Here is a 211512-nt window from a genome sequence, read left to right on the forward strand (position 1 = left end):
GTTATGTGAGTTTTATCTCAATAAAGGTGTTCCAGAAAAAGTAAAGGCAAAAGAAAGTTTCACAAAAGCAAAAGCTAAGGGAATTCATTGCCAACAGACTTGCACTAAAATAAATACTAAAGAGAGTTCTCCAGGCAGAAGGAAAATAATCCCAGATGGAAGTAAGTAAAGGCAATAAGGAATAAAAACATCAGGGAGCATAAATATGTGGGTATACAAAAATGAATACAGGCCTTTTAAAATAATAGTAGCAGTAATAACAATAAATATAATAAATACATAACATATATGTAGAACATAGAGGTAAAGTACATGACAGCAGTAACACAAAAGGAAGGAGGGGTAAACAGATTAAACTGTGATAAAGGTCCTTGCATTGTAGGGAAGTGGTAAATGTACCAGTTTAAGGTACAGTGTGGTAAGTCAAAGACTGTGCTGTAGTCTCTAAAGTAGGCAACTGCTAAATGAATTAAAACAAAAACCAGCAAACTAACGTAGGAGTAAAAAGGGTAAAATACTTGGTTCATTCAAAAGAAGGCAGAAAAGGAGAAACACAGGAACAAAGAGGAAATGGGACAAATTGAAAACAAATGTTAAGATGGTAGACTTAAAAACAGTATATCAACAATCACATTAACTGTAAATGGACTAAATACTTCAATTAAAAGATAACTTTCCCATAAAGAAACCTCCACATTCTGGTGGCCTCACTGGTGAATTCTTCTAAATATTTAAGGAAGGAATAATATCAGGCTTATACAAACTCTTCTAGAATATAAAAAAAGATGGAACATATCCCAACTTACTTTATGAAGCCAGAATAACCTTGTTCCAAATCTGACAAAGATACATATTAAAAATATATATATTTTTAATATTTTTTTATATTAAAGAAAGGAAAATTACAGCTCTATCCTTTTTATGAACACAGATCAAAAAACCTTAAGCAAAATATTAGCAAACTGAATCCACTGATAGATGAAAATAATAATATAAGCAAATAGGGTTTACTTCAGGAATGCAAAATTTCAAAACTAATCAGTATAATTCATCACTTTAAGAGAAGAAGAGAAATTATGTGATCATCTTGATAGAGACCGACTAACCATTTAATAAAAACTCTCAGAAAACTAACAATTAAAAGAAACTTAATCTGGTAAATGGTATCTATAAAATAATTTACAGCAAACATCATGCTGAATGATAGATTACTGAATTTTTATTTTAAGTTCAAGAAAAGTTGAGGAGGTCCATTATCACCACTTCTATTCAACATTTTAATGGAAGCCCTAGTCAGCTTAATAAGGCAAGAAAAGTAGAAATTGGAAAGGGATAAGTGAAACTATCATTACTTGCAGAATAATAGTGTACACAAAGAAATTAAAAAGAATCTATATAATTAAAAAGTAAATTTAGCAAGGATATTGGATGCAAGGGCAATATACAAAAATCAACTATATTTATGTATACTAACAAAAAATAATTAGATAATAAAATAAAAAAATATCATTTACAACAGCATCCAAAAATATCAAAAGCCTGGAAATAAGTCTAACCTCTACATGGAGGTCTATAAAACATTGCTGAGACAAATTAAAGAAGACCTAAGTGAGGGATAGACAACATCATGATAAATGGAGAAAAAATCGAAGTTATCAATAATTTCATTCACTTGAATCAACAATCAATGCCCATGCAAGCAACAGTCAAGAAAACAAACAATGTACTGTATTGCATTGGTCAAATATGCTGCAAAAGACTTCTTTAAAGTTTTAAAAAGCAAAGATGTCACTTGGAGGACTAAGGTGGATCTGACTCAAGCCATGCTCTTTTCAATCACCTCATATGCATGGGAAAGCTGGACAATGAAAAAGGAAGACCAAAGAAGAACTGACCATTTGAACTGTGATGTTGGTGAAGAATACTGAATATACTGTAGACTGCCACAAGAATACACAAATCAGTCTTAGAAGAAATACTAGAATGCTCCTTAGAAGCGAGGATGATGAGATTTCAGTTCATGGATATGTTACCTGAAAAGACCAATCGCTAGAAAAGGACATCATGGTTGGTAAAGTAGAGGGTTTGTAAAAACAAGGGAAAACCCTCAATGAGACTGATTGGCACAATAGCCACAACGATGGGCTCAAAAACATACCAACAATCATAAGATGTTGTAAGACCAGGCAACGTTTTGTTCTGTTACACATAATGGGAGCCAACTTGATGGCAAATAACAACAATGGACAGACAGAAGAACTCAAAATTGTGAAGGTATCAGTTCTCCTGAAATTGACCTATATATTCAATGCAACACCACTTAAATCCTAACAGATATCTTTCCCCCATCCCTGAGGAAACTGATCAGCTGATTCTGAAATGAATGCGGAAATGCAAAGGTCTAAGAATGGCCAAGACGTCTGGAAGAAGATCAAAGTTTGGGTCTCAAGACTACTAGATATGATGACTTTATAAAAACATCATAGTAATGACACAAAGATAGATAAATAGACCAGAGGAACAGAATAGAAAATCAAGAAAGTGATCCACGTAGTCACCTAGAAGGTAGAAACTACAATGCACTGAGCTTTTCAATACATTGTACTGGGTCAACTGAATACTCATGTGGAACTAAATGAAGTTTGGCTATACAATATGTATCATACACAAGTATCAACGCTAGGTAGATTGTAGGCCTCATGTGAATGGTAAAACAATAAAGCTTTTAGAAAAATACAAGAATATCTTCATAACCTTGGGGTAGGCAAATACATCTTATACAGGACAAAAAAATCATTAACCATAAGAAGAAAAGACTGATACACTGAACTTCATAAAAATTAAGAATTTCTGGTTATCAAAGGACATTATTTAGAAAGCAAACCAAGAGAAAATATCTGCAATAATATACCAGACACAAGCCTCATATCCAGAAAATAAAAAGAACACCTGCAAATCAATAGGAAAAAGACAGACAACCCAATAAATACGGACAAATGACATAAGCAGGCATTTCACTAGTGAGGATATCCAAATGGCTAATAAGGATATATGATTACTCCTCAGGTGAATGCATATTAAAAAACCACAATGATATACACACACACCAGAATGGCTAAAACTCACAAGGCTGATGGGCCAAGTATTGATGAGTCTATGGAGCAACCGGAACTCTTTCACAATTATTGGTGTTGAAAACTTTTGGCACTATCTTTTGCAGCTAAATACACATTCATCCTACGACTCAGTATTTCACTCTTACGTACTAACTCAAGACAAATGAGTGTACGTGTCCACTACAAGATATGTACAAGAATGTCCATGCAGTTTTAGCCATAAAGCCTAGGCATAAACAGTGGAATGGATAAATAAATTGTGGTGCACTCGTGTAATGGAATACTTTACAGCAAAGAAAATGAGCAAACCATTGTTATTGCCACATGCAACACAGATGAACTTCACAGACATAATGCTGATCAAAGGAAACCAGGCACAAGACTACAGGCTGTGTGATTCCATTTATAGGAAAGTCAAGAACAGGGAAAGCTAATCTATGGTGACAGAAATCACAACAGTGGTTATCTTTGAGTATTGACTAAGACCCTTATCTTGATTCTGGGTGATGGTTTCATGGGGCATACATATGTAAAAATTTATTAACCTGTACACTTAACATCTGTGTAATTTATATTTATACTGTCATCATTTAAAAAAAAAAGATGTCACTACCTACATGTTGTCTTTGGATTGGTTTCTTTGGCCACAGAATGTTCATGGTGTGGGAAGAAGGCAGCAAGAAACGTTGAGGAGGAGGTGGGGGAAGAGAAGAGAATGTCCATGGGCCTGCTAGGAGAAAACAACCATCTTACAAAGCCTATATAGTCGCTATAAGTCGGCACTGATGGCGATGGGTTTGGTTTGGTGTAAAGCCTACACGTACATGTTACATAAACTCCTTTACCCAAAGAGTAGAAAAACTTACAAAAGAGATTCATCTAGATGGCCACTGGAATGGCAAGTCTGTAAAGCAGCCTTCTCTACGTTCATACCGAATGTTTGTATCTCAGAGCTGTTCTCATACAGCATCAGTATCTCCTTGTTCCCAAATAATTTTCATCCCAAGCTTTTCCCTCTTCTGTTCCAACCAAGCCTTCATTTCTCAGATCTTAATTACAATCTATAAATGTTAGTTAATACATGGATACATTGAGAATCAGTGAGTGAAATATTAGTAGAGGGATATGTTAACGTGTATGTACACACGATGGGAAACTGAAAAACGATGCAAGAAAAAGGACAATGCAAAAAGTACACGTACTTATGAGCATGAAACCACCGCTGTATTTGATGAAGACAACCCAGATGGCAATGGATCTGAATGGCATTTAATTGAGCTGAGGTTTGCATTAGACTTTTAGCTGCTCAGGGAAACAGAAGAAAAAGAACTGTTTTTTCATCTTTTTCTTTTCCATTTATCTTCTAGTAAGACAAGTCCTTATGTTTACATAAAGCGGTAGCAAAATTTACAGTTACAGAGATTATTGTGCCTTAGATGATTTTCAACAAGTTTTCAATTCCGAACCCAAGGATACATACCATTTTCGGCAGAAGTGCCCCAGCTATACATTAAAATGCCAATCTTTAAGAAATTCCTCTAAGTGTGTGTATATGTGGTTTCCTGTTCTTTTTTAAAACTCGTACTTAGTTTTTAAGGTCAGTTTTCAAAATTTTAATACTCAAATTTTATATGTGATGTAGCTTGTATTTTCCCCTTCGTATTTGTCAAAAGAACAAGAATTACCATATAAAAACCCTTTGCCAGTATTTATAATTGGGGCTACAGAGTAGCACAATCGTACCTAAAGTAAACCATCACGGATAATGTCTACACAGCAGCATGTCTTTACTGAAGCTAACTGCCACACAATCCATCCCAACACAACATGTTTTACATGACCAGCCTCTTACAAAGTTAAAAATAAAATTGCATTTAAAAAAGTCAACTGTCCCACAGTGCACTCTTACGGGTTTTTAAAACAAAACAAATATGAGAAAAAATGATTTTCCAATCTCTCGAGAAGCAGACATGCCAGAAAATAAAGCTGCAGTATTCTACTCCTAACACTTAAATTTCTTTTTCTAAGTCATGCCATTTCTTTATTTCTGTTTTCTTTTTAATATGGGAAGACGTCGAAACATAAATGAGAAGATAAAAACTGTTCAATATAGGCAAAAGCAAGAATGAAACTAGATTTTTTTAGTGAAGAGACAAATTAGACACATTTTATAAAACCAAACAAATTAAAAGTGTTAAAAATAAAAAAAAAAAAATTTTTTTTTTTTTTTTTTTAAAGTGTCACCCAGTGGAAAAGATCATGAAAACAACATAATGCTAAGTATCGTCCCAGTTTCCAGCGCTCTGGAGCGCAGCTGCTGTATTAAATGCTAACTTGATCTAGCTGAAGCATTTAACTCCTGCCAGTAACAAAAACAGCATCCTAACTAAATAAAATATTACAAAATGTCCTTCCACCCACCCCAGCAGAAATACACCAGGAAAGTTAAGATTAACGAACAGCTACTAAGAATCCTACATTTTGATCCAAGTCTGCTTCTAAGTACCCAATATCAGGCTTTTTTACCATGTGATCAGAAGTAATAAAAATAAAGAAATGGCTGGCAATAAACAGTACCTAAAAAAAAAAAAAAATTTATTTTTATTTTTTTTATTTTGCACTAATATGAAAAAGCCAAGGCAGATCTATTCGGGCGCCACTTTAGTTTCTTACCCCTTTTTAGTCTACTCCTTGCTATGGAGTCAATTCTGTCTCACAGCAACCTTACAGGACAGAGTAGAACTGCCTCATAGGGTTTCTAAGGAGTGGCTGGTGGACTCGAACTGCCAACTTTTTGGTTAGCAGCTCGCCACAGCTCTTAACCTCTGTGCCACCAGGGCTCCCCTTCATAGTCTAAACCAAAAAAACAAACCAAACTAAGTGCCATCGAGTCGATTCCGACTCATAGCGACCCTACAGGACAGAGTAGAACTGAGTGGAACTGCTCCATAAAAAAAAAAAATTTTTTTTAAGAAAAATATAAAGCACTGGCACCTGTCTAATTAACAAATTCATGAAATCGGAAGGACAACAGCCTTGGGCAAGGGAAGCATCTGGAAGAGTAATCAACTACTTAATTTAAAAATATAATTGGGAGCTGGGCACAGAAAGAAGAGGGCTCAAAGGAAATATCTCGAAAGCTAAAATATAAGAAAGGCTGAAGACAGAGACTGAAATGAGCCCAGTCAAATGTTCGTGACATGAACAATGTCACCTTCTGTAAAATACACCTTCTTCCCCCATAAAGATAATTAAATAACTCTTGAGAAGAATATTTTTCCCCAAGAAAAGCTACAATTTGGAGTGAAGTTATTTAACAAGATAGCAAAAATAAAACCTTTATGTTGTCGTAGCAGCTATTTTCTGTGGGTAGAGTTTATTTAAAATATTTATTCATACATACTTCCTGTTATCTTACAATGCAAGTCTTAAACGACAACTCACATTTAAATACCAAATTACATTAAAAAAAAAATTTTTTTTAATAACTTTTTTTTTTTTTTTTTAGAGGCCCCTAATACATTCACTTTAGTGCCTGACGCTTTATCAAATGAAGAGGGATATTCATGTGGGGGATGTAATTAATTAAAGGTCACAAACCGGGGTGCTATGGTGTTAAGACATTTGGGGAGCTAAGAATTATATCTGAGTGGCCAAAAAATTATATAATTCTAAGGTATTTCATTATGCTATATAATAATCCATCTATAAGACAATTAGTTTGACATTGTGTGAGTGACATAACAGAATTTACACTATTTACTTAGATTTTAAAGATTATTATAAGTCTGATCACACAAACACGCAAACTGTGTTTGTAATATTGGTCAATGGGAGACCCTCCAAAGTAATCCGGTGGTCTACGGCACCGAGAGGGCCAATAATTTAGACATTTTCACCATTTTGTGATACCCTATTCTTAATAAATATGACAATAACAGATGCTCTAAATACAGCAAGGTGAACAAGTAGACAATAAATTGTATGCCTTACGAAGTATTTGAGTACATACTTAAAAAAATGGGTGACAAAAGGAATTTCCTTATTAAAAAAAGTAGTCACTGCTATCCTAGTAGCCTTCTTTAAAATACACTTATAGTTAAAATGTAGCCATTTGTGCATTTAAGAAATCAGCAGCAATCTTAAAAAAAAAAAAAAAAAGATGTTTTGTCTTAGGTGGAAGAATCTGTGGCTCTCAGACAGATAAGCATGTTGAAAATAACTCAGGATTCTGGTTTTCTGTTTCAGTGGTTTCTCATTTTAAAGAGGTTTAGAAGAATTAATGAACTGCAAATGAGCTAATTTAACTCAGGAAGGAACTCATTTCAGCCAGAGGATCTGGCACAGTAATTAGAAAGACCAAACTTTAATTTTTTCCCCGTATTCTTTTTCTTGCCTCTCAACTAGCCATATATAGCTACAAAACATACTATATGAATCAGGATTTATGATAGCATGAAAACTACACACAATAAAATCAGTAAGGGAAGAAGGGAAGGGGCGGTCTGGCTCTACCCTGAAAATCAGTGTTACCAAAAGAGAATTTAATGTATACATTGGCTTGTCTCATATCTACTTTTATTTTACTTCTAATGCCAAAAAGAGTCCTTTCACTTGACAATTTTAAATGAAGTATTTTTTGTTCCTTACTTTTGATGTGACTAAATGAAAGCTTTGTGAATTTTAAAATATAATTTACTACCAAAGAGTCTGCAAACAACCTAGCGGCTGCACACGTACTGAGCATCAAATTCTGTCTTTTTGGTGTTTATAAGCAGGGTGAGGACAAGGATATCTGACCAGAGGGCAGCACTCTGAGTGGTTCTGAGGTTCTTCAGGGAGGCTCATCAGCTCACGGATTAGCCCTCTCTTTCCTTTCTCCTTTTACTCTGCCTGCCCTTCTACCCAGTTCATTGTTTGCCATGTCCCTCTGAAGAGGGGCAAGGAAAAGAAATGAAAATGAAATTTATCAATTTCCAATATACATAAGGCATCTACGACATCAATTGCTAGGGTACGCTATTAGACTATTTTTCTGGATCATTTTCTATCAGAGCAAGCGTGTCCCTTTGGTTTGTACTTTACAACTAGTATTTTCTACCAGTTAGAAAATCACTTCAAGAGCTCACATAGTTTCCAATATATTTAACGCAGCTTTTTTTACAGATATACGTAGACATTTTCTTGATTATTACAAATCTGTGCCTGATGGAATCACATTCTGTGAACCAGCTGTAGTTTGGTAATAATTCACATAAGAGTTCTCATCATTACTAAGAATGAGTGAAAGCTAGAAGTATAAAACTTTCATTGACTCACTGAGAATTATGTAGCCTGGTGGGTCACTGAGAAGTATAAAAAGTTATTCCCAATAACCACTGTGGACAAAAATGTGAACAGGATAATACAATATTTTGAAAATATTTTAATATTTGCCATTTTTGTTGCCTGTGCTATTAATATATACATTGATTTAGTAATAAATATTCTACTATTACATAGAGTGCAATTTTTTTAGTATTCATAACTGGTTGAAATTAATGCTACTATTACCTCAAGAAAGGAATAAATAAACATCATGCCCAAATTCCAAACTAATGCTCAAGAGGTTGTCATTTACACAAACTATAAAACAAACATGTTGGGCGTTATCTTTTTAAGCATGATTCCTGTAAACATAGCAAAAATCACTTTTCTCAGTCCTGACATTTCATGTGGTGGCTTTAAAAGAAAATACAACATACATATCCTATCACTCTTTTTTTTTTGCATAGGGAATGAATTAATTTTATTTTTAAATGCAGCAATGTCTTTATCGTAATGTCTATCACATAACACTTGTTTTCTGTATGAATTCAGAACTTTGGAGCAATGGAAGTGCTCTATGCAAGTTTATAAAATATACTTTCCAGATTTAAAATTTAACAGAAAATTTTCAAAACAAGTCATAGTTATGATTGTAAAATATTATGTACATAAGCTCCGACTCCAGGAGGAGGTGCCTCGCTGCAGCAGGACACAGTGTACAAAGATGGAGCACAGTGTTCAGTGTAATTTCCCTTTAGTTCTCCTCACCTCAGTGCGTGAGCGGCTAACGACTCCATGTGTTCAGTGTAACTCCCCTTTAGTTCTCCTCACCTCAGTGCGTGAGCGGCTAACGACTCAGTGTGTTCAGTGTAACTCCCCTTTAGTTCTCCTCACCTCAGTGCGTGAGTGGCTAACAGACTCCATGCTACAACACGCCCAGTTCTACCTGCTGCATTCCAGGTAGAAGAGGGATGCGAGGACGCATGTAAAGTAGGTAATGGGGGGAAAATGGCTAAAATACAGTACGTAGGCTTGAAACAGTGCACTTTACAAACTAGCTTGCTTTAGTCACACTCTTTTATAAAGTGCAGTACTACTGAAAACAGAGAGACATGTACCTTAATATTCTGCAATAATCATTAAAACCAATCGCCAGGAAAGAGCAGTGCAAAATTAAAAACATATGCAGCTTAGCATGCATTTCATATGGGCCCAAATATAGACTATGGGGCCTTAAGTTCTTGTATTTCTTTTTTCTACTTTTTAGAAAAAGATTAATAATACCAGGTTATCATCATATGTAACCATAAGAGAAAAATAATAAGTTAAAATCTTCTCCCAAGAAATAAGTATATGCTACCCAGAATCTTTCTGAAAACAGTATGACATTTCCTCTGAGAGATCACTGGTTTGAAGGGTGCAAATCTCTTGAAAAACCCACAATGTCCATAAGGCGAAGCAAAAGTTATCAGTAAAGTCAACTGCTGTTGGCAGGCATGTGAAAAACCTGTGATTTATTTTGTAAGCAGCTCAAATCTAACCAGTCCCTAATTAAATGTATAGAAACCTTTGTTCTTTCAAGAACAGTCCTGCTGGCATCATTCTAGATCTCTACATAGCATGACGGGTGCTCTGTTCACAGTAACATTCTCTGTCCAGTGCTTTTGGATGAGGATAACCAATAGGTTTTCCTGAAAAAATTCACTAAGAGGCAGATTCCAATGAGACCAACGTGACACATTTGTAAAAGCACAGAACATCGCCTCAGGCGTACACTGAGGGAACTGAAGGCGCAATGGATCATCGATTACTTTCCTACCATGCCTCTGTTACTCAGTCTGAGAACTGGAAGAGGGCCTCTGGGTTATTGCTGTCAGCTGGATTGCTTGGCTGCAGTGTCTTTGTAGGTGTGGTTTTACCATGAGAATGGGAGGAAGAAGAATGAGAACTTTCGCTGGAACTGCTGCGTGTCTCCGTACTGGTGCTAGTCTTTTTCATTTTCCTTCTCTTAGCCAAAGGGGCCTTATCAACATTCTGAAGGCAAAAACCCTCTCTCTTGTATTTGTTAAAGGCCTGTGGGAGGAAAAAGACAGAACCTTTGTAAAAGTATTTCAGTTTTCTTAGCAGTTATGTTATTATAGCAGAAGACAACTTTTGGTTGGCAACCATAGCTCCAAATTGATTTGGAAAGAAAGTTCTTAAAATCATTATATCCAAACCTCCTGGCAGGGTAAGGAAGTTCACAGGAAAAGACTTCTGAGGGCTCTGTTTTAAATCGAACCAGCCAGACAGCCCAGCAATCATGGTTCTAATAAATCCTTTGAAGAAATCAGCTATATCCCAGTAAGAAACCATCGATTAACAGAAATTCCTGAAGAGTATCAACAATCTAAACCCCCACGATCTTTCTGGTTCTGGGTTTAAGATTTAAAATTCTAATCACAAAGTCTCAAAACAGAGCCAACCTGAGCCATTATGCGTCCTGCTCTTCCCTTCCAATTAAATGTAATTTGGGGATATCTTGGGCACTTAAAATATACCAAGAAACTCAGCCCTACGAACCTCACCCTGGCTTCCTCCTCAGAACAGCCTGCCTTCACTTTTCTCAGCCTCCAGCTTGAGTGACACTGTTGGTTACTCCTTACAACCTGGCATCATTTGTCACTGAGAAGATATGGACCATCTGGTAGAAGTTCTTAGAGTTACAGCTCTCCATATCTCAAAATATCTTAGTGTATTAATTTTTTAAAATCCATTTCTTCAAGTGAAGTAAGAGGAAGAGTAATCCCCTCCCCTTTATCAAGATAATTCCTTCAGAGGTAATTTTATTTCTCAGCAATTCATCTACTCTATATACTAATTATCTTAATTTATTTGCATCTGCTTGGCACAAATATGCATAATCAACAGTTATTCCTACGTAGTCTCAGCCTCTCCAATATACAATCTATACTTAATACCAATTAACTTACATCAATATTGTCTCAAGTTTGTTACTCAGTTATTCTCTGGATGCACACTGCACTTCTCTGACCAGTCTGCAAACTCCTTCATACCCCTCACAGTCTCTAGAATATGTTGAATGATTGGATTTTCACATGTGCCTTAGTGCCTAAGTTTGTTTACAGTGTTTAAAGAAAATGATTCAGCATACTTGAGAGAAACAAGTTCTATCAAGCATGCTGTTTCCATTACGTGCTGAAAATTTTCAACTGTTCCAATTTCAGACTTCTTTCACATTTCACAAAGTCATTCTAAACATCAAGCATTTTGCGGGTTAGCAGTGACTCTGGTCCCCCAAGGTCTTTCTGTTCATAAGACGAAGCAATTTATGTAAAAACATACCTAAACTAAAAGGACACATGTTTCTTTAAACGTATTATTCAGAGTATTTCTCTGAAGTTAGAGAGTAAGAACATCTGGTTATGACTCCTTTTCAAATCGCTCCACAGGTCAGAGCACAGGGGCCTTACGTGGAAGGTGGCTTTCACACAGGTATGCACGGCAGCTCCTGAGGATCCCAGAATGTCTGGCGTCATCAGAGGATTGGAGGATAGCTGGCTGCCATCTTGAAGCCACTCATTGTATCTCAAGCCAGACATTTTAAGCCTTTTATTTGGATCGACCGTGAGAAGGCCTGCCAAAATAAGTATTTTTAGTTTATGATTTGTCACTTAAAACACAGTTAAACTCAACCTCAGACATAAATCTCAATTATGTTTATATGATATGATGCTTTGTACAAGGCTTCAACCTCCTACAAAAGTAATTATATTTTCACATACACTTAAAACCTTAGCAAACACTGAATGCTAATGACAAAGTCCGCAATAACTTATTTCTAGGAAGCTGTGTGCTAACTGACTTTACAACCAGGGGAAAATAACCACCCAAAACAGACTCCCACCGGTGACCTGGTAAACCTCTAATGACAACGAGCTCCCAGACTGACTTCACTCATGTACCAAACATTCACCAAGCATCTTGTCCATGTCGGGGAGGGCAGTGTAGTAAGGCACCAGAGACATGGGGATGGGAACTCGAAGAGGAGCTACTGGGAGAAACAAACTCCCAGTTACTGTGACATCAGTGGACAAGTGCGGGAGCAAAACGCACACAGTGTGTCAGTGGGTGCAGAAGCACCTGGAAGGCTTCCAGAAGTTGGGTCCTGGAGGGTGAGCAGAAGTTGGCTAGAAGAGCTGTGCTCCAGGGATTATGAAGAGCATGTGTAAAGGCACGGAGGAATCCAAAACCATGGCACGTTTGAGGGATTCCAGAATTTTGCCGTGGTAGGGCTTTAGGGCTAGGGTGATGAGGAAGCAGAGGGAGGCAGGAGCCAGGTCATGAAGGGCTTTGGATTTTGAACGCTCCACTAAGGAGTCTGGCCTGAAGCTAAAAGAGATTCTCCAAAGGATTTTTAACAGAAAAGAGACATGACCATATTTGGATATTAGAAAGGTCACTCTGCCCATTGAGTGTAGGACAAGTAAAGGCAAGGGAAGTGAGACAAGTTGAAAGGATTGCTGGGTTTTAAGAGAGAAATGAAGACAAGGACTGAGGCAGGAGCCGTGTGAAGGGGGAGGAGGGGACAGCTAGAGGGACATTTAGGATGCCCAGTCTGCAGGACTTAGTGATGGGTAAGGAAGGTGAGGAGAGTGCAGGCATCTAGGATGACACCCAGGCTCTGTTTCAACGTCTGGCTTCTTGGTTGTGCCAAAGTCCAGAAGAGGAAGAGAATCCTTGTGCAAAAGGACAGTAACAAAGTATAGGTTAGCTCTGGATGCGATGGATTTGAGATGCCAGTGCTGTAAATGTGGATAAGATTAAGAAGGGTGCATGTTCCAGTAGGGGGAAAATACGGCTGTAGGAAAGTACCCTGGAAACCTTTCCTAACACACAGGAATTCCTTGAGTAATTAACAAATACATGCATAATGGGTGTAATTCCATCTCAACCACTATATCATATGTCAAATTTCCTGGGAGTATTACCTTGAATCAGATCTTTAGCCTCTTGGGACACATTCTTCCAAGCTTCTCCTTCAAAGGAGAAATCTCCCTTCTTAATTTTCTTCATGATTTCCACTGCGCTGGTACATGTCACACTTTTATCATGAGACTGGAATGGGACCTGCCCTGACAGCATTGTGTACTGTCAGGAAAAAGAGTCACAACCAGAATGAGTGTCAACCTCCAGAGCCACTCTAATAATCTTATTACTAATTTAGTTGGCATAATTTACCAAATGTTACAGCTAGGATTACTGGGTTTAACAGATTAGTTGACTTCTATTACTGAAGCAATCAACACATTTCAAAAACCTGTAGACAAAGTGGCGCGGCTGATTATGACATCAAGATTTAAGAACATTTTTATAGCCATATGCAGAGCAAGAGGAAAATAAATAAATAAATAAACCAGCTGCTTCAGAAAAAGATATCACGTTAACAGAAAACTCAAAGGCAGTAAAACCCCTTAATAACTATTTTTTCTGTCCGATTCTACACATCTTTTCCCCAGGACATATAAACATCATTAAACACTCTAAAATTTTTATTTTATTTAAGCCTTCTTATTTTATTTGTCATTACCCTCATTTTTATTTTATTTTTCTCATACCCCTGAGGGTGACATAATATAATCACCATTCTATAGATGATTATCAGTTAATAACCTGCCCAAGATCCAGCCAGAAAAGATACTTACTAGTAGTGGTGGTGGGAGTAGTAATAAAAGTAAGAAAAAGAGCTAGTATTTTTCAACTGCTTACTTTGTGCCAGCTCTGTTCTATGCACTTTATGTATATTAACTGATTTCATCCTCCCAACAATCCCAGAAGGTAGGTACCATTATTACTTCCATTTTCCCAAAAAGAAACTTGGGACACAGAAATGCTTGATAATTTGCTGCCTAAGCTGCACTGCTGGGCAGTGGCAGCATTGAGGGTGTGAGTCCAGTCTAAACTCCGTGTGTGCGACAGCAAACCACGCTCATTTCACTAATCCATAGACAGAAAGTTGTGACGTTCCAGAAATTTAACAAGACCATCTTGATATTCACTCCCTGGTCGGTATGTCCATAGCCTTTCTCACTTTTTTTAGGAGTCTTTGTAGATGGTGAGGTACTCTAAGTCCTCTTGATACACCCCTATGCTTCTAAGGATGGAAACCCTGGTGGCATAGTGGTTAAGAGCTACAGCTGCTAACCAAAAGCTGGGTGGTTCGAATCCACCAGGCGCTCCTTGAAAATCCTGTGGGGCTGTTCTACTCTGTCCTATAGGGTCACTATGAGTTAGAATTGACTCGATGGCAACAGGTTTGGTTTTTGTTTTTTCTTCTAAGGATACAATTCCTTTACCTTCTTCTCCCTGCTCTGCTTTTCTTTTTCAGACTGATTTTTTAAAAATAAACTTTGATTTGGGTATAACATGCACATAGAAAAGTGCCAAATGATGATTTATCACAAAGCAGACACCCCCATAACCCAGTATCCATAACAACAAACGTAACACTCCCAACAACCACAGCTCCTCCATGCCCCAGATGTTGCCTTTTTCCTGACTTCTGATATTAGGGTTTTGCCTGTTTTTGAACTTCATAGGAATGGAAGCTTACAGCAAGTATTCTGTCTGGTTTCTCTTACTCAGTATTGTTTGCGGGGTTCATCCTTGCTGCTGCAATGGCAATTTCTCACTCTTGTTTATTACTGTATGGCACTGTACCATACGTCTGCACCACAGCCTATTAGTCCACTTGATCCAGGCACCTCTGAAGCACCGCTTCACATCTCTTTACCCTCACCTGTCTCTGGGGCCTGGCATCTAGACAGGAATCAACTCTGAGAAGGCTCCACCTTCCTTCCGAGGCTGACAGGGTCTCACCTCATGTCCACTCTGCAGGTGTCTTGCCTCTTGCTCTAGGGTTTCCTGGCTGCCACAGAGGTGAGAGATGCCCTGGGCGCCTTTTGTACCCAGACATACATAAGCCAGGAGTGCTGGGAACTTACTCTGGGAAAACGGCTCATCCGGAGCTGGGAGTCAGCAGGTAGCTTCTTCCTCTTGACCCCTCAGGCTAACCTGAGACTAGGAGGCCACACAAGATCGAGGAAGATGGTCCCACAGGATTGGGCTGCTCAGTAATACACCCTCCCTTCATCCCTGCCTCACTCTGCTGTCCCCCACCCCCTCACTTTCTCTGGTTGAACAGCAACAGGGACCCATCCTTGATGGAAAGTGGGGTGTCAGAATAGTGAGTAATCCAACTTCAAAACCCCTTCCTTTTTTGGTCTGCTTTCTGGGCTACTGCTGGCACCAACTACCTTAGCCTGGGTTCCCCAGAGTCTGAAGCAAAAGTTTATTTGCAGTTATGAAAGTAAGAGGTGCAAACCCTGAGAAGAAGGGATAGAGGGAATGGGGAGTGGCATACATGCTAAGGAACTGCAAGATCTGGCTAAAACGCACCAGCAGGGATCTGAGGACATGTTGAGCGTGGACCCCAGGGTAGGGGTGGGGGTGAGGGCACGGAACATGAGGCCTGATGGACAGGAAACCATTGTCATGGACACATTCCTTGAGACTCGAAATTCAGCACTCAGGCATGGACACCCAGAAGGCTGCTGGGATGGCTCCTTGAAGCTTGGACACAATGGCTTAGGGTAAATTAGTTGAGATGCTAGAACTTCCTTGGCACAGTATTGAGGAAGGGGTCAAAAGGCACAGGGAAGGGAGACTGTTAGAAGAGATGTACCATGTAAGACCCGAGAACCCACCACCTGCCAGTGCTCCCTGGGAGGCTCAGGGCACACTTCCTTCATGGAGGCAGGAAGAGGCACCCTGGCGAGGGGAGGCATGCATCTCTCAGGAGTCCCATGACGGGTGTTCACTGTGGCCCGGATGCTGGTGTAAGAGGATGCCACAGAACCAAACTCCCCAGCATCAATGGGATGATGGGATTAGGGCACAGCAGAGGCCAGGGGCATCACTTAACCATCAGGGGCAATGCAGCAAGGCTGGGCCTTGACTTAAGAGTCATCTGTGGTTATGGCTAACAGCTCATGGTGTTCATGAGGGGAAGCGAAAGGGACAGCTGACTAGTGTTGCTCCACTTGTATAGTATTTCCCCCTAATGAACAGAAGGATGACATCTGCCCCTGAAAGGGAAAATCCATCTCTCACCCAGTTTCTAGATCTAAGTCAGTTCACAGACCTACTGTTCTTGATAAATGGGAGGACAGGTCTCTGAAGAAAGGCCTTACAATGCTACAGCAAGTATATAAACATTCCCCAATCTTTCTACAAAGGAACCTGTGGCCATTTGCCAGGGTGTACTGAGGCAGGAGAAAGCTCTGGCTTAGTGAGACCTGTTTAAGGTCCAAACGCTGATACCAGGGGACCCAAAACACTCTCATGGTCCTCTAGTGGGAGTGGGACTTATTTACTCTGCTGGTAAATAGTGTTTTGGCCAAAGTCCATCTTGCAGTGGTCCAGTTGGTCCGTAGCTCCATCATCACGGTATGATAGGCATAGATATTCTTAGCACTGTCACAGCCCTTACACTCGTTCCCTGACTTGTGGAGCAAGAGTCATTAAGGGAGGAAGTGCCATGTGGAAGCCCCTGAAACTCTTCCTGGCCAAGATCGTAAATCAGAAGCAAGATCTCATCTCAGAAATTCACGCTACAAGAGTTGAAGGATATAGACATAGTAGGCATCCCCTTACATTTGTCATATCCCCATTTAATTCACCTGTTAGGCCTCTGCCAAAACCAGATGAACTGTGGTGAATGATGGAGGGCTACCACCACCCAATCAGCTGGAAGCCCCAAATGCAGCTGCCCTGCTGGATGTGGTACAAGTCAATACAGCTGCTGGCACTGATAAGTACCTATAATCTGGTTGATGTATTCTTCTTGACTTCCTCCAATAGGAGGGACCAAAGCAGTAAGTCTTTACAAGGGAAGGGCAGCATTCACAGTCTTGCCCCAGGGCTATGTTAACTGTCCTGCTCCACATTATAGTAGTCTGCAGGACCTTGATCATCTTGACATTCTGAAGAACACCATGCTGGTTCCCTATATTAGACCTGGTGAGCAGGAATTTGCAGGTATCCTAGATGGTCTACATGTCACATACATGTCAGAGGGTGGGAGATAAACTGCACCAAGGTTCAGGGGCCTATCGTACTGGTTAAGTGGTAAAGTTTTCAGGGCTGAAGTGGTCACGTGCATACTGAGACTTTCCTCTCTAAAGGCAAACATTGTGCCTCGTACCTCTGAGGAAGAAACACAGCATTTTGTGGGCCTCTTTGATTTTGAAGCCAGCATATGTTGGACTTGAGAATACTGCCCAACCCATTTACTGAGTGACTTGGAAGGCTACTGGTCTCATGTGAGGCGCAGAGTAGAGAGGGCTCTGCTGCAGGTCCCAGCTGTCCTGCAAGCTGTCCTGCTAGTTTGGCCATAGAATGCAGTAGATCTAATTATACTAGAGGTATCTGAAGGATGAGCATGGTGGGCTCAAGAACTCTAACAGGAGAGCTGCAGAAAAAACTTGAAGAAAAATACCTTCAGGGATGTTTCTGGGGTTGGGGCACTGTCCTTGAGGACTTGTGAGTACCTAAACAAGTGATACTAATATCAGTCCATCATGAGCTAGGGTTAGCAGACCACTGATTCATAAAGCAGGCAGGGGCAGCAGCAACCCACTGTACAATGGGAATACCTGTTGCCGTCAAGTCCATTCCGACTCATAGCCACTCAATAGGACAGAGCAGAACTGCCCTATAGGGTTTCCAGGGAGCGCCTGGTGGATTTGAACTGCTGAACTTTTTTTGTTAGCTCTTAACTACTACACCACCAGGGTTTCTGTACGATAGGAATGGCACACTCAAAATCAAACCTGGGAGGTCCAGAAGGCATTCTAAACAGTAACTCTATTGGATGTACAGATGGCCACGGTATTATTCTCTCAAATTTTCTCTAGGTTCAAACATTTTCAAAATAAAAATTTGGGAAAAAAGCAAAAAACTGAAGTCTCCAGAATAAAATGCTTAAAGAAAAATGGAATTATATGTGCCACTCTGTGGGTATGTTATATATTCTATTTTCTAAATCTGACATTTTCTAGATACTGTGTCAACTCTATTCTAAATCAAGTCCTGCAGTTTCAGACAGGGAATGCATACCCATGGAGTGTAACTGGGAGGGAAGAGATACACATGAGACTGTGAGAAGGGAAGAAGTTAAGGATTGTAATTAAAGGCACATGATAAAACATGCTGCATCTTCCTGGAGTATTTATTTTTACTCAATGAGGACCATATAATTAATTTTCATATTAAAGTATCCACATCCATAAATAAATTATGGTATATTCACACAATGGAATACTACACATCAATAAGGAACAATGATGAATCCGTGAAACATTTCATAACATGGAGGAATCTGGAAGGCATAATGCTGAGTGAAATTAGTCAGCTGCAAAAGGACAAATACTATATGAGACCACTATTATAAGAACTCAAGAAATAGTTTAAACAGAGAAGAAAATATTCTTGGATGGTCACGAGAGTGGGGAGGGAGGGAGGGAGAAACGTATTCACTAATTAGATAGTAGACAAGAACTATTTTAGGTGAAGGGAAAGACAACACACAATATAGGAGAAGTCAGCACAACTGAACAAAGCCAAAAGCAAAGAAGCTTCCTGAATAAATCGAACGCTTTGAAGGCCAGCGTAGCAGGGGCTGGGGTTTGGGGACCATGGTTTCAGGGGACATCTGGGTCAGCTGGCATAATAAAATCTATTAAGGAAACATTCTACATCCCACTTGGGTGAGTGGTGTCTGGGGTCTTAAATGCTTGCAAATGGCCATCTAAGATGCATCAATTGGTCTCAACCCACCTGGGCAAAGGAGAATGAAGAACACCAAAGACGCAAAGTAATTATGAGCCCAAGAGGCAGAAAGGGCCACATAAATCAGAGACTACATCAGCCTGAGACCAGAAGAACTAGATGGTGCCTGGCTATAACCGATGACTGCCTTTACAGGAAGACCACAGAGAATCCCTGATGGAGCAGGAGAGGAGAGCAGTGAGATGCAGACCTCAAATTCTTGTAAAAAGACCAGACTTAATGGTCTGACTGAGACTAGAAGGACCCTGGAGATCACAGTCCCCAGACCTTCTGTTAGCCCAAGACTGGAACCATTCCCAAAGCCAACTCTTCAAACAGGGATTGGACTGGACTATGCGACAGAAAATGACACTGGTGAGGAGTGAGCTTCTTGGATCACGTAGACACATGAGACTATGTGGGCAGCTCCTGTCTGGAGGGGAAATGAAAAGGCAGAGGGGGACAGAAGCTGGCTGAATGGACCTGGGAATACAGGGTGGAAAGTAGGTGTGCCGTTTCATTAGAGGGAGAACAATTAGAAGTATATATAAATTTTTGCATGAGAGACTGACTTGATTTGTAAACTTTCACTTAAAGCACAATAAAAATAAAAGCACAGTGCAAAATTTAACAAAATAGTAATAATAAAATAGCCCAAACCAAGCTACATTAAAAAAAAAAAATCTACATCCATATTTATTAGGTGAAACATGTAAAAGAACCACAAATAAGCGTCATACTTACTACGGATAATTCAGGCTTTGTACCTAGATCCTCTGGAAACATGCATTCACTTAGGTGGAGAAATTTGGCGGGAGGACAGTTTAGTGCAGCTGTGAATTTTGTTTTGTTTTTTAATTTGTAACCATTTTATTATGTATCTCTAAAAGGCAAGAACTTTTATAAACCATTAACCACAACACCATTATCACATCTAAAACATCTGCAGTGATTCCGTATCATACAGTATCCAGCCACTGTTCAACCTTCCCCGATAGTGTTATGTGCTGTTTATATACTGTAATCATATCTATATGAATTAGAGTTTGTTTGAATCAGGATTCAAACAAGATGAAAACGAATTATCTCTTAAGTGTCTTTTAATCACTTCCTAAGCCATTTTGCTCTCAGAATTTATTTCCTTGAAAAATTGGGCTGTTATTCCTCTAGAGTTTGCTCACAGTCTGGATATTGCTGACTGAACTCCTATGACATCATTTAACCTGCTCTTTGAAAAAAAAAAAAATTTTTTTTTTTGTCCCCAGTTTTGCTTAAAAATCTGGCCGTTAGATCTAGAGGAAAGCACTGCTTCTAACCGTGCCATTACACAAGTTATTTCCCTAGATGTGCCGTTCGCAGGTTCCAAAATACATGTCCACAAGTCTAAGACTGTTTAAAACCTTGAAGAGTGTGATGGTCATAACTGGCCTATATTTAAAGTGAGTTCTCTTTCAAAATGAGTAATCTTATATTACTACTAATAAATGGTTCTTTTTCATTTAGACTATTTAGGACAGTGCTACTAATGAAAATGTCATCAACCTAAGTCCTTAGACAGAAAGCTCCAACCTACAGAAATCAATTAAAAAAAAAATTTTTATTAAAAGTGATATTATTCATAAATATGGAAGTTCAGTTTGAAAATTATAAACCACAACTTAAAGTTGCTGAAATGAAATCCATATGAAGCTTTAAAATAAAAGAAGTGCCATCCTGTAGGGGCAGCAGGCTAACCTGGGGGTGGAGGGGGGGTGCTAGCCTGACACTGAAATAAAGCCCAGCTGGAGCACAGATTTAAGTATAACAATAAAACAGAATAACTTAGAGAAAGACGCTTGGAGAATATTTTTATAATCTTGGGTTGGGAGAAGGCCAGGCCCAGAAAGGAAAGAACTGACACATCTTACTACATTAAAAAAAAAAAAAAAAAAGTCTCCCTTTAAACCTCTCTGAAAGCAAAGGCAAAACCCCATATAAGCAAAATTTTCAAACAAGTGACAAACCAGGAAAAACATTTATAATATTCTTGGCAAAGGATTAAAATAATAGAACTTTAAAATTCAATAACAACCCCATAGGAAAATGGGCAAAGCTTACAAACAGCAAATCATGAGAGAGAGAATACAAATGTCCAAAAACATGTAAAGGTGTTCACATTGAACACCCACCAAGGAAATGTACGCAAGTTTTAACAGCAGAGGGATATAATTTTACATTGTCAACATCATCACTGAACAGTACTGAATAGTATCCAAAGTACTTGTATTTACTTGATGAAAATATGACCTGGTAAAACACTCTAGAGGAAAATCTAGGTATATGTGTCAAGATAAAGATGTGCAGACTCTTCTCCTAGGAATCTAGCCTAAAGAAACAATGAGGCAAATAGAGACACATATATAAAAAATATCCAATCGTGTAGTTCATAATTAGTGAAAAACAACAATGAAGTGCTAACTGCCCATTATTAGAAAATGGTTAAATACCTGTAGAGCTTAACACAATTTGTTAAAAAAACACAAAACCAATACATACACATGCGAGGAAAAATCTGTAGGAAGATAAAAGCATAGATACGTACAGACGATGGGGAAGGGGGTGGGTGAGAGTGTACACAAACACTATGAGTGACTTTTCTTTCTTTTATTTTTCTGTATTGTCTGAAATGTTTCCCCCAAGATTATGCATTATAAATTTTTTTTGCAGAAAAAGAAAAGGTATATTTTGAAGAAAAAACAAACAAACATGTATGTATCCCAGATTCTTCCAGGTTAAATGTTCTGATTTTGATCGTGGCTGCCAAGGACATTTTGTGAAAAGCATGCGCACCATGATTTTTACCTCAATAAGTTATTATAAATACTTCCAATTTTCTATATTAATTAGTTTAAAAATATTTTCCTATTAATGAGTCACTTTGCTATTTTCATGCTATATTCAATATAATATGCACATCTTTTGAAAATATACTATATACTTACATAAAACACAGCTGCCTTAAATATTTTCAAAATAAACTAAAATAGAAATTCTTACTTTTTCTCCAATGTAACTTTTAAGACAGGAAAATATTCTTACATCAGGCCTTTAGTTGGTTGTACAAAAAAGAAATCACCAACTTTTTCACGAGTTTACGGAAACCAGCAAGGAGAGGGAAGCACAATGGACAGCAAGTAACTGACTATGTCCAATGGCTCTGCTGAAATAACTCACCAGAATGACACCCAGGCTCCAGAGGTCACAAGACTCATCATAGCCGTTGTGGTTCAAGAGCTCGGGGGCAGCATAATGGAGGGTGAAACATGGCGTCTTAAGGGGCTGGTTATCAGGTGGCTTTAAGCGTGCAAACCCAAAGTCAATGACTTTAATTTCCAAATTGTCATTTTCATCAGTGAACAATAAATTCTGCAAGATACAAATATTTACATTAGACTGCTCATTAAAACGTCATGAACTGTGGCAATCCCATTTATGTAACATTTCTATCTGTAGACTGATATTTTGATTTATGCAGCGAGAGGTCTGATGGTGAGGATCTGGGGGGTGGGTGTCTGTGTACTGTTGTTCTCTGCGTTAACTTTTTTGTATTACTCCAATTTTACAACGTCATGGGAAACATTTTTTCAACTGCTCCATGGCTCATCTGATATCAGACCCCGTTTTTTTCCCTCTAAATTTTATTATTCTGTTGTTGAGAACGTATACAGCAAAACACATATCATTTCAACAGTTTCTACATGTACAATTTAGTAACACTGATCACATTCTTTGAGTTGTGCAACCACTCTCACCCTCCTTTTCTGAGTTGTTCCTCCCCCATTAACATAAACTCATTAGCCCCTAAGGTTCCTATCTAATCTTCTGAGTTGCTGTTGTCAATATGATCCCAAACAGATAGTTCTTAAAAGAACATAATGCTCAAGGCAGACATTCTTTACTAGTTAAAGCTAAACTACTGTTCGGTTTTAAGGTGACTTCAGGGGACAGTTTTGGTTTAAGGTTTAAAGATTATCTCAGGGTAAGAGTTTCATGGGTTCATCCACCCTCCACGGCTCCAGAAAGTGAAAAGTCCGTGAGAATTTGAAATTCTGTTCTACATTTTCCCCTTTTAATGTCAGACATTTTGTCTATGCTTTTTCCTCTGCCTGAATGTGGCCTCTACTTCCCCAACCAGTCTCCCTTTCAGCCTGGCTCATGTACACCTACTCCTTATTTAGAGTTATTACCCTAAGCATCCCACCAGACTAATGTTAGATCTTCTTACGTTTCCTCCAAGCACTGTTTACTTTTCCTTTCTGGCACCTACCACTTTTGTATTATTAATGGGTTCATCCCCCATTAGACCATAATTCCATGTGGGCAGGGGCTATGTTTACCTTATTTATGACTGTATTCCCAAGGCCTGGCCCTACAGTAGGTGCTTGGTAAATATTTGTTAATTAAATAAAGTCAGAAACAAAATAGTTATATAATATCTAGTATAGTCTGTTAAAGAAGACATGGATATATATACTACACTTCAGAAATACTTCCTCCAAGGCAGTTAAACATTTTTTGGTGCTTAAAGATATTATCCCTCAATTATTCAGAAAACATTGTTATTTTGAGTCATTCATTCACCAAAGCTTCTGGATCACTAAGGCTTTGTACTATGCCTCTGTGCTGACCACATGCTTAATAACTGCTAACTGTACTGATGAGTAATTTTTATCAGTACATTAAGCTAGGAGCCACAGTAATTGAGTCCAATTATACTGTCTTTAGAAATCTTAACAAAATCTGTCATGTCTTTATGTTCATTAAATTATTTTCTAGCTCTAGGACATTTGGTTTGTTAACAGTATTTTAACTGAAGTAAAAGATATCACAGAAGGCTTCATCAATACAAAGAAAAACCTTCTAAGCCTTCCACTTAACAGTGAAAAATGAATAAAGTGGGAGGAAAGAGAAAAGGCAAAAAAAAAAAAAAAAATGAAGTTCTCTTAAATTTTCTATCATCTAACGTTTAATCCTGAATTTGTGATGGAATTAAAATGTGGGTATAAATAGATGTAAGATTTCCTCACAGTTGAAGTGTGGTCGGGACAAGTCTTTCAGCAAACGACAGCCGAGCCCCTCTGCAGTGTACAGGCACTGTGCTATATATGGAGCACAGACGAAGCATACTCGGCCCCGCCTTCACTGAGCCTGCTGGGTCTTGGGAATGACTTGAGTTCATTCTATATTAAGATCCATGAGGTCCTTGCCCTTTGTCCTTGAAGTGGAAGAAATGGAGGGAATAAGGGGACACGGCGTGCACTTTTGTTCTGGTGACTGTGACCGCTCCCTGAGCATGTGAGGCCTGAGCACACTGCTCAGTTAGCTCCCCGCCTTCACAGCTCATGTGGAGAGTGAGACGGTGAGATAGCCCTTCTGCCTGAAACCCATCTGATACACATTTTCCTTACTCTTTCAAAAGTATGGGAACCTACCAGTTTGGAAAGTACAAAGCAACTTATCAAGAATGATGTCAGGCAGGTTCTAAAATTACCTGATTCTCACCTAGAATTTAGGATTTGCCTATGCAGAAAATGAATGTCACATAAACATCCACCAAAAGATACATAATCAAATCTTTAAATGCTACGTCAATAGGAAAAAGACTAAACTTTTTGTTTGGGAATAATGTACTCTGCCATTTAAAAGTCAAAGTGAAAGCTATTTTATCATGAAAATGTTAACACAAAGGTACATTTTCATTTCTCCAAATGAAGGCTTGATTTAGAACTAAAACTTGCAGTACAATGTTCAAAACAATCTGACGATTCTGCTTCATTTCAAATGACTACTTAAAAGAACAGCTTTATCACAAATAAGAAGAATTAAGCTACAGAAGTGCATTTTTCTTAGTCAAGTAGGAGCATAAATTTAAATTTGCTGGAGAGGACAGTTGTAGCATTTGAAACTCATGAGATGACAGGTGGTCAGTTATCAAAGAATAAAACATGTGAAAATGAATTCTGTACAGTCATGGAACGGATCTTTTCAATTAAAAAAAATTACATGCTTGTTCCTTGTCTATCAAGAAAACATTGAAGTGGTGTGCTTTCACATTTAAAAATAGACAGCCAGTCTCCAACATACAGAGCACCATATTCTCAGTGGGCGTCACGTAGGCGAGTGAGAACCCTGCTGGAGGAAGCAGCCGGGCAGCAGTCGTAGCTGCAGGTTCTTAAGACAATTCACTTTTGATTAGTAGCTAGCAGTATGAACAACAATAGAAGGTACGGAGACGTGAGCTTAAATGCGTTAAAAGAATCAATCAATTATGTTTGAATGCAAAGAATTCCAGTTTTAAAACTTCCTCCTCTAATAATCCAAGATAAATAGAAGGCAAAAACGGTGCTTTTAGAGGAACAGTTTTCTGTGGTGTGGCACACAAGGAATAAACATCAAGTCAACGATCCTCTTGACTGTATTTGAACGTGCATTGTAATCACATGCTAATTAAAAAATGAAGTGTTATTTTGGAGAGAATATATGTATAATTTTGCATATGGTAAAGGATGATTCATGATCATTTTAGAAATCGTGGGTTTCTAGTTTTCAATTTTCATTAGTATTTGCTGGTTTTCTAAAAGGGAGAAATATTCATGCTGATACAAAAGATATCATTTTAGAGTTAGAACCTTCTTTATTAACCTTTCAAAAGAAGTGAGATAAAAAAAGCTGCTACTCCTGCCTGTGGCCCAGCTCTGTAAACACGACAGTACCTGAGCAGAGCAGAGCACATGTAAAGATGGCACGGCTAATTCAATCAAGACAGTTCTTTATCTTTAAATATTTAGAAGAGGATTATATGCATCCCTATTCAGGAGTTCATCAATTTCATTAGAAATGTGGGAAAAAAAAAGGATTTCAAAACATATCATTTTTAAAAATCCACTAAAATGGTATATCGAGAAAGATTATTTTCTGCTACAAAAATTTCCATTGCTATTTTTAGTCCACAACTGTTACATAAAGTATTTCTTCCATAAAAGGCTCTCACACTTACAAATCTAACCTTAAGGTGATTTGCTGGGAAAAAAGAGACACATTTGTTTTAGACTGAAATAGAAAAAGAAAAAAGATCCAAGAAATCAGGTATTTGTAACAGGAAGCCCTAAAAGTGAAAACACCAAAACGACAGCAACAAAGCCCCACACGTATTTCAGGAATATTTAATAACGATGCTGAGGCTGGGTCTGTAAGAGGTGGTGCTATTTTATACCTCAGGTTTCAAGTCTCTGTGCACCACGCCCACATCGTGCATGTGGCTGACGGCCGAGACAAGCTTCCTCATGATATAGCTGGCTTCCGTCTCACTGAAGTGTTTCTTCTTCTTAATGCGTTCAAACAGCTCTCCGCCGTTCAGAAGTTCCATCACTAGGAACGTGTGAAGCTAGAAAAGAAAAGAATAACGTGCAGGGCCTTCATCAAGAGTAGAAGTCTATTAACGCAGACAACATTTCTGTATCAGAAAATGATTATCACCACTAAGTTTAAATAATCCCTTGTTAAAATAATCAAAAGCAATGCTTGTATTTTAGAGGAAAGAGCTGGAGGACGATGTGAATTTTTTAGAATTCTATTTCGGTAATGGAAAATTTCAAGTACTGCAATGAAATCTTTATGTATCTCTTCCTTGACTAATTCTTTCATTTTAGTTCCACTCCAACCCTCTGTATCAAATTTACACATTTTTCTTTTTAAAGTGTGACCTCGTCCTGACAATACTGTTAAATTGTCTGCTTTAATTAATATAGAAGATTGTTGACTGAGTATGGGCAGCTGGCCTTGGGAGGCCCATTTAATAGCAAATTTCCCTTTTAAAAAAGGTATTGTTAGGTGACGTCATTTTGAAATCTCCTGTCAGGGCTCAACGGATTAGTTTCAGGCTTCCTGTTAAATACTCATGGTAAATGCCCCTAATTCACTGTGATTATTATTATTATTTTTATACTTGCTTTTGATCCTGATAGCATTATCTTAATTAGTTAACTTTATATGTTATATACTTACTATGCTTTGCATATATTTCCATAAAGAAAATAACGTAAGAGCTATTGAACAGGAAAGGACTTTTATCAACTCTCAAATGAACACAAATGGTTTAAAGATGTCAAAACAATACTCAGATTCAGGTGCTATGCATTACAGCACCAACTTTACTCACCAAACAAAATAAAATGTTTCTGTCATGGATTGAATTGTGTCCCCCAAATATATGTGTCAACCTGGTTAGGCCATGATTTCCAGTATTGAGTAGTTGTCCTCCATTTTGTGACTGTAATTTTATGTTAAAGAGGATTAGGGTGGGATTGTAACACCACGCTTACCCAGGTCACACCTCTGATCCAATGTAAAGGGAGTTTCTCTGGGGTGTGGTCTGTACCACCTTTTATCTCCCAAAAGATAAAAAGGAAAGGGAAGTGAGTGAGGAGCGGGACCTCATACCACCAAGAAGGCAGTGCAGGGTGCAGATCATGTCCATTGGACCCAGGGTTCCTGTGTGGAGAAGCTCCTAGTTCAGGAGAAGACTGACGAGAAAGACCTTTCTCCAGAGCCTACACAAAGAGAAAGCCTTGTCCTGGAGCTGCCGCCCTGACTTTGGACTTCTAGCCTACTAGACTGAGAAAATAAATTTCTCTTTGTTGAAGCTATCCACTTGTGGTATTTCTGTTATAGCAGCACTAGATGACTAAGTCAGCTTCCTTGTGAGTTAGCAAAAACTGTACATGTTGGACAAATTATAAAAGGTGAACAACCCTTTTAATAAGAGAATTGGTCCCAGGCTACTGAAGAGCGAGCTAATTTGAGTTTCTACATTAAAAAAATAAAAAAGGTCAAGGTTGAAGGTCTGCTACAGGCATAGGCCAGTAAGCTTTAAAAAAATTGGAAGGCAATATCTACAGCGGTTAAAGTTTAGGTTTTAGAGTCAAGGAGTCCCTGGGTGGTGTAAATGGTTAACACGCTCAGCTGTGAACCGAAAAGCTGGAAGTTCCTGTCCGCCCAGAGGCACTTCAAAAGAAAGCCCGGGTGATCTACTTCCCAAAAATCAGCCACTGAAAACCCTATAGAACACAGTTCTACTCTGACACGCATGAAGTTGCCATGAGTCAGTATTGATTTGAGGGCAACTGGTTTTTTAGAGTCAAAAAGACTTTGCCTCTCTGAATTTTGGCACCCTTACCAATAAAATGTAGAAAACAATGAGAAAATGTATGTGTGGCAGGCTGACTAATGGGCCCTCAAAGATGCCCACATCCTAATCCCTTAGACCTGTGAATGTTACCTTATATGGCAAAAGGGCCTTTTCGGATGTGATTAAGATCTTGAGATGGGAAGGTTGTCCTGGACTATCCAGGTGTGTCCTATGTAATCACAAGTGTCTTATCAGAAGAAGGCCAGAGAATGAGAGCAGTAGGAGATGTGACTATGAAAGGCAGAAGTTGGAGTGATGCATGGAAGAGGTCATGAGTCAAGGAATGTGGTGGCCTTTTGAAGCTAAAAAGGGCAAGTACATGGACTCTCCCATAGAGGCTCCAGAAGAAAGCAGTCCTGCTGAAACCTTGACTTTAGACCAGTGGGAATTCTGACTTCCAGAACTGTAAGGGAATAGCTTTGTGTTGTTTTAAGCCATTAAATTTGGGTAATTTGCTACACCAGCAATAGGAAACAAATGCAGTAAGTAAAGCACAAATCATGGTACCCAAAATGAACTGTACTACTGCACAGTCAAAAGTTGAAGACCTATCCACAATCAATTTCACCCATCAGTTGAAAAGAAGGCTGCATAGATATGTGGATGATCTAAGCAACTGTGTCACCATTACAAAAAAAGAAAAAACAGCCCAAGGTATATTTCAACAACTTCATATTACAGTGATAATATATTTATACTGGTAGGTACAGGATTATATCATGAGACAATTTATATTTCAGTAACTCTTAAATATAAAAGTAGTTATTAATAAATTTAACCTGAGACGCACACACAAAAAAATCTGGGACACAGTTCCTGAGACCTGACATCAGCTTGAAGGTTAGAAATCAAAAGTCATTCTTGGGATACAGCTAGAGACATACCTGCACAGGGTGGGTTATCTAAGGTCACCTACCTATTCCTTGATTGTTAAGTGAATTTATCTCTATATCATCTTCAGCAAGAGATCGTCCAGCCTCTTCTTAAATATCTCCAGTCGATAGGGGACTCACTACCTCCACTACAGCTGAGTAGCTCCAGCGGGTGGGAGACAGCACAGGAGCAGGCAGAGCAGTCTCCCCACCCCCGAGCCTTTGCTTCAATAGGCATTCCTTCTCTGACTATGAGAGCCAAAGAGAGAGGATGATGTCCTTTCTGGGTGCTCACTTTCCTGATGTGAAAACCAGAGCATGTTTTTACCTCTGAGTCAGAATCAGCTTGACGACAATAGATCTGGTTTTGTTTTCAAGGCAGTAGAACAATGGCACTAAAAGCTCGGGCTCGGAACTTGTACTGCTTAGGTTCAGATCCCAGCATCACAATGTACAAGGTGTGAGGCTCTGTTATTTCTGTGAGTTCCATTTTCTCACCTCATAGGGTTACTATGTTGTTGTGTGCTGTCGAGTTGATTCTGACTCACAGCGACCCTGTGGGACAGAGCAGAATTGCCCCATATGGTTTCCTAGGCTGTAATCTTTACAGGAACAGATTGCTAAGTCTTTTCTTCTATGGAGCAACTGGTGGGTTTGAACCACCAACTTTCAGTTGGCAGCCGAGTGCTTAACCATTATGCCACCAGGAATCCTTAGGGTTACTACATGGCCTGAATAAGATAATACATATAGAATGTCTAGTATGGTACCCGGATCACATAAGGTATGCAATAAGGAACAGAAGCATTTTATAATCATGAGGCTACTGCTGTTTCTGCCTGGCTTCATCATGATGGATCATTCCTGGTCACAGTGCTAGGGGAGATTTCAACGTGGCAGAGAACCAGACTGCAGCTACCTAGGTCAAGTAGCACAATGAAGACAGCCTAGAATTGGAGACCAGGTTCTCTCTGTTAGATTTTTACCAGCTTGCTGTGTGACCTTGGACAAGTCTCACAACCCTTCTGAACCTCAATTTCTTCACTGGTAAAATTAGGGCAAACCATACCCAGGCTAGGTTTTAGCCCTTGTGCCTAGTGTGTTGTCATAAGGACTGTGTCATTCTACCCAGTCTTGAGGGGGAAAGAAACTGTAATGGAGCATTTCTGCCATGGTGGGTGGCAGTGGGACAGGCTGGGAAGGAGACGAGGACCTAACACAAAGGCGTCCTCTCCACATCCATAGTTTTGGGCTTCTGCGCTAGGTTCCTGTGGGGGGCAGTGTGACCTGGCCTGTGGTCTGAGCAGAATTTGCCACCTGGAGCAAGAAAGTAAAAGATGAGTATCCTTGCCTTTCTGCTCCTCTTTGCTCTTGAGCTAGCAGTAATTAGGTCTAAGACTCTAGAAGTAGAAGGAAAGTTGAACGCTGAACAAATACTGATACTGGGGACTGAGGGGCATGCAGGGATTAAGCGATGGGGGGCAGCAGCTGATGTGGCAATAAACACAGTGCTGTCAAGCCCTGCCCCACTATCTTCCTTCCACATCATATGGGAACCCTGTATGTAGATTAGGGTACACAGAATAAAAGTGTAATACCTGATCATGAAAAACTTCATGCAACTTCACTATATTGGGGTGTCCTTCGCAGAGTTTCAGAGCTGTGATTTCTTTCTGAGTATTGGCTTCCATCCTGCAAGATGAAGCAGTCGCCTCTATATATCTCTTCAAGTAAGTTTCTATGTCAGTACTGCCCCAAAGCTAATTTTGTATTTACAGTACACTCAAATTATATGTGTCAAAATATCAGAATGCGGTTTCCATGAAAGTAATGAATCATTCTACCCACCAGAAGAAGTAACACATTATTATGGAGAAAATTATTATATCTGAGTCAGAAAACAGCTTGTTATATGAAGAAATGGATGTTATACTTGCCCGACAACTTGGTAACAAGAATATACAATCAAGGTGGTAATAGCCAGTTACAATTAAAAAAAACCTAAAACTAGCTGGCTCTCAAAGCTACCAGGAGCTTGCTAAATAATTTCAGAGAGAAGTATCTCAAATATACAACTAAGAGGAATGGCAATAGCTGCTGAAATCACTAAGTAAGTCTGATTAAATGTTATTGCCACAATTAAATTTTCTCATACTAAACTCAAAAACATATCATACCATGATTTAGGCCTAAAATGGATTACTTTATCAGAAAACATCTATTACAGCTAAGAGTATAACGGTCATCTGATGAGCCAAGTGGCTAAACCCACAGGTAAAAAGGTTTAACATATACTGTTGATTTCCTTTTCAATATGTATCTTCAATTACAAAATGCATTGACTAGCATGAATACACAAGAAAGACTACCAAAAACGGTCATACCTTTTGCTGATTATTTTGACTGCAAATGCTTGGTTACTTTTTTTGTGTATGCACTTCCGACAAATTGAAAAACTTCCTTCTCCTAATGGTTTGTCCTTCAGATCAAGGTCATAGTGTTGATAGAATGGAGAGTCCTGCAAAGAAATCAACATCATTTAACTTAAGAAAATACAAAATTGTATAGTCATAGAAAATTATCAATATTAATAAATATGAATCGAATAAATTTATAATATTCTAAAATTCACCTTTTGAATAAATTTATATTCCAAAATTTATCCTTTTTTAGCTCATCTGAATTTCCATCTATATCATTTATTTAAGACATGCAGTTCTGTATCTCTGTAACAAGGTGCTCACGCAAATGATGTTAGTAATTCTCCAGGGCAAACACTGCTACTCCCATTTACTCATTTTTTAAACTGCCCTTTAGGTAAATGGAATGTCTGTTAAGTTTATGTTGACAGACTTGAGGACGTTAACCACTCATGCAAACCATATACCTTCATCATGGCACTCCGGGCGACATTTGTCACTCCAGGACGTTCAACTCCCATGTGAAACTGAAGTGGATCTATGACGGCTGCATTACGCTTGAAGAGAATAGAAGGGGCGACAAAGGAATAGCCCTAAAAAAGAAAAGGAAAGGTAAAGAAGACTTGAGGTCTTCCAGTTTGGCACAGACTAGACTGTGATGATTTTCTTTTTTCCTTACACCAAGAAAAAAGAATGAGAACACACCAATATTTGTTGAGATGAATCTAATTTAACTTTATTTGCAATTTAAAATGCAGGGTCATTTCAAATCAACAGAAAATATTTTTCAGAAGGAGATGATGCCATCTTCTGGTAGAATCAAACCAATTCCAAATGAAAGGCAGAAAAATACTTCCTTCCCATTCTACCCCTGAAATCTGACTCATAGCTGTATGCTTTAGCACGGCTGAGAAAAGTTCGCTAATACACACAGCTATCTTCTCAAAAAAGATATAGCTATCAGGTAAAACGGTCCAGTGCTACCAGTTTTCAAACTAGAAAAAGAGCAAGTTTCATTACAATTAGTTTCTAATTCAGCGATTACTTGATTCTTATTTTACCTTTTCAGAACTAAATTTAAAATTGAGGTTTACAATAAGAAATAACATCTAACGGCAGAATGATGTGCTGAACCAAGAGCGGTACGATGGGTCAGTTCACGCGAGAACATTCACTAGTTCATTCAACAAACACTTCTCTAATATCTGCTATGATCCTGGCCCTGTGCCAGACACTGGTGATACAGAATGTGACCAGATCAGATCCCTCAATAGATGCACTTACAGGAATCAAAGAAGTCAAGGCATGATGCCATCTGATAGAATATTTTATCTTAAATGGAGATAAAATGGAGCATCTTGATAAACCATTTCCTAAAAATAAAACCCTTTCTAATTTTTTTTTTAATAGCTGGAAAGCAGTTAAGATTATATACTGAAGATAAAGAATCAGAAAACACCTTATTAACTAAAGAACATTTCATATGAACAGAGGTAAAATAAATTAGTACTCAATTTTCTATTAAAAAAGCCTGAAAAAACAAAACATCTGGTATAAAATCAACACTTCTTTATATAAACAATAAACCATAAACAATATCTGCTATTCAGCAAATCATAAGCTTCATCAGCATTTCGCAGTATCTTTGCATTTAATAATTGTGAAAAGATTAAACTTTTCTTATGCTGCTGAAAAACAATTTCAATATAGGAAAAGTAATCCTTTCTTCCAACGCACATATGGCCACTGCACGCATGCACACGCTGGGGGGTTACCTGGAACAGCCTCTCGGAGCTCTGGGGCAGGGCTGCGGGCGAATAGGTGGGATCCATTTCTGTGAACTCTTCCGCAAAGTTACTCACGTCTAATTCATCTCGAATGACTGGCTTAAATGGTGCGGGCACTTTTTTGGCAGCTAAATCATCCCAATTTATTTTCTAAGGGAGAGAAAGAAAATTGGTACAAAGTAGAAATTAACAAAGTGAACATATAGTTCCTAAAAATAACAACTATAATTTGGAATTCTAATTGATTAGTAGAAAGAGAGGCTAAAAATAGGGCACATATTTCAAACCAATTATTGCTGTTGTTAGGTGCTGTCGAGTCAGTTCCAGGTCACAGAGACCCCAGGCACAGCAGGTCCGGACCATCCCCACAATCACTGCTCTGTCTGAGTCCACTGTCGCAGCCATTGCGTCAAGCCATCTGACTGAGGGCCTTTCTCTTTCTCAATGACCCTCTGCTTTACCAAGCATGATGGCTTTCTCCAGGGACTGGTCCCTCTTGATAGCATGTCCAAAGTACCTAAGACAAAGTCTCACCGTCCTTGGTTCTAAGGGGCATTCTGGTTGTATATATTCTAAGACAGATCTGTTCGTTCTTCTGGCAGTCTATGGCATATTAAATATTCTTCACCAACACTACAATTCAAATGCATTCAAGCAAGAGCACATTTTCTGACTGGGAGATGCTACGGTTTCACATCACTTTGGGATCTGGTGTCCTCTGGGAAGCAGGCGGGGACACCAAGACACCCACGTTCACCCTTAGGGATATCAAAGAAAAAATATTTTGTCCTCAGACTCCTGAGAAAGGTCTTAAGTTTAAAAAAAAAAAAAAAAGCAATAAAGGGCTTTAAAATACTCTATGGATATGAACGTTGTGGTTGTTGTTAGGTGTTGTCGAGTCGGTTCCAACTCATAGTGACCCTATGCACAACGGAACGAAACACTGCCGGGTCCTGAGCCATCCTCACAGTCATGAAGACGAATACCGATTCTAAAAGAATGTTCCTATTTTCTAGAGGCAATGTTACTTAGCTCTACCACTGTTCTTGCTTTTCCTCCTGGTCATCTGGCAAGATTAAAATATAAGCCAATTTACTATGAATCGTGTAACTGCTCATGTTGGTAATCTTACATGATGCCGACTACCACACTGATGCAACCACTCTCAGTCGTTATATTCACGCCTTCTAAACACTGTCTCTGATCTCCCCCATGGACAGTCCCAGGTTCCCCTCCACTCATGGCAGACATTTACTGTCTGATTAATTGCTATGTTTTTATATTATTCAAACCCAACCATCTGTTCTGTTTTCTTTATGTTCCTTCGAGTCACTTAAAACAACTTCAGATAATACTTACTGGATTAAATCCCACAGCTTTCCTATTACCGTATTTCCTCGAATCTACATCAATTCTAAGATTTCCCATTATGTACCACTAGAAAGAAAAAAAAGCTTTACCAACGAGAATAGTAAGATGCTGTCCACTGCAAGATACAAACAGACTTCAGGGATGGTACAATGTAAAAACCTGTATTTCTTGATTGATAAAATTCAGTTATGTTTAATCAACATAAAATGTTTCTATTATGCCCCCTGGTGGATGCTATGGAGATAAATTCATGAAATTATATAGCTCTTTAGATTTTTCAGCTAAAATGGGTTTTAAGAGATCATTTAATTCAACATTTTTTCTTTGATCCATGAGGAAACTGAAGCCCAGAAATAAGAACTGACCATTTCACTTGAAGATGAGGTGGCAGACGAGTCAGGATTAAAACACAGTCTGATCTTGACTTTCAGTTAGTTTCTTTCCTCTTTGTGGCTGTAATGGTTTCCATCACCAGCGTTATCACTTGTGTTTGGCTATTGTACATACACTAAGAGAGGCTTCGAGAGTACAGGTGTCATTTTAAGAAACATGTCGCTAACAGGAGAATATTTAGTATGTAAAAATTGAGTATTATTATAGTCTTCCCCATCTCTGCTCCATTTAGAAGAAAAAAATACCATTTAGGTCTTTACAAGTAGAATGCTGGTCCTTCCTAAAGAGTCTTTGTCGTTTATAAAAGGCACAACTGTATGTGAAAATCAGGGGAAAGACTCCAAGAAGCACGGTGTTCACTCAGTCCACCAAGAATGCTGAGCACAGTGAACACAAGAGGGGTATGAAGGCATCTGTTCAGTACATTTTACCTGAAAGAAGAGATGCTCTTTGATTTCATCTGCATCACGTGGACCACATCCCAATCTTTTCTTGGGATCTTTCATCAGAAGACGTTTGATCAGGTCTTTGGCTACAGCACTCATGTCTTGGGGATATGGAGGCTCACTTTTTAATATTCTCCTGTAGGCAGATAAAACCTGCTGTTAAAACAACCAGAGGACTAAGTTTCATGGTGCTGGCATTTTAAAGCAAAAGCCAGTATAGTGAAACAAATTTTGAAATTGAACTATATGTGGACAATGGAAATGAAGATAGTTAAATAAGACACCATGGAAACAATTTCTGAAATTTAAAAATTAACAGGAACAAAAAGTATTGGACCATTTTTCAGTATAAATCAACCCTGATAGGACACTACCATCCCAAATATCTGATTAAAAAAAAAAAAAGGGAAGGCTTAGGGCAGATTAGACCTCCTATCCATGGATTAGATTCTATGATTAAAGATTTCATGATGAAAACAGATACACTGAATTCAGCACTCAGATTTAAAAGGACAGGAGAGAGCCCAACAAACCTGCCTCACTCATCTTTCCCTGTGTGCCAGCAAACACACGGAGCCAGCAGGAGTGCAGAGGAAGCAAGACTGAGACCAGGTGAGTCAGAACCACTTGGATATGGCTCAGCTGTTGATATCTGAAAATAGGCACTAGAGCAAGGAGCTCTTCATGGGGTGAAAGCATCTGCTACTAGAAAACAGGCAGGCAAGCTCTACGAGGCAGAGAGAGCTCCGAGACAGAGAAAAGTCTGCTACTTACTATGGAAAATAAAAAATTTAGATCATCAAATTCCTTGATGAGATATCTGGATTTATTCTAAGGGCACAGAAGAAAACAATCTAATCCAAATGTACCTTTCTTCCTTCTTAAAAGCCAGACCGATAATTTAATGATAAAGAACAAAAGAGAAAGACTGAAATTAAGAAACAATACAGTGTACATGGAGATAAAGTTACTCAATTTTTTGAGTCTACATAAATATCTTGTGCATTAAAATATTAACAACTGTTACAGAACAAAAACAGATAATAAACATGTAAGAGACAGCACAGTGCGGTGAGTAAGAGCACGGTCTTGGAGCCAGACTGAGTTCAAACACTAAAGAGAGGAGTCAAGCAGCAGGTCTAAGAAGGCAACTCACTGAGGGTCCAGGGGCTCCCTGTTGTCCCTATAAATGGGGTGGCACAGGGTTTTCTTAGCAGGGTAGAGAGGCTCTGAAGTCCATTCCTGTTAGAAAACCACAGTTTCAGGAACAGGGCCAGAGATCTGGGTTTGGGTGGTGCAGAGAAACAGCTTACAGCAGGCTTAAACCTGTTCTCCAGATGATCATCTTGGATTTACCTTCTTCTCACACTGTTTGCTTGAACTGCACTTGGTTAAAATAAACGTGATGTGGCATCTGGGGTCTTAAATGCTAACAAGTGGCCATCTAAGATGCATCAATTGGTCTCAACCCATCTGGATCAAAGGAGAATGAAGAACACCAAGGTCGCACGATAACTATGAGCCCAAAAGACAGAAAGGGCCACATGAACTAGAGACTTACATTATCCTGAGACCAGAAGAACTAGATGGTGCCCAGCCACAACTGATGACTGGCCTGACAGGGAGCACAACAGAGAACCCCTGAGGGAGCAGGAGAACAGTGGGATGCAGACCCCAAATTCTCATAAAAAGACCAGACTTAATGGTCTGACTGAGACTAGAGGAATCCCAGGGGTCATGGCCCCCAAACCTTCTGTTGGCCCAGGACAGGAACCATTCCCGAAGACAACTCATCAGACATGGAAAGGACTGGACAATGGGTTGGAGAGATGCTGATGAAGAGTGAGCTACTTGTATCAGGTGGACACTTGAGACTGTGTTGGCATCTCCTTTCTGGAGGGGAGATGGGAGGGTAGAGAAGGTTAGAAACTGGCAGAACGGTCACGAAAGGAGAGACTGGAAGGAGGGAGCAGACTGACTCATTAGGGGGAGAGTAAATGGGAGTATGTAGTAAGGTGTATATAAGCTTATATGTGACAGACTAACTTGATTTGTAAACTTTCACTTAAAGCAATAAAAATTATTAAAAAAAAAAAGTGAACCTTCGGCTCTACCAGGTTACTATGTAAGTGACTCCTGACAGGCGAACTGCATCTGAACTGGGAGGTCTGTGAGTGGGCACACAGGCCCTGAGGCTCTTCTTGTCCAGGACTATTGAAAAGACTTTCAGAAAACACAAGCCACTCTGTATCATCTCTTATACCTAAGGGTATCCTTGTGGAAAAGCTATGCTCATGGGCAGTTACAGGCATAGTTCTTGTGCTGGGGCCCCTCCATGCTGGGGCAGTCCATACCCACCTACACGGTCTCTTCACTGTCACTGAAGGTGTCCACTGTGGGCCAGGGAGTCCTGCCCAGGTTGCTGAAAGGACCCTGATGAAGATGTGATTAACGTTGTCATGCCGATATATTGTTTCCTGTCCTGCACCTTTCTATAAACCAAAGTAAAACTTGTGCCAGATTATATAGCCTATTGACCTGTGAGTGTGAATGTCCATCTGTACCTGAGACCACTGCTGGCAACGCAGAATGGGCATTGCAGAAGTGAGACTCCCAGTCCTAACAATACTGGAGCATTCTGCAACAAGGGCAGAGAGAGATTTCTTGAGTGTTGCTGCCACTTTACTTATGCCAATGTGCTTGATTTCTGCATTAGTAACAACCCAGTTATTTTTTTCTTGCTTCAAAATGGACTTGAGAAACTCCAGAAATGAACTGCAACTCAGTAGGACCCAAATCAATCTCATATCCCTCTGTAAAATCAGAACCAGCTTTGAGTTGGTGTATCACGTTAAATACTTTATGTTCATTTAATCCATGCAACAATCCTATCAAAAGGCTGCTCTCATTATCCCTGTTTTACAGATGTAGAAAGACCCCTTCTAAAAAACCAAGAAATACTAATATGAATTAAGATTCCAACATCTGTTTGAGAATGTGGATGATTTTAGTATTCATCTCCAAGGATAAGCACATACCAACCCAGCTACGAAAATTCTGAAAAAAAGATAATTAGGGAAGGATTTGCCTAACTACATATTAAAATGTATTATAAAACAAAATAGAAAAATTGAGGTGCTAGCAAAACAAATCAACCAAATACAATGAACAAACAACAACAAAAAAAACTTGAAAAATCATCCAGGTATACAAAAAAAACTTACACTATTTTTTAAAAGTGACCAACCAACATAGAAAAGACTGCACTGTTCAACAGGTGTGCTGGGGAAACCAGCTATTTGGGAAACAAACAAGTTTGATCCTTGCCTTATATCACATCCCCAAATTAACTCCAAATGGCTTGAGGAGTGAGTTACATGTAAAATACAAAATGAAATAAAGTTAAAATCTATAATATAAAAATGAATATGACATTTCTTCCCATTCACGAATGTTAGGTTTCTGAAAACCCGTGGCAGAAGAAATCCACAACCCATTAGTTTCAGGATTTACAGATTGAACAGGGTGAGGACATCAAGATTAAAATGAAGACTCTGATGGACAGAGGGATGGATAGATGGCAGATACATAATACACAAGAATGGTAAAATACTCATGGTAGAATCTAGGTGTCCACTGTAAAAAAAACTTTTCCATATGCTTGAAATTTTTGTAATAAAATATTAGGGTAAAAAGTGAACCTACGAAATTTTCCTTGCGTTTCATATGTTCACTAAAATATAATAATAAAGAACTAAGTTAAAAGTTAACACAAAAGAATTAGCAATAATGGGCAATGCTCACTTTTTCATGCCACTAAGGTCTTTACTCAGGTGTTGCCTTATCAGAGAGGTCTTCTCCAACTATTTTATCAAAAATAGCTGCCTGCCCACTCCTTATCCCTTTAAATTGTTTTATTTTTCTTTAAGACATTTATAGCATATTATATATATCTATTTTTATTTTACTTCTTTCTCCCAACTAAAATGAAAGCTCTAAGTGAGTCAGGATTCTTTGTTTTGTTCACTGCTTTATTCCCAGGGCCCAGTACTTAGCACATAGCCAAGTACTCAACGAATATTTACTGGATAGATAACCATCTAATTGTTTTCCATCTACTACACCTCGCTCAGAGGTGGCCATGGCTTAGGGTAGAGCTGGGATCCTTTCATACCTACTATGGCTTTCACCGGCAGACCTCCCCCCATCCTTCTTCCTTTCTACACTCTTCTCTGTGGTCCAGTCAATGTTCTCAAAGCTTTTACTTCCGCACCCACCCATTATCTCTGGGGGCAGGATGAGAGATGTGGGCAATACAGAACCTGGATCTTGGGAGTCCCCTGGGGCCAAGTGGCTACAGGTAACAATAAAATGAAGGGAGTATACAGAGCCAAGAGCCGAGTGGAATGCAAGGAATTTCAGAGAGATAGCTAAATGGAAAAGAGCCAGAGGCAGACAGCAAGAGTCAGCACAGAGACAAGGTTGTTTATTGTCCAAAAGAATGAGGCCCTGCCAGGACGCCACATACTATGCAAGGATGCTGACATATACGCTAGTGAGCTCATGAGGACAGCAGGGCACTCCAGAGACCAAAATAAATGACAGAGCCACGAACATGCAAGGCTGCCTTCTTCCCTCCACAACTTTGGCTAGTATGTATGAGGCTGAGCTTTGAGATGTCCGGTTGATGGGAACAGTGAGGAACTGGCTGGGGTAGTGACCAGAGGCAGTAGTTAAGTACCTACACAGGCCATCATTCTGGAAATATAGCCAGAGCAGAGAGGTGGCGCAGAGAAGGATAAAGGAAGCATAAAAACTGATAACCAGACCGATTGTGCTTCTGATGCACCTTCTCCATAACTGGAAGGATTATTCAGAGCCCCAAACCCTCTACCTCCCTAGAGAGTGGCTATGAGGGCACATGAGTAATACAGCATGCTTCATTCCCACCCCCATGCGTTATGCAAGTGAAGTAGGAGTAGAAAGATTAAAAGGATGATGAGAAGAAAGAAGATAACAAAGCTGAGGCTTATGAGTGTTCCTCTCCCTGCTACATCCCTTCCCCTACTAGGTTCTCGTCTGAAGCTGTTGCAATTATGTCATGCAGAAGAATGTCCAGGTGAATAGCTACTGTGACAAACATTAATAGATTTTGAGTAACTCGTCAAAAAGTTTGGTATGAATGTTTTGCTGTGTATATTTTCACCATAATTAAAAAAGAAAAAAAAAAAACCTGGGAAACACAGACTTTGCTATTGGGTACAAAAATACCTAAAACGAGGAAGAAAAAAACCGACTAGCACACTGGGAGTCAAGAAGGCTTTATAAAATATGCTGATAAAAGATGCTGTCATAAAGACATAACGATAAGAAAGCCAAGGAAAATCTGAGACTGGGTAAGAAATAATACTTGTAATTTATTTATATATAACCCTAAATGCAAGACACCTATAAACAAAAAATGAAGGAAAAAAAAAAACAAATCGGCTAATTCAAGGTGTCAACTGATTAATCAACACGGATAAAATGTAAGAGTTAGTCTTTATTTTGTATTTAGAAGATTGTAGGAAGTTGCACAAAATCAATTACCCTACGGGAACTACTCCTTGGGAGGGCAGATAACAAACTGATTACCTAAATCAGGAGTCGGCAAACTTTTTTGTAAGGAAGTCTGGTAGGCAGACTCTAATCCTTGATAATCCCTGTCTCCTTTCTCCACCACCTTGTGTAATCCCTTCCCCAAGTGTGGGCCAAGGACAGTGGCGGTTCAGTGATAGAACTCTCGCCTTCAACGCAGGAGACCCAGGTTTGATTTCTGGCCAGTGTACATCATGCAGCCACCACCACTCTGTCGGTGGAGGCCTGTGTGCTGCTATGATGCTGAACAGGTTTCCGCGGAGCTTCCAGACTAAGATGGACTAGGAAGAAAGGCCTGGTGACCTACTTCTGAAAATCAGTCAATGAATGGATCACAATGGTCTGACCCCATGGTGTACGAGTTAGGGTAGGCTAAACCTAGTGACTTGCTTATAACCATTATTACACACTAAAGATGATTGTTTTTAAAGATGATGTCACTTCCATGAGTAGGTTACAAAACATGTGACTTTCATCTTCATAACAGATTCTTCTCTGTTGCCTTCTCAGCTTGCACGCTCTGACGAAACAAGTTGACATGTTGGAACGGTCCACATGGCAAGGAATTGAGGGTGGTCTTCAGTCAATCATCAACAAGGAAATGAGGTCCTCAGTTCAACAACCCTCGAGGAACTGAATCCTGTCAACTTGGAAACAGATCCTTTCCCAGCTGAGCCTTGATATAACTACAGCCCAGCCAATAATGCCTTGCTTGTAGCCTGTGAGAGACCCTGAAGGAGAGGACCCAATTAAGCTGTACCTCGATTCCCCATTCAAAGAAACTGTGAGATAATGTATGCATGCTGTTTTAAACTACTATACTTTGGGGTAATTTTTACACAATACAGGGCCAGACAGTAAATATTTTAGGCTCTGCAAGCTATATGGACTCTGAGATAACTATTCAATTCTGTTATTACAGCATAAATGTAGCCAGAGACATTATGCAAATGATGAGCCCGGCTCTGTTCTAATAAAACTTTATGGACACTGACATTTGAATTTCATATAATTTTTATATCTCATGAAATATTATTCTTCTTTTGGTATTTTTTTCAACCATTTTAAAGTGTAAAAACTATTCTTACCTTGTGGGCCATCCAAAAACAGGCAGCAGAATGGATTTGGCCTGCAGGCCGTAGTTTGCTGAGCCCTGATCTAAACAGTACTGACTAGAGCTCTTTTTAATGCCATTATTTGGATAATATTTAGACCTGGGTTTATATGATATAGTTATAATAATATAATAAAACAAATTAATAAAGCATATTTTATTGATGGATAATAGCCATCTCTTTCTACATTTCAAAGGCAGAGACAATGAGACAAAGAAACAAGCCTGTTAGAGATGACAGAAGTGATGTAAATAGGACCTCTACATCCTGATTCTCAGGTGAGGCAATATTCAATTATCATGGTTTATGGAGGCAAAGCCCCAGGCAAGCAAAGGGCTCCTTCTCGGAGGGATACCTTCTCATGCAGTAGTAACACACACCCTAAAAGACAAGGTTCTACACAGAAAGGCAAGGGAAGCTAGTGGAAGACACATGAAAAGGACACACTACATACAAGAAGTAAAAATAAGATACAAACTCACAGAAAAGCTGGGAGCAATCACTCAAATCTATCATGCTGGCTATTTTATATTTGTCCAAAATGGTACCGAGATGTGAGAAATCTGAAAACCAAGCCATGTGAACAGTTAAAGGAACTAGAAAGGCTTATCTAGATAAAGCTATCTTCAACCAACTGAAGCAATGTCTAAAAGAAACGACAGAGTTATTCAATGTTTTTGGAAGACAGGAGCAGTACTAACCTGCAGAGATTACAGAAGGCTAATTTTAGCTATGGTTATTTTCAATTGCATCATATGCATGTGAAAGTTGGATAACGAATATGGAAGACCGAAGAAGAATTGATGCCTTTGAACTATGGTGTTGGCGAAGAATATTTAATATACCGTGGACTGTCAAAAGAACAAACAAATCTGTCTTGGAAGAAGTACAACCAGAATGCTCCTTAGAACCAAGGATGGCAAGACTACATCTTACATACTTTGGACACGTTGCCAGGAGAGATCAGTCCCCGGAGAAGGATATCATGCTTTGTAAAGTACAGGGTCAACAAAAAAGAGGAAGACCCTCAATGAGATGGACTAACACAGTGTCTTCAACAATGGGGTTAAGCATAATGATTGCGAGGATGGCGCAGGGTCGGTCAGTGTTTTGTTCTGTTTTATACAGGGTTGCCATGTGTTGGAACCAACTCCATAGCACCTAACAATAACCACTTAAGCTCATTTTAAGGGGGAAAAACTCTCTTATACAATAATGTCACCCTTCCATGGGTGGCATTCAAACAGAAAGGAGATGACAGTTTATCAGGTACACTGATAAAGAGATTTCTACACTGGGGAGAGAGTTAGACTCTTAAGTTTTCTTCTCATTCTAAGTTCTTATTATGTGTTGAAATCTGATATTCAAGAACAAATTTTATTCTGATTTTAGGCTGTCTGCAGACAACAAGTGGCAAGCAAATAACTTGGATGATACAGTACTTTGAACCATTAAAAAAAAAAAAGAAAGAAAGAAACCATGCAGAGTTCAAGGAAGATCATACTAATTAAGGAATCGAGAATTCAATGATGAGAAAAAGCCTTGGCTATTTAAGACACGTGGGGATGAGATAATGATACATCTATCTGAATGACACATATTTTATGAAAAACAGGTTATGAAGGGTTTTATACCAGGAAGGACAATCGGAATGATTATCTTGAAAGAAAAAGGTAAAGAAGGTTGAATTCGTTAATTATACTGTTTGTAAACTTGGGTCACAAACATGGAATCACAGGTTAGTACCAAGTTTTAAACAAAATTACTGACAACATGCAAAAGGGAATAATTAATTGATTAAAGAGAAAAGAATCCTATTTAAATTCTTGAAAAATTCATTTGCTCTAGTTTAAGATTTTAGACAATCTGATTCAGGCTCTTTCTCTTTCTAAAACCAGAATGTCAACTGATTGAGATACAGGCAGTAAAAACAATTTGAAGTTAAACATCACTTGGTCCAGAATATTCCTGCCATCATAACAAGCAATATACTACCTTTCTATAGGCAGATCTAGAGAGGAAAGGAAAACGACAAAATGAAGATCGCTTGTGTATGTGCAATGAGAAAGAGGAGAATTTACTCAGAGGGGTCATTAATTAATGGTGTCACACTAAGACTTTCCTTTGCACCTGTCACTACAACATGTATGACCTCGCCAATGGAACAAAGTCTCAAGACTATGCCCAAGGTTTCCTATAATTCTCAGGGATTTTCAAATTGTCAAGCAAAATGCAACAAAAGATTAAAAATAAGCAGTCATATTTAAAACTGTTCATGACAGGCATGACTTAAACTTATGATTTTTTTAAAAAAAGTATTCCTGATCACTTAACTCTGGTCTTAAGTAAGCTGGAATAATAAGAAATTATTTACTTCCAACCTTGTCCTGGAAAACATATATTTCAAAAATGTTTAAACTTTTACTGAAGAACAATTGATGTGTAATAAATTGCCCACATATAAAGGGTACAACTTGATAGTTCTGACATATGTACACACCTGTGAAGTCACTGCCACAGTCAAGATAACGAACATACCCATCATTTCCAAACTTTCCTCCTGTGCTTTGTAATCCCTCTTCCATCCTGGTCCCCAGGCAACCACTGATCTGCTTTCTGTAACTACAGATTAGTTTGCATTTTCTAGAATGGAATTGTATTGTATATAATCTATACTGCTCAGCTTCTTTCACTCAGAGTTATTATCTGGAGATTCATCCACATTTCCTGCGTGCATCAGCAGATCATTCCTTTTTTACTGCCAAGTAGTACTACATTTGTATGGATAAGCAGCACGTTTAACCATTCTCTTGTTGACAGACATCTGGCTTGGCTGTGACAAATAAAGCTGCTATAAACATTCGGGTACAAAGTTTTCGAACGGACGTATGTTTTTACTTTTCTTGGTAAATACCAAGGAGTGGAATGATTGATCATATGGTAGGTGATCTTTAATTTTTAAGGAAACGCCTGTTTTCCAAAGTGATTGTAGCTACATTCTCCCTGGCATATATGAGAATTCTAGTTCCTCTACATTCTTATCAGCACTTGGTATGGTCAGGCTCTATGAAGAATGGGAATTCCAGAACATTTAGTCATGCTCATGAGGAACGAGTACATAGGCCAAGAGGCAGTCATTCAGACAGAACAAGCGGATACTGCGTGGTTTAAAGTGAGGAACCTGTACATAGGCCAAGAGGCAGTCATTTGGACAGAACAAGTGGATACTGCGTGGTTTAAAGTCAGGAAAGGTGTGTGTCAGGGCTGTATTCTTTCACCATGCTTATTCAATGTGTATGCTGAGCAAATAATTTGAGAAGCTGGACTATATGAAGACTAACAGGGCATCAGGATTGGAGGAAGACTCTTTAACAACCTGTGTTATGTGGGTGACACAACTTTGCTTGATGAAAGTGAAGAGGACTTGAAATACTTACTGATGAAGATCAAGGACTATAGCCTTCAATACGGATCAACATGAAAACAAAAATCCTCACAACTGGGCCAATAAACAACATCATGATAAACGGAGAAAAATTCGAAGTTGTCAAAGATTTCATTTTACTTGGATCCACAATCAGTACCATAGAAGTAGCAGTCAAGAAATTAAACAATGTATTGCTTTGGGAAAAGCTGCTGCAAAAGCCCTCTTTAAAGTATTAAAAAGCAAAGATGTCACTTTAAGGACTAAGGGGCACTTGACCCAAGCTATGGTGTTTTCAATTGCCTCATATGCATGCGAAAGCTGGACCATGAATAAGGAAGAACAGATGCCTCTGAACTGTGATGTTGCTGAAGAACACTGAATATACCGTGGACTGCCAAAAGAATGAACAGGTCTGTCCTGGAAGAAGTATAACAACAATGCTCCTCAGAGGCAGGGATGGTGGGACTTTGTCTCACATACTTTGGATATGTTATCAGGAGGGACCAGTCCCTGGAGAAGGACATCGTACTTGATAAAGCAGGGGGTCAGCAAAAAAGAGGAAGACCCTCAACAAGGTGGACTGACAAGGTGGCTGCAACAATGAGCTCAAGCACAACATCGAGGATGGTACAGGATCGGGCAGTGTTTCCTTCTGTTGTATACTGGGTGGCTATGAGTGGGAACCAACTTGATGGCACCTAACAACAACAACTAGGTATAAAACAATGTGATACGTGCTTTAGGACACTATCCCTGTGAAACTTAAGTCCTAATTTGGCACACATAATATAAAGAAATATAAAAGTTACGTATATACCTACTAGATTAACATGGAAATTTACCATGTAAACATCTTTTTGTCTATCCAAAGCAATAATTTTTTTCGCCGGCCTAATTGACCAGCTTCTTTGAGAAAACAGCATAGTTATTTTATTTTGTTAAAACTTACCTAGATATCTCAGCTTGGGAATTTTTCTCTCCATCAACAGTGAAAGGAGATGCTCCAGTTAGTAATTCATACATTAGAACACCTAAACTCCACCAGTCAACTGCCTACAAACAACAATAATTTCTATTTTATACAATTATTAACTCAAATATATTTTATAAAAAAGAAATGGATGAAAAAATAAAGCAATATACTTGGAAAATATTTTAACAGAAAGACTGTACATAGCTTTCTGTGCAAGGAGTGCTAAACCAGCACATGCCACGAAAGACACTTAGGGAACAAATACCAAGGCACCCTTAGTGCAGAACTGAAACATAGTGAAGTCGATCAAGTGGTTAAAAGTGTTTTGCTTCCTAAACTACTAACAGTTTTACTTCAGTTAGTTAATTTTTTTTAATTTAAAATAAATTTTTTACATTTTAAATAAGTCAAATCTTCAGATTTATGATTGAGAAAAAAATCTTTTTTTTTTTTTTTTTAAAGTATCAATCAGTGTTTTTATTAAGTATTCTTAATTTCTTAAAATCAAATTTCCTGGAAGAAAAAAAAGGAAAAAAAAATCCAAGGGTGTTGTTTTTTGTAACCACCTCAATCAGTTTCTCTTGTAGAATCTATGATAGAAATTCAAGAATTTTCATTGGTGGGAAGCATGAAGAGATTTAAAATAATATAAAATAAAATGTATTCTTAATTGGACATGAATTTACAAATGCAACTACCTGAAATGAGAGCATAGAAATTATATATGGTTTAAAGAATCTTGATATATTAAAAATCTGTTCTGTAATTAGGCAAATCAAAATTCCAATAACTGTTAAATACACTAGCTTAAGTGTATTCATTTTGGGTCAAAGTTTCTGAGAGATGACATGAAATTCATGAGTTTAGAACTATTTTAAAGAAAATGTATAACACTGACATATAAAACAAGAACAGGCCGTCTGAACCTGAGAGGAAGAGTATTTAACGAATGCTTCCTTAGTGCCAGGTACTGTAATGAGCACTTTGAATACTTTATCTCATTTAAAAATGAGCCCTGGTGACACAGTGGTTAAAGCACTTGGCTGCTAACTGAAAGGTCAGCAGTTTGAACTCAACCAGCTACTCAACAGGAGAAAAGACCTCGTGATTTGCTTGTGTAAAGATTACAGCCTATGAAACCCTATGGGGCAGTTCTACTCTGTCCTACAGGGTCACTATGAGTGGGAACTGTTCAATGGCACGTACATAACAACAACAATAATCTCATTAAATTAACTCAAATTTGTCAGGGTCTTCCACGTACAGGAAAGGATGTTTATTGGCTGATTCTATTCTGAACCTCAGGCATGCAGAAATTCTAGGAGTCACACAAGGTTTTCTTACCTGAAAATTGGTTTCATTAGGTCTTAAACGGTAATTTTCAAATTTTAAGAGTTATAAATTCCTACCAAATTCCTCCACGGCTTCAAAGAATACCATGACGCAGATTAGCCTAGCAATTCAAATCTTGAATTTATACAAGCAGAGCGCAGGTGGCACAGTAGTTAAGTGCTTAGCTGCTAACCGAAAGATGGATGGTTCAAGCCCACCAACCATTCCACGGGAGAAAGAGGCGGCAGTCTGCTTCTGTAAAGATGCAGTTCTACTCTACCCTACAGGGTCGCTATGAGTTGAAATCAACTCCACAGCAACTGGTTTGGGTTTTTTTTTTTTTAATTTATAGAAGCAGTGTCACTGTCATTTAATCCAGAACTCTTAGCGTGCTTTGTCATTGGATTTGAAAGGATGCTCTTAAACCAATACAGGCCAAGAACCAGAGTTTAGCCATGGGTTTGAAACCAACACTATCCAAACTTGAAGAAATGGGCTTTTGAATACATGATTAGTCACTAGGGAGGACACCAAAGATTTCTCCATAGTCAGATATTTGGATTGCTTAATGTGGGCCTCTGAAAAGGGGCTAAGAAGAGGGGAAGATGAAGAGTGCAGAATAGTCAGAATTCCTTATCTGGAGAAAGTTATTAATAAAGTAAAAGTGTTAAGAAAAAACTGAGCAAATCTGTACCCTTTATTAAGGGAAGGAAAAAAAAAAAAAGTGACCTAGATTTTATAACAATCACTTAGCAAGCCTCTCCTACAATCTTCATTTTGCACACACGAGGGGAAGGGAAGAGGAAAAAGTTGAGCATTTCAGAGCGCTTAGGGAAACAGACAGACTATTCTGAATACAGGAGTTTTTTTCCCTCCTAGGATTGTTACAATGGTTATTTTCGCTAAAGAAGTATTCAACAACGTTTGCAGTATTTCTTACAAAGTTTAAGGCAGAAATTGGGAATAAGAAAATATGAGTGAACCCCTTTTCATTTGCTGTCTCGGTGACCTCCTAGAAAGCAAATATCAACTAAAAGGACATACAACATGTTTCTGAATGTTTCTCTGTTGCTGGTTGCCATCGAGTTGATTCCTACTCATGGCAACTCCAAATGTGCAGAGTAGAATTGCTTCATAGGGTTTTCAAAGCTGCGACCTTTCAGAAGCAGACTGTCAGGTCTGTCTTCTAAGGAGCCTTTAGGTGGGTTCATACTGCCAACCTTTGGGCTAGTAGTCAAACGCTTAACCATCTGCACCAACCAAGGACTCCTATGTGTTTCTAGCAGAAATGAATAATGCCAACAAGCACCATCCAAAATCATTCACCTTTAGAGGGGAGCAAGGTGCACAGTTTATGTTTTCAGTGGCACCTCTGTATTATAAGTGGCACAGTTGTGTTCTAAAAGACCAAGGCCCCATGCAACAGAAAAAGAATGATTTTTTTTAAAAAAGGAGTTGCAATTGGTGCTTGGTTCAAGATACAGGCTCTTTTAATGGAAATAAAATAAAAATTATTTGAAGAATTAGTCAAGTTTGATGTTCCACTTTAACAAGAATGTCACTTTATAAATCAAACAAAAATCCTTACCAATAAAACCTTAAGAAAGAAAATCTAGAATTTGCTAATCTTTCTATTATCTTTTTTCTCCAAAACTTTATATATTCTAATATGTTTGGGTATAAAAAGCAAAGAAAAGAAAAAAATGAAGGTAAGACAGTCAACAGCAGAAAGAGAAATCTGCTGAAGAGACACTGTACCTAAGTCATTAACTACGATTCTTCTATCTTATGGAGATATACAGAGAAGCCTCAAAAATAGAACATACCTTGTCATGTCCTGAATCTCCCCCTTTGACAATATCTGGTGCCATGTATTCAATAGTTCCACAAAAGGAATATGCTCTTTCAGCCTTAAACAAACAAAAAAACAGTGACTTGATTTCAAGCTAGTACAAGTGACAAAAGAATAAAGTAAATAAATACAAATCAGTGGCTGGGATACACCAAGTATTGGTAGAGTCTCCTGACAGACCCCCTCCTCACCAGAATAGACCTTACCTACATAGTATGAAAAAAGTCCTGGGTAAATGTCCTGTCAGGAAGACTTCTCCTGTGATGACTGAACCCCTACCTCCACCCATCCATCCACCCTTCCTCCCCCTCCTTGTTTCTTGGTTTGTGTATGGGGCAGTGGTTAAGCGATATAGCTGCTAACCAAAAGGTCAGCAGTTCTAATCCATGAGCCACTCCTTGGAAACCCTAGGGTCAGTTCTACTCTGTCCTCTAGGGTTGCTATGGGTCGGAAGCAATTCAACGGCAACAGGTTTTTTTTTTATGGTGTGTCAATTATTGGTTGGCTAACCATTCTTTTTAAAAAATGTAAATAGTAGAGTAACATGGCCTCTATAACATTTTAGCATAAATTACTTTATTTCCATATGGGAAAGACTGGGAAAACACTGAGAAACTTGAAGACAGAAGGAAGACTGCTAAGAAGGGGAACTGGGAAATCAAAGATGAAAAAACGTGTCTTCATCTTATTTCTTGCATGTTTGGCAATGCCAATGGTATGCTTAGTCATGACTAGCAAAACAGTCTTTTTAAAAAACACGGTCTCTTAAAAACAGTTGTTTCTTTTGTACAACTTTAAAAAGTCAAAAAGGCTAATTTAATATGCTAGGTCTGAAAGTTAAAGAAACCTCTAAAGTACACTAATTTTTAAAATGACCAACTGTGTCATATCACTCAACCCAACCTAGTAATGGAGAGTAAGTTGTTTTGTAGATACATTACATAGGGAAAAAAATTCTTTAATAATGTACATTCGATGGCCATATCTGCGAATGTAAAGGTACTTTTCATTGAAATATTTCACAAAACTATTTGAGAGGAAACTTTCCAGTGTCTACCTTACTCTTCTTCCACTGTCAAGACTTCAGGAAAAATCAGCGCTCCTTTCATTTACATTTTTTTAACCATAAAGAACACTGCTCTGGCAATGTTTTAGAAGTGGTAGAAGTTCCCTGCTTCACTGGCTCAAAGTTAAACAGACCCACAGAGGCAGTGGATATAATGAATTTATTTGAACATGCTGCATATACTTGAAAGATTACCATCCCCCTAAAACGAAAAGAAAGAATTCATTTATGCTTCAACCTACAGGAAATTTTCTTTTTTTTGTTAACTGTCAGAGTAATGTTAATAAATAGCTAATATAAATCATATATCAAATGTCACTATTCTTTTGCATCATCAAATGCTTACTGTGTGGCAAACTACTGGAAAGGTTAATGCTAAATAAAATTGATTTAACACAAATTTATGTACAAAAAGCAATGAATAATTTTTAACATTTTGTTGGACATGGTTATGCAAAAATAAATGCATATTAAGAAGCATTCATCTGTTCACTGAATTACTAAAAGTGAAATTCTTCAACAATTAATTTTTTAAAAAATCTCAAACTTCCATTACTATACTATTATGTTACAGCCTTTTTTTAAAACCCAAAGCAAAAATAATTACTTAGCTGAGATACAGTGACATACAAAATTACTAATTCATAGTATTTATTTGATCTCATCTTAGAACCTTTAAACCACTTTGAAATCAGTATATCCTGGATCAAGTTTTAATACTGAAAACACATAAAAATAATTCTCCAACAGGTTTATGAATAAAAGGATGGTGAGTTTTTGAGTATTACTTCTCTAGATTTTTGTTACTTAAGAAGCTAATATACATTTTCATTTTCATTCACAGGCAGCTCCATGTCACATATCATTCAGAAATTCTGCAGATTTCCTTCTCAGTATGAGACAATAATTAAATTTTATAAATTGAAAGTCACGAACAAGTGGAATCTCTTCTCCAAAACACTAGATATTCATGTCGTTGTTGTTAGGTGCCATCCAGTTGGTTCTGACACACAGCAACCCTGTGCACAACAGAAGGAAACACTGCCTGGTCCTGTGCCATCCTCACAGTCTTTGTTATGCTTGAGCCCACTGTTGCAGCAACGGTGTCAATCCATCTCATTGAGGGTCTTCCTCTCTTTCACTGAACCTCTATTTTACCATGCATGATGTCCTTCTCCAGGCACTGGTCCCTCCTGATAACATGTCCAGCGTATGTGAGAAGTCTCATCATGCTCGTTTCAAGAAGGCTCCTGGCTGTACTTCTTCCAGGACAGGTTTGTTTGTTCTTCTGGCAGTCCATGGTATATTCAATATTCTTCCCCAGCACCATAATTCAAAGGCGTCAATTCTTATTCCGTCTTCCTTATTCATTGTCTAGCTTTCACATGCACATGAGGTGACTGAAAATAACAGGGCTTGGGTCAAATGCACCTTAGTTCCTAAAGTGACATCTTTGCTTTTTAACACTTTAAAGAGTTCTTTTGCAGCAGATCTGCCCAATGCAATACGTCATTTGATTTCTTGACTGCTGCTTCCATGGGCATAGATTATGGATGGATTCAAGGAAAATGAAGTTCTGGACATCTTCAATCTTTTCTCCATTTATCATGATGTTGCTTACTGGTCCAGTTGTGAGGAATTTTGTTGCTTTTTATTGAGGTGTAATCCATACTGAAAGCTGTAGCCCTTGATCTTCATTAGTTAAGTGCTTCAAGTTCTCTTCAATTTCAGCAAGCAAGGTTTAGGTCATCTGCATATCGAAGGTTCTTAACGAGTCTTCCTCCAATCCTGATGCCCCGTTCTTCTTCATATAGTCCAGCTTCTTGGATTATCTGCTCAGCATATACCTGAATAAGTGTGGTGAAAGGATACAAACCTGACAGAAACCTTTCCTGACTTTAAACCATGGAGTATTCCCTTCTTCTGTTTAAACAACTGCCTCTCGATCTATGTATAGATTCCTCATGAGCACAACTAAATGTTCTGGAATTTCCATTCTTTACAATGTTATCCATAATTTATTATGACCCACATAGCAGAATGCCTTTGCCCAGTCAATAGAAGACAGGTAAACATCTTTCTGGTACTCTCTGCTTTCAGCCAAGATCCATTCATCTGACATTGGCAATGATATCCCTTGTTCCACATCCTCTTCTGAACCCAGATTGAATTTCGGGCAGTTCCCTGTTGATGTACCGTTGCAACCGCTTTCGAATGATCATCAGCAAAATTTTACTTGCACGTGATATTAATGATATTATTCAATAATTTCCGCATTCTATTGGATCATCTTTTTTTGGAATGAATACATATACGGATCTCTTCCAGTTGGTTGGCCAGGTAGCTGTTCTCCAAATTTCTTGGCATAGATGAGTGAGCACCTCCAGCCCTGCCATCATTCACCGAAACATCTCTGTTGGTATTCCGTCAGCACCTGGAGCCTCGTTTTTTGCCTATGCCTCAGCGTGGACTTCTTCCTTCAGTACCATTGGTTCTTGATTATATGCTAAACTCCTGAGATGACTGAACGCTGACCACTTCTTTTTGGTACAGTGACTCTGTACTTACATCTGCTTTTGATGCTTCTTGTATCATTCAATAATTTCCCTGTAGAATCCTTTAAAACTGCAATATGAGGCTTGAATTTTTCTTTCAGTTCTTTCAGCCTAAGAAATGCGGAGTGTGCTCTACCCTTTTGTTTTTCTAATTCTGGGTCTTTGCACTTTTCATTATAATACTTCATCTTCTTGAGCTGCCCTCTGAAATCTTCTGTTCAGCTCTTTCACTTCACCATTTCTCCCTTTTGCCTAGTTACTCTACGTTCAAGAGCAAGTTTTGGAGTCTCTTTTGACATCCCTTTTGGTCTTTTTAATGGCCTTTGCTTTCTTCCTGTGTGATTGTTAAGGTTGTGTGTCAACTTAGCTGGGACATGATTCTCAGTTGTTTGGCAGTTATGATGTAGTTTGGTAGTCGTATGATGATGTGATCACTTCTATGATAAGATTTGATATAATCTGATCACTTCCATCTTAGGGTCTGTTGTTTGAGTAGCTAATTAGTTGAAAAGGCATCTCGTTGGGGGTGTGGCCTGCATTCCTTATAGGTGGACTTTCTGGCAAGGCTCACAGGCTTTTGATCACTCTGGATCCTGCAGCTGGCTCCTGTTCGTTTGCCCTTCAGTTCTTGGGACTTGAGCTAGCAGCTTACCTGCTGTCTTGCCTGCCGCTCTTGGGATCTGTCAATCTTCGCAGCCTGTAAGCAAGAGCCCTGCTGTCTGACCTGTCAACCTGGGGTTTGCCAGCCCCTGTGGTTACATTAATCAGGAAAAGCCTCCAGCCTGACCACAGACTTGGGATGTTCCAGCCTCTACAACCTCATGAGCCATTTCTTTGATACAAAGCTCTCTCTATAGATGTCTATACCCTTTACTTGTTTTGCTTCTCTAGAGAACCCAGCCTAAGACATCATGTATGACGTCTCTGATGTCATTACACAACTCATCTGGTCTTCAGTCATTAGTGTTCGACATGTCAAATCTATACCTGAGATGGTCTCTAAATTCAAGTGGGATATACTCAAGGTTACACTTCGGCTCTCGTCGACTTGCTCCAGTTTCTTCAGGTTTAAATTGAATTGGCATATGAGTAATTGATGGTCTGTTCTGAAGTCTGCCCCAGCCTTGTTCTGACTGATGATACTGAGCTTCTCCGTTTTCTCTTTCCATAGATGTAGTTAACTTGATTCCCATGAATTCCATCTGGTGTGGCCTATGTGTACTCTATGTACAGTCACTGTTTATGTTGCTGAAATATGGTATTTGCAATGAAGAAGTTGCTGGTCTTGCAAAATCCTATCATGTGATCTCCAGCGTTGTTTCTATCACCAAGGCCGTATTTTCCAACTACTGATCCTTTTTCTTTGCCTCCAGGTTTTGCATTCCAATCACCAGTACTTAACAATGCATCCTGATTGCATGTTCTAGCTATTTCATACTACAGAAGTTGATGAAAAATCTTCAATTTCTTCATCTTTGGCCCTAGTGGTTGGTGTGTAAATTTGAATAATAATCACATTAACTGGTCTTCCTTGTAGTCATGTGGATATTATCCTATCACTGACAGCACTGTACTTGAGGACAGATCTTGAAATGTTCTTTTTGACAATGAATGCGATGCCATTCCTCTTCAAGTTTTCATTACCAGTATAGTAGACCATATGATGGCCCAATTCAGAATGGCCAGTACCAGTCCATTTCAGCTCACTAATGCCTAGGATATCGATCTTTATGCGTTCCATTTCACTTTTGATGACTTTCAGTTTTCCTAGATTCATACTTCATATATTTCACGTTCTGGTTATTAATGGATGTGTGCAGCTGTTTCTTTTCATATTGAGTTGTGCTGCATCAGCAAATCAAAGTCCCGAAAGCTTGACTCCACTCACGTCATTAAGGTCAACTCTACTTCGAGGAGGCAGCTCTTCCCCAGCTGTAAATTTTGAGTTTCTTCCAACTTGAGGGGCTCACTTGCCAGCACTATATCAGACAATGTTCCATGGCTATTCATAAGGCTTTTACTGGCTAATATTTTTCAGAAGTAGACTGTTATGCCCTTTTTCCTAGTCTGTTTTAGTCTCCACTAAAACCTGTCTACCAAGGGTAACCCTACTGGTATTTGAAATACTGGTGGCAATGCTTCCAGTACCACAGCAACACACAAGCCACCACAGTACAACAAACTGACAGATGCATGGTGGAGAAATTCATAGGTTTAATATAAAAAGGGTATTAATACATGCCTTATTAATTAGTGCCAGAAAGGTTTTGTAGTATCCACCAGTTGCCATGTTTTGCTTTATGTGACAATGAGAATAACGTATCTTGTTTCTTTATTGTCTTGACTTAGAATAAGCTCAGAGCCAAATTAAGTGCTCAAAGATACCTCCCTCCACTTTCTCCATGTGATTTCTGAATTCTCTTTTTATTTTAGCTTCTCTGTGTGATTGTTTTACTTATAGCATATTCCCCCTTTTTTAGGGACTGTAGGTAAGGTTTACTAAGCAAATAATTATTACTAAATAATTACTAATAACTAAATGATAAAATAATAGCAATTAATTAATAATTATTTGATAGAAATTTTTTTTTTTCTAGGAGACCTAAAAGCTTAAGTGTTGGGAAGTTACAGTCACTGAAGAAGGACAGTTAACAAAGACAAAGCTTCTCTGTTATTTTAGAAACGTGATCATCTTAGCCATTTCAGTTCTGTATCTGTTTCCTCTTCCTGTGCCCCAATGGAGGTGTTATTCCCTCTGGGTTCTATCTTCTAGTGTCTCGGCCTTGCTTTCCTAAGAGTTTACCTTTTGCTCTTAACAATATCCCTGATTTTAGCGCAGGAGAAAAGTGGGGTGCAGAACTCAAATTTATGTAAAAAGACCAGACTTAATGGTCTGACTGAGACTAGAGGAACCCCAGAAGACATGGCCCCCAGACTCTCTGTTAACCCAAGGCTAAAACCATTCCTGAAGCCAACTCTTCAGAAAAAGATTACACTGGACTATAAAACATAAAATAATACTCATGAAGTGTGTGCTTCTTAGATCAAGGAGATACATGAGACTAAATGGGCAGATCCTGTCCGGAGGTGAGATGAGAAGGAAGGGATAGGAGCTCACGTGAATGGATACAGGAAATCAGAGATGGAAAGGGGAATGTGCTGTCACAATACAGGGATAGCACCTAGGGTCACATAACAATATGTGTATAAATTTTTGTATGAGAAACTAACTTGAGCTGTAAACTTACACCTAAAACACACACACACACAAAATCCCTGATTTTAAATTTTGAATTTGTGTTTGCCTAGAATGATGCAAGCAGACAAACCAATGTGATGTGACAGAGAAAACGCAAGGACAAAAATTCATTGTTCACTATAAAACAGATTCCAAAGTGTCTCTGATGCGGTCAGGAAAATTTCAAGGTAACGTTTTGTTAACTACTTGTTAAAAAGCTAGGTTAAATGCAGCTAGAATCTATTATAATTATGGTACATAATTTGTTCAAAATACCTGTAAAGTAATATTTTTCTCAAGGGGATAGTCAATAAACCTATTTAACATTTAAGCCCATATATTTCATCAACAATATTATTTATTATTCAAGCAACCACACATTAAAAGCTTAGGACTGAGAATATACTTGAATATAAAAATAGCAAAAAGCATCATCATCCTACCAGATGATATGGAGTATTGACATGCTTAAGTGATCAGCTGTTTAAGAAGATTTCACCATTCCTTAGAGAGAAGGAGCAGGTACATTAGACAAAAAACTGGTCTCCCTGTAGTAAGAATTCCAAATAGAAATCAACTGCTAAACTGTTGTTTTTTCTCAGTAAATACTTATTTGATTAAATCAGTTCTAGCCTTTATTTCCCAATGTTTTGTTCTGATATTACCTGCTTATGATAGATAAAACTGTAAGTTAAATATAAAAAGTGCGACTTTTTCCCATCCTGCATTTGGAAAGACTCCTAGTTTTAAAAAGTCCCCCACCACAAATATCTAGAAGAGTTTGATTAAAAAGGAGGAAGGGGGGAGAGGAGGGGGAAGAGAGGGAGGAGGGGAAGTAGGGATAGGAGAAGGAGAAGGAGAAGAAAATCTTGTATTGTTAATCAATCAAGGCTAAGCTCACAAGAAAGGGGAATCTCTAAGTGTCCACAATGAGGAGGGCACTGAAAGCCAGAAAGGTAGGCATAATACCTCATACTATGGCTGCACAGAGAATGGGAATATGAGTTTTTATAGGTGTCAGTAACCCAGAAATTTGAGTTTTAACATCCTTGTAAGGACAGAGGATAAAGCTCTCAGCTCAAACTACTGAATTACCACTCGTGCATAAACCTTGGAACCTAAGAAAGCTGAACTGTCAGAGAAAATGAAGCCTAGAAAAATAAATCCACCCACTAGCACACTTTGTTTCTGCCTGGGCCCTAACTTAAAAACAAACGATGTTCCCCTATGAAATCGAATCCCTAGGCTTGTGCCTCTTGTAGACTAGAAGTCTGAATTTAACCACCACCACCTCCCGCCCCAGATACACATGGTATGGGAAAGTAAGAAAATTTGTTCCAACATTGTGATACTCTGGGGTACATGACAATACTAAAGACATTGCTACAACTTAGCTACCTAGGATTCTCCAGATAAAGCCCTGAAGCCTCAAAATTACTAAATAAATGAACTGGATTCAGTAGATATAACAAACAGAAGAATTACTTGTAATACTAGAACAATTTGTAAAAGACTAGAAAGTATGTAGTAAAAGACGGAAGGCATAAAAGAAGAAGAACCATAAAAAAATAGCAAGATAGACAAGACTGTAAAAATGTGACAAAAAACCAAACAGAACTTTATAAATGAAAAAAAACTAAAAAAAAACTCAATGGACATATTAAACAGCAGATGAGATACAGCTATAGGGAGAATTGGTAAACTAGAAGATACACTTGACAAAATTATTCAGAACGTTGTAAGAGTCCCAAGCAGAATAAATAAAAGTATATCCACGTGTGGCAAAATTCTATTTCTTGGCCCAAGTGGTGGTTACAAGAGTGTTTGCCTTATAATTCGTCAAGTTATATATTTGTTTTATATGCTTTTCATATCTGTTTTATTTGTTAATAAAAACGTGTATTAAAAAAGTCCATACACAGACAAATTGGGGGCAAAATAAAGGCATTTTAAATAAAAAGACAGTTTACTACTCATCGGTTCTTGCTAAAAAGAAATCTAAAGGATATATTTGAGAAATAAAGAAACTGAACACAACACTGAGGAAGTCAGTAGAACTTGACCAAGGCAAGGTCATGGAAGCTTCATAGACATATCCAAACTCCCTGATGGACCAAATTATAGGGCTGAGGGCTGTGGACTATGGTCTCGGGGGACATCTAGCTCAACTGGCATAACAGTTTACAAAGAAAATGTTCTACATTCTACTTTGATGACTCGCGTCTGGGATCTTAAAAGCTTGTGAGCAGCTATCTAAGATACTCCACTGGTCCCACCCCGTCTGCAGCAAGGGAGAATGAAGAAAACCAAAGACACAAAGGAAAGATTAGTCCAAAGGACTAATGGACCTCAACTACCACAGCCTCCTACCAGACTGAGTTCAGCACAACTAGATGGTACCTGCCTACTACCACCGACTGCTCTGACAGGAATCACAACAGAGGGTCCCAGACAGACCTGGAGAAACATGCGGAACAATATTCTAACTCACAAAAAAAGACCAGATCTACTGGTCTGACAGACTGGAGAAACCCCGAGAGTATGCCCCCTGGGGACCCCTTTAACTCAGTACTGAAGTCACTCCTGAGGTTCACCCTTCAGCTAAAGGTTAGACAGGTCCATAAAACAAAATGAGACTATACAGGCACACCAACCTAGGGGGAAGGATGAGAAGGCAGGAGGGGACAGGAAATCTTATAATGGGGAACTCAAGGTCAAGAAGGGGAGAGTGTTGATGCATCATGGGGTTGGCAACCAATGTCACAAAACAGTATGTGTATTAGTTATTAAACGAGAAACTAATTTGCTTGGTAAACCTTCATCTAAAGTACAACTTACAAAAAGAAAAAAAAAAGAAACTGAACTCAAAAGAAAAATGCAAGATTCAAGATGCACCATTAAGCAGAAAAACAGGTAAACATGTGAGTAAATCTGAACAAACACTGCATTTATAAAGCAAGAATTACAAAATAATGATTAATCTGGAGGAAAATTATACATGGTGGGACTAAAACACTAAATTACCATAATTTTAAATGAGATGGATAATTGAAGTTAAAACCCTCTAACATTCTTGTGTGGTCATGACAAATAGAGAAAATTGTTCACTTTAAGCTCTGTTAAGTCAGTACATAAGTTAAAAACTTTAGGATAATAACCACTAAAAGAAAAGAGAATGTATTTAACTTCTAAATCATTAGGAGAAAATGAAATAAAGAATCTTAATAAAGGAGAAGGCAGGAAAGGTGGGAAAAAAGCAAATAGAAAATATGATAAAGAAAAACACAAAGTAAGATAGGTAAAATAAAAACATATCAGCAATCATAATATACAGATTTAACTCACCAGTTAAAAGACAGAAACTCTCTGGATCAAAAACAAAATCCAGCTATATGTTATTTACAAAAGGCACACCTAAAACATAATGACAAAGAAATATTCAAAGTAAAGAGAGGGAAAAAGATATACTAAAATATTCTGAAGAGCCTTAAAACATATAAAGCAAAATGGAAGAGATCTTCAAGGAAAAATTGACAAATCTACAATCATAGTGAGTATTTTAATACATCTCTCTTATAAATGACAGATCAAGCAGGAAAAAAATCAGTGACGATACAGAAGATTTAAATGCCATTCATGAGCACATATAAAACTTTTGTATCCAACAATTGTAGAACGCAGCCTTTTCAGGCACATATAACACATTTACAGAAGCTAACCATATACTAGGTCACAAAGCAAATCTCAAATACCAAAGAATGAAAATTATATTTTGTTCTCCAATCACAAAGCAATAAAATTAGAACTAATTTACCAAAAAAATACCCAAAAATCCTACATATTTGAAAATTTAAAACCCATTTCTAAATAATTCATGGGCTAACAAATAAATCACAATGAGAAGTAGAATATTAAAACAGCAATAAAAATAGTATGTATCAGAACTTGTGGGATGAAACTACAGCCATTCTTAGGAAAAAAAAAATCTATAGTTTTAAATGCTTTTCTTTAAAAAGAAAGGTTAAATATTAATGAGTTAGATGTTCATCTCAAAAGTTTAGAAAAAGAGTTTCAGAGAAACTCAGAAAGTAAATGGAAGGAAATGACAAAGGAAAGACACCAAAGAAATAGAAAAAGAAACTGGAGAGGCTTTGACAAAAGCTGATTCTTATAGAAGATTAATAAAATGGGCAAACCTCTGGTAATATTGGTTAAAGAAAAAGTAGAAAGTTACAAATCAATAATATTAGTAATTTAAATGGCAGTGTACTACAATTACATTAAAAAAAAAACAAAAAGCAAAAATTCTATGAACTTCATAGTAAGAAAATGAGATAAAATATAAGATTTTCTATAAAAATATGACTTACCAAAACTGACTCAAGAGGAAATAGAAAGCTTAAATATAACTACTTTTTTTTTTTTTTATTAATTCAATATTTGAAAAGCTACTCACACTCACCAAAAAGGAAAGAGAAAAAAAAAAGTCCCAGGTAGATAAGGAAGTGCACTGAACCAAACCTTCAGAGGAAAAGAATCTCTGTCTTATACAAACTACTCCAAATTCATTTCATGATGTTAGTATAACCTTGATAGCAAAATCAAACACAATATTAAAAAGAAAGATTATAAGTCAGCTTAGACAATAACTTCCTAAATAAAGCACTGCTGTTGTTACGTGCTGCCAAGTCAGTTCCAACTCATAGTGACTCAATGTAAAACAGTGTGAACACTGCCCAGTCCTGCACCATCCTCACAATCGTCACTATGCTTGAACCCACTGGAAATAATGCATTAACAAACAAAATCCAGTAATGTATAAAAAAATATGTAAAGTAAAATTCATTCCAGGAATTCAAGGATGGTTTAAGAGTGGGAAAAATATAATTATGTAATATATATACAATTATAAGTATGTAATTATAACCATTGGTGATTAAAGAGAAAAACTCCAAGACTTTCTTAATGTCAATACATTCTTGTAATCTAATAATATAGTTTATGTATTGAAAACCTAGAGCAAATGCCATACTAAGTGACTAAACCCTAAGATGCATACTCTAAAGTCAAAAACAAGAATACACATATATAAGAATACACACACCTATGTATAAAACTTAGTGTCCAGGGAAATAAAACCAGACCAAACCAAAACACCCACTCTCCAAACACACACAAAATAAAAGGCATTAATGAGAACTGAAAAGAAACAATGCAAATAGTGCATTTGGTTTTACTTTTACTATATATAGTCATCTACAGAAAACATCCAGGTTAATCTATAAATTAGTGGAACTAATAAAAATTCAGCAAGGTTCTTATGTACAAGATAAACGACATTCCTATACTTCAGCAACAACAAAAAATAGATACATAAGAAAAAAAAAATGCAAAGAGGGTAAGGGTGAAGAGCAGAAAGATCTCATCTTTCCAGATTCAAGGCTTACTATAAAGTCAAGAGCTTTAAGATATTGCGGTATTGAGACAGTGAGAGGTGAACAGGCAAATGGAACTGAATGAAGAGCCTATAAGTAGACTCACGACTATATGTAAGAACTTGGAATATGAAGAAAGTTGCATTTCAAATCAGTAGGGGAACGATGGACTGAGTATTCAATGCACAGTTCAAAGGCAACTGGGCTATTTATACAAAAAAGGATAAAATAAGATTCCCATCTTACTTCATACACAAAAATTAATTCCTAGTAAAGACTTCAATGTGAAAAAGAAAACTTCTAACCTTAAAGGAAAATTAAAGACAATATCTTTACTACTTTGAGAGGGAACAGAGTTTATTTCTTCATTTAAAGAATGTAAACCTTAGAAAATTAGCAAATGTGGCTATATTAAACTGTCAAATCTCATAATGGCAAAAACACCATTAAGTTAAAGACTTAGTGAAAAACTTGAGATAAGTGAAAGTATATAATCCATGAAGGATGAGTATCTAGATTATTTAAAGAACTCCAATAAATCAATAAAATCAGAAGAAAATAAAAAAGCAACTGTAGCAATGTAATAAGAAAACAGAAAACCTAAATATCCCTCTGTAAGGGAACAGATAATGTATTAGAGTATTACACAGCAGCTTAGATGAATTAAACAGATTCTGATTTATCAACATGGATTAATTTTAAAAATAAATAAAAAAGCAATTTGCAATGACATGCCATATGTACATTTTTAAAACACAAAAGCTAATAATATATATTCTTGATAGATCCATACATACGAAGTAAAGATAGTAAAACAAGATTAAGGCCAATCCACTACCCACTCTTTGCCTGCATCTATGCAGCTAATGTGGCTAGAGAAAAACATGCGATCAGGTAAACCCATTTCACTTTTTATGACCATGAACCTCAAGTGGGCCTTTTCATGCTACCTTGCAAACATACTTATTTCCCTAATCCGCTCACTCTCGCACTTTCTTAGGTGTCTATTTTATATCTTGTTCAAAATATATACAAATCTCTTCTCCAATCTCCAATGTTTCCTTTCCCTCCCTCATTCTCAGGGAGAAAATAGAAGCAATGGGAAAAGACCTTCTATAAACTCGAACTATCCCTTCTTACCATCCACCAACTCTGTGGCCAGTAACTCAACCCTGTCCCCTATTTCTAAGGATGAACTGACTATGCTAGTAGCAAAGGACCACCTCCACTGTGCACCTGATTTATCCCTCTCAAGAATAGTGTTCCATCAATCTTTTCCCTTCTCTCCTGCATCATTATTATATCTACTCTCTCTCCCTTTTCAGGACTCTTGGAACAAGCATATGACATAATGTCATTTTTCCCACCTTAAAACAAACAGGAGAAAAAAACAAAAACCTCGCTTGGTCCCATTGAACAGAGCCAATACTTTTCTGCCATAAGGAAAGTTAAAAGGGGTCTGTGAAGCAGACACCTGAGGGCAAAGCCATCTGTTTGCCCTCAGTCCCAAGGCAGGGGATCAAAGGTCTTCTCTGATAAACTCTGATAGCAAAGAGAAAAACCACAAACAAATGGCTGAAACTAATGTGTTAGTATCTGAAGAGTGTGTAATTTAAGTAGAAGAAAAATGGGGGCAACAGAATGATACTTTGACTGGTTTCTAGATCTCTTACTTTCTTAACCTTTCCAACTCAAAGTTTAATCAAAATTAACTTAGAGCGGAGTCACTGATTTTGGCAAAAGACTGACAGGACTTATTGACAGAGGACAGGTTCTTTAGGTGCATGTGCAAATTAAAACACTCACAAATATGTGTCCCTGCAAATCAACCAGGAAGGGGAGAGGTAGCTAAAGCTGCCTCAGACAGGTGGTTCATCTGATGTCCAACACAACCATGCCCTATGCGTATGGAACCTCATCTGGGCCTCCTGAGATCTGTACGTTATAATAGGAGAAACTTGTAAATGACAACTTACTTAAGCATCTATTAAAGATATAATTTAAAACTTTTCTACAAATAAGAAGATAAAGGGAGAGTAATTCAATTGTATATTTTAATTTTTCTCACAGTTATCTGAACAGTACCTCTTGCAGGTAGAATTAACGTTTATATAGTGTATAGGGCAGTTCTACCCTGTCCTATAGGGTTGACTCGACAGCAACGGGTATACTTTAAAAAGTACTTTCATGTGGATTAATTCATTGTGTCCATACGGCAATCCTACAAATCAGATTTGATGAATATTATCACCTTTATTTTACGGATGACGAAACTAAGATTCAGAGGGATTAACAGACTAAGTGACTTGCCTAATTTCACACAACTAGGAAGTGGAGATGGATAAGTAATTCAAAAATATCTAACTTCAAAATGCCTCTTCTATATTAAAAAAAAATTAATCAGTAACATTATCTGCATTGAGCAAAGGTTGAAATTTTGTATTATGGACAAAGAAAGTTACAAATCCATAAATCTTTTCCTTTTAAGCACGGCTATCTGTGTAGTGGGATACAGTTAACACAGCTACCTCTGTTTTTCAATGTGTCAAATCTACTCTTGAGATGGCCTCTAAATCCAGGCAGGACGTATTCAAGGTCATACTTTGGATCTTGTGGAACTGCTCTGATTTTCATCTGCTTCAACTTGAGCAACTGATGGTCTGATCTGATTTTCTTCTGCTTCACGTGAGCAACTGATGGTCTGTTCCACTTTCAGCCCCTGGCTTTTTTTGACTGATGATATTGAACTTCTCTGTTGTCTCTTTCCACAGATGCAGTCGATTTGATTCCTGTGCAGACCACCTGGTGAAGTCCACGTGTATAGTTACTGATTATGTTGTAGAAAAAAAATATTTCCGATGAACACTTCATTGATCTCGCAGAATTCTACCAACTGAGATGCTTCGACAAACATTAACACTGGAAGCGCTTACTCGTCTGTATCAAGAAATTTCGAAGACAGCTCCCTGGCCAACCAACGGGAAGAGATCCATATTTATTCCCATTCCAAAAAAAAAAAAGGATATCATACAGAATGCAGATGTTATTGAACAAAATCATTAATATCACATGCTAGCAAAATTCTGAACATAATTAAAAATGACTGCAGCTGTACATCAACTAAGACCTGACAGAAGTTCAAGCTGGATTCAGAAGGGGGCATGGAACAAGGGATATCCTTACTGTTCTCAGATGGATTTTAGCCAAAAGCAGAGAATACCAGAAAGATGTTTACCTGCATTTTATAAACTACATGAAGGCATCTGACTGTGTGGATAATAACAAAGTATGGATAACACTGTGAAGAATGGGAGTTTTATAACACTTAATGGTGCTCATGCAGAAACCTGCTACATAGATCAAGAGGCAGTTATTTAAACAGAACAAGGGGATTCTGCCTGGTTCAGAACTGGAAAAGGCGTGTGGCAGGGTTGTATCCTTTCATCTTACCTATTCAATCTCTATGCTGAACAAACAATCCGAGAAGGTGTATTGTATGAAGAACATCAGGACTTGAGGAAGACTTATTAACAACCTACAATATGCAGGTAACACAACCTTGCTTGCCAAAAATGAAGACAACTTGAAGCGCTTACTGATGAAGGTCAAAGATTATGGATTACTCCTGAATGAATGAAATGAAATCCTCACACTGGACCAATAAACAATATTATGATAAATGGACTGAAAACGGAAGTTGCCAATGATTTCATTCTACTTGGATCAACAATCAATATCTGTGGAAGCAGCAGTCAAGAAATCAAACGACACATTGCACTGGGCGAATTTGCTGCAAAAGATCTCTTTCAAGTTTTAGAGGCTAGGCAAGCTTAAATGGTCACAGCAAGAGTCCAAGCAGAAGAAGAGGTTGAAGAGGAGAGGGGGAAGTTAGAGACACGTATTTAAACTGGAAACCAGGGAGGTAGAAAAAGGATGGAGGAAAAAAGAAACCTGTTCCAAAAAAAATGACATTTTGATGTAAGTGAGTTGGGCTGGCACGTGAAAACAAAAAGGAATGCTAGCTAATCAAAGTGGAAATGATCTGATGGAAATGTATTTTTTATTTTGGTAACATTTTTATTGACATATTAACACACATACAGAAAAGTATGGGTATCTTAAGTGTGCAGCTCAACAAATTTTTCAGTGTTTTTTAATTGTTTTATTGTGGTAAAATATGTATATAACAAAACATTTGCCAATTCAACAATTTTTACATGTACAATTTAGTGACCTTGACTGTGTTCATCATGTTGTGCAACTGCTACCATTATCCACTTCCAAATCATTCCACTACCATTAATAGAAGCTCGGTGCCCAGTAAGCAAAGACACCCTTTCTCCCGTCCCTCCTGCCATTAGTAACAACTAATAAACTTTGGTCTCTATACATTTGCCCATTTCATTTAACTGGGATCATACAGTATTTGTCCTTTTTTGACTAACTTATCTCACTCAGCATAATGTTATCAAGATTCATCCATGTTGTAGCACAGGACTTCATTTCTCTTTATAACTGAGTAATATTCCACTGTACATATATGCCACATTTTGTTTAAGATGAGAATATTTTTAAGGGTAGAAAAGGTATAGGTAGGGAAGCTTGCTCAACAGGTATTGTCCAGTAACTAGCATAATAACCCATTGTTGTCAAGTCAATTTCAACTCATAGCAACCCTGTAGGACAGAGTAAAACTGCCCCACAGGGTTTCCAAGGCTGTAAATCTTTACAAAAGTAGGCTGCCACAACTTCTGTGGAGTGGTCGGTGGGTTCAAACTGCCGACCTTTTGGTTAACAGCTGAGTGCTTAACCACTATACCACCAGGGCTCCATAATAAAAAAAAACTGAATCAACTTGTCACTGTGGAGTTGATTCCTACTCATATTGACCCTACACGACAAAGTGGATCTGCCCCATAGGGCTTCCAAGGAGTAGCTGGTGGATTTGAAATGTCAACCTTTTGGTCAGCAGCTGAGATCTTAACCACTGTACCACCAGGGGTCCTAGCATAATTAAAAAAAAAAAAAAAAAACCCACAGCCGTTGAGTCAATTCCGACTCATACCGACCCTACAGGACACAGAAGAACTGCCCTGTAGAGTTTCCAAGGAATGCCTCGCAGATTTGAACTGCCAACCTTTTTGTTAGCAGCCGTAGCACTTAACCACTATGCCACCAGGGTTTCCCCTAGCATAATATAGGTGGTTGATAAATGTTTATTGAATAAACAAACTGAATGTATAGAGATATGATAAAACTTTCAAATCTTTAGTCTTCATAATTTCAGCACTTATTCAACTCACAGGGTTGCTTTGAAAATATTCCAAAAACCAAACAATCAGAAATAGACACACGTAATTTGGAACCCAAGATGATGTGGTTAGTAACAACAAAGTCCTTTACTACAAAAATTTTACCGTGATTCTGTATTCTATACCAAAAATATTTCCCAAACAGAAAGAACTGGCATTCAAATGTACTCATTTATTTTGAAGAACTAGTAGTATAAAAATAAAAAATTTTATTACAACTGATTCATAAATAGTATTTAATTATAACTAATAGATATTCAATTTTAAATGTTATTAAATACATTTGCATTACTTTTTAAAAATCGGATCAATATGGAAAATGCAAAGGCCTCCATATTTAAAACGTGCACACTAGCTACTAAATTTTAGTTCATTTGGGGCAAAAGGCAGCAAGATTATTAAGGAATTGGGCTAACAGATCCTTGTCATTCTTGTCAAGTGAACTAACTGTGACATGTCCTACTTGGTAATTATACACTGTATGTGCTCTGTTTTGTGATTCTATCAGCCATCATCCCAGCCATAATTCTCCTAAAGGGTCCAAACAGTAATTTAAAAATTTCAGTTAAACTTTGTGTATTTTATGGGGAAAGTTAAATGTAGAGCTGTTTTTCTAAACTGGAGAATTCTGATGTATACATCAAAGGTTTACTGCAATTCTAACAAGCTGGTTCATAGTTAACTTTAGAGTAAAAAAAAAACTATAGTTCTGAAATGCTCCTCTGGGCCAACTTGTGCTGAAATCTTTATTCCATACAGTACTATTCCATTAAATGCTTATTTTGTATTTAAATTTTCATTGTTGTTTATATGCTGTTGTTAATAACTTCAAGTTGTTACTAGCTTCAGATGAAAACATAATACTCACTTCATCAGCCACAAACTCCTTACTCAGACCAAAATCTGTCAGCACCACATGGCCGTTGGAATCAAGTAGAATATTCTCAAGCTTAATGTCACGGTATATAATTCCCAACTGTAAAAACAAACAAATATGCATTTTAAAATAACAATTTCCAACAAATAAATTAGGACAGCCTTTCTTAGTTACCTTAAAAAACAAAAAAGGCATTCTCTTGTTCAGGATCCTAGGATGTCTCCTAGTCACTGGCCAGGGCAAATGTAAATCCCTCAGTCTTGGAGCTCATCTGCTGGGTTCCCTTCACCTCTCCAACTATGTCCCATTCTCTAAGTATTGAGGGTCCGCTCCTGTCTGGCCAGTTTCTTTAGGGCATCCCACCGGACTACTGCTTCTTCCTGTCTCTTTCTCTGAATTTAGTTCACCTTCACTCCAGGTGATCTTCAGGTACTTCTTGGCCAATCCATGCCCGTCACTTCCTGATGGCTTCAGAGGGCTTTCCTGACTAACTGGCTCCCACACCGGCCATTTTCTTGTTTCTCATCCTACATCACCTCTATTTTCTGACTCATAGCAATCCTACAGTACAGAGTAGAACTGCCCCACAGTATTTCTAAGGATGCAATCTTTTTTTTTTTTTTAAAGGCTGTAATCTTTATGGTGAGAGAGAGGACCCGGCAGTGTTTCGTTCTGCTGTGCATAGGGTTGCTATGAGTCAGAACCGACTTGACGGCACCTAACAACAACAACAACAACAACAACCACTTTTATGGAAGCAGACTGTCACATCTTTCTCCCATGTAGTGGCTGGTGGGTATGAACCGCCGACCTTTTGGTTAGCAGCCAAATGCTTGACCACTGTACCACCATTGTACTTACTTATAAATGACTGATATGTTCTAGGTATTTCCTGTTTGCCTTGATATAACCAGACCCTAACTCTGCTTTTCACTTCTTATGCATTTATCCAGTATCTATATCCAGCACAGTGCCATGTGTTAAATAGGTAATTAATAAAAGCTTGTTGAATAACAGGCTCCTAAACATAAAGGTTGAAGATTATAGGTTAATTTTAGTTGATCTTTAGATCTAAACCCTGGTGGCGTAGTGGTTAAGTGCTACGGTTGCTAACCAAAAGGTTGGCAGTTTGAGTCCACCAGGCACTCCTTGGAAACTCTATGGGGCAGTTCTACTCTGTCCTGTAGGGTCCCTATGAGTTAGAATCGACTTGACGGCAACGGGTTTTTTAGATCTGAATAAGAAAAGTTAGTCCATTAGGTAATATATATATATATCCCCCTATTTTGTTTTGCATGTAAGTTTTATGGCAAAACATGTCAACTCTTACTTCAGCTACATAACATGTAAATCTACCTAAGTCATTGAAGGGGAAAATCTATGTGAACTCCACGTTTCATGTTTTTAATTACATCAGCCTGAAATAAATGTTTTTAAGCTCAGAGACATTTCTTTCCTTAACATTAAGCATATGAAAAAGCAGTTTCTTGATAATCTATTAAAAATGAAGCAAAAATTACATGGAAAAAAACTAGGCATTTTTCCTTCAAGTATTTCAGAGTTTTATAAGAAAGCCAGGAAGGAAAAAATCTAGTCTATATTGAAGAGACAACTGACTTGGAGCATTAGATGCATCTAGGAACCAGTGGTACTTGGTTTTTAAAACAACTTCTCTGGAAAAGATTTTAAGAACCAATCATTTACTATCTACTTCCCACTCAACTCCCATTTTTATCTCTTCCTGTGAAACTCAGTGTTAGTAGCTATATCAAGATTGATATTGCTGGCTTTGTGTCATACTTATCTGTATTTATCATTTTAGAGTAGTAAGATTAAGAGAAACTTAGCTGAGATCTGATTTGCTGTATTACTTATACTCTATAGGAGCCCTGATAGTGCAGCAGTGAAGCAGCCGCTGCAAACCGAAAGGCTGGCAGTTCAAGCCCACCAGCCGCTCCTTGGGAAAGAGACGGGGCAGTCGGCTCCCGTAAAGATTTACAGCCTTGGAAACCTCATAGAGCAGTTCTACTACGTCTTACAGATTCACTAGGAGTCGGAATTGACTCAGCAGCAATGGGGTTATTTACTGTTTTCTGCTTCTGTATTTCTAATTATCCTGTTTTAATAATATTGAATGCTCATAGATTTTCCTTTAATAAACAGAGTTAAAGCTTTCATACAAATTAAAAACTGCATTAGCTAGCTTACTCCCTGGGGCTTTGAATTTTGTTTGTTTTCACTCTGGCATCTGTAGGGATCTCACTATCGTTTTTATATTATAAAAAAACTACATCTAATATTCCTTAAAATAAAACTCAATGGTCTTTTCATCCTGTACTGGGTCTAATTTGTTTCATATATAAAGAAATTTATACCCCACAAAAATAACCACACGCTAAAATGCTATTACACTCAATCCACACGACTGTTGCCCACTTTCAGCTCAGCTCCCTATCTGATTCCTCTTATTTTCCTTTTCTCTCCACCACATTGCAGCCTTTCACCCCAACCCCAACTTTTCTCTTTCCTTCCTGTTCTTATACGTTTTTTCATTCACTCTAATCTGCCTACTCAGTCTTCTTTCTGTTCTGGGCTAGATGTGCCCTTTTCTGGATCTGCACCCATCTTTTCTTAAATCTTCTCATCATCTTTTCGCAGTCACGCCCATCCACTACCTCCATCTTGCTCTTCTAATCTCCCTAGCCCTTTCAAAACTTCATCCTTCTTTCTTGCCTCTTCCCCCCATTTCTCTCCTTTCTTTTTTATGCTCCATAATCAGCACTTTAATCTCTTTTCATTCATAATCTAGTGGTAGGACCTGAATACAACATGACATGGAAGAGTGGCTTCTACAGGTACATGTATTATCCTAATTTAGTGATTGAAGTCAGGCTGTCTCCTTACTGCCTCGCACACCTTTGGCACAAGCCCAGGCTACATCATGACTACTGGTTTCTACAATAATGACTGCTCTTTAAATAGAAAAAAAATTTAAGTCAAAATTTCTCAAATCAAGATTAATGGTATCTGCAATAATACAGGAAACCCTGGTGGCATAGTGGTTAAGCGCTACAGCTGCTAACCAAGAGGTCGGCAGTTCAAATCCGCCAGGCGCTCCTTAGAAACTCTATGGGGCAGTTCTACTCTGTCCTGTAGGGTCGCTATGAGTCAGAATCAACTTGATGGCAGTGGGTTTGGTTTGGTTTTGATTGGCAATAATGTAAAAAAAGTGTTTAAGGTGACTTTATAGGGTCCAAAACAGTGTCACGGACGGACGTGTATCCCATTTACAATTTCCAGTAGCTGCTTCATGCTACATGGGAGCAATGCAGGAGAAGGGAGGGGGCAGGGGCAGGGGAGGGAATGGGAAAATAGGACAGTTGGGTAGGAGAGGAAGCTGCTCTTTCAAGTTACTCATACTTCCCAACCTAGTCGGGAAAATAGACCCTGGAGGGGTACAGGTGGAGTCTGCAGTGGAGTCTGCCACAATAAAGAAAATACATATGAGGACTTGTGATTTCATTTTAATGGCTAAGAATTAAAAGCTTTCTGTCCTATTGATGTATTGGAATACCTAAGCATCAAGGACTTTTCATGAACTATTTACAGAACCAAAAACTTGCTCAGATTCATCCTTTTTAATCGGAAGCACAGGAACTACAATAGGAAAGTAGATTTAAAATGAAGGGAAATAAAAAATTCAGAAAATTGGTAACATTCTGTAAGTGTGAGACAATGACATGTAGAAACATTAGCTCTTTTATCTCCATCATTACAATTAGCGCATAGATTTTTTTTTTACAAAAGCAACCCGGAAGACAAAGCGGCTTACCTTGTGGAGATGTTCGAGGGCAAGCACGATCTCTCCCACATAGGTCTGCACCTCGTGCTCTGTGAAACGCTCTCTTTGAGAAAGATGAGTAAAAAGTTCTCCACCATTTATATAATCTAAAAATGAAATATATTTTTTTCTTTCTTTGACTTATATTCATCAACTAAAGGCAGTATTTCCTTTTCATCACTGTGGATTAACCATAAGGCACTGATCTTAACATTACCGTTTTGGGGGTACAATTCTTAGTCTGTAGAATACAGTTCCATATAAATGTATTACTAGATTCATACGGTAATACAGTTTCATGAGATAAGGATTGCCCTAAACTACAATGCAATGAATCTGCATAACAGGTATTGCTGTTACTAAAACTATTACATAAAATCTGTACACATTTAAATACAGCATATCAGAAAGCTCTGCCATCACTGTACAATAAACATGCAGTATCAAAACATCAGCCATTTACAACCACCAAAACCAAAAACAGATAAACACAAAGAATCCAGCCTTTCCTGTGTGATAGTTGCTAGTCACTATTTTTAAGAGCTTTGGGCAGTTTTTCTACCTGCCAGGACGTCTATGCACACTACCAAAAATGTACACTAAGCAGCAGGTAGCCTTCCTATTGCTCCAGACATAGCTCAAAGGTAACAGTAGCCCAAAGTGCAGGTTCAAAGCCCCTGAAACCAGATGTGTCCCATTTTCCTTTCAATTTGCCCTATTATCCTGAGGGGAATGCCAAAATAGCCAAAAAGACTAGACTAAGAAATAAATAAGGGACCTGGATAATAAAAACAAGGAACACAATTACGTTGACAAGTGGTTCTAATAAAACATTGATAAATGAATAACTGAATGCTCAGTATTTCAGGGAACAGCTACACATATAACATTAGAAACTGTTTAAAAGCAGACAGGATGATAAACTCTTTGCCAAATAAATACTGCTAAAAAAATCTTAAAAACCATCATCAGAAACAAATCCTTGCTATATTAACACACAAAAACCTTGATGTGTGTGAGAAAGAACTGACTTCTGGAAAGTAGTCACAAATGCAGTTTAAAGCTTTTCTCCTGACAAATTTGACAAGTGTGTATCCCAAGTTTATTCCCTTATCCAGTCTACCACAAAGAACAAAGCAAACTCTTCGTAAATTCAGAAATTTTACTTTTATCTTGCCTGCATAATTTTAAATTCCAAAAAGCAGATGCAATGGGATGAAAGAGCGCAAATAGCTGGTTGTTTTACAATGTATTTTATAAGGATGTGCCAGCAAAAAGCATTTTCCTTCTAAAGACTCTGCATTTTGCCAAAGGGTTTTAATTATATCTGAACACTAAGCTAATTATTAAAAAGGTGTAAGGGAACACAGCATTCCTGCAAACTAACAATGAATTATTTTTCTACTTTTTAAGTAGTTATTTACTTAAACCTAATACTGGTGTTATGCATAAATGGCATGCACAGTCAGTCAAGATACAGAAATAGACACCCACTAATCAACTGGTAAACTCCTACATATCCCTGAATGTTTAATTCCACGATCTTCTCTATGACCACTCCAGAAGAACTGACCACTTCCTCTTATGTCGCCATCGTACTCATGAAAGACTTCTACCACTGCAATTATTTTGCTGTAATGCAAATGTTTGCTTACTTGCTTCCTCTGCTAAACTCAGGTTTCTGAAGTTAGACTCCATGTATTTATCTCTACATATCTAACAAAGTGTCTAGAACAGTAAGCACTCAATAGATGCTTATTAAATTAATTAATAAGTAATTCCTATGTGAATAGAAATTCTTTATACTGGAATAAATACTAAATAGGGTCTCTGAAAAGTCCCTCTCAAACTCAACAGGCAAGTCCGTTGTAAAAAAAATTCAATGTACTCATGTCTCTGAGGCAACGTGATATAGTCAAAAGAACCTGAGCTTCCTAACCAACAGTTCCTAACCTGGACTAGACACTGGCTTCACTGCTATCCTGCCTTGGCAAATTCAGTCTCTCTGAGCTTCAGTTCTTCATAAAATGGGAGTAATAACTACTTATGAATTGTTGTCACCCAGAACGTTGGAAGGATCTATTTTCTATTTCCTGGAGAGACTGAGAAAAAGTAACTATAAATCTAAAGAGACAAACTAATACAACATCAAGTAACCCACTTTCTGTTCTAGAACACATTGACCTGACAGTCCATGGTGAGACAACTTGATAGTCATAAAATAAATGTTTTATTTGTAGGTACACGATTGCATATTTAACAAGGTGAACAACCAACTCTACCCATTAGTCCAGGTTATACCAGTGGTAAAGTAAATTTAAAAAATACGATTTTGTAGATTATCCACCTTTTTCTCATCGCTTAGGGAGAGAGTAATGATGTCTTATGGTTTTCTCCATCCTAAGCAAAAGTGTAACTCCATTTAAAAATTATTTTCCATTTACCCACCCATTTCTACTGCTCTTTTTTCCCAAATGGTGTTATTTCTCTTCAGCCTGAATAACTTCCTTTATATTTCTTGCAGTACCTAGCTGTTGCCAATAAATTCTTGCAGCTTTAGTTTATCTGAAAATGTTTATTTTACCCCCATTTTTGAAAGATATTTTTGCTCATTACAGAATTGTAAGCTGAGGTTTTTTTTTTTTTTTTTGATGTTGTTGTTTTTCTTTCAGAATTTTAAAGATATGATTCCAATGTAATCTTCCCTTGATTGATATTTATTAGAAGTCAAAGCTTCATTTGTATCCCAGTTCTCCTTATGGAATGTTTTTCTTTGGCTGCTTTTAAGATCTTCCTCTTTTATCACTAGTTTTCAGCAGTTTGACTATAATGTGCCCAGGTGTAGGTTTCTTTGTATTTATCCTGTTTGGAGTTCACTGGGCTTCTTGGTTTTCTGGGTTGATTTTTTAATAAATTTAAAAAATTTTTCTGGCTGATATTTCTTCAAAAACATTTTTCCCCATTCTCTTTTTCCTCTTCTTCTGGGATTTCAATTACATATATGTTTAGGAGCTTGATACTGTCCCATAGATCCCTGAGGCTCTGTTAATTTTTCCTGTTTTTTATTTTCGTTCTGTGCTTCAGCTTGTATGATTTCCATTGGCCTGTCTTCAAATTCCCTGTTTGTTCTGTGGTGTCCAACCTGATAATACCACCACCCAATTAATTTATTTCAGACATTGTGTTTTTCAGTTCTATGACTTCTCTTTGATTCTTTCTAAAGTTTTCATGCTGCAACTACAATTTTCTATATGTTTACCTATATCCATCATTTTGTGTAAATTATTTAAATATTTATAATAGTTATTTCTAATTCCTCATCTGCTTAATTCCAACATCTAGATAATCTATGGGTTTGCTTTCATCGACTGCTATTTTCCTCATGATTATTTACTGATTCTTTTCATGTCTAATAATTTTTTACTGTATTCTGGACCCTGTCAATGATACACTGCAGAAACTCTGAATTCTGTTAACTTCCTCTTGAATACTGAGTTTTATTCTTGGAGAGAGTTACTTTCTGGTAGGTCACCTTGATTCTGTGAAGGCTTGGTTTTAGGTTTTGTTAGGGTGGCTCTCTTTCAGTTTTACTTTAGGGTATTTCCTTGATTTTAGGATGAAGTCCTTAGTATGGGGTGTGGTTCTTATTTGCTCAAGTGTAGCCCTTCTAGGATTATCATGGAATACTCAAGATGTTTACCAAGCCCCTCTACCTTGGAAGTAATTTAACTCCAAAACTCTTGTCTTCTCTGACGTAGGGAGTTGCTTAAATCTTTACTCAGCTCTTGCAGCTTTCTGGCTACTGGTTTTGTCTGTGCTACTTAGAGCCCTATGCATTCACTGTTGAAATGTCAGTCAAAGGTTTGATGGAAGTTTGCACATAGATTTTTGAACTACCTTACCTGTGGTTCCCTTCTTTCCAGGATTTCCCCTCCCCACAGTTTGTAGCCACTTGGTTAGCCCCAAACCTAATTCCTCAGCCCTGTAAAACTGCCACTTCGGTACTATATCCTGCTTCTTATTTTTGTATATTCTTGAAGAGAAATATTTTTCTCCGTAGAAACAGAAACCAATGTAGTAGATAAGAACACAGGCCTTTGGTGTCAGAAAGAATCAAGTCCCAAAATCCTAGCTATACGTTTACCAGTTGTATGACTTTGGGCAAATTGCTTAACCTCTGTAAATCTAAATCCATTTTTACAAAACAAGAACAGATCTTCCTACATTTTTTCATTCATTCAACAGACAGTTGAACCCTTAGTACTGTACATATAGCATTGAACAAAACAGGGAAAAAATGCCCTATCCTAGTGAAGCTTACATTCCAGTGGCGGGGGGCAGGGGGAGAAACACAAGTAAATTAAATCTTATTTGTATGTTAGAAGGTGATAATTGCTATGGAAAAAATAGAGCAGGGAGGGAGGGATAAGGGATACCAGGGTGGGGGTGGGGATTGCATTTTAAGAAGGGTGGTCAGTGTAGGCTTCGTCAAGGTGACTTTGAGCAAAGACTTTAAGAAGATGAGGACGTGTGCTAAGTAGATATCTGGGGGAAGACTATTTCAAGCAGAAGTAACGATCAGTACAAAGACCCTAAGAGAGGAGTGGGCCTGGTGTATTCAAGAATCAGGAAGAAAGCCAATATAGCTACAGTAGAGTGAATGAGAAAAAAATAAGAGCACCAACGTCACAGAGATAAATGAATTAGAGGGTAGTCAGGGGGAAGGTTGTGTGGGGCCTCATATACCATTATCAGTGCTACTATGTCTGCCATACACTGTAACACGAATTTGCCTATGTGAACACTGGTCCTTGAGCTGTACAGCACAAATGCCCTGAGCATTGTAAGGATTTCATCTTTTACTCAGAATGAAAAGGGAAGCCACTGGAGGGTTCTGAGTAGAACGGTGGTACAATATGATTTTCATTTTAATAGGATCACTTACTCTAGCTGCTGTGTTGAAACACAGCAAGGGTAGAAGTAGGGAGATTATCTACAATAAACAAGGTGAGATATGGTGGTTAGGTGTCACCTTTGTGACAACAGTGATGGTGCTAAGAATTGGTTAGATTCGGTTAGCCTGAGCAAATGAAATGATGGGAATTAGTTTTACTTGAGACGGGGAAGGCTGGAGAAAAGGTTTGACTCAGAGTTCACTTTTGGACATGTGGAATGCTTGGCAGAGTGTCTTACAAACAGTAAAACCTCAATAAATGGTAGTTATCATCATCACGCTGAAACATGTATTCTAAGACTGGTGGTAGGTTCAAGAGAACCCTACTGGATCCCTTTAAGGAAGGGGAGGATTGGTTTCTTGTGGCCAGTTTTAAAGCATCAAGAGGAGGTTCCATGAACCACCCTGAAAGTGCTTCATGTAAATCTCCTCAAATTATGTGCAATTTTTTTGAATATATGTAAGCATGTGTACCTTTTTTTTTCCTGAGAAGAGAGGGTCCACAACTTTTATCAGAGTCAGATGAGTTGTGAGCCAAAATAAAGTTGAAGGAATAGCACCCTAAAGACAACATCATGAATTTGAATGTAAGAGCTCCCATCTCTATTTACAAACCAAACCAATCAGTGCTAAGTGACAGCACAGGGGGAGCACCTGGGTAAGTACCGCAGCTTTGCCCTGAGAGGAAGCGCCACAAACTTCACCTTGGCCTGCACAACACACCCACTGCAGTGCTCCCCCGAGCACTTCGAGCACTTCTCCCTGACTTTTACCCTCCCTCGGCAAAGCTACCCTAGTGCTTATTTGTATTTAGAATTGGACTGGTGGATTTCAGCAACTAAGAGTAAAATGGAGCAGGTTTTCATTTTCAACAAGATCTCTAACTAGTGAGGATATGCTGAAGCTGTGTCTCTGAGTCTTTACACCTCTTGTTTATCAAGACAGATATAGCAACGTTACTAGGGTAAGGCTGGGGCTTATCCTTGAAACTACAAAAAACTTTAGCCAGGCACTGAAATACGGTGAGTGACGTCATGAATGCGCATGTCCTTACTGACATCTGAGAGGACAATTCTCAGCTTTATAACTCAAGAAAACCTTTTTTTTACTACCAGCCCCTTTCCAACTGGGTATAAATTACATTTCTTCATATAAAAGACTGATTTAAAAGCTCAGATAGAAAAAAGCACTCGAGTGAAAACTGTCTACTATTCAAATCATTAAGGTCCACTTTGTTTGGAGGGCTCTTGATCCATGCCAACTGGTTTACCATGAATAATTTTTCTGTCAAAATTATGCATCCATTAGATTTCTGGAAATTCCTTCTCAAGTCTCTGCAAATTTCTTCCATAACAAATTGCAAGCCTAAGGTTTTTTTGTTTTGTTTTGTTTTTTTAAAGCCAATACTGACTGTTTTTATTTTCTTTATTATGGGAAAATTGTCAGAAACATGAGATTGTTCAGCTTTTATTGATATTCCTTCAACTTTTTGCCTCTGTGCACACACAAGGAAAATGGACTAGGGAAAACATTCTGGCTACTGATGTTTGTACAGAAGCAGCATCTTAATAAGCCCAGATAGTCTGAGTAATAAGTAGGAAAACGCTCCTGACAGATAAGAATGATATACAACATGGGTTCCGGCTGCTGTCCTTTAAGATGTGTATTTTAACACAGCTCACTGCTACTGAGACTAAACATAGAAGTAGTAATAACATCTATAAGATTTTGGCACTTTCTATGTGCCCATTCTATTTAGATATCAAATTTGATCCTCATAAACAACCCCAAGAGACAGATACTATTATTATCCCCAGAGAAAAGAGAAATTCAGGGAGGCTAAATAAATTATGCAGAGTTATACAACCAGTGAGTGGGAGAATATGGGCTACAAACATGGGCAGTCTGACTCCAAAGACAGTGATTTCAAAGGCTATGTTATAGTTGCTTCCCTCCTTCTCCGTTCGGTTTTACTGTGGCTTACTAGGAGCAGCCTCAGCAGGCAGCCGGTCGTGTTAATTACTATCAGAAAAATGGCCTCAAAAATCAACTACTCTGTCCTTCGAATATTTAAATGGCTTAGAGTCAATAATGCCATATATTTGCTCATGTTATTCATCTATCTTGCATGCTTTTCACAGCTAATTTGTGTTGGAAGGCTCATCAGATCTGATGCTTAAAATTAGACATAAAACCAAACCCATTGCCGTCAAGTCAATTCTGACTCGTAGCGATGCCGTGTGTGATAGAGTAGGGTTTTCTTGGCTATAAGCTCTTTTTTTCAATTGTGCTTTAGGTGAAAGTTTACAGCCCAATTTCTCATACAAAAATTTATACACATATTGTTATGTGACATTAGTTGCAATCCTTATACTGTGACAGCACACTTCGCCTTTCCAGCCCGGGTTTCTTGTGTCCATTCAATCAGTGCCTGTCCCTTTCTGCCTTCTCATCCCGCCTACAGACAGGAGTCGCCCATGTGGTCTAGTGTACCTGCCTGAACTAAGAAGCACACACTTCACAAGTATGTTTTATAGTCTGGTCTAATCTTTGTCTGAAGAGTAGGTTTCGGGAATGGTTTTGATTCTGGGTTAACAGAGTGTCCAGGGACCATGGCTTTGGGGGTTCCTCTCGTCTCAGACTATTACCTCTGGTCTTTATATGTAAATTTGAGTTCTGCTCTGCACTTTTCTCCTGCTCCATGAGGGATTCTCTGTTGTGTTCCTTGTCAGGACAGTCACTCATGTTAGCCAGGTACATCTAGCTCTTCTGGTCTCAAGTTGATAGAGTCTCCCGTTTATGTGGCCCTTTTGTCTCTTCGGCTAATATTTTCCTTGTATCTTTGGTGATCTGCATTCTCCTTTGCTCCAAGTGGGTTGGGACCAATTGATGCATCTTAGACAGCTGCTCCCAAGCTTTTAAGACTCCAGATGCCACTCACCAAAGTGCTGGCTGTAGTCTTTATGGAAACAGATTCCCAGACCTTTCTTCCGTGGTATGCTACAGGTATTACGCTAACATTTCTTTTTTTAAATGGACATAGTAAGGAATGGGTTTAACATCTTTCTTTCTTTCTTTTAAGAATTTGCCAAGCTGAAATTATCACTGTTATATTTTATGGTATAGAGTTCAAGGGTGTCAATTTATGTCTTACAGGAGTGGGCCCAGGGCTGCTTTTGGGGAAAAGATACTTGGCCTTGCCTGCAGGGATGTCTACACTCTTGCAAAAGGTTTCTTAATTTTTCATAAGAAAAGTGCCTGTTAAAACGGATGGATCCGAATGTGGTGCATTCTAGGTTCCAGAGACTAGAAGCTCAAACTGTCCGCAGCCCCAATCTCAGCAAATGTTCAGGTGTGAGAATTATCTAATCTATACATTTGTCTAGATATGCTGTTGCAGCTCTGCATGAAGTTAGAGCATGAGAAAGCTACAAATGAGGATGGTATTGTTTTGGACAAATTATAATCTGATCTTGTTCTATAGGCTATAAGCAAGAGTGATATGAAACTTGCCATTCTCTTCAATCTAGGAAGCCTGGTGAAAACTGTTTATTACATCACATTTGTTGCTGTTGTTAGGTTCCATCAAGTCAGTTTTGCCTCATAATGACTCTGTGTACCACTGAATGAAACACTGTCCGGTCTTGCGCTATACTCACAGTCGTCGTGATGCCTGAGCCCATTGTTGCAGCCACTGTGTCAATCCATCTCATTGAGGGTCTTCCTCTTTTCCGCTGACTCTATACTTCACCAAGCATAATACCCTTCCCCAGGGACTGATCCTTCCTGACAACATGTCCAGAGTATGCAAGACGCAGTCTTGCCATCCTTGCTTCTAAGGAGCATTCTGGTTATACTTCTACAGATTTGTTCATTCTTTTGGCAGTCCATGGTATATTCAATATTCTTCACCAACACCACAATTCAAAGGCATCAATTCTTCTTCAGTCTTCCTTATTCATTGTCCAGCTTCCACATGCATATGAGATGATTGAAAATACCAAGACTTGGGTCAGGTGCATGTTAGTCTTCAAGGTGACATCTTTGCTTTTCAACATTTTAAAGAGGTCCTTTGCAGCAGATTTGACCAATGCAATGCATCTCCGGATTTCTCGACTGCTGCTTCCATGGGTGTTGACTGTGGATCCAAGTAAAATGAAATCCTAGACAACATCATTCTTCTCTCTGTTTATCGTGATGTTGCTTATCGGTCCAGTTGTGAGGATTCTTGTTTTCTTTATGTTAAGGTGTAATCCATACTAAAGGCTGTGTGTGGTCTTTGATCTTCATTGGTAAGTGCTTCAAGTCCTCTTCACTTTGAGCAGGCGAGGTTGTGTCATCTGCATAATGCAGGTTGTTAATGAGTCTTCCTCCAATCCTGATGCCCCACTCTTCTTCGTATAGTCCAGCTTCTCGGATTATTTGCTCAGCATACAGATTGAATAGGTATGGTGAAGGAATACAATCCTGACGCACACCTTTACATCACATAGTGACCCCCTAAAATAAATTTTTCCTATGTCACAATGCCTTGCCTATGGGCTTTATTTAAAGAAACAAAATCATTTTGATGCAATTTCAAACTTTGAGAAAAACTGCAAGAACAGTACAAGGACTCCCCATATACTTGTAAAGCAAATTCACCAATTATTTACATGTTGGTTCATTTGTTTGAGCGTCCTCTGTTCTTATATTTGTGCATATTTTTCCTGAACCAGCTGAGAATAAGTTGGAGACATTGGTGCTCCTCTACCCCTAAATACTTCAGTGTGCATCTCCTAAGAACAAGGTCATTCTCTTATGTAAGAATAATACAATTATCAGTATCAGAAACTTTCATTTTGATAAAAACGGTATCATCTAATCCATACTCTCCATTCAAATTTTGTCATCTGCCTCAATAAGGTTCTTTGTAGTTACTTTTTTCCAGTCCAGGATCCAGTTCAAGATCATACAATGCTTTAGATATGATGCCTCTTTCATTTTCTTTAGTCTGTCTTTCTTGATTGTGACCTCTTTGAAGAGGATAGACTACCTATTTTGTGGACCATCCCTCAAAATTCTATGTGATGTTTTCTCATGACTAGATTCAGGGTATGCATTGTTGGCAGGAGTACCACCAAAATGATGTCATCCTTCCTAGAACATCATATCAGGAAACCTGTAATGCCATTTGTCCCAATATTGGTGTTAACTTAGATCCATCATTGAAGTGGTGTTTGCCAGGTTTCAACACTGTTGAGTTACTTTGTCTCCCTGTGTAATTAACTGGTAAATTGTGAGGAGATGAACTGAAACCTTCACCCACCTGTTTCAGCATCCATTAAGCACTTTACATTACAGGAAACATCCTTTATATATGTATTTGTCCACTTGGGCAGGTATAGATTGGTAGGGCAGGTTCTTCAAACTGGATTGCTAAGTCAAAACATACTTGCATATTCGATTTTGATAACTGCTGCCAATTTTTGGTAAGGACTTTCCACAAAAAAGGCAGAGTAATTTATATCCCCCACCAACTGTGAATGAAACATTTTCTTTTTCTTTTTAAAAATAAAGTTCTCGCCTTAAAAAAACCCATTGCCGTTGAGTCAATTCTGACTAATAGTGACCCAACAGGACAGAGCAGAACTGCCCCCTAACGTTTCAAAGGAGCGGCTGGTGGATTTGAACTGCCAACCTTTAATGTTTGTCAATCTGATAGGCATTTCCAAGAAAGAGAAATTTTAAGGTGAAGAAGAAAGAAGAGGGGAAAACAACCTGAAAGTTTGTAGCAGCTGGGACTGACGTACTTTCAGTGGAAATAGGACCAGTGGTCATCTCAGATCATTTTGGACCAGGAGGAGGACAGTGATGGGGCTGCAAGAGGCTGGAAAAGCTCAAACGCAGTCCACAGGAGAGGAGTAAGATGTGTGTTAGTCTCCTGCAGGGTTCTGCTGAGGCTGTCGGCATAAATTTTGGACCAGACACAGATGACACATTTTGATGACATACAAGCAAAGCTTAGCAACCTGTACTGGAAAAAAAAAGTTCAGGGAGTAAACAAAGTGACTGCCATGTCAAGCAAGGAGGAAGGTTAGGAGGGCCAGCGATTGTGGTGTGCCAGACAAGGCAGACTTGATGTGGCAGCACCCAGGCCAGGGAGGAAGGATACAAGTAAAACCCTAAGGAAGCGATGAAGGGGAACAGCAAAGACTCGAGGGAAGGCAGGACTCAAAGAGGACTGAAGAACAGACTTGGAGAGTGAGGAAGAGGGAAAACGGAAGATCACGGTCAAAGAAGAAATCTGATTTTGAGGCCTTAGAGTCGTAAGGCCCAATGTGTGGCTATACTTGGGAATGGCTAAAGAGAAGGAAAGGCAAAGTGACAGAAGTCACAGACGTTGGCAGTGTTGAGCGTGTCATCAATATGACTACTGAAACCGTGGAAGGTGATGGAAGGATTGGGGGGGGCGGGTACTAAACCTGAAGAATAAATCACTGGAAAAGGCAAGGATGTGTCCTTGCTGTTGTTAGCTGCTGTCGAGTTGGCCTCCGACTCACGGCAATCCCATACACAGAGGAACTAAACGCTGCCCCAGACTGATGTACTTCATAGGGTTTTCACTGGCTGGCATTTGGAAGTAGATCGCCAGGACCTTCTTCCTCGTCCATCTTCATCTGGAAGCTCCACTGAACCCGTTCAGCATCACAGCAACATTCAAGCCTCCACTGACATACGGGTGGTGGCTCCGCATGTGTCCTAGAAGTCAGTTAACTACAAGACGGAGGAAAGGGTATTTAAAAAGCTCCTTCAATAACAAAATGATGTTGAGAAATGATTTTTTAAAATGACGTTTAACTATCATCACTTTGTTGAGTGCAACAAACGGAATGGGAACACAGATGGTCGTCTCTGAAAGGGGCTGCTGGAGAAGTAAACTCTCCAAGAATAAGAGACTTTACTTAAGACAAGAAGGTAAATAAAGCACACTTTATTTTTAAGGAGCTTGTGCACAGCAGCGAACAATGGGAAGGGTTAGTAGAGGAAGATGAGCAGGGGAAGAACATAAATTCCTAAAGTTAAAAAAAAATCTCCAAAGCTTCCAAAATAGTAGATACGTACAAAATTAGGATTTCTAGAAAGTATAGTCCATAAGCAGATTCATGTCTCTCTTACATAGTTTACCTTTTATTTCAGAGGCTAATTTAAGTACATACTGCAGGGAAGCTGACGTCTGGCACCAGCGAGGCAGGTCAAAGTCCCAGGGCAATTTTCCCTCTACACTAGTAAATATCATGCACTTCCTAATATTTGTTCCAAGAAATTAATAAATGTAACATTCCAATAACTGACTACTGGAGCCACACAGCAGTATTAGGGTAGATTCTTCAAGTTTCAGCATCGATAAAGAGGAGAAAGAAATAGACGAAAACTGTAATTGCTAAAAAACTGCGACCGAAATGGCCAAATGGGCAGCAGAAAAGAAGGGGAAAAGGACGAAGGGACCTGGTAATAACATAGTGAGGGCATCTTTCTTGATGGACACATCTCTTAAGTTCTGGTCTCCTCTCCCCTGCCAAGGTTCAGAATAAGTCTTAAGACTTGTGTTCATAACTGAAGAACAGTTTCATGACAGTAAGTAGACATAAAACGTACGGAATAAATCTGATACATGTTCTTGAAAGCTCTCAGCCAAACTTCATGAAGGTACTCTTCCAAAAAACATTATTTTATCATTATACTGAGATTTATTTACAGTTCATACAATGGAATACCCTATACATAACCCTTGTGTAGATTACTGGTCACTTGATCAGCCTAAAAGAAATTTCTTTGTTATATTTTGAATTTATTATATGATCTTTATGCATACAATGACTCATACTCTGTATCTGTAAAATATTAATATAAATAATTCAATTTCTCATACAGGACTGTCTGGGAGATGACATGAGATATCGAGGGCTATGGCTAAGCTTGACATACATTAAATGGTAACTATTATTATTATTATTATTTTTTTATTATTATGAAGCCCTGCTGGCGCAGCGGTTAAGAGCTATGGCTGCTAACCAAAAGGTCAGAAGTCTGAATTCACCAGACAGTCCTTGGATGGGTGGTTCTACTCTGTCCTACAGAGGTGCTTATTATTATGGGAGTCCCTGGGTGGTGCAAATGGTTAAGGCACTCATTCGACTCCTAACCAAAATGTTGGCAGTTCGAGTCCACCCTGAGGCACCTCAGAAGAAAGTCCTGGTGATTTACTTCCCCCAAATCAGCTACCAAAGCCCGTGGAGCCCACCTCTACTCTGACACAGCTGGGGTTGCCAGGAGTTGGGGCCGACTCCACGACAACTGTTTTATTATTATCATTATATAACTACTGATAAACATCAATTACAATTTATGGAATTAAAAAATACTTCTAGGTTTAACTTCAATGATTTAAAAATAAAAATCAAATTTATGGTAGCCTGACTTATCCTTTCAGTATAAGCGTAATTTCAAGACTTATATATGTTATACACTTAACATATATTTCTAAAATATACATGTTATAGTGTCCATTTAGTTTTAGTCAGGATTAAGCTAAAGAGAAATTAAGTGTGCCACTATAAAAAAGTGGCACACTTAATACAACTGTCTATATACAATGTAAATTTTCTCGTATAATTGACGTTTTAGTGCAGTCCTCAAGTTTTAAGATTATAGATATATTGGATTTTTATTCAAGTGTAACTAACTTGCTTTCAAGATTGTTATGTGATGGTGTTTGGACTGCAAATCTGATGCTGCGTCTCTGGGAGGCATAAAAATAACACAATAATCACACAAATAATGTGACAATTTGAAAACGCAAAACCACTCCCACTTTAAAACACACCATCATCCTCTCTCAAGCCCGCATGTTCCAGTCTCTCTTTCTTCTCCCTTTCACAGCAAAATTTCTTTAGGGAGTTGTCTGCATACCTGACTCTCCCTGCTTACTCTCTGTATTAGTTTCCTACTGCTGATGTAACAAATGGCCACGAACTGGGTGGCTTAAAACAACACAAATTTATTGCCTGTAGGTTAGAAGTCTGACATGGGTCCCACTGGGCTAAAATCAGGGTGTTGGCAGGACTACATTTCCTCTGGAGGTTTTAGGGAAGAGTCAGTTTCCTTGCCTTTTCCAGCTTCCAGAGGCTACCAGCATTACTTGGCTCATGGCCCCTTCCTCTATTTTCAAGGCCAGCAATGGCAGTTGAGTCGCTTCTCACACTGCATCATTATGATCTCTTTCATAGTCACATCTTCCTCTGATTCTTCTCTTCTGCCTTCCTCTTCCACTTTCAAGGACCTTTGTGACTATATCGGGCCCACTCAGATAATCCAGAAAGTTGTCGGTTTTAGGTGCCACAAAGTTGCTTCCAACTCACAGCGACCCTATGTACAACAGAATGCAACACTACCTGGTCCTGCACTATCCTCACAATCATTGTTATGTTTGAGCCCACTGCTGCAGCCACTGTGCCAGTCCATCTCATCGAGGGTCTTCCTCTTCTTCGTTGACCCTCTACTTTACTAAGCATGATGTCCTTCTCCAGGGACTGATTCCTCCTGATAACATGTCCAAAGTATATGAGACGAAGTCTCGCCATTCTTGCTTCTAAGGAGAATTCTGGCTGTACTTCTTCCAAGACAGATCTACTCAATTCTTTTGGCAGTTCATGGTATATTCAGTATTTTTTGACAACACCATAATTCAAAGGTGTCAATTCTTCTTCAGTCCTCCATATTAATTGTCCAGCTTTTGCATGCATATGAGGCAATTGAAAACACCATGCCTTGGGTCAGGTGCACCTTAGTCCTTAAAGTGATACCTTTGTTTTTTAACGCTTTAAAAAAGTCTTTTACAGCAGATTTGCCCAATGCAATACCGCATTTGGCTTACTGATGGCTGCTTCCATGGGCACTGACTGTAGATCCAAATAAAAAGAAATCCTCAACAACTTCAATATTTTCTTCATTTAACATGATGTTTCTTATTGTTCCAGTTGTGAGGCTTTTGTTTTCTTTATGCTGAGGTGTAATCCACACTGAAGGCTATAGTCTTTGATCTTCATCAATAAGTGCTTCAAGTTCTCTTCCCTTTCAGCAAGCAAGGTTGTATCATCTGCGTATCGCAGGTTGTTAATGAGTCTTCCTCCAATCCTGATGCCCCGTTCTTCTTCATATAGTCCGGCTTCTCGGATTATGTGCTCAGCATACAGAATGAATAAGTATGGTGAAAGGATACAACTCTGCCACACACCTCTCCAGATTTTAAACCACACAGTATCCACTTGTTCTGTCTGAATGACTGCCTCTTCATCTACATACAGGTTCCTCAGGAGTGCAGTTGAGTGTTCTGGAATTCCCGTTCTTTGCAATGTTATCCATAATTTGTCATGATCCACACAGTTGAATGTCTTTCTGGTATTCTCTACTTTCAGCCAAGATCCATCTGACATCAGCAACGATATCACCTGTTCCACATTCCCTTCTGAATCCAACTTTGGTTTCTGGGAGTCACTGTCAATTTACTACTGCAACTGCTTTTGAATGATCATCAGTAAAATTTTATTTGTGTGTGGTATTAATGATATTGTTCAATAATTTCCACATTCTGTTGGATCGCCTTTCTTTGGAATGGGCACAAATATGGATCTCTTTCAGTTGGCTGGCCAGGTAGCCATCTTCCAAATTTCTTGGCATAGACAAAGTAAGCGCTTCCAGCACTGCATCTGTCTGTTGAAACATCTGAATTGGTAGTCCGTCAGTTCCCGGAGTCTTGGTTTTCACCAGTGCCTTCAGTGCCTTGGTTCCTGATCATGTGCTACCTACTGAAACAGCTAAACACTGACCAGTTCTCTTGGTAGAGTGAATCTGTATATTCCTTGCATCTTCTTTTGATGCTTCCTGTGTTGTTCGATATTTTGCCCGCAGAATTCTTCAATATTGCACTTACTCATCTGTTAGTTTGTCGTACTATGCTGCATGTTGCTGTGATGCAGAAAGCTATGCCACCAGTATTTCAAATACCAGCAAGGTCACCCATGGAGGACAGGTTTCAGTGGAGCTTCCAGACTAAGACAGACTACGGAGAAGGACCTGATGTTCTACTTCTTACAAAAAAAATAAAAAGCCAGTGAAAACTTTATGAATAGCAGCGTAACACTGTCCGGTATAGTACCAGAAAATGAGCCCCTCAGGTTGGAAGGTACTTAAAATATAACTGGGGAAGAGCTGCCTCCTCAAAGTAGAGTCGACTTTAATGACGTGGATGGAGTAAAGCTTTCGGGATCTTCATTTTTTTTTTTTTTTTTCCTGAAGATGTTAATGTCTGTGGTATTATAAAACTGTTGTCTAAAATAGAAATAAATTGCAGGTTAATTTCTCTTTGGTAAAAGTGACTGTCTTCTTTCTCGCCTGAGACCAGAGTGACAGTCTGGCTGGCTATAACCTCGGACCGATCAACAGCTCTATCCATGAGAAGGCAGACAGGCGTGGGCACCGTGGTCTGGACCAAAGTTCTCAGAAACACTTTCCATGATGTTCTGCTCCAAAAGCCCAAACGCACCATAGGGTCTGAACCACCTCATCTGGACATCTTGGCCTGCAGGGTACTGAGCAGATAGAGGTATATCCAGATAGCACAGTAATAGTACTACCACCAAATGCCACAAACAGATGCCAGGTGTGTCCTCCTGTCACTCCTGAAAAACACCACGCCCAAGCAGTAGAAGGCCCCTTCAGTCATCAGCTCCCAGATGCCCTCGGTGTTGGGCACTAAAAGGATGACCAGGGTGGGGAAAAATCTCATCACTATATAGCACAACAGCTCCAGGAGTTTGTACCGCTCATGGAAAAAGAAGATATAGATGGTGCTCACAGAGGTCATAATCCAGACCAACCAGCACATATGGGATGCCCAGGGGCCCAGCTCTTGAAGGTTCGGCCAGGCCGCGTGTAAGAGGCTGCTATGAAGTAGATGCTCATCTGGTTGAACACGTGCAGACAGTTCTCCACCACTTGGCTCTTCTTCCAAGAGATGGTGTGGAACACAGTGCATACCACAAAGAGGCCACAGAAGCCAAAGCCAAAGATCTAGGCAGAAATGGTTTCCCAGTCATCATCCAACAGGAAATAGAGATTAGAACTACTGAGGATGCTGGAAATGGCCCAGAAAGCATGGGTGGCACAGTTGGCCACATGTTTGTACTCCGTGGGCTGGTCCCCTTGTGGGCAGGGACTCTGTGGTTCATGAACCGGACGTAGTTGGTCTTCTGGGAATCCAGGAGCCTGGGGGCAAACATTCCAGCAGTTCATCAGAATGTAGGTCAGGGCTCAGACACTATGAGCTTGGAGGACGCAGGAAGTGTGGTGGCTGCATAGCGGGTGGACCATGGGGCATCCAAACCTAGCCCAAGCCAACCCAGGGTCTTCATTTGCTCATGTGGCATTACTCAAAATGAGAAGAAACAGCTGCAAACATCCATTATTAACTGGAACGTGGAATGTATGAAGTGTGAATCTAGGAAAATTGCAAGTCATCAAAAAATGAAATGGAATACATAAAGATCAATATCCTAGGCCTTAATAAGCTGAAATGGACTGGTATTGGCCATTTTGAATTGGACAACTATATTATCTACTATGCCAGTAACGGCAAGTTGAAGAGGAATGGCATCGCATTCATCATCAAAAGGCACATTTCAAATCTATCCTGAGGTACAACACCATCAGTGATAGAATAATATCCATATGCTTACAAGGAAGACCAGTTAATTCAACTATTATTCAAATTTATGTACCAACCATTAATGCCAAAGATGAAGAAAATGAAGATTTTTATGAACTTCGGCAGTCTAAAACTGATCAAACATGCAATTAAGATGCATTAACAATTACTGGTGATTGGAATGCAAAAGTTGGAAACAAAGAAGGATCAGTAGTTGGAAAATATGGCCTTGGTGATAGAAATGCCAGACATTGCATGAGAGAATTTTGCAAAACCAATGACTTACTGCAAATAGTTTTTTTAACAACAGAAACAGCGAATACACACATGGGCCTCGCCAGATGGAATACACAGGAATCAAATTAACTACATCTGTGGAAAGAGACAATGGAGAAGCTCGATACCATCAATCAGATCAAGGCCAGAGGTCAACTGCAGAACAGACCATCAACTATTCATGTATAAGTTCAAGCTGAAGCTGAAGAAAATTAAAACAAGTCCACAAGAGCCAAAATACAACTATGAGTGAATTCCACCTGAATTTAGAGACCACCTTAAGAACAGATTTGACACATTGAATACTAATGATCGAAGATCAGAAAGGTTGTGGGAGGACATCAAGGAAATCATACATGAAGAAAGCAAAAGGTCATCATCACAAAGACAAGGAAGAACAAAATGGATGTCAGAAGAGACTCTGAAACTTGCTCTTGAACGTACAGCAGCTAAAGCAAAAGGAAGAAATGACGAAGTAAAAGAGCTGAACAGAAGATTTCAAAGTACAGCTCCAGAAGACAAAATATTATAATGAAATGTACAAAGATGTGGAGGTAGAAAACCAAAAGGGAAAAACATGCTCAGCGTTTCTCAAGCTGAAAGAACTGAAGAAAAAATTCAAGCCCCAAATTGCAGTACTGAAGGATTCTACAGGCAATAAGGAGCCCTGGTGGCACAGTGGTTAAGCATTCGGCTACTAACCAAAAGGCTGTCAGTTTGAATCCATCAGCCGCTCCTTGGAAATCCTATGGGGCAGTTCTATGCTGTCCTATAGGGTCTCTCTATGAATTTGGAATCGACTCAGTGGCAATGTTTTTTTTTTGGGCAACAATCTAGATTAACCACCCTATTTTAACATCAGCTGATTTGCAACCTTAATTCCTCTTTGCAATGTAACCTAATATATTCACAGGATTAGGATCAGGACGTGGACATTTTTGATGGGCAGTGCATTATTCTGCCTAGCAGACCTCCATTCACCCTGTAACACACCATGGTACAACTTCCACCTCCATAACCAACCAAACAAACCCGTTGCCTTCAAGTCCATTCTAACCCATAGCGACCCTATAGGACAGAACAGGATTGCCCCATAGGGTTTCTATGGAGTGGCTGGTGGATTTGAACTGCCAACCTTTTGGTTTGCAGCCAAGTTCTTAACCACTGCGCCACCAGGGAATATCACCACAAACTTGATGCCATCACCATAGTCTAAGGTTTAAAACAGCCTCATGCTACTAAAGTCAATGGATGCTTTTCATTCCTCATATTACTTGAGTTTTCAGTTGCCCTTTTACATTTGCATGTATAACCACTTCAATCTTGAAATATTCTTTCCTTTGGTTTTCCTGATCCTGCATTCTCCTCACACCTCTCTGGCTGTTCCTTCTCAGACTCCTTTCCTAGCTTCTCTTCCTCTACCTAACCTTTAAATTCTGGATGTTCCTTAGGGCTCTATCTTAGGTCTTCGCTTCTGAACTCTATACTCACAGATCCAAGACGGAACTTCATAGCCTGTATCTACTTCAGTGTTGCCTACCTCTCATTACATGGTACCCCCATCTGCCAGATACTTCTGGGTTAGAAACTCCTCAGTGCTTCCTTGACATTTCCCTTTCCCTCATATCCTACATTCACTCCATGACTAAACCTTGTTTTCTCTACTAAAAATTTCTTGAACCTCTCCAATTTTCTCCAGCTCTACTGTGACCTCAGGATATTATACAAGCCATCACTATCTCCACCTGATACTACTGTAACAGCTTTTTACATTTCTCCATTTCCACTGCCACCTGGAACTATGACCCATCTCTCCTGCAGACACTGTTACAGTCTTTAGGACGTCTCCCTGCATCCATGCTTGTCTCCAGCACTGCAGCAGGGGTGATTTTTCAAAATGTCAATATGACCAAGACACTCTAATGCTTCAAATCCATCAATGGTGGGCCCATTAATCTTCTGATACATAATAACTGAACTAGCTAATGCATATTGTTCTTTTACTATGTGCCTAAAGCTTTACATGTATTAAAAAATGAGGTCCTACCAACAACCCTATGAAGTTGGTACTATTATCACTTGATTTTACAGATGGAGACTGAGGCTTAGGGTGGTAGATTTGAAATGGCCACAAATTCTTTGCAGCAACTCCTCAAGAGATGGAGTCTGTTTCCCCACCCCCTGACTCTGGGCTGACCTCGTGACTCGTTTTGACCAACAGAATGTGGCAGAGAAATGTTATGTGACTTCTGAGCCTAGGCCTCAAGGGCTTGCAGCATCTGCTCTCTCTCTTGCTGCCCTGAGACAGTGATGTGAAGAGGGCTGGGCTGGCCTAGTATAGAATGAGACCATGGGGAGCAGAGATAAGCCATCCTAGCTGAGGACCCTAAACCAGCACCAACCCCCAGGGAACTGCAGTCACAAGAACAACCTGAAGGAAAACTGGCGAAAGAACCGCCCACGTGACCCAGCCCAAATTACACTGTCCAAAAACGGTTGCATCAAGCCACTAAATTTGGAGGAAGTTGTGGAGCCCTGGTGGTGCAGTGGTTAATAATAGCTCATCTGCTAACCAAAAAAAGTCAGCAGTTTGAATCCACCAGCCACTCCCTGGAAACCCTATGGGGGGCAGCTCTACTCTGTCAGAGAGGGTCACTATGAGTCAGAATTAACAGCAATGGTTTTTTGTTTTTGTTTCATTATGTAGAAAAGGCTGACAGATACATTAGTAACTTGTTGATCATGTTTGTAACTAGGTGACTTGCTCACAGTTAGTAAGTGACAAAAACGGAATTTAACTCCAAGTCAACCTGCTCCAGAATCTAAAGGCCCTGCATGACCTGACCTTCCCATCAAGCTGCCCAGGACTCTGCACTGCTCAACCTTACCTTCTTTGTAGTCCTCTACTGCTCCATACACACCTTCCCGTCTTCAGGCTGTCAGACATGCTGGGTGGATCCCCATGCCTGGAATGTTCTTCCCTACCCCACCCTAACCCCTATTCTTCCTCTTAGTCACCGTTTAAACATTACTTCCCTAGAAAGGATGTCTCTGATAACCCAGATTAGATGTAGTTCTTCTCATCATATGCTCTCATTAGTGCCTTCTGCATTTCCTTCCACTTATTTTAATGGCAATTACTTACCCGTGTGTACTAATTTATTTAACATCTGCCCCACCCTTTAGACAATAAGACCCTGAGGGCAAGAATCATGTCCAGCTTCTCTGTTACTATATCCGAGCACCCGGCACACAGTAAGGAGGCAAATATTTGAAGAACGAGTGAAAAGTTTTAGAGATGACAATATCTTGATGTGGTTCATCTACTGTATCAAAGAGACCAATATCCCAAAGAGTCCTTGAAGAAACCTACATGAAGAACTTAAGACGTGCAGTATCTCTCAGAGGAGCTGTCCTTTGTTCTTCCAGAGTCCTGCAAGGAGTCCTGTGCCTCTAAACTGGTCCAGCATGAGGCTATGGACTGTAGAAAAATTGCTTAACACAAAGGTTTGGTCAACAGCATATATCTAGAGACGAAACTAATTAGAGTGCTCAGGGGTTTTACCAATGCACAGTAATTCTAGTTCTGTAACACAATCATCTGTCCTTTTAGAAAATAACTTAAAATTACCACGTTACAGTGTGAGATTCTTTCTTGTTCCCTTTTTTAATTAAAAAAAAAACTTTTTTCTCTACCAGGGTGAAGTTCCTTTAACTTAGGGCACATTATTCTCACGATGGAGCCCTGGTGGTGCAGAGGTTAAGAGTTCGGCTGCTTATCAAAAGGTCAGCAGTTGGAATCCACCATGCACTCCTTGGAAATCCTATGAGGCAATTCTACTCTGTCCTATAAGGTCACTATGAGTCGTAACTGACTCGACGAGAATGAGCTTGGTTTTTTTGGTTTTGTTGTCATGATATTAGGGATTCAATTTATATATTATTTCAGTGACATCTAATTTATACAGGTATTTAACAACAGCAAGCGGATTCTGCTTTGTTCTTACAGGGTCTCTCCACACTCCATCACACTTCCTTTTTGGGTTCAGAACAGCACACACGCACGTGGGTGTGGGTGTGGGTTTGTGTGTGTGTGTGTGTGTGTATGCATTTAAGGGAATGTGGGTGAAGACTGGAAGAGGGAAGCAGCCTTGACACTTGTAAATCTGCTTTTTTAAAACAGGGAATTAATCCTGAGATCTTGAACTGAAGATTGGCATGCAACTTCCAAGATTCTAGCAATTCCCTAAGACTTAAAATTACTCATGGAGTTCTGCGAAGCAATATTTTATGGGATTAACATAAGGCCAAATAGCATCTGCTCTCAATCAAAATTATTACTTTCTAAGCATAGGCTATTTACTTAGATCGAACATTCCAAAACAAGATTAGGTGTTCAAAGTCACTTAAAAGATTTGCAATGATATTTTGTATTCACGCTACTGGCATCACCTTTGAGAAGCCACATGACAGCAGAAGAGAAGGAACAAGTTAGTTTGTTGACAAGGAAGTTACATTGATAGCTTGGTAGAGAAGAGTGTCAGCAGCTCAAGGCCTTTGCAAATCTGACTTAATGGTGAGCCCAGAAATCTCCCCATCATTCTGTACTTCAGGAGCTATTGACATAGAGACAGAAATCCACTGGAAATACTGAGTTAGATCAACCTTAAAGGGTTACTGAAAAGTACTGAAACTATCTCAACAGGACTATTTTCCACTGAGGATGCAAGAGGATAACTTTGCAGAGATCTGATGAACTTTTTAAGGCTATGTCTAATTCGTGCAACCTCCCGGAAGTCAGGTGGTAGGAGAAGAGGGGGCAGTTAACTAAGAGGGAGAAGGGCCAGATCCTCTATCTCCTGCTTTCAAGGAAAGACACTCTGTTCTGCTTTCATTCTTCGAACACCTACTTATTTCTAGTAATGCTCTGGCTGACCTCTAGACAGCTAACTTTCCTATCTCAAAGTTTCTGATTTAGAATCTCTCTCTCGTATTTCTTCTGGTAAAAAACCAAACCCTCTGCCGCTGAGTGGGTTTGAGTCATAGCGACACTTCCCAAACGGCTACCTGTTATTCCCATAATTCTCCCCATAATTCAGACCACAAACTTGTCTGTTCTTTATTTTTTTTACGATTACTTGTGCCCACCCCACCCCCTGCCGCCAAGTGTTTCTCTCTTTCAGGTATGCTTCACAGATATCAACTCCCACACATTCTGGTTCTCATTTCTACCCACTCTTCCTCCTCCAGACCACCTTTTTTTTTAATCTTGCTAAACTATAGACTTAATATGATGTTCCACACACATTGGAAAGCGATTTCTTTTTAATGCCATGCCAACATCATCTCACTTTTCACTTTGCTTTTAGCTGAACATTATAATGGCACCTCCTGCAAATGCATTCTAGCTTATCAAAATCCTTATAAAGCTCTAAGATATACTGTCATCGATTGAATTCTGTCCTCCCAAAATATGTGTCAACTTGGTTAGGCTACAATTCCCAGAATTGTGTGGTTGTCCTTCATTTTGTGATTGTAATTTTCCTATGTGTTGTGAAACCTGATCTCTGTCCGTGATTAACGAGGCAAGGTTGGTGTCATAGATTGAATTGTGTCATCCCCCTCCCCCAAAATATTTGTCAACTTTGCTGGGCCAGGAGTCCCAGTATTGTGTGACTGTCCACCATTTCATGTGATTTCCCTATGTGCCGTAAATCCTATCACTATGATGAAATGAGATGGATTAGTGGCAGTTGTATCGATGAGATACACGATATCAAATAGTGTCTTAAGCCAATCTCTTTGAGATGTAAGAGAGGAACGAGCAGAGAGACAGGCAGACCTCAAAACACCAAGAAAGCAGCGCCAGGAGCAGAGTGCTTCCTTTGAACCTGAGGTTCCTGCCCTGAAATACTCCCAGACCAAGGGAAGACTGATGACAATGACCTTCCTCTAGAGCCGATGGAGAGAGAAAGCTTTCCCTTGGAGCCGGTACCCTGAATTCAGACTTCTAGCCACCTGACTATGAGAGAATAAGCTTCTCTTTGTTAAAGTCATCCACTTGTGGTATTTCTGTTATAGCAGCACTAGGTGACTAAAACAATTGGGTTATGTTAAAGAAGATTAGGGTGGGATTGTAAGACCCTTACTAAGGTCACATCCCTGATCCAAGGTAAAGGAAGTTTCCCTGGGGTGTGGCCTGCATCACCTTTTATTTTACGAGAAAGAGATAAAAGGAAAGGAAAGTGAGCAGAGAGTGAGGGAACCTTATACCACCAAGAAAGCAGCCCCAGGAGCAGAGCCTGTCCTTTGGACCCAGGGCGCCTGGGAGGAGAAACTTCTAGTCCAGGGGAAGGCTGATGACAAGAACCTTCCTCCAGAGCCGACAGAGAAAGCCTTCCCCTGGAGATGATGCCCTGAATTTGGACTTGTAGCCTACTAGGCTGTGAGAGAATAAGTATCTCTTTGATAAAGCTATCCACTTGTGGTATTTCTGTTACAGCAGCACCAGATAACTAAGACAGAATTTGGTACTGAGAGTGGGGTGCTGCTCTAACAGATGCCTAAAATGTGAATGGGCAGAAGACTCAGAAGGAAATGAAGAAGGCTGTTACACCGACAGTGGCGCAGACTGCGAGAGGCAGTGGCAGAGAACTGGCAGTAGCAGAGGACCGGCAGCAGCAGAACCAGACTACCAGTGCCAGAGAGCGCTGGAGCTGACCCACGGAGCAAAAGAGCTGAGTGCCTCTGCACAGGAGGCTTCCTGGCAGAGTAGGCTGCTTCCAGGCACTTATCGGTGAAACTAGGCTTGCCGAACCATGGAGCAAGACAGCTGAGTGCCTTCTGGCTGAAGTTTACTGGCACAGTGGGGTGCCTCCAGGACCTTATTGGTGGAGCTATAGAGCTTTGGAACATCTGCCCCAGCAGGGCAGACGCTGGCATGAGGCCTCAGGGACTGAGAGGTTGAGGAACCAGGAAGCAGAAGTTGAAGGGACAAGGAGCACAGGAAGCAGAGCTGCCTCAGTCTCAAAGGGTATGGCCATGACCTCTGGGGTTTCAAAGGGTGGAGCCATGGCCTCTGGTGTTTCTAAGGTTGCAGTTGCCAATGAAATGGACTGGGAGAGTGGTGCTCCTAAAGCTGAGGGAACGGAGTTGCCGTTCCAATGGGCCTGGAAGGCAGAGCTAAAGCCCAGAGGCGAGGGACCTCCACTCAGAATCCAGACAGTATGGCCAATACCTAGAGGCTGGAGGGCAGGGCCATTGCGTGAAAGGTCTCAGAGAACAGAGGGTTATTTTTAAGCCTTGAGGGCTAATGCAATATGTTCTGCTAACTTGCTTGGTGCCTGTTATGCCTTCTTTCGCCTAAATTTCTCAAATTGTAATGCAAATGTCTAGCTTGTGCCTCTTCTGCCATTTTACTTTGGAAGCAGATAACTTCTATTCTAGACTTCACAGAAGAAGAGGAATTTTTGAATTCTGGACTGGAGTTGATTTAAGTTTTTGCTATGATATGATGGGGTGAATATGTTTTATGTGTGGCGAGGACATGAATTTTGGGGGACCTCATACCACCAAGAAACAACACCGGGAGCAGTGTGCATCTTTTGGACCTGAGGTTCCTGCACTGAGAAGCTCCTTGACCAGAGGAAGACTGATGACAAGGACCTTCCTCCAGAGCTGACAGAGAGAGAAAGCCCTTCCCTGGAGCTGACACCCTGAATTTGGACTTCTAGCCTACTAGATTGTGACAGAATAAATTTCTCTTTGTTAAAGCCATCCACTTGTGGTATTTTTGTTATAGAAGTACTACATAACTAAGACACGTACCTATTCATCGGAACTGCAATATTTACTTCAAAGCAACAAAGCTCTCTCAGTTGTTATCTGCATTGCCATACTACCAAGTAAAATGTATCATGAACCAGTCTGTTACCATTTCAGCAAGTATCCCTACCCATGTAATTTTTCAGATAAAACTACCACTCAAAAGTAAAACTTTAAATACCTTTTAACTCATGTTAAAAAGATGACTCACGATGACAGGCTGTCTACAAGGCTAGGTTGGCATTCATTATTGAGAATGCTCTTTGCATCACCTTTATAAATACCTTTGTGATTTGCTTCTTTAGTGTCTTATGAATTCTACTGATTAATCTGACAGTTTACAGACTCATACATCATCTGGTGTTTTGACAAAATCACCACTAACTGAGATCAGAGAACACCAAAAGAAAAATTGCTTTTTACAGATTATTTTCCACATAGAACTCCCACCCACTGTTAGTTGAAATGAATATGAGTTTTATGACAGAGAAGGAGAACAGATGAAAATATTTTTATATTTCTTGTTGTAACCATGCACAGGTACAGAAAAAGTTATAAAAGGAGAGATATGGTCTCCATATTATAAGACTTGGAAAAGTAAAAAGAAATATAAAGGAAAAAAATCATCAAATCCATAGGATGCCATTACATACAAATTAAAACAAGCCTAAAAATATATTAAGGCTGTAGAAATGTATAAAAGCAAAACACACAAACACAACAGAAATGTGGCTTACAACAGGCTGATAGCAGGGTTCAACAAATTACAGCCTGAAGGTCAAAAACCAGTGCCCCACTGTTTTTGTAAATAAAGTTTTACTGAACACAACCATGCCCATTTGTTTATGGTCCATGGTTAAGAGCTTGGCTGCCAAACAAAAGGTTGGCAGTTCAAATCCACCAAACGCTCCTTGGAAACTATGGGGCAGTTCTACTCTGTACTATAGGGTTGCTATGAGTTGGAATCAGCTCGACAGCAATGGGTATTTTTTGTTTCTAGTAATAAAGACCTTAAGGGCTGCAAAGCCTGAAATATTTATCATCTGACCCTTTACAGAAAAATTGACAACGCTGGTTTAAAGGATGGCAGAAGTAACAGAGATGAATGGAAGGCAATTAAAAACTAAATAAAGCATGCTATAGGAAACAATCATACATACTCAGTTCTGATAGAAATGCTAGTCTTTTTCATATCTGGACACTAAAGTCAAATGTCACAGGTAAGCGTCAGGCAAGATAATACTAACATTATAATAATTTTATCACTTGGAGAAGACTGTGCCAACGATGCCAATTTCATGCCAATGGAGCAAGCAAGCCCTGTCAAGAAGTCTGCATGGAGCCATGGGTCGATCCTAGTAGGAGTGTGATGGCTGCCTGGACTTGAATACCCACTTCTGCTTCCAAAACATCTCAAATAACAGCAAGAAGAATGACTTTACACCTCCATGATCTACTTCCACAGCAAAACTAAGAGACAAACAAAACTCATATACACCAAACTACATGCTGTGGGCAGGCTGAGAAGGAACAGGGCAGGACACAAGCACAGAGGGAAGGTAAGGAAATTCAGTTAAGAGAGCAGGATATAAAATTAAGATACAAAAATTAATTGCCTTCAGCTAGAAGATACAGTGGAAAAAGAGACCCCATTTACAACAGTAATAAATGATGCAGTATCTATGATTAATTTAATAAGAAATGTGGAAAACCTAGGAGGAAAATGTCAAAATACTCTGTACTAAAGGTCGCAGAAGTAGGTTTCAACAAGTGAGAAGACATACCATGTTCTTGGGTAGGAATAACCAATATTATAAAAATGTAAATTTTCCCTAAATTAACTTTTAAATTTAAAACCATTCCAACAACAACAACAAAACTCTAACAAGCCCCCTCTTCCCCGAACTGGGTCAGTTGATTCTGAAGTTCACATGGAAAATAAAAAAACAGGACGAGTTCTCCAAAAAGCTCTGCCAAATAACAGCAATGAGGGATGAGGGGAGACTAGCTTTGCCAGGTATTAAAACATAAACTTAAATCACAATAAATTAAAACAGTATGGTACTGATACATGATTCAACAAACCAGACAGAACGGGAACTCTAGAAACGGACCCAAATACATATGAGAATTTAATACATGAAAAAGGCAGCAATTTAAGTCAGTGGACTTTTAAATAATGGTGTTGGAACTACTAGGTAGTTTTTAGGAAGGAAAAACGTTAAATCCTTACTTCGCATCATAGCCAAAAAAAAACTCCATATGGATCAAAGTTCTCCATGCAAAATATAAAACCATGCAAGTACTAGGTGAAAACATGAGTAAATTCGTTTATAACCTTAGAGTTGGAGAGACCTAACTATGACTCAAAATCCGTAAGTTAAAAAAAATTTTTTTAAATATATTTCACTACACATAAATTTAAATTTTTTACATGGCAAAAACATCACAAGCAAAGTCAAAAGACAAATAGAAAACAGAGGAAGATATTTATCATTCATGTTACAAATGTTTAATCTCCCTAAGAACACAGAGAAATTAAGAAGAAAAAAAAACGAGCAAAGGGCACTGTGGGGTTTACAATCAGCTTTACCCAAGAAGCTGGCCTCTGATCTTGCTTCCTGAGAGATAATCTCTAAAACCTTGGAGTTTGCCCAGTGACTGAAATGTCTTTGTTACCTAACAGGGCTCCAGGCCTGAGGGTTTATGCCAATAAGGTGACTCCTGAGCAGGGGCTGGCCAGGCCAGAAAAACCCACCACTTGATACTGGACAACAGTGCTTTAACCATAGGAAAAGGTGCTCACTCTCTCAGGACAACACTGTAACTGAGACACTACCCACCCACTAGACAGGCGACTATCCAGAGGTCTGATAATAACTCCGTGGAGGGAAGGCACTCTCATACAACGCTGGTGGGAGTGTAAAACGGTACAACCACTATGGAAGGGAATTTGGCAGACTTACAGATGGCAAAAAAAGATCCAGCTATCTCCCTTCCAGGGATCAATCCTGCAATTTTTCCATGCAAGTGGGAAATGACATATGTACACGTTATACCCTGAAACATTACAATAATAAAAGACTGGAAACAACCCAAGGATGCAGCCACAGAGAGCCGGTGAAGTACACTATAGAACAGAATGGAATTTGCTGTGGAATACAGGGAATGGAGTACTGTGCAGGAATAAGAGGAGTGAGGAGAATCTCTGTTAACAGATGTCGAGTGATCTCTAGGACTCACTGTTAAGTGAAAAAAGAAAGATGCAGAACAGTGCATAGAGTAAAGGCTACCTTTGGTTATGACTGATGGCACCAAGGACCCTGAAATGCGGCAGGCAATACATGAGGTAGCTTGTTAACTTCTTACTCTGAATGTCGATTGTTAAAGGGAAAGAAATATGCACGTATCTTGCCTCTCCATCAGAAGCTGTATTTCAGAATAACCAGTGTAACAGTTGATGACAAAAAGCTGTCCTTTACAGAAGAATGTTGGCAAATAAATACAGAAGGAATGATAGTTTTAGAAAATCAGCGTTTTGCAACTCTTAATGGAACTACTGATTTATGCAAGGAGTTATCAGATGTTATTAAAGCCATAAGGTGTCAAAACACCACACAGATTACTTTCACTTCTAAGGAAAAAAACAACTGCATAATGAAGGGATTAGGCTGTCATCTCTGAAACCCAATCTTAGCATTACTAATTATGGAACTACCAGATAATAGGTCCCACCTAACGTGATAGAATATGAAATATACAATATCACCTGTGGCGTACTCCAGTCAAAATGCTTAACTTTAATCTATCAAGTCCTTAGAACTAATTTCTCAATTAGCAAACTTCAGCAGAGAGAGGAATAAGCTAAAAGACATAGGGAGATTTTTCAGGTGAATATGCCAAGGATACAAAAATGGGAATGTTCTAGATTGGGATTTTAAGGACACAGCAATCAAGGAAATATTCCCAGACCGGATCCTGGTTTGGATATATTAGCTGTGAAAGATATTATTGTGACAATTAGTGAAATCTGAATATATAGGTGAAGTCTATTTCCCACTCATTGCATCTGGGCTAGTTTTGTGACGGAAGTGATGCCGGTGAATTCTACAGTCTAGCCTCAAGGCCTTGTAGACTCTACCTTTGCCCTCTTGGCAATCTTCATGGGCTGCCCTAAGACCACCATGCTATAAAGCTGATCTACTGTACTAGAGGATGAGAGGCCACATGGAGGTGAACAGAAGTGTCCCAGACCACAGCCCACACCAATTATCAGACATGTGAGTGAAACTATCATGGCTTTTCCAGCTAAGCCAACCCTCCAGGTGAATGCCATATGAGGGAGCCCAGGCTAAACCAACAAGGGAAATACCCAACCAACCCACAGAATCATGAGAAAAATAAACTGTTGCTTAAGCTACTAAATTTTGGGGGTGATTTGTTATGTAGCCATAAATAGCTTGTACATGTGGGTATTAGAAAGGTAAACATTAGTAAATGAAAAAGGGTGGTTACAGATAATATGTACAGGGCAATCTTACTTTGATAACACACACATGCAGAGAGATACAAAGATCTAGAAGGATATATACTAAGTAATAACAGGGGGTACTTATGAGGTGAACTCTAGGTAGTGAAAATACAGTGTTTTTATTTTCTTATTTTTATAGCTTTTCTATATTTTCTCTACGTACATATATTATTTTATAATAAAATATGTGTTTCTAAACATATAACTTTTTTTTTTTTTTAAGTGGGTCTAGTCTTTTTAGTCATCAGACAGAAGGGTCAGCTGGTTCCCTGAAAAGCTGGAAATGTAAATTCTTGCTCTAATCTCTAACCAAAAAACAAAAAACCAAACCTGTTGCTGCTGAGTCGATACCAATTCGTAGCGACCCTACAGGACAGAGTAGAACTGCCCCATAGGGTTTCCAAGGGGCGGCTGGTGATTCGAACTACCAACCTTTTGGTTAGCAGCGAAGCTCTTAACCAGTTTGCCAACAGAGCTCCATTATAACCTCTAGTAGTATATAAAAACTGGATAAAGTTGATCAATCAATAAACCTAACTAAGTACATAGCACACGTACAAGACTGACTTGGTAGGCATTTCAAGCTCTGCAAAAACTTAAAAAGAAAAACACAGTAAACCAAACCCATTGCCAACTAGCCGATGCTGACTCATAGTGCCACTATAGGGCAGAACAGAACTGCCCCATAAGGTTTCCAAGGCTGTAAATCTTTATGGAAGCAGACTGCCATATTTTTCTCCCACAGAGTGGTGGGTTCGAACCGCTGACCCTTTCAGTTAGCAGCCGAGCACATAACCACTGTGCCACCAAGGCCCCAGCAAATACTTAAAAACATAAAATAACTTATAATAGAATCCTATCCTGGATTTCTGAGATTTTACCTTTAAGTCAAATAAGAATTGTGAACAGACACAAAGAGAAATTAAATTAAATCTATACAGGCAGGAGACAGGAGGGCATGCTTTCTAAATCCAACGCCTCACTTACTACGGAATGAATAGGCTGTCTCTTCCACATTCTACTGAGTTTTGTTTTGTTTTGTATTTATATATGGACACTGACAAAGAGCAAAAATAATGGAGAGCCAACAAGTACAAAGCAACATAATTAAGGACTACTGCTTTTTAATCAAACAGAAAATATTTCACTCATCTACTTTTAAATTAAAAACATGATTTACAAAACTACAGTATTTACACTGAACAGTAAAAACCATACTGGGTGCTATTATGGTAAGAGAATAGAAAAGAGGAGAGAGAGAAGCTGTGGCGGAATGGAACAGTGCCCACGAGCCTGGGTTCTCTTTAGCCTCTGACCGGTACTAGCTGTGCGACTTTAGGCATGGGATTTAACTTTTATGAGCTGGGTTATTGTAAAGGAAGAAGCTTGAACAAGATAATTATTCTAGTCTCTGTGGAATCCCTAAGCTTCCTTGGGGATTCTGGTAGGGTGAAGGACAGAACAGACTGGTAGGACACAGTGCCCTTAAACCCAGATTCAAGCAGAGCCACTCGCTTCTATTTGTTTTCCATTGGAATTTCCGTGTTTTCATCTGACGGAAGGGTTCTGCTGCTACAAATGTTTGAAACCACTGTATTAAAATATTTTGTCTCATATGATGTCGGATAAGAAAGGCATGCAGATTAAAATCAGCAAACATACTGAGCAGGACAGCAAATACAGGAGGCAGACTCAAGGGCCAAAAGATACTGACCCACTGGAACCATGGGCAGATGATAACATGCACGGGGGCTCCGACAGAACAGGAGAGATTGTGCTCTATGCAGATAAAAGATTTAGGGTCGTCAGTTAATGGTAAGTACACATTGCTACATGAGCCTGAAGTATAACTTCCTGGCTCAAACAGCAAATGCAATGTTAGGTATCCTTAAAAAAAGCATAAGGGCAGCCGCGTCAGAGGTAGAACTCCTCCTTTTCATGTGAGAGACCCGGGTTTGATTCCAGCCAATGCCCTCAAGCACAGCCACTACCTATCTTGTCAGTGGAGGTTTGTGTGTTACTATGATACTAAACAGGCTTCAGTGGAGCTTCCAGAGGAAGACTAGGAAGAAAGGCCTGGCAATCTGCATGCAAAAATCAGTCAATGTAAATCCTATGGATCACAATAGTTCATCCCATCGTACGTGGGGTCATCAAGAGTCAGGGGGCCAACTCATGGCAATGAACAACAATAATAATAAAAGTACAGTTCCTAAAATAATTCAATAAAATTGCCAAATGCATTTAAAAGAAAATAAAAATCTGTTTGTACTACCACTAATCCAAGACTACAGGCAACATTTCTGGCTGATAAAACAGTGACTCTGGAATGAGTCAGATCTGAGTTCTAATCTTAATTCTCAAACTTACACTAGGTGTGCAATATTGAGACAAAGAGCCTCTGAGAATATCTGACACTGTAAATGAGAGGACCCTGGCAGTACAGGTGTGAGGGTCAGTGACAGCATGGATAATACTTGTTAGTGATACTATGGATAACACTGCAGGTGCTCAGGGAACAGCTAATGCTTAGAGAGCACTATGCCAAATACTATCTCATCTAATCCTCACAACAGCTCCAAGAGGGAATTATGATACATAAATGCAAATTAGCACAAGAATGGGATCAAAATCGTAATAGGTGGAATACTCAATGGTGACAGAGTGCAATACTAGAAGTACTGTCATTTATTTCTGGAATAGAAAATGGCACGACCTTTCTGCAAAGCAACCTGGCAATGTGCAGTGCGGACATTTCCAAAGTCCAAACACAATGATCCAAATTTATTTGGGAAAGGAAAGTGTTCAGAAGTGCCTGTTGAGGAGATGGAAGTGATCAAAGGGTGACTGATGAGTGGCTATCTCCATTATATGCAGGTTTTTCACCACTGGGAAAAGCAAAGCAAAGCATCTCTAAGAAGAGAAATCTTTTCTTTCATTCTTTTTTCTTTTTCCCAATTACTGGTTTCCACAAATTTCCCCTTGCCAGCCCAAGCTGTTGACCTTCGAGTTGCCGAGAAACTCCTGAAGTAGCAGCTGTGGCCCACTTCACCACTCAGCGCCTCCACGTAAACGGAGGCACACTGTCTGGGGAGGAAGATACTCCTAAGAATTCACCTGTTCCTTACGAGGCATAAAGGAGCGCAGAACAGAAGCATATGGATCCCTTTAGGCCAGGAGACCCCACATCTGGAGCAATGCACAAGTTTCAAGGAAATGCCACCACAGAGAAAAATGGGACCGAAGTGTACTGCCCTTTCAGTGCATCACGGTTCAAGACCAAAGGATAAATGTTTTCATAAAAGGTCTGACGACCATGGACTAAACTTACCTAAAATGAGGTGAAGCTTGGTTTCCGTCTGGAAAGCATAGTGCAAAGTAACCAAAAACGGTGACTGTCTAATGTGCTCCAGCACCTGGCGCTCTGTCCTTGTGTGCTCTGTCGTTTTGGCCTTTTGGACTATTGTTGCCTTTTTCAAAACTTTCATGGCATACAGCTTTCCAGTATCATGGCCACTTATTTTACGCACTAGAAATACTTTTCCATAAGCTGAAAATGAGAGAAAAAAATAAAAAGAATTAAAATGCTACCTAGGCAGAAGGGTAATTTATTGGAAGTTGAAAGTTACAAGGCACAAAAAGCACTCTTGGAAGAAAAAAGTACTCTGATTGCTGGCTGAAACAGTTCTTTGATGGGTTTCTTCAATTTTATACCAACTATATTTCCAGGTCTAACCCTCAGTGTTTACATACCTAGCCACTGCTGACACGGTGAGGCCTTCACTCTTGTACTGTTATTCTCTCCTCAGTATTTTTAGCTGTAGGGAACTAGCTGTTATTATGGGCAACTAACCACAGTCTAATTCTAGCACAACTAGGACATCTCAGACATCAGATAAAAGCTCTAGGTATATATGCCTGCAGCTGACATGGACAAATGAAAACAGCTCTTAATAAGAATTCTATACACCCAATATAAAGCATGCACCCCAAGTACCCCCATATACTTAAAAAAAAAAAAAAAAAAAAAGCCTAAAAAGTAACATAAACTGGTATTATATAAACAAAACAGGTCTTCAGATTAATGAACAGCAAAAGGCCATAAATCTCAAGCAATAAGACAGAATATTGCCCTTTACATCTCTGGGCAGTAATTCATGGCCCACTGGGTCAACCTCATCATACTTTCCATAAGTAAGGGCTCTGTCTGGCACAGTCCTGTGTGGGGGCCATGTGAGCACACTGCTTCACTGGGCAGAGCAAGGTTTTCTACATTTATTTTTGGTTGGGGTGAGGGGGGAGGGAAGGGAGAGAGGAGAAGGGAGGGCAGGCCAAAAACACCCTTTTTAGAAGAGAAAAGTCCCCAATTCATCCCATCAAGTTACAGACCCTGGTGACACAGTGCTTAAGTACTGGGCTACTAACCAAAAGGGCTACTAACCCATCAGCTGCTCTGTGGGAGAAAGATATGGCAGTCTGCTTCCATAAAGATTATAGCCTTAGAAACCCTATGGGGCAGTTCTACCCTGTCCTATAAGGTCACCATGAGTCGGAATCGACTGGACAGCAATGGGTTTTGGTTTAGAGCTACAGTCCTCTTTTAAAACGCAAATGTCTCCTGGGATGGTTTAGACCAGTTCCACTTTAGAAGTTAAGTATTTCCACATAATTCTGTTATATTCTATCCACTAGAATTTGGAGTCAATTTGACTCATAGTGACCCCATGTGACAGAGCAGAAATGTACCATAGGGGTTTCTAGGCTGTACTCTTCATGGGACCAGATCGCCAGGTCTTTCTCCCACAAAGCCACTGTGTGGGTTCAAACTGCCAACCTTTTGGTTAGCAGCCAAGCACTTAACTATTGTGCCACCAGGGTAGGAATAAGAGAGCTTTAAAGGAAGGGCCCTTGTAGCCTGTATGTTACTGAGTCCAGTACTTCAGGAACGAGATAAGTCCTGACAGGTGATATACACCAGATCAGCGAATGACTGTATAGTCATGAGGAGAGCCAACACTTACTAAGGACCTGTCTATGTCAGGCACTGTGATGAGCCCTCTCCATGTGTTGACCCACTTAATCCTCAGAACAGCCCAGTGAAGTTAGTACTTTTGGTAGCCCCAAGTGGGTTCAGAATAGTAAGGAAGTGGCTAAAAAATGCTGATAGGAAGAGGCAAAACTGATTCAAACACAAGCAGTCTGACTCCAGGGACCATAGTCTTGTCCATAAATGAATTAAAAAAATGACTTTTCATGGATGCTGGAAATGGCTTGTTCTAGAGTTTAATAAGAGCAGTACCATAAACATACTGAACACATTCTGGAAGGCAGAAAAAATTTACAAAAGGTTTGTGTCTTCTCTTATTGTGAAGAAGACAATTACAGGCTGAGATATTAATAAGGCAGAAGTGATATTAACAAGATATACCAGACAATTATAAATTGAGATATTAACAGGTATGCTTATTAATATTAATTATTAGAAGAACACTGGTAGCACAGCAGTTAAGCGCTCAGTTGCTAACCAAAAGGTCAACAGTTCAAACCCACCGGCTGCTCTGCAAGAGAAAGAAGTGGCAGTCTGCTTCCCTAAAGATTTATAGCTTTGGAAACCCCAAGGGGCAGTTCTACTTGGTCCTGTAGAATTGCTTTGAGTTGAATCAACTTGACGACAATTGGCTTGTTTTTTTTTTTTGTTGGGGGGGTAATTAATTATTAAGGCATAAAAATAAATAAATAAATAATTTTTTTAATATAAAAAGATGCTAATAAATTAACCTGAAGTATAAAAATGAAAAATGTACATCCATTCAGAAGCGATGGAATGAAGCTTGAAAGTATTCTAATGGAATGTACTCTATCTTCCAGAAGAGCAAGCCACTATAGATATATGTTGCTTAACATCCACCATACATTCTGTGAAATAGGATGTTATATGATTTGGAGGTTGTACGAGCACCTGGGTCCACTGGGCATGGGTCTCCCAGGCACACGGGCCCAGGGGCTGCTGTGTGGCACACTGCATGAGGCCTGGGCAGCTCCTGCTGCAGACACCCCAAGGGAGCACTCCGCAAGTCCTGTAGTGGGGAGGCTATGGATGAGGCCTGGGCAGTAGGGGAGCAGTCTCGACAACCCGGTGCCCCTGCCCTGGCCTGGCCCTGTGATGCCCGCCAACCCTGGGCGCTCAGAAGCTGGTCTCGGTGCCCATTCCTCCCAGTGGCAAGAGGGGCTGTGGGAAGGTGTTAGAAATATAAGTAGTGTATTTGAACTGTCGGAGAGCAAAAAGTGTCACCTTAAAGCAAAAACAAAGCCAGGGGAAAAGGGAGAAATCAAAAGGCACCCCAGGCCAGGGTGGCCTCATGAATACCAACGTTTTTTGTCAATTATGGCTGGGCAAGATTTATGACTTGCGCCCCAAAGCTGTAAACAGCACATAAAACAGCAAACACTTGCTCCTTGTGGCATATTATGGCGGCAAAACATGAAAGTGGGAGTCAGGCCATAGAAGGCAAGAGCCAGCTGCAAATATCCGCTGGCTGTCTTCAAACTGGCCTGGTCAGATGTGGCATTTGAAACAAGAAGGCAGGTACAATAATCACCCTGCACTTTCTCCTCCAAACTGCTGACTTGACTGTCACAGACTTCTATACTAAGGCAGCCACAGGGAAGGCCAGCTCACCCATGAGAACCTGCCCAGAGAGGGCAGGGTGCAGGTCAAGGGGGGGCTGAAGGTGCATGAGCCAGGCTGGGGCGCCTGGGGCACATACCTTTCCATCAGTGCACTATGACACCACCAGGCAAAACAAAGGGACTAGCCCGCCAATTCACAGAAGCCAAGCGGGACTGGCGTTGAGAGTTTGGGCCTAGGCCTCCACTGCCACCACAGAGTAGGTGGCTTCTGAGCCACACGCAGCAGCTGGGCAGAAGTTGGGCTTCGACCTCAAGACAAGGGTCTGGAGTCCCAGCATTCAGACACCTGGATGTCCTAGGCTACAGACGTATGTACAGTTGGATGTTGATCAAATGGATAAGCGACACATACCTGTATGCAGATTTGGGAGAAAATAAGGTCCTCTGCAAGTAGCTTTGGAGCTTTTGTGTTCCTTACATTCACATAGAACCTACTCTAAGTTCGTGCTCTCCCAGATTCATATCTCCAGAGTGCCATACCATACCATACCTATTGCTATCGAGTTGATTCCGACTCACAGTGACCCTACAGGACAGGGCAGAACTGTTCCATATGGTTTCCAAGGAGTGCCTGGTGGATTTAAACTGCCAACCTTTTGGTTAGCAGCCGTAGCTCTTAGCCACTATCACAGTCCTTACAAATTATGTAATCTATCTATCCTTTCCCATGCAGGAATTCTTTATACAGCATCCCTGAAAGATGGCTGTCAGCATCTCCCCAGCACTTCACATTTGTCTTTCAGCACAGGTCTTAACCATTTGACAGACAAACTGCTGGGAGTTAGCGCCTATCACTGAGTCCTTGGCAGCTGTTCAGATATATATTTTATCCCACTCAATTCTCTTAACATCCTTATAAGGAGGTGAGGATGATTATTTCGATTTTGCAAATTTAAAGTGTAGAAACGTTGGCTCTCTTGCCCATTCAGCCTGACTCCTGAGCCCACCCTCTTGGCTGTGTTCCACTGCCTCCCTTAAGTGAGTGGCCTCACAGGCAAATAGACAAGAAGCCAGGCATTAAATAGAAGTCACAATACGGGCTAGGTGTTCTAACAGTGGAATGCTACAACTTCCAAGAGGAAGAAGTTTTGTAAAGTAGCCCATTTTATTGAAAAAGGGTTCTAAACATTAGAAAAGTTTTCTTATATTGAGTGGAATTACTATTGGTCCTACTTCTATCCTCTCTGGACTTACAAAAAATAATGTTAGTCTTTTTCTGTAATTTTTCAAGTATTTGAAAACACTATCAAAATTGAATCCAACAACATATAAAAAGAATCATACGCCACAACCAAGTAGGTTTTATTCCAGGTACACAAGGCTTGTTCGACACTTGGAAATCAATTAATGTAAGCCATCACATTAACAGGCTAAAGAAGAAAAACCATCTGATCATATCAACAGATGTAGAAAAAACACCTGACAAAATCCAACACCCATTCATGATAAAAATTCTCAACACACTAGAAATAAAGAGGAACTTCCTTAAGTTGATAAAGAACGTCTATCAAAAACCATCGCTAATATACTTAATGGTTAGAAACTAGATGCTTTCCCCAAAGATCAGGAAAAATACAAGGATAAGAATGTCTCCTCTCACCACTCCTATTCAACAATATGCTGGAATTCCTAGCCAATGCAATTAGACAAAAAAATAAAAAATATGCAGACTGGGAAGGAAAATCAAAAATGTCTTTGCAGATATGACTGCCTATGTAGAAAATCCTGGATAGCGCCAAAAAAAAAAAACCCAGACAAAAAAATTCTTGGAACTAATAAATAATTATAGCCAGGTTGCAAGATACCAAGTTAATACACAAAAGTCAACTGCTTTCCTGTATACCAGCAATGAACAATTGGAATCTAAAATTAAAACACAACATCATCTACATTAGCACAAAAAAAGAAAAAAAAAACCACAGGTATGTACAAGATCTACATGCAGAAAACTACAAAACTCTGCTGAAAGAAGAAATCAAGGAAGATCTAAGTAAATGGAGAGACATTTCACATCCCTGGTTAGGAAGACAGTATTATTAAGATGTCAGTTCTTCCTAACTCGATCTATAGATCCAATGCAACCCCAATCAAAATCCCGGAAAGTTATTTTGTGGGTATAGGCAGTCCCTGGGGTACAAATGTCCGACTTTTATGTACAACCCGTAGTTAAAAACCAACCCCTGTAAAGCCTATTATATTAAAAACTTGAGGTTCATAATAACAAACAGGCACCATTTGCGACACGTATCAAAACATTATTATTATTATATTATCATGTTAAAGATGTTTTAGTATATCTGAAAATGTTTCTTTAATGTTTTTTATGCATACGAAGGTACACTATATACTCTAAAGCAAACACTTTACTAACTGACGTTAGATACAAACCATACCTAACTGTTCTGACTTGCGTATAAACGTGACTTAAAGACAGACTGAGGAAAGGAACTCGTCCATAATCTGGGCCCTGCCTATACTGACAAACTGATTCTGAAGTTCATATGGAAAGGCACGCCCATTAGAATGTCTAAAGTGCAAAACTCTGACAATCAAACACTGGTGAAAACATAGAGCAAGAGGGACTGTCATTCATTGTTGGCAGGAATGCAAAATGGTAAAGCCACTTTGGAAGACAGTTTGGCAGCTTATTACAAAGCTAAACACAGGCTTACCATGAGGTGTTCCTAGGTATTTATTCAATTAAATTGAAAACGATGTCCGCGTAAAAACCACACACGTTTATAGCAGCTTTATTCATAATTGCCAAAAATTCAAAGCAACTAAGATGTACCTTAACAGGTGAGTGGATAGATAAAACTGTGGTATCTCCATACAACAGAGTATTATTTAGCAATAAAAAGAAATAAGCTATCAAGCCACGAAAAGACATGGAAGAACCTTCGTGAAAAAAGCCAGTCTGAAAAGGCTACATGCTGCATGATTCCAACTACATGATATTCTGGAATGAAAACTACGGACACGATAAAAAGATCAGTGGCTGCCAGGGACAGCAAGAGGAGGATAAAGCAAAGGGCACTTTTAGGGCAGTGAAACTATTCTGTATGCTGCTGTAATGGCGGATATATGACTTTATGCATTTGTCAAGACTCAGAACTGTCCAACACAAAGAGTAAGCCCTAATGTAAACTAGGGACTTCAGTTAATAAGAATAATGTATCAATACTGCTTCACCCATTGTAATAAAATGTACAATACTATGACAATAATAGGGGAAACTGTGAGCTGGGGAGACAGGCATATGGGAACGCTGTACTTTCTATGCAATTTTTCTTTTTTTTTATTGTACCTTAGATGAAAGTTTAAAAACTAGCTTCTCAATAAACAATCAATATACATACTGTTTTGTGACACTGGTTGCCAACCCCACAACATGTCAACACTCTTCCCTCCTGAACCTTAGGTTTCCCGTTACCAGCTCTCCCGTTCCTGCCTTCCATCTCGTCCTTGTTCCTGGGCTGGTGTGTCCATTTAGTTTTGTTTTGTTTTATGGGCCTGTCTAATCTTTGGTTGAAGGGTGAACCTCAGGAGTGACTTCATTACTGAGCTATAATGGTGTCCAGGTGCTACACTCTCAGGGTTTCTCCAGTCTCTGTCAGACTAGTAAGCCTGCTCTTTGTTTTGCTTTGTGAGTTAGAATTTTGTGCTATGTTTTCCTCTAGCCCTGTCCAAGACCCTCTAGTGTGATCCCTGTCAGAGTAGTCGGTGGTGGTACCTGGGCACCAACTAGTAGTGCTGGATTCAGTCTGGTGCAGGTTGTGGTAGTCGTGGTCCGTTAGCCCTTTGGACTAATCTTTCCCTTGTGTCTTTGGTTTTCTTCGTTCATCCTTTCTGTGCAATTTTTTTGTAAACCTAAAATTGCTCTGAAAAATAAAGTCTACTAAAAAAAAAAAAAAAACTGATAGAAATACACTTTAAAAAAAAAACAAAAACTAAGCACTACCATGTCATCTCACATAGGTAAAATGCCCTTATTCCTTAAACCAATCTTAAAGATGACTTTAAGACCTTTCACCACTAGGAGGGTCCACTGATGTGTGTCTGTAAAGCAAGCACAAGAAAATATTTTTTCTTTGATTCTTTCCTGTTATTAAAAATAATAATATTTCACTCTGAGTAAGAAGTGCAAGGGAGCATAGGATGCTGATTATACGGTCAAGTAATATAAAATCATCCTTAGTGTCATGCTATACAGTATATCATTATGGCTAAATAACATATAGTCATCTGCCTTTCCATGTGATGATGTCCAGAAGTTTTCCAATAATGAGTTAAAGACCACATAGCCAATAAAATTATGATTATCTATCAGAAAATGTCAAAGAAAAAAGTATGATGAAGCTCACAAATCTTTTGTTTTTACATTTGTAGTTGCCATGATGAACACAAAAGCTACAGTACTTCAGTTAAATGGTAAATACCAGTTGATGCTTATGTCCACAAAAGTGAAGGGAGGACTGCTTTACAACTACTTCCCAACCAACCAAACCAAACTAGCTGACGTCGAGTCAACTCTGACTCGTGGTGACCCTGTATGTTTCAGAGTAGAACAGTGCTCCACGGGGTCTTCAATGGCTGTGATCTTTTGTAAGTAGATCACCAGGCCTTTCTTCTAAGGTTCCTCCGGGTGTATTCAAACCACCAACCTTTCAGTTAATAGCCAAATGCTTAACCGTTTGTGACACTCAGGGGACTCCTTACAACTATCGAAACAACAAATATTTCAGGCAGTGAGAATCTTACTTAAGAGTAGCCTGCACAACAACAACAACAACAAAAAAACAGCTGCCTCCCAACAGGCTTGTTTTTGAAGCACCCCATAAGGCTGCTTATCACATTGGCAAGTGGGAAGAAAACACATTCACTATCACAGAGACCTTGAAGAGGCCACAATCCCTGGTTAAGCTGGTTTGCAGCCTGGAGCAGAGGGAGAAAAGTGAAGTAGTCCTTGCCTACCGGTTTCCAATATCTTAAGAGAGGCCGTTGGAACCGGAATTGGTGGCTGTATCTTTTCCTTTCCGTTTGCAACGAGATGGACGACAGCCTCCGGTGTAGCCAACTCTTGGCATGCATCCATTAGGTGTGTGCTGAAGTCATCGAAGAATTTCTATTTTGAAAACATCTCTTGGATGCTACTGACAGTGAAAACTTTTTGGCCCAAAAAGATAAACAGTACTTCCTGCTGGGATGGAGCCCCTAAGACAGGTGTTTAGTAACACATCTGGATTTGCTGCTTAGGTGAAAAGACTAAGCTTCATGTCTTAACATTACTCTAATTTCTACATCAGCATGCAACAGCATAAAATGCTCTACCAGGCACCTTCCAGAAGTCTTATCTACTGCTGAGAAGCTCATCAGCTTCATCACAGCCAGGGCCTTTTCAAGGTACCCTGTCAAGAACGGTGAGCGGAACAGGGAATGGAGCTCACTGGTTTTCCAGAGGGCTAGTTTATGGGGCAATTCCTCTGTCCTACAGGGTCACTATGAGTTGGAATCGACTTGACAGCACCCAACAATAGCAGTCTTGCTGCACTCGACAGTGCTTGAGGTAGAAGTTTTAATTATTTTGAGACTGAGGGAAAATACATTCTAAGAACAACTGACAAGGAGGATTAATTCCTCAATTAGCGTGGCAGATATCTGTGAGCACACGAATGAGGTAAATCTTTCAGTTCAAGACTCTACAGATATCATTTTGGATATTGCTGAAACTCTGTGTTCTCTTAGTTAAGCCGCCATTTCAGAAGAAAGAATTGGATGAAGACAACTCTTTAAACTTTTCCAAAGCTAGAGAAAGACTTCTATAGGTTGGAAGAACATTGCAAATATTATAAAGGTTATTTCTGTTCAAACTAAAATGAGGATTTATAATTCTATTCTAGCTGACACACACAGCACAATGATGCTGACAAACCTTGTTACCAATGATCTCAGTGGCATCATGACAAAGGAAATATAAAATGAGCTAAACAGAGAAATTCCTGTTTCCTTAGAGTAGGTCTCTTCTTAACTAGCTTTTCCAAACATGGGACTCACTGCATTTGCTATATTATTGATACAAATACAGGTCTTCAGCACTTGTTTCCATAATAAACAAAAGTTAAAACTGGCAGTTTTAAAACAATGTAATATTTACATTGCCATGCCAAAAACCACTCCACAATTTCAACTTCTTTTTCAAGCCAAGCAAAAGCAGTCTTTTCACTAAAATTTACTTTGAGCATAAGTAAACTGATCTTTTCATATTATCTGTAAAATCCGAATTTATTAAAAAATTTCAGGAAGTAGCCTTTAATTTTTACATTAAAATAAGAATGAGATCAATTTGTTAGAAAAACATTTTTACAGTCTGTCTGTAAAAGCAATCAGCTTACAATGCAATATAACTAAAACCATGCAAGATTTCCCAAGTGTATATGTTTTGCATGCATTACTCTGGAGAAAGCAGCCATGAGCCATGAAAGGCTAAGAACCACTGTTCCAGAAGACCTCTGCATTATGTCCTTTGTCATGGTGCTCAGATAGGACGTGATGCTCTCACTGGCACCTGAATGGCTCAACCACTGTGAGACTACTGCTTTTTGTCATTCAGATTTTATTAATGCCACTTAAAACAGAATACATTATATACATTATTTATTAGCCATGTCTACTTTGGGCTTTTACCAAGCTTGTAGCATATACTGTACCTGAACTACTGCTTTTTAAAAGAATAAAGTAGGAAGTCTCATACATGACTTCGACTTAACCAACTCCCAAGACTAACTGATGCTCTCTCCTTTCCTTTCTGTAAAACACACGGGCTGTAGGAGAACCACTTACAGCAAGCTCATCCAGGCCCTTTTGTCCCCATGCAATCGGAGGTATGCTTGGCACCAGTCACTGACACTTGTTGCCTCACCTGTTTATGCTTGTATATGCTGTTGTTACATAATTTAATGAAATGTTACATAAACTACTGAAATATGACTGTGAAAACAGAGTTGTGGTTTTTATAAAAACGAGGTTGAATACTTTGGAAGGACTAGATAAAAACCAGAAATTTTAAAAAGGAACTGCTGAAAAATCAGGTGTGGGTAAAACAACTATAAAAGACTGGGGGAAAAAACTGTGAAAACCTAAAAGGATTCTGCACTCAGATTACTTCAAATGTGTCTCATTCTCACTCTACTTTAAAGAATCAAATCTGTTAATTATTAAGGATGCATTACAAGTTGGATTACGCAAAACATCCAACCAGTTGAACCCATTCTCAAACAAAGGGCCTTGAGCCTACATTCAAAGATTGGCAAAGGAATGTATATTTATACATTTTAAGTGGAAAATAATATGTTCAAAGTACATGTATATCATTTTTTATGATTCTCTACTTTAGTAAGCTTTTTTTTTTTTTTTTAAATTAACCACAAGTACCAATTGTGTCATGAGTTTTCACTAACTGAAAGATACTTATCACTGCCGAGATTCAGTCCTCTCATCCTTCCAGGTTATCGCAATCTTCTCAAACAGTGAGCTGGTTGTCAATCATACTAGGTGTGTCTCCCAGCTTTCTTTTGTCCTCAGTCTGGTAAACATGCCTTTTATGCTCTCATCTAAGTTGCTCAAAACCCTAGATTTTCCATTGCTCTTATGATAAAAAGCATTCTTTTTGTGTATGTAATTTAGATGAAGGTTTACAGAGAAAATTAGTTTCTCATTGAACAATTAATACACATACTGTTTTGTAATGCTGGTTGCCAACCCCAAGACATCTCAACACTCTCCCCTTCTTGACCTTGGGTTCCCCATTTCCATTAGTCCAGCTTTCCTGTCCCTTCCTGCCTTTTTGTCCTTGCCCCTGGGCTGGTGTATCCATTTAGTCTCGTATATATGCATGAGCTCCATGTATTATTGTTTGTTTTATGGGCCTGTCTAATCGCTGGCTGAAAGGTGAACCTCAGGAGTGACCTCAGTACTGAGTTAAAAGGGTGTCTGGGGGCCATACTCTGGGGTTTCGCCAGTCTCTGTCAGACCAGTAAGTCTGGTCATGACAAGGAGCATTTTTTCTTTCCAATATAGTTCTTTGTCTTTATTGATACACCAACACATGCATGAGGGAAATAGGTGCTTTTCAGGAAAGGGTGGAGTCCATCGCATTTCAGATGTGGAAGTAAACCCTGATGTGGCCAAGGAGGTCTGGCAGTAGGAGTAGCTGCAGTAGGGCACAGAGGAGCAATCTCTCTTCGTAACAGGTTTTTGGCAAATGATCATCCCCTCCAGGTCCTTCACTTTGTTTTCCACTGTCTGGAGTTTTTTCAAAAATTTTAAAGAGCATTCTGAAGATAACTTCAAGTTTCCAAATTATCTGGCCTCTACCTCCCTCTCTTCACCTTCCCACCTAGCTAACTCCTTCGGATCTCAGCTTAATCATCCTTTTCTGACCTCTCAGACCAGGTCAGTTCCTCTTATTTTATGGTCTCACACACCATACATTTCTCTGTCATAGAAATGATCAGAAACACAATTTTACATATATTTCTATGATTGCTTGATTGTTTAATTCCTACCAAACTATAAACTCCACGAAGTCATGGACTATGTCTGATTTTACTCATTGTGTATCACTAACAAATAATTCTGGAATGGGCACATCACAAAAACTCAAATAATGCTGAATGTAAGAAAAAAATGAACAAACAAGCAAATAGGATTTAAAAAAAAAAAAAAAAAGAGCTCTGTAGCATACTGCCAAATATCCTCCTCTCACTTTTGCCCTAAAGTTGACAATGGATCTTTAGCAAAATAATCTAGCATTTCAGATCCATATACAGAGCCATAGCTGGCCAACCCTTTCTCTTTCAGGAAGGAACAATGAGCTTTCATAAAACTGTTGCTGTTGTTGTTAGGTGCCATCGAGTTGGTTCCAGCTCATACCAACCCTATGTACAACAGAACCTAACACTGCCCTGTCCTGGCCATCCTCACAATCACTGCCATACTTAAGCCCACTGTTGCAGCCACCATGTCAATCCATCTCATTGAGGGTTTCACTCTCTTTCATTGATCCTCTCTACTTTATCAAGAATGATGTCCTTCTCCAGGGACGGATCCCTCCTGACAACATGTCCAAAGTATGAGAGATGTAGTCTCGCCATCCTTGCTTCTAAGGAGCATTCTGATTGTACTTCTGCCAAGACATATTTGGTTCACTCTTTTGCCCGTCCATGGTATATTCAATATTCTTCTCCAACATCACAATTCAAAGACATCAATTCTTCTTTGGTCTTCCTCATTCATCATTCAGCTTTCATATGCACAGGAGGAGACTGAAAACACCATGGCTTGAGTTAGGCGTACTTTAGTCTTTAAGGTGACGTCTTTGCACTCCAACACTTTAAAGAGGTCTTTTGAAGCGTATTTGCCCAATGCAACGCGTCTTTTGATTTCTTGGCTGCTGCTTCCATAGGTGTTGATTGTGGATCCAAGTAAAATGAAATCCTTGACAACTTCAATCTTTTCTCCATTTATCATGATGTTGCTTATTGGTCCAGTTGTGAGGATTTTTGTTTTCTTTACGTTGAGGTGTAATCCATACTGAAGGCTGTGGTTTTTTATCTTTATCAGTAAGCGCTTCAAGTCCTCTTCACTTTCAGCAAGCAAGGTTGTGTCATCTGCATAACGCAGGTTATTAACGAGTCTTCCTCCAATTCTGATGCCCCATTCTTCTTCATATAGCCCAGCTTCTTGGGTTATTTGCTCAGCATACAGACTGAATAGGTATGGTGAAAGGATACAATCCTGACACACACCTTTCCTGACTTTAAACCATGCAGTATCCCCTTGTTTTGTTTGAACGACTGCCTCTTCATCTATGTACAGGTTCTTCATGAGCACAATTAAATGTTCTGAAATTCCCATTCTTTGTAATATCATCCATAATTTGTTATGATTCACACAGTTGAATGCCTTTGTATAGTCAATACAATCAGGTAAACATCTTTCTGGTATTCTCTGCTTTCAGCCAGGATCCATCTGACATCAGCAACGATAACCCTGGTTCCACGTCCTCTTCTGAATCCGGCTTGAATTTCTGGTAGTTACCTGTTGATCTACTGCTACAGCCGCTTTTGAGTGACCTTCGGCAAAATTTTGCTTGCATGTGATAGTAATGATACTGTTCGATAATTTCCACACTTGGTTGGATCACCTTTCTTTGGAATAGGCATAAATATAGATCTCCTCCAGTCAGTAAGCCAGGTAGCTTTCTTCCAAATTTCACAGATAAGTGAGTACTTCCAGTGCTGCATCCATTTGTCAAAACATCTCAATTCCGTTAATTCCTACAGCCTTGTTTTTCACCACTGCCTTCAGTGCAGCTTGGACTTCTTCCTTCAGTACCATAGGTTCCTGATCATACTGTACCTCCTGAAATGGTTGAACGTCGCCCAGTTCTTTTTGGTATAGTGACTCTGTATTCCTTCCATCTTCTTTTGATGCTTCCTGAATCAGTTAATATTTTCCCCACAGAATCCTTCAATATTGCAACTTGAGGCTTGAATTTTTATTGTTCTTTCAGCTTGAGAAATGCAGAGCGTGTTCTTCCCTTCTGGTTTTCCATCTCCAGGACTTTGCACGTATCATTATAACACTTTACTTTGTCTTCTGTTCAACTCTTTTATTTCATCATTTCTTTCACTTTAGCTACTCAACGTTCAAGAGCAAGTTTCAGAGTCCCTTCTGACATTCATTTTGGTCTTTTCTTTCTTTCCTGTCTTTTTTATGACCTCTTGCTTTCTTCATGTATGATGTCCTTGATATTATTCCACAACTTGTCTGGTCTTCAGTCGTTAGCGTTTAAAGCGTCAAATCTATTCCTGAGATGGTCTCTAAATTCAGGTGGGATATACTCCAGGTCATACTTTGGCTTTCCTCAACTTGTTCTAATTTTTTTCAGTTTCAACTTGAACTTACACATGAGCAGTTGATGGTCTGTTCCACAGTCAGCTTCTGGCCTTGTTCTGACTGATGACATTGAGCTTTTCCATCGTCTCTTCCCACAGATGTAGTCGATTTGATTCCTTTGTATTCCATGTGTATAGTCGCCGTTTATTTTGGTGAAAGAAGGTATTTGTAATGAAGAACTCGTTGGTCTTGCAAAATTCTATCATGTGATCTCCGGCATTGCTTCTACCACCAAGGCCATATTTTCCAACTACCAATCCTTCTTCATTGTTTCCAACTTTCACATTCCAATCACCAGTTATTATCAATGCATCCTGATTGTATGTTCAATCAATATCAGACTGCAGAAGTTGGTAAAAATCTTCAATTTCTTCATCTTTGGCCTTAGTGGTTGGTACATAAATTTGAATAATAGTCATATTAACTGTTCTTCCCTGTAGGCACATGGATATTATCCTATCACTGACAGCACTGTACTTCAGGATAAATCTTGAAATGTTTTTTCTTTTTAGTAATTTTTATTGTGCTGTAAGTGAAAGTTTACAAATCAAGTCAGTCTCTCACACAAAAACCCATATACACCTTGCTACACACTCCCAGTTACTCTCTCCTTCCACTCTCTCTTTTTGTGTCCATTTCGCCAGCTTCTAACCCCCTCCACCCTCTCATCTCCCCTCTAGACAGGAGATGCCAACATAGACTCAAGTGTCCACCTGATCCAAGAAGCTCACTCCTCACCAGCATCCCTCTCCAACCCATTGTCCAGTTCAATCCATGTCTGAAGAGTTGGCTTCAGGACTGGTTCCTGTCCTGGGCCAACAGAAGGTCTGGGGGCCATGACCACCGGGGTCCTTCTAGTCTCAGTCAAACCATTAAGTCTGGTCTTATGAGAATTTGGAGTCGCCATCCCACTGCTCTACTGCTCCCTCAGTGGTTCTCTGTTGTGTTCCCTGTCAGGGCAGTCATCGGTTATAGCTGGGCACCATCTAGTTCTTCTGGTCTCAGGATGACGTAGTCTCTGGTTCATGTGGCCCTTTCTGTCTCTTGGGCTCGTAATCACTTTGTGTCCTTGGTGTTCATTCTCCTCTGATCCAGGTGGGTTGAGACCAATTGATGCATCTTAGATGGTTGCTTGCTAGCGTTTAAGACCCCAGGTGCCACTCTTCAAAGTGGGATGTAGAATGTTTTCTTAATAGATTTTATTATGCCAATTGACTTAGATGTCCCCTGAGACCATGGTCCCCAGCCCCCTGCCCCTGCTACGCTGGCCTTCGAAGCATTCAGTTTATTCAGGAAACCTCTTTGCTTTTGGTTTAGTCCAATTGTGCTGACCTCCCCTGTATTGTGTGCTGTCTTCCCCTTCACCTAAAGTAGTTCTTATCTACTATCTAATTAGTGAATGCCTCTCTCCCACATTCCCTCCCTCCCCCGCTCATAACCACAAAAGAATATTTTCTTCTCAGTTTACACTATTTCTCAAGTTCTTATAATAGTGGTCTTATACAATATTTGTCCTTTTGCAACTAATTTCACTCAGCATAATGCCTTCCAGGGTTCAGGGTTCTCCATGTTATGAAATGTTTCACAGATTCCTCACTGTTCTTTATCGATGAGTAGTATTCCATTGTGTGAATATACCATAATTTATTTATCCATTCATCCGTTGATTGGCACCTTGGTTGCTTCCATGTTTTTGCTATTGGAAACAGTGCTGCAATAAACATGGGTGTGTATATATCTGTTTGCGTAAAGGCTCTTATTTCTCTAGGATATATTCCAAGGAGTAGGAGTGCTGGATCATATGGTAGTTCTATTTCGAGCTTTTTAAGGAAGCGCCAAATCGATTTCCAAAGTGGTTGTACCGTTTCACATTCCCACCAGCAGTGTATAAGTGTTCCAATCTCTCCACAGCCTCTCCAACATTTATTATTTTGTGTTTTTTGGATTAATGCCAGCCTTGCTGGAGTGAGATGAATTCTCATTGTAGTTTTGATTTGCATTTCTCTAATGGCTAATGATCGTGAACACTGAAATGTCCTTTTTGATGATGAATGCAACGCCATTCCTCTTCAAGCTGTCAACCCCAGTGTAGACCATATGACTGTCCGATCGAACACAGCCTATACCAGTCCATTTCAGCTCACTAATGCCTGGCATATCAATGTTCTTGCGTTCTGTTTCATTTTTGATGACTTCAAATTAAATGTGGGTCCTGACTACATTCCTGGGTGAAAATGAACTAGGGAAACTTAGCTGTCATCATTCTAGAACAAAAAAATATTTTAACAGAGACATCTACGCATAGCCACTGCTTTGTGATCTGTCACAACTATGGGAAACTAATTACAATGCTCAGCCTTACCCCTTTCTCATGTGTAATTTAACATGGGGAAAGGTTTCCATTTTTCCACATGCGATAGATATGTCTTTGGCTGTAGCTCCCAATTCTGACAATCAACCTGCCCATTCCCACCCTCTTCCCCAAGACAGCGGTGCCAGAAATGGACACAAACAAAAAACACATTTCTGGAATGCTAAATTTCACTTGTCCTGCCTTTGGGAATTGGTATCCTTGCTAAGAGGCCAGCTGTATATATATGTATATATATATATATATATATATATATATATATATATACACACACACGTATATATATATACACACACACGTATATATATATACGTATATATATATGTATATATATATATATCAAGACTATATACTAGTAAGACTAGTACGTATATAGTATGTATCAATGCCCCAATAAAACCACCATCATTGAAAGGATTCTCAGAGAAGTTGCTTCTTTTCAGTGTTACCGCAGCACAATCAGTACACAGACAAGGACACACACACATACACACACAAACACACAAAACAAATACTCAAGAGTTCAACCATGAAACTGACTGACTATAATTTGGTACTTCAAAGATTCATCTGAAACATCTAATTATCCAAAGAATATAAGGAACATTACTGGCTGTCTCAGTAAATTCTCTAAAATGTACCTTGTAGTAAGACAGATCGATACAAAGCACCTCACCTGGACCACAGAAGTTAAGTTCTATTCAAAAAGACTTCGGTAAGTTAAGGTTTAATCTTACGTGCTTCACTTTTTTTTGAGATGACATAAAATAAGGATCATGTTTTTTCAAGAATATCTCTCTCTTTTGTCAAAGACGCTGTTCCCATTACATTATTTAATGCCCCTGATAAAGGAGTCATTTGAAAACTTCTATGCTTGTTGAAAGACTTTCTAGACCAGTGATTTTTCAAAACGTGGGCTGTGACCCAGTAGTTGACGATGATGTCAATTCAGTGGGTCCAACCAGCATCTAAAAAAACTGAAATAGAACCAAATACATTACATGTGTTTCATGAAACTCTGCTACCTCTTCATATACGTGTGTGTGTGCATGTGTGTGTGCATACGTACAAATGTAAACAAATCTGAGCATGTGAGGTTAAAAAGGAGGAACAGTATAGAACACTAGTTAAAAACATAAACTCTGGTGCCAGACTGCCTATGCTGGAATCCTAGAAACGCTATTTACTAACTGTGTGATCTCGGGGGAAGTATTTAACATATCCGAGTCTCAACTTCGTCATTAAGGACAGTAATAGTTCTACATCATAAAGAGTCTGATAATTAAATAATATGTATAAGCCTCTAAAACAGAGTCTGGCAGATAACATATGTGTTAGTAAAAAAAAAAATTGTGTGTATGTATGTATACTTTAAATACATACATTTGATTACAATATAAAAGTATACCTATTTCAAGCTATGGGTAATAAGCTTGAAAATCACTGTTCTAGATGAATTTATATACCCCTTCCCTTTAAAAGAAATAATACAAATCACATAAGCCAAAGAATTTCCCATTTTGCCTTACCTCTTAGAAACTCCGGAACTAAATTTACAACTCAATTACAAGGACTATCTCATCTCAGATGTCTATCACATTTACTTCACTTTTCTTTTATCTGGCTTCTGTTCTGCTTTCATTTCTTATTCTTCTATTTTAAGTACCTTTTTTGGGTAGAAGGGCTGCCTATCTTTGTAAACTCCGTGAAATTTCTTTTTAAAAATAGGAAAATTTTAAGGCACATTTAAAATAATTAGAATGCATTTGATTTTACATATTTATCAAACAGAAGCATTGCTTTCTAAAGTCCTTAACACTACAGGTATCTCAATTGCATGCTACATTTCAAACATTAAAAAACTGCATACCTATAAAACTAAAGATTTCAATATACTCAAAATAAAAATGGAGAATCTGAGCCATTGAACATAACTACTTTTTAAGTTGGCCACTGTTGCTAAAAATGTAAAATCATAAAAACAAAGTTTCTAACATTAAAAAAGTTAAACTGATTAAAAATAGATTATTCTTCTAACATATATGGGAAAGCTATGAACTCAAAACACGCTTGACTAAATAAACAGATGTTAAAATAAAGAAAAGAGACACAGTAAAAGCTTCCGAAATCACAGGCAATAAACAATTCTTCTGAGAGCCCCAGGGTGGGCCATTTGTTTTGTGCACAAACATCTGTATTCTCTAAACTTAAATCAACTTTTGATTTTGAATTAACCAGGGCCTTTTGACTCCTTTGGTCGGCAACTTTAATGTTCGGTAAGAACTGCCCAGCAGAAAAGAATCGGGGACACAAATCAGTACGTTTTCTTGTGAATGGTGGCAGCTCCTGTAAAAGACTTAATAGATAAGAAGGTTGAAAATAAAAAAATGAATGGACTAATTAGCTCTGAATTCCATTTATGCAGATTCCATTAGCTTGAATAATTAAAAATAAATCGTATAGTGATGCTTTTAGAACAGCACTTTCTAAGTTTCAGAGAAAGCTCTGAGCCACTGTATACATTAAGCCTGCTCCTAATGGCACGTATGTATGTGGCTGTGGCAACTCCTGTTTCCGTATGGATGATCCAGCGAATTTACAGGCCATTTCTTACCCCTGGTCCCAAATGACTTAAAAACCAAACAGTTCTGGTTCATCTGGAAAGAAGCTGCTGCAAAGGACATTATAGCCTCTTGTAAGCGTAGAGCGGGAGACGACTAGCCATGGCTTGATTACCAACAAATCTCACTAAAAGAAAAATATAGAAAACCTGAAAGCAAGGGAGACTAAAAAGCATGTTCATAGATAATTTTCTGCATATACCTTCAACAAACAAGCTGTTTACCTAACTAAGTGCTTAGATTTGAATTACAGGTGCCAATGAGAAAAAAAAAAATTTTTTTTTTTTTTTTTTTAATGAGTATGAGTATCGGTAGTGGCTGCTGATGGTGCCCCACCAAGATCCCCTTTCCAGGCTGGTGCACCCATCCCCCAGTGCTCAGTGCTGGTTGTGAATGGCTGATAGCTGTCCTCTTCTCTAGAGAAGGGCCCATGTACAAAAGGAACTGCCTCACCTGAGAGGTCACATCCCACCATTCCCTGTCCTGCCCCAACCCAAGCAGCCTGCAACCAACAACTAACAGGGATACAAAAGGCCTGTCCCCTCACTCTTGCTGCAAAACTTCCCATGAGCTAAATCTAGACTCCGTCTTAGACTACACACTTGCTTAAGCCCTTCCCCTGCCGGATCCTGCTTCCCTCATTCTTTCTCCTAAGACCACTCCCACAATAAATCCTATGCACCCAATCCCTGTCCTGGGCTTTGGCTAGAGGGCACCAGACCTAAGCCGGCATCAATAATAAATAAAACTTTGTTTACACAATCAACCCTTCCTGGGGAATTGTCTTTTGATTCAACCTCTAAGATTTACATGAACACTGTAGGCTTACAGGGAATCATAGGGCGTAGTGGGTCTACTCACATGTGAAATTATAAAATTATAAACTTTTTTGAATGGCAATTTTGACAATTAAATGAATACATTCTTTTCAAGGTACTATTTTAATAGGGATACTTTCTACACGGCTAAAAGAATAAAATGACAAATGATGACTAAGTCATCATACTTTTAACAACAGTCTTTTGCATGACTCAACCAAACTTTCCTCCTTCTATTATGTCACCAAAAAGCAGCTGTGTCTTTAAATTGCCTAGTGCAATTTCCAGCACCCTCTAGTGGCAAAATACCCTGAATAAATAGAAGCATGTCTTATTTAATAAATGAAATGTGTTTCTGAAAAGTTTGCTGTAAAAAGATTTAGAAAAAAAAAAAAAAAAAAGACTCTGCTGTCGGGGATACTTTAATAGAGACTACTTTCCAGGAGCAAAGACATATCCCCACCGAGATTTCTAGAATGGCACTTTAGGCTGGAGCTTGATAAACAAGTACTTTCCACAGAACAACCTGCAAGATCTACTGCTGATTAGATAACAAAACAATGCACATGACAAGGAAAAAGTGACCTTCTTGAGAGGGCACCAGGGTAGGCACAGACAGTTATTGCTCAGTAGACATTACCATAGGCAAGGGACTTTGAATTCCCATATTCTGCCTGCACGCACTTCAAAATTTCATAAGCCCAGAAAAAAAATTCTACATTAAATGAAGACCAGGTCTGTATTACTCAATTTGCAAGTTTATATGTATATCATATATATGTTTTTAATATTCACTACTCTATTCCCAGCATCCAGCACAGTGACTTATTCTCAATAAATACAAGTGATGAATTCCTAGAACAATGAGAATGAACTAAAAGGTTTTTAAGTAATGACATGATCAAATTTGAACTTAAGAAAGATCATGAAATAAGCTTGAAACCAGGAAGACTTTTTCAGCGGTTATATTTCTTTAATGCTGGACATTCTTTAGGCTTTACAAGAAATATTAAGAAATGCTATTCACTTATATGTCAAGCTAATCTGAGAACTTGGTAACTAATTATATTAGCTCTTTCAGAAGCCGGGCTACTTTTCCTTTCAGCTTAAATGTACAGCTTTTACTGTTATCAGGCAATCTAAATGTTCTATTACTCAGTTTATATATATCTTTGCATAAGACTGCTAACCTAAAATAAACAAAGGAAATTCAGAATCTAAAATTCCCGAAAAGTTCACAAAAGAAAATAAAGAATAAGAAACAGGATCTTTTCATTTGTTATACCATTTTCAAGGCAATGTACAAATCAACCTCTTATACCAACAAAAAAACCCACTGCCGTCGAGTTGATTCCGACTCATAGCGGCCCTAGAGGACAGAGTAGAACTGCCCCGTAGAGTTTCCAAGGAGCACCTGGTGGATTCAAACTGCCGACCTTTTGGTTAGCAGCCATAGCACTTAACCACTACGCCACCAGGGTTTCCCAACCTCTTATACATGCTTATAAAATTTCAACTACTAACATCTCAATTCTGAGATATTTTTTCATTTGTTAAATTTTGATTAATAGAAGCAGCACTTTAGTTGAAATTATTCTTAGAGATGCTAATAGAGTTAGTGACTATATGAAATAACTGATAACCATCCTTATGAGTAAGTCATAAATAATATTTATTTATTTTTAGGGCATTTAGGGCACAGCTTTAAAATGGACTTCCTTCTTTAACAAACAATCACAAGTGATGGTTACCTAGTGATTGGCAGTTCATATCCATTACCTCATTAATCCTACAACACTGTGAGGTAGATATTATTAACTTAGGCTGACAGGGACTCAGGCTCATAGAGTTCATGTGATTTACCCGGGAAACGTAAGCAGACAATGGTAGTGTCAAGGTTCAACCTGGGTCTTCTAAGTCATCCTCAATACCCAACTACTTCACAACTGAGGAAGCGCCCAAGTTGGAAGAGCAAATCAATTCAGCTGCACCCTCTAAAATTACATGGCCAAATTTTTCTTTTTTGTCATGGGGAGACAAGACAACATTAGATCTCCAAAGTACATGATCATATATGATGAATAAAGGAAATTCAAAGAGACTACTAAAGTCTTTTGCTGATACCTTCACGCTCTACTTCATTAAGTATCAGAATTACCAATAATGCGCACAACAGGTGCATTTAAAGACTTTTTTCTTCCCCTATACTCAAACAGATATAAGAAAGACAGTACAAAAGGTTAAAAGAAAGGCCGCAAGAAAGATGAGAGAAACCCAAACAGAATCATCATTCCCACAAATAACCCTCATCATGAAACAAAGTAATCCTAAAACATAAATCAAAGACATTTCCTAGAGCTGACAGCAGTATTAATCTGAAGAACAACACCAGAGAAAAAAAAAAACTAGAACATAAATACGATACTTGTTAGACTATAAATACACCTCATCCTGTGCTGGACTCTGGGAAGAGGACAGAGCTGTAGGTTTGGAAAAACATTAAGGATGATCTTAAGAATTTACACTCTAGAAGTGGCAGATATGAATGACCAATTCTGAGAACAGCCGAGTGCTCTGTTCTCTATGAAGAACTCTGAGTGCGGCAATACAGAGAACAAAGTCATCTGGGCAGGTTTTAGACAGCTGGAAAGAGGAGGAGCACTACAGATGAAGAAACAAGATAAGCAGGGCATCAGAGGATAGGAAAGTACACATAATTGTAGGGGAGTCAAAGAAAATCATTTGGACTAGAAAGTAGGCGGAATATTGGGGTGACTGGAGAAAAAAAAAGGAGAAATGAGTTAAGCTTGAAAGCAAGGCAGGAATTTGGATTTTACTAATAACTGAAAAAAGGGAATTTTTTACAGGTTCTAAAACGGAAGAACTGCACAATAATGTATTTTAATAAGACTGCATATTATATGTACAAAATAAATAAAATATAAGAAAAGCCTGCACAAAAGCAGACCAGTTAAGAAAATCCTGCAGCAATCCATGTATAAGGTAATACGAATGATGGCAGTAGGAACAGAAGAGAAAACGTAAATCTAAAAGTCATCTGGGGGGAAAAATTATATAGGATTTTGTGACAAATCAGAAATAAAAAGCCAAAATACAGAAGAATCAAAATATTATTTCAGGGACTTCTGGAAAATGGCAATGTGAGCAGGTCTTAAGATCCTGACTATTCCACAAAAACACTAAGAAAAGCAACCAGAAATCTGTAACCTCAACTCTGTAAGAACTCTGAAAAGTAAACACAGAATCACAAACAATCCAGCAATCCCGCTCCTAGGTATATACCCAAAAGGCTTCAAAGCATGGACTCAAACTGATACTTACGCACCAACATTCATCGCAGCACTGTTCACAACAGCCAAAAGGTGGGAAACAACCTGAGTGTCCATCAACAGGTAAATGGATTAATGAAATATGGTACCTACATACAACAGAGTAGCATTCAGCCATAAAGAGAAACGAAGTTCTGATACATGCTATGACATGGATATTTGCCCCTCTGTGTCTGACTTATTTCACTTACCTTGAAAACATTATGGTAAGTGAAATAAGTCAGGCATAAAGGGACAAATGTTAAATATTCAGAATAGGTAAATGCATAGAAATCAAAGTTTATTAGTGGTTATCAGAGGCAGGTGGAAAGGGGAAACGGGGAGTTATTGCTTAAGAAGTACTGAGCTTCTGTTAAGGCTGATGAAAGAAACTGGAAATGGATAGTGGTGATGTTAATGCTACATGGTGCAACATAAATTAATGTCATTGAATTATAAACATAAAACAGGTGAAGTGAAAGATGTTTTGTTATAGGTATTCTACTCCAATAAAATAAAATTTAAAAATTAAATTAAAAAAATTATTCCAAGGTTTCTAGCACACGAGTCATCATGAATCAAAGTTGACTCAATGGCAACTGGTCGGTCAGTTTAGTAAACTGACCAACGGATCAGTAACAGACCAAAGGACACAAGGTTGCCGAAAAGGAAAACAATCAACGCTCCGCTGGAGAGTGAGATTTTCCATGAAAATGTTACACGTATTTAAGTATGAGATCAAAAAATATATCTTTCATATTAAAATAGTCTACAAAGTCTTCATGACATTTGAGGGATAGCATTTTTTTTCTAGTTCATAATAAAAAATCAATTCTTCAGAAGAATTTTCAGTTTTACTTCTAAAGAAATCCTTACATGATGTATAAAGACATCTGATGAGGTTTTTCTATCATCCTAAATAGTGCTGAAAGACATTATCTTTAAAAGTAATGAAACTAAAAGATTAGTGGTAAAATTTTTGAATAAAAATTGGGATTTTATTATATTCATATTAAAAGTTTCCACCTACTCCATTTAGTCATCAAAACTGTGGTTTTAAATATAGAAATACCTACAGTGACATTTCTTAATTATTCTCTCTTCTCATAAGAGCAGTATACTGTCATATGACAAAAAGGAAAAGCAGTATCTATATGGCTAACAATAGGCCAATTATAGGACAGTGAACAAGCATGAAACGGAAGAGAAAAACAGTACTGGCAAATTGTTTCCTCACCTTTGTAGAACGGTTTTTAAGACCTGTGATCAAACCACTTGAAGATGAGGCAGATAACGGACAAAGTATTTACATGTGTTGAAAGAAAATACACACAAGGTTTGATTTTATAAATTTGACATTAAAAAACTTGCACGTGTGAAATCGTTCTACAATTTTTTTTCCTCGCACTTTCTTATTTTTGATAACAAGATTTTATAAGCATCATACAATGAACTGGGGAAAACAATTCTTCTTTTCTCTGAAAGTGTTTGTGGAAGATTAGAATTATCTATGTCTTGAAAATTTGGCAGAATTCATTCAAAACCAACTGTGTCAAGTGTTTTCCTGGTGGGAATATTTTTACTTAAAAGCCTGATTTCTCTAATAGTTATAGGACAGTCTTATTTATCTAGTGCTGCTATAAATGAAGTAACACAAGTAGATGGCTTTCACAACAGAAATTAATTTTCTCACAGTTTACCCACTGCCATCCAGTCAATTTTGACTCACAGCGACTCTATAGGACAGAGTAGAACTGCCCCATACAGTTTCCAGGGAGCACCTGGTGGATTCGAACTGCCGATCTTTTGGTCAGCAGCCATAGCACTTCACCACTATGCCACCAGGGTTTCCCCTCACAGTTTAAAAATCTGAATTCAGGGCACTGGTTCTGGAGGAAGGCTTTCTCTCCCTGTCAGCTCTGAAGGAAGGTCCTTGTCTCTTCAACTTCTGTTTCCTGGTTCCTTGGAGATCTCCATATGGCTTGGTATCTATCTTCTCCCATCTCTGTTTGCTTGCTTGCTTGTTTAATCTCTTTTATATCTCAAAAGAGATTGACTCAAGACACGTCTTATACTAATCCTTCCTGATTAACATAACAAAAATAACCCATTTCCAAGTGGGATTATAACCACAGGCACAGAGGTTAGGATTTACAACACTTATTTTCGGGGGACACAATTTGATCCATAACAAGGGCTATTCAGGTTTTCTATTTATTTTTCAAACAGTTCAGTAATCTACAAATTTCAAGATTAATGTGCATGTTAAAATTTGAACACTACCTCCGAACACTAATTCTTATCACCTCTCAAATTATGTTCTATTTTTGCTCAATATTGCAGTCTTCTTTTATAACCTCAGAAATTAGACATTTAATGATTATGATTTTGTACAGTTAAATAATGTTTAGGTTTTTTCTTTGTTCACCAATACTTTTTGTATCCCAGAAACTCTCCTATGATCATTCTCTTCTCCCTAAAACGCATCCTTTAGAAATTCTTTTACTGAGATTTGTTGGTAGCAAACACAGTTTTGTATATCTGAAAATGTCTATTTTGCCCTTACTCTTGGAAAACAGTTTTCCTGGGTATACAATTCCAGGTTGATGGTTATTTTCTCTAGGCATTTGCAGATATTATTCCACTCTCCTATGGCTTCCATTGTTGCCGCTGAAAAGTCAGTTATTCGTCTCGTTGTTCCTGTATAAATAAGAACTTTCTCTGTTTTCTTCTATGGTATTTCTCTGTCTCTGGTGTTCATCAGTTTCTCTCTGATATATTTAATGAAGAATTTATTTTCATTTACCTGCTTGGCATCTGTTTTATTTCCTAAATGTACAGATTCATACCTTTAATCAATCCTAGTAAATCCTTAGTTGCTATCTCTTAGAATCGTGCTTCTCCCCTATTCTATTAGTTCCTTCTGGAACTCTGATTAGACTTAACTCTGATTAAACATATTTATATCTTCTCTACCTAGTCTCTATTTTTAAATCTTCTTTTATATATGCCATCCCTTTTTTCTCCATTCTATAGTCTGCATATTTTCCTCAAATCTATATCCCAATTAACTAATTCTCTCTTTAGCTACACCTTATCTGCTATTAAACCATCCACTGAATTTATAATTCGAATTCTTTTTTTCATTTCTAGAATTTCTACTGGTTCTTTTCAAACTGATTTGGTCCTTTTTGAGCATGTCTTGTTCCTAATTCCTTGTGATGGCTGCACACTGAATATACTAAAAACCACTGAACTGTGTGCTTTAAACAGGTTAATTGTACAGAATAAAATCTTGCGGGCATGTTCACTGGTAGCTGTAAAGTTTAGCTCTCACATGAGATGCTAAAATAATAAGAGAAGTTATGAAGATTTGCATGGCAAAGCCCTAGGAACAAAAGCTTATTACTGAATGACCTAAAGACAACTTATGTATGTGAATTTACACATATGCATATGAAGCTAGGGTAGTGGCTTGGATTGATTGTAGAAGGCCAGGGGAAAGGATTTTTCTCCTGCTAGAAGGTTTGGCAAGGTGAAAGGTATGGATAGATAACCCTAATATGGACAACTACAATCCATTCTGCCAAGGGCTGGAAATCTAGGAAGGTATACAGGACTTGGAGAGGGTGTGAAGTTAAACTTTAATCAGGAAGAAAAAATGGTCTGTCCTCTGAGGTTCTCCCTCCACTGCCAGGGAAAGAATCTATAGAACTGCTGTTGGTGGACAAAGGCAAAAGCTTTCTGGAGAGGTTTTCACTTCTAACTAAAAGGAAGGAAAATGGTAGTAGCCAGCTCTCACAGTGGTGGTAGTTACAAAGCAACACATTCCAAGGGGAGAGTTAAAGACACAAGGTATGTTCCTCATAGGACCAGCTACGTAATTTGTGGGACCTAGTACAAAATGAAACCCTAGTGGTTAAATGCTATGGCTGCTAACCAAAGGGTCGGCAGTTCGAATCCGCCAGGCGCTCCTTGGAAACTCTACAGGGCAGCTCTACTCTGTCCTATAGGGTCGCTATGAGTCAGAATTGATTCGACAGCACTGGCTTTGGTTTTTTTTTTAGTACAAAATGAAATATAGGGTGCCTTCTTCATCAATTATTTAGAATTTCAAAACGGTGACAGCAGAGCACTAAATGAAACACATTTTTCTAAGCATGGGTTCTGTGTGATGGTACAGCTCAAAAATCCATAAGTTTGCCCTGATTCCTCAGCAGCAAGAGCAGTGGTAAGAAAGATTCAAAAGGCATAGAAAAGTATAAAGCAGAAAATCAAGATTATCTAAAATCTTACCACCCAGAGACAACAACTGTTATCATTCTGCTGTCTATCCCAGAGATTTTTCTATATACATATACATAAAAACCTACTGCCACCGAGTCGATTCCGACTCATAGTGACCCCATATATGGAGACATATATTCATACAATATTTTTTTTATTATGAAATGGTATACTGCACATTCTTTTCTGTAGACTTTTTAAAGAAACTTATTCATTTTGAAGAGTTTTCACGTTAGTACACATAAATCATTTCAATTCTATCGTATGGTGTTTCCACGTTCCACTTACCTAAACCCTTACTCTTGGGTGTTTGGAAGGGTCTTGAGTTTTTCATTACTACGAATGATGTGCATTAGATGTCAATAATGTTGAACAAGGATTAAATGAGTCAATCAACATAAAGCACTTCACAGAGTACTTGGCAAATAGCAAGCTGTTCATAAATGTTAGAGATTTGTTCAGTTTTTTTTTTTTTTTTTAAATAAATATTGTCAAATTGCCCTGTGTAAAGGTTGAACTAATTCACATTCACAACGCAAGGTAAGAGTTCTTGGTTTCCCTAAATCTTTGCTAATTCCTTAAATTTTTGCCATTCATGTTTCTTCCTCTGTGAATGGCCTGTTCGTGTTTTTCGACAGTTCCATTGTTGGATTCACCATGCTTTTTAAATTTTAATTGATTTCTGTATTGAGGATATCAATCCTTTGGTACATGAATAATGAGTACACTTTTTCCCTTAAAACCAATTAACCCAAGACTCACCTCCAGTTCCTAGGACCTTCAGAAGCTCAAAATTTTCAATCCCCACCTTCTCTGCATGTCCTGTTAAATTAGCTAAAAAAAGAAAAAGAAAAGGAAGTAATTAAAGGGATCAACAATAGGAAAGGGCACACAGGAGCTTCTGAAATACCAGCCATGCTTTATTTCTTGACTTGGTGTATCTTAAAATTACTTATTAAATCACACAGCTATATTTTATGCAATTTTCTGTGTTATATGTTACAATAGAACTTTTAAAAAAGTATTTAACAACTATATTTCATAAACCCAGTGCTGTCGAGTTGATTCCGACTCATAGCAACCCTACAGGACAGAGTAGAACTGCCCCATAGAGTTTCCAAGGAGCGCCTGGCGGATTCGAACCGCTGACTCTTTGGTTAGCAGCTGTAGCACTTAACCACTACGCCACCAGGGTTAGGTTAAGTTAATGTAAAAATAAAAAGTGTTAATAGACTCTGTAATGACCCATATAATCTGAAAATAAAAATTCTAATCTGTAGCTATGTAGTGGAAAGAAAACTGGACACTTTTATTCATTTTTTCACCAAATATATACTTTGCGTCTACTAAATGCCACCCTCAGGTTCTAGGCTGCTTTCTGATCTCTTTTCTGCCACTAAGTACCTGAGCACTTCTTGGTTTGAATTAGTTATTTCACCTCCCTGTATCTCAGTTCCCTCATCTCTGTACTACAACAACATGCCTGGTGACTCTCCAAGACTGAAATACAGTATTTGTCAAATTTATTTGACCATGAAATTATTTTTAATAGTAACACCTATTAATACTATGTGAACTAGCATTCTGTGGAAGTAGTTAAAAAAAGGCTTTGTCCAAATCTCAGTTCTATCACTTAAAAGCTGTGGGACCATGAACAGATCATTTAACTTCTCTGTGTCTCAGATCTCCCCAGTATAAAATGCGGATGATAAAAAAAAAAAAAAAAAAAAACCCTACCCTCAGAGTGTATAGATGTCAACAACTTATTTCGAAATGCATTAAAAAATAGGGCAGATTGGTAGATGAACGGAGGTATGGCCAGACATGTGATAAAGCAAATGTTAACAAAATCTTAATGGCAGAACCTAGACAGTGAGTCTAACGGTATTCAGTATATAATCCTTCCTAATTTTCTGTATAGTTGAAAATTCCTGAAATAAAATACCTAACTTATGGGGCTGTGATGAGAATCTGAGTTAAATTTATATAGTGATTACAAGTGTTTGTAAATTAACTCATACTTTGGGACTGTAACTTCAACTTAGGCCCAACGAAAAACTTCTAAAATTAAACGTTTCAGAAGAAAGTAATTTTGGTGTCTTTCCAAAGTTTAAATACATGATTTTATAGTGGGAACAAATCAATGCATGTGGCCTATGCCTACAGTTGACAATGACATCAACACAGGTCTAAAGTGAATGTTAAAAACAGGGGTATTATCTTCAAGTAAGCACACAAAAGCATATCTTCCCCTAGCATGTCAAGCAAATTATATTAAAAGTCAAGCTCACAGGAGGCAACTACTTTTGAAATAATAATTTGGCTCTTTTCTAAATGGGTGCTAAATTCTTTTATTTTATTATGCCAAAAAAGCTTAAGACATTATTAAGGAGTCATGTGTTGAAAATGTTAAAAATTATTACTTTGCTCTCATTACTAGGAGCCATGCTTTATTGACTATATGTAAAGGACCAACTTACCAAAAGCACTGTCCATATACTATATTTCCATCATATCTATATTTGCTGCCACACTGGGGAGATATGGAAATAGCTTTTGATATACAACCACTTCAGCCTTTCTTCACTAACCATAAAATCACTTTCATAGGAAATTGAAAGAAGTCACAAAGAAATTACACTTTGTTCTATGAAGTGTACCATCCAGAAAATCCTGTCATTCATCACAATCTTTCAGGTGATCTGTGACGGGACATTTCTGCTCATAATCTGCTACCTCTACTTTTTTTTTTTTACAGAAATTAACACTTTGCCTGCAAGAGGTGATCAAAGCTTCTCCAAATTCCTATTTCCAGGTCAAAAAACCACATGGAAATCTTCACACACACATCTCCCCGCACCAGTACAGTAGAGCACGGCTGTTAGGTGCTGGCGAGTTGATATCAACTCATAGTGACCCCATGTGACACAGTATAACTGCCTCATAAAGCAAAGTGAGTGATCACATGTACGGAAGCAAGTCAACAGGAAGGTCCATCATATTTAGTCACAGAGGAGTATTTGTTTATTATAAATATTCTAACAATCGTGTTAATAACAAAGTACATAAAAGCAAACAGTAAATATCATACTACAGAGAATTACGAGCAATGGGAAACACATAACCAAGTATGTGAGTCTAGGTGTCTAAATGGTTCTCATTTGTATGTTATGACTTTGTCATTGTGATTAAAAGCCTTTGAGCATTAAAGTATAAAAATAAACTACATTTCTCTTAATTAAATTGCTAACCTAAGAACAGCAGCTCTAATTTCCTATAACAATTTTAACATTTATTAGGATAAGACTTGAAATATTCAAATATTTTATTTCACTCCAGAGGTAAAATAAAGTTCAGGCAGTTACAGAAATCTTTTGTAGCTTTGAGTCATTTACCAAACCAAACCAAAACCAAATCTGTTGCCTTCAAGTTGATTCTGACTCACGGTAAACCCTTGTGTGCAGAGTACAGTTGTACTCCACAGGATTTTCAAGGTTCTGATCTGTCCAAGGCATATGTCCATGCCTTTCTTCCGAGGTTCCTCTGGGTGGGTTCAAAATGCCAACCTTTCAAATAGTAGTCAAACACTTGACAGTTTGCACCACCTAAGGACTCTTGAATGACATTCCTCAGTGAAGTACAAAATGATATATATTAATCAGATGGCTTGGCGCTACCTGCATGCCTGAGACCACACTGTATCAGAAAGAGGCCTATACTATTGGGAGAGCATTAGAATTGTTCATTGTCTTTCTTCATACCCAAAATAGATAGCACTTTGTTGTGGTTGTAGGATAAAAAGAACTTTTGCTCCTTTTCCTGTTAGGTAAAAGTTTCTGCAAAACTTCCTTTCCAGTTCTCCTCAAAGGTAAGAGAGATTACAAATCTAATTATTCAAGAGTCCAAAACTCTGATTTATGGAGTCGGGATAGGTTTCATTTTCAGTTGGTAGTAGGTGGAGTCACTGTGTTAAGCTATCAAACTCCACACAAGGTCTCTTTGTTTTTGTGCCCTGGGCTTCTGGCACAGTCTGACCCCCTGGGGCAGACTAGCCATTCTCTTGTACTTCTCCTTCCCTCACGGTATACAGTGGTTAGCTAAGCTGATTCAGGGCTTCCCTTGGGAACTGGTGTTCATTCATTAGTTGCCTGTTCTCTCCCTTCACCCTTCTCGGTCACACACCCGAACATGTCAGTCTCAAGATTCTGATGAGATGGGGTCAGGAGGGAAGTAGAGGGTTTCACTTAGGCCTTAAGCCTAAACTATGTCCACCAACCCAGCTTTATAGAAGAGTTGTACTCATAACTTCTGAGGGAAAAAGAGAGTAAACCGGCAGGGTAGGGTTTGGGCATTTCTGGGTTTCTGGCTATAAGAGCATCAAAACAGTACCAAAACCTCACCGTCAACCCCTGTAGGTCTAACTCCTTATTACAGAAACAATGTCTTATGAAAACACTTTATATAAATAAATAAAATAAAGAATATCAACAAAACTTGAAGGACTTAGACGAGAGCTATTCAGTTGGTGCATGGTAGTATGATCATATCAATTGTTTATATCTAGCACCTACTTTGTTGCCCACATCATATAAGCTGTTAAATACATTCATGTGCCACATAACGTCTGTTCCAGCAACGTCCAACTGCTTGTAGGTCCGTGGTCCCATAAGGTTATACTCTACTTTCTTCCATATAGAGCAATGACTAATAAGAGGTCTGAGATTCTAACCTTTGTTCTATCATGAGCGTGTTGCATGACAAAGTACCTCCCTGGGTCTTCAGAAGAAAAGGGTTGGGCTCAACGATGGCGGGCATTTACGAATTTAAGGCTCCAAAGTCAGAACTGAAGTTCATGTATGACTGAAGGCCCACTCACCCCAGGTCTATGGGCTCCCTGGTGGCGGTTTGTTTCATAAGGACAGGAGGATGGAGGAGCCGAGGGCGGACTAACCCTCAGTCCCTGCCACCTGGGACTGACACCCCTGAGCCCACGCACCCCCCTCCCAACCTCCCCCAAAGCACACAGATGGGGGCTTCCCGGTGCGGAGGGGCAGCCACCATTACCGTTACGTAGGCATGGCTTGGGGCACAAGAATCCAGGGCTCCAGCACAGAAAGGAGGTACTGCGGCCGCAGAGCGCTGCTGTTCCCACACAGTCCAAATCACATAATGTCCTACTTCACAGAAAGTTATCGCGGACACTAAGCAACTCGTGACTGTACTAGTAAACTTAGACTAAAATGATAAACATTGTAAATATTTTCAAGGTCCACTTTAGACCTATCAATATTTCTAATCAGCTCAGACAGTCTCCTCTGATCAACAGCATTTAGTTTCTTATATTAAAGCATTACTAAGTTTAAACATTCAGAAAATATAAGTAAATGCTTTCACAAAGCACTTTTAGCTAAGTTTTTTCTTATTAAAATATTAAAAACTATTCCATTGAAAATCCTTCAGTTGTTGATCAATGTTACTATCCTATAATGTATACTAACTGGTTAGGAATTCACTTCTAACACTGAATTTAACTAATCTCTTTACAAGAAGTCAACTGATTTTTAAAAAATGTTTGTCAAAACTCAAATGAATTTCAGTATTTAATTGATTCACTTTAGAAAAAGTTCTTAGAGGAATATTCTTATATTACCTAATATATATAAAACACTTGGTTCCTTACACTTTGACTGGATTTCTTAAGTTCTTCTTATAATAAATGAATACATGTATATATACATATACAGAGAGAAAGCGAGACATTTTAAAATATGGCCACGTACAGTGTGGAAAAATATGACCAATATAATATTAAAAACAGTAAATTTAAACCAAAAAGAGAATTACCTTTTCCCCAAAATTTAAAAAGCTTTTTATTATAAAAATAATTCAGAGGTACCCCCTTCAGCCAAAGATTGGACAGGCCCATAAAACAAAACAAGACTAAAGGGGCACACCAGCCAGAAGCAAGGACTAGAAGGCTGGAGGGGACAGGAAAGCTGGTAATAGGAAACCCAAGGTGGAAAAGGAAGAGTGTTGACATGTCCTGTGGTTGGCAGGCAATGTCGCCAAAAAAAATGTGTACTAACTGTTTAATGAGATGCTAGTTTGTTCCGTAAACTTTCATCTAAAGTACAATAATAAAGATAAACTAAAAGAAAAAAAAAAGTTCATGGTCATTGTTTAAAAAAAAAAAAAAAAAGATTAGACAATACACATAGGCCCAAAGTAGACCTATGAGTTGAAATCAACGCAACGGCAATTTTTTTCTTTTTAAAGTAGACCTTGGGGGCAGCAGTGGTTCAGTGGTAGAATTCACACCTTCCATGTAGAAGGCCCAGGTTTGACTCCTGGCCAGTGCACTTCACGTGCATCTCCCTACCTATCAGGATGGTTTATATGTTGCTAGAAAGGCCTGGAGATCTACTTCCAAAAACTAGCCAATGAAAACCCTCACAATGGTCTGATCCGCTACCAATCGTAGGGATGGGCAGGGCCAGGTAGCATTTCCTTCTGTTACACATGGGGTTGTCATGAGTAGGGTGCCAGCTCAACAGCTGCTAATATCAACAAAGTAGACCTTGAAAATCTCTCATAATCACACCACTCAAAGGTAACTATTTTTTAAAAATAATTTTTATTGTGCTTTAAGTGAAAGTTTACAAATCAAGTCAGTCTGTCACATACAAGCTTATATACGCCTTATTCCACACTCCCACTTACTCTCCCCCTAATGAGTCAGCCCGCTCCTCCTTCCACTCTCTCCTTTCATGACGATTTTGCCAGTTTCTAACCCTCTCTACCCTCCCATCTCCCCTCCAGTCAGGAGATGCCAACACAGTCTCAAGTGTCCACCTGATACAAGTAGCTCACTCTTCATCAGCATCTCTCTCCAACCCATTGTCCAGTCCCTTCCATGTCTGATCAGTTATCTTCGGGAATGGTTCCTGTCCTGGGCCAACAGAAGGTTTGGGGACCATGACCTCCGGGATTCTTCTAGTCTCAGTCAGACAATTAAGTCTGGTCTTTTTATGAGAATTTGGGGTCTGCATCTCACTGTTCGCCTGCTCCCTCAGGGGTTCTCTGCTGTGCTCCCTGTCAGGGCAGTCATCAGTTGTGGCCAGGCACCATCTAGTTCTTCTGGTCTCAGGATGATGTAAGTCTCTGGTTCATGTGGCCCTTTCTGTCTCTTGGGCTCATAGTTATCATGTGACCTTGGTGTTCTTCATTCTCCTTTGATCCAGGTGGGTTGAGACCAATTGATGCATCTTAGATGGCCGCTTGTTAGCATTTAAGACCCCAGATGCCACACTTCAAAGTGGGATGCAGAATGTTTTCATAATAGAGTTTATTATGCCAATGGACTTAGAAGTCCCCTTAAACCATAGTCCCCAAACCCCCGCCCTTGCTCCGCTGACCTTCGAAGCATTCAGTTTATTCAGGAAACTTCTTTGCTTTTGGTCCAGTCCAGTTGAGCTGACCTTCCCTGTATTAAGTATTGTCCTTCCCTTCATCTAAAGTAGTTCTTATCTACTAACTAATCAGTAAATAACCCTCTCCCACCCTCGCTCCCTCCCCCCTCTCATAACCACCAAAGAATGTGTTCTTCTCAGTTTATACTGTTTCTCAAAATCTTATAATGGTGGTCTTATACAGTATTTGTCCTTTTATATCTGACTAATTTCACTCAGCATAATGCCTTCCAAGTTCCTCCATGTTATGAAATGTTTCACAGATCCGTCACTGTTCAAAGATAACTATTGTTGATCCTTGTCACCTTCTAACTTCTAAGACCATTTATTAGTGTTGCCTATTCTAGAGCTTCATATAATGGAATTATGCAGCATGTACTCTTTGTACCCAGCTTCTTTCGCTCAGCATAATGTCTGTAAGATTTTTCCATGTTGTTTACGGGATAAGTAGTTTATTCTTTTTTATTACTAAGTTGTCCTCCACTGCATTACTACGGCACAATTTGTTTGGTACAGTCTCATGTTGATGGATTTTTGGGATGCTCCTGCTTTGGGTGACAGCAAAAAAGCCTTCTATGAACATTTTTGTCCAAGTCATTTTATGGACTTTTTTTTTTTTTTTTTCATTTTTCTTGGGTAAACACCTAGGAGTAGAACTGCTGTGTCATAGGGAGATGTACATTTAATTTTATAAGAAACTGCCAACTAGCTCTCCAAAGTGGTTGCTCTATGTATTGTTAGCCTTAAGAGATTTGCACATTCACATCCAGGTAAAACGAATCGTCTACTGAAATCCTAGAAAACACAAGTGTCTGCGAGGAGTTCCATGGGTGTAACTTTCCACTCTTTTCCACGTAAGAGAATGCAGAGGCAACATCAGTTTGCATATTTTTCAGCGGCATATTCTTCCAGGATATTAGCCATAAACCAATGACTGATAAATGGCATTTTAACCTAACTTTCTAGTCAATTCTATTACCAAACATAATCTGTAATGCATATTATCTATAATCACTCTTTTAAAAAGTTGTGAAATGTTTACCCTGGAACTTCCCACTCTTATGGAGGAAAACAATCAGTAAAAGCACATTTTTCATTCTGTTGCCATAGTTTCTGCTAAGCTGCACAAATGTAATTGCACAGAGCATGTGCTTAAATCTTTTGATTAGATACAATGATTCACTTGTGTTAAAGCTAAGAAAAGGCTTAATTTAAAAGCACTTTTATAATTAAAAGTAGAAATAAAGAGAATGATGTCTTTGAAGCCATTTCAAACGTTTCTTAGCATATGACTAAGGCACTCATATATCAGATTTTACTCAATGAATTAATCATTTATTAAACCAATAATACGATAAAAGAAATTTAATACCTAGGCTAATGGAGTCTGCTGATGACAAGGGGGATATCATTATTACGTGAAGCTAGTTAGAAAAGCTCATTGAGAATACAGTTCTTCACTCACTCACCCAACAAACATTCACTGGGTGCCAGGTCCTGATTTTGGAGCTAGGTCTTCAGCGAAGTATAGGATTTAAACTGGTAAAGAGGAGGAGCTGGTACGGGAATTCAAAGTGAGAAGAACAGTAGGAGCAAAAGCGTAAGTGAGAATGAGTACTCTCCTAGTAGAGAATAATAAGAGGATTGTTTTAATTAGCCATAACGGGTTTATGTGGAAAAAAACAGTAAAAAAATAAAATATTAAGTAGTTACATGGAACCAGCTGATTCAGAACCTGGAATGCCAGGCTAATTAGTTTCAATCAAATCCATAAGCAGTGACGGTTCTTGACATAATCAAGGTAAGGTTTTAGGAAAATCACTCTGGCAGCAGTATGCCATGGGGATAGAAGCAAGAAAAGGCTATTGGCAAAAGGGGATGACGCTGTTACAATAAATATGTGTGTGGTGACCAGGGTCTGGTCAGAGTAGAAACTAGAATGAAGAGGAAGGATGAACCCAAGAATCACTGTAATGTTCACATCAAGAAACATTCACTTTGGAGAAACAAATCACCAACTTCATATGGAAGGGAAAGAAGCCCCGGATAAGTAAAGCATTACTGAAAAAGAAGAAGAAAGTGGGAGGCCTCACTCTACCTGATTTTATAACATATTATACAGCCGCAGTAGTCGAAACAGCCTGGTATTGGTACAACAACAGGCACATAGACCAATGGAACAGAATTGAGAACCTACATATAAATCCATCCACATATGAGCAGCTGATATTTGACAAAGGCCCGGTGTCAGTTAATCGGGGAAAAGATAGTCTTTTTTAACAACTGGTGCTGGCATAACTGGATATCCATTTGCAAAAAAAATGAAACAGGACCCATACCTCACACCATGCGCAAAAACTAACTCCAAGTGGATCAAAGACCTAAACATAAAGACTAAAATGATAAAGATCATGGAAGAAAAAATAGGGACAACGTTAGGAGCCCTAATACAAGGCATAAACAGAATATAAAACATTACCAAAAATGATGAAGAGAAACCAGATAACTGGGAGCTCCTAAAAATCAAACACCTATGCTCTTCTAAAGACTTTACCAAAAGAGGAAAAAGACCACCTACAGATTGGGAAAAATTTTTCAGCTATGACATCTCTGACCAACGCCTGATCTCTAATATCTATATGATTCTGTTAAAACTCAACCACAAAAAGACAAACAACCCAATCAAAAAGTGGGGAAAGGATATGAACACACACTTCACTAAAGAAGATATTCAGGCAGCTAACAGATACATGAGAAAATGCTCTCGATCATTAGCCATTAGAGAAATGCAAATTAAAACTACGATGAGATTCCATCTCACTCCAACAAGGCTGGCATTAATCCAAAAAACACAAAATAATAAATGTTGGAGAGGCTGTGGAGAGATTGGAACTCTTATACACTGCTGGTGGGAATGTAAAATGGTACAACCACTTTGGAAATCTATCTGGCGTTTTCTTAAAAAGTTAGAAATAGAACTACCATACAACCCAGAAATCCCACTCCTCGGAATATACCCTAGAGAAATAAGAGCCTTCACACGAACAGATATATGCACACCCATGTTTATTGCAGCACTGTTTACAATAGCAAAAAGCTGGAAGCAACCAAGGTGTCCATCAACAGATGGATGAATGGTTAAATAAATTATGGTATATTCACACAATGGAATACTACGCATTGATAAAGAACAGTGACGAATCTGTGAAACATTTCATAACATGGAGGAACCTGGAAGGCATTATGCTGGGTGAAATTAGTCAGATGCAAAAGGACAAATATTGTATAAGACCACTATTATAAGATCTTGAGAAATAGTATAAACTGAGAAGAACACATTCTTTTGTGGTTACGAGAAGGGGGAAGGAGGGAGGGTCGGAGAGGGTTATTTACTGATTAGTTAGTAGATAAGAACTACTTTAGATGAAAGGAAGGACAATACTCAATACAGGGAAGGTCAGCTCAACTGGACTGGACCAAAAGCAAAGAAGTTTCCTGAATAAACTGAATGCTTCGAAGGTCAGCGGAGCAAGGGCGGGGGTTTGGGGACTATGGCTTAAGGGGACTTCTAAGTCCATTGGCAAAATAATTCTATTATGAAAACATTCTGCATCCCACTTTGAAGTGTGGCATCTGGGGTCTTAAATGCTAACAAGCGGCCATCTAAGATGCATCAATTGGTCTCAACCCACCTGGATCAAAGGAGAATGAAGAACACCAAGGTCACATGATAACTATGAGCCCAAGAGACAGAAAGGGCCACATGAACCAGAGACTTACATCATCCTGAGACCAGAAGAACTAGATGGTGCCTGGCCACAACCGATGACTGCCCTGACAGGGAACACAACAGAGAACTCCCGAGGGAGCAGGCGAACAGTGGGATGCAGACCCCAAATTCTCATAAAAAGACCAGACTTAATTGTCTGACTGAGACTAGAAGAATCCCGGAGGTCATGGTCCCCAAACCTTCTGTTGGCCCAGGACAGGAACCATTCCCGAAGATAACTGATCAGACATGGAAGGGACTGGACAATGGGTTGGAGAGAGATGCTGATGAAGAGTGAGCTACTTGTATCAGGTGGACACTTGAGACTGTGTTGGCATCTCCTGACTGGAGGGGAGATGGGAGGGTAGAGAGGGTTAGAAACTGGCAAAACGGTCACGAAAGGAGAGACTGGAAGAAGGGAGCAGGCTGACTCATTAGGGGGAGAGTAAATGGGAGTATATAGTAAGGTGTATATAAGCTTGTATGTGACAGACTGACTTGATTTGTAAACTTTCACTTAAAGCACAATAAAAATTATTTAAAAAAAAAAAACATTCACTAAACACTTGTCTTGGGTGCCGAGATTATAAGCAAATGAGACAGGGTCCCCACTTTCAAAGAAAAATTAATTGAAATTCTGTTCCATTCCCCTCTCCCCGCCCTTGGCCTCATATCTAAAGTACAAGAAAGGCCAAGTCTGGTGAATGGTAGTGTTACTGACAGAATACAGAAGTTGAAAAGGGAAGTTTCTGGCTTTCAATACTGATTTCAAAGTGATGGCAGGTCATCCCAAAAGGGCTGCCATGTAGGCAGCTCTAGACAAGGAACTGAAGTTCTGCAAAGACTTCCTGCACAAAGTTATCGGCAGGGGGCCAAGGGCTAGTATCTCAAGCAGAAAGCCCTCCAGGAGGCTACACAAAGAGAAAGGTGAGTCTTGATTACCTAGCATTAGGAAGCAAGAAGCAAAAGAAGCAGAGAAATTGTAACAGAATTAACAGTGCACAGAACCAAGGAAAGACAGGATATCAGTTTAAAAGAGAGATTATCAATGAAGCTGGATGTAGCAGGAAGGTGGAAGTGGATGACTGAGAAACCCTGAATTCAGCTGGATCAACGGTGATTTTTTTGAAAGAACCATTAATAATGGAAGGATGAGAGCAGAAGTCAGATTCCAAGAGCATAATGAAGGAAATGGTACTTTTCTGTGTTTTTTAAAATTTAAGGGAGTTTAAAAAATTAAAACAAATAGTTAAAAGAGAAAACACGTGAATTATTTGCATGATCACCTATCTTTAGCAGACATGTTTAGCACGACTGCTAAATAGACAGCAACCACGTAATGACCTCACTCCCCTTTGAACTCTGAAGTCAAAAAACACTGGCCGAACCCAAGTGGTAAGGGCCACAAGCTGGGAAGCTAGAAAGTTTGTGCCAGGATCAAAATGACAAACTAGCTGAAAGAAGTATGGGATGTGTACGGAACCATAATATCCTGGATCAGCCAACTGCTCAATAACATCTGCCCAATCCAAATCACATCCAATCTAATGGGCGTCCAAGTGCCCACAATAAAAATCCAAGCCCCAACCTTAAAATTATATGAGAGGTGGGGTGAGAGGGGTATGGAAAAACAAAACACCTTAAAAGCAATGGATGCAGACAATTCTGTTCGAGAAATGGAGATACAAAAGGAAGGAATAGAGGGAAAACTAAAAAGAATCATATGCAACTTTTTTTTCCAAATTAGAAGCTACATAGGAGAGAAGGCCTGTGGACAAAGTGAATATGAGAGAGGCTAGAAAAAGTGGAGATGGAAGGGATGGGTCTTAAGGGATTGGGTCCTTTGGGAAGTAATAAATAATGAGGTCCAGGACAGAAGGAGCGAGAGAGAAGGATTAAAGAATAGAGAGAAGGATAAGGATATGTTAAAGTGTCAAGGATGAAAAAAGGACACATAGCTTTTCTAATGGACACAGATGTTCTCTGAAGGCAGTACCAGGGAGGTACTGCATTGAAGTGAGCGGAGGCTCCCTCAGAAATCACTGCCTAGCTAAAATATTTACAACAAAGGATAAAATGAGATCTATGCAAAGTTACCTTCAGAGATAAAAATCACTGTAAGCAAGACAAAAGGATATGAACTATCTTAACCAAAAGAACTGACATATCTAAAAAACTGATCAGCAGAAGATAGACTGGACAAAATGAAAACCAAAAAGCAAAATCCCCAGTTGGGTAGTACGTTTCCAGCCATGTCCAGGGACAACCTAATGAGTCAATTCAAACATCAGGTCCCCTAGGAAGAAACATCCCTATCATGGAAATGGCTGTAGCATGCCTGCAGCATGAGTTTGGCTGTTAGAACGCTTAACTGACTCCCTTTTTTTGAATTCCATGCTCACCAAGCAATCCAATTTTAATGCGGGAAGAATGCACTACTCAAGGGAACACAAATGTTTCACTTATTTGCTTTTATTTCCCAGCATGGTGTCATGGATCGAATTATGTCATGGACTGTTGCAATGCATGGATTGTTGAATATGTCCCCCCAAAAACTGAGTATTAATTTGGCTGGGCCATGATTCCCAGTATTGTGTGGTTGTCCTCCATTTTGAGATTGTAATTTTATGTTAAAGAGGACTAGACTAGGATTGTAACATCCTTAATAAGGTTGCATAAACCCTGGTGGTACAGTGGTTAGGAGCTATGGCTGCTAACTAAAGGGCTGCCAGTTCAAATCCACCAGGTGCTCCTTGGGAGCTCTATGGGGCAGTTTTACTGTGTCCTTTCAGGTTGCTATGCGTTGGAAACAACTCGATGGCAACGGGCTTGGGTTTTTGTTTTTTTACTAAGGTCACATCCCTGATCCAATGTAAAGGGAGTTTGCCTGGGGTATGGCCTGCACCACCTTTTTATCTTTTAAGACATAAAAGGAAAGGGAAGCAAGCAGAGAGTTGGGGACCCCATACAACCAACAAAGCAGCACCAGGAGCATACCCTGTCCTTTGGACCTGGGGTTGCTGGGCCTAAGAAGCTCCTCAACCAGGGGAAGACTGATATGGACCTTCCTCCAGAGCCACGGAGGATGGCTACCTCTGGAGCCGACTCCCTGAACTTGGACTTTTAGCCTACTTTTTTTACTGGGAGGAAATAAATTCCTCTTTGTTAAAGCCATCCACTTGTGGTATTTCTATTATGGCAGCACCAGATGACTAAGGCAGTTGGTGAGGTATCGCTGCAGTTTATACATCAATCATTTGTGCTCAGAGCTACAGCTGTATGCATGGAATCAGGCCAAGAAGGGCAAACACAGCACAACAATCCTGCACTGAATCCTACTTGCCACTACCAGGGACACTGCAGTAAGTGTACCGTGATCTTGTCAATGATTTCCTGATTTTTTTTTTTTTTTCCATCTCAGAAGAAAAAGAGAACTACAAAAAGCAACTCTGTGAGATTCAGTTGTGAATACAATAGGAAGTTTAGAAACCTACAGCTTGTTGCAGCTGGAACTGAAATAATTAAGCCATAAATTATAAATCTTTGCCCTAGAACATCATCAACTTCTAAAACTTAAAGTATCTGACTCAAAAATTTGTTCAATTTCCAGGTACTTAACAGATTTTTCTCTTTGAGACATTAGCTCATCAATTAAAAAAAAAAAAAAAGGAAAACAGAGTTTAACAGGTTAATTAAAAAGTTCCTGTTTTTGGTAAAGAAAGGAGTTTCGGTCCTGGCCCTTATTCCCTATTCCTCAATAATTACTTTCATCTTCCCCTCTCTGGCACCTTCAATATTAAAGAAACCTGAATATTAACCTGTAATTTCAAAGTTCTGGTGTGAATAAGATCATGACACTAGGCCATAGACATTTTTCCCTTTTTAAGCTTTTCTTTTATTATGAAGTATAACAGAGAAAATCTCGGAGGAGGGACCGTGACTCCACCATCCTAATATTTCACTTTTGTGTTCTCCTTTCCAGCCTTTTCTTGTTGTACATGTATGCTAGTTGTCAGCTGGGCTTCCCAGACCCTTGTAATCTAGATTAAAGCCTGTCGTGTCATGGCCTGCAGAAGTCCAAAACCCCCTTCCCTCCACATACCACCCCAAGGTTTCTCTGAATTACTAGGAGGCCTGACATTCTCAGAACCCTCTGAGTTACTCAGGTACCATCTCTATTCTGCACTGCACCAATCCAGTCATGAAATGCAGGTCCGTCTTTGAGTTCCACAAAAGACAAAACCAAAAACTGAACACATTCCTTAGCATCACAGACTTTAGTGAAGATTTCTGGAGAGAGGAGAGTTACACACATCAAGACAATGAAAACAACGTCCTCAGAAAGAGCTGCTAGAAGGAGCATTCTTAATCTGTCTCTCCATCACCCATCCTTGCTGTCAAGTGGCCCTGACTCATGTTGACCCCATGCACAACAGAAAAAAATGCCGCCTGGTCCTGTGTCATCCTCATGATCAGTTTTGGATCAGACCCTTGTGATCCCTAAGGTTCTCATTGGCTGATTTTCAGAAGGAGATTGCAGGCTTTCCTTTCTTCCTCATCTAAGTCTGGAAGCTCTGCTGAAACCTGTTCAGCATCACTGACAACAGGCACGCCTCCACCGACAGATGGGTGGTGGCTGCACTTGAGGTTCACTGGCTGGGAACCAAACCCAGGTCTTCCCCATGGAAGGCAAGAAATCTACCACTGAATCACCTATCCCCGCCTTACCTCGCTTCATTGTCTTTGACTTCTCTCCTCTTCTTCCCTCTCCCCTCCTTTATCAGGAATAGAATCGACAAATCCTTCCCCTTGTTTCCTGTCAAGCAGCTTCCTCCTTTCTCTGACCTCTCAGCACCAGCTGATGTGCCCACTCACACAGGGTTCGCCACCCCTAAGTGAGCTACCATGGTAATTAATGCCCCAATGTAGTTTCCTCCATGTAAGGAATTCAGGTCCCATTGCCGTGATAATATATTTTTCATCTCCTTATCTCTTGCACAGGTATCATCATACTCTACATGTAAGTCTACAGTCTACTAATTGGACAAACATACTGAATGCTTACTGTGTATCTGATACCGTGCAAAGAACTGGCAAGACTGGAGCAGACCCACTTCCTGCTCTCAGGCAGCTCAGGGTCCAGTGGAGAGACTCAGGCAAGTGAACCAGCCCAGGGCACACTCTATCAGAGAGGTATGAGCTAAACAGAGTCCCAGGAGATCTGAAGATTTGGGGAAGTCAGGCAGCTGACAGACAGCACGGAAGGAAGAAAGTCTGCAGGTCAGAAGGAAAAACATACAAAAGCACCAAGATGACAGAGAACATGGCAATCTGGGAACCCCCAATTAGATGCAAGGGAAGGAGGGGATGAGAAGGCACAGCAAGATCTGAGGCAGCGATCCATTCCTCAAAGACTGTGTTAGATTTGAAACAGTATATATTTTGTTCTGAAGGCAACAGAGAGCAAGTGAAAGACTTTAAGTGGAAGATTAGGACGACCAGACCCGTCCCTTAGAGGAACCATGCGCAGCAGTGTGGAGGAGGAGTTAGAAAAGAGCCGATCTGGGACACGGGAAAGCCAAAGCACAGGTTGCAGCAACAGTCACGGCCGGAAAAGCTAATGGCTAAACTAAGGTACTGAAAGTAGGGAAAGGGAGGGAAAAGTAAATTTATTAATCTGTTACTAACACTAATAAGGAGTCCAGGGGGCTCCCTGGTTAAGAGCTTCACTGCTAATCAAAAGGTCAGCAGTTCGAATCCACAAGTTGCTCCTCAGAAACCCTACAAGGCAGTTCTACTCTCCTATAGGTCACTATGACTCAACAACACACAACAAGAGCATTACTACTACGCAAGAAGTGAAACATTCCAAATTGCTAAAATTATTAAATTCTAAATTAAAGGAAAAAAAAGTTGCCACTGATTCCGACTCATAGCGACCTTATACCCAGCCCAGTGCCGTCGAGTCGATTCCGACTCATATAGCTACAGTGAAATCATTAGCGTTCATAATGATAATCCCTTAAGTGACTGTGAGATCATAAAGCACTCTGGGTAAAAAAACAAGGTGAGATCAACTTTTAAAATGTTGGACGTGAACTGCATGCATTTGTCAAAACTTATCAAACTGTATACCAAGAAGAGTGAATTTTGCTGTATGTAAATTATACATCAATTTAAAAAATTCATGCCACATGGGTTAGAATCATAAAAATATTTTTTAAATAGGAATATTATAAAGAAGACATTTTCAGATTCAAAGATTTCCTTAGTGTTTAATTTGCTTATTGTTTTGCACTCGTCTATTTACTTACTGAAGTTAATCCTTACTTTAAAAAAAAATCACATAATTCTAAAGAGTAATATAAAGCTTCTAAGGCTTATTTTTCTAAATGTACAGATTTTTGATACATCACACAGTGCAACATTTCAAAAACAATTTGCTCTTCATTTTATAAAAGCAAATTATTTGTTCATTAACGCATTATTTTCACATGCTGCAAGTTTTTATGTCTTTGCTCATTTAATGGCACATCACCATTTAACACACAGCTTTCTTTGTGTGTGTGGATGTGGTGAACATAAACTTTATGAATACTGCCTAAAACAATGATTGTCCATCCTGCCTGTGGGATTTCCAAATGAAAATGGCTGGTACAGTAGTTGACAATTTTACTGTAGTCAAATTATTTGAAAATTCACAATTATTATAAAACATATTGTTGTTAGGTGCTGTCGACTCAGTTCCGACTCATAGCAATCTATGTACAACAGAATGAAACACTGCTCCATCCTGCAACATTCTAACAATCGCTGTTAATGCTTGAGCTCATCATTGCAGCCACTGTGTCAATCCATCTCATTGAGGGTCTTCCTCTCTTTCAATGACCCTCTACATTACCACCAAGCACAATGTCCTTCGTCAGGAACTGATCCCCCCAATAACATGTCCAAAGTATGTGCGATGCAGTCTCGCCATTCTTCCTTCTAAGGAACATTTTGGCTGTACTTCTTCCAAGACAGATCTGTTCGTTCTTTCGGCAGTCATGGTATATTCAATATTCTTCGCCAACACCACAATTCAAAGGCGTCAGTTCTTCTGAGGTTTTCCTTGTTCACTGTCCACCTTCCGCATGTGTATGAGGTGATTGAAAACACCATGGCTTGGGTCAGGTGCACCTTAGTCTTCAAGGTGACATCTTTGCTTTTCAACACTTTAAAGAGATCTTTCGCAGCACAGCTTTATTTAAAAAGAAGCATTAACTGAAATGCTTCATTTTCTGACTATGTCACATAATTAAATTTAGTATGCGCAAAAATGTGAAGGAAAAGATCATTTGGAGCCCTGATGGCACTGTGGTTAGGGGCTATGGCTGCTAACCAAAAGGTGAGTAGTTTGAATTCACCACCCACTCCTTGGAAATCCTATGGGACAGTTCTCCTGTCCTGTAGGGTCCCTATGAGTAGGAATCAACTCGACGGCAATGAGTTTGGTTTTGGTATAGCACATCAAAAGGAATGTGTAGAGGTTTTTAAAAGACTTACTTTCAAAGGCAAGTTACCTCAGTGTTAGTTTATGTAACACTAACTATATGACAGACAGGTTAAAGGCGACCATACCTTGTAAGGAATCTAGATAAAGAACAGATCCACTGGTTACACTCAGCACAGCATTCCTTTTCTCAAGTTAAGTTACAGCTTCATTTACAATAGAAGCCGCGCTTCACTATTTTAGCAAGCAAAAATTAGACAGCTTGTGAATAATAAAAAATTAAACCATTATAGCAAGGCAAACAGCCCAGCTCCCAAAGTGCCTGCAAAATTGTTTTTATATTTATTAATATATTTTAAATTATACCTTTAATGCAAGGTATAAAATGGCTTTTGATAGTCCCGAGTAATATTCCCATGGATCAGATTTCAATTTGACATTGAGAAAATACAGCAGCACTTTGTTCCTCCTAAGTCATAACCTCATTTTCCCACCACAATTCCATTGACACCTCAACACTTAATTCTATTGTAAGAAAGTACTTTATCAACACCCTTTCCTTTTTCTATTTTCCAGACTACATGCAGCTAATACTGCCAATTTGGTTTCTGTTAACATTAAATGTAGCGGCCTTGAATCAAATATCAGTTTGCAATAATTTGTCCTTACAGTTCTTAACTTTCATGGTGCTACTGCCAACTTGTTTTTCAAGAATAATGCTACTTTTCAAAAGATGTTAATTTTTAACTCACAGTAAACTGAAAAAAGCTATGAACACTGGGAACCAAAGAAACTAGATTGATCCTGTCTTGTCCGATCCTGCCTCTCCTACTTCAGTCCTAACTGTATTATCTTCACCACAACCATGCTCAAACCCCAATTCTGTGACTTAGAAGAAAAATAGAAGAGTGCTCTGGAGGGACACACAGGCACTAGAGAGCCACGGCAGCATGCTCCCTGCTGCCTCTCCTTGTCTCGTTTCAAGCATGAACTGTGTAACCCATTCCCCTGAAAATAAAGTAAGCAATTAACACTTCCCATGTTATGACCGGAGTCCCTGGGTGATGCAAATGGTTAACATGCTCCGCTGCTAACTGAAACGTTGGAGGTTCAAGTCTACCCAGAGGCACCTTGGAAAAAAGGCCTGGTGATCCACTTCTGAAAAAATCAGCCACTGAAAACCCCAGGAGCACAGCTGTGCTCTGATATACCTGGGGTCACCATGAGTCAGAACCAACTCAACAGCAACTGGTCATGCCATAACAAGGGATATTGGCACAATTCTGTTGCCATATAAAAAGTGACAGATCTTGCCTCTAAATCCAATTATAGTGCTCCCTTGCCATTGAACTGTTTTCAATGATTTCAAAATCCAAAGCTGCAAAAATAACAGAACTCCCATATACCTGTCATTCATAACCATCAATTTTTAACATTCTGCCATCTTTGCTTTCTCTCATTCATATTCATGCACACACACACATTCACACAAACATTACTTATTTTTTCTGAACTACTTAGAGTAGTTTGCATACATCGTGCCTCTTCACCCTTTAATACTTGAGTGTGTAGTTCCTAAATATTCTCTTAAGTAAGCTCAGTGAAGCTATCAAATTAGGAAAATTTAACATTGATGAGACTATTTGACCTCATCTGTCATCTCTTTTCTGATTGTGTCAATTGTGTAGTATCTTTGATAGCACCTTTTCCTCCAGTACAGAATCAGAGACTGCACTGATTTTGTCATGTGTCTAGGCTTCTTTCAACTGGGGCAGTTCCTCGGTCTTTCTTTTGTCTTTTTTGACTGACGTTTTTGAAGAAAAAAGGCCAATGTTTCCTGTTTGTTTCATCAAATAGAATTTCTACTTGTCTGAAATTTCCTGGTGATTAGATTCAGGTTATGCATTTCAGCTGGAATACTACCTAAGTGATGTTGTGTGTTTCTCAGGGTATCACAAGCAGAAGCATAGAGTGTCAGTCTGCCCCTCACTGGTGATGTTCACTCGGATCATCCAGTTGAGGGGCTGCCCAGTTTCTACGCTGGGGAGGTGCTAATTTTGCGCTCGCAAAAAGCAATAATGTGTGGGGAAGAAAGTGGATGGCCATGAAAATATCCTCCTCCTCATCAAACTCCCACTCTTGATTTAGCGTCCACTGATGATTCTTGCCTGAACCAATACTTACTATAATGGTTACAAAATAGTAATTTTCCAACTCCTCCCGTTCTTCCATAGTTATTAGTCAGCATCGTATTCTGGGAAAGAGTCCCTCTTTCTATTTATTTATCTATATATCTACCATTAGACTATTCATAAATTGCTATTTTTCCAGTTGTTTTAGGATTCATTCCTGTCTTTAATTATTCTAATGTACCAACTTTGTCAACAGGAGCACTTTCAAGCTGGCTTCTGTGTCCTTCTGACACGCTCCTGCAATTTTTTTTTTTTCTTTTTTCTTGCTTTCTCTTATAAGTAGTCTTGATTCCTTTTAGTGGGAAATGGTATTAGAAACCAAAGTCTGGGTGCCAGGTGTGCTCATTTCTACTGGTGTCTTTGCTTCTAGGCTCTTTCATGAAAAGACCTAGAAGATGTATATTTATATTATATATTTATGTATACTTATACCATCCTCAGAGCCCTGGTGGCACAGTGCTTAAGAGCTTGGCTGCTAACCAGAAGGTCAGCATTTCGAATCCACCAGCCATTCCTTGGAAACTCTATGGGGCAGGTCTACTCTGTCTTATAGGGTTGCTTTGAGTCAAAATCGACTCAACAGCAACAGTTTTTTTTTTTTTTTAAAATACCATCTTTTGGAGCCCTGGTGGCGCAGTGGTTAAGAGCTCAAGCTGCTAACCAAAAGGCTGGCAGTTTGAATCCAACAGCTGCTCCTTAGAAACCCTGTCGGACAGTTTTAGTCTATCTTACAGGGTCACTATGAATTGGAACCAACTGGGTGGCAACAGGTGTAATTTTTTTTTTTTAGTATACCATCTTTTCTGTATATTTAAATCTGTCGTATGCAGACTTCTGCTGTACATGGACTTATGCTGTACACATCAGTGGTATGTGTTTCAAAATATTGTAAAGGATGCCTCATCCAGTTGCCTTATAACCATCTGTGTACAATTCCTTCATGTACGATATTACATGTGTGTGAAATTATTTGACCTTAAACTTGTTTACTGGTTTAAGTCAACCCAATGAACCAGCAAGTGTATCATCATCTCACACAGAACGGATAAGAATATGATGAGTAAATGAGTAATGATCTAATTCTGAATGATGAAACCCAAATACTGTAAATTTGAACCAATGGATTATGAAATGTATCTATAACATCCTCCCTGGTCTCTTGTAAAACCCTGGTCTGTCACACCATCCTTTCTCATCAAGCAATCTGTATGCTCACCTCCCTGTGTCTCTCCAAGAAACATCAGAATGTCAGCAACCAGAGGACACTTGGTGACAGTTAAAAGAGGCTGAGTAATTTGAGGATTCTGGTCCTATTTTTTTTTTTTTTTTACTTGGTCCTATACCCCTCCAAAAAACATTAGAATGTCAGCAACCAGAGAACACTTGATGACAGCTGAAGCAGAAAAAAAGTCTGAGTAATTTAAGGATTCTACCCATTCCATACCACCTTCTTAGCCTGCTTAGCCACTTAGACTGTTAAGGAAACAAATGCTTGAATCTGAAAATGTTTAAGTGGTTTGTGCGGTTTTGTAATTCTGCTTCTGTGTGCTGTATCTCAAAGAACTGTATTTTGGCTGTGACCCCAAGTAAAACTGAAATTGAAACTAAAATTGGGAACAAACCTGTACACATACTTATGCTCTGTGCATATTCACAATACAAATTATAAATATTTATCATATACAGTATTATTTAAGGTTTACATACTGTTATTTTATCCACAGCCCCATCCTTGCTTTAGCTTCAGTTCTTTAAAAAGCTATATTAAATGCTCATCATTGGTCCTTTTCCCCAGTCATCTGTTGTTTGGATGAAACTCACTGTCTAGTAGATTCCTCAGAAAGACCGCTTGTATAAAGTATTCTCTGAGTTCATACATGGTCAAAACTTTTTCTATAGCCTTAATCTTAAAAGCAGCTGGCTGGATATAATCCTGAGTTTGCACTTTCGTTCCTTAAGTTTCTTTAAAAACGTTCCGCTGTTGTCTTGCTTCATATATTGCTTTTGAGAAGTCTAATTCCAGATAAGTATTCTGCCACTGCGTAGTTTATTTGATCTTCTTGTGTGAAGCCCTATAGATTTTTATTTTTAAAGTCTATGGGTTGGCTGGGTATTAGTTTTACTAGGGTATGTCTCAGATCTGGAAACCCTGATGGCGTAGTGGTTAAGTGCTATGGCTACTAAGCAAAAGGTCAGCAGTTCAAATCCACCAGGCGCTCCTTGGAAACTCTACCAGGCAGTTCTACTCTGTCCTCGAGGGCCACTATGAGTCGGAATCGACTCGACAGCAGTGGGTTTGGTTTTTTGGTCTCAGAGCTATTTGTATGGGTTAATCTTCCCTAGTACCCAGTAGGCCTTTTCAATGTCTAGATTCACATCTCCTGTTTTGTTTTGGGAACCATAATTCATGGATTATACTTTATTTTCCTTCAAGAACTCCAGCTTACATATTTGATATCTTCTTTACCTGTCTTCTGTTTTAACTGCTTTCTCTCTGATCCTTTTTTTCTTTCTGTATCTAATTTTTAAAATAGTATTTCCCTGCTTTTCTTCAATGACCTTTATTAAATTTTCATTTGAATCTATTCTAACTTGGGCACCTTGTTAGTTTTCATTTCTGACATGATTCTGTCTTTTCCTTCAGTTTTTTTCCCTGAATTCAATCAATCCTCACTACACTTCCTCCTGTTTTTTTGTCCATTTCTATTCTTAGTTTTTTAATACCTGATCCAAAGTTTTATTTTTTTTTCCCCCCACACCATCTAATGCTTGTCTGAGGATATTTGTTCAGTTTGGTGTGCTGTATTACTGCTTTTCTTCTGTATAATGGTTGATTTCGGGGAGGATTTTTCAAAAGATGGAATGTTTTGATTTGCATTTTCTGTTTTCTTTCTACAGTATTTTTATTGGATCCTTTTTTTCCTTCTATTTCCAGGCATTTGGTGCACAACGTAATATAAGTGTATCCTACCAACTTTAGTGATGTTCAATTTGTTTGATGGATGATGGGGAGGGATTAGTGTGTAATTTCTCTTCTTTCAGTAAGATTAATAATAGTTTCTTCTTATTTCTTTCTTTCCCTTCACTGGCCACGTCTCCAAGGTTCACCACCATTTCCCTAATTATCTTGTTCTCTAGAAGCAATGGTCTTTGAAGCTGCCACTTCTTATGCTATTCATTTTCAAGCCTTTTTCTTTAGCCAAAGCTGAGGAAGATCAAGTCCCAGGGCTGGGTTCAGTATGTTGGCACATACTGATATAATTTCTCTAAGGCTGACTTCTGCCTATGTTTTGCCTAAGTTTTCTGTTCTCTCTTCTTTTTCAGAGACTCTCTTCAGACTTCCCTCCCCTTCTCTATATACCCACAGGCTTCCTGCAGCAATAGCTCTGTTGGAATTCAGTGCTCTTTTACCTTCTCTACTCACACGTAGGAAACCCTTGTGGCGCAATGGTTAAGTGCTACAGCTGCTAACCAAAGGGTTAGCAGTTTGAATCCGCCAGGCACTCCTTGGAAACTCTATGGGGCAGTTCTACGCTGTCCTATGGAGTCACTATGGGTCGGAATCGACTCGACGGCACTGGGTTTGGTTTGTTTTTTTTTTTTTTTTACTCACATGTAATTACAAAATTGTGGTATTTCTTATCTGGTAACATAATGGTTAAGAGCTATGGCTGCTAACCAACAGGTCAGCAGTTCAAATTCACCAGACATTCCTTGGAAGCTCTTTGGGGAAGTTCTACTCTGTCCTATAGGGTTGCTATGAGTTGGAATCGACTCCACAGCAGTGGGTTTGCTTTTTTTTGGTTTAGCACTGCTATGGTGGCGCCTTGGTTAAGAGCTTGGCTCCTAGCCAAAAGGTTGACAGTTCGAATCCACCAGCCACTCCCTGGAAACTCTATGGGGCAGTTCTACTCTGTCCTTCAGGGTCACTATGAGTCCGAATCAACTCAACGGCAATGAGCTAGTATGTGGGTGAGTACTGCTAAAGGCATGAGTTGTGTGTGATTTTATTTGGACTCCTTGTTGATACTATGGTTTCTGTGGGTGAAGATGTACATGGTGACTGCCATAATCCTCCAGACTCAGAATCTCTCTCCTTGTTCACTGTTAATTTCATTTTTGGAGTTCTCAAAAACCACAAAAAGAAAAAAATCCTCAAAGCAAATTAGAAGTTTCCAGCTTTATCTGGGACTCTCTCAGAGATGTTCCAAAGGTTTTAAAACCTCCACCCCCATCTTCATCTATCCCTCAGCGGAAACCTAATTTCCACTATCCTTTTTTTTCCCCTTAAAAATTGGTGCATCTTTTGTAGCTATATAGTCTTAAAAATTCTGAGAGGCTTCATACAAGACTCTGCCTCCAGAAGTGTCATGGATTGAATTGTATCCCACCAAAAATGTATTGTAAAGCCTAACCCCTATCCCTGTGGTTATAATTCCATTTAGGAATAGATTTTCTTTGTTGTGTTAATAAGGTAGTATTAGTATAGGGTGTGTCTTAAGCCAATCTCTTTTGAGATATAAAACCAAGCAAGCAGAGATGGGGAAAACAGATGCCATGCCACATGACAATCACCAAGGAGCTAAGGAATAGAAGCTGAAAAGAGACAAGGACCTTCCCCCGGATCTGAGAAAGAAAGCCTTCTCCTAGAGCTGGCACCCTAAATTCAGACTTCTAGTCTCCTATGCTATGAGAAAATAAATTGTTAAAGCACCCATTTGTGGTGTTTCTTTATAACAGCGCTAGATAACTAAGAAAACGAGGTTTATCACAAAGAATCAACTAAGCTATGCTGCAGTAACATATTACCATGAAATTCAGCGGCTTAAAATAACAGTTTATTTCTTACTCATTTTACATGTCCACCTTCAGTTATCTAGGATCTCTTCAGTATAGGGCCCAGGCTCAGAGCGAAGCCACCATCTAGTGTATTGCCAGTTGCTGATGCAGTGGGAATAAAATGTTGAAGGATATCAAACCAGCAGTTAAACACACAAGCTCTGAAGTCTTACATGTAAACTCTGCTCACATTTCATTGGCTAGAACTAGTCACATGAATATCTAACCACAAATGGCCCACCTGTCTTGTGCCAGGAAAACCACAAATCCCTTCCATTAGAAACTGTACCTAAAGCCTAAAATACTTCTGTTAATAGCAACAAGAAAATTTACTACTAACAAGAAAATTTACTACTTAGCATGTGAAAACTAAATTGGCTCAACATTAAAATCAAAGAAATTGTGTTCTAATTAAATTCAAATGACATGCACAGAATACAGATAAGACCTGTCAAATACATACATTTTAGCTGGCCAAATGATGGAGACTAAAATGCTTTAATTAAGGTTCCCAGAAAACAAAGAGTTTTAAATTATGGAAGATGAGTGTATCCATAATACCCTTATTAAGAAAATTTGCATGATTTTTAATAAAGAGAACAATAAAAATATGTACTCCTATTAATATACATTAATATACACAGAAAGGTTTATATACAAATACAATTACATTTTATTAACTATCAGTTTACTTAGCACAAATACTTCAGAGGTAATATCTGAAGAGGCAGTTAACACACAGAAAGCTATTATTTAATTTTGTTTTAATTTGGGCTACAAATGTGGACAGTAAAAAGACAAGCTTAAAAGTATCTATAATAAAAAAATAGCTATACAGTAATACACTGATATATCAAAAAACAACAATAACAAAAAAAAAACCCTCAAGGACATCCATAGTGAAATAACAGTAACAATAAAATGGGACTTATTATTTCTCCATTGTACAGCTTTAAAAGAAAACTTTAAACAAATATTAGAATAATAAAAATTGAACACCCACAGACTCCACATGGGAAATGACATAAAAATATTTCAACTTTGCTTTCCCATTATTTGCATTTTCTCTATTAAAATGTGCATGGAAAAAACATACTGGCTTTTAAAAAGTGGTCTCTACCAAAACCAAAAAACCAAACTCACTGCTGTCGAGTAGATTCCAACTCATAGCTACCCTGTAGGACAGAGTAGAACTGCCCCATAGGGTTTCCAAAGCTGTAAATCTTACAACAGCAGGCTGCCACATATCCTGCGGAGCAGCTGAGGGGTCCGAACCAGTGACCTTTTGATTAGCAGCCAAGAGCTTTAACATTGCACCACCAGGGTTCCTTTTACTTTACCAGGCTGTCCTAATTTATAATAAGATTGAAATTAAATTTGAAAATAATGGGAGACTAAAAGTAATTCATACAAAAACGTATAGCATATTGGCAATAGCTAAAAAAAAAGAATGTATAAAAATATTTTAATTATAAAATTAAAACTCAGTATACTTTAAAATATTCTTTCTACAAATGTTTAACAAGTTCCAGTGACATGTAAGCATTGTGTAGAACTATGGAGAACAGTAGTGGTCCAGAGTCTCACTGCCTAGGATAGAATCTAGGCTCTATTTACTAGCTCTGCATTCTCAGACAAATTACCTAACCTGTTTGTGCCTCTGTATCCTCATCTGTAAAATGAGGATATTAATAGCATCTATGTTACAGGGTTATTGTGGAGATACGAAGGCTGAAGACAAGGGAAATGTCTGAAAGCCTTTTAAGGGGTTTTACTACCCAGGTTCCCACACTCAGCGTACACAGGGTTAATAATTTCAAGAGACAAAGAATCAGAGCCCTGGTGGAGCAGTAGTTAACACCTCGGCTGCAACCAAAAGGTCAGCGGTTAGAATCTACCAGCCGCTCCTTGGAAACCCCATGGGGCAGTTCTACTCTGCCCTATAAGGGTCCCTATGACTTGAAATCGACTCGACGACAACGGGTTTTTTTTGGGGGGGGGGGACAGAAAAAGCAAGGATGAGGTGGGAGACAGCAAACACGGAATTAAATCAAAGTTGACATATCTCCTGCTGCTTCCAGAAAAGACAGTCTAGGGGATCCTTCTCTGGAGATTCTGATATTCATATGTTGAGTCTTAGTGAAAAAGCCTCTAAAATGTAAGCCTCCAACTGGCAAGGCATGTATACTCCACATAGAACTTCTATTACTCATATTAGTAGTCAGAAATTATCAGAAAATTGAGAAAAAATCCCTTACATGAAAGAAAATAATATGGGGGGTTGGGAGCATGAGAAGAAAAATAGGCAATTTAGGGTACAAGGAAAATGAATCTTTATAGAAAGTATAATTAATATCCAAGAGATATATTTCATCCATAAAATAGAAAGAGGATACAATTAAATAGATTAAGCCAGAAGTCAGCTCTGAGAAATTTTTTAAAAATCTGAAATAAAATGTCTGTAAGAGATCTGAACAATAAAGTTACAGAAATAAGCTAAAAAGTAAAATAAAAACAGATGGAGATAAACAACAGGAGAGAAAAACTTAAAAATTAACAGAATAAATCTTGGAAATCCAATGACTAACAGAATTCTACAAAGAGTGAACAGAAGAACTAAGAGGAAGAAATTATTAAATAAATAATCCAAAAAATATTCTCAGGACTGAGGGATTTTTAAGGGGCCCACTGAGTGCTTAGCACAATGAATGAAAAAATATCCACACGAAGCCATGTCATGCGAAATTTCAATACACCAGGGATAAACAGAAGATCCTAAAGCCTCTAGAAATTAAAAAAAAAAAAAAGTTCACATACTGTCTTAGTCATCTACTGCTGCTATATAACAAAAATACCACAAGTGGATGGCTTCAACAAACAGAATTTTATTCTCTCACAGTCTAGTAGGCTAGAAGTACAAATTCAGGATTCCAGCTTCAGGGGAAGGCCTTCTCTCTCTCTCCTGGCTCTGGAGGAAGGTCCTTATCATCAATCTTCCCTCCGTCTAGGAGCTTCTCCTCACAGGAACCTCAGGTCCAAAAGATGCGCTCTGCTACCCGCACTGCTTTCCTGGTGGTGTGAGGTCCCCCATCTCTCTGCTCATTTCTCGCTTTTATATTTCAAAAGAGGTTAGCTTAAAACACTATCTAAAATTGTAGATCTCATCAAGATAACTGCTACTAATCCATCTCATCAACATCATAGTGCTGGGATTTACACAGGGGAATCGCATCAGACAACAAAATGGTAGACAATCATACAATACTGAGAATCATGACCTAAGCAAGTTGACAGATATTTGGTGGGACAATTCAATCCATGACGCATACAAAACACTGGGGCTTCTCATCAGGAGCATTAAAAGCTAGAAGACAATGAGACACCCCTTCCAAAATTGTGGTGAAAATTCAATGTAGAATTCTATATAAAGCTAAACTATCATATGTGTGAGAACGGAATAAAGACATTTTAATATCTGAAAAATCCTTTTTTTTTTAATCTCTCGAGCACACTTTCTCAGTAAGGTAGTGCAAGAAGCACTCCACTGATCAGTTACCAGGGAAGACAAGGTCACGGGATCTGAAAAATAGGATAATATTAAAGGAAAGTCTCATGATGACAATTATGCACAAGCTGAAAGAGCAACCAATCTAGAGTAGACGAGAAGGGCAGAGGGTTCCAGAAAAGATGTCCTCAAGAAAAGAAGTAGTAGTTGTTAGGTGCCCAGAAGTCAGTTCCGACTCATAGCGACCCTATGCACAACAGAACGAAACACTGCCCAGTCCTGAGCCATCCTTACAGTCGTTATGCTTGAGCTCATGGTTGCAGCCACTGTGTCAATCCACCTCGTTGAGGGTCTTCCTCTTTTCCACTGACCCTGTGCTCTGCCAAGCATGACATCCTTCTCCAGGGACTGATCCCTCCTGACAACATATCCAAAGTATGTAAGATGCAGTCTCGCCATCCTTGCTCCTAAGGAGCATTCTGGTTGTACTTCTTCCGAGATAGACTTGTTTGTTCTTCTGGCAGTCCGTGGTATATTCAATATTCTTAGCCAACACCAAAATTCAAAGGCATCAATTCTTCTTCCATCTTCCTTATTCATTGTCCAGCTTTCACATGCATATGATGCGACTGAAAATACCATGGCTTGGGTCAGGTGCACCTTAGTCTTCAAGGTGACATCTCTGCTCTTCAACACTTTAAAGAGGTCCTTTGCAGCAGATTTGACCAATGCAATGCATCTTTTGATTTCTTGACTGCTGCTTCCATGGCTGTTGATTGTGGATCCAAGTAAAATGAAATCCTCGACAACCTCTATCTTTTCTCCATTTATAATGATGTTGCTCATTGGTCCAGTTGTGAGGATGTTTTCTGTATGTTGAGGTGCAATCCAAACTGAAGGCTGTGGTCTTTGATCTTCATTGCTAAGTGCTTCAAGTCCTCTTCACTTTCAGCAATCAAGGTTGTGTCACCTGCATAATACAGGTTGTTAATGAGTCTTCCTCCAATCCTGATGCCCTGTTCTTCTTCACATAGTCCAGCTTCTCGGATGATTTGCTCAGCACACAGATTGAATAGGTACGGTGAAAGAATACAACCCTGACGCACACCTTTCCTGACTTTAAGCCAATCAGTATCCCCTTGTTCTGTCCAAACAACTGCCTCTTGATCTATGTAAAGGTTCCTCATGAGCACAATTAAGTGTTCTGGAATTCCCATTCTTTCCAATGTTATCCATAATTTGTTATGATCCACGTAGTCTAATGCCTTTGCATAGCCAATAAAACACAGGTAAACATCCTTCTGGTATTCTCTGCTTTCAGCCAGGATCCACCTGACATCAGCAATGATATCCCTGGTTCCACGTCCTCTTCGGAAACTGGCCTGAATTTCTGGCAGTTCCCTGTCGATATACTGCTGCAGCCATTTTTGAATGATCTTCAGCAAAATTTTGCTTGCATGTGATATTAATAATATTGTTCTATAATTTCCACATTCCGTTGGATCACCTTTCTTGGGAATAGGCATAAATATGGATCTCTTCCAGTCAGTTGGCCAGGAAGCTGTCTTCCTTTCTTGGCATAGACGGGTGAGCACCTCCAGCGCTGCATCCGTTTGTTGAAACATCTCAATTGATATTCCATCATTTCCTGGAGCCTTATTCTTTCCCAGTGCCTTGAGAGCTGCTTGGACTTCTTCCTTCAGTACCATCGGTTCCTGATCATATGCTACCTCTTGAAATGGTTGAATACCGGCTAATTCTTTTCGGTATAATGACTCTGTGTATTCCTTCCGTCTTCTTTTGATGCTTTCTGCGTCATTTAATATTTTCCCCGTAGAATCCTTCACTACTGCAACTCGAGGCTTGAATTTTTTCTTCAGTTCTTTCAGCTTGAGAAACACCACGCATGTTCTTCCTTTTTGGTTTTCCATTTCCAGCTCTTTGCACACGTCATTATAATACTTTGTCTTCTCGACCCGCCCTTTGAAACCTCTTCAGTTCTTTTACTTCATCAATTCTTCCTTTTGCTTTAGGTGCTCGACGTTCGAAAGCAAGTCTCAGAGTCTCCTCCGACATCCATCTTGGTCTTTTCTTTCTTTCCTGTCTTTTCCATGACCTCTTGCTTTCTTCACGGATGATGTCATTCCACAACTCATCTGGTCTTCGGTCACCAGTGTTCAATGCGTCAAATCTATTCTTGAGATGGTCTCTAAATTCAGGTGAGATACACTCAAGGTCATATTTTGGCTCTCATGGACTTGCTCTGATTTACTTCAGTTTCCGCTTGAACTTGCATATGAGCAATTGATGGTCTGTTCCACAGTCGGCCCCTGGCCTTGTTCTGACTGAGGATATTGAGCTTTTCCATCATCTCTTTCCACAGATGTAGTCAATTTGATTTCTGTGTGTTCTATCTGGCGAGGTCCATGAGTACAGTCACCGTTTATGTTGGTGAAAGATGGTATTTGCAATGAAGAAGTTGTTGGTCTTGCAAGATTCCATCACTCGATCTCCAGCACTTTTTCTCTCACCAAGGCCATATTTTCCAACTACTGATCCTCCTTCTTTGTTTCCAACTTTCACATTAAAATCACCAGTAATTATCAATGCATCTTGATTGCATGTTCGATCAATTTCAGACTGCAGCAGCTGATAAAAATCTTCTATTTCTTCATCTTTGGCCCTAGTCGTTGGTGCGTCAATTTGAGTAACAGTCGTATTAACTGGCCTTCCTTGTAGGTGTATGGATATTATCCTATCACTGACAGCATTGTACTTCAGGATAGATCTTGAAATGTTCTTTTTGAGGATGAATGCAACATCATTCCTCTTCAAGTTGTCATTCCCAGCATAGTAGACTATATGATTGTCCAATTCAAAATAGCCAATACCAGTCCATTTCAGTGCACTAATGCCTAAGATATCGACGTTTATGCGTTCCATTTCATTTTTGATGGTTTCCAATTTTCCTAGATTCATACTTCGTACATTCCAGGTTCCGATTATTAATGGATGTTTGCAGCTGTTTCTTCTCATTTTGAGTCTTGCCACATCAGCAGATGAAGGTCCCGAAAGCTTGACTCTATCCACGTCATTAAGGTCGACTCAACTTTGAGGAGGCAGCTCTTCCCCAGTCGTCTTTTGAGTGCCTTCCAACCTGGGGGGCTCATCTTCCAGCACTATATCAGACAATGTTCCGCGGCTATTCATAAGGTTTTCACTGGCTAATACTTTTCAGAAGTAGACTGCCGGGTCCTTCTTCCTAGTCTGTCTTAGTCTGGAAGCTCAGCTGAAACCTGTCCTCCATGGGTGACCCTGCTGGTATCTGAATACCGGTGGCATAGCTTCCGGCATCACAGCAACACGCAAGCCCCCACAGTAAGACAAACTGACAGACATGTGGGGGGATCTAGAAAATAGGATAATATTAAAGGGAAGTCTCATGATGACAATTACACAGAAGCTGAAAGAGCAGCCAATCTAGAGGAGACGAGAAGGACAGAGGATTCCAGAAAAGATGTCCTCAAGAAAAAAAGTAGAGTTCATGGGTTATCTAATCAATGGAAAATCAAAGACTCAAAGAAAACTAAGTGTAGGAAAAGACTGGGTAATTTAACTTCAGGAAAAGTGAAAACTTTATACAAGGAAGGAAACAAAAATACAGACTACTTGGCTCAGCAATCAGTATTTACGTAATCATAATAATAAAAGACTGAAAGTAGATTTAACCAAAATTATAAAATACCTTTACTAAGTAGATGGTCAGGGAAATTATGGAGGCCTAAAATGGATGACTCAAGAGCTTTAAAATGTCACTGAAAATTGGTAGATAATATTAGAAGAAAGTAGAAACTGGAAATGGAACAGCAGATGAGGGCCAGGAACTGCTGATTTTGTTGTTATTGTTTTTGGTATAAGCCTCATAGTGCTACCTGACTAAGTATCTACATGGGTTACTTAAATAAACATTTAAAAATTAAACTTAAAGAGTATTTATTGAGTAGTCTTTGTGGACAGAGCCCTGGTGGCACAGTGGTTGAAAGCTTGGCTGCTAACCAAAAGGCTGGCAGTTCGAATTTACCAGCTGCTCCTTGGAAACCCTATGGGGCAGTTCTACTCTCTTCTATAGGGTGCTGTGAGTCAGAACTGAGTCAACAGCAAAGGGTTTGGTTTTTTTGGGTTTTGTCTTTGTGGCAGATACCATAGTTTGGTCCATCTAGCACTTATTCCCAACCACCTTCTCTCTTGTCTTCAGAGGTTTGGAAGCTAAATATTTAATTCTACAGCATCTCTTGCAAAAGGAAGGCCATGTGACAACGTGGCCAAAAACAAAACATCCAGAAAAGTCTGTTGCAGAAGACTGCAAATCCTAAATACAAAGAAAAAGCCTCACAAAGTATTTTCCTCTTTCCCCATATTCCTATCTGAATGTGGATAGTCAACAGTGAGGACGGAAACCAACATACTAAGGTTACAGATTGCCAACAAGTTGATTCCGACTCATAGAGACCCTATAGGACAGAGTAGAACTGCTCCCTCAGGTGTCCAAGGAGCAGTTGGTGGATCTGAACTGCCGATCTTTTGATTAGCAGTCAAACCCTTTACCACTGTGCCACCAAGGTTCCAACAATAGCTAACTTAAAAAATATTTACGTTAAACTGTTCAAATTCTCCATTTCTATTTTAAGATTAAAACTAAGGTTGACAAAACATAAAGACAGAAGATCTTGGATTCTTAGGGGCATGGGCTGTCTGGCTCCAGACTCCTTGTTATGTGATTGTTTATCCTATTTATGTAAGCCACTGCAGTTGTTTTTTTTTTGTTTGTTTGTTTTACTTGCAGCTAAAAGCATACCAGTTACTATGATAAGCACTCGGAAACAGATGAAGAAAACTGTCCCCAAAAGCTTTGTTATCTACTAAACATAAACAATAAACAACTATAATACCAAACAGAATGTACTACAGCCACAAATGTGGTGTTTTAAGAATTCAGAGGAGGGAGAGATGACATTCAGCTGGAAGACCAGGGAAAGCTTCCTGGGCTGACGGCTTTGGGTCTTGCAGAATTGAGAGGATTTTAAGAGATGTACATTCCGTGATAAAGAAAGCAAGCAAAGTACAGAGTACCTGCAAGGAAGGCAAGGGCTTCTGAGTTGAAAAGACACAAATTACAACCATATTCACCATGTTTGTAACCCTGGAACATATATTGTATTTGCAACATATGTAAGTGACAAAGGATTTCTAGTCAGAATTTATGAAGAACTCTTACCGAACAACAAGAACAAAAGACAATCTACTCGATGGAAAAAAAAAAAAGGCAAAAGACACAAACAAGCACTTCACAAATGAAGAAACATAAAGGCCAACAAACATGAAAAGATATTTTCTCTCATTACTAATGGAGGAAATGTAAACTTTAAAATCCCAATGAGATGACAGTAAAATCCATGCCTACCAGATTTGTAATAAAAATTTTTAAACTGACAATAAAAAGTTCTGGACAGAATTAAGAACAACTAGAATAGTTATACACGGCTGCTAAGAACATAATTTTATGCAACTATTTTAGAGGAATAAACTGGTATTATCCAGCAACGTTGAAGGCATGTACATCCCCGTGACCAAACATTTGACTTCTAGGTATATATCCTAGAGAAATGCTTATCTTTATGCATCAAGAGAGATATAACAAAAAAAGAGTTCACAGAAATATTGTTTTTAATAGGAAAAAAGAAAACAACCCAAATGTCTACTGACAGTAGACAAATAAATCGTCTTCATACATGGAACGGTTTATAACCATGATTATGAATAAATTACATCTATGTGCAAAAATATAGATAAATGCAAGAATATAAGGATAGGTAAAAAAAATTCAAGTTGCGAGGAATGCATACAGTAGGATCTCATGTTGACATTGTTTAGGGAACTATGTAAGATGAAACTATGGAAAAATCCAAGATAGTGATCCTTCTTCTGAGGAGAAAAAGATAGGATTGGGGAGGGGTCTATAGGGTACTTCAAAAGGAATTTTTTTCATAAGCAATATGATTGATTGATAGATTAGATAGATGTTGTTGTTGTTAGGTGCCGTCAAATCAGTTCCGACTCATAACGACCCTATGTACAACAGAATGAAACAGTGCCTGGTCCTGGGCCATCCTTACAACTGTTGTTATGCTTGAGCTCATTGTTGCAGCCAGGGTGTCAATCCACCTTGTTGAAGGTCTTCCTCTTTTCCACTGACCCTGTACTCTGCCAAGCATGATGTCCTTCTCCAGGGACTGATCCCTCCTGACAACATATCCAAAGTATGTAAGACGCAGTCTCGCCATCCTTGCTTCTAAGGGGCATTCTGGTTGTACTTCTTCTAAGACAGCTTTGTTCATTCTTTTGGCAGTCCATGGTATATTCAATATTCTTCACCAACACCACAATTCAAAGGTATCAATTCTTCTTCAGTCTTCCTTATTCATTGTCCAGCTTTCACATCCATATGACACGATTGAAAATACCATGGCTTGGGTCAGACAGGCCTTAGTCTTCAAGGTGACACCTTCGCTCTTCAACACTTTAAAGAGGTCCTCTGCAGCAGATTTACCCAGTGCAATGCGTCTTTTGATTTCTTGACTGCTGCTTCCACGGCTGTTGATTGTGGATCCAAGTAAAATGAAAGCCTTGACAACTTCAATCTCTTCCCTGTTTAGATAGATAGATAGTTTATATATATTTATATATTCTTACAACTGGACCAATAAGCAGCATCATGATAAATGGAGAAAAAATTCATGCTGTCAAGGCTTTCATTTTACTTGGATCCACTATCAATGCCCGTGGAAAGAGCAGTCAGGATATCAAACGAACTATTGCATTGGGCAAATCTGATGCAAAAGACCTTAAAGTGTTAAAGAGCAAAGATGTCACACTTTGAGGACTAAGGTGTGCCTGACCCAAGCCATGATATTTTCAATTGCCTCATATGCATGCAAAAGCTGGACAATGAATAAGGAAGACTGAAGAATTGATGCCTTTGAATTACGGTGTTGGCAAAGAACATTGAATACACCACGGAATGGCAGAAGAACAAGCAAGTCTGTCCTCGAAGAAATACAGCCAGGTTGCCCCCTGGAAGCGAGGATTGTGGGACTTCATCTCATGTACTTTGGACATCTTCTCAGGAGGGACCAGTCCCTGGAGAAGGACATCATGCTTGGTAGAGGGTCAGCGAAAAAGAGGAAAAGCCTCAACGAGATGGATTCACATAGTGGCTGCAACAATGGGCTCAAACATAGCAACAATTCTAAGGATGGTGCAAAACAGGGCAGTATCTCATTCTGTTGTACACAGGGTTGTTACGAGTTAGAATCAACTCAAAAGCACCTAACAACAAAAAATACATATATATACACACACATACATATATATGTACATATATATACACACACATAACCAAAATCAAAACCATTGCTGTCAAGTTGATTCCAATTCATAGCAACCCTACAGGACAGAATTGCCTCATAGGGTTTCCAAGGAGTGGCTGGTGGATTCCAGCCACCGACCTTTTTTGGTTAGCAGCCAACCTCTTAACCACTGTGCCACAACCATCTGTTGTAGCGTTATCCTTTATACCTTACATACATCTTATAATTATTCTTTATCTACCGCACAGTTAATAAAAATAACTTTTCAAAAAGCCACATGGGATATATTTTAGAAGAAAGTCATGCTTACCAAAATACAAAAAAATAGAAAAGACAAAAAAAAAAATACAGATAATTTGAGATGGAGAGAAAAAAAGTCATTGAAACCAATGTAAAATCGCCTTACTCTTTTCACTCAACTGAATCAGGGTTCATCACTAAAAACAAAGGAGGTAGAATTCACTCCATTGCTCATTCACTCACTCGCTCATCAGGTTCCAGACACTGTTCTAGGTGTTGAGATACAACTGTGGACAAAGGTTAAAATCCCTGGCCCCATAGAACTTTAATGCCAGTGGGGAGTCCAAAGCAATAAGGGAATAAGAAAAGCTTTATAATAGCCAATATGAACATAAAAACTCAACAAGCAATGAATGCTACACAGAGTAGGGCCCCAGGCAAACATGTAACTTCAAAAAGATTTCATTACTTTTCCACCAACACTCAGAAACCTAAAAGAGAAAGCTAACTTTGGAAAGCTGTAATTCAGAATTTTAAAAGGTGACAATATCTATGCTGATTTAGAATAACACATGTCAACATCAAAAGGTTATCATCACACACTAACTGGGGTATGGCAGTGCTAACACTAATCTAGAGGTCACAGTTTGGCAAATCTAACCACCTTGGGGTCTCTGTAAGTCAGAATCAACTTGACGGCAACTAACAACAACAGGTTCAACTACAACCCCCAACTTATTAAATTCTGGGGAAAATGGCTTTATCACAGCACATTCACTTCACAAAAGACAACATAATTCTGAGGGCCTCGCCCAGATAATTTTATCTAAAATCTGACAGTAGAGAAAAAACAATGAAATACACAGAAAGTATCAAGAAGCAGAAGCTAACAAACAAGAAAAAGAAAAGACTATAAAAAGTACACACAGTCTAAGGCTTCATGTGTATGGAGGAGTCAACAGTCCCATACACCCTGAGCGTCGCTATCAATACACACTGCAATAAATGTTGCTCAGCCTAAAAAAAAAAAGGTAAATTTTGTCCAGGAGAGCCTGCTTAAGAAGTTAAGGACCTAAGGCATATAATCACAGGCATACAGTGTAAAAAATACAAAATAAAATCCTTTCAAAATAAAGACAAACCAACAGAAAATGCAATTTTTAACTAAGGGAACAAATGATATAAACAGACAAGTTCACAGAAAAGGAAAACCAAGTGGTTAATAAACCTGTTATAAACTTACCAGTATTCAGGGAAATTCTAATTAAAAGAGAAAGTTTATATTGCTCCCATCAAATGAATAAAAATTTTAAAGTAACAAAACCAAGAGCTGGTAAATGAAGCAAGAAGAACTCCTGTGTCCTGCTGGTGGGATATGAATTAGCACAATCAATCTGGAAATATCAAGTAAAGTTCAAGGTGTGCATACCCCATACCCTGATTCCATTCCTGGGTATATACCTTAGAGAAACTCTTGCACATATGCGCTCGGAGACAAATAAAATACCACAGTCAATATCATTGTATGATAGCAAAAAATTAAACACAATGGATAAAGAGATTATGGTATCATCATACAATGGAATACGGTAGAGCAGTGAAAATAAATTAATAAAAGGTACAATGTCCACACAGAAAACTCCCACTTGTGATGTTGGCAAGGAAGCATACATATAGCTTAGATAATAAGGATATGTATATGTACAGTATGTCTTTTTTTTATATGTATAGTAAGTATATCTGTATAATGTCATTTATGCAAAGAGAAGTACATGCAAAACATTATTAAATGCTGTAGTTTCTGGATATATACCTATTTTATGAAAGTATAAAAACATAATTGGGATGAAAAAACTAAATTAAGGATAGTAGTTATTTCTGAAAAAGAGAAAGGGGAGCAGGGCCTGGCAAAGTGCAGAGGCTTCCACTGAAATAGTAACACTTAAAAAAAAAAAAAACAGATAACTAAACACGACAAAATACTAAAAGCTAGCTGGTAGTTTTATGGGTGTTCACTCCACACATATCACAAAGACACATACTTTTAAAAATGATCTCTGAAAAACAAAACAAAAGCTTAAGTAACCAATAATTCCTGAAGAGATAAAAACATTAGCTTCCTTTCCTGGCTCTTCTCCCTCATTCCCCACAGCCCTTGCCCTTAAAAATCCCATCACCCGTAGAGTGGATTCTGACTCATTGTGACTGTATACACTACCCCTAATTTAAAAATGAATGAATGAACAAATGAAAGTTGTTCTCAGGTTGAAAAAATCAGTCATGGAAAAAGCGTTAGGTCAGGGCCCAGTTTACGGAGTCCAAATATCTGGATTCATACTCAGTTCTGCCACTTACAAGCTACATGAATTGGAGCAAAGCCTTTAACATTAGCTTCATCCTCTGTAACAAAGATAATAACAACACCTACCACAGAGTGGCTGGGATGATTCAATCAGAATGCAGAGGTAAAGCAAAAAGCACCTGCTTAAATTTAATAACAGTAATCATAACCAAGTAATAGTGTAGTAAATCTCACGCACTGCCTCAAAAGACCAGTGGTTTAATGGTCTGACTGAGACTAGAGGAATCCCGGCGGTCATGGTCCCCAAACCTTCTGTTGGCCCAGGACAGGAACCATTCCCAAAGACAACTCAGCAGACATGAAAGGGACTGGACAGTGGGTAGGAGAGAGATGCTGACGAAGAGTGAGCTAATGATATCAGGTAGACACTTGAGACTGTGTTGGCATCTCCTGTCTGAAGCGGGGATGGGAGGATAGAGAGAGTTGGAAGCTGGCAAAATTGTCATGAAAGGAGAGACTGGAAGGGCTGACTCATTAGGGGGAGAGCAAGTGGGAGAACGGAGCAAGGTGTATATAAACTTATGTGACAGTCTGACTTGATTTGTAAACGTTCACTTGAAGCTCAATAAAAGTTAATACAAAAAAAAAAAAACACATATGGTAGCAAAAAACATTTAACAACAACAAAAAAAACCCAAAACATTCTTTCATAATTGTAGTGAAATAATATTCTTTTAAAATACAACCTTCTTGTCAATACTTCCATTACTACAATGAAGTCCCTTCACATTCCAGCCTAGGGTTATACCAGAAAAAAAAAAAAAAAAGATGCACACAGTGGCCCAGTGCTCACAAGGAGCCATACACACACCATCTCTAGCCATGGCAGGAGCAGTCCTGGCTCTGTGTATGAATGGAACACTACAACAGGAACCCTCCAAAGGATGTCAGGAAGAGACAACATGGACCCTAAAGTACTAGATCATCATTCTCTCCAAGTTTAGTCTCCTGCAGGCTTATCCAACAATGTCTAAGATCATAAATCCCTGGAAGATGTGGGTCAAATTAGCTTTATTTACTCTGTAATTGATTTGAAAATCCCAGAAAATGGAATTATATCAATGCCACAGGTGGCACAATATTCAAACAGAGAGCAGTGGGAATCCAGAAGACTGCTGCATTTGAGTTTCATACCCCAGATTCTACAACATTATCCATCAAACGACTTGGGAGCCTTTTGAAAAGGAAACCATGAATACCAGGGTGTCGACATGGTCACTAAAAAGTCATGCTAAGCCAACCTTATTTTCTTGGGGTCAAGCAAATGTGGCAGGTTACATCTTCATTTCACAAAGCACTTGGCTTAGCTTTGCTGAGGTAGCTGGAAGTAGCTTTCACAGCCAGTAATAAATTCTCATTCCGAGCCCTCTATCTGTGGCACTCCTATGGTATATGGAACTTTGCTTTTTATTATCTACATGTTATCTTCTTTCTTTTCACACTCAGATTCAGTGCCTCCTAATCTGGAATTCTTCAAAGCAGCTAGCACCTAAAAAGCCTAAATAACACACAAAACAGAAGAAGCTTGGACTAAGATGGAGAAGCGTGAGGTGAGCTTATACACATGCAGGTGCACAGCTGGACCATACTCCAAGGTGCTGGCCACATATGCAACTGTCTACCTGATGACAGGCCACAGACTGTGTCCATCTTCTGCTACTCAATATTTTGAACAATTCCTCTAGTCAAAGTCACAGAAGGGGATGTTTTTAGTATCTGTTAAGGGTCTGCTTTGAGACTATCAATAGTCTAGGATAATAATCAGAATCTTTACATAACTGTAAGGACTATGAAATAAAAAATATAAATTTACACAAATGCAAAAAAAAAAAGCTTACACAAGCAAATACCACAGATTTATCATAAGAGGATTCTAAGGCATGCAAAAAACACTGCTTGGTAAAACTTACATAAAAACCATGTATTATCATATCCTAAAAGAAGTACAAGGGCACATGTGATCATTCTGAAAAGTTATAGGAGACTTGATAAAATGCTGAGAACAGAGATTTCTACGTTGACATTTAGTAAAAATTTGAACAGATCACTAAATCCCAAATTGCAGGCATATATTGCATTCACTCATTCATATAAACTTGACTCAAATACACAATTTGTAACTCAATTTTGACCCAGTCCAAAAGGTCTTTTTCTTGAAAGTACCAAAGAGAACTTTAAGATAGTATCACAAAACTTCAGGATTAGAAGACACTTCTAAGACCAGGATGTTCACACATTCATACAGAGTATCTCATCCAATGCATCTAAAAATTTTACATTCCAGAAGAACAAAATGCATGTCTTCTTTTTTTTTTTCCTAACAGAATATAATTAATCCAGACAACAGGAACAATTACTTAATGGGCCAAGGGCTTTGCCACTAAAAATAGGATATACCATTTATGTCCAATAAGCAAATTTCTATTAAGCATACCCACAGAGATGTTGTTCAGTCATGAGGCCAGTGGTGCGGGGATCATTCTTAGGCTGGCAAGGGTGGGTCCAGGGTCCTGTCCACTTATTCTCAAAAGTCTAAAGCCAATAAACAAGGATGGTTAAAAAAAAAAAAAAAAGACCAGTGGTTTGTTCATAGTCTTCGAATGCCTTATAGGTGGCACCACTAAAAAACCGTAAGGTCAAATATCTTCTCAGGGATAATGTCCACAGGGAATTAAAATGTTTCCAAAGAAATTATGACCAATTCTAGTTTCATGTGGTTTACTTAGCATTTCTTTTGAATAGCACAAAAATATAGTAAAAATACAGAATGGTACGATTAAACAATTACCATACAAATAGAACTAAAAAGAAAAAAAGATCCTTCAACTAAAATATTATTGAGAAGAATGCCTATGCCTTATGTCACACCAATATCAGACGCCTGTCCATTCTGTTTCTCTCTGTTTCCCTATTAGTTTCAGAATATAGAAAAAAACTAACAAATCTATTTTCTGAACAAGTTCAATTACAGAGACAAACTTCCCTTCTGACATGTACGTCAGTGAATAAAAGCAGTAATATCTTGACTAACCTCGGCTATTTATAACAATTTCTTCCAACAGGGAATTCCGGATAAAAAATAGCTTTTTAAAAAATCCTGTGCACCTAATTATTATTTATCTTCCAAAATCATGTCTGATTTTTGTGTTCAATAATCATGGCCAGCAATACAAAACAGAGTATTGCAAATGGGTTCGATGGGTCCCTCGATCTGAGAAGAAACAGCCCTCACTTAGAGTTGTTTGTTTATGAAAAGCTGGGTAGGGAGAAAAAAAAAGTTCTCTCAGTAGAATATTTTAGAATTATTATGTAAAGAGTCTGAATTTTCACATATACCCTTAAGGATACACACCCATGTTGTCAAGTCCTTTGTTTCAAACCCAGTTTTAGGAAAACACAAGCCAGACCTTTCCAGGATGCTCACAAGTAGCATTAACACAAGATGGGATATTTGGCACACCCATACCCACAGTCAATCAGAGAACTTCCGCACTGTATATTTAAGAACTCAAATTTGTTTTATTACCTTATTATTATGAATGTCCCCTCCATTGGCTATGTCTCTGTTCTGCTTTAAGTAAAGTAATCCATTAGCGGTTATCTACTATGTATCATAAAAAATAAAGACACGTTTGCTGCTTTAGAGACGTTCACAGTTTGATGGGGGTGGGGAGAGAAACAAAAATATAATGCAACAAAACAAGCGTAATTAGAGAGAAGTAAAAAGTCGTTAGAAACAAAAAGTAGTAGCAATTGTCTGAGCATAGAAGCTGAAATAATATCAAGGAAGCCTTCCAAGAAACAAAGATGGAAAGGTGTGAACTGAAGCTTTAAAAGTACATACGGACTTCTGGGTTTGGAGAACAACGACGGCTGCCTCCTTTCAAATCACCCCCCAACTACCCTTAAAAATCAAACCCATAAAACTAACGACAAGAGCGAATAAAACCACATCTGACCCATGTCTTTGGCCGTACTAGTAGACAGTGAATGCTAAAAATTCAAATTACCCACGATAGAAAAAAATAAACCAAATTCCAGCAGAGCTCCTGCCACCCACCACATTAAGCTGGCAGGTTTAGAGACAGAAGAGGGAGACTTATGAGACACCACGAAACAATGGGGGGGACGGAGTACGGATGACTTAGACAAAGCACAGTGAAAATCATCCCCAGGAGAGTCCAACAGTAAAAACCCAAAGACTGAACACAGGTTGGGACCTGGTACTCTATCTAAAACATCATCTAGGCAAGAGGCTAGACACGAGTGCACTTGAACGGAAAGAGCAGCCTCAGAGAAGCACAGCTTCCGAGGGACAACCAGAAACAGAAAAGGGAAGTGTCCTTGGAAATGGGCCAGTGAAGGGAAGGGAGAAGAAAAAATTAAGGATCCCACAGAAACGAAAGAGAAACAAGATACACCAATCCCAGTCCCCAACACCATCCATAAAAGAAACTGCACAGAAGATGGTGCTAATCAAACTCTCAAACTCGGGAATGAACCCATACGCAAAAAAGTAGACCACAGACACATAAAGAGACTGTACAAGACTCAGAAAATGCTAATCAAAGCATTTCAGTTGATGAAACATTCCCTTCTCCTCCCTTTCCCCCTCCAAAAAAAAAAAACCACAAAGCTAAAGAAAATGGGAACACAACACTTCAAACTGAATTAAATATCCTTAAATAAGCATTTGGGATGTGAAAAAAAAAAATCCTAAATCAGAAATACAAAACCTAAGAACAGAAATGAGCAAACCAGCAAACAAAAACAGGAAGAAACGAAAACAGCAGTTTCTTTAACCCAGAAAAGAAAAGGTACACACTTCCCAAACAGACTGTGGGCGTGCATTTTCCCCACCCCGTAGCTATCCATCCCCCCTCTGCCACACACACACAGAGAAAGGAAAAGAAGTTATTGGCAAAGGGATGAGCATGTGCATGGCACAACCTGGACACGGGTGAACTACAAACTACCTGTATGAACAGGTAGGTAGAGCTAGACCACTGAGCACTTTGAAGGACAGCTGACTAAGGCCTACTGACATATCGTCATTGTCGACATGACAGCTATATAATCAAGGAAAAAGAGACCGTGTCTGGCTTCAGATGTACTCACGGTAGAACTCAAGCTCTGCCTCTTACTAGAGCTGTGCTGAGCAATTATTTTTACCACTCCGAGCCCCTCATTTGTAATTTCTGATCGGACAGACAGAAAGATAGATGAATAGGTAGGTAGGTAAGTATGCAGGTAGGCAGGCAGGCAGGTAGCCTCACGCATGCATGTGTGCATGCGCACGCGCGCACACACATACACACTTGTTCTTGTCTGAACCTGTGTTCCTCCCAGAAGCAAAGCATCAGAAAAGGACTTGTATAAATGGGAAGAGAAGTGACTGACCAAGGAATGGAGAGTGGAGGTAGAAAGGAGAATAAACCAATACAAGGGCCCCTTACTGAGACGGTCAATACTGAGGGCAAGGGGAACTCTATCTTGCCGGGACTCTCTCAGGAACATTCAGAATGCTCCTAGAATTGTCTATGCAAAGACAGGGAGAGTATTTAAGGGCTGTCCTAATGGGAGGAGAACTTCCCGGCACTTTCAGACTGCATGTGCCTGTGTGCCCTCCAACGTCTATCTCATACTGGGCACTGGAGAACATACAAAGTGAGCATGCTTGAGACAAGACACTGTCAGTGCAAAGCGAGTCAAAGCCTGCATACAAGAGTTTGAAGACAGTGTGAGGTGGTGCTCAAGAGGCGACTGACAGAATATAGTTCAAATCCCCTCAAACTCTCCATTAAAAACAAATCCATCATTGAGTCTTCAAAGAAAAGCTGGGGTTGCTACTACACTATGGTGATAAGGAGGAATTCATCTCCAACTCAAGAAATTTACTGAGATTTTTCTTGTTGTTTCCCTGTTTGATGAATAGGCAATTGCAGCAAATAAAGGCTCAGATTCCTCAGAGATGAAGGCCTGAATCACGCAAGTCAAGTAACATTACGGTTGGCTGTCCATTTATCTTGCCCCATGGCCTATTAGCCATTGCCATATATCTCTGTGAGTCAGGGCACCCTGAATGCCAGTCTGACCCCTTACAGTAACTCCATCCACCTTGTCCCTGATGGTTAAGGACCACCATGTGGCCTCTGTCATTCCAGGATTCTACCATCGCTATGGATACTAGGGAATCCAGCTCTATGAAACCATCTCCTCTCAACCCTAGCCTCTGTGTCCCCCTCACCGGTGTCTTCTTTATCACATTAGTGGAGAAAGTATTTTCCTAGGGAACATGGTCAGACAGAGCATTCTTCAGCCTCATATAATAAATCCATTTTAATATTCTCTCTTCTCTGAGACATCTGACCTCAATACTCTGCCAAAGCAGTTCTTGCACATTTGTCTGATTTACTGTAAGCCATATTCACGTCCAAGCTTCAAGAACCATCCTAGCAGCATATTAGGATCAAGATACTAGAATATTAGATTCTGAATTATTGCTAGCACTCCCAGGTCAATAAATTCTCCCCTATCCAGCCTTATTATTCTGTCACCACTGAATAGTAAGATCCACTCCCTCATATGCTCCCCTTGTTCCTGCTGGTACATACTAACCAGGTCCTGGAATTATCTGCCTGAGTAAGCTATTCTCTCCCAGAGAAAGAACTATGTCTTTGCCCAGACTATGCTGAGACTGTGCCTAATTATTGTTCTAGAGCAACAGGGGCGGGGACAGGGCAGATCGTAAGGAGGACAAGCATTATCTTGTGAGGCATCCACCTCAACGGGATCTTTGCATGGTCTTCAAGCAAGAGGAGGCTGTTCTAACAAGGGATGGGGGAAGTGATTCAGAGGATTCAGGGAAATTGAGTGGTTTAAGGTTTGTAAGCTTATCCATCCAAACGTCCCCATCTGAGGTCTCGGGGTCTTTCCTATTCTTTCCATATCAAGGTCCTAACTTTGGCACAGAACGTTTGTCAAGGGTGTAGCAGAGAGGCAGAACCACCTATGAGTGATATAAGGGACTTATGCAGGACTTTGTTTAAATAGTTCATATAAAACTGTTGCTTCTGCATCAGGAGCTGGGCCTGAAGATAGCAGGGCATGAAGTTGGAAAGGAAATATGGAAATGAAGTGGGAAGAAGCAAGGACAAACTGGAATTCCAAAGACAAGCTAGAATCGATGAGGATAAATAGAAACCCAGATCTATCTCTTACTAACTTCAGACCTCCAACTTTGATGAGGTAGATAACCTGCAGGAAAACTGCACACATTGGCCCAGAATTCCAAGAAACTGATGGAGGTAGGTCGACTAATGTGCGCTGGCAGAGCCGCAGGCCTGGCTACTGCTCCACGCCAACAATAGGACACAGCAACAACATATGGGACCTGCCAAAGCGCAGAGTGCCATCACCACCCTTCAGAGGTAAAAGACATATGGCTGCTGCTTCACTTCTGCCTTTGAAATCTCACTCAAATGTCTCCTGCGGCAAGTGCAACCTGAAACCTGAAGAGAGTGCTGGGAAGTGTAGTTCCAGCTTAGCTCAGACGACATGGTACAAACCCACCAAAAAGGTATAAAACACTGCCACCCTTATGTTAAATTCTGGGCCTGATTTTCAGCATAATCTGTCCTATAGAGGCCCTCTAGTTTTCGCAGCATGCCTTGCACTGATAGTTGGCTGACCTAAGGCTGCCATTTTCTTTTCAAGGTTTCCGAAGGTAAAAGAGCTCAGTCAACTTCAGAGTCCTTATAATGACCACAGGCCCCACACTACTCAAGTGTCAGAGCTAATTACATAGCCCAGCTCTTCACCTTTCATTCATAGTTAGCCCCACTGCACTGCAGGTGAGTCTTAGTAACCATGCTGTCACGTATGGAAGCATTATCACCACCCACCACCATCAGCAACGGGGTCCTTATTGCAGTCTCACCACTAATACCCCATCTAAGCGTATGTTTTCCAGAGCCATTTTAGGTACTGTCTTAGCCTGGGTTCCCCCCAAAAGTAGAGCCTCAGACAAGACTTGTGTGCAAGTGGTTTATTTGGAACGTACTGCCAGTGAGAATGAGTGAAGAGGAACTGAGCAGAGAAAAATGGGAAGAAAGAAAAGCCAATACAAGGACGTGTTATCAACCCCATCTCAGTGGAACTTTTGAGAGATGTACAGAGTGCCTCTCAATTTTCCACTCTAGGATCAATACAAAGAAGCATTTATCTCTCAGCTCCCACACCCCATTAGTTGACGGTGGCCCAAGGGGAACATTAATACCCCTATACTTCTGGGAGGTGCATTTGTGCTTGCTGAGCTAGCTCCCACCTAAGCTTCAGAGTAGGAGTCAAAGTCCTAGGGCAAAAGTGAAAACTGTACAGCATATATGCTTGAAGCCAGACGCTGTCAAGCTGAAGAGAGTTCAAGCCCACACAGAGCTGTTTTCTACCACCATTGCTGGACTCCAGAGGTGAGGCAGATAGATGTGAGGCTGTGCACCAGAGGAGTCAGATACAATCAATATCCATCACGTAGGTGTGCTGTGAGAATTAAACAAAACATGCAAAACACTTGGGGGGAGTACCTGGCACATAAAGCTCAATAAATAATAGCTATTATCATTTTATTATCATTAGGTTAGACACTGAACAATGACTACAGCAGTGGCAGTGGTGGTGAGCAAGAAACAGATAGAACAGGTATTTCAGAATTGTAATTGCCACAACTGGGAGAGCGGATAGGTGGATAGGGGCAATACAAGGAGAGGAAAAAGTCAGGATGTTTCTAGTTTAGGTTACTGACAGGCTGGAGAACGACAATGCCACTAAACAAAACATGGAAGGCTGGAGGAAGAAGCATTGTCCATCTACAGAGTCTGAGTACCTGTGAGTTACCCAAATGCTTTCTGTTCAGTAGGCAGCTAGAAATAGCCGATAAGGAGCTCAAGAAAGAGATCTAAGCTGAAAGCAGAGATCTGGATGGTAGTACAAGCCATGATAATATTTCATCTCCCAGGAACAGTATCAACAGTTACAAGAGAAGAGGGCTGACAACGGATTACCAATATTTAACACACAAACAGAGGGATAGCGGTGAGTGAAAAAGGAAGATGGAGATGGTGATGGAGAAGAACCAGCAGGAAGGTACAATCTGTCACTGGGCAAAGGGACAACAGTATCAATGCTCCGGCACCTACTGTTCTAAAGACGTTAAGTAAGATCAAGACAGGGACATTTCCATCAGGTTTGGAAAACTGCAAGACATTAGTAACATTCGTGAGAACGGTTTCGGTGGAGTGATTCAGATGCAAACCTGACGTCACAGCACATCGAAGAGTGAATGGGAGACAAAGAAGTAGAAACAACTGGAATAAACTGCCCTTTCAAAAAGTGGTGGAAAAGGGAATGATAGCAATAACTAAAGGTCACACAGGATTTTTTTCTTTTTTTTTTTTAATCATAAGACTCAAACATGTTTGTAGAAAGGACAGCTTGAAGATCAGGGAAAGGGGAGAAAAACCTTAAGTCCGTGAGAACACAGAAGATTTCAAAAACAGGTGTAGAGCACACTCTGACTTGATTGCCTTTAATACACTTAGATTTGTTTTTAACATACCAATGAGAAAATACTGAGCATTTCATTACTGGGACCAACCTAACAGTTAAAGTTGTAAAGTGACTTTCTTATAAGACCTTTTATTTTCTTACTTGGCATTACAAAACATAAGCTTGTTGGACAAATTTTGTTTCAGTCAAAAGGTGACAACCGTATGCAGCGAGAAAAAAAAAACATTTTTGTATTTGAGTTTTTTTTTATCCTTTTGTCAGGGGGAAGTAAGTTATTTATAAAGCTTTTATCAGATGAGCTCTAATTCAGGGGTGTCCAATATAGTGCTGACAAGATATACACAACTTTGAAAGCTAAAATCTTTAGCCCCAATCTCCAGTGTCCAATTAGCCCAAGTCTGGGGAATCTACACAAGCTCAAAAATAAACTAAATAGCTAGCACATTAGGTTCCTTTCAACTGCCAGGTGGTAAGCTATTCTGAAGCTGTTTAGATTTGTGGTTGGGCCTCAAACCATTTCTCTGGACAGCGTTCTGCTGGAGGCAGAACAAAGTTATATTTAATATCTGTGTGCTTTAAAACAATGCGGCCCACTTTTCCCTTATTGCCGAGGTCACTTACCTTGGAGACTCACGGTACTTTTGGTGCATAAAACAGCAGTGTTTACTTATCCAACTGATTTTGGGATTACATGATGGAGCCAATATGAAAACTGAGTCAATAGGAAAACAAATGCTGGTAAAGCAGTAACAAACAGCCTTTTTTCCAATACGTGTACCAAATAAATTTAACTTAGAAGAACTGCACTAAATATAAAACACTTCGAAAAGCAGAAACAGAACATTAAGCTTACTAAGAATTTTGGCACGATCCAGAGAACATGCTCAGGAAACTGACCTCTGTGGAAAGCACAGAAGTGTTTCAAACCTCTTTCTGTAAGTTATTCTAAAACATCCTATAAACTTTCATCTCAAACCCACTGCCCTCTAGTCGATTCCGATTCATAATGACCCTGAAGGACAGAGTAGAACTGCCCCCAGAGGGTTTTCAAGGCTGTAATCTTTATAGAAGCAGACTGTCACATCTTTCTCCCGCACAGCTGCTGGTGGGTTCAAACCCTAGAACTATAGGTCAGCAGCTGAGCACTTAATCACTGCACCACCAGGGTAACTTTGTGTCAATTTTCTATATTTTTTTATACCTAAGAATTCCTTAAAAGACCAGAAAAACAGAATTTTTTAAAACAATGAGGCTATTTTTCTGTTTGAATAAAGAACTGACTTTCCTTCATATTTAGACAGAAGGAAAAAAAAAGCCAGAAGTTCAAAACTCCCACCTTCCTGCCACCAAATCTACGAATGCATGGTTATCCTCTCCCTCTTTCCTCCTATTATAACAGAAGCAATGGGCCTTTTCCATCAGGGGCCGATCCACCTCCCCCTGCCCCCACCACGAGTTCTACATCCCACATCCCATTCCCTCCTCAGGGACCTTGATACCATCAGCCATCCCCTCAGTGTAGTTCCAATCTCTCCCTTTATCTCGGATCCAGGCTAGTGATATTTCAGCATGCTCTAGCATTACTCATCTTAAAACTAGGAAACAAAAAATAAAACCTCCCTGAACCCCACATTCCTCTTTGGCTAAGTCTGTTGAATCCCCTCCAGGGCCAAGCCTCTGCATTCACTCCTCAACCCATTCCAGTCAGGCGTGTCCATTCAAATCTCCACCAAAACTGCTCTGGGTAGGGTCATCAGCCAGTCTGCTGAATTTGAGAGGCACCCCTTGAAGGACCTTTCTCTTTGGCTTTCATGGCACAACTTTCCTAGGCTTTCTCCTAGTTTTTCTTCTACCTTTCTGGCTGTTTTTCCTCTGTAGTCTTTCTTGGCAATTCATTTTCTACCCATTCTCTGAATTTCAGAGTTTTTCAGGGCTCAATTCTGAGTTTGCTTCCTCTCTTTCCATTCTACAACCTCTCCTAAGGAATTTCATCTGCGTTGGCTTTCAATGCCATCTAAAAGCCAATGACTAGAATTTTTACCCGAAGCCCAGATCTGTTTCCTGAGCTCCACACCCACATCCCACTAATGACACAAAACATGATGGTTTAGGTGGGCCCTGGGGCCAGACTGTTTAGGTTTCAAAATCAGTTATTCTACTTCCTGGATAACCCAGAGCAAGTGTTGACCTCTCTAAGACTGTTTCTTCGCCTTTAAAATTGGGATAATAACAACAGTATTCACTTCACAGGGCTATCTTCTGGGTTCAATGAGTTGATGAAAGCACCTACTTTGTAGCACATAGTAAGCTTTCATTATGCACGGTTACTATCACCATACGTACCATTCGGATATGTCGAAAGCAATGAAAACTTACCTCTATCTGTAGAGGATTAGATCCTATCTTTCCTGCCCACCATTACATGTGTCTGCCCTGGCTCACCATCTGTGAATCCTAAGGCAGAATTCTAAGAGGACCCTACTGACCCTAACCTTGGTACGCTCTCCTCCCCATGAATTAGGGACTATGATCAGATATCATTCCTGTGACTATATTATATGGCAAAAGGGATTTTGCAGATATAATTAAGGTCCCAAATGAGTTGACCTTACAATAGGGAGATTATCCAGGTAGGCTTAGCCTAATCACATGATCTCTTTTAAATCTGGGTCTAGAAGTCAGAGAAGGAAGAGTCAGAGAGTCAAAGCATGGGAAGGATGAAACATGCAATTGCTGGCTTGAAGATGGAAGAGCCGCATGAGAAGGAATGCAGGTGGCCTCTGGGAGCCAAGATCAGCCCCCAGCCGACAGCCAGCAAGTAACCTAGGACCCCAGGTCAACAACCACAAGAACCAAACTCTGCCAACAACAAGAATGCACTTGAAAGTGGATTTTTCCCCAGAGCCTCCAGTGGAGAACTCAGTCTGGGAGAACTGAGTCTGGCGGACACCTAGATCTCAGCCTTGTGATACCTGAATAGAGAACCCAGCCACGCCGTATGAACTTCTACTGAACTGTGAGCTAATACATGAGTGCTGTTATAAAACACTCAATTTGTGGTAATTTGTTATACAGCAATAGAAAATTAATGCACCATCTCAACAAACAGCACCTTCACACACACACTTGTTCCAGCCAGAAAACCCGGTATCAGTACCATATCATGTTCTGCTGATTCCATCTCCTAACTACATCTCAAATATACAGGCAAATCGTAATCTCAACTGTTAGCTAAGCCAAACCCTTATATTTTATCTGAGCTTCTGCAACAGCCTCCTAACTGGTCTCCCTTCATACAATCTTTTCTTCCATTCTCCTCACAGCAGTGACAATACAGTAAGTTTTTATGATGCAAAACTAATCTCAGCACTCTCCAATTTAAAATCCTTTAATGGCTTCATGCTGCACTCAGGATAATGCCAGAACTTCTTATCACAGCCTACAAAACCCTGCATGAAATGGCCCTGGCTATCTTTTCGGCCCATTTCCTGTTACTCTCCTGCTTGGATCTGATGCAGGAGCCACAGAGGCCTTCCTTCCAGTAATCCAGTGTGCCAAGCCACTTCCCACTTTAGAGCCATCTGTTACCTCCTTTGACAGAAATGCTTTCTCTTCCCACTCCTCACCTCATGATGGCCAGGGTCTCAGCTTAAACATTACGGCTTTACAGAAGGCTTCTGTCACCCCTCACACAATGTAAGGTCACCCTGTTAGAATCTTGACCCCTGTATTTCTTCACAGAGCTTATCACAATTGTAATCACAAAGTTACTTGCGTGATTATTTACTTAGGGCTTTCTCTTAGGTATAGTTCAACAATGGCAGAAGACATGCCTAATTTGTTCCCTGCTTTTTAAAACCTAGCATCTAGTACACTGCCAGGCATATAATAGGAATTCAGTAAGTCCTTGATGAATAAAACTATGACTGTTTTGCCCAACTTGTACATGGTAAAATTAGGTCAAAGTTAAAGAGTTTGATTTGTGTGTAGCTCCATATGATTTGCTCTATTCTAACCCTAATTATAATGTTTCCTCACAAATATATGACACTGGTCTTAAAAAAAAAAAAAAAAACAGTGGCAAGATCGTAGGAATGGATGAGCTCAAATATGCTGCTAGGACTCTGTTCATGACCTCTGAATGCAGCATTATATTTAGATTTAAGTACAACGTTATCCTTATTACATGCTTTACTTTTTTTTCCCCTCAGGAAAAACTTATAATTCCACTCCCGATTACTGATGTGGTTAGTGGACAGAGTGCTTCAGTTGAGTGAATTTTACTGTTCTTGTTAGGTGCCATCAAGTGTGTTCTAACTCACAGCAACCCTATGTACGACAGAATGAAACACTGCCTGGTCCTTCGCCACCCTCACAATCGCTGCTATGTTTGAGCCCACTGTTGCAGCCACTGTGTCAATTTATTTCATTGCGGGTCTTCCTCTTTTTCAATGACCCTCTACTTTACCAAGCATGATGTCCTCTTCCAGGGACTGATTTCTCCTGATAACATGTCTAATGTATGTGATACGAAGTCTCACCATTCTGGCTTCTAAGGAGCATTCTGGCTATACTTCTTCTAAGACAGATTTGTTCATTTTCCTCACAGCCCTGTGACATATTCAGTATTTTTTACCAACACCATAATTCTAAGACATCAATTCTTCTTCAGTATTCCTTATTCATTGCCCAGCTTTCACATGCATACGAGGTGACTGAAAATAGCATGGCTTGGGTCAGGCACTAGTCCTCAAAGTGACATCTTTGCTTTTTAGCACTTTAGAGAAGTCTTTTGCAGCGGACTTGCCCAATGCAATATGTCATTTGATTTCCTGACTGCTGCTTCCATGGGTGTTGACTGTGGATCCACGGTTATTCCGTGAGATAGTCCACCTATGTAGGAAAGCTTCCTGGTACAAAAACAGATCTGTGTACAATCTTCACCTTTCTGCCGTTTGAATTGTTTTAAGTATGCCTCCGTTTTATTGATATCTGGTTATATCTTTTTAAAAAATAAAAAATGATACTAATTAATCAAAGACCTCAATTTTTTTCAAGAAATATAAAAATAGCATGAACACCATATGACAAATTTTAAGAAGCAAAAACATTGGCTAATAAGTCAAATATCTTCCCATGTTTTTCATATTATTTACAAAATATATATGTATGTTTGTTACGCGCTGTTGAGTCAGTTCCACCTCATAGCACAACAGAACAAAACACTGCACAGTCCTGTGCCATCCTCACAATTATTGCTATGTTTGAGCCCACTGTTGCAGCCACTGTGTCACTCCATCTCATTGACTCATAGCAACCCTACAGGACAGAGTAGAACTGTCCCATAGGGTTTCCAAGGAGCAGCTGGTGGATTCAAACTGCTGACCTTTTGGTTAGCAGCTGAGCTCTTAACCACTGCACCACCAGGGCCCCATAGGCACGTATGCATGTGTGTGTGTGTATACACACACACACACACACATCTCTGCAAAAATGTATCTCTTTAGTTACATATTTACCCAATCCCTGCCTTGGTCCAGAAAAGATTTAAGGCAATTTACAAGGATAACTAAAAAGACAAAAGAATAAGGACATAAAATGGTAGCAGGAAGAGGCTCAAGATGCATGTTAAACTATGCCTTTATATGGTGTAGGCTTGAGATTTGAAGCTTTCTAGCCACCAACTTGACAAAAGAGGTCTACTCAGGGATCCACTTCAGAACATTCCTATGAAAAACACAGCAGCTGGTCAAAAGCAGCTCAGCTAGGCTTGATACTAAGATCAGAAAGGAATGTCTCCTTGGGGATGCCTTAGAGAGAACACCGTTCTACTTACACAGAGGATGACACTTGTTACCATTTTCTATTTAAATAGTTGTTTAAATAACTGTGCCACATTCTGTTATTATACTCAGTTACAGATATTCCCCCGCTTTTCAAAAGTTCACTTTACACCACTTCGGTTTTATCAAAGACCTACATTAGTACCTGCTTTTGCTAACCGAAAGAAACCCGAAGAGGATTTTCGCTTTTACGAAAAAAGACGAAAAGTGGAAACAGTGCTCAGGGTTAATTTTGCAATGAGCCATTAAAGAGGCAGCACACTCCTCGAGCAGCGAGAGTGGCACCACCGAGCTCCTCCCCTGAGACCTACACTCAGCATTTCAGCATCAAGCAGCCACAGCTTTGTTAGTGTTACTTTAGGTTTAATGTGTTATTTGGTATGATTTAGTAGGTTATTTTGGGGGGGCTGAGAATACTCTAGGAGCCCTGGTGGCTCAGTGGTTAAAAGTGCTTGGCTGCTAAGCAAAAAGCCGGCAGTTCAAACTCACCAGCTGCTCCACAGGACAAAGATGTGGCAGTCTGCTTCCATAAAGATTTACAGCCTTGGAAACCCTACGGGGCAGTTCTGTCTGTCCTACAGCGTCACTATGAGTCGGAGCTGATTCAGTGGCAGTGGTTTTTTTGTTCGTTTGTTTTTGGTTTTGGGAATGGTCAAAAAATTTTCCCGTATAAATTAATGGTAATTGCTTCTTTGCTTTATACCATCTTGGCTTACAGAAGGTTTCAAGGGAACACTCTGCTTTTGGATTGCAGGGGAAGCCTGTACCTATACCTGGGGCACAATTATCTCTTGGCTCATTCAATCTTAAGCAAGAAATATACTAGACTCCTATCACTGCTATAAAAATTTGCCACATACTTAGTGGTTTAAAACACCAAAAATTCATTCTCCGACAGTTCTGGAGCTCAGAAGTCTGCAATTTGTTCCTACAGCGCTAAAATCAAGGTAGAGCTTCATTCCTTTTGGACGATCTAAGGGAGGCTCCGTTCCTTGCCTTTCCACCTTCTAGAGGCTTGCCTGCAGTCGCTGACTCCTGGCACCCTTCCAGCAGTGGCATTGCATCTCCTTCCTTCCCTCTTCTTCCACACACCACCTTCTGACTCGACCCTCCTGCCTGTTCTTACAAAGGAGCCTTGTGATTACACTGGGCCCACCTGGATGATCCAGGATCCCTTCCTCATCACAAGATCCTTAACTTACCACATCTGCATGGTCCTTTTTGCCATGTGAGATACCATACTCACAGGTTCCAGGGATTAGGTCATGGACATCTGGGGGAGGGCATTATTCAGCCTACCACACAAAACTTCATCATTTATCTGTTTGCAGCTAGCTAGACTGTACGCATGATGTCAGAACATAGCGTGTAAGATCAAATCTACATAATATCAGTAAATGCCACAAATGGAGAACATAACCAAAGTTTTTTTCTTTATAAAAGAATTAACCATAGAGCTCTTTTAAATACCAAGTTCACTTTCTATAATCTAAATAATCTGACATACAACCATATTATTTACACAATTTTTTTTATCAGGAACACACTGATTATACAAAAAGAAGCACACCTACACAAAAACTTGAGTGTGAAATAAAATAACTGCAATACCCAGTACTGTGCTAAACATTGGGAACTTGACCTCTCTGTTCTCCCTGCACCTACGGGATATTTAAAAAAAAAAAAAAAAAGAGCCAGCTTACTTACAACTTTGGGAATGTATAAAGCCAGAGAAAATATCTGACTTTTGGAGAAATAATTAATTATACCTGAACTCAGAGGGGCATTGCTAGAAACAAAGAAAATGAGGGCAAGGTTCTGTTTTAGACTCTAATTCATCTTCCCTGCCAAACAAGATGGATGTAGGAGTGATTATACCTCTGAGGTGCAGAAAGGGATCTCGAAATCATTATGGGAGCTTAAAGGAGATCAGTTGAGATAACTGTGACAACCCCTCCCTCCCACTGCGTTTTGGGATTGACAATTTTTCAACAGTGTATTTAATTGTGAAGCCTCAGCCAACACAGAATGTTACTATGATAGATTTTCCCTAGAGGAGTTTTCACCCAAGCTTTAGCTTTTTGTTCATGGGGAAAAATTCAATCCTGCCCACCAAACCTCTTACGTCTCTAGGAAGTCGAGGTTTCAAGATGCTTCGTTGCTTTGGAGTCGGGGTTAATGTTGAGTCTGACACATCAGCCTTGCCACCTGATGTAGACTGAACTGTATTCCACCACAAGATATGTTGAAATCCTAACTCCTGTACCTGTGAATGTGACCTTATTTGGAAATAGAGTTTTTCTTTTGTTATCAGGTTAAACGAGGTCATACAGGAATAGGATAGGTCCTAATAATAATTATTTTTGAGTGGTGTCACAAAGGGAGTACAGACGTGGAAACAGAGTTACAGGGGAAGACACCATGTGAGAATCCATCTCTAAACCAAGGACCACCAAGGAATGCCTGAGGCTACCGTGAAGCTGGGAGACAAGAAAGGTTCTTCCCCTAAAGCAATGCCCTGCCAACAGCCTGAATTTGAACTCCTAGCATTCAGGAGCACCGGCGGCACACTGGTTAAGCACTTAGCCGCTGATCAAAAGGTTGGCAGTTCTATCCCACCAGCCGCCATTCTGCAGAAGAAAGATGTAGCACTCTGCTTCCATAAAGACTACAGACTTGGAAACCCTATGGGGCAGCTCTACTCTGTCCCACAGCATCGACTTGACAGCACTGGGTTTGACGGTTAACCTTCAGAATTGTAAGAAAATAAAGTTCTGTTCTTTGAAGCCACTGACTTCATGGTATTATGTTATGGCAGCCCCAGGAAACTAATACACCACCCGAGAAGGAGTTTCCACATACAGACTGTAAATACAAAGTATATGTGACACCCTCTTGGCTTAAGGACTGCCATGCCACCTTCTCTGCTCTAACAGATCATTTTCTTAATCCCTAAAATATGCAGTAGAAAGTTAGATTTTCTTTTAAGGTCTAGGCACCAGGAAATTAAGCTAAGGGTATTTTCAATAACCTATTCATATTTTTCCCCTTCCCAATGTACCCTATAAAACCGAAGATAGAGCAAAACTATTGCCTATTCTTTGCAGAATGAGGAAAACGTGAAACAAGGGACAAGGACTATAAAAGCTCACATGCACATATTTATGTATGTGTAAGTCTAAAAGGAAGACCCGCATTGTACTCACAACTAAGACTGTCACTGAATCCTTCAAACTATCTTACTGTAAGTAACGGTTATGTTCCTTAAAAAGCTAATGATAAATTAAATCATTATAAGTAGAACTATATTCATAAAAGCATCAAGGAACTGTTGTTTTTCAGTGGGATTCAATCATGAACCATTTAGTAAAACAGACCAATCTTTTTTTTTTTTTTAACAGTTTTTTAATCCTCTGGTGAAAAATCCACACAATCACCGCTGATCAAGTCACTGCAGGACCTTTATTCCTTCTGTTATCCAATGTCCAGCTCACTTTTTGCCTGCACCAATGCTGGCCTTTGCAGTCCCCCTGACTTTCTTCGTTCTGTTCTTGTGCTCCTTGCGCTGTTTCCTTGAGGTCTTTTTCTTCTCACACAGGCCATGTTTTCCAAGTCTGTGTTTAGGCTCATTTTTCTTTGCATAATCCGAGGAATCGTAAATCATGCCAAAGCCAGCAGTCTTTCCACCGCCAAAATGGGTTCTGAATCCAAACACAAAGATGACATCTGGTGTGGTCTTGTACATTTTGGCTAGTTTTTCTCGAATTTCTGTCTTAGGTGCTGTTGCCTTCCCAGGGTGAAGGACATCAATGACCATTTGTTTCCTCTGGAGTAGTCGGTTGGTCATGAACTTCCTGGTCCGGATAGTTCCTATGGATTCATGATGGCGGCAGATGCTCAGGCAACCAGCGAGGAAAAGAGCCAGACCAATCTTTTAAAGTAAATGATCACCCCCAACTTTTGTCTATGCTAGAATTTCCATAGAAATGACATAGAATACCAGCTTATTACTGTTAAGTACTTTGGAAATCACTCTCCCAAGTAACCCAACCCCTTTGCTTTATGGATGAGAAAACTCAGGCTCAGGAAGGTAAAATGGCTGATCACACACCAAGTTAGGAGCAGAACTAAAACTACAGCCTACCTCCTGACATTTCTTAAATCTTTACTTAAAGGTCCAGCATTTTGGCCCCTAAGCATAGATACCAGTAACCACACAGGTACAATCTTTAGTCGGTGACAGAAACTAATGAAGAATATTTTGGGGAAGCCAGAAAGAGACATTACCGAAAAAAAAAAAAATTACAGGCTAATATCTTTTAATATCACTTATGAATAGAAATCCAAAATCCTCAACAAAAAACTAGCTAACTGAAATCAGCAACACATAAAAAAGATTACACACATGAACAAGTGATATTTATCCCAGGAATGAAAGATTGGGTTACTATCCTAAAATCACTTAATACACCATATCAATAGAACAAAGTACAAAACCCACATGATATCTCAATAGAAGCAGAAAAAGTGTTACACAAAACCTAACACCCTTTTGTGATTTAAAAAAAAAAAAAGATCCAACAAACTAGGAAAAAAAGGGAACTTCCTAACCTGATAAAAAGCACCTAAAAAAATCCACAACTAGTCTCATACTTAATGGTAAAAGACTGAATGCTATTCCCTGAGATCAAGAACAATACAAGGACGCCCACTTTCACTGCTTTCATTCAACATTGTACTGGAAGTTCTAACCTGGGCAATTAAGCCAGAAAATGAAATAAAAGGCATCCAGATTGGAAAAAAAAATCCAAAACCAAACCCGTTGCCATCGAGTCAATTCCGACTCATAGCGACCCTACAGGACAGAGTAGAACAGCCCCATAGGGTTACCAAGGTGAATATGAACTGCTGACCCTTTGGTTAGCAGCTGTAGCTCTTAACCGTTGTGCTACCAGGGTTTCCCCAGGTTGGAAAGGAGGAAGTAAAACCATCTCTACTCACCGATTACATGATTCTATAAACAGAAAATCCTAAAGCTTCTGAAAGGTCACAGCCTTGAAAACCCTATGGAGCACTGGAATCAACTCAATGGCACCTAAAAACAACAAGGCATCCACTAGAAAACTATTAGAACTAATAAACTAGTTCAGCAAAATAGGAGAATACAAGACCAACATAAAAAAACTAATTGTATTTCTATACATCTGCCAGGCGCTCCTTGGAAACTCTATGGGGCAGTTCTACTCTGTCCTGTAGGGTCGCTATGAGTCAGAATTGACTCGACGGCAGCGGTTTTATAACAATCTGAAAATGAAATCAGGAAAACAATTCCTTTTACGATAGCATCAAAAATAATAAAATACTTAGAAATAAATTTAATAAAAGAAATGCAAAATGTATACTCTGAAAACAAAACATTGTTGAAAGAAAATCTAAATAAGTGGGGAGACATCCCATCCACGTTCATGGATTGGAAGACTTAGTACTCCTAAGACGGCAATACTCCCCAAGTTGATCTACAGATTCAACGCAATTCCTATCAGAATCCCACCTGGCTTCTTTGCAAAAATTGAAAAGTTGACCTAAATTTCTATGGAAGTCAAAGGACCCAGATTAGCCAAAACAATTTTGAAAAAGAACAAAGAGGTCTTACACGTCCTGATTTCAAAACTGAATAAAAAGTTACAGTAATAAAGACAATGGGTTACTGGCATAAGAATAGACACACAGATCAGTAGAATAGTATTGACAATCCAGAAATAAACCCATACACTTACGGTTAACTAATTTTCAACAAGAGCATCAAGACCATAAAATGAGGAAAAAATAGTCTTTTCAACAAATGGTGCCGGGACAACTGAATATCCACATGGTAAAGAATACACTTGAATCACATCATATATAAAAATTGACTCAAAATGGAACAAAGATATAAATATAAGAGCGAAAATCATAAAATTCTCAGAAAAAAACAGGTGTACATCTTTTGACCTTTTATTAGGTAGTAGTTTCTTAGAATCAATACCAAAAGCACAAAAGAAAAAAAACAGATAAATTGAACCTCATCAAAATTTTTGGTACGTCAAAGGACACATAAAGAAAATAAAAAGACAACCCAACTTATGGGAGGAAATATTTCCAAGCCATATATCTTATAAGGGACTTAAAAAAAAAATAGAATATGTGAATAACTAATATCTCAATAATAAAAAGACAAATTAACCAATTTTTAAAACGGGCAAATAATCTGAATAGCTACTTCTCCAAACAAGGTATAAAAATGGCCAATCAGTTCACGAAACGACGTTTAACATCATTAATCATCACAGAAATGCAAATCAAAATCACAGTATCACTTCACTCCCGCTTGTTGTTGTTAGGTGCCATCAAGTTGGTTCCGACCCACAGGGACCTTACGTACCACAGAATGAAACACTGCCCGGTCCTACTTGAGCCTGTTGTTGCAGCTACTATGTCAATCCATATCGTTGAGGGTCTTCCTCTTTTCCACTGACCCTGTACTTTACCGAGCATGATGTCTGTCTCCAAGGACTGATCCCTCCTGACAACGCATCCAAAGTTTGTAAGACTCAGTCTCACCATCCGTGCCTCAAAGGAGCATTACACCCACTAGCATGGCTTATAAGCGAAATGGGATAATAACAAGTATCGGCAAGGATGTGGAGAACTGAAACGTTTTGCAGCATTATTCACAATAACCAAGAGGTGGTAACTACTCAAATGTCCACCAACTGGTTTACGGATAAACAAAATGTGGTATATCCATACAATGAGACACATGCTACAACACGCATGAGTCTCAAAAACATGTTCAGTGAAAGAAGCCAGTCACAAAAGACTATATATTGTATAATTCCATTATATGAAATGTCCAGAATAGGCCAATCTATATAGAAACAAAAAGTCAATCAGTGGTTGCCTAAGGCTGGGGGTGGGAATGGGGAGTAACTAAATTGGCATGAGGCTTCTTTTTAGGATGACAGAAATGTTCTAAAACTAGACTGTGACGATGGTTATATAGCTCTGTAAATATACAAAAATTCACTAAATTGTACACTTAAAACACATGGATTTTATGGTATGTAAATTATCTCAATAAAACTCTCTTTTAAAAAGTCACCTTGCTCTTTCTCTCTCTCTCCCCCTTGGACTACTTATTCTTGGGGAAGCCAGCTGCCACGTCATGAGGATCCTGAGTTCCGCATGGCAAGGAACTGAAGTACCTGCCAACAGCATGTGAGTGAGCCATCTTGAAAGAGAACCTCCAGCCCCAGAGAAGTCTTCAGGTGACTGCAGTCCTGGCCCATATCTTGACTGCAACTTCATGAGAGACTGTGAATCAGAGCCATCAAGCTAAACTGCGCCCAAATTCCTGACCCACAGAAATAATGTTATTAGAAGCCACTAAATTTGGGGGTAATTTGTCACACAGCAATAGATAATCAATACGCCTTCTGCGACCCTCTCTTCAGTGTTAGGCTCTCTCCTAATGGTAAATATCTAAGAATATGTCTTCCCAGCAACCCCTCCTCTTCCGAGAGTTTCACCCCCATCCGTACGTTTACTTAATGTAGCTGTCACGTTAGTGTAAGCTGATCCCATCCCCTGGCCTTAGTTGAAGGATCTAGAAATGGGCACCCAAACACACCCAGGTCAATAAAGTCCTTCCCTGAGATGTTTACAACTGAAGCTGAAAAAAAGGCAGCGTCTCTCAAGTAGCTGACACTGTAAGCTATAAGACTTGGGTGTCTTTCAGCAGCCATGATATTTCCCACGTGGCAACAGCTGGACAGCAGTGAAGAATGAAGCCATCATAAAGAAACAAGCAGAGATTCAAGATGGAGAGTGCAGACAACTTAAGCTCTGGTTCTAGTGATCCCTTCTGCAACTCTGTCTTTCCAGGGGCAGACCACATCTGTTTTGCAACCTCAGCATCTAGAACAGTACCTAGTACTTAAGAGATAATGAAATACTTATTGAATAAATGAATGGATAAGATAACCCAATTTCTTCCAATAAATAACCCCCTCCTTTTTTTTTTTTTTTTTTTGCTCAACAGAGTTGGATTTGATTATTTGAAACCTAAAAGTCCTAACCTGTTCTTTGCTACCCCCTGTACTTTGTATACACCTCTAGTATACTTATGACAACGTATCCTAACTACTAAGTAGTCTTGGTGGCACAGAGGTTAAGCACTTGGCTGCTAAGTGAAAGGTCAGTGGTTCGAACCCAGCAGCCACTCCACGGGAGAAAGATGTAGCAGTCTGCTTCCATAAAGATTTACAGCCTTAGAAACCCTATGGGGCAGTTCCACTCTGTCCTATAGGGTCACTATGAGTTAGAACCAACTCTACAGCAATAGGTTTGGTTTTTTTTTTGTTTTAACCTAATTACTAGTTTATATGACCTCTTTCCCTATGACCAGAAGGGAGGACGTTTTCTGGGTCATTTCTGGTATCATCAATACCATCTAGCCTAGAAAACAGAAAGTGCTCAAGAAATGTGTTTAACTGATGTAATCAATTCTTTACTCTTCAGCATTCAGCTTTTACAGTCACTTTATTAACCACCTAATGTATACAAGGCATTGAAAATACAATAAACTGTTAGATTTTGCCTTGGATTCTCATCCGTTCAATGAATTAATTCAACAAATATTTGAGTACCTACCACAAAGGCCATGGAGTCTGTCCTGAAAGACCTTACAGTCTACCACATACAGGTAAATCAACTACTATAATATCATGTGTTAAATATTACTGAAAAGATACACACAGGCTGCTAGGCAGCAGCAGGGATTACAGGACACTTACACTCTACTTGAGAAGGCAAGACATACACCGAAAAAGTCATAGCCAGACAATGTGGCATAAGCTAAGCACCAAATGAATTATTTCCCAAGTTAAAACACCAGTTGCCATCGAGTTGATTCCAACTCATGGTGACCCCCATATGTATCAAGTAGAACCGTGCTCCACAGCATTTTCAATGACTGATTTTTTGGAAGTGGACTGCCAGGCCTTTCTTCCGAGGAGCCTCTAAACCCAAAAACCCAGTGCCGTCGAGTCGATTCCGACTCACAGTGACCCTACAGGACGGACTAGAACTGCCCCATAGAGTTAGAGGAGCCTCTGGGTGGACTCAAACCCCCAACCTTTGGGTGAGCAGCAGCCAAGCACGTTAACCATTTCAACCACCCAGGGACTCTGGATTAATCTGCACATGCTTGTGATTTTTAGATTTACATTCAACCAACAGTTACTGGGTATCTACTATGTACCAAGCAACCTGCTTAGCACTTTGCCAACAGCGTCTCACTTAATTCTCACATTTTGTAGCTGAGAGAAGTGAGATTCAGAGGATGAAAGGGCTTGCCCAGTCTTCATAGCTAGTTAAGTGCCAGAGCTGGGATTTAAAGCTAAGCTTTTCAACTACATGTCCAGGTATGCCATGCTATTCTGTCTACACAATGGGGGAAATTCCCATGTCCTTACATGTGACTTTTACTGCTTCTCATTCATCCTACAGCATACAGTACAGTCTTATGCACAAATGGGCAACCACCGACTGATGGCCTGATATTGCTGGATATTGCTGTACGCCTGTCTACATTTTGAGACGGGACCACGTCAGGTCAAATTACTTTGGTGCCTATTATAGCATCATGTGCTGAGAGGAGCGCAGTTGGATGAAGATGAGAAAATCTTTCAAGTTACATTTTAACAGTGTTTTTGACCATGATATCTGGTCAGTTGTCCGAGCGTTCAGCAATCTTTCACTTCCTTTGACAGTTAACAGTACTAATGAATTCAGTATAATCTCATCATCCATCAGAAAAAATTCTTACATGCAAACTTGAAGCTGATGATTACAAACATCACCCCAGATTACAAACAAGTTCCCTTCTTAAATCTGTCTTTAAGTTGAATTTGTACATAAGTCAGAACAGTGAGGTATGGTTCATATTTAACAGTCAGTCAAATATTTGTCTTAGTGTATAATACATAGCGTACCCTTCTATGCATAAAAAACATTAAAGAAACACAGATACGCTAAGACATCTTTAACTTGATAATACAGTAATAATATTTTGATTCACATTACAAAACAGTGCCTGTTTGTTATTATCAACCACTGTATGTACCTTGCATTTTTAATATAATAGGCTTTACAAGGGCTGGATCATAACTACGGGTGCAGAGTTTCATAACCCCGGGACGACCTATAAAGCAGTACCCTTTGTTTTCTACAAAACTAGCATTGTTTGCAAAACCCAGAAGCTGAGCAGCTGGTTGACTACTAATAAGTAGGTTGCTTCTTGGTCATTTAGTAAAAAGCTGCTTTTTGCACTATGATGGCTGAGAAGTAGCTTTTGCTGGACGACACTATTCTCCATACGCAAATCAGTGCATTATTATGTAAGATAAGAAAGCCAAATTCGAAATTTCCACAGCAGAAAGCACCTGGCACAGAAACTGACATGAATCACGTATTAATACTCAACAAACATTTATTGAGTAAATGATTTAATTGCCCTTTGAAAGCATCAATTGCTTATTACATTGAGAAAAAAATCAAACCAATTAAACCCACACAGGTTAAGTTAGAAACTCAAAAAGATTATGGAGTAACTGGCTCGAGAGATAACCGATCCAAAACAATCAAAAACAATGATATTAAAAAAAAAATTAAGTAGGCATGAATTTGATATCCCTCTTAAACCACCTCACTGGCACCCAATGGAATGCGAATCGGCAGTCCCATCAGAAATAACAAAACCTAAAAGAACACGCGACAGAGCTAGCTTTGCAGTCTTTTCAAAACAGAAACAAGGTGTACTAGGCGTACACCTGAAACGTGCTGTATATGCTTTGTGTCTACATAATAAAAGAATACCCCAATATGCCAAAGAAGCTGTGTGAAACCCTTAATAAACGCTCACAAGAACGTATTACACTACTAATGGACAACTCCTTAAAACGCATTTTCTGTTCGGAAATGAAAAGTATCTCTAACACAAAACTGGGCTCCCCACGTATAAATCCAAACTGTATTGATTTAGTCCAAGTCAGCATTTATCAAAATGAACAAGTCGGGGTTGGATCCGAAAAAAGAGCAAGTCTAAAGCTTAGAACAACTCTAGTGATCTCAAGCGTCAGGGCATAAGCGCCTGCTAGACGCTTGAGCTACAGCTTTACGCCGACAGAGCCTTCATCTCTAGGGACCTTTGAAAATTCAAGGCCAAGGGTAGTATTTCATGGTAATTGCAAATAAAAGCCCTGAATCTCTCCACATCTCATTAAAGACTGGGCTCCTGAAAGCCCTGGGGACAACCACCCGTGGGTTTCGTACAAGGCACAGCACCTTAGGCGGTTTCCCCAAACCCCACCGGGACCACCTCGAGGGAGGCAGAGGGGTGGAGAAGTGAGTCAAGTTCCAAAACAGAGCGTCGTTCACCCCACGTTGAGGAAAGCGCACCTTTTACCCGAGACAGGATGCAGGGACAGATGTGTCACCTGTGCGGGAAGGGGGGCGAACCATCCCCAGAGGGCAGCGGTCGGCTGCCTGGAGGACCCCTTCGCCCCGCGCCCGCCGCTCCATCCCCGGCTACCGAAAACTTTCCGCTCGGCCGGCTGAGCGCCCTCAGCTCCCCGGACCCCCCGGCTCCCACCCTCCCGCCAGGCCCCGCCCCGGGCCCGCCCCTCCGCGCCCCCTTCTCCGGCCGCGGCCCCGCGCCCCGACCCCCGCCCCCGGAAGCCCCGGGCCGCGCGCCCTCGGCTGCAGCGCGGCCCCGGGCCCTCAGGACGCGCCCCGCGCCGGGCAGGCCGGCAGAAGGCGGGGCCGCTCACCGGTCCGCAGCTCGTGCTTGACGGTGAGGAGCTGCTCCTCGCCGCCGCCGTCCCCGCTGGTCCCCGCCGCGCCGCCGCCGCTGCCTCCCTCCTCCTCCATCTTCTCCCTTTTCCGATTCCGCGGGGTCGCAGGGAGGGAAACCCGGGAGCCAGCCGACGTCCGGCCCCTCACAGCGCCCGCTGTAGCCCCGGGAGCCGGGGTGCGGCAGCTCCCGAACTCGGACGCAGAGACGACTCGCTTTCCCGCTCTGGCCGCACGGCTCGCTCCTCCGCCTCCTCCCCCCTCCGGCGGGCCCGCTAGTACCGCGCAACCAAACCGCCCCTTGCTCCACCGCCTCCTCCCTCAGGCCGCTCCGCCCACAGCCAGCAAGCAGGCGGCCAATCGGGCCGCTATCGCTCATTGGGCCGAGGGCGCGCGCATCTGCCAACGCCGGCTGCCATTGGGCAATACGCTATGACGTTTCACGGGCCGCCCCGCCCTCCTCCTCGAATTGTTGTTGCTTGGCGGGGAGGCAGGAGAGGGAGGAGCACGACCATTCCGATTGGTGAGAGCAGAGGTTATGCCCCGCCCATTTCCGCTGGTACGCACGCGCAGTCAGGATCTTCCCTTCCCTGACCTCCCCAGAACGGTCACACCCCTTATTCCCCAGCTTCTATCTGTTAGTAAACAGTATCTAGTAGTCAGGAGGCGCTCGGAGTCTGTGATTGGCTACTGCTGACAGAGGCGGGGAGGGATAATTGGAACGATTGGTCCACCAATAACCGTGGAGGAAGGAGGAGCCTGAGGGAAGAGCTCCTTACCCACGTGTTTGCAGATTTACCTGAGGGTGGCAGGCAGCGATCCACAGGTGTGTGACCAGCTGGAAGACGGGGTGCCATTAAAAAGGTGTGACTGTCTGTGGTGAGCTCTAAGAAATTTAAGTGGAGTTTGTGCTTAAATACAGGTCAAACCCCACCCCAAAAAAACCCCAGTGCCGTCGAGTGGATTCCGACTCAGCGACCCGAGAAGACAGAGTAGAACTGCCCCATAGAGTTTCCAAGGAGCGCCTGGCGGATTCAAACTGCGGATCCTTTGGTTGTAGCCGTAGCACTTAACCACTAGGCCACCAGGGTTTCCTAGATACAGGCAGTCCTTAAAATATAATAAATAACTAAAAAATATTACAAAAAGCCACAATCCCAATTCCTGATTAGGAGTTTTGCAAAGAATAGACATCAATTTCATACAAGCAGGTCCTAGGCGCCGAAAGGATACAAAAGTTAATGTAGTAGAGTACAATTCCTGCCCCTAAGCAGTTTTCAATACAGCAGGAGAAACACGATTTGTGTGTCTACACAGGACACTGTAATCCCAGGTAGAATTTGAAATAAAGTGGTCACACAGAGCGTTAGAGAATCGCACAAATGGCAGCAATTATGCCCTGTAGAGGAAGTGAGAAAAGCTTTTAGGGCAAGGCGGCAACCGAAGTAACCAACTTAAAGAGTCGGTGAGACAGAAATAGCAGCAGAATTTCGTGGTGGTGTTAGGTGCAAGAGCCCTGGTTGCGCAGTGGTTAAGACATGGCCGAAAGGTTGGCAGTTTGAACCCCCCAGCCTTTCAGCAGGAGGAAGACCTGGCGGTCAGCTTACTTAAAGATTTACAGCTTTGGAAACACTACGGGGCAGTTCTACTCTGTTCTATAGGGTCGGTATGATTCGCTATCGACTCGATGGCGGTGGGTTTTGTTTTGGGGGGTTATTAGGTGCTATCATATTGATTTCAATTTATAGCTACCCTATGTTATTGTTGCTGTTAGGTGCCCTGTCGAGTTGGTTTCGACTCATAGCGACCCCATGTACAACAGAATGAAACGCTGCCAGATCCTGCACCTTCCTCATAATCTGAGCCCGTAGTTGCAACCTCCTACTCTTTCTCTCTGAACCTTTACCACACATGATGTCCTTCTTCAGGGACTGGCCCCTCCTGAAAACAAGTCCAAAGTAAGTGAGAGGAAGTCTCCTCATCCTCACGTCTAAGGAGCATTCTGGCTGGCTGTACTTCTTCATAGTGACCCTATGTTGTTGTTAGGTGCCGCTGAGCCGGTTCATACTCATAGCAACCTCATGTACAAGAGAAAGAAACATCACCCGGTCCTGCACCATCTTCACAATTTTGCTCTGTTTAAGCCCATTATTGCAGCCACTGTGTCAAACCATCTCATTGGAGGTCTTCCTCTCTTTGACCATCTCCTTTACCAAGCGTGGTGTCCTTCTCCAGGGACTGGTCTCTCCTAATAACATGTCCAAAGATCATAAGACAAAGTCTTGACATCCTCCCTTCTAAGGAGCATTCTATCTGTACTTCTAAGACTTGTTCGTTCTTCTGGCAGTCCATATTCAGTATTCTTCACCAATACAATTCAAATGCATCAATTCTTCTTTGGTTTTCCTTATTCATTGCCCAGCTTTCACACGCATATGAGGTGACTGAAAATACCATGGGTTGGGTCAGGCACACCTTAGTCTTCAAGTGACATCATTGCTTTTTAACACTTTAAAGAGGTCTTTTGCAGCAGATTTGCCCAATACAATATGTCCTTGGATTTCTTGACTGCTGCTTCCATGATTGTTGATTGTGGACCCAAGTAAAATTAAATACTTGACAACTTCAATCTTTTCTCCGTTTATCATGATGCTGCTTATTGGTCAACTTGTGAAGATTTTTGTTTTCTTTATGTTGAGGCATAATCCATAGTGAAAGCTGTAGTTTTTGATCTTCATCAATAGGTGAGTGCTTCAAGTCCCCTTTGCTTTCAGCAAGCAAGGTTGTGTTACCTACATAACGCAGGTTGTTAATGAGTCTTCCTTCAGTCCTGATGCCCCATTCTTCTTCATATAGTCCAGCTTCTCCGATTACTTGCTAACCATACAGATTGAATAAGTATAGTGAAAGGATAAAATACTGATGCACACCTTTCCTGATTTTAAACCACATGGTATTCCCTTGTTCTGTTCGAATGACTGCCTCTTGGTGTATACACAGGTTCTGCATGAGCACAACTAAGTATTCTAGAATTCCCATTCTTTGCAATGCTACCCATAATTTGTTATGATCCACACAGTCAAATGCCTTTGCATAGTCAAGAAAACAGGTAAACATCTTTCTGGTATGCTCTACTTTTCAGCAACGCTATAACCAAAAAAAAAACCATTGCCGTTGAATCAATTCCGACTCACAGTGACCCTATAGGACAGAGTAGACCTGCCCCGTAGAGTTTCCAAGGAGCGCCTGGTGCATTCGAACTGCAGACTTTTTGGTTAGCAGCCATAGCACTTAACCACTACACCACCAGGGTTTCCAATGACCCTATAGGATGGAGTAAAACTGCCCCATAGGGTTTTCTACGCTGTTACTTTTATGGGAGCAGGTCACTAGGTCTTTCCCCCCTGGAGCCGCTGGGTGGATTCAAACCCCCAACCTTTCTGTTAGCAGCCAAGTGCTTAACCATTGCACCACCAGGGCTCCATAGACATTCCATACTGAGATGGTAACTGTGATCCGGGGCCTAGAAGCAGAGAAGGCAAGGGTGGGTTAAGTGATTGATGAGACTGGATGACAGTATGATGTAAAAAATACAACCAAAAAGATAAGGTATGGTAGGAAAATGGAGAACCTCGCATACCATGCTAAACAGCACAAATTTTGTTTAGTTCCACACTGGGAAACCCCAAAGAATAGTTACAATATTAAAACAGTTCTCCTGGAAATTATCTTTGGTTACAGTGAAAAGGATGGACTAAAGGGAGGGAGAAAGATGGCAGGTCAGGAATACTTGTGAGGATAGAACTAATAGGGTCTGATTTCTGGCAGTGGGTGTGAGACTAGGAAAGGAGAGGCTCAAAGATGTATACCGGGACATAATTCACATAGAAATGACCTTTGAAACTAAGCATGGATTAGATGAGAGAGTGGCAAACATTTTCTGTAAAGGGCCTGATAGTAAATAGTTTAAGTTTGGCAGGCTGTGTGGTCTGTTTCACAACTATTCAACTCTGCCATTGTAGCTAAAAGCAGCCATAGATAATAAGTATGGCTGTGTTCCAATAAAACTTTATTTATGGTTGTTGAAATTTGGATTTCATATGGTTTTCCCATATCATGATATATTATTCTTCTTTTAATTCCTTTTCAGCCATTTAAAAACATAAAAACAATTCTTAGCTTGGGGGCCATATAAAAACAGGGCAGTGAGCCAGATTTGCCCACAGGCCATAGTTTGCCAACTGCTAGATTAGATAGCCATGGGAGAGAATGTAGAGAAGCCTTGGGAGCCCCCTCAGGGCTTACCTGCCTGGCTTAGATAGCCACATAGTGTTGGCTTCCCAGGTACCAGTACCCATACCTGCTGCTATAGAGCCAATTCTGAATCATGCAACTCCATGTGAATCAGAGTGAAACTGTGCTCCATAGGGTTGTCAATGGCTGATATTTCAGAAGTAGATTACCAGGCCTTTCTCCTGAGGTGCCTCTGGGTGGACTGGGACCTCCAACCTTTCAGTTATCTGCCAAATATGTTAACCATTTGCACCACCCAGGGATGCTGCTGGAGACACAGTGGGTGCAAAACAGATAAAATCCTTGCTCTCAAAGAGCCTCTAGTCTAAAAAAAAAAAAAAAACGAAAACATCTAATAATCACTTAAAGAAATACGCACTTTCAATTGTGATCATGATGTAAAGGAAAATTATAGGGTGTTCCAACAAAATATATCGGGGAGTGCTAGCTTAGGTTGCAGTCGCTGAAAGGCCTCTCTAAGGAAGTAATAGTTAAGCTGAGTCCTGAAAAATGAGTAGGTTTTAACCAGGATGTGGCAGCGGCTGGCCTAATGCTCACCAATCTCATTTCCTCTTCCTGAACACACAAGAAGCTTTTTTTTTTTTTTTGTCTCCTTTAGGTCAGTGGTAGAATTTTTGCATTCTACGCAGGAGGACCCAGGTTTGATTCTCAGCCAATACACTTCATGTACAGCCACCACCTGTCTGCCAGTGGACGCTTGTGTATTACTCTGATGTGGACAGGCTTCAGCAGAGCTTCAGATTTAGGTGGATTAGGAAGAAACACCTGGCAATCTGCCTCTGAAAATCAGCTATTGATAACCCTATGGATCACAACAGCCCAATCAGCAACTGATCATGGGGATAGTGCAGGACCAGGCAGCGTTTCCTTCCATTGTGCACGAGGGGTTGACATTAGTTGGAGGTCAACTAGATGGCAAGTAGCAACAACAACAGCAGCAGCAGTTACAGGAGGGTCATAGGATTTAGATCTAATGGGGTGTGGGTAGACGTGACGTGTGCCATTTCCAGGCAACCCTGTGCACAACAGAACGAAACGCTGCCAGGTCCTGTGCCATTCCCACGATCAGTTGCGATTGAACCATTGTGTTCCACAGGGTTTTCACTGGCTAATTTTTGGAAGTAGATTGCCAGCCCTTTCTTCCTAGTCTGTCTTAGCCAGGAAGCTCTGCTGAAACCTGTTCAGTGTCATAACAACACACAAGCCTCCACTGACAGACGGGAGGTGGTTGAGCATGAGGTGCACTGGCTGGGAATTGAATCAGATCTCCAGAATGGAAGGTGAGGATTCTACCACTGAACCACCGATGTCTCATGGTGTGAGCTCTTAGGACTTGATTAATCTCTTTGTAATGTGAGCAGGAAGCCCCTTATCTTTGCGTTTGCAAAAATAAGGGAACACCAGTGGTTCGCCACATATATTCCTCTTAATTATCTTTATCAAAACACTCAGAGATGTGTACTCAGATGAGAAAGAATGTCTTTAAAGAAGTCAAAAACTACATTATCAATATCATGGTATTCTTCTTGACCCTGTCAGACCCTTTCCTGTGTGACATAGATCCAGTAAGCTGGGGGAGTGTGTGAAGTTCACTCTGAGCCAAAGATGCCTATTCAGAGCCAAAGTCTACATATTGCCACTGTTGTGCAGTAAGGCTGTTGGGAGGACACACACAGGCCACAAACAGGAAGGAAGTCCTGTGAAGGGGGCAGCAGCATCTGAACAGTTTTCTGACTCTAACCTCTGGGATCCCAGATAGTACCCACAAAGCTTAGAAACCCTCCAAATGTGGCAGATACGGACCACTAGGCTGAATCAGAAGAACCTTGTCTGAGATCTGTTCAAGCTTTGTGCCAACCAGGGCACAGCTAGGTAGAACCATAGAGGGATGCATGTCAAAGTATCTATCCAGTTAAAGGTAATAAAGACGTCTTTGCTCCCTTCCTTTACCCTCCCTTGGAATCTTCTGGAAACAAACAAATAAAAAACACACAGAAAGCTCCATTTTTTTTTTCTTTGCATTGCTGACTGTTCATTTATTTGCCACAGAAAAATTCAGAAAAGAGAGATATTTTATTAAAAGAAAAAAAACCCGAACCCATTGCCGTGGAGTCAATTCTGACTCATAGTAACCCTATAGGACAGAATAGAACTGCCCCAGAGGGTTTCCAAGCAGTGGCTGGTGGATTTGAACTGCCAACCAACCTTTCAGTTAGCAGCCAAGCTCTTAACTACTGCACCACCAGGGCTCTGTATACTAGTCTGATAACATTAGAAAGATATAGTTTTACCCCCAATACTCAAACTGAATTGCTGAAGAACAGTTTATACTTATATTACTCTTATTGTGCTGCCAAGAATGTTGGAAATAGGGTAGGATAGAGAGGGGTTATCTACTGTCATGGATTGAATTGTGTCCCCCCAAAATATCTGTCAACTTAGCTGGGCCATGAGTCCCAGTATTGTGTTATTGTCCCCCATTTTATGTGATTTCCCTATGTGTTGTAAATCCTATCACTATGATGAAATGAAATGGATTAGTGACAGTTATATTGATGAGATACGCAAGATTAGATAGTGTCTTAAGCCAATCTCTTTGAGATATATAAGAGAGAAGCGAGCAGAGAGATGGGGGGACCTCACACCACCAAGAAAGCAGCACGGGGAGCAGAATGCATCCTTTGGACCTGGGGCGCCTGTGCCTGAGAAGCTCCCAGACCAAGGAAAGACTGATGACAAGGACCTTCCTCCAGAACTGACAGTGAGAGAAAGCCTTCCCCTGGAGCTGGTGCCCTGAATTCGGACTTCTAGCCTACTGGACTGTGAGAGAATAAACTTCTCTTCGTTAAAGCCATCCACTTGTGGTATTTCTGTTATAGCAGCACTAGATAACTTAGATGTCTACTAATCCATTTATTCCTGTTAATCAAAATTACCAGTTGGACTCAATAAGAAGTTTCCTATATTTTATTTGGGCTTTTAGACTCTTGGGTACTTCTGAGATTGTCTGTTTTGCCAATTGTTAATCAAATATGGGATAATTATTTAACTAGGGAGTCCTTGATTGGCGTAAACTGTTAAGTGCTCGTCTGCTAAATGAAAGGTTGCAGTTCAAACACACTAGAGGCATCTTGGAAATAAGGCCTTGTGATCTACTTCCGAAAGGTCACAACCATTAAAAGCCCTATGGAGTGCAATTCTATTCTAAAACACATGGGGTCACCATGAGTCAGAATCAACTTGAGAGCAACTGGTTACTGGTTTTTTAACTATATAATTTTATGTGATTTATTATATAATTCTATTTACATAAGAAAGCCCCATTTTTAATAAAACAAGGAAACTCTCAGAACCTCAAATCACAAACCACAAAGCATGCCTGCCAAATACTGCGGAGTCTGTACTGAAATTGGAGAAATGCTGAAAGCTGACATACATATTTCCTTAGATGTTAATGTCACAGTCCTAAGGGACCAAATCAATGATCCTTGGATTGGAATGGTGCTTCCGAAAGCGATAAAGGGAATCATTAAATAAGTGTAGGTGGTACATGAACAGTCATTTAATTATACCAAATATCATGAAAAGTTGATTCATTTTTTAAATTTTATCATTCCTGATTACATCAAGAAGAAAGTCTTGGTTTGGGGCCAATAGCCTTAACTCTTCTCCAATTTGTACTAATTACTCTTTCTAAAAAGGAAAATGTAGACCTCAGACTCACCTTCCAACAGACTACTATATATCATTGTTTTGTTTCATTGCATTTATTTTTCTTAGAAGAAATACAAACAGAATGTGCCTTAGATGCGAGGATGGCAAGACCTTGACTTGCTTATTTTGGACATGTCATCAGGGGTTATGGATTGAATTATGTTCCCCTAAAAATATGTGTTGTAAGTCCTAACCTGTGGTTATAATTCCATTTGGGAATGGGTTGTCTTTGTTGTGTTAATGAAGCAGGATTAATGTAGGATGTGTCTTGAGTCAACCTCTTTTGAGATATACAGGAGATTGAGCAAGCAAGCAGAGATGGGAGAAGATAGCTGCCAAGTCACTTGAAGATCTCTCAGGAGCAGAAGCTCAAAAGAGACAAGGACCTACCTCCAGAGCCAACAGAGAGAGAATGACTTCCCCTAGAGCCAGCACCCTGAATGTGGACTCCTAGTCTCCTAACTGTGAGAAAATAATTTGTTAAAGCCATCCACGTGTGATATTTTTGTTATAGCAGCAGTAGGTAACTAAAACATCAGAAAAGAGCAATCACTAGAAAAGGACATCATGCTTAGTAAAGTAGAAGGTGGGTGGAAACAAGGGAAACCGTCAATGAGTTGGAGTCACACAAGAGCCACAACAATGGACTCAAACATACCAACAATCATGCAGATGGCACAGGACAAGGTAATATTTCATCCTGTTATACATAAGGTCACCATTAGGCAGAGTCAACTCGACAGCAACTAACAACAACAACAATTTATGGCTAGTGATACCTGCTTTTATTTATGACAGTGATAGGCCTCCTACTTAAATAAGTAAAAATGTGAATTGATTTAAAGAAAAAATATTGATTATAGTAGCAGTGATGTGAAGATAAGGCAAAAATTGTGAAAGTGTACTCAAATGACTGAAATTAGGATTTGAATAACAAGATCTAAGGATTCCACTGGAGAAATAAGTAGCGTTCCTATGAAGAACCAGTATGATAATCCAGAATTGCAGGGGAGGTATAATTCAAGGAGAAACCAGGCTAGCAGTCATTTATTTCAATTGTCTGTGACCTGGCCGCCAAGCTTGTTATGGATTGAAGTGTGTCCCCAAAAATGTGTGTCAACTTGGCTAGTCCATGATTCCCAGTATTGTGTGATTGTCCACCATTTTGTCATCTGATATGATTTTCCTATATGTTGTAAATCCTACCTCTTAAGGTAGGATTAGCAGCAGTTATGTTAATGAGGCAAGACTCAATCTATGAGATTAGGTTGTGTCTTAATATCTTTTGAGATATAAAAGGGAGAAGCGAGCAGAGAGACATGGGGACCCCATTACCACCAACCAAGAAGAACCGGAAGCAGACCGTGTCCTTTGGACCTGGGGTAACTGTGCTAAGAAGCTCCTAGACCAAGGGAACATTGATGACAAGGACATTTTGCCAGAGCCAACAGAGAAAGAAAGCCTTCCCCTGGAGCTGGCGCCCTGAATTCAGACTTCTAGCCTCCTAAACTGTGAGAAAATATACTCTTGTTTGTTAAAGTCACCCACTTGTGGTATTTCTATTACACAGCAGTACTAGATAACTAAGACAAAGCCAAAGGAGTCTGCTGGAGATGAAAGGGTGAGGGGAGGCAATTTCTAAATACAACCCAGAGCACCTAGATTAAGGGGGCTTAGCTGGGGGTCTCAGTAATCTTCTGATTGCCAAAATCTGAGAATCTCAGAGACATTGTATCACAGAAAGAGAATAAACAGATTTAGAAAGAGGGATTTTAGGCAACACATCTAAGAACAACGGTCAACTACCTTAGCATCTTTCTTCTACCTCTTCCCATGCTATTCTTTAACAAATAATTCTTCATCGCATCGGAGAAATTACCAACAAAGCCACCTCTTTTTTAGATAAAAAAGATCTCAAAGGGGAGATTCAGGGATACAAACAAGGAATTACAGAATAACATAAGAGGATAAAAAGTAGATGGCAGAGCTCAAGAAAGAAAAGAGAGGAAAGCCACTTTAGAAGCAACCAAAAATAGGACAAACACAGTTGAAAACACAAAGGAAAAATATGGAAAATAACAAAGAAATAAAACAATTACAAGAATTTGATAATTATGGAAAATAATCAACGGAGATCCAATATATGCATAATTGGCACTCTTAAACAAATGATCAGAACAAATAGAGCAATAGAAGTTTAACTAAACAAAGACTTGAATCTACAGGTAGAAAGCACATACTCCACCCAAGGAAAAATGATTTGAGTGATTGACGATGAAAAAATCAAGAGCGACACTCAATGCCAGATGACAATGAAGCGAGGTCTACAAAACTTAAGCGGAAGAAGGTGTGGTTCATGAATTTTATATCCTGCCAACTTGTCCTCTAATCATAATTGCCACTGACAGTAATTCTTTAAGCATGAGAGAACTTGGGTCCTCCATCCTCTCAAAAAAAAAGTTCTTTATCTTGAAAATCAGTCAACCAAGGGATAAATCAGAATAAAGAACTCAGGAGGAGAACTGAGGATTAAAAAAGACTAAACGTGAGTTTTGATTGTTTTAAATGTAGAATTAAGATTAAACAGCTGTGGAATTTATAAAAAACAAAATGTAAACATTACAAACTTCTTACAGTGTAAAAAATGATCATATCCATAACAAAAATTGGGAAGTGAAAGAAAAAGCAGTGAGAGGACTTCATTTTTAATAGTAGCAAAATAATCCACTCAAAAATGAAATGCAGGTTTTTTAAGCAAACATGATTCCAACTTCCTGTTTTTCATATTAGTTTTTTAAATATATTTAAAGGAGATATTGTAAGGATTCTTGTGGTATAAAACATTTAGCTAAAGTTCAGCAATTTCTTTTATTTTACTTCAGCCCCTTTTTTCTGTTAAATTCAAGTAAAATTAAATTCACCAATTTCACTTAAAAATAACCTGCAGAGTAAAATCCCACTGAAGTCTGTTGATCTTTTTTTGTAGATGTATTATTA

General features: G+C 39.4%; 2 protein-coding genes and 1 pseudogene across 9 annotated transcripts; all 3 read right to left on the bottom strand.

The window, feature by feature from the left end:
• Positions 1 to 911: 911 nt before the first annotated feature.
• Positions 912 to 200800, bottom strand: RPS6KA5 (ribosomal protein S6 kinase A5). Of its 8 annotated transcripts, none has more exons than XM_049898426.1 (17): positions 200095 to 200254; positions 134656 to 134727; positions 106150 to 106368; positions 72480 to 72595; positions 68639 to 68746; positions 50139 to 50222; positions 46957 to 47060; positions 35814 to 35964; positions 33607 to 33768; positions 32299 to 32424; positions 31796 to 31929; positions 31010 to 31103; positions 26566 to 26736; positions 22527 to 22718; positions 13415 to 13574; positions 11897 to 12060; positions 1438 to 10496 (listed from the first exon to the last, which is right to left on the bottom strand). In XM_049898426.1, exons 3-17 carry the CDS (start codon positions 106304 to 106306, stop codon positions 10257 to 10259), a joined length of 2163 nt encoding a protein of 720 aa, XP_049754383.1. In that variant the 5' UTR covers positions 106307 to 106368; positions 134656 to 134727; positions 200095 to 200254; the 3' UTR covers positions 1438 to 10256. The 8 variants fall into 8 exon arrangements, with proteins under 8 accessions (XP_049754386.1, XP_049754387.1, XP_049754384.1 ...); XM_049898424.1 differs by lacking the exon at positions 200095 to 200254 and adding an exon at positions 175623 to 175717; XM_049898423.1 differs by lacking the exon at positions 200095 to 200254 and adding an exon at positions 159665 to 160109.
• LOC126084151 (monocyte to macrophage differentiation factor 2-like) lies at positions 72606 to 90236 on the bottom strand (annotated as a pseudogene).
• On the bottom strand, positions 192007 to 200217 carry LOC126084377 (40S ribosomal protein S24-like). Its single transcript, XM_049898962.1, has 2 exons — positions 200155 to 200217; positions 192007 to 192526 (listed from the first exon to the last, which is right to left on the bottom strand). The coding sequence occupies exons 1-2, from the start codon at positions 200215 to 200217 to the stop codon at positions 192086 to 192088; spliced, it is 504 nt and encodes a 167-aa protein (XP_049754919.1). The 3' UTR covers positions 192007 to 192085.
• Positions 200801 to 211512: the final 10712 nt, after the last annotated feature.

This window comes from Elephas maximus, chromosome 10 (genome assembly GCF_024166365.1).
Source record: "Elephas maximus indicus isolate mEleMax1 chromosome 10, mEleMax1 primary haplotype, whole genome shotgun sequence".
NCBI lineage: Eukaryota > Metazoa > Chordata > Mammalia > Proboscidea > Elephantidae > Elephas > Elephas maximus.

What these genes read in the sequence shown, in the direction of transcription:
- LOC126084377 (XM_049898962.1), bottom strand. Translation starts at nt 200,217, where the DNA reads ATGGAGCGGCGGGCGCGGGGCGAAGGGGTCCTCCAGGCAGCCGACCGC. An exon ending in ACCGCTGCCCTCTGGGGATG is followed by an intron (nt 192,527 to 200,154) that starts GTTCGCCCCCCT and finishes TTACTTTAAAAG; the next exon opens with ATTGGTCTGGCTCTTTTCCT.
- RPS6KA5 (XM_049898422.1), bottom strand. Translation starts at nt 200,565, where the DNA reads ATGGAGGAGGAGGGAGGCAGCGGCGGCGGCGCGGCGGGGACCAGCGGG. An exon ending in ACAGAGACTTGAAACCTGAG is followed by an intron (nt 22,719 to 26,565) that starts GTATAAAATAGC and finishes TGTATCTTGCAG; the next exon opens with AATTTATTGTTCACTGATGA. An exon ending in GGAGCCTGGGTGTCATTCTG is followed by an intron (nt 13,575 to 22,526) that starts GTGAGTTATTTC and finishes TTTTCCTGACAG; the next exon opens with TACACAATGCTGTCAGGGCA.